The sequence below is a fragment of the Saccoglossus kowalevskii genome, chromosome 13 (genome assembly GCF_978046115.1).
Source record: "Saccoglossus kowalevskii chromosome 13, keSacKowa6.1, whole genome shotgun sequence".
Lineage (NCBI taxonomy): Eukaryota > Metazoa > Hemichordata > Enteropneusta > Harrimaniidae > Saccoglossus > Saccoglossus kowalevskii.
This window is the reverse complement of record NC_140653.1, coordinates 34,302,527-34,590,884: the sequence shown is the minus strand read 5'-3', so window position 1 is coordinate 34,590,884 and position 288,358 is coordinate 34,302,527. Positions and strand designations below refer to the sequence as shown.

The following is a 288,358-nucleotide window of genomic DNA, read 5'->3' as shown; positions in this document are numbered from 1 at the left end:
CCCCATCCCGCACCTACACCGTCATTCATCCCATCTCGTACCTACATCGTCATTCTCCCCATCCCATACCTACACCATCATTCTCCCCATCCCATACCTACACCGTCATTCTCCCCATCCCGTACCTACACCATCTTTCACCCCATCCCGTACCTATACCGTCATTCTCCCCATCCCGTACCTACACCATCTTTCACCCCATCCCGTACCAACACCGTCATTCTCCCCATCCCGCACCTACACCGTCATTCATCCCATCTCGTACCTACATCGTCATTCTCCCCATCCCATACCTACACCATCATTCTCCCCATCCCATACCTACACCGTCATTCTCCCCATCCCGTACCTACACCATCTTTCACCCCATCCCGTACCTATACCGTCATTCTCCTAATCCCGTACCTACACCATCTTTCACCCCATTCCGTACCAACACCGTCATTCACCCTATACCGTCATTCTCCCCATTCCGTACCTACACCGTCATTCACCCCAATTCGTACCTACACCATCTTTCACCCCATTCCGTGCCAACACCGTCATTCACCCTATACCGTCATTCTCCCCATTCCATACCTACACCGTCATTCACCCCAATCCGTACCTACACCATCTCTCTCCCCATCCCACACCTACACCGTCATTCATCCCATCCCGTACCTACAGCATCATTCATCCCATCCCGTACCTACACCGTCATTCACCCCAATCCGTACCTACACCGTCTCTCTCCCCATCCCACACCTACACCGTCATTCATCCCATCCCGTACCTTCACCATCATTCATCCCATCCGTACCTACACCATCATTCATGCCATCCCGTACATACACCATTATTCTTCCCATCTCGTACCTACACCGTCATTCTCCCCATCCAGTACCAACACCGTCATTCTCCCCATCCCATACCTACACCGTCATTCTCCCCATCCTGTACCTACACCGTCATTCTCTCCATCCCGTACCTACACCGTCATTCATCCCATCCCGTACATACACCGTCATTCTCCCCATCTCGTACTTACATCGTCATTCTCCCCATCCCGTACCTACACCATCATTCTTCCCATCCCATACCTACATCGTCATTCTCCTCATCCCGTACCAACACCGTTATTCTCCCCATCCCGTACCTACACCGTCATTCTCCCCATCCCGTACCTACACCGTCATTCTCCCCATCTCGTACTTACACCATCATTCATCCCATCCCGTACATACACCAACATTCTTCCCATTCCGTACCTACACCGTCATTCTCCCCATCCCGTACCTACATCGTCATTCATCCCATCCCGTACATACACCATCATTCTTCCCATCTCGTACCTACACCGTCATTCTCCCCATCCCGTACCTACACCATCTTTCACCCCATCCCGTACCAACACCGTCATTCTCCCCATCCCGCACCTACACCGTCATTCATCCCATCTCGTACCTACATCGTCATTCTCCCCATCCCATACCTACACCATCATTCTCCCCATCCCATACCTACACCGTCATTCTCCCCATCCCGTACCTACACCATCTTTCACCCCATCCCGTACCTATACCGTCATTCTCCTCATCCCGTACCTACACCATCTTTCACCCCATTCCGTACCAACACCGTCATTCACCCTATACCGTCATTCTCCCCATTCCGTACCTACACCATCATTCACCCCAATTCGTACCTGCACCATCTTTCACCCCATTCCGTACCAACACCGTCATTCACCCTATACCGTCATTCTCCCCATTCCATACCTACACCGTCATTCACCGCAATCCGTACCTACACCGTCTCTCTCCCCATCCCACACCTACACCGTCATTCATCCCATCCCGTACCTACACCATCATTCATCCCATCCCGTACCTACACCGTCATTCTCCCCATTCCGTACATACACCGTCATTCTCCCCATCCCGTACCTACATCGTCTTTTACCCCATCCCGTACATACACTGTCATTCTCCCCATCCCGTACCCACACCGTCTTTCACCCCATCCCGTACCTATACCGTCAATCTCCCCATCCCGTACCTAGACCATCTTTCACCCCATCCCGTACCAACACCGTCATTCTCCCCATCCCGTACCAACACCGTCATTCTCCCCATCCCGTACCAACACCGGGATTCTCCCCATCCCGTACCAACACCGTCATTCTCCCCATCCTGTACATACAACGAACAGACAGAGGTAATTCATTAAAAAGTTTAGCACCTAAATTTTCAAAAGCACGGTCTTTGTATAACACCTTGGACTTTTTACTATTCATCTGACGAGTTTTAATAAGAAACTTCGATTCAGATCTTAAACTACGACTCGGTACATAAAATTTGATTAATTTACATAGATAATTTGGGGCAAAACCATACAAAGATTTATTCACTAGTAAAAGTAATTTGAAATTAATTCTTTGTACAACTGGCAACCAATGAAGTTTAATAAAAATGTCTGTAATGTGGTCATGTTTTCGAGCACGAGTAACAAGGCGTGCTGCTGCATTTTGTACACGAATAAGAGGTTTTATCTTAGTTACAGGGAGACCAGACAATAATGAATTACAGCTGTCTAAGCGAGAAGATATGAAAGCATGTACCAACTTTTCAGTATCAGATTGGGATAATGATTTACGAATACGATTAATATTTCTTAGATGGGAATTTCCAGATCTACAAATAGTAGAAATGTGTGTTTCCATAGATAGCTGCGAATCAAACAAGACACCTAAGTTTCTAGCACTTGACGTAGCACTAACCAATTCTTCACCGATTGCGATACTAGACAAAGGACACGAGTCTTGTGAGAATCTCCGAGACGACATGCACACAAATTCAGTTTACGACACATTCAAAAGTAGGAAATTACAAGACATCCAATCGCTAACATCTTGAATACATGTCTGAAGTATCAGCCGGGCGCGAATTTGATCATCTTCAGAAACCGACAAATAAATCTGTGTGTCATCGACGTAAAAATGATATTTTACGCCGTGACGTCGCAATAACTCGCCCAATGGACGCATGTACACTGAGAACAATAATGGCCCTAAAACGGAGCCCTGTGGAACACCGCTTTCAAATATAGACGTCATATCAGAAAATACATTTCCAATTTTCACTTTTTGAATGTGGTTACTCAAATACGACTCAAACCATTTAATGATGAGACCATTTAAACCAAAATTTGATCTCAACCTATTGATGAGAATCCTGTGATTCACAGTATCAAAAGCGGCTGAAAGATCCAAAAGTACGAGAGCAACTGAATACTTATTCAATACTACATAGTACATCGTTAGCGACCCGCAAAAGAGCCGTTTCAGTGCTATGTGATTGAAACTCTTCATACAACGAATAATTCTCTAAATGTTGTTTCACTCTGGATGCAACGACACGTTCAAGAACTTTAGATATAAAAGACAAATTAGAAATCGGTCGATAATTTTTCAGCATGTTTGAATCCAACGATGCTTTCTTGAGCAGAGGTTTAATCAGCGCACATTTCATTTTCTCAGGAACACTTCCAGTGCGAAGTGATTCATTTATGATATCTGTTATAGGTGAAACCATGATAGAAAGGATCTTTTCATCTTTTAATATATTAGTGGGTAAACAGTCCAAATCACACGAAGCCGACGACGATTTTTTTATAATTTTAATTATTTCATCCTCCGTGGCTGGTTCAAAACATTCCATTTCATCACCAGAGAACTTGTGCAGTTCGTTAAAACGGTTTCCATTCAATAAATTTAGATTTAGTCCTTGATTGATTTTCTTAATCTTATCCACGAAAAACATGCTAAAACGATTCGCTAAATTTATTTTGTTATCGTGAATCGGCAACGCATTCAAATTATTTGTCGAGCCTAGAAGACCATTTACGATGGAAAACAGTTTCCTTTGGTCACCATTACAATCCGAAATCTTATCAGCGAAATAACTCCTACGTGATACTTCAATAAGATCATTAACTTTATTTCGTTTAGATTTGTAGATTTGGCGATGGACAGTTAAACCAGTTCGCCGCCACGTCCGTTCAGCTTTACGGCGTTCAGTGCGGGCGTGGTAAATATCAACATTTATCCACGGCTCGGCCACACGAACGTGAACAGTCTTCTCCTTCATGGGGGCATGTTTGTCAAGCGTTTCCGATACAGCAGTGTTGAAAATACGTAACTTAGCTGTAGAATCTACCTGGTCAACTGTTCTAGTACACCCAGATTCGTGTAGATCAGATGCGAAATTATCCCTACCAAGGTTCTTGAAGCTGCGATAAGTAATTTTGGTACGATTTGATGTATTATCATGATGATTTGACAAACTGGAGAAAATGGGATAGTGATCAGAGATTGCTGCGGCCTGGTTCACTTCCAATGATAACACAATATTCTCAAGGATAATAATTAAATCCAAAATGTTACCAGAACGATGGGTAGGTTTGTCTACTAGCTGCACTAAATCATGCATTTTTAAAAGTTCCAGAAATCTGCAGGTGTCACGATTATCTGGCTTATTAAAATGAATGTTAAAATCTCCAAGGTAGACGATTGGATACGTAAATGTCTAAAAGATCCGAGAAATCCGATAAAAAACCATGAAATGTCAGTTTATTAGAAAAACTGGGAGGCGGGCGGTACATGAGAATGTACCTAATACGTCCATGTTTTGAATCAACAGTGATCTCTAACCACTCAAACGATGAAAATGTTTGCGAGCACGATGTATTTACTTTTGCGGTAGTTTTATGAACGATGGCTATACCACCTCCAGCACCTGTAAGACGAGAAAACTGTGTACATTTAAAGCCACTTGGAGTCAACTCAACGACAGGTCCGTCACTGACATCACCTTTCAACCCTGTTTCCGTGAGAAATAACTAATCCAAATCATGATATAAGATCATCTCATTTAATGCCCACGATTTATTCCTAACTGAACGAGAATTTAATAATCCACATTTTATTTCTGACATAAACTTCGATCGGGATGTGTGCTGTAGGTCAATAGAGGTCAAATTGGTAGAGTCCACTCCGAAAATTCCAGATTTGCGACGATAACGATAATGTTCAGCAGAAAAAACGTTGTAAATAACAGGAATAATATTAGCTTCATATGGCTCATTTTCACACGCAACGTAATATTACCGTAATTGGTATAGTACAGGTGCGATGGTTCAAATACCAAAATGGCAACAGTAACAGGAAGACTTCCCTGGCGGCGATGATAAAATACGAACACGGAGCCAACAGATGAGGTTTCAACTGGTACTGGTATTATTATACTCTGCAAACATCAAGTACAATAACGCGGTAAAACTCCACTACTCCAATAACTAGATACTTAAACTCCAATACAATACTCATGTATAGTGGTATTAAACCCAGATAGTTGAACTAATGCAGATTCTCATTCTCCCCATTCCGTACCTACACCGTCTTTCACCCCATCCCATACCTATACCGTCAATCACCCCATCCCGTACCTAAACCATCATTCTCTCAATCCCGTACCTACACCGTCTTTCACCCTGTACCGTCATTCTCCCCATCCCGTACCTACACCGTCATTCACCCCATCCCGTACCTACACCGTCTTTCTCCCCATCCCGTACCTACACCATCATTCTCCCCATCCCATACCTACACCGTCTTTCTCCCCATCCCATACCTACACCATCATTCTCCCCATTGTTCTTACTGTTCCGTGCCTACAACACCATTCTTTGTTCTTACTGTCCCGTAACTACACCATCATCTATTGTTCTTACTGTTCCGTACCTACAACACCATCCTTTGTTCTTACTGTCCCGTGCCTACAACACCATCCTTTGTTCTTACTGTCCCGTACCCACACCACTATCATTTGTTCTTACTGTCCCGTACCTACAAAACCATCCTTTGTACTTACTGGCCCGTGCCTACAACACCATTCTTTGTTCTTACTGTCCCGTACCTACAACACCATCCTTTGTTCTTACTGTCCCGTGCCTACAACACCATCCTTTGTTCGTACTGTCCCGTACCTACATCATCATCTATTGTTCTTACTGTCCCGTGCCTACACCATCATCTATTGTTCTTACTGACTCGTACCTACAACACCATCCTTTGTTCTTACTGTCCCGTGCCTACACCATCATCTATTGTTCTTACTGTCTCGTACCTACAACACCATCCTTTGTTCTTACTGTCCCGTACCTACACCATCATCTATTGTTCGTATTGACCCGTACCTACACCATCATCTATTGTTCTTTTTGTCCTGTGTCTACAACACCATCCTTTGTTCTTACTGTCCCGTACCTACACCATCATCTATTGTTCTTACTGTCCCGTACCTACACCACCATCCTTTGTTCTTACTGTCCCGTGCCTACAACACCATCCTTTGTTCTTACTGTCCCATACCTACACCATCATCTATTGTTCTTACTGTCCCGTACCTACACCACCATCCTTTGTTCTTACTGTCCCGTGCCTACAACACCATCCTTTGTTCTTACTGTCCCGTGCCTACACCATCATCTATTGTTCTTGCTCTCCCGTACGCACACCACTATCCTTTGTTCTTACTGTCCCGTACCTACAACACCATCCTTTGTTCTTACTGTCCCGTGCCTACACCACCATCCTTTGTTCATACTGTCCCGTACCCACACCATCATCTATTGTTCTTACTCTCCCGTACCCACACCACCTTCTTTTGTTCTTACTGTCCCGTGCCTACACCACCATTTTTTGTTCTTACTGTCCCGTACCTACACCATCATCTATTGTTCTTACTGTCCCGTACCTACACCACCATCTATTGTTCTTGCTCTCCCGTACCCACACCACTATCCTTTGTTCTTACTGTCCCGTGCCTACACCACCATCCTTTGTTCTTACTGACCCGTACCCACACCATCATCTATTGTTCTTACTCTCCCGTACCTACACCACCATCCTTTGTTCTTACTGTCCCGTACCTACACCATCATCTATTGTTTTTACTCTCCTGTACCCACACCACCATCTTTTGTTCTTACTGTTGCGTACCTACACCACCATCTTTTGTTCTTACTGACCCGTACCCACACCATCATCCTTTGTTCTTACTGTCCCGTACCTACACCACCATCTTTTGTTCGTACTGTCCCGTACCTACTCCACCATCCTTTGTTCGTACTGTCCCGTACCTACACCACCATCTTTTGTTCGTACTGTCCCGTACCTACACCACCATCTTTTGTTCGTACTGTCCCGTTCCTACACCATCATCTATTGTTCTTACTCTCCCGTACCCACACCACCATCTTTTGTTCTTACTGTTGCGTACCTACACCACCATCTTTTGTTCTTACTGTCCTGTACCTACACCACCATCTTTTGTTCGTACTGTCCCGTACCTACACCAACATCTTTTGTTCGTACTGTCCCGTACCTACACCACCATCTTTTATTCTTACTTTCCCGTGCCTACACCACCATCTTTTGTTCTTACTGTCCCGTACCCACACCACCATCCTTTGTTCGTACTGTCCCGTGCCTACACCACCATCTTATGTTCTTACTGTCCCTTACCCACGCCACCATCCTTTGTTCGTACTGTCCCGTACCCACACCACCATCCCTTGTTCGTGCTGTCCCGTACCCACACCACCATCCTTTGTTCGTACTGTCCCGTACCCACACCACCATCCTTTGTTCGTACTGTCCCGTGCCGACACCACCATCTTTTGTTTTTACTGTCCCTTACCCACGCCACCATCCTTTGTTCGTACTGTCCCGTACCCACACCACCATCCCTTGTTCGTACTGTCCCGTACCCACACCACCATCCTTTGTTCGTACTGTCCCGTACCCACACCAACATCCTTTGTTCGTACTGTCCCGTACCTACACCATCATCTATTGTTCGTACTGTCCCGTACCTACACCACCGTCTTTTGTTCTTACTGTCCCATACCTACACCACCATCTTTTGTTCTTACTGTCCCGTATCTACACCACCATCTTTTGTTCTTACTGTCCCGTACTCACACCACCATCTTTTGTTCGTACTGTCCCGTACCTACACCACCATCTTTTGTTCTTACTGTCCCGTACTCACACCACCATATTTTGTTCGTACTGTCCCGTACCTACACCACCATCTTTTGTTCTTACTGTCCCGTACCCACACCACCATCTTTTGTTCGTACTGTCCCGTACCTACACCACCATCCTTCCTACCACGATTCTACATCACCATCCTTTCCATTCCGCAACGTTACCATGGTTGTGCCCGTCTCGTCTCGTACCAACACCATCGCCATCCGATACCGTTTAATACCGATATTAAAATAACAGTGTCCTCATAAAAGTTAAATATTGAAACACTGTTGGATGCATCCTCCTGAATTTGTTCATAAATAATCTATTGGGACCTCACCTGTCTTAAACAGTAATATCATCGCCCGTAATACCACGTGATTTATTCTTATACAAACTAGCGTCAGTTTGACATTATTTATAGCCCCCCACAATTAAACATTTATCGTTTTTCTGGCATTTTGAGTTATAGTCATAATCTAAAATCCAAATAACAGACATTTGTTGTGGCGTCATTTGTTTACGGCTTTGCAAGCAGCAGGCGCATGTCTGAAAAGTGTCGTGCATTGATCAGTATCAACTCGAAATACTGTGACAAAATTATTCATACTGTTAACTGAATTGCTTACATGTATGTTTACTGTAGTGAACAACGTATACAAGTGTCCTATCATATTAAGTGTGTCTTGAATGCAAGGCTTATTTAAAGATGATTTCCTTTGAAATGTTCTAATTACGTGTTTAAATTTGATGTAACCAGTACATCTGCCCTCACCGACTAACACAATACAACACCATACATTTCGTGAGGAACTACATAATATCAAAAAAGAGGACTATGATCAACTCCATAAACTGCTAGAAGGGTGGATACAAGTCTTACGTAATATACCTATTCTTCTAATCGACTTCCTTACTTAAATAAATACATAAGGAAAATGCAATACATAATAACGAAATAATATTAATGAATCGAAATTAGGGGCTCATTGTTAGTACGAGTGAATTTTTTGCTAATGACAAATTACTATTTTAGGAATTTGCAAAAAAAACATCCAGTTTGAGATCGTGAATCCGCATTGAAGGCCCATTGTAATCGTACGAATTGTTTTTATTATTGTTATGTTCTGTATCAAACACTATAGGTATAGATTGGAAAATTTAGAATAAAGGCGGAATTTCATTGAAGTCATTCAAAGTTTGGGATAGAAACTTTTTTTCAAGCTTTTCTCTTTTTGGCCAGTGCCAGTGGAAATGCGAACATCGCTTCAGACTGTTTGGCAGACTAGAATTTTTCCCGGTTATTTGGTAGTAATTTGTCTGTGAATAATGAACAATCGAATATCTGAAATGTAAGTGGTGTACAATATCTTTGAATTCCTTTTTTGTGGAATATAGGCATATCTTCCATAGAGCTCTAGTTAATTTACGTGTCAGTCACCCTGTCGTGTTCTGCTGCACATTACGACAAGGTTATTATGACAATTGAGACAACACACACGTTCAACAAGATTTATGCTATAAGTATGAATGAAGTGAATTTGTCAGTGAATCAAAATCAATATAATTAAAATAAAATACGAAAACGTGGACAAAGATTGAGTATCTATATAGCAGAAACACTACTACTAGAAAAACCGCAAGAAATGCATGAAAACAGTTTAGCTATGGGAACCAAAACAATGCTAAGTATACACTGTAAATCTTGGAAGCACTTTGATGTTTTTCATTAAAACACGCCGTTTTAATTGAAAACACACTGTTGTAATTAAAAACGTGTGTATTATATAATAAAACACTTGTATTTTCTATCAAAACAGTAGTGTTTTAATATGTTTAGAAAAGTGTTTTAGGGAGTTATTAAAGCACTTTTTGATGAAGATTAAGCACATTGTAAACACACAAAAATACACTTTTCCAAAATAAAGCACTAGGTGTTTTATGTTGACATAAATGTGTAATTAAAGTGTTCATTTGTAGAACATTTAAGGACTAATGCATCCACCTCTAGGCAAAATTGAATGACAAGTCTAGGACTCGTGAGTAAACATTATGGTATATAAGCCAACTAGACACTCACCGAAAGTGACGTAATGCAACGCATGATGAGATGGGTCATGACATTACCTCCAGAAAATATTTTTATGTCACGCACCAACCTATATGGTCTTACTAAGTACAACTAGAAATCGAGACACGTGGTGAATTATGTACCTCGTGGCCGAATTTTATTAATCCGCATTTGGTGAACGGTAGTTGTAGTTCCAATCACATCTGAGCATTCTCACATGCATTCTCAATATTCAATTTAAAATACTTCAGAAAGCAAAATCACTAACGATGTTTCAACCCGAAACACCATACTATAAATGTTTTGTACATTGTTAATGTATAATACACATTTGTGTTCATGTGAGTAAAACACTAAAATACTTTTCTTCCAAATTGTTAAATTGTTTTATCATGAAGCACTTCCTAAAACAAACACACATGTAATGTTTCAAGGGAAAACACTCGAATATGCATGTTTCAAAAGTGTTCACGTATATGACATGTACAAACGATTATAAGAGTAACTAAAACATTTTACTTTGAAACTGTTTTTTTTTTTGGTGCACTTCAGAAAAATGCAATGTTTCAACCTAAAACACCCGATTATATACAGGACACTTTTGTATGCCGTCCACGGTATTTAGAAATTTTATTAATACAATAAATGCAATACGAAAACAAATATTGAACAATAAATTAGTTTGATACTTCTTTGCAAAACATTTTGAGATACCTTTCGTAAACGACGGTTGACATTATTGTATGTTGTGTTTTCAAGTAACTGGTAACTTGTGTCGTGCGCACGCTCATTCATGGTTGAATTATACTATCGGGAGTTCGTAGACAGGTGGCATATACGTTGAAGAAGCAATAAAAACTTGAACCGAATGAAGTCTTTTTTTTTTATTTTCTGAGGCACGAAGGGAGCTGGAAGTTATCCAAAACAAACCTGAAGGTATGATGATATTGTTACTCCGTTACGAAGTGTATGGAGAGTGTAATTGATAGAGCCAGCGTCGGCAGTTGTGTACTACATTGATACTTGCAGCGGTCTCCACTCATTTCTTTATGTGCGGGATAACTGATTAAATTCAAGTTCATGAATTTACAGGACCAGAGAATTCCATACCACATTACGTCCATGCCGACATCCCCAAGATCAAGATCTGAGTTACCAAATAAAATCATAGAAATGATGCAGAACTTAACAGGAAATTGCAGTTCAATTCGTTTGTGGTCATATTTTCGTCTTCTCATTACATGCGCATTAGTTTATAATAATACATCGTATATCTGATTCAACGAACAAGATGAAACTGCTAATGTTGGGAATTAATTTTGTCCTGTTAATATGGGTTACTTCTGAAAGGGTTCAAAGATGTTATTGTTTGTTTCAGTTAATTACTAATCTATTTTGGAGTGTCAATTTTCGCAAATATTGTCTACAGTTTCACGAAAGGTTTGAATTTCAGTAAACACACTTACTCACGCGATTGATAATATATTTTACATCAACTGTACATGTCTGTGTTTTTTAATGTTACACTTGAACTTACTTTATTAATGTTTATATAATAGGAATACATTCTTACTTAATTATGTGATTTGTTTATCGTTTGTTATGATTACTGTACAATAGTGCATCACACATCATTTGATATATTTTGTTTTCAAAAATGATAATGTTAATGATTTTTTAATATGTTATCAGTGTAAACACATTTTAAAATGTGTCTCTGTTACAATCACTTGTTAATATTCAGTTTGTGTTTTACTTTTCAAAGTGTTGCGATGATAAACACTTTTTCAATACATAATTCTGATTGAAACTCTTTTCAATATGTAGCTAGTGAAATGACTTTATTAAAACATGTCTTCGGTTGAGACATCTTTCTACGTGTTGTGATCATAAACACTTTACAAAATCTGTGTCTAGTAAAAGTACTTTTAAAAGTGTTGTGACAATAAGCACTTTTTATACATGTTCCTGGTGGGAACACTTCACAAATTGTGTGACTAGTAAAAGCACTTCAAAAAGTGTTGTGATAATACATGTTCCTGGTGGAAACACTTTAGAAATGTGTGACCAGTAAAAACACTTTTAAAAGTGTTGTGATAATAAGCACTTTATATACATGTTTCTGGTGGAAACACTTTTAAAAACGTGTTTCTAATGTGTTATGGGCAAAACATCCTTGAAATGTTCCACTAAAAGTGTTTTCATAATATACACTTCTCACAATTATGCAGATTATAAACACTTTAAGTGTTTTTAAAATGGGGACAAGCTTATAAACAATTTAAGTGTTTTATCACAAAACAGTAAAAATGTTTTATTTTAAAACAGTAGTGTTGTAAAATAACTCAATTGCGATTTTAAGAAAAACACTTCAATTTTAAATCACTTAAAAGTGGTTTTAAAGGGAGGACAAAGATGTGTCAGATTTACAGTGTATTGTGTCTTTCCGCAATTCCGGCGAATAATGGTTGTAGCTGTAGCAGCTTATATAATGCATGCCACATACTTATAGAACTGTTTCAGCTACAACATCAAACTGTAAACACACTGTTGTACTTGTACTCCGAATACAGCTGCATTTAATCTCTTTATATCAATGATGTATATCATTGCCGTGACGCCCGAACTAATCCTGTAAGATCACGTAGATCATAGCAGTGTATTGTTGTTGCACACGTAGCAAAAACTAAGTTAAGAAATATAACCAGACCACATCCATGAATGACGATACCTAAGACCAGCACAATACTCACAGTATACGTTAAGTTGACAGTTTTGTTTCTATGCGTGAAAAACAAATTTAAAATTAAAAAAATATATATTGAAATTATCTTTGAATATAGATTATAAGAGTTTGAAGATAAATAATATTGATTATATAGTTCATAAGAATCCAGTATATATAGATCACGTGAGTATACCATACAAATCTTAGCTTTAGATTATTGCGATTGCTACAGTGTTCCGAATTGTCATCATGTGATTTGTTCTCATTTAACCTATGTTTTGATACTATTATTGATTACTGATATAATTATTGATATAAAACAAAACTTATCATCAAATCGGCTTTCTGTGTTTAGTCTATCAGAGGCGTTGATACGGTAGATAAATACTCTCGAACAGGTGTTCAACAGGTATACCCATTAACAAATCCTCTCAAACAGGTGTTCAACAGGTTGACTATAGACAGATCCACTTAAACAGGTGTTCAACAGGTATGACCGATTAACAAATCCTCGCAAGCAGTTGTTCAACATGTATTACCCATAGACAAATCCTCTTAAACAGATGTTGAACAGGTATGACCCATAAATAAATCCTCTTAAACAGAGGTTCCACAGGTATGACCCACAAAGAAATCCTCTTAAACAGGTGTTATATAGGTATGAGCCATGGACAAATCCTCTCAAACAAACGTTCCACAGGTTCGACCCCTAGACCGATTCACCCAAACCGGTGTTCAACAGGTATTACCCACAGCCAAATCTTCGTCAACAAATGTTGAACAGGTATGACCCATAGCCAAATAATCTTAAACAGGTATGACCCATAGAAAAATCTTCTTAAACAGGTGTTCAACAAGTATGACCCATGGACAAATCCTCTCAAACAGACGTTCCACAGATGTGACCCATAGACAAATCCACTCAAACATGTGTTCAACAGGTATGACCCATTAACAAATCCTTTTAAAAAGGTATTGAACAGATATGACCCGTAGAAAAATTCTATCAAACATATGTTAAACAGGTATGAACCATGGACAATTATTTTTAAAAAGGCGTTCAACAGGTATGACCCACGGACAAATCCTCTGAAACAGATGACTTGTATTCAATTCTTCTCAAACACGTGTTCTACAGGTAAGTGAATCAATGTTAGCGCACTGTTCATGGCGACTAACAAGGCCTGGAAAATGCAGCAATGTCCTGTTTTCAATTAAATAATCGTTTCACCTAATAAAAGAAGCTTAATTCTTCCCCTTTCCCTGTCTGTGTGTCTCTCTCTCGCTCTCTCTCTCTCTCTCTCTCTCTCTCTCTCTCTCTCTCTCTCTCTCTCTCTCTCTCTCTCTCTCTCTCTCTGTCTCTCTCTCTCTCTCTCTGTCTGTCTCTCTCTCTCTCTCTCCATTTTTCTGATCTGTTCTAATCCACTTGCAACACATGACCTAAGTAATTTTTGCTCCCAAAACTGTCTTCAACTGTCTAAATGCTCTTCAATTTCGGCTAGACATAACATGAGTTCCATGTTCAGTGCAGAGTTTTCTAAAACTTTTTAACAAAGATATAATTTCAAATCCAGGGGCGAGATAAAATGTGGCCTTCCCGATTCATCCAGACTCTCATCAATTCTTAGAAATGAATGTAGTCAATACAGTACCATTATCTTCAATATGAAAATAAACTACGTGCATGGCTCAAACACATTACATCACTACCTTGCATGTTTTTCAAAATCTGTTTCAACTAAGCTTACATAGCCAGTAAGATTATGTCATAGGGGTTCATTTATCTAATGTGGTGTTTTCCAACATTACAGTAGCCTAGATCATCATCAAACATCAAAACAAACTGATCATGTCCACTGTCAACCATTGCACTAGCTAGACCTTAAACCATCCTTCGCAGTCGTAGGTAGCCGTCACCATGATGACAATTATACAATGGTTATAATTCTGGTGTGGACCATGAAAATAGTCCTTATGGACTAGTCCAGTCCATGGCCCAGACTGCCAAGTAGAAATTGACAAAGTACTGGTAAAGGAAAAGAAAATTACTATTTACATAACGAAAAGTAATCTATGAGATTTAGATATAAACATGAAGAAAATATTATGTATAATAATAATATAAACGAACTACTGGTACTACGAATTGATATGCAGAAGAAAAGAAAAATAATGCAGAGAAGAGGGAAGTAATCAAGGAATTTAACAAAGCAAATAATGTTTCATTTCGTATCTAAATTTGTTTACTGCAGCAAATTTTAAATGTTGTGAAACTGTGGGTAATCATTTACATCATTGAGGCTATGTGCATATCTGTTGTGTTTAAGATCGAAGATAAATAGACAGTATAAATTTACAAAGTTTGTGAATATCTAGTATGCGTAATTGGATAAAAAGAGGAGCAGAATGTGCTTTAAAGTGTGAGGAGGTAATAAGGCGCACAAGTTTTTTTTTTTTTTTTTTGTAAAAGCAGAACATACCTTACTTGTAATCTGGCATCAAGTTTCCAATTCTTCAAATCTTCTGTGCTGTTTTGCTGTACTGATCTCACATAGATATGATTTGTTTGTCATATGTTCGATGGTTGATTATGCATTCATGTTTTACACGCTGTTCTGGGAGGGGGTATTATGAATCTAATAAACAACTGGTGGAATATAATTACAAGGTGTGTGCTTATACAAGTGGGTATTGGTACAAGCTGGGATGTCTCGTATTATGATTATCAGGTACCATATGTTTTCAAGATTGTCCAAGGTGGTCTAACACTAGTAAGTCAAACACACTCGGCGATTGCTATGTTAGTGTGCAATACATATGACAAGGTAAAAGAATGAAAGTTAGAGAAATTGAATATACATTTCCATGATTAAAATTCAGAAATAAAAGCTAAAAGAAATTGAGAAGCACTGTTTGGAATTATCAATACTAAGTATATATATCCAGCCATTGGATTAACAAATATTCCGATGGGAACAAGTCAGAACAGGAAAATTTTAATATTGTTATAAAATGATTATGTATTTGTAATCACGATATTCTCTTGTTATAATATAAGGTTATTACGAGGATACTGCAAAGTATGCACGAAAACAGTACAGCGGTAGTATCGACCCACTCGCAACGGAGGTCGATTTGACTGTGCATTGTCTTTCCGCATACTTTGCAATATTCTCGTAATAACCTTATTAATATACATCTTTTCCTCCCAGGAATACACCATGAGAATGCCGAAATCCAAAATGTTTAGAAAAGATTTAGCGAACCTCTTTGTGTGTTGTCTGGGCAAACCCTGGGGCAGCCATGTTTGTCTTTATTATTAGAGGACGCTTACGCGCGTAATTGTTCCATATTTGAAATTCGGTATGGTAGGATGAAAATACCAAGTGCTATACCGCAAAATTACGGCACGTTGTAACTTATAGCGTTACGGTTACAGATATATATCAATCGAGAATATTTTAAACTGTGTTTGATTACTTGAAATGTATATAACCCCCACCACACCCCACACCCCAGAAGTTGAATGTATTGCGTACTTTGCCATATTATATATGTTATAAAATTCATTAAATATTCCAATTCGTAAATGATTCACTACAACTTAGTAAGCGGGAGGATTACCAGCACAATCTTTAATGCCACTCCAAAAGTGTTATTTATTTAATCACCTGTATTCAATTTTATCATCACAAACGCATAGACAGACAACGCAAATAAGACTAGCTGCCATGATAGCTCTTAATAGGGTTCGTTAAAGAAATATGTTACCATTCAAATGCTACAAAAATGTCAACTTAATCCATATATTTATTTCTTCTGGAACGTCAGTCAAACATTTTGAGTATCATTGTATTTTACGTGTTTGTTATCTTACATACATGGCAGCCACCTTAATCTGCTAAGAATAAAATGATATAAACAGAAATATAGTTTTCAAGTTGACAATAGCAGACTTATATACATGTACTCGCCGTGTAATAGTACTCAACGCTGTTTATTAAAAATATCCACCAGATAGGAGGTCTGATCATTATAATACTTACAGTTCAACCAATCAGGGGCTTTGAAAATAATGTTTAACTGAATATTTTCGTTACATGTCATCATTTGGTAAAAGATATCTAGAGTTGTAACATCATGCGGTGCCAAATCGTCTTTTTTGTTGTGGTTTTACGTCAACTGACGGTATGTATAACACTTTCACTCTTTACTGAAGTTTTCCTTAGTTTCAACTGGGGCTAAACTGCTTAAAAAAGAATGTATAGAACATGTAAAACATACAAATGTAATGTATAACGTGTGTTTTCACAAAGATGTTAAAATAATTCAAGTTAGATACTTCCGTGAACGATAAGATGAGGTGCATTGTGTAACCAATAGTCACATACTGTATGACATAAGCCATCGTCCAATTTGTACTGTTTTGTTAAAGCCGGCCATTTATGGCCGTACTTAAGAACTCATGCGTGATCGTTTGTCAATTGTACTATATTCTTTAGACTTTGGATGACATGAGCGTATTTCAAATTGGCAATATTAGCGGATTACAGCAAGATTTTATTCAAAATCGCATGTTTTCACTGTCTGTATTACCTGCTTCACGGACCTTTTCGAGACATACTGTCTGTGTCGGAAAACAATGTCGGTATTAGGTGTTTTGCAGGACCTTTTCGAGACACTCTGTCTGTATTACTTGTTTTACAAGACCATGTCGAGACATACTTTCTGTATTACTGGTTACCAGAACAATTACAAGAAACACTCTCTGTGTTACTTGTTTTATAAGACTGTTTCAAGATAAACGTCTGTATTACTTGTTTTGCAGACCAATTTCAGGATACATAGTCTGTATTACTCGTTTTGCAGACGAATTTCAGGATACACAGTCTGTATTATTCGTTTTACATTACTTGTTTGACAGAGCTATTTTGAGAGTGATACGCTGTCTGTATGTCTCGTTTTAGATGATTGCTTCGAGACACCTTCATATTGGGTTACTATTGTGAGCGTGTTTTTCTAGTGTGACATAGACATGGTCAACACAGACATTCATGAAACAGTGTGGCTGAATGGTTTTTATGTCAAACGCGTCTTCCAAATGGGTATAACAGATAATATACTATTACTTGCATACATGTTTTATGTACATGTTATCTAAAATTACTTTATTCTCATTTGTTGTTTCTAGGTGGCTGTACCAATTGCACTAGAAAAAGGTAAGTTACACAAATATAAAATATTGTCTCCGCTAAATGTTTTCCTTTCTATATGACACAATTGTTAATAGAAAATTAACTTTGAATTGTTGTGTTTTTGCATTCAGTTTCACCACCATGTATCGTAGATGGTGATATTCATCGAACCTTTGACGGCATGGACTACACTCACTCTGGAGATTGCACGTACAAGTTGCTTGAAGATAATAACCACAAGCCACCGCTGTTTTATATCGTTTCAGAACACAAGTACAATCCAGGTATTATTATAAGCACAAAATAAGTCACACAAAATAAGAACACTACACTGAATTAGAACACTACACTGAATTAGAACACTACACTGAATTAGAACACTACACTGAATAAGGAAACTATACTGGATTAGAACACTATACTGGATTAGAACATTACACTGGATTAGAGTACTACACTGAATTAGAACACCACACTGGATTAGAACACTACACTGGATTAAAATACTACACTGGATTGGAACACTACACTGGATTAGAACACTACACAGAATTAGAATACTACACTGGATTAGAATACTACACTGAATTAGAACACCACACTGGATTAGAACACTACACTGGATTAGAACACTACACTGAATTAGAACACTACACTGAATTAGAACACTACACTGGATTAGAATACTACACTGGATTGGAACACTTCCCTGGATCAAAACACGCCACTGGATTAGAACACTACACCGAATTAGAATACTACACTGAATTAGAATACTACACTGAATTAGAATACTACACTGGATTAGAACACTACACTGGATTAGAACACTACACTGGATTAGAACACTACACTGGATTAGAACACTACACTGAATTAGAACACTACACTGAATTAGAATACTACACTGAATTAGAACACTACACTGGATTAGAACACTACACTGGATTAGAACACTACACTGGATTAGAACACTACACTGAATTAGAATACTACACTGAATTAGAACACTACACTGGATTAGAACACTACACTGGATTAGAACACTACACTGGATTAGAACACTACACTGAATTAGAACACTACACTGGATTAGAACACTACACTGGATTAGAACACTACACTGGATTAGAACACTACACTGGATTAGAACACTACACTGGATTAGATCACTACATTGGATTAGATCACTACACTGGATTAGATCACTACATTGGATTAGAACACTATACTGGATTAAAACACTACACTGGATTAGAATACTACACTGGATTAGAATACTACACTGAATTAGAATACTACATTGGATTAGAATACTACACTGGATTAGAACACTACACTGGATTAGAACACTATACTGGATTAGAACACTACACTGGATTAGAACACTACACTGGATTAGAACACTACACTGGATTAGAACACTACACTGGATTAAAACTCAATACTAATAAATGAGTTCAAATTTTTCATTGCAAAGGTACAATGTAAGATATGGATTACAAATATTATTTTGAATTATTATGTTGTTGACGTTTACCTAAATAATCCAATAAGCTAATTCGCCAATTCATTATTGAATATGTATAGGTCAGTTAATGTAGTAATAATTTATAATAACAGTATTAACCAGTCATTTTGTTTTTGAATTATTAAAGGACGCGTGAAATGTTGTGGCAATAATATATTGCAGATTTTTGATGCATTTTATAAATACTTTAAATTAAAAGTTGACCAAGACCAAAAGAACCTGATACGCATACAAAACAGTGATCATAACCTCATAACGCTGTATACATTCTATACATATAGAAGATTTTATATTTTGTCGGGAGGTACTAACACTACATAAATTGTAAATAGTTTCCAAGGAATCCTTTCAAAACAGCATAATAACATGTATTGAAATATATCAAGATTTATAACATATAACTGTTATTTGGATGATTTTATTGTTAGAATTACCACATCGTACCCAAACATCATAATTACAGAAAATGTGCTTATGCATTATACAATGTAATAGATTACAGATCTAGCAATTACAAAATATGAGAAGGGAACGCTCATAAAATGAAAAATACTCGGAATTTTGGCAATAAAATATTCTTATTTGAGTATTTGGTTTGATTCAACCGACACTGAAATATATAAATATTTATAAAGATGAAAGAATGCCTTTGAATATAGTATAATATTTATCTTTGTTAACATTTCTACGTTTTAACTGTACCATAACACTAATTATTTTCTATTCTTGATTGTGGTATAGCAATTAGTGAAATAATTTCCTGGGTCATATGTGTGAAACATTATTAATGACGTTGTTGTTTTTGATACAGATGCTGACGCCCGTCTAACAGCATTTACTGTCTGGGTAAAAGGAAGACACGTGACGGGAAGAATGGTCCCTCATCAAGTAGAACCTGTGTTTACAGATGTAATTATGTCATTTTGTAATTTGAATCAATATTAATCAATATGACAAATAGGTGATCATGAGACAACAAAGTGAGCCACTTTACATGCCGTATACTATGTATGTTACATTGTTAATTATTTTATACAGGAAAACAACATCAAAATCAGTGTGAGTGAGGAATTTCAAGTAGGACCCGACATTGGTGTCAAATATGATGGTCATAACTATGAAATAACGGACGGGACTATATTAACCGTCCTTTGGAACGGATTACACCACTTTCATATCACCATCGATCGAGATGAGGCCCCAGACATAATTGGTATGTGTGGCAATAATAACGGTAATCTTGAGGATGACCTGCAGACGAAGGGTGGTGACGTTCTTGATCTGGAGAGAGCTGGTATTGAGGATTTCGCTCACACCTGGGAGATCACTAGTTCGTAAGTAACCTGGTCATCCTTTGCTATTGTCCTCGTCATAATATAGCAGTATCTAAAATATAACAATATACATGTTCTAGCATTTCTGAACCATTTCTACCAATCAGATTCATGATCTATATTCGCTGTTTATTTTATATGAACGCAATACTGGGCCGTAATGGATAACAGGTGGCCCGGAAGAACATTTGAAAAGGCGTTATGAACTGGTAAACTGTTATACAATAAGGCGACGGGAAGGCGTTTGAAAAGCGCTACAGAAATTTTCACATTTCATTCTTTGAAAAAAAAAATGTCAGGGGCTGTGACAGTCTAACGGGTCACAATCATCTAATAGTGCCAACAATTTTAGAATTGTACAACATGTTACTTGGTTAGTGGGCAAGCATACGTCTATACGAATATGCTACTTGTCTACTTTTTATGAACAAATGAGAAACATTATATTGAGAAAAACAAACAATTTAATGACGTTATTGGTAACTAACACTTATTGATATTGTTGTTTTTGTTTTGATTGACAGGTGTTTCCATGGTTTCATACTACCTTGATCACAACATGGAGTCAATTGTCTCTTTCCCATAAACACGTAGTGTATAGAGAGTAATTTTATTAAACACAATTTGATATTCGTAGATATAAATAATTATTGAAAACCCCAATCTGTGTGTTGTCTGAGTTGATTATATAGTATTGCAGGCATTCGAATAAAATATTAGCTGATCATGGGACCCTCAATAATTATTTAAATATCGAATTGCCAGACTTTTGGATATTGTTAACAAAGACTTTATCAGAAACTTTCCAATGATCATGTGACCTAAGTAATTATGAGAGTTCTATTACAGGTAAGCATTTACTAGCAAATGGACAGTGTGCAAATGGGTATAAGGGTTTGACTAAACTATTACCTAGTGATGTATCTACTAATCACTGAGTAATACATACGGGTAATACGAGCGGATAATATATTAGATGGTTGTATAAGCTCACTAATTATGCACATATCTAATTCCAATGTTTTACTGAAATATGCATTCACTTATGTTTGGAATTAACATATACTCCCCCAACCGTGTGTATTCCTAGTAACCATTATTCAAAGTAACATATACTCCCCCAACCGTGTGTATTCCTAGTAACCATTATTCAAAGTAACATGATTCAAACACATTTCTGCTACTTCCGATCGTTGCTGTTTGTAACTATATTGTATTTTACAAGAAACTGTTAAACACCATCTATCAGAAAGTAATCTATTTTTGTATAGTCCTTGTATGAAGCACGGGATGGCAGAGTGGTTAGCGTGTTTTCCTCTCAGCGGACAGTTTATAGGTCAGATTACTCACCAGTATAAATCACAGCATAGTCTGTCCTATCTTCCAGGCACAAAAACAAATTAAAAACATTTAGTATCTCAAATTATAATTGACTGTTGTCTGTAATGTTTCATGTTTCGTCGCTGATATTGTCTTCAGATACGTTTATTTCGTCTAAGCTAAATCGTCAAAAATCTGCTGGTTTTTTCATTTTGGAAACAATATCATGAAATTGCAAATGGGTAGCTGTATCTTAAATTTATTCGTTAAGAAATCAGGTTTTGTTATGACAGAAGCTGAAAGTGGTTCCCGTGTTTAATTTTAAAATCGTAAATATTAAAATATTACAACGTCTAAATGCAATCTTATTGACTGGCTAAGTGGGTGTGGCTTGGTATGTTTTGACTTCCAAAGAGCTGAAGAACCATGCGATTCACTGAAAAAATCAGCCAAATAACAGCCAAAAAAGCCGAATAACATTATGCTAACCAGTTGCCCGCTAAATAGTAGTAACAAATCATATGTCTACCGGGGATAGTACTGTAACATATCCATGGACAAAAAACGCATACAACCATGAAGTGTTGTCAGGTGTTACGAAAGAGTGAGCACATCCTGCTCTACATGTGGCACCTTGTATATATCAATCTAAGTTCTATCCAGGAAGTGGTTTTCTTCCTATATAGGACAAATGACATCAGAGACCATCAGTTTGACAGTTTGATTGTATTTTCTCACAAGCTGATACCGGCCAACAAATCTTTTGAATGTCCTAGCACGATGCTCTCTAGATATGCCTTGGTCTAATAGCTTGAAATAAAGAAGTCTGTGACGCCTCTTAAATTAAGTGTATGTGCTACACGCTCTAGCATAGCGAACAAGTTGTGAAATGTATACACCATAGATGGGAGCACGTGGAATGTTACTGGAAATGTGTGGAAAATGAATGATGGGGAAATCGAAATCATCTCTATTGTCATATAGTCTAGCAGAGATGTGAACTTTGGAGTCAAATTCTAGATAAATGTCAAAATATGATGCAGAAGTTGTTGATTCTGTTGTTTCTTTTATTTCTAGTTAAAGTGGATATATCCTAGGCAGATAATCAAGAAAGTAGGACTGTTGATGGCTAGTACATCATCTATGTAGGACTGTTGATGGCTAGTACATCATCTATGTAGGACTGTTGATGGCTAGTACATCATCTATGTAGGACTGTTGATGGCTAGTACATCATCTATGTAGGACTGTTGATGGCTAGTACATCATCTATGTAGGACTGTTGATGGCTAGTACATCATCTATGTAGGACTGTTGATGGCTAGTACATCATCTATGTAGAACTGTTGATGGCTAGTACATCATCTATGTAGGACTGTTGATGGCTAGTACATCATCTATGTAGGACTGTTGATGGCTAGTACATCATCTATGTAGAACTGTTGATGGCTAGTACATCATCTATGTAGGACTGTTGATGGCTAGTACATCATCTATGTAGGACTGTTGATGGCTAGTACATCATCTATGTAGGACTGTTGATGGCTAGTACATCATCTATGTAGGACTGTTGATGGCTAGTACATCATCTATGTAGGACTGTTGATGGATAGTACATCATCTATGTAGGACTGTTGATGGCTAGTACATCATCTATGTAGGACTGTTGATGGCTGGTACATCATCTATGTAGGACTGTTGATGGCTAGTACATCATCTATGTAGGACTGCTGATGGCTAGTACATCATCTATATAGGACTGTTGATGGCTAGTACATCATCTATGTAGGACTGTTGATGGCTAGTACATCATCTATGTAGGACTGTTGATGGCTAGTACATCTTCTATGTACCTGAACGTTAAATTAAACAATTTGGCTTGTTTGTGCTTTTTATCTTTTACCTTTTACCAATGTTTGAAGAAATTCTGCTTCATATGAGTAAAGAAATAAATCAACCAGCAAGGGATTACAATTAGTTCCAATTGAAATGTCGATGGTTTGTTGAAAGATGTGTCCTCCAAACTCAACAAATCTGAATTCAAACATACTAACAATATCTTCCTCCATATAGAATGTCTTTGCACCAGTTTCGTTGGGAACAAAATAGGTGTATTTGTAGACTAATATAATGTATTTATATCTACGTGAACCATTCTTTTTTTTAAAAAGACTTGGTTAATGATATTTTTTCAATGGTATTGTAGTGTATAGTGTATCAAATGTTTTAATTGCATTAACGTTTTTCGTTCTTGGGGAATTTTGCATTATCCACATATGATTAATAACAATTCTAGAAAATATAACACCACAGTATTTTTGAAGACCCCCTTTGATGATAGAAACAACAGATGTTAGTATTCTAGGCAATATTTTGGTAGAACACTTGGATGATCCTTGTATGAATCTGGCTTTATATGGTGTTTTATGCAGCTTAGATTGGATACAAGCTGGGTAAGTCATTAATGTTTTCCGGAGTGGGTATCTTCAGAGATGTCATAAATGACTTGTGGTTAGCCAGAATTTTATCTTTGCTTAAAGTAGAGTTCCGCCGCGGTCAACTATTATTCAATTCTTTACTATTACTATTACGAATTTAACTTGCTGTATATAACCTACAAAAATGAGGCAGTTATTATTCGACTAGGTAACATAAAAACCTACACTGTTTTGTGTGTTTTGCACACGACACGCGATCTGATTGAAATACAACTCTGTATGGAGGCTGCTGATTGGTAGATTGCGACAACGTGGAGAGAGACCTAGCTTGAGCCTTTCAATGAGAGCATGTTCGTTCCATATTATAGTGTGTATAGTATAGCACATCGGCTCATTACTATACAATTACTATACAAACTGTATTGTTATACGTGACTTATTTTCTAATTGACATTTATGTTTCATATTGGTTTTAACCAATCTCTGGCAAAGTGCACGCTTTTTCTCGATGATCTGTAAATGCTTGTGTGACTGAATTGAGGAACAAACATTTCGTGCACGTCTAATTCTGAATTTTTTTTACGACAAAAACATTAATCATGCTAACTATGTCGTCGACTGTACACCTGAAGCAGTGAATCATTGGAAAGATTGAAGTACACCAACTAACGTGACGTTGCAAACACAAACATTACTGGACACTCTATAAATTATGAGAGAACTCTCTATATTTTAATATTATTTAGTAAGAGTTTACCATTATTTCAAACTATATTATTACAATAGGTTTCCAGTCGGCATAACTAACATTTAGCATATCGTGACTTTATTAATGTAAGCGCCACGATTGGGCCGAATGGGTTTATGAAATGCAGAATACAAATTATAGAAACTCTCTAGTAACACGTGTGAGTGCTTACAACCATACAAAAGGTTACACGCCATTTAAAACATATATGTACTACCAATTATCAGATACAGCAGAAATTTTTATTGTAGTTCAAACCCATTTCCTGGGTATTTATTCATTTATTACGACACTATTATGAAAATTACACATGTCTCACAACGATCAAATAACACCTTTATAACCCTTCTACGAAAACCATTCCAGTACTATACACACCGTTGTATTGTGGGTAAGGGTAATCAAGCCAATACAAACCCAAGGTAACACCTGTTGATTAATCAGACAAGTAAATTATCGTAAAATTGGGATCTGTTCTGAACATGTATTGCATGCTATTCAATTATTATGATATCTTTAACTACACAACTGTGATGCAATATAGGATACTGATAGTAATGACGAGGATACGAGTATAATCTCAAATAGAATGTAGATGGGTTACGTCAGATAATAAGAGTGTAGATGGGTTACGTCAGATAATAAGAGTGTAGATGGGTTACGTCAGATAATAAGAGTGTAGATGGGTTACGTCGGATAATAAGAGTGCAGATGGGTTACGTCAGATAATAAGAGTGTAGACGGGTTACGTCAGATAATAAGAGTGTAGATGGGTTACGTCAGATGGGATACGTCAGATAATAAGAGTGTAGATGGGTTACGTCAGATAATAAGAGTGTAGATGGGTTACGTCAGATAATAAGAGTGTAGACGGGTTACGTCCGATAATAAGAGTGTAGATGGGTTACGTCAGATAATAAGAGTGTAGATGGGTTACGTCAGATAATAAGTGTCTAGATGGGTTACGTCCGATAATAAGAGTGTAGATGGGTTACGTCAGATAATAAGAGTGTAGATAGCTTACGTCAGATAATAATTGTCTAGATGGGTTACGTCCGATAATAAGAGTGTAGATGGGTTACATCAGATAATAAGAGTGTAGATAGCTTACGTCAGAAAATAAGAGTGTAGATGGGTTACGTCAGAAAAAAAGTGTAGATGAGTTACGTCAGATAATAAGAGTGAAGTTGGGTTACGTCCGATAATAAGAGTGTATATGGGTTACGTCCGATAATAAGAGTGTAGATGGGTTACGTCAGATAATAAGTGTCTAGATGGGTTAAGTCCGATAATAAGAGTGTAGATGGGTTACGTCAGATAATAAGAGTGTAGATAGCTTACGTCAGATAATAATTGTCTAGATGGGTTACGTCCGATAATAAGAGTGTAGATGGGTTACGTCAGATAATAAGAGTGAAGTTGGGTTACGTCCGATAATAAGAGTGTAGATGGGTTACGTCAGATAATAAGAGTGTAGATAGCTTACGTCAGAAAATAAGAGTGTAGATGGGTTACGTCCGATAATAAGAGTGTAGATGGGTTACATCAGGTAATAAGAGTGTAGATAGCTTACGTCAGAAAATAAGAGTGTAGATGGGTTACGTCAGATGGGATACGTCAGATAATAAGAGTGTAGATGGGTTACGTCAGATAATAAGAGTGTAGATGGGTTACGTCAGATAATAAGAGTGTAGACGGGTTACGTCCGATAATAAGAGTGTAGATGGGTTACGTCAGATAACAAGTGTCTAGATGGTCTAGATGGGTTACGTCCGATAATAAGAGTGTAGATGGGTTACGTCAGATAATAAGAGTGTAGATAGCTTACGTCAGATAATAATTGTCTAGATGGGTTACGTCCGATAATAAGAGTGTAGATGGGTTACGTCCGATAATAAGAGTGTAGATAGCTTACATCAGAAAATAAGAGTGTAGATGGGTTACGTCAGAAAAAAGTGTAGATGGGTTACGCCAATTAATAAGAGTGAAGTTGGGTTACGTCAGATAATAAGAGTGTATATAAGTTACGTCCGATAATAAGAGTGTAGATGGGTTACGTCAGATAATAAGAGTGTAGATGGGTTACGTCAGATAATAAGAGTGTAGATGGGTTACGTCAGATAATAAGAGTGTAGATGGGTTACGTCAGATAAGTGTCTAGATGGGTTACATCAGATAATAAGAGTGAAGTTGGGTTACGTCAGGTATTAAGAGTTTAGATGGGTTACGTCAGATAATAAGAGTGGAGTTGGGTTACGTCAGATAATAAGAGTGTAGATAGCTTACGTCAGATAATAAGAGTGTAGATGGGTTACGTCAGATAAGTGTCTAGATGGGTTACGTCAGAAAAAAATGTAGATGGATTACGTACGAGTTAGTGACTTCCCAAGTACGGGCGTAATCCTCAATACTACTGTGTTCCAGATCAATGAGAATACCACCTCTCGTTCGCAGGTCGTTCCCGGGATCACCGTCATTATTGCCGCACATACCAATGATTTTTGAAAGATTATTCTTGTCAATGGTGATCACTAAGCGGTACAATCCGTCCCATATGACAGTCAGTGTGTTTCTGTCCGTTATTTCATAGTTGTGACCATCATAATTGACAACAATGTCGGGTCCTACTTGGAATTCATCATTCACACTAATTGTTATATTGTTTTCCTGTTTAAAGTAATGAACAATGTAATTTACATGGAATAAATAGTGTAGAGTAGGCTATACATAAAATAAAATGTCACAATAACATACTCACGTCTGTAAACAAAGGCTGCATGTTTTGAGGGTTTATTCTTCCGGTGATGTGTCTTCCTTTTACCCAGACAGTAAATTCTGTAAGACGGGCGTTTACATCTGTATCAAGAATATATAAAGTATTTGAAAATAAACAAATGATTAAAAACATGCAATGTTAGGTAATGAAGATGTCCATAATTTGGGCATCACGGGATTGGGTTGCAATATACAGAATTGTGTGTGTTCCACGTAACGTAGAGACATTCTTCGATAGTGTTAGTGCATCAGTACACGCAAACGTTTACGTTGTAGAATTCGTCATTGATCGTAAATTGCTGGTGGGTTTTTTATGCAAAAAATTAGCTATATTACTATTTAGTTTAAAGTGGAACTGACATAATAAGAAGTTTTCAAAACATGTTAATTTCGTTGATTATTTGGTGACATACACGAACCTGTTTTGATCATTTTGCAGAAGACTATTCATAAATATTGATGGAGTCGATTGAATGGATTGGCCTATTTAATGTCTAAATTGATATAAAACTGTTCGTTGGGACAGAGTTAATTAGAAAAAACTGGCTGTTGTGTGAAACAGTTCCATGTTATAAATAAATACTATGATGCAAAGGTTTTTATTTTTTGTAACTCAGAATGATATTCACATGATACGCTTCCGTAAGCACAGTAAACAATAACCTTTGTCCTAAATACATGTAACTTAGAACTATACTATCGTGCGAAGGCTTATTTTCAGCTGCAGTTAAAAAGTGGAAAATAAGGCTATATAATTTTCTGACAATATTGAGATTTAAATAGGTCAAGAAAATAAATCTCAATAATAAAAAAATTCTGAAAAATAACAACATGGTTTTCCAGTGTTAGTATAATATCAAAAACATCTATTTTACAGAACAATTATCCTGTTAAAATATAACAGTTTCACGCAATTTCACCTCGCTAAAAAGTCAAATACGAGAAGCTATCTTCACTATACGACTCGATTATAATTCATAACCGCTCATTTTTAAACTTATATTATCATCAACACATTTTACCACAGGAAAACATAGTAAAATTTTGAGAGATTGTCTTGATACTCTCACTTATGAGTAGAGGTCGACTTTTATATTAGTGTCGTCAAGTAAACAATATTTACAATTTTTTAAAATAAAGTAATAAGTAATTACCTGGGTGGAACTTATGCTCCACGATGACAAAAAATGTCGGATGCGTTCGGCTATCTCTAACCATTGTATACGTACAATATCCAGAATAAGTGTAGTCAAATCCATCAAACGTCCTGTGAACATCGCCATCGATGATACATACTGGGGGACCTGAAGGCAAAAATTTTAATCGACTAGAATCGCCAGGTGATAGGATAGAGTTAGCAATACCTTATGACAATATCAATCATCGAATTAACATATTAATGCAGATTGCGTATTGCTACTACGGATTTCCCAATGAATCGTTGAAAAGTGAAAAAAATGTTTTATTGCTCCATATAAATTCAATAAACGTTAATATTCAATATTTCTTATCATGCATTATTCACAATTCACATACCTTTAATATCTGTTGGTGCCGCGGCCTAAAACGGAAATGAAAAAATAGCGTGTATTGTATGTGTAAGGCGTATGTCAATTACTTGTTTGTTTGTTTTTTGGAAAGTTGCCATCTTGATTATGGATCTCTGTTACATGAAGTTTACATTGTGGAAAATGATCCCATCACACGTATATAGTGAAGCAAACATTTTACGAGAATTCCAATTTATATTCCATTATTTCTGTACTGTCACTGGTGATAATACATATGAAATCAAACATTACCGAGCGTAAAAATGTACATACCGTGAGTTGGAATAAAACCGCAACAAAAAAGGCGAATTGGCAGTCCATGATGTTACAGCTCTAGATATCCTGTACCATCTGATACAATGAAATGAATCTGTTGAACACTATTCTACACGTTCCTGATTGGGTGTAATTGAGCGATAACCAGATAAGGTATGGAAGCCCCCTTAACTCCCATTTTTTTCGTGACTTGTCGAATATAGATTTATCGATGTTTTTATATGTTGAGTGTGCGGCTCCATATGAGTACTGTTAGATTTATTGAAGTAGTTTAGTTTCTTAATCTAACTAAGGTGGATGCGAGGTAAACAAAATAGTTAACACTGTAAATACAATACGGATTATCTCTTCATGTGCACAGTGCTTCAGTGGTGACATGTTTCTTTAATCGATCATAAACCGTCGCACTATGACGTCGTATTTACCTGTACTGTTTAATGTAAACATGTTGTTTATCGCACAATATGGCGCCATCTCTATAGTTAAGTACAAGTTATTTCAAATTAAAGTTGTGTATGAAGTAATACAATGATATATACGATTTAAATTTACACTTGTAGGAGTAGCGTTTCGTATAATTGATGAAGTTTTCTGAAACATGTTATCGATAGTATCGGGATTTCAATGTGAATGAATTCAGTGAAAAGACATCCCATTTATTTTTGACTCACAAATTGATGACCGGAAGTTGGTAAACTTCTCATGTTTTATGGAAGCGTGTACACCAAGAGTGTACAATTCTGAAATAAACTAATTCACACGTGACTGAAATAAACATGCGCTACTTCAAATGTGGCTGAAATAAACATGCGCTAATTCACACGTGGCTGAAATAAACATGCGCTAATTCACACGTGGCTGAAATAAACATGCGCTAATTCAAACATGGCTGAAATAAACATGCATTAATTCACACGTGGCTGAAATAAACATGCGCTAATTCACACGTGGCTGAAATAAACATGCGCTAATTCAAACATGGCTGAAATAAACATGCGCTAATTCAAACATGGCTGAAATAAACATGCGCTAATTCACACGTGGCTGAAATAAACATGCGCTAATTCACACGTCGCTGAAATAAACATGCGCTAATTCAAACATGGCTGAAATAAACATGCGCTAATTCACACGTGGCTGAAATAAACATGCCCTAATTCACACTTGGCTGTCACTGTACACGGGCGGGAGCCATGCTCACTAGAACGTAAAAAGAATAGCTATTATAAATTTAATATGACGTACTTAGGAATAATATTTAGGAATCGTTTTCGATGTTGAATTAACAGATTTTTAATTTTATGTCGCAAATCCCTCATCACCGGAATAGTAATAGTGGAGTGATTTTGCTGTTGTTACACAGTTGGATGTGACAGTGTTATGTAGAGTAGTGTTCTATCGTACAGCAATAACGTAATGCATTGTCCAAATACGGGTAATGGCACTTTTTCGCTGCTGGACAGTTTCGCTTTATTTGATAATTTAAAAATAATGTTACTCCCCTTTCCTGATCTGTCTTGAGTTTCGTTTAGTTAAAGTTGTGTATACTATATTTGTTCCGTTCCTTGGGACAGTCTACAAACTGTATATTTCTGAACTGTCAACTCAATTTATATCTACACAGTATAATCTATCAGTATATAATCTATCAGTATAATCTATCAGTATAATCTATCAGTATAATCTATCAGTATAATCTATCAGTATAATCTATCAGTATAATCTATCAGTATATAATCTATCAGTATAATCTATCAGTATAATCTATCAGTATAATCTGTCAGTATATAATCTATCAGTATAATCTATCAGTATAATCTATCAGTATAATCTATCAGTATAATCTATCAGTATAATCTATCAGTATAATCTATCAGTATAATCTATCAGTATAATCTATCAGTATAATCTATCAGTATAATCTATCAGTATAATCTATCAGTATAATCTATCAGTATAATCTATCAGTATATAATCTATCAGTATAATCTGTCAGTATATAATCTATCAGTATAATCTGTCAGTATATAATCTATCAGTATAATCTGTCAGTATATAATCTATCAGTATAATCTGTCAGTATATAATCTATCAGTATAATCTGTCAGTATATAATCTATCAGTATAATCTGTCAGTATATAATCTATCAGTATAATCTGTCAGTATATAATCTATCAGTATAATCTGTCAGTATATAATCTATCAGTATAATCTGTCAGTATATAATCTATCAGTATAATCTGTCAGTATATAATCTATCAGTATAATCTGTCAGTATATAATCTATCAGTATAATCTGTCAGTATATAATCTATCAGTATAATCTATCAGTATAATCTATCAATCTATAATCTATCAATCTATAAGTATGACATTCATGCTTCATACTTATTGTAATTGTATGCTAATTCATTGGAATGATTCGAAATCTGTGATAAGCCCGGATTAACGTAGATTACACGTAATTTCATTGATATGAATTCTTGTGGATTGTACTACATTTGATTGGTGGGATTATTCTATCTAAGATCACATTAGGAATGATAGAACGTTATTAGATTGGAATGAATTGTCCCAACCTCTGTTAACGGGGTTGCATGTCATTTAAATGAATATGTAGTCTCGTAACTCCGCTCACACTAACATGGATTGTACGTCATTTTTTTATACGGTTTCACCTACACTAACGGAAACTACAATTGATTGCATTGTATATAAATTCTTCTAACGTCTAGCGTGGATTACACGGCATCCATTGAATATGCATTCTCCTCCCTTCGTACGTCATACGTCATCTAGATACATTTCTCTTGAAAGACTCCAAATTAACATAATGATACACGCACTTACAAATTACTTCTTACTTTACAATATGTAAAGATACATACCCAGTAAGTTAGTAAGATATAACATATATGAACAACAAGCGGCAAGTAAATGTTTAAATCTTATTTTTTATATTAATTCTAAAATATTCGGTTATTTGATCAGTTGTCACACATATGAATCTTTATTATGGTAATAAATTTAACATGTTGCATATATTAACGTAAAGATGAGTGTTTAATAAAGTGATTATGGTATTCCATGCATGAAGTTATTACACTTGTAATGCTTTATACAAATAACCTAAGCTTGTGATTAGATTGTTGCCTGGAGCTTTTTTTAAATACGTTTCTTGGCATTTTTTTATGATGCACGCCAAAATGAAATTTCAACACGAATACAGTGTTGCCGGAATGCATTATGCATGTCCAAATCCGCATGAGAATGGGCTTAGTTACTTCCGAGTTGCACGCACATCTAATAAATGAGTGCAACTGGAAAAGGCGTATCTTATATGCAGGCAAATCGCCTTCAAATGTGACTGAAGAGTCTACGTCTTGTAAATTGTATGCGTTTTTTAAGTTACGCTTAGTAACAAGGTATCAATTGTTGTACTTTTACACAAATGCAAGGATCCGTCCATGAATAGTGTTAGTTGTATATAGTTGTATATAATGGTTGCTCACTTACACAGCTGTAACATACTTGAGTATTTCCTGGAGATTGGCGTGGGTGTGTGATAATACTAAGCATGAAATGTAGCACTAAGTAATTAAAAGATTAAATATTATGGTGTACATAAATATAGTTTTGATGAGTCAGTTAATAAATGACAAAAAGATTTATCCAAGATGTGAGAAAACTGAGTAAAATATTATTCACCCAATGCATAGTAATATTCCTATATTTAGAAATAATCATAACATTGTGTGTATCGTTTTCTCAAAAGAATTATTGTCTAAGTGCATATATATGCGATAATGACCCCAGAAAAGGAAATTAGTAATAACCAAATTTAGTCTGCTTTCTAATTCTGCTGTTTATTTTACAGTGTTACACTAAAAGTATCAAAGAGTACTCCAGCGATAATATATTGAAAAGAGATAATTTATTTATCTTCGTTATCAGCCTGGTCAAGTTCTGTTGCATCACATAAATCAATAATAATCGGATCATCTAGAATCGACATACTTATTATGACGTCATATCGAATTGTAGAGTGATGTGTATAAGGTGCTTGTAAGTACGTATGTTTATTTCATATGCTAATTAAAAGAATTAGGTATCCGACCCATAGAATGTTGTGTATGCTAATGTATACTGCGCTAATTATGCGCTTACTTGTCAAACTTTAAAGGTAAAGTTAATAGAATTTGTATTGTTCACTGGAGTCGCCTTAGGTTGCCTAAAAAGTGTAGATATTACCGATATGAATTTGAAGCGTGCAGGAAGTAATTCATCATGTTCTTTGCATATTAAAAAACAAGAAGATGGGTGGTCTAAACATGAATATTAAATATATGAATATGAAGGTGTAATATTTAAATTCAATTATTTTATTTGGCACAAGCACTGAAAACTCGCGCATCATGAATTGTGTTGTTGCAGTTATTGTAATCATAACGGTAGGTAAAATGTATATATTTTGGTACTGAATATTTTAACTATTGAATATTATGATACCCCATAATTCTTTCTATTTTATACATTGTAAGATCTATAGATTTTGATTCAAAACCCACATTTTGCCGATTAATTTGATTTTTTTCCCTTTCAAATGATTAGATAATTCAAACTCGGAGAGCGAGTATGTAGTCCTGAATAACCCTTCACAGAAATATAGTTTTTTAAGGTTCTGAGACAAGATATATATTTATGATAACAAAAATCTTGATCTGTGTCTAGGGTTGGTATGCGTTCGTTCGACACTACTAACTATAGTTAACAGTCCTTTACACGTGTCCACATTACACCTACTTATTTCACAAAATTGTAGTTGCTTTAAGTACAATCACGTATCACACATGTATTTTAACTGCAGGGAACTAAAGACGTGTTATGTGTGATTCAGTTGACAGCGTTGATTATGTTGACCAGAACAAGTGTAAGCCCGGTTATAAGAACTGGTAAAATAGTTTTACCGTGTTAGGTGTTCCATACGAATGGCGCGGTCTATAATGTGATATGTACGCTACGCACAAGTTAGTGTATTTCCCAAATTTTCTGGATTATGTTGGTAACCATCTGGTGCCACAAACGAGCTGTGATTTACGAAAGTGGTGAAAAAATAGCAATACTAAATAAACTATAATATAATAATAATACTGATTGCTCCTCGACTGACAGGCTGTAGGCCTATGTTGCTATGCATCAGTTATGGAGAAAACCATAAACAGTTGTAACCATAAAAGGTGAATATTAGTAAATCTGCATCTGCATTAGATTTCTGGAAATACAAAGTGTACATAATTATCAAGTTCACATGATCAGATAATATTTCATCCACACCTCTTCATTCATAAGGACAATACTCAGTTAGAATTAAATACGTATCTGTAATAGATCTGTGATAATCACATGTGTACATAATTCATGACATCACATGACCTGCTAATATTTTATTCAAATCTCTTAATCCATGTCTACAATATAGCATACAATTCATTTATATAATATAGTATCGTGTCGTATCGTATAGAGTTTTTCAAATATCTCTATTCCATGGCACAATGCGTATTTACAATATATCACATGGGGCATGTTATAAGTCAGTTATAAAGTTATTCAAATATCTTTATCCGTGTATACAGAACCAGTTTGTTGTATAATGTATCTATATATGTTAGTAGGTAATCGTAATTCATGTTAACCTCTCGCCTCCTGTAACCAGACGTTTAAGACAGCGTACAGATATGAATAAAACTTACAGTTAGAAGTACATTTGTTGTAATCGCTGCGATATGTGTATAATTGGGTCACATGACCTCAATAATTTACCTACATCATTTAAGTGTACATTATCAAGTTAGCAGTAATTGTATATGCAATATAGAAAATAGAAAACAATACTTTTTTAGTATATCTTCATAAAATATCAGCCAGGTAAGTATTTTTCAATAAATTTCGTGTATTAAAATTAATGATTTAAAGACTTCGATATGGTAATTTATATTCATAACTTATATGTTAAAGTACACTATTTGAATATTTGTTGTAATATGGTAAAAATGCCAATACTAAACGTTAATATGTACGCAAACATTGGACCAAGTTTCGTATCCGGTTCCGTGCGTATAAAAATGGTTGCAACCAAAATAATGTACCAGTTTCAGATTAAATGTAAAGGAATGATTTGACTAACATCTTGAAAGATGAGTTAAATGTTGGTTTAAAATGCGGAATATAGAATATTTAAATCAGTCATATGTTAATGGAAACAAAGAAAGCAAAACACATATTTTACACACTGCCACAAATAAAGGTCCAGCAAGAAAAGTATACAATACAAGTAAATTACAATTCAATTTAAAGGTCAATACCAGGTTAATGAAAACAAATTCGATTGGTTTTAATATGAGATTGTCAATGTGGTTCTAAGCTTACTTGGGACTTTGGAATAATAATAATATTTTATTTCCTTGTATTGTGCTATTTACAGTAATAACTGATCAACAGTGCATGACATAAAACTACAAACCATACCAAAGACAGAATAATTGCAAATTATATACTTTCTTAAACAAATAAGTTGTCAAATGTTACTTAAAATCATTAATATTTTACACAAACGTAGTTCGCATACAGCAAATGCCTTATCTCCACATTACACATGCAAAATTTCATCTAGATCAGACAACTGGAAGTGGGTCAGGGGCATTACTTATTGAACCCCCTCGTATGTATAACTGGTTATCATCGGCATAGAGATGATATGATAGTCCATAATGATAATAGTACCACATGCTTCGAAACAATAATATTTTACATCATAAGGGTGGCTTTCTAGAAATTGACCTTCATGCTGACGCCATCGTCGTAGTTTTTTACGAGAAGGGGCTTTGTTTGTGAATGTATATCCAGATTTATATAGCAGGCAGCAAATATATAGCAAATATAGGATTTGTTCATCATCCTATATTTTTAAGAATATAGATTAATAATCTGAGAACAAATTTGAGAAAATCATTTGATCATTTACAATTTATTTTACTTTCCTTGTGGTTTTAGATCCTTCCACTCGCGATTGCTGATGGTAAGTAAACCGTAACAAATTGGATATTGGCACTTAGTATGTTCTTATTTGAATTCTTCATATCGAAAAGATAAAGGTCTTTCTCCAAATCCAATATGATGCTCAGGGGGATTCATTGTTATTGTTCACTATCACATGTTCTGGGTCTTTTGTTGAATTTACTTGTTAATAAAGCTTTACATCATTGTGTAATATATTGCACATATAACACTTGTTGTTAACATGATGTTACATGGAATATTGTTAGATGGAGAAATAATAATGTTTTCTTTCTATGTCATTCACCTCTATTTGAATCAATTGAATTGGTACATTGATACAATGCATACATTTCATATATATATACATATCAATGTGAACGTGTTATCCAATCAAATAGTATAGTCAAACATAATTATTACTTCAATGTGACAGCCCTAATTCTCATAGCAACCCTTAAATTCTAACATGCAAACATTTCCCAGAGGTATTTGTGTTAAATTCAATCGAACTTTTAATGAAACTATATATGTTAGATTGGATGATCGATCTGATTCAGAACAGATTTCCACTTATTATCATATCAAAAGCCTTACTTTAAGTCTTTTATTCGGTGTCAATAATATTATTATTATTATTATTATTATTATTATTATTAAATTGTTCGCACTCAGGTGTGGCATGTGTAATTAAAGGTGACCCTCACCATACAACGTTTGATGGAACGCATTATAATTTTTCTGGACATTGTGAATATACCATGGTTGAAGATGCCAGACATCCTTCTAATCTTGACTTCTACGTAACAGCAGAGAACATGTATCAGGCAGGAGGTATGCAATTGTATATAAGCAGCAATCCAGATTATTTCGAATACTCGTTAATTGCTTACTCATCAGATTGTATATATTTTTCTTATACACATTTACAGTATGGTCTAAGGCGTCCCAGGCTTAGACTAGAAGAACTTTTTCAAACCTTTTGAAATTTGTTTACCTTATAGAAATGAATGCCCGTATTGTTGGTTTCAATGTTGCTGTATATGGCAAGTCTGTGAGGGGAAGGATTGGTGCTCCCAAAGGTTCAGTTGTGTTTACAGATGTAGGTATCTTTGAAATTAACAAATAAAATGCTGATTACAGTCAAATTACATTTTCCCCTCTTAAAGATGGATGCAGCAAACTGGTAACGCAAGCTGATATTTTAAAAGGATGCGAATTGTTGACATTTTGATTAAAAAGTTCTATTAAATAAATGACAATAAACAAATGACGTCAATGGCTGTATTATCAACTCGTCTTGGTTGATGACATCACTCGTATAAACCAGCTCTACAGACGAATACTTCACTAAAGCATTCACACAGGCAATGATGTCTGCGTAATTACATTAAAAATGACCTGGAATGAGTAGAACAGTATTTAAGCACAGATACCTTAAGCCATTGACATATACTATGATTCTACAAACATTTTATTTATACTTATCTTGTCTGTTCAATGAAAATCTAATACATAAGAGAGCTGAAATATATAATGTAGCTAATGTTATATACTATTCCTTACAGGACGACGGCATCGATATTACGCAGACTGGCTCATTCTCTGTGGGCCCTGACATCACGGTGCATGAGGAAGGGCAAAGTTTCAGAGTTACCACCACAGTTGGTATTTCTGTACTTTGGAATCGATATCACAACCTTCAAATTTTCATACATCCTGAGAGCGTACCGGACATTGGCAATTCCATCATTGGCATGTGTGGTAATTACAATGGCGATACATCTGATGACATTCGAACCAGGGGTGGTTCACTGATAGACGAAGAGGACCAGAATCCTGACACGATCAGGTTTTTTGGTGACAGCTGGGTTGTTACTAACACGTAAGTTTGCTATCAAACTATTGCTGTATATGGCATATATTGTGACATGTATTGAGAGTCAAATACAGGATTAGGAGTTGTTGTGTGTACGGTTGTAGCTTAAGAAAGTAAACTGAGATTTCAATCCTCACAATCTATATTTATTACAATTTGTAGAATAGTCATTGCGAATTGTTATTCTTCCTATTACATTAAGTTATAGTGCCAATAAATAATGACACACCCAGCAAAAATCCGATCGTGTTTTGTCTGACCATAACATTGTTTTCAAATCAACAGATTAGGAAAGGTTTCATTTTTGAAATAGGAAAAATCCTCATGAGATTGTATGGACATGTGCAATAATGATTTTCAGTTATTTTTTCAACACATGGACTTTTCCCCTAAGAACAACAAACATTACCCAGAATATAATAAATAATATTAAATGAAACGTAGTTTCTTATTGCTTACTCAATTTTACCAGAAACATTATATTGTTCTTAAGAGCAAGTATGCACATACATTGATTATAAGAAATAACTCGTGTACATAATATTCATATATTCTAGTGACCAAACTGTCGTATATTATGCAATATTGCGTCAATAAATCTTCATAATAAGTTAGTTTACAATTAAAAGATATTCTTATACTAATTTTGTATTGCTGCTTACTGATCCATGTCAGTTTTCACAGGTGGACCACATATACTATAGAGTCATTGAAGAATAAGAATTATTATGCCTTGTAATTGTTTATTTAAAAGTCGAAGGAAAAATGTGGTACCCAAACTTAAGAAATTGCATTTCCTAGATTTTTGGTTTGAGTATCCCTCTTGTTATTTGCTCTATCGTCTAAATATCTGTATTTGTATTTCCATGTTTGTTAGCCGGTTACTTGAGAATTCACTTCTAAATCTAATATTTAGTGGAATAGCTGCTAGAAAAAAATGAGAGTGTGGAAAGGAAACAGATGGAAAGCATAAACACTTAAGAGAAAAATTTCCCGGATTAGGATGAGTGGTGCCTTCCCAAGAATATATATACATGGTTGTCACTGGCATAGGCTGTCTCGCTGAGTGAATGAGAGTAACCATATACACAGTTGTTTAGATAGAAGCCTTGAATGAATTCAGAATGAACCAAAAACAATCGTCTTATCTATTTAGCTCTACGTTTAATGCACTAATTCGGAGTGAAAAACTAACTAGGTGACATACAATATTTAATATTCAATGGGAAATATGCATTTACAATCACTTGTTTGTTTCCATTCACAGGTGTGTCACTTTGTAGAAGACACTTCCTTGCAATTGGTGCTTCACTAGTAGTGTTTCTGTGTCATAGAGTCATACAGCAAATTATGAATGCAGCGCTACGATAACCCTGTACATACGCTATAGTGGACATACTATATCTCTAGGCTAAACATTGTGAATTCTCCATATATCTAACATATATATTAGTACACTGTATGTATAAACTAACAAATTAAAAACCGCTTCATCAATTTGTAAGCTGCCAAACAATTTAGTGTGTCGCGTTACATAAATGTCACTTAGTATTTTGCATTCGGCGGTGGCATATTTGTCAATCAGTGTTTGCTTGTATAATGTAGTTAATAAAACACAGCATATTGGGATATACTAGTATTGTGTTTTGTGTAAGCATATGTGTGACACATGTATAATGTAGTTAATAAAACACAGCATATTGAGATATACTAGTATTGTGTTTTATGTAAGCATATGTGTGACACATGTATAATGTAGTTAATAAAACACAGAATATTGAGATATACTAGTATTGTGTTTTATGTAAGCATATGTGTGACACATGTATAATGTAGTTAATAAAACACAGCATATTGGGATATACTAGTATTGTGTTTTGTGTAAGCATATGTGTGACACATGTATAATGTAGTTAATAAAACACAGCATATTGGGATATACTAGTATTGTGTTTTATGTAAGCATATGTGTGACACATGTATAATGTAGTTAATAAAACACAGCATATTGGGATATACTAGTATTGTGTTTTGTGTAAGCATATGTGTGACACATGTATAATGTAGTTAATAAAACACAGCATATTGGGATATACTAGTATTGTGTTTTATGTAAGCATATGTGTGACACATGTATAATGTAGTTAATAAAACACAGCATATTGAGATATACTAGTATTGTGTTTTGTGTAAGCATATGTGTGACACATGTAGTACTAGTAGTCAGTAACTCTAATTTAATTTGTGGATAGTATTCATTATATATTTATTCTTTGAAATAGTTGGCAATCTTCGGGCAGTTTTCTTGAACATTCTGGTATTATTTATCCTCCAAGTGATTATACGCTGTATCTTTGAGTGATTACATACGATTAAGTACCACATTACCTTATATTGGAGACTTATCTGAATTAACATTATTGATTGTATGCATTTATTCAACAATGTATAACATGCATTATTGAAACCCGTTACGGAATACGTTGTCCTTCAAAACAACGCATTTAGTTTAGACTGAATTTTGAAGCATAATTTACATTTAAGGTGTTTTATTACGTAATAATAACATTATACTTAATCCTTTTCATAATCCGTAAATAAGGACAAGTTCATAAACACGAAACCAAATGCACCAATATATGTATGGCGTGTAGCATGAAAACAACAATCCAAAAGAAGGTCGGCATATTGTGGTAATGGATATTCATAGTCATATGGAGGGAAAACTGATGGCATAACATAAAGTCAGATGTCATCAAATTCCCAAGTAATGTCGTCATCAAATATGGTCACTTCCAAAAAATGTCGTCATAAATTGTAGTCAATCCAAAGTTATGTCACCATTCGTTGTGGTTAATTCTATGTGATGTCATCATTCGTTGTGGTCAATTCTATGTGATGTCACCATTCGTTGTGGTCAATTCCATATGATGCCATCACACGTTTTTCACAGCGGTCGGTAGCTATTACATGTAACATAGTATGTTTAGCTATTATGTGTATGATTATTTCGAACCACACAATTGAAAACAACCAATGTATGGTGTGTCGTCAGACATTTCTGTGTGAGTGTATCGTCAGACATCTGTGGTTTCCGCTAACATCCAGGAATATATCACACACCCCACCCCCACCAGCACACACGAGCCAGACCGTATTTATGTACTTTGTGTATTTAATATGCACTACTATGGATAGATAACTCAAGGCCGTAGGAACCGTACCGGTCGTACCGGCTATGGCCGGACCACTTCTGCACGCCCCCCCCCAGGGGCGTCGATCATGGGGGGACAGGGGGGACACGTCCCCCCCACTTTCTGAAGGGCGGGGGACACAATATCAACTGTCCCCTCCACTTTCCTGACTTACCCAAATATCAATAATAGGCTTATATCAAAGCCTGCGTTTGTGTAAGGCCTTTGGTTCTGTGTACATGTACTGTATTCTTAATGATCAAGAATGAAAATCCCTAAGTATGCACCAAATGACTTCATTTTGGTTGCATTTTTCAAATATTTCTACCTTCTGAGGGGGACACATCCCTCCTCGGGGTTACACACCTATATTCCGACACCCCTATGTTCCGACATCTCTATATTCCGACACCCCTATGTTCCGACATTCCTATATTCCGACAACCATATGTTGAGATGCTAATAGGTTCTGACACCTACGAAATTTTAGAAACGTTTTTGACATTTCACTGCGTTTTTATCTCTTTACTATAAGAAAAAATATCATTACTCTTCTTCAAATATTATTCTACGCTCACCTTTTGTAACACAATGTTACATTTCTTTACATTAAAAAACAACTATGCCGGATTATAATACTTGCCACTCTTCTGGCCATGGGCTTTCATGGAGGTGTTTTTGTGATCATCGTCGGCAATATTCTCAGACGCGATGTATCCTATCAAGCTTCAGACGCAAAATATTTATTTTTTTAATTATTGCCAAACGTTCAGATCAACAATAAACTATGTACCTGACAGTCTTCATGTGGGCCCCTGACAACTTGTACTCGGGGAGACCTAAATTACATTGCTTAGTACTTTTATGTTCGACGATCATCCAATAAATTCTGAGCCGGCCAGAATGTGCCATATTTTCAATGGAAATATGTACGCTAGTGGTCGGAAGCCAAAATTGGATAAATACCCCTCCCATGGTAGAACAAAGCAACATGTTTGTTCTCTGTTCAGCGCGATCAGTCTAGTTCCAGAATACTGACTGTACAATTACAATTACAATTAAAATTAAGACAAGGCTGTCAAATTTACATGCCATAAAATAGACAGAAATACGGGAATTTATTTGGTCAATGTTGGCTGTAGAATCTGAGCCGTTTTGCCCCCAAAAATCAGGGTAAATATGTTAGCTTTAAAAAATTATACACAGCGTCAAATAAAAAGGGAATTTTATAGGATCAACCTTATACAGTGATTTAATTACGTAATAGCCTGTCACATATGTTATATATCAAATTAAAGCTATATTGGTGTAGCGTACAAGTATTACGTTGGATATCACATCGTATAATCCATTACTTATTGATATTATGAATTCATTAACTTTATTATATTCAAAATCATCAAATGGCTTTTTCTGGGCAAATCCTGTCTATGATAAAATGAATTGGTCATGACATATTCATGTATTTGAAAATAAGTCTTTTTATGCTTTCTCAATATTTTATTTACTTATTTATTTATTTAGTTATTTAAGAGAACGCTATTTCACTGCCAAGAAATTACATATAGATAAAAATGGAATTCAAATAGATGGTGAGACGTTGCCTGACCTAAGATTTACATAAGTAAATTAAACATATGTAGCAAAGAAGTTTAGGTAATTTACACAAACGTAATATACAAAATCGACGACTGCACAATGGAGCGAATAGGCAGTTTCAAATACATCTGCAGAACACGAAGGATATTGACAAAGAAATAATGTAAAGTATAAATACGGGATATACATGTTTTGGCAGATATAAGGATAAGTATTTAAATTGTGTCTTATACCAACTGTAATTTATGAGTGTAACATATGGGAATATTTTCAGAATAAAGAGGAATATCAGAACAATGCAATGGAACAACGAAGAATAGAATAGAATAGTGCTTTCTGACTTCCTTAAGGAAATTGTCTAATATGGACCTTAATAATGAACGATGAATTATGCATCAAATTTGCAGGTAGTATAAACTTGTGCAATATCCTCGCATTAGAGGAAGCCAGCCTATTGTACATTTGAATTATCGGATAAATATTTGATAATTCTCGATGTTTTAGATTGATATTAGACAGGGTCTACAGATGGGTGGTGGTTTAATTTTTTTAAACATGTAATTCTCTGAGACCTATCAATGTCTTAGATTGATAGGAAAACGTATAACGTGTGGAGGTAAACAAGGAATGTTGGCCGAAAACACACAATATAGGAATGGAAAGAGATAGTGTGAAACCTTTGTATTTTTTGGCAATCTCAAAAACTTATGCAAACACTACGAAATGCTAAATGCAGTGCCTATTCATCTCTCGCATAATAAACAAATAAATGATTTTAATTAATATGTAGATAAACTTGGAAAGGTGCTACCGGATGTAAACGACAACCTTGCAATTCCGCGACTGATGAATATCGAAGTACAACTTTCATAAAAAAGGTAAAATAATTCTCCGATAATTATCGATCTAAAACTTCGATAGTTAGGCAATCGGAGGATTTAAGAACCATATCTAACAGACACGGATATTGTCAAATAATTGTCGAAGTATTAGAATGATACAATGGGCAACATTGTTTGATAATTCTCTGATAATTATCCGATAACATTATGCAAGATCCCGCCTTCACTGACTTTCGAGCATCATGGCCGGACTACACTACAGTTGGATTTCCAGTATTAACCCACAGGACATCCTGGTTATATCAAGGTAGTAAAAGGTCACGCACGGCTAGTCAGATTAAGTTTGACACAAGTATACTGTGTGTCGGAACATAAGGGTGTCGGAACATAGTGGTGTCGGAACATAGAGATGTCGGAACATAGGGCAGTCCCCCTTCTCAGACACCCCCCTGTTCGCGCAAGCGCGGACATTGGCCGCTTACGCGGACACAAAAGTGTCCCCCTCATATTTCAGAATGGATCGACGCCCCTGGTCCCCCCTAGCAGACAAGTCCTTCGGCCCACGTCATCATACGTCTCGGGGCCTACGCCCCTCGATGGATGGCCGGACCAACTAATTTTTGCTTCCTACGCATTGATAATTGTATGTTTTATGGTGGGTTTCGCTGACCATGGTCAGTTGAGGTTAACCATGTGTCATTTTCAGACATTTCAATCATTCCTGATGCCTAAAATAGAGTCTAAGTTTTACCGTAGTCATTGACGCCTATTCAAGAGTATGATGTTTATTGTGACTAGCGTGAATGGGTAAGCTTCGTTTCGACAATGAGCTGTTATCACTGTAAACAATGTTAAATTATTCTTCACGTGCTCAGTTTATTTTTTAAGAACAATTATTTAAAAATAAAATCTCTCAGTCAATCGGAAACTCGGATTCACGCCTTCAGGGAAAGTCACGTTTGGACGCTCACATCGATTTTGTTTTTCGTTCGGCGGGCTGATGCCTTCAGTGTAGCTTTTGCCTCTTCCGACAAAGAAATCATCTGAATCTTCTTTCTACCTCTCTTTCTTTTCACACCACGCATAATGTAATGATAAAAATTAGGAAAAAACGCTGAGGAAATATAATGTTTGGTTTGCTAGCGAGCGATAACTGATTTGAGAATAATTGCACATGTGCGTGAATTGAATGAACTATGACCCGTACAATCTCGATTTGCATATTGTCAATCAAAGGTCCTGTTATTTGATTACTCATGCAAATTAGGCAATTGGACATAAACATTGCCATGTGTGAGTGTTTTTTATTTTTAACCAGAAAATAAACAGCTATTTTAACGGTGTTCCAATAAGAATACATTGGTCAAATTTTCACAGAATGTTCTTTAGATAAAAATCTATATAAAAAACGAAAAAACTATTTTTGATTGAAATTCACAAATAAACTGCATCTCTACCTTTTATCCGTAAGTTGTAAGTTGTATCACTGGCATAATTTAACTCTTTAGCTTTACCAGAATCTGTATGCACTACGATATTTTCGCATTTACATCGGCTGCCGAAATAAACATGGAAACTGCTATCTCCCCATCAATTTCCCCTGGTTCATTACAATGTCCCGTGTAAGTTTATTCCTAGCACAGTTTATTTCGACTTTGAATCCGTTGAAAATTAGTCAATGACCCTGCTATATTTTGTGGATGTTCTGAATTGAAATTAAACAGTACACTTGTGTTCAAATAAAAATCACTGTATAGAACGTTCCTAGAAGATTCAAAATTCACTATTTTAATAATTCACGTAATTTCTGGAATTTGATTTCATTTTAAAATTCATTTTTATTCCATATATCCGATTCGAAAATGGTTGTGTCTACGATGGTACTATAAGGAATCTTATTCACAAATAAATCTACTGTAGTTGGAACATGGTCTTCCAACAGGATATATGTCATATTATTCTTTATGGACTGGATGCGGCTTTTGTGGCCCGAGGTAGTGCGGTGGAAGCGCTCGAATTTGCGAGGGCAACAAAAGCTGTATCCAACCCATAAATGTTTTATCATATACCTTATAAATGTACCACGGCGTGACTTCAAACGACAAGTCCGGCGGGTTGGACGGGCGTGATACGGAAAATTACTGCCCTGATGTGAGGGCGCAATTCCCATAGGGCAACACGAGGTATAACCATAGCCGTATAACCACAGCGATGACGAGGAAACGTGGTTCATTTACTGATTTAAATAAATAAATAAATAAATAAATAAATAAATAAATTAATTAATTAATAAATAAATAAATAAATAAATAAATAAATAAATAAATAATAAATAAATAAATAAATAAATAAATACATAAATAAATAAATAAATAAATAAATAAATAAATAAATAAATAAATAAATAAATAAATAAATAAATAAATAAATAAATAAATAAATAAATAAATATCTGCCCGCAAATTGGCGTTACTATGTTTTTTCACTATCTGTATATATAACACAATATGCCATTCCTTTTAGTGTTGTATTTTTCAGTTGAATTGTTACAAATCGAGGGTCAAAAATTGTCAGTTATTACAGTTATTAGTTATTCCCTCCCCATTACGACTAAATAAACTAAAGTAATATTCGTCATTTCATAAGAAGTGAATTTTGTTTTTTCCCGCTGTTTATACATTTAGGCTGAACCCTTACTCGTAGTGACAATTGTGAATTATTACCAAACGCTTCAGCGTGGTATTAAGATTTTGTTTTCAGGCTTAGGTGGTACCAAGGTGGAAAATGGTTGCACATATGGGGGGTAATTCCTGGAATTGCAATAGAGAGGGTTCAGGCCGAAATACATATATATAGTGTTTCCATGTTTCGTCTGATATTTCTGTGGTATTCTGCTGCTGTAAATAATGCAAGATTTGTTCCGAAATTCAGTGTGTTGTGTGCACTCCAGGGTTATTCGTTTTTTGCTTAAAACACCCCTATTTTTTAATGGCAGAGTCGAATAGTTTCACTCCCACTGGGAAATCTGCATTGTTACTTGAATGAGAGCTTACTAAACACATTTTCCAGACCGGCGAAAGTGTATGCAACAGCCAATTTTAACAGCCTGTCACGTGATTTTAGTCTGAATGTCAACATCAAAAGAGGCTAATCCATTTACGCAGGTATAACTGGGAATAGAATATGTGAGGGATTGTATCAACAGAGATGTGTATAATGAAAAGTAACATCTATCCTTCTTTTGCATCGCTAAGCATTTCTGTTTTAGTATACTGGTTTAAAAATGTTCAATTTGCATGATTTGCAATGTGTTTTTTTACTGGAACTCCCCTATTGATCGAATCCCGGGTTTGAAAGAGAACGGCACACCACGTGATTCGTTTGAATACAATGGTGAAGGCACGCAAGCATGACTTACGTTGTCAGCAGTAGTCGCTGAGCTTCACGCTACAACTTCACTTGTGATGTTGCTTGTTAGCCGTGGATTGAATTAATCTTGATTACCGGTTAAAATGTTGCTTATTTGGCGTTGGTGATCTTTATTTGGAACTGGGTAACGTCGCCAGCAGAAACCTCCTGGGATTTTGATGTTGATGGTTGCGCCTCCATGGCAATCGCTAATTTTACTGCGGGTGGATCTTCCAAGAGCCCTTCGGGGTTTATAAAACTCATTCAACATACATAAAGTTCTCTCAATCGTAGTAGTCCATGTGATGTACACCTAATATGCCAAACATGTTGCTGAACGATTTTGCCAATGAAAACAAGCCGGTTGGCGATCCACTCCACTAAAAAATCAAAGAAAGCTTAGAAAGAACTCCCATGTGCTGAGAGTATTGGAGACACATTAAATATAATTTGAAATTACTTAGCTGAAAACTAATTATGCAAATCAGAAAATTAACATGAACAGATTTGATTGTAAACTAATGAGGTCTGCGCAATGTAACAAAAACTCTATGTACCAAGTTTAATTGAAATGTGATTAGAACCAAAAAATTATGAATTATTATGCTAATTGGGGAAATAATATGAACAGAGTTTTACCCCAAACTAATTAGGTTTGTACATTGTCCTAGAGCATCTTTGTACTAAGTTTCATTAAAATGGAAATTAGTACTTTAGATATCAGTGTGAAAGCTTAAAATTGGTTAATTATGAAAATTGGGTAATTAATATGTACAGATTTTAACCCACAATTATCCAGGTCTGTCTATTGTCCTACAGCATCCATGTATAAACATTCATTGATATGTGATGATTACCTAGTACCTGAGATATCAGTGTGAAAGTTGGAAATTGGTTAATTATGCAAATTAGGTGATTAATATGCACAAATATTTACCAAAAACTAATTGGGTCTCTGCATAATTTTAGATTCATTGAAATGTGATGATTAGTACTTTAGATATCAGTAGAAAAGCTGAAAATTAATTATGCAAATTAGGTAATTAATATGCACAATTATTTACCCTGAAACTAATCAGGTCTCTGCATAGTCCTAAAGGATCTATGAACCAAGTTTCATTGAAATGCGATGATTAGTACTTGAGATACCCGTGGAAAAGCTGACAATTAACTAATTATGCAAATTAGGTGATTAATATGCACAAATATTTATCCGAAACAATCAATCTCTGCATAGTCCTTTAGTATGTAAGTACCAAGTTTCATTGAAATGTAATGCTCACTACTTATATCAAAAGCTGAAAATTAATTAATTATGCAAATTAGGTAATTACATGTACTGATATTACCATAAAAACTATCAGGTCTGTGCAGTGTCATATGACATCAAGTTTCATTGAAATGTGATGATTAGTACTTGAGATATCAGTGGAAAAACCGAAAATTGACTAATCATTATGCAAATTAGGTAATTAGTATCCACGGATTATTACCAAAAACTAATCAAAACCTAGCATTAGTTCAGAAAATCTATGTACCAAGTTTCATCAAAATCCAATGAGTGGTTGTTTAGATATCAGTGGAACAGTCATGGAACCACTAAAAAATAGCTAATTATCATGCAAATTAGGTAATTAATATGCACGGATTTTTACCAAAAACTAATCAAATCTGCGCATATGTTCAGAGCATCTATGTACCAAGTTTCATCAAAATCCAATGAGTGGTTCTTTAGATATCAGTGGAACAGTCATAGAACAGCTAAAAATTAGCTAATTATCATGCAAATTAGGTAATTAACGAGCATGGATTTTAACCAAAACCTAATCAAAACCTAGCATTAGTTCAGAGCATCTATGTACCAAGTTTCATCAAAATCCAATGAGTGGTTCTTTAGATATCAATGGAACAGTCATAGAACAGCTAAAAATTAGCTAATTATCATGCAAATTAGGTAATTAACGAGCATGGATTTTTACCAAAAACCTAATCAAATCTGCGCATTGGCCCAGAGCATCTATGCACCAAGTTTCATCAAAAACCGATGTATGGTTCTTGAGATAGCAGTGGAACAGTCGGACACACATACACACATACACACACACATACAGACACACTAACTGCAAAGACTCCCATTTTGTGCTTCGCACATGGGAGTCAAAAACTAGCAATATGTTTTCGGCTGTTGCCATGGTAGGACATGAACGTGAAGCTAACGTCGGTTTATAACTAAAACCGGGCACCGTATACAAAGTTCGCAAAAAAACATTCAGTCCTTAGAAGTCATTTTATTTTATTGCTAGGACGTATGCTGTTGTTAGGGATTGGTCAGTTACTTTGGCCTGGGGTGGATTAGTAGGGGGTTACCCTGTTTTTGATTTTGCGAATGGGGGGGGGGGTCACCCTGTTTTCCACAATTCACACACGCGCTTATGCATATATTTTTTTAAATTTTATTTCAGAACAATAGATTAAAAAGTTAATCGTACAAATGTGTTCTTAATAATAACTATTACCCATATTGCCTATAAATTTGTTGATGCAAAAAATGTTATAGGCTAAATATTTTGGGGTTGAAGTTGACAAATAACTAACAGATTATGCAATGCGGCAGAGCCCCATGCAATTATACAGTTAAGTTTTGAACACATCCCAAGTCCATGTGATATCAGATTATTTTATTTAAAGTCTGAAGTCACCATTGTATAAGATATTTACTGGATTTATCCAATTGTAGCTGGAGACGGAAAAACACAGCAATTAGTACAAAGAGCAGTGACAGTTTTTGTTCAGCAAATCAAAAAAGTTAAATGGATTCATGTATATAAATAAATAAATAGTTTTTTTGTTTTTTTAACTTTTAAATATGCATATTTTGCTCTGTAAAATACCAAAATCCAACACAAATTTATACAAAAATCAAAGTGTCCTTTGTTTTCATAAGCACAGACTGCGCTTCAGGTGTAAAGCTTTCCTGGTCTATAAGATATGAAAGATATTTTAAATCCAAATTAGTTTTCAAACCGCCTAGATTCAAATCCTCTTTTCCTATCTTATAAGGGCGTTTATTGAGCGAGTACTCCACAGCTTTGTTTTTATTTACTATCTTTAGCAGCATAGATTTCCCTACTTCCTGCAGCCTTTTCTGTAGTCGTTTGTTGGCTTTATGCTTTCCCTCCCCTCCTAAGGTGACTGGTCTATTAAATGCAAACACTAAAAATTACGGCAAACCACGATATTTTCAATGCACATCATACATTTTGTAATCATGTCAGAGCCAAAACTGTTAATGTTTCTTTGTTTTTCGGGGGGGGGGGGGTCAGCATGTTTTAAAATATAATGTTAGGGGGTCGCCCACTTTTTGTTGTTGATAGGGGTGGGTCAACTGAGATTTACAGCTGACAAAATGGAATCTGCCGACCCCCCCCCCCCAGGCCAGAGTAACTGAACAATCTCTTTAAATTTATTATTTCCAACCGATAGTATTTTCTAGATTGCAGGCAGCATTTACAGTTCATTCAAAGTTCAAAGTTGCGTCGGGATTACGTTGATACAGTGTAACAATGTCGGCGTCAGTGATCTCTTACCGGTGTGCAACGTAGCCAAAATAAAAGGCATGAATACAAGACTAGTGGGAGGTAAATTTGGGGTCGAAAGTATTCAAATAACAGTTTTTGGCTGTTGCCATGGTAGCTGTGGACCAGGATTGTTTTGCCAATTAGTGAAGTACGACCTGCCTGTCAATTATAAACAAAATTAGCCAAGCCAAAAAAAACTCAGTAAATTGTTGCCCACACTCAAGCGGATTAGAATGAGCTACGTCCATGCTTTTTAATCATAGAAATGTAGGGTGTGATACATTTGGCGTGAAGGTATTAAAAAATTCAGTTGTTGGCTGTTTCCATGGAAACGGTGGTCAGAATTTGTTTTCAGATTTTACCAATAGTAACTTTGTGCCCACACTCAAGCTGAGCAAAATGAGCTATGTCTGAGGTGTTGTATCCAAAATTTGTAGGAGATACATTTCCTGATAACTAGGGTGAAGGTGTGACCTACCTGCTAAGTTTGAGCGAAATCGGCCAAGCCAAACAAATCACAGAAGAATTAATACGTGAAAACACTAGAAATCACACACACACACAGATACACAAAATTAAAGTGATTTTAAGGGCAATCCAAGTGGAGCGAATCGCCAATACCATGTTCATTTGCATATTGACCGTGAAAATACCAAAAACATCATTGCATGGGTGATATGCAAATTAGTTTTAGTCAAAATAAGTTACTGCTTAGAAGTACCATTACTGTTGTTCAAATTTCATTTCACTCGGCAAATATATTCATGTACCCAAACGTAAAGTATCGTACTTCTAAATATTGTTTATTTCTGCTATGTTTCGAAAAACGCTACTCTTGAACGGACTACTTTATTCGCTCTCAGACCTCATTTGCATATGGGGTGTGGAAGTACCGATTTTGATTTCAGGGACGAATCAAAATAAACTGCAGTATATATGTAATAATGTGGAATACTTCCTTTCACTGTGAACATTTTTCCGCTAAAATAAATTCCAGTGAAAATGCCATTTCCCTCGTACTCTATTGAGACTTGACACAGCACAGTGAAAATTTGATTCACACCGTATGCTTGAAAACTTTTCATCGAAAATAAATTAAGTGAAATTCTGTGTGATTTCATGAGAGTTGAAAATGAAAAAATTATATGACACCCAACCCTACCACTCCATACACAATGTAACCACACCTCAAAAACATCCATTCACCAGTGTATTCTATTTGAATTCAGGAGAAATTTAAATAAACAAATTATATGACAACGAACTTAATTATAATTTCAACCTCTAGTTCAGCACTGATTAAATAAACTACCTCGTCTTTATGCCAACTTGAAGTTATTCAATGCCTACACCAGTGACTTCAAAATCTATGTTTCAATTCCAGGAATTTCACTTGCTATTAATTGTATGGGAGTGCCAGTCTTTTATTTTCTATTGTGATGTCAATTTCTTGTGATTACTCGGAAAATGAAGCTGTAACCACAGACCACAGTGCTGCAACTAAATCCTGGTATAAGCACCGGTTAGGCAGTCTTGAACTATGCATGTGAAGCCAGCTGAGAGGTATATCCAATCCTATAGATTTCTCATTGTTTGGTAACTATTTGCTGCAAATGCAACAAAAATCAATATAAAAATATTACCCACACAGCATTCTACAGGTTACTTGTAACAGGGAAGAGTTTCGTACGGATTATTTTAATCAGATTGGGATTCCCACTACAAACCATAACCCCTTCCATTTAATTGTGTTTGCCGAAAATGACCCTGGATATGCTCCTATTGAGAACACCCATTGTTATCTAGAGGGGCATTTATACGGCTTCTGTAAACCTTGGCTTCTGTACTAATATTCTAAATGTGAAAATGAAATGTGTAGCGTTCAGCGGACCAATCAAATCACGTATTCAAAGATGTGTGTCAAAGGTCACGTGACATGCTCATCTCGTTACCGTTGTTGTGAAATACAGTGTTATGTACTACGGGTGTGTACTGTTGTTCATGTCGATGTCAGCCTGTGTGAGTGTTTGTATGCTGGTTACTTAACACGGTAAGTTGTTGTTTTCAATTACATACAGTCTAACAGTACACGACCTGTGGATTTCTCTCGTCCGATTCAGTCCGCCTCTAGACCCCGGATCCGAATACTTACTACAACTTGATCGTGATTGATTGACGTTACCCCCGGGCCGGTCGTGCATTCCTTTGGAATTCATGTTTTGCAATACAGTACATAACATATAGACATCTCTCTGTCATTGAACTCACGGTGAATCTGAGTTACATCAAATATAAACACAACATCTCGCGTCTGTTCTCGAGTCAAGGTTTAACCGCGTCTTTGATTCGTGTCGATCACGGTCTGCCTTTGCTAAAATTGAATGCGTGACTTGGAATGACCTCGACCCATTATCGCTTCTGTTCGGTAAGTAAATGCTGGTCGTTAAGTTATTGTTGTGGTTATTAGCAAAATGTCGTTAAGTCTGTATAGTTGGTTGAGTTCGATGCCAGTACAAGTACATGCAGAGCATTTGACTTTTCCAGGGATAGAAATGCAGTGATAGTATTTTGGAATGGAGTGGGGGTTACAAATATACAATTTTGTTATTTATAGAACTTTAAATCACAAATACCATATTCAAATGGGATACAGCATCTAAAATGTTCAACTTCAACCACACTTAATTGATTAAATGAAATGGACAATGGACTTGAACTTGTCTGGAGTGATTATAGATACATGCATTGGCACAAATTTTCATCTATATTTCAGCATTGTGTAGTCCATTCTCACCATTGCTGGCAGAATATACCACTCGTATATAGATATGTAATTGTACACTAAATTATCGCCATCTTAATGAAGAGAATGTTTATATTGTTGCTAAAAATGTTATGCTTCTTTTTGGTGACAAACACATAAGATAGTTGGAGTAGCATGGTAACATTTCTCACTGGGTTAACTCATCATCTCTGCAGTGAGAAATGTGACAAATACTATAATCCCATGACACAAGTTGATAACCCAAGTGGTTATTGCGAGAGTTTTGTTTTAATCTACTTCTAATCTACCTACTTCTCAGATTAATGCTACTCTGGCAGTAATGACGAGTGTTTGCAGACGTTAACTTAAGAGAGAATAATTCCATGGTAGATTGTTGAATTTAATGAAACTACAATACTGACTATATCATTGTGTGTGTCTACAAGTATGCTTATTCTGCAGTGGTGTTCTATTTCACAAAAATGCCACAATGTGACAATTTTGTGCATTTGCGTTTGCGTAATATTTGCTTTAATACACTAGGGTTTTGTAGCAACAAATTACAACAACAAACTAATAACCGTGAAATAAAAAAACAATCTTGCTAAAATGACCATTTTCATTGTAAATATTTCTATTGCATTTTAATGAATTTTTCATCTCTAACATTAATGTGCTATATTATTTCCAGCGATGGCATCAATTGACGAAGACCCAAACAAAAATGACAACATTGGTTGTAAAGCTAAAATTGAAAAACTAGTGCAAGATTTACTAGATGTGGTTGGAACATCTCAAGATGGAGACCATGAAACTGAAGTCAAACATTTGCTAGATGGACTTGATGTGGGGTATACACTAGTGGAGACATGTATCAAGATTTGTTCTTCTCTCATGTCTGCCATAGATGGATTGGCTATTGCTGTTAATCATGTACTAGATGATGTCAATAAAAAACTTCCAAATGAAGAGGAGAGTGAACAAAGTGAAGGTGAGATTCAATATAGCTTTATTGACATTGAAGATGTCAAAGACCAGCAGACTATTTAACATTGAATGGTAGATAATGTCATGGTGTTTGCAAGGCTTCAATGACCTATGACCTGAGCACAATGTTTAAAATTTGTAAGGATTTTATTGCTTGTTGTCAAATTTCCAGTGTGTGTGGCAACTCAACATTGAAAAAAAATAATTTGTCATGCTAATGACTAATTTTCACTGGGTTTAAATTTTGCTGATTTCCCATTTCAAGCATATTCAGTGGGTTTTAAATTCAAGGTTTTATCATTTAGATAATGTGTTCTATGCTAAACTTTACATATTCACTGGGTTTTAATTTAGCACATTTTCCAGTCAGCGAAATAAACAAGGTACCCAAATGACATCCAAATCACAAAATTTTAAAGTGGTGAAAAATGTTTGTCACAAATGTCATAAAATCTGCAAATTGCATAAAATTGTTATCAGCAAAAATCACCAAATTTACATGTCTAAGAACATAAGAAAAATGACCAATAAACCAATGAGGACACTACAATCAAAACAAAAAAAATGGCTGACAAATAATATACTGTTCTAATTATATGCAAACTACATGTAAATTATATGCAGATTAGGTAAAAGAGCACCATAGGCAAGTTTGCAGAATTATCTTGCTGATCAGAGATGATAAATTCTTCAATGTGTTTTAGTAATTCTTTTGTACATTCTGTTTTGGATATGATAGTCTATTTATATGGTTTTACAATTATGCTATAAAATTACGGTACATATATTATTTGATTTTCACTGGTAAAATTTTTTGATTTAAAGATTTTATGACATTCGTGATGAAGACAGAGTTTCACAAAAGTCACTGATATCGTTGAACACCAGAGAAATTTTCACTGCTACAAAATCTTGCGATTTCCATTGATTTACAAAATTTGCAAAAAATATAGTGGGTTACAGTTCTATACAATCTGATCTAATTCCACTATTGACAAACACGATTCACTAAGTCTGATCACTACAAGTTTTTCAATTTTATTTTTTTACAGGTAGCTCTACCTTGAAGCGTCTAACAGACACAGCAGAGAAGTTTTCTGAGCTAATCAACAATGCCTTGTCTAAGGCCGGGGCGACCAAAAAGATGGCATCAGCTTTTACATCAATTACTGGTGCCATCTCAACTGATCTATCAACTGCAGATTCATTAATGGAGGAAAGTATAGTAGAAGCGAATCAGTTAGCTGAGAAATGTACTACATATGCAGACAAGCTAAGAGTTGAAATTAGGCTTGCTCAGGAAACCATCCAAATTGCATCGTCTGTTACAAGTAGTTCAGAAGATGAAAACACTGAAGCAGATATAGATGAAGCTTGTGAGGAAATAAAAGACACCATTGAAGATGCTGATAAAGCTGCTAAAAGGCTTGAACAAATTTCAGGACACATGAAAAACACCCTAACAGAGGAGAAGAGTCCAATATTCGGAACACAGATGAGGAAAAATACAGAAGATGCAAATGAAAGTTTGGAATATGCAGATTCCATGCAGAGAGTACTTGAAAAGGCGGTTGGTAAAATCAAAGAATTAGTGAAAGGATTGGAGGATATACAGACGGCACAGACAACTGCAAATGTCAAATCAGGTTTGGAAGAAATGTATAAAGTATATGAAGAATGTGAAACTCAGGTAACATACTCACAACATATAGTGGATATGATTGGTCAGATTGCAATGTCGGAACTAAAAGATGCTGATGATGACTTGAAGAAAATAGTCAAAGAAGCTCAGAAATCAGCAGATAACACCACGACATTGATTGAACCTGCCAGCAAAAATATGAAAGATTTTCAAGAAAAACTTCAAGAAGTGGAAAGAGCTTTGACGAAAGGGAGTAGTGACATTTCTGAAACTGTTCTTGTGGAACTGGATAACATGAGCAAGGCGTGCAAGCAGAAGTGCAGTGATGCAAAGAAATCAGCAAAGTCTGCGGAAATAAAAATGTCCAAATTTATACAAGCTGATCCTCACAGACAAAGAGGTGAAGATGCGGTTGAGAATGCAAAAGCAGTTATTGATGATACACTTGCCTTAGCCAAGAAAGCAATTGATACAGCCCTGGAAATGCTTGGAACTACAGAGGAAGCTGTAGATGAAGACAAGAAACCAGATAAAGCTGCAGAAATGCCAGATAAGAATTCAGATGACTACTGGAAAACAGGTGATGTTATGCATGTTGCTGAAAGAACTCTGGAAGCAGGGAAGGAAGCAAGAGTAGCTGCAGAGAGAACCTCTAAGCTAGCAATCACTTGCCAAATGGCTGTAGCTGACACTTCAACTTTTATTGACCCTAACATCATTTCAAATTTAACTAGAAGGACTAAAGAATGTGAGGCTTTAGTGATCAATGCCAGCCGTGCATTAGAGGAATTAGAGGACACCGATCCAAGGAACTGGCCATTGCTAGGGTAAGTTTAATAAACAACCACATCACTATGATTGGTTAGAACTCAATCACATAACAGTTAAATAATAACGCACGTTTGTAAGGGCAATATCTTGCTTTGTTGCCTGCCCAAGGTATAATATCAATGATGCCAATGAAATATTATGGTCATGATCAACAGCTTGGGGGCAGACAACAAATCGTGATATTGCCCAAATCACCACATGCTATTACCTTGCCCATATCATCAAAGATGAAGGGGAAAGGTATATCAGGGGGGAAATGTCTGTCGTCGTTGTCGTCATCGTTATTAATAATTGTTAATGTGTACACAATAACTTTTTTACTAATTCTATTCAAAACTGTGTCAAACTTGGTCACCTAATTCATCAGTTTAAAATCTTCTCTTTGTGTGAACGACAGATGCCCTGTGTGAAAATATTATGTAATATCATGAGAAAATAGTAGTCAAAATCTGATAAACATTTTAATTCTTTCTACTGATTACTGGTGATACACATTCAAAGGTCATTTGTCCCAGAGGGAATATGCTTTGCCATTTGTGTCCAATGAAGTAAATCATTTATCTTTTAATCAATATTATTGGTAATGTATCTCCCAAATCTCATGGGAATACTAGACTGGGTTTCAATATTGCATAATCTAAAATTCAAAAATAGTATATTATTACATGGTATATTGTCCACTAGGTAAACATTACATAGTATATTGTCCACTAAGTGCATATTACATGGTATATTGTACACTAGGTGGATATTACTTGGTATATTGCCCACTAGGTGAACATTACATGATATATTGTCCACTAGGTAAACATTACATGGTATATTGTCCACTAAGTCGATATTCCATGGTATATTGCCCACTAGATGCATATTACTTGGTATATTGTACACTAGGTGCATATTACTTGGTATATTGCCCACTAGGTGAACATTACATGATATATTGTCCACTAGGTAAACATTACATGGTATATTGTCCACTAAGTGGATATTACATGGTATATTGCCCACTAGGTGCATATTACTTGGTATATTGCCCACTAGGTGCATATTACTTGGTATATTGCCCACTAGGTGCATATTACTTGGTATATTGCCCACTAGGTGGATATTACTTGGTATATTGTACACCAGGTAGATATAATGTAAGTATCGGTAGTACATGAATGACTTCACTAAAACTACTGCACAACACTACTGTGCATAAATTGCCAATCACTTGTGCTCCCCCAGCCAATGTCGTTTTCACTAAACTATCACTAAACTATTACTAAACTATCACTAAACTATCACTGAACTACCACTAAACTATCACTGAACTATCACTAAACTATCACTAAACTATCACTAAACTATCCAATGATCAGACTGTTCAGTAAGATATGCTGTTATGGTGTCTAGAATTTATACAAAAGAAATATGTACAGCCACCAATGAAACACAATGAAAATGCAAATATATTTACATTATATTTTAATATTTATATAAATTATCTATAGAACATTATTTTGTTATTACATCCTAACTTTCAATTGTTATAGTCATTACTTTAAATTGATAAATATGATAGATGAACTAATTTTTCAGCATATTAGTTTTTCACCGATAACTGGGACTTATTGTTTGACTTCAAGCATGTGTGCATTCATTTATCTCCACCCGTATCTTGGATATACCTGGACCAATCATATTAAACCTTCAATCATACACAGTGCATTATAGGATGCATATGGATGTTCATTCATTTTGTAATTCAAGATGTCTGAATGGCAGCCATTTACAAAAATCACAAAAATGAAGTATTTCTGCCATTCCAGAAGCAGCTCTGTGTCGTATATGAATATACTTGCATATAGTAAATATTATAACTCAGTTGGACTATTTAATTAATTATTTGTTGTTTTTGTTATTAACAGTTTACCACCAAGAGTTCGGTCACCACTCTGCATACTTCGCGCACCTGGTTATATTATTGATAGTTTTAAAAACAAGATTACTTGCTCGTCACTTGAACGCTCTCCTGTAAGTCCAGCTGCAGCTAATCAGAAACAAGTTAGTCTGATCGTGACACCATCTTTGTTGTCAGTTAATACTGATGAGATGCCTATTCCTGTCTTCCTAGCTATCAGATATGACAGTAAAAATGACTTTGGAGGCGATATCATGGTGAAGTGTTCAAAAAATCGCAAGAAGTGGTCAATAATGTCAACTATTTCTACAGAAAGACGCTTTGTAGACTATCCAGTAAGTCAAAATTAGAATTCTGTGACAACATTGATCATGTGTTGTCATGGTGAATGTGTTTATGTAATTTTAAAGTTGCATCCTCCTTGGTCTTACAACTTTAAACTCATTTGATTGAAAATACTTTTGCTTGTTTACAACATTTTCAGTTTCTTGACATAAAATACTAATAAAATTCAAACAAAAAACCAATTCTGATGAAACAAAACTAAAATAATATTGCTATCCAAGTCAATCCATGAATGACAGAGTGTCTTGTGTTGAGTTGTTCAAATTCTTCTTTAGAGATCCACTCATAATACTAAATTGAAAAAAAATGTAGGTGTGTTTGTGTCTATTATTTTAGTCATTTATCTAATAGTTATCCAAATATGAGTATCTCTATACAAATTTTACTACTGTTCTTTTTAAAAATACATAACGTGAGAAATTTGATAATTTATTGAAAACATCAGCAATATTGTGCGGGTAATTACAATTAAAGATCCTAGTTTGGTATTTATTTATTTATGTTTTTTATTATTTATTTTCATCATATACTTTCATTTATATTATTTATTGGATTTTTTTAAAAGTGTAGGTACCGTAATCATGAAAGCTCACAAGGCAATAGTTAAAGAAATACAAAATAAGATACATGTAATAATAAAAACAATTATAAAAATATATAAATAATGAAATTTATAAAATATAATTACATATAATGCCGTACAATAAATTAAATGTCTGAATAAATATTTTTCACACCCACAGGATCTGGTGTTTGCAGAAATCAAAGTCAAGCAGTTTTCTTCATATGCAGTATTACTACGCAGTCTGAGATCCACAGTAACACTGGATGACAAAGGTGGAGAGGTTGTCATGCCATCAAAACATCCTCTATCTGTGTCAGTTCAGCCAGGATGTTTTTCTGGGCCAACAGATGTTACACTGGAGGTGAGGGGTCAAATAGGAATGATAATTTGAACACCTACAAGGCCAGGACTAGTGCATCAACATAGACTGGTACAAAGCCAGGTCTAGTGCATCAATATAGACTGGGACAAAGCCAGGTCTAGTGCATCAACATAGACTGGTACAAAGCCAGGTCTAGTGCATCAACTTAGACTGGTATGAAGCCAGGTCTAGTGCATCAACATAGACTGGTACAAAGCCAGGTCTAGTGCATCAACATAGACTGGTACAAAGCCAGGTCTAGTGCATCAGCATAGACTGGTACAAAGCCAGGTCTAGTGCATCAACATAGACTGGTACAAAGCCAGGTCTAGTGCATCAACATAGACTGGTACAAAGCCAGGTCTAGTGCATCAACATAGACTGGTACAAAGCCAGGTCTAATGCATCAACATAGACTGGTACAAAGCCAGGTCTAGTGCATTAACATAGACTGGTACAAAGCCAGGTCTAGTGCATCAACATAGACTGGTACAAAACCAGATCTAGTGCATCAACATAGACTGGTACAAATCCTGTTCTAATACATCAACATGGACTGGTACAAATCCTGTTCTAATACATCAGCATAGACTGGTACAAAGCCAGGTCTAGTGCATCAACATAGACTGGTACAAAGCCAGGTCTAATGCATCAACATAGATTGGTACAAAGCCAGGTCAAGTGCATCAACATAGACTTGTACAAAGCCAGGTCTAGTGCATCAACATAGACTGGTACAAAGCCAGGTCTAGTGCATCAACATAGACTGGTACAAAGCCAGGTCTAGTGCATCAACATGGACTGGTACAAAGCCAGGTCTAATGCATCAACATAGATTGGTACAAAGCCAGGTCAAGTGCATCAACATAGACTTGTACAAAGCCAGGTCTAGTGCATCAACATAGACTGGTACAAAGCCAGGTGTAGTGCATCAACACAGACTGGTACAAAGCCAGGTCTAGTGCATCAACATAGACTGGTACAAAGCCAGGTCTAGTGCATCAACATAGACTGGTACAAAGCCAGGTCTAGTGCATCAACATAGACTGGTACAAAGCCAGGTCTAGTGCATCAACATAGACTGGTACAAAGCCAGGTCTAGTGCATCAACATAGACTGGTACAAAGCCAGGTCTAATGCATCAACATAGACTGGTACAAAGCCAGGTCTAGTGCATCAACATAGACTGGCACAAAGCCAGGTCTAGTGCATCAGCATAGACTGGTACAAAGCCAGGTCTAGTGCATCAACATAGACTGGTACAAAGCCAGGTCTAGTGCATCAACATAGACTGGCACAAAGCCAGGTCTAGTGCATCAGCATAGACTGGTACAAAGCCAGGTCTAGTGCATCAACATAGACTGGTACAAAGCCAGGTCTAGTGCATCAACATAGACTGGTACAAAGCCAGGTCTAGTGCATCAACATAGACTTATACAAAGCCAGGTCTAGTGCATCAACATAGACTGGTACAAAGCCAGGTCTAATGCATCAACATAGACTGGTACAAAGCCAGGTCTAGTGCATCAACAAAGACTGGTACAAAGCCAGGTCTAGTGCATCACATAGACTGGTACAAAGCCAGGTCTAGTGCATCAACATAGACTGGTACAAAGCCAGGTCTAGCGCATTAACATAGACTGGTACAAAGCCAGGTCTAATGCATCAACACAAACTGGTACAAAGCCAGGTCTAATGCATCAACATAGACTGGTACAAAGGCAGGTCTAATGCATCAACATAGACTGGTACAAAGGCAGGTCTAGTGCATCAACATAGACTGGTACAAAGCCAGGTCTAGTGCGTCAACATAGACTGGTACAAAGCCAGGTCTAATGCATCAACACAGACTAGTACAAAGCCAGATCTAGTGCATCCACATAGACTGGTACAAAGCCAGGTTTAATGCATCAACATAGACTGGTACAAAACCAGGTTTTGGGCATCAACATAGACAGGTACAAAGCCAGGTCTAGTGCATCAACATAGACTGGTACAAAGCCAGGTCTAGTGCATCAACATAGACTGGTACAAAGCCAGGTCTAGTGCATCAACATAGACTGGTACAAATCCTGTTCTAATACATGAGCATAGACTGGTATAAAGCCAGGTCTAGTGCATCAACACAGACTGGTACAAAGCCAGGTCTAGTGCATCAACATAGACTGGTACAAAGCCAGGTCTAGTGCATCAACATAGACTGGTACAAAGCCAGGTCCAGTACATCAACATAGACTTGTACAAAGCCAGGTCTAGTGCATCAACATAGACTTGTACAAAGCCAGGTCTAGTGCATCAACATAGACTGGTACAAAGCCAGGTCTAGTGCATCAACATAGACTGGTACAAAGCCAGGTCTAATGCATCAACATGGACTGGTACAAAGCCAGGTCTAAAGCATCAACATAGACTGATACAAAGCCAGGTCTAATGCATCAACATGGACTGGTACAAAGCCAGGTCTAAAGCATCAACATAGACTGATACAAAGCCAGGTCTAGTGCATCAACATAGACTTGTAAAAAGCCAGGTTTAATGCATCAACATGGATTGGTACAAAGCCAGGTCTAATGCACCAACATAGACTGGTACAAAGCCAGGTCTAGTGCATCAACATAGACTGGTACAAAGCCAGGTTTAATGCATCAACATGGATTGGTACAAAGCCAGGTCTAATGCATCAACATAGACTGGTACAAAGCCAGGTCTAGTGCATCAACATAGACTGGTTCAAAGCCAGGTCTAAAGCATCAACATAAACTGGTACAAAGCCAGGTCTAGTGCATCAACATAGACTGGTACAAAGCCAGGTTTAATGCATCAACATAGACTGGTACAAAGCCATGTCTAATGCATCAACATAGACTGGTACAAAGCCAGGTCTAGTGCATCAACAAAGACTGGTACAAAGCCAGGTCTAAAGCATCAACATAAACTGGTACAAAGCCAGGTCTAGTTCATCAACACAGACTGGTACAAAGCCAGGTCTAGTGCATCAACATAGACTGGTACAAAGCCAGGTATAGTGCATCAACATAGACTGGTACAAATCCTGTTCTAATACATCAACATAGACTGGTACAAATTCTGTTCTAATACATCAGCATAGACTGGTACAAAGCCAGGTCTAATGCATCAACATAGACTGGTACAAAGCCAGGTCTAGTGCATCAACATAGACTGGTACAAAGCCAGGTCTAGTGCATCAACATAGACTGGTACAAAGCCAGGTCTAATGCATCAACATAGACTGGTACAAAGCCAGGTCTAATGCATCAACATAGACTGGTACAAAGCCAGGTCTAGTGCATCAACATAGACTGGTACAAAGCCAGGTCTAGTGCATCAACATAGACTGGTACAAAGCCAGGTCTAGTGCATCAACATAGACTGGTACAAAGCCAGGTCTAGTGCATCAACATAGACTGGTACAAAGCCAGGTTTAATGCATCAACATGGATTGGTACAAAGCCAGGTCTAATGCATCAACATAGACTGGTACAAAGCCAGGTCTAGTGCATCAACATAGACTGGTTCAAAGCCAGGTCTAAAGCATCAACATAAACTGGTACAAAGCCAGGTCTAGTGCATCAACATAGACTGGTACAAAGCCAGGTTTAATGCATCAACATAGACTGGTACAAAGCCATGTCTAATGCATCAACATAGACTGGTACAAAGCCAGGTCTAGTGCATCAACAAAGACTGGTACAAAGCCAGGTCTAAAGCATCAACATAAACTGGTACAAAGCCAGGTCTAGTTCATCAACACAGACTGGTACAAAGCCAGGTCTAGTGCATCAACATAGACTGGTACAAAGCCAGGTATAGTGCATCAACATAGACTGGTACAAATCCTGTTCTAATACATCAACATAGACTGGTACAAATTCTGTTCTAATACATCAGCATAGACTGGTACAAAGCCAGGTCTAATGCATCAACATAGACTGGTACAAAGCCAGGTCTAGTGCATCAACATAGACTGGTACAAAGCCAGGTCTAGTGCATCAACATAGACTGGTACAAAGCCAGGTCTAGTGCATCAACATAGACTGGTACAAAGCCAGGTCTAGTGCATCAACATAGACTGGTACAAAGCCAGGTCTAGTACATCAACGTAGACTTGTACAAAGCCAGGTCTAGTGCATCAACATAGACTGGTACAAAGCCAGGTCTAGTGCATCAACATAGACTGGTACAAAGCCAGGTCTAGTGCATCAACATAGACTGGTACAAAGCCAGGTCTAGTGCATCAACATAGACTGGTACAAAGCCAGGTCTAGTGCATCAACATAGACTGGTACAAAGCCAGGTCTAGTGCATCAACATAGACTGGTACAAAGCCAGGTCTAGTACATCAACGTAGACTTGTACAAAGCCAGGTCTAGTGCATCAACATAGACTGGTACAAAGCCAGGTCTAGTGCATCAACATAGACTGGTACAAAGCCAGGTCTAGTGCATCAACATAGACTGGTACAAAGCCAGGTCTAGTGCATCAACATAGACTGGTACAAAGCCAGGTCTAGTGCATCAACAATGACTGGTACAAAACCAGGTCTAGTGCATCAACATAGACTGGTACAAAGCCAGGTCTAATGCATCAACATAGACTGGTACAAAGCCAGGTCTAGTGCATCAACATAGACTGGCACAAAGCCAGGTCTAGTGCATCAGCATAGACTGGTACAAAGCCAGGTCTAGTGCATCAACATAGACTGGTACAAAGCCAGGTCTAGTGCATCAACATAGACTGGTACAAAGCCAGGTCTAGTGCATCAACATAGACTTATACAAAGCCAGGTCTAGTGCATCAACATAGACTGGTACAAAGCCAGGTCTAGTGCATCAACATAGACTGGTACAAAGCCAGGTCTAGTGCATCAACAAAGACTGGTACAAAGCCAGGTCTAGTGCATCAACATAGACTGGTACAAAGCCAGGTCTAGTGCATCAACAGACTGGTACAAAACCAGGTCTAGTGCATCAACAAAGACTGGTACAAAGATGGTCTGGTGCATCAACATAGACTGGTACAAATCCTTTTCTAATACATCAACATAGACTGGTACTGTACAGTAGCCATCATATTCAGACATAAAACTGAACACATTTTCGAATATTAAAAATCTGCAGCCATTTTGTATTGGAATAGTATTTATTGACTTATATTTTCTTTGCCCAGACTACTACTCCAGAATCTTCAACAAGAACCCTGAAGTATGCAGACCCATTTATCCGCACTACGTTCTCTCCTAAGCCAAAGAAGGCAGTTCGTTTAACGCTAGCAACACGTCCTCCGCAAGATAGATCACCAGTTATACCAGGTCAGAAGAATCACCTCTATTGCTTGTATAGTGCTGACAGTAGAAGGTGGAAGGTTGCTGCAGACTTGAAAGATGACCAAGAGAGAAGTCCTGATGGCCTATTTCAGATAGTCCTCCCTCCACTTAGTGTCAACCAGTAAGTCAAATGTGAATGAATGAATGAATGAACGAACGAACGAATGAATAAACAAACAAACAAATAAATCATACAATACACGTACGATTCCATGTGAAACAAGAGAAATATTTTTTATCAGCAGTAAACTGACTTGCCTTTGTCTTCTAAACAAATATTGAGTCAGAAAATCCTGCAGTGTGGTAGTAAATGAGACATGGGACGGAGATTGATTTTTTACTTTTTATATTCACATAATTTGTGTTTTTTTGCCTCAGGCAGGTTTTAATGGCTTTGCTGTGGAATTCTGATGATCTCCCAGATTTGGAAGAAAAACTATCACAAGAACAGGTAAAATAAAAATAAATTTAATAATACACATGGTCTATGTTTGAAAAATTATTTTTTCAACACTGAAATATTTTACTATTTTGTTTTCTGACCAAAATTATCATTATATCATAGCTATACTGCTAAAATAATATGTATAAAGATTTCCATGAATATTGTATATATATAATGGAAAATTACTTTTGAACACCAAAAGATTTAATAAAGGATTAAATAAATCATATGATTAAGCTCTTCTTCAGCTGCTAGCAATCTTATAAGAATAAAAAGTACAAAACTTGCCGCTGGACACAGAACTTAAGATTCACTCAGTACAATGAATCAAATATGGTACAAGATGTTGTTGGAATAATAAAATAAACTTGTAAATAATGGAATGTAGAAATCTTGTCCTGGAAATCAGGGAATATTGTAATGATTGCAGACTTTAACAATACATACCTGGTTTATTTAAATCATTGTTAAATACTTAAATTCTGTGTGAACTATCAATTTCTGTTATATGGAAGTCATAGAATACAGCTGCAGCTATTTATATATAACAATTACTTGAAGTGTCAATGTATTCAACTACCATACCAATAAACTGCAAAATTATTTGTTTTTGAAAGTGAATTATTCTCTGAGCTATAAATTATAACATTTCTTGTTTGCAGGGACGTGGTATGTCAAAGGAAGCCAGAGAAAGACATATATTTGATGGTAGGCTATATATAATATAATGAGTGACCCTTGACCTTTTAATAAAGTGTATTTTTTTTCATATGATCAGATTATAATAATTCTGATATCACGGATAATGAATTTTGATATTCAAGCTAGCACATGTATCTATTTTGCAACTATTCATCATTAGGAACTAGTTTGCAATTGCTCCATCTCATTAAACACATTCTTATCACCTGTGATTAAAAAAATAGTTCATTTTTGCAGTTTTTAATATATTTACGGTTATACAAAATGTAGCACATTGGCATTCTTATTACACAATTTTGAAATAAATCTATCAGTGGTTTTCACAAGAAATCAACAATCATATTAAACATAAAAATGAAAACAACCTTTGATGGGTTCTAAAACTACTGGTGTATTGCAAACAAATTTGGATTTACCATATTTCAATCAGTTACTACCAAAATATATTTTGTAGTTGGCAAACACGCAGGTTTTAGAATATTGTAAGTTGTCAATGTAACCATGGATTAACTCCTCCAGTAATCTAAGACATCATATCAGCTTTTGTACTTGTGCAGATCTTAAGAATGTTCTAAAAATGGCTGCTTTCAATTTAAGGTTTCTCAGCATTTTCGTTTCATGAACAGATCAAACAGAAACATTTTCTGCTCACCAAGTATCGTAGATAAGTTGTGTTCAAAAGAAATACTGTGAGATAATCATTATAATTATATGTTATAGTTGGTGTGTAGTAACCACAGTGAATGTATAAATTTGACTTTCAACTCGGCATTTCAAGGTTTGCTGACTCTGTTTAGTGCTTCTATTTTTAGTCCCTGTTCGGCTCAGTCCACAAAACAGGGACTTTTGATTGACCTCTATGAATCCGTTCGTCCATGCGTCTGTGTGTGGTCAGACCTATATCTTAGACATGCCTGATCCGATTACATTCACACTTCACACATACATCATACATACTATTATACATATGCATGATCTGATAAAAGATGGCCAAATGGCGGCCTTTTTTGTACTGAAAAATCGCCAAATGGTGGCCATTTTGTTTTTAATTAATGCTGTTCCAGAGCAATTAATTCTAATTATGAACAAGTACTATATTACTATAAACAAAACTATATAACTTAGATTTGAAAACTAACACGGACTGTGGCATGCATGGCTTGTTTTTCATGACTCTTTGTGTGTCACACATTCATTTTGGTTAGATTAAATTACCAGTATTATTTTTACTGGAAACTGAGTTTTGGTCACAGTGTGCTGTTTTTGTTTGTCTTCAAACATCATGGCTTCTGAAAGGTTGCATATCTAAGCTTGTTCATAATTCTGAAATGGACAATAGATTATAAATACAAGTGAAACATTAAAAGTATGATGACATAACTACTTAACAGGATATGGAGATTGTTACAAAATATTTATTGTATTTGGAATAACAATACAATACAGTATGAACTCCTGCAATGAAAGCTGTACACATTTATCAACCCTGGCCTAGCTCAAGTTTTGTATATATTATACTCTATTGTATATTAAAGACCATGACAGATCAGATCACATTCATGCATTTATATGGAGACTTATTCCAATATCTATTTCCTTCCAAGTTCCTTTATCCAGGAATTACGTGACAATAATGAAATAACTCATTTGCCAAGATTTCTTTCACTATTTAACTATCTTGCTGGAGAGCAAATTATGTTTTTGCAGCTATTTAAGCTTTGCCTTGGTTGACATAAACTTGTTGGATTGCTAAAACTTTATGTCTACATTTCTGTTGTATTAATATATGTAACCACATTATTTCACTAATCGCAGTATTTTAATTATATATCTCATTATTCACAGCATGTTTGTCAGAAGCTGCATTTGATAAGCTATCTCGGCATCTGACAGACGTTGTTGAACCGCTCTCTGTTTACCTGAATGTGGGAGATGTTAGCGTACGCAAAATACGCTCTAACTATCGTGACGATCGTCCAGCCCAAGCTAAACAGGTGCTTATCACATGGCGACAGAAAACTAAAGGTGACAATGAAAAAAAAGTGGGATTGCTGCGGTCTTCGTTACATAAATGTAAACGATTGGATTTAGCGCAGAAAGTTCAAAATGATTTACGAGAGGCGTTAAATTGGGGAGTATGAACATTTTGCAATTTTTATAATGTTAAATTTCTTCCACTTATGGCGTACATAATTAATATATTATTAAATCACAGAATTTGATTTAATCAGGATCACTCATGTTATTTTTTTTTTGGAAATTTGTATATGAAGAAACTTTTATATTAAAAACAGAGAATTTATTTTTAAATTTATCATAGATTGATTTGTTTTACTCTAAGTAAAAAATATTATGGTTGAAAAGTGGGAATGGGCCAAGTAGTAAAGTACTTGCAGCAGCATAGCGCCACCTATTGGCAATACTAGGAAATGCACATACATGTAATCTGGATGACGAGAACTATCAATATTTTGTAGTTGATGTGCAGCACACACCTCATTTGTCAAAATCAAATTCTCCATTTCATTTTTTATACTGTATATTATGTAAATATATAAACATTGATTAAGCAATCAGTACTATAAATAAGCCATTCAGAAGGAGTTTAACAAAAATATATTTCTTGAAAAACTATATGTAATTATACTTACTTTTTTTTTCTTGACATCTTTTTATACAAAAATGTATATTTCAAGATCTATGATAATTATCAAAGAATATGTTCTACACTAGTAACAGATTTCACAACTTTGACCAATAATTTATTTGTATCAGTTTATTATCAGCTGTTGCCATGCAACTCAAAAACATGGTGCATTTTATTCAGATGTTTTCTGCAAATATGACAATCATTTTTTTTATACTTGATTTTTTTGTAATCATGATTTTATTTTAATTAAAGTATAGCATCACAATAATATATTATAATTTAAAATTTATTTGTGTCTATGGATATTGTCCAGCTTTGTAATGTCATTTGAACTTTTAATATTTGTACTTCAGATTTATGGAAATTGCCGTGATTATATGCAGTAACCATCACATAGTATATTTGTAATGAAGGAACCCTCGCATAACACACTTTGACATAAACTGTTACATAAATATTGCGGCATATTTTAACCCAATTCAGAAGTTATCCAATGAAGTCATTTTGTATGATATCAAAAATACTCTTACTTTACCTTAGCTTTTCAGTACTGTATATTTACATTAATTGTAATATTTACATTGTGATACGTTAATGAGGGATTGTTTTTATATTACAAGGGTTAATCACAAGAATACATACAATTTAAATGAATGTTACACTACTAGTCATTCCATTTCCAATGTGAAAGGAGAACAACATCAATAATCCTGAATGCATTTAATGGTGAATATTACACTACTAGTCATTCCATTTCCAATGTGAAAGGAGAGCAACATCAATAATCCCGAATGCATTTAATGGTGAATATTACACTACTAGTCATTCCATTTCCAATGTGAAAGGAGAGCAACATCAATAATCCCGAATGCATTTAATGGTGAATGTTACACTACTAGTCATTCCATTTCCAATGTGAAAGGAGAGCAACATCAATAATCCTGAATGCATTTAATGGTGAATGTTACACTACTAGTCATTCCATTTCCAATGTGAAAGGAGAGCAACATCAATAATCCTGAATGCATTTAATGTCGGTGATGTTCATATAAAGTCAGGCTTTTGATGGTAAATTCAATTGTTTTTAGATGTATCAAATATTCTTGTTTGATTGATCCAGAATCAAATCATAAAATAAAAACAGTCCTAAGGTTTAAATAGGTACCTTGTTAATAATGATTACACTGGTAATAAAGAAAAAGAAACAGCACACAGACACAAGTTTCTTTAAACTTATACACCTGAATTTTATTTAAAATTGAACAGGAAACATTTTTTTTTCTGGTAGAACATCTGTGACAGAGTTGCCATAGTTCCTAAAAAGAAAATCAGACTACCCTTAAATGGGATACAGTAAAAAATGGTCAAACTCATCTATTTGTAAATTATTTCAAAATGAACAATTTTTCCAGTCTCATTTTCAAAGATTTGCATGAAATACCTTGAATACCAATCTGTAAATTAAACAATATTCTCAGGCTTGTTCAGTTTTGAGTCTTCCAGGTATTATAGAACTGAACCTTTGTTTATATTGTCAGGCTTGTTTTGGGTGATAATGCCCAAAAACATGATTTTACAACTTTTACTTGTTCATAATTGGCTACTGGTCTTGAAAATATCCAGGGTCATTTGTGAGAAATTACAAAACTTTACTTTGGCATTCAAAAGGTTTTAGAGACAATATAAATCCCAGTTGTCTTCAGATATTTCAGCAATTTGGGGGGGGGGGGGGGCAGTAATGGGGCATTAAAAACCCATTCACCACCATTGTCAACTTTTGTAACCTTCCACAAAATAGTCCCCCCCAAAACAGACAAGTTCTGTAACAACTTTCATTACAAATACATTGTCATATTCAGAGATGTTGGGTTTAAAGGTCAGGAAATGTTAGCTCATAAAGTGACACTGCCTGGTTATTATAATATGACTTGTATGATTGCCAGCACTCGCACTCAGTACTTTTCAGTTCCATAATATTTTGTTGGTGAAACATTTTTGTTAACAATTTCCCATACGGTTCAGGACCTGATCAAAAATTAATTACATTTGCTAAAATTGGCATTCAAAAGTTAAATAAAGGGCTAGCAAAAAGAAAGTAGTTTACTTGCCATAAAGGCTCATTTAGTATGTGCCTTTAAATACATATTCATAACTAATAATCTATTAAAAGCATTCATCCATGCTACACAATTATTTCAAAAGTTAGATGAAATGACCACCAAGCTAGTTAAGAATATGGTCAAATTAATTAATTGTGAATATGAATAAATTAAATAGTTCATAATTAAATAATCAAAATTATTGAGACCTTTTTTTTTAATACAGGTGACCAGAGATACAAATCAAATTCCATTATAACAGTCCCTGTGGTTCGTTAATAAAATGTAACAAGTCATATGATTGGTCAACCACCATCTATAACACGACTTAGATGGAAACGTAATTTATTGCGGGGCTGGAGGATGATTATTTACAATTTTTTAAGTTATTAAAATCAAATAGTAAAAAAGTACAACAATGTACATGTAGTTAATTATGGTCATGGTTTCTTTAATACAATTGAAAATCATTAATATTATAAAAACAAATGATAAACTGTACTCAACAGATGACAACAGAGGGCAGTATACAAGTTTTTAATGTGAATAATGTACATTATTTAATGCTGCTGCTGCCATGAATCAAAACCTAATATTGCTTAAGTGATGAGCTGAGATGCCAAAATATTTCACCAAATGATCTTTTTTTGAATATATAATACATCAATTATTCATTGGCTTTTAATTTTGCTTTTTTCACTGATAAGTAAAATTCACTAAATTAAATTTGTGTTAACTTGTAAAATAACAATAGAACTCATTGCTTTCCTGACAAGTTCATAAACTCAAATTCAATGAAATTGCTCAAAAATCAAAATAGTGAAATTAAATGCCATTGAAAATAAAATGGTTTCATTATACACTAGCAACCTATTCAGTTGCCATAGCAATTTTCTCTTACCACACATCCCTCTTTACATTGAACATAACACAATACTACATGTCTCTCCATATGAAAGTTAGAATATAACAAATCCAAAATGGTTATTTAAACCAATGTCTTTATATAAACATTACACATGTCAAATTATTGAAGAATGTTTTGAAAAATCAGTATTATTAGTTCAAATTTAACTAAAATACATAGATGGATCGAACAATATCTCTTTTACTTACCCCTGATAATGTTAGACATCATTTTTTTTAATTACACTTTTCAAGCATATTGAGGCTATACATTACATTGCCACATGTCAGTAATGAAAACGTGAATAGATAAAAGATATATTCACAATTATAAAAAAAAAACATTAAAAATATAACTAAACAATAAATAAAAATTGGCAACTGAATTTTAAAATTTTTGTAGATGCCTTAAGAATAATGGCAAAAAAAAAAATACTATTAATGAACCATGACCTGTATATAAATGTACATGCAAATGATCAAACCACTAACCAACCTTAGTTATTACAATGTGCGTCTTCTGCATATTATTTCTTATTGTCTGATTTATCATAGGATTTATTTCTATGTTGTCCACCATTTCTACGAGACCCTCCTCTATTGCCAGGACTACCCCCTCTATTGCCAGGAATACCCCCTCTATTGCCAGGACTACCTCCTTTTTGTCCATACTGGTTGTACATATTAGGATGCATCATGGGAGCATTGTTACCTAATGAAAGCTGTGACATTGCACCTGCATTGAAGTAATCACCGGATGCACCACGTGGCTGGAAAACCATTCCAGGATAATGAGATGGAGATGAGTGCGCAAGTGGTATCGGCGATCCAGTTGGAGTCTGATATACCTGAGGATGAGCGGGAGAGAACGGTGGAACTGTACCGAGCAGAGGTGAACTTTTAGGATATTGTGGGGTCATGGGAGGAGTTTGTGTATGAAATTGAGGTGATTTCGATTTATCACTGTTTTTTCCCTTTCCACCTTTTGGTCCTGGGCTGTGATTGGGTGGAGAGTTGGCTGGAGTTGTACGAGATGAGGCATCACCAGATCCATGCTTGTATTCTTCAACTTTTGACCATAGTTGCAGCAATTTATCACCAATAGATGGTTCTAATTCCTGCCATATAATGAAAGATCAGTAAGTTAGGTGGTCCATTGTAGTTTGTTTATTATCAGTGACAGATCATATGGTCCCAATGAACCAATGGGTTTGTTTTCTTGTATGTGTGAGGGCTCACTTCAATTTGTCAGCTGACAAGTATGTGAAGGTTTGTTTATTATTCGTAAGTACCAGTGACTTGTGAATCTGGGTAATGTTCAACAAAACTAAAATGGTCGCCTTTTTGAGAAACTTGAAGGTAGAATTCCAGACAAATCTGTGTTTTTTTGTTTCAATCCATCGTGTAGGAGTTTGTATTTCTAGCTAAAAATGGTTACAGTTTGCTAATTTGAACAATACTTTTAGTACTGAAACCTGTTTCTATTGTGTAGATAGTAAATAGTAACATTGTCATCTATGGTAATCTGATTGGTTGCTCATACACTGTAAGACCTGATATGAAAGCTGCTGATAATTTGAGGGAACTGATGATACAAAATGATGATATGTGATATTCAATCACTATTTTAAGTTTTGTAACATGCAAGTCTTACCTGTCCATCCCTGGCAACTTTTACTTTTCTGTTTTCATTCCATGGATTGCTGAGATGTGAGGTTTGCTGAAATGAAACATTAGCCCTGAAAGGAAACAGACAATGTTATTATGTTTGTAAACAAGTCATAAATTGTTTTAATAGCAATGAAGGTTAAATAAAACTATTAACAATTTATTTCTGGGTAAGTTGTACTCACCATGTCATGCAAAAAACAATCATATATATTATGCATACCTCTTTATCCATTTCACTTTGAATATGCCTCCAAGTGGTGTTGAGGATCCAATTCCCATTTCATGTGACTTCTCTTTTCCTATTTCTGATGACATGGTAGCATAGCCTTGAAAATGTCCACTCGCTTGTACAGAGAATACAAGATAGACATTCTCACATTCCTAGAAAGCATAAGGTTAGAATGTCAGTACCGATAAGCAGAGCAAGCATATAATACTCACTATATCATTAATTATGTAATCAACTTTCTTAAAATAAACCCGCATCATTGTTTTCATGTTCAAATATTATCAGTAGTCAATGGGAAGTTAGATCTATTATTATCAGTAGTCAATGGGAAGTTAGATCTATTATTATCAGTAGCCAATGGGAAGTTAAATTTATTATCAGTAGCCAATGGGAAGTTAGATCTATTATTATCAGTAGCCAATGGGAAGTTAGATCTATTATTATCAGTAGCCAATGGGAAGTTAGATCTATTATTATTAGTAGCCAATGGGAAGTTAGATCTATTATTATCAGTAGCCAATGGGAAGTTAGATCTATTATTATCAGTAGCCAATGGGAAGTTAAATTTATTATCAGTAGCCAATGGGAAGTTAGATCTATTATTATCAGTAGCCAATGGGAAGTTAGATCTATTATTATCAGTAGCCAATGGGAAGTTAGATCTATTATTATCAGTAGCCAATGGGAAGTTAGATCTATTATTATCAGTAGCCAATGGGAAGTTAAATTTATTATCAGTAGCCAATGGGACGTTAGATCTATTATTATCAGTAGCCAATGGGAAGTTAAATTTATTATCAGTAGCCAATGGGAAGTGAGATCTATTATTATCAGTAGCCAATGGGAAGTTAGATCTATTATTATCAGTAGCCAATGGGAAGTTAGATCTATTATTATCAGTAGCCAATGGGAAGTTAGATCTATTATTATCAGTAGCCAATGGGAAGTTAGATCTATTATTATCAGTAGCCAATGGGAAGTTAAATTTATTATCAGTAGCCAATGGGAAGTTAGATCTATTATTATCAGTAGCCAATGGGAAGTTAAATTTATTATCAGTAGCCAATGGGAAGTTAGATCTATTATTATCAGTAGCCAATGTGAAGTTAAATTTATTATCAGTAGCCAATGGGAAGTTAGATCTATTATTATCAGTAGTCAATGGGAAGTTAGATCTATTATTATCAGTAGCCAATGGGAAGTTAGATCTATTATTATCAGTAGCCAATGGGAAGTTAAATTTATTATCAGTAGCCAATGGGAAGTTAGATCTATTATTATCAGTAGCCAATGGGAAGTTAAATTTATTATCAGTAGCCAATGGGAAGTTAGATCTATTATTATCAGTAGCCAATGGGAAGTTAAATTTATTATCAGTAGCCAATGGGAAGTTAGATCTATTATTATCAGTAGCCAATGGGAAGTTAGATCTATTATTATCAGTAGCCAATGTGAAGTTAAATTTATTATCAGTAGCCAATGGGAAGTTAAATTTATTATTATCAGTAGCCAATGGGAAGTTAGATCTATTATTATGAATGCAATGAATACAATATTATACAATATTATACAATTTTCAACCATTTTGTAAACTGTCAAAGGTAACCTGCATGCGTACAATAGAAAATCAAAATTTTCGGTGAGAAACTGAAAATGACATGATACAGTACTCATTCCGCCCAACCTCCCGCTTTTATCGCTTTTTTTCCCGACCGCTTATCGCTTAATTTCCGACCGCTCGCTGCTTTCCGACCGGAAACCGACCGCTTTTTTTCCGCTTGCTCGCGTTCGCTTTTGTTCGCTCGCTCGCTCCTGCTATGGCTGGCTTCAGAAACATCGTCTGCTTGCCAATCGACCGCTGGAGTAACAATGATCGTACATTGTATGTATAAACTTTTATTCGTAATAAATTTAAGTTTTAATGACGATTCAAAACACAACACAATTGCTTCTCTGTTTTGGAACAAAGACGCCTTCAAATCACTAGACACATTGTAACGTTTGCTACGCAAGTCGAACTGTGACCTGTATTTACATATTTACGCCCTTGTGTGTGTAGTTCAAGCAGCTATATAACTGGTCAATCACGATATGTATTGAGTACTAGTATTTGTGTGTGTGTTTCTGTGTGTGATTTTGACTAAATTTATTCCGAACGGCGCTCAAAATATTTGACACTTTGTTATTTGCGAACGCAACTCACACTATGACCCTTACCCAATTTGCATAAGTAATACGAATGCTGTAGTTCAGAAAATCTATTGGTTAACTTTTGCTCGTGTCGGGTGCGCAAAACAAAACTGCACATATAATTATCGCATAGCTGAATTTCTACAAATCAATTGGACTTAAACTACTAGTATAATGACTGTGACGATTAATCGCCTGTCTGAGTACATGCGGCGACGAATTATTGGATTGGCAGCAGCCGGACGAAAAATGAAAGAGATCTCGGAACAGTTAATTTGTTGAGGAAAACAAAACAAACGCAGCCAGTGATACATTTTGAAAACAAAAATACAAAATAAACGCAGTCAGAGGCACCGACCACGCGCGTTGGAAATAAATAAAACGTGTTGTGACAGTCTCACCAAACTCTTTCACTCGCGCAATATAATTATGTTATTTCCCAAAGCACTTATATTTAATACATTGACGAAAAACACCGCAAGAAAAATGTAAATCAGGCTTGTAATCACTAGCAACTCTACTCGAACGCAATGTTGATCACTGTAAAAGTGGATAAATTTGAACCGTCATCAAATTCAAAATTCAAGCGATCTCGTTGAATGTCAAAAATAAACTTGATGTTTAGAACGACAAAAACAACAACACATTTGAGTGCAAAAAAAGTTAGCAGCAAAGAACGAGAAGTGCATGTGGGAAAGCGATGAGTGAACTTGAGGAAAATTATGCTGATGTGAGAACAAGCCATATACCAGCGGAGTACTCGCTAAAACATCGAGAAAATGTGCCATTTTAAAGGGCACCCTTACAAATAATGTCTGCGATTGTGTGAACATGACAACGTGCAAACAAGGAACAGAGCTCGTGGTCCACCAAGGAAACTTAGCGATGACGCAGTTAGATGTATACAGCTGTTGAAAACAGAGACTCCTTCGATCTCATATAAGCAGGTTCACGTGGATGTATCATTTTCAACTATTACCAACAACGCTATGATAATAAAGACATTGTGAAATTCTTTTGTTTTTATGTAGAAAAATACAGTAATTTTACCAAGTAAAATCATATTTATTAAAATTGTTGTTCATACATAAGTTGCCGAACAAACTACATAGTTCGTAATTTCATCCAGCTCCTTTCAGTCACGATTCAAGACAAATAAAAGGCACAAATATAGATAATATAGCAAATTATTTTTTTCTGTAATATTCGTGTGTAATCAGTAATTATGAAAAAAAAATTATGGGTACATATGGAATACATTTCGTTATGAATTATTCTTAATATCAATTTCTAAATTATCTTGTCAAAATCAGTTTTTTTTCCAGGGTTTTTCCCCAAAACGGAAGAATTTCATAATGTCGGGAAGTTTTTTTTTTATTATTATTTATTGGGAACGGAAAGTCTTTATCATAGTGCTTCGCCTCGGTTGACAATGAGCTCTTCGGGTCGCTAAAACTGTATGTCCACCTCTGGTGGGGTGAACATTTGTATTATTATACTGACTAAATCTTAGAACAGAAATGGTGGCACTCAATTATGGCAATCTTCTAGGTCATCGTTAGAAAGATTTTTGGAGGCAAATTTAATCTTGAAGGATTGCAGGAAATTGACCCTTACCGATTCATATTTATGAATTAATCGGGATTCAGGTACCATAGTGTTTGTAACAGAAAAAAAAAAAAAAAACGCTTTTGCGTGGGATTTTTCATGCAAACATTGTGAATGGTTCCCCGACACCGATTCCTTTTTAACTTTCAATTTTTCTAAGACGTGGCAAACCCTGCTCATGACCGGAGACGTCGTCGAGATGCAGGTGCGATTCCTCTTAGCAACACGTTCTATTTATTTCCAAAGCGTGTGGTCGGCGCCTTTGATTGCGTTTATTTTGTTCTTTTATTCACGTAATCTATCACTGGCAGCGTTCGTTTTGTCGCGTCTCACAACTTAATATGTCCAAGCTGACTTTGTTTTGGCTGTAAGTGAACTACGTACAGCTCATGAAAGTATTTCGCCCAGAGTTCGCAAAAAACGGAATACCCTGCAAAATTTGAATCCTTTATTTTATAACGAGACATTGGGCGCAAAAATAAAAACCATAATTGTAATTCAACAAGTTTATGTAACGTGTTAGTCCGCTTGCTAGCCGCCCAGTTAAAAAACGCGATCATTGATGTCGGCTTCGACAACTTCGGACAAGTAAGATGGGCGCTGACCGACATTACATTTGCAAGTATTGTATTTGTTTGACAAATTGTACACTACGGTCATTCTATAACAATCGATTGATCGTTTTTTTTCACAGTCTTACTATTCCTGCAGATATTCTTCAACTGTTATAGGTGCCACGGATTTTAACATAACTACAACTTGACCCGTGTTAAACCCAAACCATGCGTGCATGACAACCGTCACCCTATACACGGTTACTCAACGAATACCGTACTCTACAGTAGACATTTTTCGCTCTCCACCAAAAATAGAATGGTTTTATTTCATATTAGTTGTGTCTGTGTCAGTGCCGTATTTGATTTCACATGTCTGGTTCGATCTTGTTTATGGTGGACATTATTACTACGCGTATGTCTTATTACCAATTTTATATGGCCGTGTGATCCACCGCATTTTTTCAACGGTCAGTTTATAAATTTCTGATTGTACTTATTTCTATTTTAACATCATAAAAACAAAAATGATACACTTGTACATGAAACAGTAGGTAATGAACTGTAAATGCGGGCGGTTGCGCTGTCAGGCGAGCGAGTGAGCGAGCGGACACTTCCGGATTTGCGCGGTCGAAAAAAAAGCGGAAATTGCGCGGTCGAATTGAACAAAGCGAGCGAAAAAAAAGCGTTCAAAATCCGGAAGCGGGCGGGAGGTTGGGCGAAATGAGTACTGTAGTAAAATATCAACCCAAAGCTGCATACTGCTTACATGTATGAGCATAATTGTATCAACAACACAGTCACATGCAAGCAATCAAAGTCAATTAAAAAATGACTACTAACCTTGAAAGCTTGGTTAAACTTCTGTTCATTTGTTGGTGTGGTTGACCAAATTCCTTTATTCAGAGATGTTTCCAGATTCTTCATACTGTTACACTTGACTATAAAGTATCTATTTGATGGTGATGTCTTGTCTGTCATGGATTGACCTTTGACTGTTGCTGGTGGTGATGGACTGTGATGAGGACTATTCACAGTGGTAGGAGATTTACCAAATGTCTGTAAACGATCATCACCAGATTTGGGACTTCCTACAAAAATATAAAGTTGTTTCATTTCTTTCTTCACACATTGTAGGGCACAGAAAAATATCAAATGTTTCCGGTCACTGTGTGCATCAGTGCATTATGTCACAGCTTTTCATCAGCGTAAGAGTTTTGGAAAAATTAGAAAGCATCTGCACACAAAAACAAGTTTCTTACAATTAGAGTATAGCATGTATATATATATATTTTTTTTATTTGGATTAAGTTGTTAAAAAAATGTATTTAGGTCTCCAGTCAATCCTGGTGTTCTCAATTAAAGTCTACTTACTGAAAGTCTACTTACTGAAATCTCTCCTAATGGACTGATTAACTTACTGAAATCTCTCCTAATGGACTGGTTAACTTACTGAAATCTCTCCTAATGGACTGGTTAACTTACTGAAATCTCTCCTAATGGACTGGTTAATTTACTGAAATCTCTCCTAATGGACTGATTAACTTACTGAAATCTCTCCTAATGGACTGGTTAACTTACTGAAATCTCTCCTAATGGACTGGTTAACTTACTGAAATCTCTCCTAATTGACTGATTAACTTACTGAAATCTCTCCTAATGGACTGGTTAACTCACTGAAATCTCTCCTAATGGACTGATTAACTTACTGAAATCTCTCCTAATGGACTGGTTAACTTACTGAAATCTCTCCTAATGGACTGATTAACTTACTGAAATCTCTCCTAATGAACTGGTTAATTTACTGAAATCTCTCCTAATGGACTGGTTAACTTACAGAAATCTCTCCTAATGGACTGGTTAACTTACTGAAATCTCTCCTAATGGACTGGTTAATTTACTGAAATCTCTCCTAATGGACTGGTTAACTTACTGAAATCTCTCCTAATGGACTGGTTAATTTACTGAAATCTCTTAATGAACTGGTTAATTTACTGAAATCTCTCCTAATGGACTGGTTAACTTACTAAAATCTCTCCTAATGGACTGGTTAATTTACTGAAATCTCTCCTAATGGACTGGTTAACTTACTAAAATCTCTCCTAATGGACTGGTTAATTTACTGAAATCTCTCTTAATGGACTGGTTAATTTACTGAAATCTCTCTTAATGAACTGGTTAATTTACTGAAATCTCTCCTAATGGACTGGTTGTACTTAATATTAATCTGTTATTATTAATAAATATTGTGTATATAAACGTAATAGGCACGATCAAATTGCGAACACTGGGACTGGAAGTATGGAGTGCTGTTAGGCACGACCGACTGTCCGGTGCTGCAATTCACTGGTAAGATTTCTTACCAGATCCGGGTACTTTCATATGCAAATGAATAGTCGCGCAGATGTCTATCATTTTATCGTGGCCAATGATGAAAAGGGTCAGGGATCGCCAGCTACGTGGATCGCCCACGACTTACGTGAAGTTTGTTTTGACTGTACTATACGCGATCGCGACACTTCCCACAGCAGTTTTTGATATCATGTCACTAACAACTTGAAATCTTGACGTGAACAACCAACGCATTCAGGGGGTCATTTAGAATAAATTTGCATGCATTATGTTAATGTAATTTATTTCGTGACGACTGCATCAACTATGAATTATTCATATCAACTAGAAACCTGCAGACGGGGACAGTCTTTTGGGACTAAAGTCCCTCGCGTGAAATGGTTTGCATTTCCAATCAAACGTTTTCGGCATATGAATGTCTAGGAAAGGCTATTACATTAGGCCCCAGGACTGTCGACAGCCTAGTTAACTTACTGAAATCTCTCCTAATGGACTGATTAACTTACTGAAATCTCTCCTAATGGACTGATTAACTTACTGAATATTTTTTTCAATGGACTGGTTAACTTACTGAAATCTCTTCTTTTGTCCCTTGGTGGAGTTGTATTGTTTCTCTTTGGTGATCTCATCCATGGTTTTCTACTACTTTCACTGTCATCAGCTTCAAAATGCTCATTCTGAAAGGTTAATGGTTAATGGTTAAGGTTATTACGATAATACAACAAAGTATGCACGAAAGCAGTACGTGATTGTATAGATTGATGTGTAGCGGATGACGCTACTGTACTGTCTGGATGCAGTCATTTTTAATAAACACGTTTTCTCTGCTTGTTGTTATAATTTAATGAGAGTTAACAACACAACATTGCAAAATGCTAAATGATGAAATTTTCATCATTTGTTGATAGTACTTGTGTCTGAAAAGGGAAGACTTCAATAGTGACATAAACTTGATGCACAATTACAAAATAAGGAAGACATTTGCACACGTCCATACAGCATTTTACAGAAGAGTAAATTATGCATGTGAGAAGGAAATACTAATTAAACTAGAAAATTCCAATAAGGAAAATGTGAAATAATAAAGATATATTAGAAGAATACCGCAAAGTACACACTCAGACAGTACACAGCTGCATGGACCTCCGCTATGATATGGTACTCTTATTGTACTGTCTTTCATGTTTTGTGGTGTTCTTGTACTAAACTCATTATTTCATATGAATACTTACTTCAAAAGAAGGTCTCCTCATACCATAGTTTGGTGACATTGGCTCAGATGCTGAAACCAAATAATAAGATTTCATAATTTACACAATGACTACACGCAACACTCTAAGCTTTCCGGTTTATTTACATACTGAAGATTCTAGATGTGTTGTTTCAGAAACATGCAGAATCAATTAATATGGCAATTAAAAATTATGCAGGATATAATTCATAATAAAAATTCACTACTAAGTGACTCCTAAACAGAAATGAATTTTAAATTAAGAAAGAAAAAAAACTTTACATTTACGTATCGTTATATCATGTGATGTGTTCTACTGTTGAGCTAGGAGCACAAAAAGACAGTTGAACTGACAGACAGACAGCACAATGACATGCGCACCCATTGATTGTCAATGCAACTAAAAATGACAAATCTGAAATAATTACATCATATGTATGCTGCACTGAGACATCTAATATGTCTTAGACAAATATTTGCAGGTCACATAATTTTATTGAAATCATAAAGTCATTGTTTCTTATTTATTTTTCATCATTTGAAGGAACTTAAAAATTTAAAAACAGAACAGTGCTGCTTAGCTGTTTACAAACATATAGGTGCTACATTTTTATGTTTTATTTGTTAGTTTTGGACCTGATGAGCACAATTTCATAATGGCTTAGTTCATAATCAACAAATATGGGAACAATTGCGCAGGATTAAATTGTGAAACAGTTTGTGAAACAAGTCATTGTCAATGACACGTCCCCGTTCCGTTCATATTTGAGTGACATATACATTCAAAGCAGATCATGACCGAAATGCACCTGCATATGTACAACACATTGTACTAAATCTGAACAAAATCCATCCATGCATGACTGAGATCTGGTTCCGGAATTGTGAAAATACGTGATTTTAATGCATTTTCGGTCTTAAAATGGCCATCATTCAGCTATTGTTAAGCGGATCATGAAACAAATGCACATATCTATTTGTGACATGATGCACCATGTGTGTGTGAAGTTTGAACTTGATCAATCCAGACATGTCTTGGATACGGATCCAGAACTGAATTCTTTAAGAAAATGGCCGCCAGTCGGCCATTTCGAACTTGATCCGGAAAAAAAAATGACGTGCATCAAGGTCCTATTATGTTTAATGTAAGTACCAAATTTGAACGAAATCCGTCCATGCATAACTGAGATCCGGGTTCGGAATGGTGAAAATGTGCGATTTCAATGCATTTTCGGCCTTAAAGCGGCCGCCATTTGGCTATCGTTAATGGGATCATGAAACAAATGCACATACATATTTGTGACATGATGTACCTTGTGTGTGTGAAGTTTGAACTTGATCAATCCAGACATGTCTCTGATACGGATCCAGAACTGAATTCTTTAAAACAAAATGGCCGCCAGTCGGCCATTTCGAACTTGATCCGAAAAAAAAAATGACGTGCATTAAGGTCCTATTATGTTTGATGTATGTACCAAATTTGAACGAAATCCGTCCATGCATAACTGAGATCCGGGTCCGGAATGGTGAAAATGTGCGATTTTGATGCATTTTCGGCCTTAAAATGGCCGCTATTCGACTATCGTTAATCGGATCATGAAAAAAATGCATGTGCATATGTCCCATATAATGTGTGATGTATGAGTGAAGTTTGAACATAATCGGTCCATGCATGTTCGAGATACAGGTGATCACGGACGGACGCACGGACGAACGCACGGACGGACGCACGCACACAGGGCAAAACATAAGTCCCCGTTTTCGGACTCCGTCCGAACGGGGACTAATAAATGCTACTTACACATTGGTCTTGGTCTCTGCCCAATACCTGCAGGTTGTTGTAAACCAAGTGCCTGTTCCTCATTGGTCAAAACACCAATCACTGCTCTAATTACAGCCTGAAGAATAAATTATATGGGAGATATAAACAAACAAACTAACAGGCCTCTAAATATCAACTGCCATAATTCTCAAGTGAATAATTCTCCTTTATGTATGCATGCATGTATGTGTGTGTGTTCTTATATTTCATTCTAATACAATGCAATGCAATACAGGTGACCAACCTTTTCAATCATGGTAATATGCAATACAGGTGACCAACCTTTTCAATCATGGTAATATGCAATACAGGTGACCAACCTTTTCAATCATGGTAATATGCAATACAGGTGACCAACCTTTTCAATCATGGTAATATGCAATACAGGTGACCAACCTTTTCAATCATGGTAATATGCAATACAGGTGACCAACCTTTTCAATCATGGTAATATGCAATACAGGTGACCAACCTTTTCAATCATGGTAATATGCAATACAGGTGACCAACCTTTTCAATCATGGTAATATGCAATACAGGTGACCAACCTTTTCAATCATGGTAATATGCATTTTGATTTATTTTGTTTCAAGATCAGACTTTGTACTCCTTTTTTTTTATTTTTACATGTATGTATCTACTAATATTAAATATGTAAACTATAGTAGCTGCTGACATAGAAAGTCACTGCATGCATGACTCAGACTGAAGCTCATGAAAGGCACCTAGTCACCTAGCTTCACGTCACTGCATGCATGACTCAGACTGAAGCTCATGAAAGGCACCTAGTCACCTAGCTTCACGTCACTGCATGCATGACTCAGACTGAAGCTCATGAAAGGCACCTAGTCACCTAGCTTCACGTCACTGCATGCATGACTCAGACTGAAGCTCATGAAAGGCACCTAGTCACCTAGCTTCACGTCACAGCATGCATGACTCAGACTGAAGCTCATGAAAGGCACCTAGTCACCTAGCTTCACGTCACTGCATGCATGACTCAGACTGAAGCTCATGAAAGGCACCTAGTCACCTAGCTTCACGTCACTGCATGCATGACTCAGACTGAAGCTCATGAAAGGCACCTAGTCACTTAGCTTCACGTCACTGCATGCATGACTCAGACTGAAGCTCATGAAAGGCACCTAGTCACCTAGCTTCACGTCACTGCATGCATGACTCAGACTGAAGCTCATGAAAGGCACCTAGTCACCTAGCTTCACGTCACTGCATGCATGACTCAGACTGAAGCTCATGAAAGGCACCTAGTCACCTAGCTTCACGTCACTGCATGCATGACTCAGACTGAAGCTCATGAAAGGCACCTAGTCACCTAGCTTCACGTCACTGCATGCATGACTCAGACTGAAGCTCATGAAAGGCACCTAGTCACCTAGCTTCACGTCACTGCATGCATGACTCAGACTGAAGCTCATGAAAGGCACCTAGTCACCTAGCTTCACGTCACAGCATGCATGACTCAGACTGAAGCTCATGAAAGGCACCTAGTCACCTAGCTTCACGTCACTGCATGCATGACTCAGACTGAAGCTCATGAAAGGCACCTAGTCACCTAGCTTCACGTCACTGCATGCATGACTCAGACTGAAGCTCATGAAAGGCACCTAGTCACCTAGCTTCACGTCACAGCATGCATGATTCAGACTGAAGCTCATGAAAGGCACCTAGTCACCTAGCTTCACGTCACAGCATGTATGACTCAGACTGAAGCTCACGAAAGGCATCTAGTCACCTAGCTCCATGTCACTGCATGCATGACTCAGACTAAAGCTCATGAAAGGCACCTAGTCACCTAGCTTCACGTCACAGCATGTCTTCCCCTTGGCTAATGGGCTTTCCAAAAAAGAATGTTTAATAACCGATATGATTACGTGTCGTGATGTGAAGATAGGCAATTATGTGCAATACACAAGCGTTGGTTTATGTTACTCATTTACCCAAGAACCACCGCAGCAATGGCAGTCTCACCAGTTAGAGCACAGGGAGTTGGACAAACTTTTAATAAATTATTAAATAATAAATTGTTATATAACTTTTCTTTTACCCCCCCCCCCCCTTCCTGGTATTGATTTCAAGTAATCACTGATCCTTGTTTATACCACTCTTTCTTTATCCTAAATTTGTTATGCGCTAATGTTATATGCAAATTTTAACGCGCGATGTAGACACACCCTATTATAGTAAAATATCCCAAGGGTTGAAACGCGCCAGGACTGTGGCCTAAAATCACGCTTTTGAACCATTCAAAGTTTGTTTTCTTTACATATATGGCATCTGTAATGACATGGATGGCATTAGAAAGTGACACATTTGCATTTGCACTTGAATATTTGTCAAATTAAAACTCATTGCGATTGAGCGACATGACAGGAGTACAACCTTAAAGCCAATGTTGTGATCTTTGACCTCTATCGCAAAGAATGACTCATATATTGTTGTCACATGATCAGAAGTAAACAATTTTCCCATGATTTGTGCTGCTGCTATTTTGATTATTTTCATTAGAAAGATCTCGAAGAGCAACGCGAACGACATTTGAAGTAGAAACCATTTTACAGAAGAGTCACTGATTCATTGAAGTTGCGTCACGTCGGAGATTACACTTGCCGGATTTAAAATAATTCACGCGCGGCTTTACGGTTGTGCTCATGCCACAGTCCTGGCGCGTTTCAACCCTTGGGATATTTTACTATAATAGGGCGTGTCTACATCGCACGTTAAAATTTGCATATAACATTAGCGCATAACAAATTTAGGATAAAGAAAGAGTGGTATAAACAAGGATCAGTGATTACTTGAAATCGATACCAGAAAGGGGGGGAGGTAAAAGAAAACTTATATAACAATTTATTATTTAATAATTTATTAAAATACATAAGTTTGTCCAACTCCCTGTGGTTAGAGTCAGACTTACTCATTTACCCATGTTTGCTTTGATTAGACATTACCATGTCATTTATTCGGTGTTATGTATTTACTATTATTGAATAGTGTCTTGTGGTGGCAGTTGTTTTAAATACAACGCAGGAATATGATGAAAAGTGTAATATTACGACAACAAAATATTAAAACTCTGATCTACATTATTGAAAGTTATCAAGCAAATATTTAACATGAAAGACGGCAATAGTGTGAGCATGCAATTCTATGATATCAAATTATGAGCATATTATTAATTTGTTATGATTACAGGAGTACATTTGATAGAACCTACCTCATCAACTTGAGACCATGGCTTGGATGGCGCTCTCATTCTTCTTAAGAAAAGTGAATGCCACTTCTGACGAAGTTGTAAAGCATATGTAGCAGCCTATTGGTTTAGGGAATTAAATTATAAACATGAAATCTCCCTGTAGTAAACAGCAGTATTTATAGTGATAATATCATGATAAATGTATCAATGGCAAATAATTCAATCTTTGATTTCTTAGATTCCAATGTATAAATATATTATACACACAAATATTTAATACCACGACCAGCAGGTGTGACCAAGTCAACGACCAGTCGGTGTGAGCAAGTCAACAACCAGTCGGTGTGAGCAAGTCAACGACCAGTCGGTGTGACCAATTAGACGTCCAGCCAGTATGTCCAAGTAGACGTCCAGCTAGTGTGACCAAGTTGACAACAGGCCAGAGTGACCAAGTTGACGACTAGCTGGCATGACCAAGGCCAAAGCCAATTCCAAGGAATTCTAATATTCTCTAACACACCTAGGTAAAGTAGAACGTCAACTGACTGCATGTATAATCTTGCACTGACTACATGGATACATTATGCAAATTAATTCATTATAAAGATGTTCGATTAAAAAGTAAGTTCACAGCCAGCAGGCTTCATGACCAACAAAAAAAAGGAATTTGCAGTATCTTACCTCAGGATCAATTTTAAATGAGAGCCACTCATCAATTCTCAGTGTAGCTTTCTTGTTTTCATCTTCATCATCGCCATCACTACTGCTGCTGTCAGGGTTACCATCAGGTCCCATCATGTGATCATGAAAAGCTGAATCCGGTAAGGAGAGTGCATCATTTGGAAGTCTTGCTGGTCCAGCAAATAGAGTCACTGTGACTGGTGAAACCAGAGATACACATCTTGAATGTGTTATCCGATGTGACCTAAGAGAAGAATAGAATTTAGACATCAGTCAATGGACCTGTTTGATTGAACATCATTTTACACTTTCTCCATTAGAAAAACATGTACATTGTCAGGTTATTTTGAATTACCAAAGGTGTAATCCTTTAATTTACTGATCTGTATGTAAGAGATTTTTGTGCCACAACAATGTGTAGTAACTTTGAGAGTTTAAATCAAGTATCATTAATCAGTACCCAACTGTTCTGTATAGTATGAGTAATCAATGTAATCCCCTTAGATGTTTGTAGATTAGTTTCTAGTGCTGATCGTATGGTTTTATCTGTTATTTCCCCAATTCTTGATACAATGAAGCAAAGTGAACTATACATAGTGGTAGTTATAAACATATGGGCAAGGTAACTACCTTGAAAGTGTTTCATAAAACATGTTTTATTAGAAACAAAATCACTTCCACTGAAGGTAAACTCTGCATTATTCAAATTCCCATCTTGTTCATAATTACTAAAATTTGACTGTAGAATCTTTGTTCATTTTAGACATACAGAAGTCTCTCCTACAGAACAGCCCAAGGTGCTGATGTTGCATCTTTAATTAGCTAAGATACAATAAAATACAGTCATGAGGCATGTTGTATATATTGTATACAATAGTCAATAGAATATATTAAGACAAAACTTTTTTTAGCTGATCACAAGAGCAAACCTATAAATTATAATTGTATGACAATAATAATTCATACCTTGTCATTTCTTCAAACACCAAGAAATCAGTTGGAAGGTTCTTCACATTCTGCATGTTTGTATCAGCCACGGTTGCCTTGCCAACAGGTGGCTGACAGAGCACAGATGACTGATGAAGCCTTACTTTGGACTCTTTTCTGTGGAAATAAATGTATGGCTTATTTAACAGTGGTGAAAATTACCAATTCAAACTTGTAGGTCATAATTAAAGACAAAAATTGACAAGAACAATGACACATGATTTTTTCAATTCTTACAAACAAGTATTGCTTCCCTTTCATGGGTTGTACGACAAAATGGTTGCCAGTCAACCAGTCCTATTACTTACTGTGTCATGAGTTGCATTCTATCTCTGTCCACTCTGATCAGATTGGGATATGTTCCAGCACATAAAGCAGCTTTAACAACAGCCCAGTTCTCAGAGTTAGAGTTCAGGTCACGAATATCTCCACCTCCTCTAGCACGTACAAAACCACTTGCTCTGAGCTGTCCAAGTAACTGTGTTCTGTGAAAGATGGATGGAGTCAGTGTAATTATTTCTCACATAGTGGGGTATATGGACAGACAGCAAAGATGGATGGAGTCAGTGTAATTATTTCTCACATAGTGGGGTATATGGACAGACAGCAAAGATGGATGGAGTCAGTGTAATTATTTCTCACATAGTGGAGTATATGGACAGACAGCAAAGATGGATGTAGTCAGTGTAATTATTTCTCACACAGTGGGGTATATGGACAGACAGCAAAGATGGATGGAGTCAGTGTAATTATTTCTCACATAGTGGGGTATATGGACAGACAGCAAAGATGGATGTAGTCGGTGTTATTATTTCTCACATAGTGGGGTATATGGACAGACAGCAAAGATGGATGGAGTCAGTGTAATTATTTCTCACATAGTGGGGTATATGGACAGACAGCAAATATGGATGGAGTCAGTGTAATTATATGGACAGACAACAAAGATGGATGGAGTCAGTGTAATTATTTCTCACATAGTGGGGTATATGGACAGACAGCAAAGATGGATGGAGTCAGTGTAATTATTTCTCACATAGTGGGGTATATGGACAGACAGCAAAGATGGATGGAGTCAGTGTAATTATTTCTCACACAGTGGGGTATATGGACAGACAGCAAAGATGGATGTAGTCAGTGTAATTATTTCTCACATAGTGGGGTATATGGACAGACAGCAAAGATGGATGGAGTCAGTGTAATTATTTCTCACATAGTGGGGTATACGGACAGACAGCAAAGATGGATGGAGTCAGTGTAATTATTTCTCACATAGTGGGGTATACGGACAGACAGCAAAGATGGATGGAGTCAGTGTAATTATTTCTCACATAGTGGGGTATATGGACAGACAGCAAAGATGGATGGAGTCAGTGTAATTATTTCTCACATAGTAGGGTATATGGACAGACAGCAAAGATGGATGGAGTCAGTGTAATTATTTCTCACATAGTGGGGTATACGGACAGACAGCAAAGATGGATGGAGTCAGTGTAATTATTTCTCACATAGTAGGGTATATGGACAGACAGCAAAGATGGATGGAGTCAGTGTAATTATTTCTCACATAGTGGGGTATACGGACAGACAGCAAAGATGGATGGAGTCAGTGTAATTATTTCTCACATAGTGGGGTATATGGACAGACAGCAAAGATGGATGTAGTCAGTGTAATTATTTCTCACACAGTGGGGTATATGGACAGACAGCAAAGATGGATGGAGTCAGTGTAATTATTTCTCACATAGTGGGGTATATGGACAGACAGCAAAGATGGATGGAGTCAGTGTAATTATTTCTCACATAGTGGGGTATATGGACAGACAGCAAAGATGGATGGAGTCAGTGTAATTATTTCTCACATAGTGGGGTATATGGACAGACAGCAAAGATGGATTGAGCCAGTGTAATTATTTCTCACATAGTGGGGTATGTGGACAGACAGCAAAGATGGATGTAGTCAGTGTAATTATTTATCACATAGTGGGGTATATGGAAACATTTTGTTTGCATGTTATGTACAGAGATCATGTGACATGCATTTTATCAGTATTATTCATCAACCATTAGCATTGAAATGATAGAATTTAGCTTTCTTTGAAAAGCCACAAATTACACTCATTGGAAACATAGTTGCACTCATGGCAGCATTCAAATCTGTAACACATTTACATCAAAAGACATTGGATGCATCTATAGTGTAGTATTTAATAGAATTATATGTCTCTCCTGTATGCATTATTTGCTCTATTATTAATGTAAGTGTTTACATAAATGGCTAAAACAACTACTATTTGAATCATATAGTATACAATATGTTTATATGCACTTCTATTTGAGATGCACTTCTAATAAAGCAAATACAGCATATGGACTAATAATTTCCTTTACCTCATTCCAACAACCATTTCCATTGTTGCTTGAGAAAGAAAGTTCTTTTCACAGAAAGCTCTCTCCCATCCATCTGCTCTTGCCCTTTGCCATGCCTATCAGTAGAACAAATATCATTACAAATCTTAGATCAAACCATATAGTACTGATACAAGTAACTTGTGACAGATGCAACCGTACTGATAATGCCACTTTATCTGAAATGCTCTCAATAATGCCATATCGTACTGATAATGACACTTTACCTGAAATGCTCTCAATAATGCCATGATATCGTACTGATAATGCCACTTTACCTGAAATGCTCTCAATAATGCCATATCATAGTGATAATGACACTTTACCTGAAATGCTCTCAATAATGCCATGATATCGTACTGATAAAATGCCACTTTACCTGAAATGCTCGCAATAATGTCATACCGTACTGATAATGACACTTTACCTGAAATGCTCTCAATAATACCATATCGTACTGATAATGCCACTTTACCTGAAATGCTTTCAATAATGCCATGATACCCGTACTGATGCCACTTTACCTGAAATGTCCTCAATAAAGCCATGATATTGTACTGATACTGCCACTTTACCTGAAATGCTCTCAATGATGCCATGATATTGTACTGATAATGCCACTTTACCTGAAATGCTCTCAATAATGCCATATCGTACTGATAATGCCACTTTATCTGAAATGCTCGCAATAATGCCATATCGTACTGATAATGACACTTTACCTGAAATGCTCTCAATAATACTATATCGTACTGATAATACCACTTTACCTGAAATGCTTTCAATAATGCCATGATACCCGTACTGATAATGCCACTTTACCTGAAATGCTCTCAATAATGCCATGATATCGTACTGATAATGACACTTTACCTGAAATGCTTTCAATGCCATGATACCTGTTACTGATAATGCCACTTTACCTGAAATGCTCTCAATAATGCCATATCGTACTGATAATGCCACTTTACCTGAAATGCTTTCAATAATGCCATGATACCTGTACTGATAATGCCACTTTACTTGAAATGCTCTCAATAATGCCATGATATTGTACTGATAATGCCACTATACCTGAAATGCTTTCAATAATGCCATGATACCTGTACTGATAATGCCACTTTACCTGAAATGCTCTCAATAATGCCATGATATCGTACTGATAATGCCACCTTACCTGAAATGCTCTCAATAATGCCAAATCGTACTGATGACACTTTACCTGAAATGCTCTCAATAATGCCATATCGTACTGATAATGCCACTTTACCTGAAATGCTTTCAATAATGCCATGATACCCGTACTGATAATGCCACTATACCTGAAATGCTTTCAATAAAGCCATGATATTGTACTGATAATGCCACTTTACCTGAAATGCTCTCAATAATGCCATATTGTACTGATAATGCCACTTTACCTGAAATGCTCTCAATAATGCCATATCGTACTGATAATGCCACTTTACCTGAAATGCTCTCAATAATGCCATGATGTCGTACTGATAATGCCACTATACCTGAAATGCTCTCAATAATGCCATGATATCATAGTGATAATGCCACTTTACCTGAAATGCTCTCAATAATGCCCTGATATCATACTGATGTTATTTTACCTGAAATGCTCTCAATAATGCCATGATATCGTACTGATAATGCCACTATACCTGAAATGCTCTCAATAATGCCATGATATCATAGTGATAATGCCACTTTACCTGAAATGCTCTCAATAATGCCATAATATCATAGTGATAATGCCACTTTACCTGAAATGCTCTCAATAATGCCATGATATCATAGTGATAATGCCACTTTACCTGAAATGCTCTCAATAATGCCATGATATCATAGTGACAATGCCACTTTACCTGAAATGCTCTCAATAATGCCATGATATCATAGTGATAATGCCACTTTACCTGAAATGCTCTCAATAATGCCATGTGGTCACTGTATGTAGCAGCAGCAAACTTCTTTCGCACTAAATGTGCAGCACGTTTTTGAGATGGAGCATTCGGCAAGACAACTAGAAAACAAAAACATTTCATGATCATTACGGATGAAGTTTTTTTTTACCACAGATCAAGTGGTCAATGGAAAAGTAACAGAAAATGTTATGAGCAATTAAACAAACTGCACATTTTATATAAAGTGTTAAAAACTGCATATCTTTATTTAACATGACTGATAATTTTAAAACATTGTGGTTTTCAAATTGATGAAGATCAACTTACATGGGTCCCTGTAAGCTAACGCACATACAATGGTGAGTACCGGATCTAAGCATTTCAAAACCACAGAATATAGAACCATCTTTCCCAGTCTGGGTTCGACTGGTAAGTCAGCTAAATGAAGACCTAATTCAGTCAAGTCTTCCCAAGGATCTATGGAATCTATACTCTGTAAAAAAACAAAAACATAACAGACATGAACGGACGGCCAGACAGACACTTTGGTTTATTTTCATTTGTAGAATACATATAACCATCCCAAACAAACAAAAGTGTTGTTTTTTTTATGAGCCAATTTGAAAGTACCGTAGTTGGGATTATTTAAAGTAAAAATTGAAATAGAAGCATGACTGACCTTGAGAATGTGCACAGCATTTCTTACGACGAGAAAGGACGGTGGATCTGGTGCTTTGGATAAGAAGTCAGCAATAGTAGTGTTCTGCGGTGCAAGCAGCTTGGTGTGTAAACACAGTTCCTGAAATGAAAATTTTAAACTTGACAGTAAAACCTTGTTTGCAGCCTCAATATCAAATGTTTATAACATTTTAATAAATTTTTAGTTTGATCAACATTTCAACAACAGGACTAGTTTGAAAAAGATAATATTTTATTTGCCCTATATACAAATTTATTGTCATAAATATGACTTATTCGCATGGTAGACATACACATGTATTTCTAATACTAGTAGTAAAAATATGATGAGGAGTAATGTGCCTGTCAAGTGTTACCAGCATTCTCTACTATCTACAGCAGAAAATGAACGAAAGCCATCAATAAACGACCAAGATCCGGTTCCGGAATGCTAAAAATTTGTTAATGGCCACCATTCGGCCATTTTGAATAGGATCATCAAACCAATACATCAATATATTTATGACATGATGTATAATGAATTATATAAAATTTGAACATAATCAGTCAAAACATGCTAGAGATATGGCTCTAAAACAGCATTCATTAAAACAAAATGGCTGCTAGTCAGCCATTTGAAATCCAATATACAAAAAATAATGTGCATCAAGGGTCCCATTAATGTCCAATATATGTACGAAATCCAGTTCCAGAATGCCCAGAATGCTTGATTTTGATAGCACAAAAATAGCCACCATTCGGCCACTTTGAATCAATTCGTGAAACAAATTGATGTGCACATGTATATTATGTATGATGTATGTGTGAAGTTTTGAATGTAATCGGTCTAGGCATGTCTAGAATATATGTCTGGATGCATACACGCAAGCATGCACAGAGGTCAAATCAAGTTAAGAGGTCAAGTTTTTTGACGGTGTACAAACAGTGACTAAAAAGTGTCACTAATTAACCATACATAGTCAAGTATATAAAGCATGACTCACCTGTAAAGGTACTCTGAGTAATTCTGGCATCTGAAATTGGAGTAAACTTTGATAACGAACTCGGCTAAATAGATGAAAACATATACCCGGACGACATCGGCCGGCTCTGTAAAAGAAAAGAAAATAACATCTTTAATCACAGATGTCAGGTATTGTTTGTTTATCATAACATAACTTTACTAAAAATTACATCACATATTGAAATTAAACTCATTAGAATATGCAAACTAAGAGACCAGGGAAGCAGAATATGGGTTTATCACAACGTAAATAGTACATAATATTTAGTCTTACCTTCCCATCCTCTGCGTAGCACTAGCTTTGGATATCCAGTTATTCTTCAACATAGAAACATTAGTCAGAGCATCAAAAGATTTCTGCAAAAAATAAATTGTGCATATTTTGCATTTCAGTAAATAAGGTTAATGTCTCATTCATCTACAGCTACATATAATAAATGTTTGACAATCATTAGAATTCCTGAATCAAAAGATGATTGCAAACTGCTCTGATATTACTTGTAGATTTTATTAAGTACAGACATAAACTTTTTGCTTCATCTGTTGGATCTGTCATTTGGTGATGTTTAGGTAACAGGAACTGTCATGTGTCCTAGATACTTAAACTAGTGCACATTTTTAACTGGTACACCGCCAATTGAAACCTCTTTTACTTTGCCAGAGTCAATCAAAAATACAAACCTCTTATATTTTGCCAGAGTCAATCACAAATACAAACCTCTTTTACTTTGCCAGAGTCAATCACAAATACAACATCATTAATAGTAACACTAGTCTCAGCTAAATTAGTAGACAGTATCTGAAAAAGAAAAAGAAAATGAAATAAATTAATCAAATCCAGCTGACAACATTGAGGTAATACAGAGAACATGGATCACACATCCGATGTGTTTTTTTCATTAAATTCAAAATTATAATTTGTGTATGGACTACATGTTCAGTAAATAACTACAACAAAATTTAAGTACATAGAAATAACTTTTCCTATTAGGACAACCACTAGCTGGCATCGATTTCACAGCGCCACATTTATCTTGCAGCTTTTGATAAAATCTAACAATTGAACTTCACAGGCATTGTATACATGACATAGATTCCATACATGTAGATCCACACCTGGTGATTTAGTTTACAACAACAACTACACTGAATAGAAATACTTAAATCTACTTTCTATTAAATCATAGAAAGATTAGAGAAGATTTTTCAGATGATATTGAGTGCTTGGAAGGTTTTGAATGTGAACAATTGGCACTGGTTCCAAAAGATAGCTTACAATTTTCCTAAATCCTCTCGGAGGTTGTCTGAATACTTTCTTCTGGTCTTGAGTCTGCATATTAGAATGCATGGTGAAAATGACACAGTTACTGGATAGTTGTTTCTCATCACAGTTAAGTCTATCACGTAATGTTACTATTTCATCATAACCAGGCAAAAATATTAACACTGCACCTAAAATACAAAATACATTACTCTCAATATGAACAATAAAATTATTTAGGTCATATGCACTATACTGTATCTACTCAATTGCACATGTTGTCTTTCTCTGCAATATCTTGTGGCATCATTATATTTAATATCTCCCATAATGCATTGCACTCAGTAAAAACCTTCTTCTGAAGCGTTACATATATAGTGAATTAGACACACGATTATCTCCCATAATGCATTGCACTCAGTAATTACCTTCTTCTGAAGAGTTACATATATAGTGAATTAGACACACGGTTATCTCCCATAATGCATTGCACTCAGTAATTACCTTCCTCTGAAGCATTACATATATAGTGAATTAGACACACGATTATCTCCCATAATGCATTGCACTCAGTAATTACCTTCCTCTGAAGCGTTACATATATAGCGAATTAGACACACGATTATCTCCCATAATGCATTGCACTCAGTAATTACCTTCCTCTGAAGCGTTACATATAGTGAATTAGATACACGATTATCTCCCATAATGCATTGCACTCAGTAATTACCTTCCTCTGAAGCGTTACATATAGTGAATTAGATACACGATTATCTCCCATAATGCATTGCACTCAGTAATTACCTTCCTCTGAAGCATTACATATATAGTGAATTAGACACACGATTATCTCCCATAATGCATTGCACTCAGTAATTACCTTCCTCTGAAGCGTTACATATAGTGAATTAGATACACGATTATCTCCCATAATGCATTGCACTCAGTAATTACCTTCCTCTGAAGCGTTACATATAGTGAATTAGACACACGATTATCTCCCATAATGCATTGCACTCAGTAATTACCTTCCTCTGAAGCGTTACATATATAGTGAATTAGACACACGATTATCTCCCATAATGCATTGCAATCAGTAATTACCTTCCTCTGAAGCGTTACATATAGTGAATTAGACACACGATTATCTCCCATAATGCATTGCACTCAGTAATTACCTTCCTCTGAAGCATTAAATATATAGTGAATTAGACACACGACTATCTCCCATAATGCATTGCACTCAGTAATTACCTTTTTCTTAAGCATTACACGTATAGTGAATTAGACACACGATTATCTCCCATAATGCATTGCACTCAGTAATTACCTTTTTCTTAAGCATTACACATATAGTGAATTAGACACACGATTATCTCCCATAATGCATTGCACTCAGTAATTACCTTCCTCTGAAGCGTTACATATATAGTGAATTAGACACACGATTATCTCCCATAATGCATTGCACTCAATAATTACCTTCCTCTGAAGCGTTACATATATAGTGAATTAGACACACGATTATCTCCCATAATGCATTGCACTCAATAATTACCTTCCTCCGAAGCGTTACATATATAGTGAATTAGACACACGATTATCTCCCATAATGCATTGCACTCAATAATTACCTTCCTCTGAAGCGTTACATATATAGTGAATTAGACACACGATTATCTCCCATAATGCATTGCACTCAGTAATTACCTTCCTCTGAAGCGTTACATATATAGTGAATTAGACACACGATTATCTCCCATAATGCATTGCACTCAATAATTACCTTCCTCTGAAGCGTTACATATATAGTGAATTAGACACACGATTATCTCCCATAATGCATTGCACTCAGTAATTACCTTCCTCTGAAGCGTTACATATATAGTGAATTAGACACACGATTAAATCCAAATCAACAATCTCGTCATCAAATGAATGGTGATAGATTGACAGCAACTCTTTATCTTCTTCATTGATGTTTTCAGACTGGCTAACAAGCATTGATTCATCAGTACATGAACATTCAATTGCAGCACTGCAATACAAAAGTACAAAACTAGATTTAGTATTTGATGTTTTCAGACTGGCTAACAAGCATTGATTCATCAGTACATGAACATTCAATTGCAGCACTGCAATACAAAAGTACAAAACTAGATTTAGTATTTGATGTTTTCAGACTGGCTAACAAGCTTTGATTCATCAGTACATGAACATTCAATTGCAGCACTGCAATACAAAAGTACAAAACTAGATTTAGTATTTGATGTTTTCAGACTGGCTAACAAGCATTGATTCATCAGTACATGAACATTCAATTGCAGCACTGCAATACAAAAGTACAAGACTAGATTTAGTATTTGATGTTTTCAGACTGGCTAACAAGCATTGATTCATCAGTACATGAACATTCAATTGCAGCACTGCAATACAAAAGTACAAAACTAGATTTAGTATTTGATGTTTTCAGACTGGCTAACAAGCTTTGATTCATCAGTACATGAACATTCAATTGCAGCACTGCAATACAAAAGTACAAGACTAGATTTAGTATTTGATGTTTTCAGACTGGCTAACAAGCATTGATTCATCAGTACATGAACATTCAATTGCAGCACTGCAATACAAAAGTACAAAACTAGATTTAGTATTTGATGTTTTCAGACTGGCTAACAAGCATTGATTCATCAGTACATGAACATTCAATTGCAGCACTGCAATACAAAAGTACAAGACTAGATTTAGTATTTGATGTTTTCAGACTGGCTAACAAGCATTGATTCATCAGTACATGAACATTCAATTGCAGCACTGCAATACAAAAGTACAAGACTAGATTTAGTATTTGATGTTTTCAGACTGGCTAACAAGCATTGATTCATCAGTACATGAACATTCAATTGCAGCACTGCAATACAAAAGTACAAGACTAGATTTAGTATTTGATGTTTTCAGACTGGCTAACAAGCATTGTTTCATCAGTACATGAACATTCAATTGCAGCACTGCAATACAAAAGTACAAGACTAGATTTAGTATTTGATGTTTTCAGACTGGCTAACAAGCATTGATTCATCAGTACATGAACATTCAATTGCAGCACTGCAATACAAAAGTACAAGACTAGATTTAGTATTTGATGTTTTCAGACTGGCTAACAAGCATTGATTCATCAGTACATGAACATTCAATTGCAGCACTGCAATACAAAAGTACAAGACTAGATTTAGTATTTGATGTTTTCAGACTGGCTAACAAGCATTGATTCATCAGTACATGAACATTCAATTGCAGCACTGCAATACAAAAGTACAAAACTAGATTTAGTATTTGATGTTTTCAGACTGGCTAACAAGCATTGATTCATCAGTACATGAACATTCAATTGCAGCACTGCAATACAAAAGTACAAGACTAGATTTAGTATTTGATGTTTTCAGACTGGCTAACAAGCATTGATTCATCAGTACATGAACATTCAATTGCAGCACTGCAATACAAAAGTACAAAACTAGATTTAGTATTTGATGTTTTCAGACTGGCTAACGAGCTTTGATTCATCAGTACATGAACATTCAATTGCAGCACTGCAATACAAAAGTACAAAACTAGATTTAGTATTTGATGTTTTCAGACTGGCTAACAAGCATTGATTCATCAGTACATGAACATTCAATTGCAGCACTGCAATACAAAAGTACAAGACTAGATTTAGTATTTGATGTTTTCAGACTGGCTAACAAGCATTGATTCATCAGTACATAAACATTCAATTGCAGCACTGCAATACAAAAGTACAAGACTAGATTTAGTATTTGATGTTTTCAGACTGGCTAACAAGCTTTGATTCATCAGTACATGAACATTCAATTGCAGCACTGCAATACAAAAGTACAAGACTAGATTTAGTATTTGATGTTTTCAGACTGGCTAACAAGCATTGATTCATCAGTACATGAACATTCAATTGCAGCACTGCAATACAAAAGTACAAGACTAGATTTATAGTATTTGATGTTTTCAGACTGGCTAACAAGCATTGATTCATCAGTACATGAACATTCAATTGCAGCACTGCAATACAAAAGTACAAGACTAGATTTAGTATTTGATGTTTTCAGACTGGCTAACAAGCTTTGATTCATCAGTACATGAACATTCAATTGCAGCACTGCAATACAAAAGTACAAGACTAGATTTAGTATTTGATGTTTTCAGACTGGCTAACAAGCATTGATTCATCAGTACATAAACATTCAATTGCAGCACTGCAATACAAAAGTACAAGACTAGATTTAGTATTTGATGTTTTCAGACTGGCTAACAAGCATTGATTCATCAGTACATGAACATTCAATTGCAGCACTGCAATACAAAAGTACAAGACTAGATTTAGTATTTGATGTTTTCAGACTGGCTAACAAGCATTGATTCATCAGTACATGAACATTCAATTGCAGCACTGCAATACAAAAGTACAAGACTAGATTTAGTATTTGATGTTTTCAGACTGGCTAACAAGCATTGATTCATCAGTACATGAACATTCAATTGCAGCACTGCAATACAAAAGTACAAGACTAGATTTATAGTATTTGATGTTTTCAGACTGGCTAACAAGCATTGATTCATCAGTACATAAACATTCAATTGCAGCACTGCAATACAAAAGTACAAAACTAGATTTAGTATTTGATGTTTTCAGACTGGCTAACAAGCATTGATTCATCAGTACATGAACATTCAATTGCAGCACTGCAATACAAAAGTACAAGACTAGATTTAGTATTTGATGTTTTCAGACTGGCTAACAAGCATTGATTCATCAGTACATGAACATTCAATTGCAGCACTGCAATACAAAAGTACAAAACTAGATTTAGTATTTGATGTTTTCAGACTGGCTAACAAGCATTGATTCATCAGTACATGAACATTCAATTGCAGCACTGCAATACAAAAGTACAAGACTAGATTTAGTATTTGATGTTTTCAGACTGGCTAACAAGCATTGATTCATCAGTACATGAACATTCAATTGCAGCACTGCAATACAAAAGTACAAGACTAGATTTAGTATTTGATGTTTTCAGACTGGCTAACAAGCTTTGATTCATCAGTACATGAACATTCAATTGCAGCACTGCAATACAAAAGTACAAAACTAGATTTAGTATTTGATGTTTTCAGACTGGCTAACAAGCATTGATTCATCAGTACATGAACATTCAATTGCAGCACTGCAATACAAAAGTACAAGACTAGATTTAGTATTTGATGTTTTCAGACTGGCTAACAAGCATTGATTCATCAGTACATGAACATTCAATTGCAGCACTGCAATACAAAAGTACAAGACTAGATTTAGTATTTGATGTTTTCAGACTGGCTAACAAGCATTGATTCATCAGTACATGAACATTCAATTGCAGCACTGCAATACAAAAGTACAAGACTAGATTTAGTATTTGATGTTTTCAGACTGGCTAACAAGCTTTGATTCATCAGTACATGAACATTCAATTGCAGCACTGCAATACAAAAGTACAAGACTAGATTTAGTATTTGATGTTTTCAGACTGGCTAACAAGCATTGATTCATCAGTACATGAACATTCAATTGCAGCACTGCAATACAAAAGTACAAGACTAGATTTAGTATTTGATGTTTTCAGACTGGCTAACAAGCATTGATTCATCAGTACATGAACATTCAATTGCAGCACTGCAATACAAAAGTACAAGACTAGATTTAGTATTTGATGTTTTCAGACTGGCTAACAAGCATTGATTCATCAGTACATGAACATTCAATTGCAGCACTGCAATACAAAAGTACAAGACTAGATTTAGTATTTGATGTTTTCAGACTGGCTAACAAGCATTGATTCATCAGTACATGAACATTCAATTGCAGCACTGCAATACAAAAGTACAAAACTAGATTTAGTATTTGATGTTTTCAGACTGGCTAACAAGCATTGATTCATCAGTACATGAACATTCAATTGCAGCACTGCAATACAAAAGTACAAGACTAGATTTAGTATTTGATGTTTTCAGACTGGCTAACAAGCATTGATTCATCAGTACATGAACATTCAATTGCAGCACTGCAATACAAAAGTACAAGACTAGATTTAGTATTTGATGTTTTCAGACTGGCTAACGAGCTTTGATTCATCAGTACATGAACATTCAATTGCAGCACTGCAATACAAAAGTACAAAACTAGATTTAGTATTTGATGTTTTCAGACTGGCTAACAAGCATTGATTCATCAGTACATGAACATTCAATTGCAGCACTGCAATACAAAAGTACAAGACTAGATTTAGTATTTGATGTTTTCAGACTGGCTAACAAGCATTGATTCATCAGTACATGAACATTCAATTGCAGCACTGCAATACAAAAGTACAAGACTAGATTTATAGTATTTGATGTTTTCAGACTGGCTAACAAGCTTTGATTCATCAGTACATGAACATTCAATTGCAGCACTGCAATACAAAAGTACAAAACTAGATTTAGTATTTGATGTTTTCAGACTGGCTAACAAGCTTTGATTCATCAGTACATGAACATTCAATTGCAGCACTGCAATACAAAAGTACAAGACTAGATTTAGTATTTGATGTTTTCAGACTGGCTATCAAGCATTGATTCATCAGTACATGAACATTCAATTGCAGCACTGCAATACAAAAGTACAAGACTAGATTTAGTATTTGATGTTTTCAGACTGGCTAACAAGCATTGATTCATCAGTACATGAACATTCAATTGCAGCACTGCAATACAAAAGTACAAAACTAGATTTAGTATTTGATGTTTTCAGACTGGCTAACAAGCATTGATTCATCAGTACATGAACATTCAATTGCAGCACTGCAATACAAAAGTACAAGACTAGATTTAGTATTTGATGTTTTCAGACTGGCTAACAAGCATTGATTCATCAGTACATGAACATTCAATTGCAGCACTGCAATACAAAAGTACAAAACTAGATTTAGTATTTGATGTTTTCAGACTGGCTAACAAGCATTGATTCATCAGTACATGAACATTCAATTGCAGCACTGCAATACAAAAGTACAAGACTAGATTTAGTATTTGATGTTTTCAGACTGGCTAACAAGCATTGATTCATCAGTACATGAACATTCAATTGCAGCACTGCAATACAAAAGTACAAAACTAGATTTAGTATTTGATGTTTTCAGACTGGCTAACAAGCTTTGATTCATCAGTACATGAACATTCAATTGCAGCACTGCAATACAAAAGTACAAGACTAGATTTAGTATTTGATGTTTTCAGACTGGCTAACAAGCATTGATTCATCAGTACATGAACATTCAATTGCAGCACTGCAATACAAAAGTACAAAACTAGATTTAGTATTTGATGTTTTCAGACTGGCTAACAAGCATTGATTCATCAGTACATGAACATTCAATTGCAGCACTGCAATACAAAAGTACAAAACTAGATTTAGTATTTGATGTTTTCAGACTGGCTAACAAGCATTGATTCATCAGTACATGAACATTCAATTGCAGCACTGCAATACAAAAGTACAAAACTAGATTTAGTATTTGATGTTTTCAGACTGGCTAACAAGCTTTGATTCATCAGTACATGAACATTCAATTGCAGCACTGCAATACAAAAGTACAAAACTAGATTTAGTATTTGATGTTTTCAGACTGGCTAACAAGCATTGATTCATCAGTACATGAACATTCAATTGCAGCACTGCAATACAAAAGTACAAAACTAGATTTAGTATTTGATGTTTTCAGACTGGCTAACAAGCATTGATTCATCAGTACATGAACATTCAATTGCAGCACTGCAATACAAAAGTACAAAACTAGATTTAGTATTTGATGTTTTCAGACTGGCTAACAAGCATTGATTCATCAGTACATGAACATTCAATTGCAGCACTGCAATACAAAAGTACAAAACTAGATTTAGTATTTGATGTTTTCAGACTGGCTAACAAGCATTGATTCATCAGTACATGAACATTCAATTGCAGCACTGCAATACAAAAGTACAAGACTAGATTTAGTATTTGATGTTTTCAGACTGGCTAACGAGCATTGATTCATCAGTACATGAACATTCAATTGCAGCACTGCAATACAAAAGTACAAAACTAGATTTAGTATTTGATGTTTTCAGACTGGCTAACAAGCTTTGATTCATCAGTACATGAACATTCAATTGCAGCACTGCAATACAAAAGTACAAGACTAGATTTATAGTATTTGATGTTTTCAGACTGGCTAACAAGCTTTGATTCATCAGTACATAAACATTCAATTGCAGCACTGCAATACAAAAGTACAAGACTAGATTTAGTATTTGATGTTTTCAGACTGGCTAACAAGCTTTGATTCATCAGTACATGAACATTCAATTGCAGCACTGCAATACAAAAGTACAAGACTAGATTTAGTATTTGATGTTTTCAGACTGGCTAACAAGCATTGATTCATCAGTACATGAACATTCAATTGCAGCACTGCAATACAAAAGTACAAGACTAGATTTAGTATTTGATGTTTTCAGACTGGCTAACAAGCATTGATTCATCAGTACATGAACATTCAATTGCAGCACTGCAATACAAAAGTACAAGACTAGATTTAGTATTTGATGTTTTCAGACTGGCTAACAAGCTTTGATTCATCAGTACATGAACATTCAATTGCAGCACTGCAATACAAAAGTACAAGACTAGATTTAGTATTTGATGTTTTCAGACTGGCTAACAAGCATTGATTCATCAGTACATGAACATTCAATTGCAGCACTGCAATACAAAAGTACAAGACTAGATTTAGTATTTGATGTTTTCAGACTGGCTAACAAGCATTGATTCATCAGTACATGAACATTCAATTGCAGCACTGCAATACAAAAGTACAAGACTAGATTTATAGTATTTGATGTTTTCAGACTGGCTAACAAGCATTGATTCATCAGTACATGAACATTCAATTGCAGCACTGCAATACAAAAGTACAAGACTAGATTTAGTATTTGATGTTTTCAGACTGGCTAACAAGCATTGATTCATCAGTACATGAACATTCAATTGCAGCACTGCAATACAAAAGTACAAGACTAGATTTATAGTATTTGATGTTTTCAGACTGGCTAACAAGCATTGATTCATCAGTACATGAACATTCAATTGCAGCACTGCAATACAAAAGTACAAGACTAGATTTAGTATTTGATGTTTTCAGACTGGCTAACAAGCATTGATTCATCAGTACATGAACATTCAATTGCAGCACTGCAATACAAAAGTACAAGACTAGATTTAGTATTTGATGTTTTCAGACTGGCTAACAAGCTTTGATTCATCAGTACATGAACATTCAATTGCAGCACTGCAATACAAAAGTACAAAACTAGATTTAGTATTTGATGTTTTCAGACTGGCTAACAAGCATTGATTCATCAGTACATGAACATTCAATTGCAGCACTGCAATACAAAAGTACAAGACTAGATTTAGTATTTGATGTTTTCAGACTGGCTAACAAGCATTGATTCATCAGTACATGAACATTCAATTGCAGCACTGCAATACAAAAGTACAAAACTAGATTTAGTATTTGATGTTTTCAGACTGGCTAACAAGCATTGATTCATCAGTACATGAACATTCAATTGCAGCACTGCAATACAAAAGTACAAGACTAGATTTAGTATTTGATGTTTTCAGACTGGCTAACAAGCTTTGATTCATCAGTACATGAACATTCAATTGCAGCACTGCAATACAAAAGTACAAGACTAGATTTAGTATTTGATGTTTTCAGACTGGCTAACAAGCATTGATTCATCAGTACATGAACATTCAATTGCAGCACTGCAATACAAAAGTACAAGACTAGATTTATAGTATTTGATGTTTTCAGACTGGCTAACAAGCATTGATTCATCAGTACATGAACATTCAATTGCAGCACTGCAATACAAAAGTACAAGACTAGATTTATAGTATTTGATGTTTTCAGACTGGCTAACAAGCATTGATTCATCAGTACATGAACATTCAATTGCAGCACTGCAATACAAAAGTACAAGACTAGATTTAGTATTTGATGTTTTCAGACTGGCTAACAAGCATTGATTCATCAGTACATGAACATTCAATTGCAGCACTGCAATACAAAAGTACAAGACTAGATTTAGTATTTGATGTTTTCAGACTGGCTAACAAGCTTTGATTCATCAGTACATGAACATTCAATTGCAGCACTGCAATACAAAAGTACAAGACTAGATTTAGTATTTGATGTTTTCAGACTGGCTAACAAGCATTGATTCATCAGTACATGAACATTCAATTGCAGCACTGCAATACAAAAGTACAAGACTAGATTTAGTATTTGATGTTTTCAGACTGGCTAACGAGCTTTGTTTCATCAGTACATGAACATTCAATTGCAGCACTGCAATACAAAAGTACAAGACTAGATTTAGTATTTGATGTTTTCAGACTGGCTAACAAGCATTGATTCATCAGTACATGAACATTCAATTGCAGCACTGCAATACAAAAGTACAAGACTAGATTTATAGTATTTGATGTTTTCAGACTGGCTAACAAGCATTGATTCATCAGTACATGAACATTCAATTGCAGCACTGCAATACAAAAGTACAAAACTAGATTTAGTATTTGATGTTTTCAGACTGGCTAACAAGCTTTGATTCATCAGTACATGAACATTCAATTGCAGCACTGCAATACAAAAGTACAAGACTAGATTTAGTATTTGATGTTTTCAGACTGGCTAACGAGCTTTGATTCATCAGTACATGAACATTCAATTGCAGCACTGCAATACAAAAGTACGAGACTAGATTTAGTATTTGATGTTTTCAGACTGGCTAACAAGCATTGATTCATCAGTACATGAACATTCAATTGCAGCACTGCAATACAAAAGTACAAGACTAGATTTAGTATTTGATGTTTTCAGACTGGCTAACAAGCATTGATTCATCAGTACATGAACATTCAATTGCAGCACTGCAATACAAAAGTACGAGACTAGATTTAGTATTTGATGTTTTCAGACTGGCTAACAAGCTTTGATTCATCAGTACATGAACATTCAATTGCAGCACTGCAATACAAAAGTACAAGACTAGATTTAGTATTTGATGTTTTCAGACTGGCTAACAAGCATTGATTCATCAGTACATGAACATTCAATTGCAGCACTGCAATACAAAAGTACAAGACTAGATTTAGTATTTGATGTTTTCAGACTGGCTAACAAGCATTGATTCATCAGTACATGAACATTCAATTGCAGCACTGCAATACAAAAGTACAAGACTAGATTTAGTATTTGATGTTTTCAGACTGGCTAACAAGCATTGATTCATCAGTACATGAACATTCAATTGCAGCACTGCAATACAAAAGTACAAAACTAGATTTAGTATTTGATGTTTTCAGACTGGCTAACGAGCTTTGTTTCATCAGTACATGAACATTCAATTGCAGCACTGCAATACAAAAGTACAAGACTAGATTTATAGTATTTGATGTTTTCAGACTGGCTAACGAGCTTTGTTTCATCAGTACATGAACATTCAATTGCAGCACTGCAATACAAAAGTACAAGACTAGATTTATAGTATTTGATGTTTTCAGACTGGCTAACGAGCTTTGTTTCATCAGTACATGAACATTCAATTGCAGCACTGCAATACAAAAGTACAAGACTAGATTTAGTATTTGATGTTTTCAGACTGGCTAACAAGCATTGATTCATCAGTACATGAACATTCAATTGCAGCACTGCAATACAAAAGTACAAGACTAGATTTATAGTATTTGATGTTTTCAGACTGGCTAACGAGCTTTGTTTCATCAGTACATGAACATTCAATTGCAGCACTGCAATACAAAAGTACAAGACTAGATTTATAGTATTTGATGTTTTCAGACTGGCTAACGAGCTTTGTTTCATCAGTACATGAACATTCAATTGCAGCACTGCAATACAAAAGTACAAGACTAGATTTATAGTATTTGATGTTTTCAGACTGGCTAACGAGCTTTGTTTCATCAGTACATGAACATTCAATTGCAGCACTGCAATACAAAAGTACAAGACTAGATTTAGTATTTGATGTTTTCAGACTGGCTAACAAGCTTTGATTCATCAGTACATGAACATTCAATTGCAGCACTGCAATACAAAAGTACAAAACTAGATTTAGTATTTGATGTTTTCAGACTGGCTAACAAGCATTGATTCATCAGTACATGAACATTCAATTGCAGCACTGCAATACAAAAGTACAAGACTAGATTTAGTATTTGATGTTTTCAGACTGGCTAACAAGCATTGATTCATCAGTACATGAACATTCAATTGCAGCACTGCAATACAAAAGTACAAGACTAGATTTAGTATTTGATGTTTTCAGACTGGCTAACAAGCATTGATTCATCAGTACATGAACATTCAATTGCAGCACTGCAATACAAAAGTACAAAACTAGATTTAGTATTTGATGTTTTCAGACTGGCTAACAAGCATTGATTCATCAGTACATGAACATTCAATTGCAGCACTGCAATACAAAAGTACAAGACTAGATTTAGTATTTGATGTTTTCAGACTGGCTAACAAGCATTGATTCATCAGTACATGAACATTCAATTGCAGCACTGCAATACAAAAGTACAAGACTAGATTTAGTATTTGATGTTTTCAGACTGGCTAACAAGCATTGATTCATCAGTACATGAACATTCAATTGCAGCACTGCAATACAAAAGTACAAGACTAGATTTATAGTATTTGATGTTTTCAGACTGGCTAACAAGCATTGATTCATCAGTACATGAACATTCAATTGCAGCACTGCAATACAAAAGTACAAGACTAGATTTAGTATTTGATGTTTTCAGACTGGCTAACAAGCATTGATTCATCAGTACATGAACATTCAATTGCAGCACTGCAATACAAAAGTACAAGACTAGATTTAGTATTTGATGTTTTCAGACTGGCTAACGAGCATTGATTCATCAGTACATGAACATTCAATTGCAGCACTGCAATACAAAAGTACAAGACTAGATTTAGTATTTGATGTTTTCAGACTGGCTAACAAGCATTGATTCATCAGTACATGAACATTCAATTGCAGCACTGCAATACAAAAGTACAAGACTAGATTTAGTATTTGATGTTTTCAGACTGGCTAACAAGCATTGATTCATCAGTACATGAACATTCAATTGCAGCACTGCAATACAAAAGTACAAGACTAGATTTAGTATTTGATGTTTTCAGACTGGCTAACAAGCTTTGATTCATCAGTACATGAACATTCAATTGCAGCACTGCAATACAAAAGTACAAAACTAGATTTAGTATTTGATGTTTTCAGACTGGCTAACAAGCATTGATTCATCAGTACATGAACATTCAATTGCAGCACTGCAATACAAAAGTACAAGACTAGATTTAGTATTTGATGTTTTCAGACTGGCTAACGAGCATTGATTCATCAGTACATGAACATTCAATTGCAGCACTGCAATACAAAAGTACAAGACTAGATTTATAGTATTTGATGTTTTCAGACTGGCTAACAAGCTTTGATTCATCAGTACATAAACATTCAATTGCAGCACTGCAATACAAAAGTACAAAACTAGATTTAGTATTTGATGTTTTCAGACTGGCTAACAAGCATTGATTCATCAGTACATGAACATTCAATTGCAGCACTGCAATACAAAAGTACAAGACTAGATTTATAGTATTTGATGTTTTCAGACTGGCTAACAAGCTTTGATTCATCAGTACATAAACATTCAATTGCAGCACTGCAATACAAAAGTACAAGACTAGATTTAGTATTTGATGTTTTCAGACTGGCTAACGAGCATTGATTCATCAGTACATGAACATTCAATTGCAGCACTGCAATACAAAAGTACAAGACTAGATTTATAGTATTTGATGTTTTCAGACTGGCTAACAAGCTTTGATTCATCAGTACATAAACATTCAATTGCAGCACTGCAATACAAAAGTACAAAACTAGATTTAGTATTTGATGTTTTCAGACTGGCTAACAAGCTTTGATTCATCAGTACATGAACATTCAATTGCAGCACTGCAATACAAAAGTACAAGACTAGATTTAGTATTTGATGTTTTCAGACTGGCTAACAAGCATTGATTCATCAGTACATGAACATTCAATTGCAGCACTGCAATACAAAAGTACAAGACTAGATTTAGTATTTGATGTTTTCAGACTGGCTAACAAGCATTGATTCATCAGTACATGAACATTCAATTGCAGCACTGCAATACAAAAGTACAAGACTAGATTTAGTATTTGATGTTTTCAGACTGGCTAACAAGCATTGATTCATCAGTACATGAACATTCAATTGCAGCACTGCAATACAAAAGTACAAGACTAGATTTAGTATTTGATGTTTTCAGACTGGCTAACAAGCATTGATTCATCAGTACATGAACATTCAATTGCAGCACTGCAATACAAAAGTACAAGACTAGATTTAGTATTTGATGTTTTCAGACTGGCTAACAAGCATTGATTCATCAGTACATGAACATTCAATTGCAGCACTGCAATACAAAAGTACAAGACTAGATTTAGTATTTGATGTTTTCAGACTGGCTAACAAGCATTGATTCATCAGTACATGAACATTCAATTGCAGCACTGCAATACAAAAGTACAAGACTAGATTTAGTATTTGATGTTTTCAGACTGGCTAACAAGCATTGATTCATCAGTACATGAACATTCAATTGCAGCACTGCAATACAAAAGTACAAAACTAGATTTAGTATTTGATGTTTTCAGACTGGCTAACAAGCATTGATTCATCAGTACATAAACATTCAATTGCAGCACTGCAATACAAAAGTACAAGACTAGATTTAGTATTTGATGTTTTCAGACTGGCTAACAAGCTTTGATTCATCAGTACATGAACATTCAATTGCAGCACTGCAATACAAAAGTACAAGACTAGATTTAGTATTTGATGTTTTCAGACTGGCTAACAAGCATTGATTCATCAGTACATGAACATTCAATTGCAGCACTGCAATACAAAAGTACAAAACTAGATTTAGTATTTGATGTTTTCAGACTGGCTAACAAGCATTGATTCATCAGTACATGAACATTCAATTGCAGCACTGCAATACAAAAGTACAAAACTAGATTTAGTATTTGATGTTTTCAGACTGGCTAACGAGCTTTGTTTCATCAGTACATGAACATTCAATTGCAGCACTGCAATACAAAAGTACAAGACTAGATTTAGTATTTGATGTTTTCAGACTGGCTAACAAGCATTGATTCATCAGTACATGAACATTCAATTGCAGCACTGCAATACAAAAGTACAAAACTAGATTTAGTATTTGATGTTTTCAGACTGGCTAACAAGCATTGATTCATCAGTACATGAACATTCAATTGCAGCACTGCAATACAAAAGTACAAGACTAGATTTAGTATTTGATGTTTTCAGACTGGCTAACGAGCTTTGATTCATCAGTACATGAACATTCAATTGCAGCACTGCAATACAAAAGTACAAGACTAGATTTAGTATTTGATGTTTTCAGACTGGCTAACAAGCATTGATTCATCAGTACATAAACATTCAATTGCAGCACTGCAATACAAAAGTACAAAACTAGATTTAGTATTTGATGTTTTCAGACTGGCTAACAAGCATTGATTCATCAGTACATGAACATTCAATTGCAGCACTGCAATACAAAAGTACAAGACTAGATTTATAGTATTTGATGTTTTCAGACTGGCTAACAAGCTTTGATTCATCAGTACATAAACATTCAATTGCAGCACTGCAATACAAAAGTACAAAACTAGATTTAGTATTTGATGTTTTCAGACTGGCTAACAAGCATTGATTCATCAGTACATGAACATTCAATTGCAGCACTGCAATACAAAAGTACAAGACTAGATTTAGTATTTGATGTTTTCAGACTGGCTAACAAGCTTTGATTCATCAGTACATGAACATTCAATTGCAGCACTGCAATACAAAAGTACAAGACTAGATTTAGTATTTGATGTTTTCAGACTGGCTAACAAGCATTGATTCATCAGTACATAAACATTCAATTGCAGCACTGCAATACAAAAGTACAAAACTAGATTTAGTATTTGATGTTTTCAGACTGGCTAACAAGCATTGATTCATCAGTACATGAACATTCAATTGCAGCACTGCAATACAAAAGTACAAGACTAGATTTAGTATTTGATGTTTTCAGACTGGCTAACGAGCTTTGTTTCATCAGTACATGAACATTCAATTGCAGCACTGCAATACAAAAGTACAAGACTAGATTTAGTATTTGATGTTTTCAGACTGGCTAACGAGCTTTGATTCATCAGTACATGAACATTCAATTGCAGCACTGCAATACAAAAGTACAAGACTAGATTTAGTATTTGATGTTTTCAGACTGGCTAACAAGCATTGATTCATCAGTACATGAACATTCAATTGCAGCACTGCAATACAAAAGTACAAGACTAGATTTAGTATTTGATGTTTTCAGACTGGCTAACGAGCTTTGATTCATCAGTACATGAACATTCAATTGCAGCACTGCAATACAAAAGTACAAGACTAGATTTAGTATTTGATGTTTTCAGACTGGCTAACAAGCATTGATTCATCAGTACATGAACATTCAATTGCAGCACTGCAATACAAAAGTACAAGACTAGATTTAGTATTTGATGTTTTCAGACTGGCTAACGAGCTTTGATTCATCAGTACATGAACATTCAATTGCAGCACTGCAATACAAAAGTACAAGACTAGATTTAGTATTTGATGTTTTCAGACTGGCTAACAAGCATTGATTCATCAGTACATGAACATTCAATTGCAGCACTGCAATACAAAAGTACAAGACTAGATTTAGTATTTGATGTTTTCAGACTGGCTAACGAGCTTTGATTCATCAGTACATGAACATTCAATTGCAGCACTGCAATACAAAAGTACAAGACTAGATTTAGTATTTGATGTTTTCAGACTGGCTAACAAGCATTGATTCATCAGTACATGAACATTCAATTGCAGCACTGCAATACAAAAGTACAAAACTAGATTTAGTATTTGATGTTTTCAGACTGGCTAACAAGCATTGATTCATCAGTACATGAACATTCAATTGCAGCACTGCAATACAAAAGTACAAAACTAGATTTAGTATTTGATGTCTTCAGACTGGCTAACAAGCATTGATTCATCAGTACATGAACATTCAATTGCAGCACTGCAATACAAAAGTACAAAACTAGATTTAGTATTTGATGTTTTCAGACTGGCTATCAAGCATTGATTCATCAGTACATGAACATTCAATTGCAGCACTGCAATACAAAAGTACAAAACTAGATTTAGTATTTGATGTTTTCAGACTGGCTAACGAGCTTTGATTCATCAGTACATGAACATTCAATTGCAGCACTGCAATACAAAAGTACAAGACTAGATTTAGTATTTGATGTTTTCAGACTGGCTAACAAGCATTGATTCATCAGTACATGAACATTCAATTGCAGCACTGCAATACAAAAGTACAAAACTAGATTTAGTATTTGATGTTTTCAGACTGGCTAACAAGCATTGATTCATCAGTACATGAACATTCAATTGCAGCACTGCAATACAAAAGTACAAAACTAGATTTAGTACTGTAAAATGACTAATTTTCACTGGGTTTAAATTTCACTGATTTATCATTTCAGGCATATTCAGTGGGTTTTAAATTCACGGTTTTATCATTTAGATAATGTGTTCTATGCTAAATTTTACATATTCATTGTGTTTTAATTTAGCGCATTTTTCCAGTCAGCGAAATAAGCTAAATTAAAACCCAGTGAATAATTACCCCCTTTACAGTATTTGATGTTTTCAGACTGGCTAACAAGCATTGATTCATCAGTACATGAACATTCAATTGCAGCACTGCAATACAAAAGTACAAAACTAGATTTAGTATTTGATGTTTTCAGACTGGCTAACGAGCTTTGATTCATCAGTACATGAACATTCAATTGCAGCACTGCAATACAAAAGTACAAGACTAGATTTAGTATTTGATGTTTTCAGACTGGCTAACAAGCATTGATTCATCAGTACATGAACATTCAATTGCAGCACTGCAATACAAAAGTACAAGACTAGATTTAGTATTTGATGTTTTCAGACTGGCTAACGAGCTTTGTTTCATTAGTACATAAACATTCAATTGCAGCACTGCAATACAAAAGTACAAAACTAGATTTAGTATTTGATGTTTTCAGACTGGCTAACAAGCATTGATTCATCAGTACATGAACATTCAATTGCAGCACTGCAATACAAAAGTACAAAACTAGATTTAGTATTTGATGTTTTCAGACTGGCTAACAAGCATTGATTCATCAGTACATGAACATTCAATTGCAGCACTGCAATACAAAAGTACAAAACTAGATTTAGTATTTGATGTTTTCAGACTGGCTAACAAGCATTGATTCATCAGTACATGAACATTCAATTGCAGCACTGCAATACAAAAGTACAAGACTAGATTTAGTATTTGATGTTTTCAGACTGGCTAACGAGCTTTGATTCATCAGTACATGAACATTCAATTGCAGCACTGCAATACAAAAGTACAAGACTAGATTTAGTATTTGATGTTTTCAGACTGGCTAACAAGCATTGATTCATCAGTACATGAACATTCAATTGCAGCACTGCAATACAAAAGTACAAAACTAGATTTAGTATTTGATGTTTTCAGACTGGCTAACAAGCATTGATTCATCAGTACATGAACATTCAATTGCAGCACTGCAATACAAAAGTACAAGACTAGATTTAGTATTTGATGTTTTCAGACTGGCTAACGAGCTTTGATTCATCAGTACATGAACATTCAATTGCAGCACTGCAATACAAAAGTACAAGACTAGATTTAGTATTTGATGTTTTCAGACTGGCTAACAAGCATTGATTCATCAGTACATGAACATTCAATTGCAGCACTGCAATACAAAAGTACAAAACTAGATTTAGTATTTGATGTTTTCAGACTGGCTAACAAGCATTGATTCATCAGTACATGAACATTCAATTGCAGCACTGCAATACAAAAGTACAAGACTAGATTTATAGTATTTGATGTTTTCAGACTGGCTAACGAGCTTTGTTTCATTAGTACATAAACATTCAATTGCAGCACTGCAATACAAAAGTACAAGACTAGATTTAGTATTTGATGTTTTCAGACTGGCTAACAAGCATTGATTCATCAGTACATGAACATTCAATTGCAGCACTGCAATACAAAAGTACAAAACTAGATTTAGTATTTGATGTTTTCAGACTGGCTAACAAGCATTGATTCATCAGTACATGAACATTCAATTGCAGCACTGCAATACAAAAGTACAAAACTAGATTTAGTATTTGATGTTTTCAGACTGGCTATCAAGCATTGATTCATCAGTACATGAACATTCAATTGCAGCACTGCAATACAAAAGTACAAAACTAGATTTAGTATTTGATGTTTTCAGACTGGCTAACAAGCTTTGATTCATCAGTACATGAACATTCAATTGCAGCACTGCAATACAAAAGTACAAAACTAGATTTAGTATTTGATGTTTTCAGACTGGCTAACAAGCATTGATTCATCAGTACATGAACATTCAATTGCAGCACTGCAATACAAAAGTACAAGACTAGATTTAGTATTTGATGTTTTCAGACTGGCTAACAAGCTTTGATTCATCAGTACATGAACATTCAATTGCAGCACTGCAATACAAAAGTACAAGACTAGATTTAGTATTTGATGTTTTCAGACTGGCTAACAAGCATTGATTCATCAGTACATGAACATTCAATTGCAGCACTGCAATACAAAAGTACAAAACTAGATTTAGTATTTGATGTTTTCAGACTGGCTAACAAGCTTTGATTCATCAGTACATGAACATTCAATTGCAGCACTGCAATACAAAAGTACAAGACTAGATTTAGTATTTGATGTTTTCAGACTGGCTAACAAGCATTGATTCATCAGTACATGAACATTCAATTGCAGCACTGCAATACAAAAGTACAAAACTAGATTTAGTATTTGATGTTTTCAGACTGGCTAACAAGCATTGATTCATCAGTACATGAACATTCAATTGCAGCACTGCAATACAAAAGTACAAAACTAGATTTAGTACTGTAAAATGACTAATTTTCACTGGGTTTAAATTTCACTGATTTATCATTTCAGGCATATTCAGTGGGTTTTAAATTCACAGTTTTATCATGTAGATAATGTGTTCTATGCTAAATTTTACATATTCATTGTGTTTTAATTTAGCGCATTTTTCCAGTCAGCGAAATAAGCTAAATTAAAACCCAGTGAATAATTACCCCCTTTACAGTATTTGATGTTTTCAGACTGGCTAACAAGCATTGATTCATCAGTACATGAACATTCAATTGCAGCACTGCAATACAAAAGTACAAAACTAGATTTAGTATTTGATGTTTTCAGACTGGCTAACGAGCTTTGATTCATCAGTACATGAACATTCAATTGCAGCAACTGCAATACAAAAGTACAAGACTAGATTTAGTATTTGATGTTTTCAGACTGGCTAACAAGCATTGATTCATCAGTACATGAACATTCAATTGCAGCACTGCAATACAAAAGTACAAAACTAGATTTAGTATTTGATGTTTTCAGACTGGCTAACAAGCATTGATTCATCAGTACATGAACATTCAATTGCAGCACTGCAATACAAAAGTACAAGACTAGATTTATAGTATTTGATGTTTTCAGACTGGCTAACGAGCTTTGTTTCATTAGTACATAAACATTCAATTGCAGCACTGCAATACAAAAGTACAAAACTAGATTTAGTATTTGATGTTTTCAGACTGGCTAACAAGCATTGATTCATCAGTACATGAACATTCAATTGCAGCACTGCAATACAAAAGTACAAAACTAGATTTAGTATTTGATGTTTTCAGACTGGCTAACAAGCATTGATTCATCAGTACATGAACATTCAATTGCAGCACTGCAATACAAAAGTACAGGACTAGATTTAGTATTTGATGTTTTCAGACTGGCTAACAAGCATTGATTCATCAGTACATGAACATTCAATTGCAGCACTGCAATACAAAAGTACAAGACTAGATTTAGTATTTGATGTTTTCAGACTGGCTAACGAGCTTTGATTCATCAGTACATGAACATTCAATTGCAGCACTGCAATACAAAAGTACAAGACTAGATTTAGTATTTGATGTTTTCAGACTGGCTAACAAGCATTGATTCATCAGTACATGAACATTCAATTGCAGCACTGCAATACAAAAGTACAAAACTAGATTTAGTATTTGATGTTTTCAGACTGGCTAACAAGCATTGATTCATCAGTACATGAACATTCAATTGCAGCACTGCAATACAAAAGTACAAGACTAGATTTATAGTATTTGATGTTTTCAGACTGGCTAACGAGCTTTGTTTCATTAGTACATAAACATTCAATTGCAGCACTGCAATACAAAAGTACAAAACTAGATTTAGTATTTGATGTTTTCAGACTGGCTAACAAGCATTGATTCATCAGTACATAAACATTCAATTGCAGCACTGCAATACAAAAGTACAAAACTAGATTTAGTATTTGATGTTTTCAGACTGGCTAACAAGCATTGATTCATCAGTACATGAACATTCAATTGCAGCACTGCAATACAAAAGTACAAAACTAGATTTAGTATTTGATGTTTTCAGACTGGCTAACAAGCATTGATTCATCAGTACATGAACATTCAATTGCAGCACTGCAATACAAAAGTACAAAACTAGATTTAGTATTTGATGTTTTCAGACTGGCTAACAAGCATTGATTCATCAGTACATGAACATTCAATTGCAGCACTGCAATACAAAAGTACAAGACTAGATTTAGTATTTGATGTTTTCAGACTGGCTAACAAGCTTTGATTCATCAGTACATGAACATTCAATTGCAGCACTGCAATACAAAAGTACAAAACTAGATTTAGTATTTGATGTTTTCAGACTGGCTAACAAGCATTGATTCATCAGTACATGAACATTCAATTGCAGCACTGCAATACAAAAGTACAAAACTAGATTTAGTATTTGATGTTTTCAGACTGGCTAACAAGCTTTGATTCATCAGTACATGAACATTCAATTGCAGCACTGCAATACAAAAGTACAAGACTAGATTTAGTATTTGATGTTTTCAGACTGGCTAACAAGCATTGATTCATCAGTACATGAACATTCAATTGCAGCACTGCAATACAAAAGTACAAGACTAGATTTAGTATTTGATGTTTTCAGACTGGCTAACAAGCTTTGATTCATCAGTACATGAACATTCAATTGCAGCACTGCAATACAAAAGTACAAGACTAGATTTAGTATTTGATGTTTTCAGACTGGCTAACAAGCATTGATTCATCAGTACATGAACATTCAATTGCAGCACTGCAATACAAAAGTACAAGACTAGATTTAGTATTTGATGTTTTCAGACTGGCTAACAAGCATTGATTCATCAGTACATGAACATTCAATTGCAGCACTGCAATACAAAAGTACAAAACTAGATTTAGTATTTGATGTTTTCAGACTGGCTAACAAGCATTGATTCATCAGTACATGAACATTCAATTGCAGCACTGCAATACAAAAGTACAAGACTAGATTTAGTATTTGATGTTTTCAGACTGGCTAACAAGCTTTGATTCATCAGTACATGAACATTCAATTGCAGCACTGCAATACAAAAGTACAAGACTAGATTTAGTATTTGATGTTTTCAGACTGGCTAACAAGCATTGATTCATCAGTACATGAACATTCAATTGCAGCACTGCAATACAAAAGTACAAAACTAGATTTAGTATTTGATGTTTTCAGACTGGCTAACAAGCATTGATTCATCAGTACATGAACATTCAATTGCAGCACTGCAATACAAAAGTACAAGACTAGATTTATAGTATTTGATGTTTTCAGACTGGCTAACAAGCATTGATTCATCAGTACATGAACATTCAATTGCAGCACTGCAATACAAAAGTACAAGACTAGATTTAGTATTTGATGTTTTCAGACTGGCTAACAAGCATTGATTCATCAGTACATGAACATTCAATTGCAGCACTGCAATACAAAAGTACAAGACTAGATTTAGTATTTGATGTTTTCAGACTGGCTAACAAGCATTGATTCATCAGTACATGAACATTCAATTGCAGCACTGCAATACAAAAGTACAAAACTAGATTTAGTATTTGATGTTTTCAGACTGGCTAACAAGCTTTGATTCATCAGTACATGAACATTCAATTGCAGCACTGCAATACAAAAGTACAAGACTAGATTTATAGTATTTGATGTTTTCAGACTGGCTAACAAGCATTGATTCATCAGTACATGAACATTCAATTGCAGCACTGCAATACAAAAGTACAAAACTAGATTTAGTATTTGATGTTTTCAGACTGGCTAACAAGCATTGATTCATCAGTACATGAACATTCAATTGCAGCACTGCAATACAAAAGTACAAGACTAGATTTAGTATTTGATGTTTTCAGACTGGCTAACAAGCATTGATTCATCAGTACATGAACATTCAATTGCAGCACTGCAATACAAAAGTACAAAACTAGATTTAGTATTTGATGTTTTCAGACTGGCTAACAAGCTTTGATTCATCAGTACATAAACATTCAATTGCAGCACTGCAATACAAAAGTACAAGACTAGATTTATAGTATTTGATGTTTTCAGACTGGCTAACAAGCTTTGATTCATCAGTACATAAACATTCAATTGCAGCACTGCAATACAAAAGTACAAGACTAGATTTATAGTATTTGATGTTTTCAGACTGGCTAACAAGCATTGATTCATCAGTACATGAACATTCAATTGCAGCACTGCAATACAAAAGTACAAGACTAGATTTATAGTATTTGATGTTTTCAGACTGGCTAACAAGCTTTGATTCATCAGTACATAAACATTCAATTGCAGCACTGCAATACAAAAGTACGAGACTAGATTTATAGTATTTGATGTTTTCAGACTGGCTAACAAGCATTGATTCATCAGTACATGAACATTCAATTGCAGCACTGCAATACAAAAGTACAAGACTAGATTTATAGTATTTGATGTTTTCAGACTGGCTAACGAGCTTTGTTTCATTAGTACATGAACATTCAATTGCAGCACTGCAATACAAAAGTACAAAACTAGATTTAGTATTTGATGTTTTCAGACTGGCTAACAAGCATTGATTCATCAGTACATGAACATTCAATTGCAGCACTGCAATACAAAAGTACAAGACTAGATTTATAGTATTTGATGTTTTCAGACTGGCTAACAAGCATTGATTCATCAGTACATGAACATTCAATTGCAGCACTGCAATACAAAAGTACAAGACTAGATTTATAGTATTTGATGTTTTCAGACTGGCTAACGAGCTTTGTTTCATCAGTACATGAACATTCAATTGCAGCACTGCAATACAAAAGTACAAAACTAGATTTAGTATTTGATGTTTTCAGACTGGCTAACAAGCATTGATTCATCAGTACATGAACATTCAATTGCAGCACTGCAATACAAAAGTACAAAACTAGATTTAGTATTTGATGTTTTCAGACTGGCTAACAAGCATTGATTCATCAGTACATGAACATTCAATTGCAGCACTGCAATACAAAAGTACAAAACTAGATTTAGTATTTGATGTTTTCAGACTGGCTAACAAGCATTGATTCATCAGTACATGAACATTCAATTGCAGCACTGCAATACAAAAGTACAAAACTAGATTTAGTATTTGATGTTTTCAGACTGGCTAACAAGCATTGATTCATCAGTACATGAACATTCAATTGCAGCACTGCAATACAAAAGTACAAAACTAGATTTAGTATTTGATGTTTTCAGACTGGCTAACGAGCTTTGATTCATCAGTACATGAACATTCAATTGCAGCACTGCAATACAAAAGTACAAGACTAGATTTAGTATTTGATGTTTTCAGACTGGCTAACAAGCATTGATTCATCAGTACATGAACATTCAATTGCAGCACTGCAATACAAAAGTACAAAACTAGATTTAGTATTTGATGTTTTCAGACTGGCTAACAAGCATTGATTCATCAGTACATGAACATTCAATTGCAGCACTGCAATACAAAAGTACAAAACTAGATTTAGTACTGTAAAATGACTAATTTTCACTGGGTTTAAATTTCACTGATTTATCATTTCAGGCATATTCAGTGGGTTTTAAATTCACGGTTTTATCATTTAGATAATGTGTTCTATGCTAAATTTTACATATTCATTGTGTTTTAATTTAGCGCATTTTTCCAGTCAGCGAAATAAGCTAAATTAAAACCCAGTGAATAATTACCCCCTTTACAGTATTTGATGTTTTCAGACTGGCTAACAAGCATTGATTCATCAGTACATGAACATTCAATTGCAGCACTGCAATACAAAAGTACAAAACTAGATTTAGTATTTGATGTTTTCAGACTGGCTAACGAGCTTTGATTCATCAGTACATGAACATTCAATTGCAGCACTGCAATACAAAAGTACAAGACTAGATTTAGTATTTGATGTTTTCAGACTGGCTAACAAGCATTGATTCATCAGTACATGAACATTCAATTGCAGCACTGCAATACAAAAGTACAAAACTAGATTTAGTATTTGATGTTTTCAGACTGGCTAACAAGCATTGATTCATCAGTACATGAACATTCAATTGCAGCACTGCAATACAAAAGTACAAGACTAGATTTATAGTATTTGATGTTTTCAGACTGGCTAACGAGCTTTGTTTCATTAGTACATAAACATTCAATTGCAGCACTGCAATACAAAAGTACAAAACTAGATTTAGTATTTGATGTTTTCAGACTGGCTAACAAGCATTGATTCATCAGTACATGAACATTCAATTGCAGCACTGCAATACAAAAGTACAAAACTAGATTTAGTATTTGATGTTTTCAGACTGGCTAACAAGCATTGATTCATCAGTACATGAACATTCAATTGCAGCACTGCAATACAAAAGTACAAGACTAGATTTAGTATTTGATGTTTTCAGACTGGCTAACAAGCATTGATTCATCAGTACATGAACATTCAATTGCAGCACTGCAATACAAAAGTACAAGACTAGATTTAGTATTTGATGTTTTCAGACTGGCTAACGAGCTTTGATTCATCAGTACATGAACATTCAATTGCAGCACTGCAATACAAAAGTACAAGACTAGATTTAGTATTTGATGTTTTCAGACTGGCTAACAAGCATTGATTCATCAGTACATGAACATTCAATTGCAGCACTGCAATACAAAAGTACAAAACTAGATTTAGTATTTGATGTTTTCAGACTGGCTAACAAGCATTGATTCATCAGTACATGAACATTCAATTGCAGCACTGCAATACAAAAGTACAAAACTAGATTTAGTATTTGATGTTTTCAGACTGGCTAACAAGCATTGATTCATCAGTACATGAACATTCAATTGCAGCACTGCAATACAAAAGTACAAGACTAGATTTATAGTATTTGATGTTTTCAGACTGGCTAACAAGCATTGATTCATCAGTACATGAACATTCAATTGCAGCACTGCAATACAAAAGTACAAAACTAGATTTAGTATTTGATGTTTTCAGACTGGCTAACAAGCATTGATTCATCAGTACATGAACATTCAATTGCAGCACTGCAATACAAAAGTACAAGACTAGATTTATAGTATTTGATGTTTTCAGACTGGCTAACGAGCTTTGTTTCATTAGTACATAAACATTCAATTGCAGCACTGCAATACAAAAGTACAAAACTAGATTTAGTATTTGATGTTTTCAGACTGACTAACAAGCATTGATTCATCAGTACATGAACATTCAATTGCAGCACTGCAATACAAAAGTACAAAACTAGATTTAGTATTTGATGTTTTCAGACTGGCTAACAAGCATTGATTCATCAGTACATGAACATTCAATTGCAGCACTGCAATACAAAAGTACAAAACTAGATTTAGTATTTGATGTTTTCAGACTGGCTAACAAGCATTGATTCATCAGTACATGAACATTCAATTGCAGCACTGCAATACAAAAGTACAAAACTAGATTTAGTATTTGATGTTTTCAGACTGGCTAACAAGCATTGATTCATCAGTACATGAACATTCAATTGCAGCACTGCAATACAAAAGTACAAAACTAGATTTAGTATTTGATGTTTTCAGACTGGCTAACGAGCTTTGATTCATCAGTACATGAACATTCAATTGCAGCACTGCAATACAAAAGTACAAGACTAGATTTAGTATTTGATGTTTTCAGACTGGCTAACAAGCATTGATTCATCAGTACATGAACATTCAATTGCAGCACTGCAATACAAAAGTACAAAACTAGATTTAGTATTTGATGTTTTCAGACTGGCTAACAAGCATTGATTCATCAGTACATGAACATTCAATTGCAGCACTGCAATACAAAAGTACAAAACTAGATTTAGTACTGTAAAATGACTAATTTTCACTGGGTTTAAATTTCACTGATTTATCATTTCAGGCATATTCAGTGGGTTTTAAATTCACGGTTTTATCATTTAGATAATGTGTTCTATGCTAAATTTTACATATTCATTGTGTTTTAATTTAGCGCATTTTTCCAGTCAGCGAAATAAGCTAAATTAAAACCCAGTGAATAATTACCCCCTTTACAGTATTTGATGTTTTCAGACTGGCTAACAAGCATTGATTCATCAGTACATGAACATTCAATTGCAGCACTGCAATACAAAAGTACAAAACTAGATTTAGTATTTGATGTTTTCAGACTGGCTAACAAGCATTGATTCATCAGTACATGAACATTCAATTGCAGCACTGCAATACAAAAGTACAAGACTAGATTTATAGTATTTGATGTTTTCAGACTGGCTAACAAGCATTGATTCATCAGTACATGAACATTCAATTGCAGCACTGCAATACAAAAGTACAAGACTAGATTTAGTATTTGATGTTTTCAGACTGGCTAACAAGCATTGATTCATCAGTACATGAACATTCAATTGCAGCACTGCAATACAAAAGTACAAGACTAGATTTATAGTATTTGATGTTTTCAGACTGGCTAACAAGCTTTGATTCATCAGTACATGAACATTCAATTGCAGCACTGCAATACAAAAGTACAAAACTAGATTTAGTATTTGATGTTTTCAGACTGGCTAACAAGCATTGATTCATCAGTACATGAACATTCAATTGCAGCACTGCAATACAAAAGTACAAAACTAGATTTAGTATTTGATGTTTTCAGACTGGCTAACAAGCATTGATTCATCAGTACATGAACATTCAATTGCAGCACTGCAATACAAAAGTACAAGACTAGATTTAGTATTTGATGTTTTCAGACTGGCTAACAAGCATTGATTCATCAGTACATGAACATTCAATTGCAGCACTGCAATACAAAAGTACAAAACTAGATTTAGTATTTGATGTTTTCAGACTGGCTAACAAGCATTGATTCATCAGTACATGAACATTCAATTGCAGCACTGCAATACAAAAGTACAAGACTAGATTTAGTATTTGATGTTTTCAGACTGGCTAACAAGCATTGATTCATCAGTACATGAACATTCAATTGCAGCACTGCAATACAAAAGTACAAAACTAGATTTAGTATTTGATGTTTTCAGACTGGCTAACAAGCATTGATTCATCAGTACATGAACATTCAATTGCAGCACTGCAATACAAAAGTACAAAACTAGATTTAGTATTTGATGTTTTCAGACTGGCTAACAAGCATTGATTCATCAGTACATGAACATTCAATTGCAGCACTGCAATACAAAAGTACAAGACTAGATTTATAGTATTTGATGTTTTCAGACTGGCTAACGAGCTTTGTTTCATTAGTACATAAACATTCAATTGCAGCACTGCAATACAAAAGTACAAAACTAGATTTAGTATTTGATGTTTTCAGACTGACTAACAAGCATTGATTCATCAGTACATGAACATTCAATTGCAGCACTGCAATACAAAAGTACAAAACTAGATTTAGTATTTGATGTTTTCAGACTGGCTAACAAGCATTGATTCATCAGTACATGAACATTCAATTGCAGCACTGCAATACAAAAGTACAAAACTAGATTTAGTATTTGATGTTTTCAGACTGGCTAACAAGCATTGATTCATCAGTACATGAACATTCAATTGCAGCACTGCAATACAAAAGTACAAAACTAGATTTAGTATTTGATGTTTTCAGACTGGCTAACAAGCATTGATTCATCAGTACATGAACATTCAATTGCAGCACTGCAATACAAAAGTACAAAACTAGATTTAGTATTTGATGTTTTCAGACTGGCTAACGAGCTTTGATTCATCAGTACATGAACATTCAATTGCAGCACTGCAATACAAAAGTACAAGACTAGATTTAGTATTTGATGTTTTCAGACTGGCTAACAAGCATTGATTCATCAGTACATGAACATTCAATTGCAGCACTGCAATACAAAAGTACAAAACTAGATTTAGTATTTGATGTTTTCAGACTGGCTAACAAGCATTGATTCATCAGTACATGAACATTCAATTGCAGCACTGCAATACAAAAGTACAAAACTAGATTTAGTACTGTAAAATGACTAATTTTCACTGGGTTTAAATTTCACTGATTTATCATTTCAGGCATATTCAGTGGGTTTTAAATTCACGGTTTTATCATTTAGATAATGTGTTCTATGCTAAATTTTACATATTCATTGTGTTTTAATTTAGCGCATTTTTCCAGTCAGCGAAATAAGCTAAATTAAAACCCAGTGAATAATTACCCCCTTTACAGTATTTGATGTTTTCAGACTGGCTAACAAGCATTGATTCATCAGTACATGAACATTCAATTGCAGCACTGCAATACAAAAGTACAAAACTAGATTTAGTATTTGATGTTTTCAGACTGGCTAACAAGCATTGATTCATCAGTACATGAACATTCAATTGCAGCACTGCAATACAAAAGTACAAGACTAGATTTATAGTATTTGATGTTTTCAGACTGGCTAACAAGCATTGATTCATCAGTACATGAACATTCAATTGCAGCACTGCAATACAAAAGTACAAGACTAGATTTAGTATTTGATGTTTTCAGACTGGCTAACAAGCATTGATTCATCAGTACATGAACATTCAATTGCAGCACTGCAATACAAAAGTACAAGACTAGATTTATAGTATTTGATGTTTTCAGACTGGCTAACAAGCATTGATTCATCAGTACATGAACATTCAATTGCAGCACTGCAATACAAAAGTACAAGACTAGATTTAGTATTTGATGTTTTCAGACTGGCTAACAAGCATTGATTCATCAGTACATGAACATTCAATTGCAGCACTGCAATACAAAAGTACAAGACTAGATTTAGTATTTGATGTTTTCAGACTGGCTAACAAGCTTTGATTCATCAGTACATGAACATTCAATTGCAGCACTGCAATACAAAAGTACAAGACTAGATTTAGTATTTGATGTTTTCAGACTGGCTAACAAGCATTGATTCATCAGTACATGAACATTCAATTGCAGCACTGCAATACAAAAGTACAAAACTAGATTTAGTATTTGATGTTTTCAGACTGGCTAACAAGCATTGATTCATCAGTACATGAACATTCAATTGCAGCACTGCAATACAAAAGTACAAGACTAGATTTAGTATTTGATGTTTTCAGACTGGCTAACAAGCATTGATTCATCAGTACATGAACATTCAATTGCAGCACTGCAATACAAAAGTACAAAACTAGATTTAGTATTTGATGTTTTCAGACTGGCTAACAAGCATTGATTCATCAGTACATGAACATTCAATTGCAGCACTGCAATACAAAAGTACAAGACTAGATTTAGTATTTGATGTTTTCAGACTGGCTAACAAGCATTGATTCATCAGTACATGAACATTCAATTGTAGCACTGCAATACAAAAGTACAAAACTAGATTTAGTATTTGATGTTTTCAGACTGGCTAACAAGCATTGATTCATCAGTACATGAACATTCAATTGCAGCACTGCAATACAAAAGTACAAGACTAGATTTAGTATTTGATGTTTTCAGACTGGCTAACAAGCTTTGATTCGTCAGTACATGAACATTCAATTGCAGCACTGCAATACAAAAGTACAAAACTAGATTTAGTATTTGATGTTTTCAGACTGGCTAACAAGCATTGATTCATCAGTACATGAACATTCAATTGCAGCACTGCAATACAAAAGTACAAGACTAGATTTATAGTATTTGATGTTTTCAGACTGGCTAACAAGCATTGATTCATCAGTACATGAACATTCAATTGCAGCACTGCAATACAAAAGTACAAGACTAGATTTAGTATTTGATGTTTTCAGACTGGCTAACAAGCATTGATTCATCAGTACATGAACATTCAATTGCAGCACTGCAATACAAAAGTACAAAACTAGATTTAGTATTTGATGTTTTCAGACTGGCTAACAAGCATTGATTCATCAGTACATGAACATTCAATTGCAGCACTGCAATACAAAAGTACAAGACTAGATTTAGTATTTGATGTTTTCAGACTGGCTAACAAGCATTGATTCATCAGTACATGAACATTCAATTGCAGCACTGCAATACAAAAGTACAAGACTAGATTTAGTATTTGATGTTTTCAGACTGGCTAACAAGCATTGATTCATCAGTACATGAACATTCAATTGCAGCACTGCAATACAAAAGTACAAAACTAGATTTAGTATTTGATGTTTTCAGACTGGCTAACAAGCATTGATTCATCAGTACATGAACATTCAATTGCAGCACTGCAATACAAAAGTACAAAACTAGATTTAGTATTTGATGTTTTCAGACTGGCTAACAAGCATTGATTCGTCAGTACATGAACATTCAATTGCAGCACTGCAATACAAAAGTACAAAACTAGATTTAGTATTTGATGTTTTCAGACTGGCTAACAAGCATTGATTCATCAGTACATGAACATTCAATTGCAGCACTGCAATACAAAAGTACAAGACTAGATTTAGTATTTGATGTTTTCAGACTGGCTAACAAGCATTGATTCATCAGTACATGAACATTCAATTGCAGCACTGCAATACAAAAGTACAAAACTAGATTTAGTATTTGATGTTTTCAGACTGGCTAACAAGCATTGATTCATCAGTACATGAACATTCAATTGCAGCACTGCAATACAAAAGTACAAGACTAGATTTAGTATTTGATGTTTTCAGACTGGCTAACAAGCTTTGATTCGTCAGTACATGAACATTCAATTGCAGCACTGCAATACAAAAGTACAAAACTAGATTTAGTATTTGATGTTTTCAGACTGGCTAACAAGCATTGATTCATCAGTACATGAACATTCAATTGCAGCACTGCAATACAAAAGTACAAAACTAGATTTAGTATTTGATGTTTTCAGACTGGCTAACAAGCATTGATTCATCAGTACATGAACATTCAATTGCAGCACTGCAATACAAAAGTACAAAACTAGATTTAGTATTTGATGTTTTCAGACTGGCTAACAAGCATTGATTCATCAGTACATGAACATTCAATTGCAGCACTGCAATACAAAAGTACAAGACTAGATTTATAGTATTTGATGTTTTCAGACTGGCTAACAAGCTTTGATTCATCAGTACATAAACATTCAATTGCAGCACTGCAATACAAAAGTATGAGACTAGATTTATAGTATTTGATGTTTTCAGACTGGCTAACAAGCATTGATTCATCAGTACATGAACATTCAATTGCAGCACTGCAATACAAAAGTACAAGACTAGATTTATAGTATTTGATGTTTTCAGACTGGCTAACAAGCTTTGATTCATCAGTACATAAACATTCAATTGCAGCACTGCAATACAAAAGTACGAGACTAGATTTATAGTATTTGATGTTTTCAGACTGGCTAACAAGCATTGATTCATCAGTACATGAACATTCAATTGCAGCACTGCAATACAAAAGTACAAGACTAGATTTATAGTATTTGATGTTTTCAGACTGGCTAACAAGCATTGATTCATCAGTACATGAACATTCAATTGCAGCACTGCAATACAAAAGTACAAAACTAGATTTAGATACTGTAACAATAAAACCATATTTGGTATACAAGGACAATGTTACTGCTGTATTCAAATGTAATGAACTAACAAGAAGTTATTTCCCTGGGTGTTTTCACAGGAAGAATCCAACTTTTAGACAAATTCTGAACAACTTCAAAAGACAAGGTGTTGAAACGAGTTGGTTATCTTATGTACGGAGTAAATATTGTGAACACTGATAGTAAGAAAAATGAAAGATACATGTACATATTTAATGAGAAAACTATTTACTGGAAAGCAACAAAAGTTTACAAGGGTTTCTATGATACAGCTTTCTTCATTCTCTGTCAATTGAAAACATTGTCACCCAAAATATAGTATCCTCGAAACGTGTACACAGATCTAAAAATAGAATTCTGACAAAACACTTACATATGCGCTTCAAGAAGGTCAACAATCTCAGTACGATTGAACGCTTTGGCCCAATCCTTGGCCGTCCAATCATTAGATGACATGACTTTCACATTAGCACCAAGATTGAGCAGTTTCTCTACATTATCCATATTTCCTCTACCTGCAGCCACCATTAATGCAGTCGCTCCTGTCTCGCTATGCTTGTAATCAACTAAAAACAGTAACAAGTATACAAGTAAGACTTATTAGTAAAAATGAACACACAGTTCTTCCAAGTATATCTATAATAATATTAATGAGAATATATTCTGCATAATTCACTGCCATATGTATGGTAAAATTCAGCTGAGCATTCCTTGGAATAATACTTTAGATATTGGTGTAACTTACCACTGACATTCTCACTGTGTATGAGATGGAAGAGTTGAGAGAACGCTTCATCACTGCCTTTCAACCATACATCCATTATACATCGGTCCAAGTCCTTAATAAGCCATGGTTCCATTTCACTGGTGTCCAACTCTTTCTGTAAAACATAACAATAGTTACAGATTATGTAAGTTTTCTCAGTGGTCACTACTTAGTCAATGCCAGAATTACCAAGTAAATTATAAAGTTATGCAAACACAATAAGTACAGTGTATAGGATGTATAGAGAGAGTTCAACCTGACACTGTACAATACAATTTATTCAATGCATGTACATTTCAACATTCCAAAAATAGTAGTTTTATCCGTATATTTTTATAGAAAATAGAAGTAACTGCACTTTATTCATAAATCACCTGCCTAAAAGTATAATCTAACTCCAGTGTGCTGAGAGTATTGAAGACACATTAAAAATTAATTAAAAATTACTTGTACATGAGATATTGATGGAAAAGCTGAAAACTAATTATGTAAATCAGGTAACTAATATGAACAGAACAGAACAAAAAAATTATGAATTATTATGCTAACTGGAGAATTAATATGAACAAATTTTAACCCAAAATTAATCAGGCCTATCTATTGTCCTAGAGCATTTATGTACCAAATTTCATTCAAATGTGATGATCAGTAATTGAGATATCAGTGTTAATTAATTATGTTAACTAGGTGATTAATAAGCAAAAATATTTACCAAAAACTAATTGGGTCTCTGCATAGTTCTAGATTCATTGAAATGTAATGATGAGTACTCATTAAATGAGTGTCATTAAAATCCAATTTGTGGTTCTTTATATATCAGTGGAACATTCATGGAACAAATTAACTAATTAATATTCACAATTATTTACTCTAAAACTAATCAGGTCTCTGCATAGTCCTAGAAGATCTATGTAGCAAGTCTCATTGAAATATGATGATTAGTACTTGAGATATCAGGCAAAAAGCTGAAAATTAACTAATTATGCTAATAAGTTAATTAATATGCACAAATATTTACCCAAAAACTAATCAGGGGTCTGCACAGTCCTTTAGTAACTATGTACCAAGTGTCATTGAAATGTGATGATTACTTCTTGAAATATCAAAAGCTGAAAATTAATTAATTATGCAAATTAGGTAATTAATATCTACTGACATTACCCTGAAAACTATCAGGTCTATGCAGTGTCCTATGACATCTATGTACCAAATTTTATTGAAATGTGATGATTAGTACTTGAGATATCAGCTGAAAAGCCGAAAATTGATTAATCATTATGCAAATTAGGTAATTAATATTGCACAGATTTTTACCCAAAACTAATCAAATCTGCGCATTAGTTTGGAGCATCTATGTGCTAAGTTTCATTAAAATCCAATGAGTGGTTCTTTAGATATCAGTGGAACAGTCATGGAACAGCTAAAAATCAGCTAATTATCATGCAAATTAGGTAATTAATATGCATGGTTTTTACCGAAACCTAATCAAATCTGCGCATTGGCCCAGAACATCTATGCACCAAGTTTCATTAAAAATCAATGTATGGTTCTTGAGATATCAGTGGAACACACACATACACACACACACACACACACACACACACACAGACAAACTAACTGCAAAGACTCCCATTGTGTGCTTTGCACACGGGAGTCAAAAATCACACAAAAAATAGACATTTTTGGTTCACAATATGCCTCTACTAGAAATATCATGGAAATCAAAACCATATGACAACATTCAGCAACACTTGAGTTCATATTTTTTCAGTTTTGTAGTGACTTAAACCCCACAGTCAACTCTAATAATTTGTTTTTTAAATATTTTGATCAAGACTTGTAATTAATGGGAAATTGTGTCCATTAACAAAAAAAAATAAAAATATACATATTAACATTTTTAAAAATACCTCAGTAGTGACAACTTGTAAATCTTCATCTTTATCCACATCAACTCCTTCATCAATTTGTTCATCGGCTTCAACAGCTTCTTTACCAATCGTGTCAGATATTTTCACTTCTCGTTGCTGACACCATTCTTCTAATTTATTTTTATGATCTTCCACTGCAGACAAGAAACCATTATCATAGTAAAAAAATCGTGTTCAGTTGTTTTGTGTTTCTGGAGGCATTGTAACACCAATGCAACAGTCAACAAAATAATATTATATCTATTACACATGACATTTTTATCAGCATATTATTAAATTTCTCGTAAATAAACAATGTATTTTACATGTTTAAACATGCCAAACATAACCATGGAGATTTAAAATATGGCAATGTAAAAGTTTGTCTCGTCGTTTTTATGTAGAACATCATCAATCATAAAGATTACTATTAAACTGTACTTACATGTTAACAGTTCTTTCTTGTATTTTTCCATTATTTTGCTTGTATATCCAGTGCTGTGAAGAATATGGAAACCAATTATTTATAAATATATATATAATAAACACTATAATTGTAAATGGCAAAATTAACTATGCATATTAAAATCATAATTCAAATAAGTTGGATCTAGAATAATATCTGTATGCATATTTTTGTAGAACTGTATGTAATAAAACATCTAATGTTTGAACTTGTGAGCAGCTTTCATGACATTTTTTCTGAGAACTTCACAGAAAAAGCACAGTTACATGACATACACTCCCTGTAAACATCATCACATAGGAATAATCTTTTCAGCAGAAATTGTGAATAAAAGTAGAGAAAAAATGGCAATATATTCTGTGTATCTTTATTACAAATAGGTCTTAAAATGGTGGTCTCTCTAATATTAGGGTTAATACAATCACTGCTTCCAATACAAGGTACCAGTTCACACAGTACACTAGTTTGGTAATATGTGTGTGCTATTAATTAAGTATACATGTTAATACGTACCATTTCAATACATCTTCCAGAAACAACTCTTTAACTTCATACATTCCACCTGGGACTGCAGGATAAAAATAAAAAATTACATTGACACAAGATTTCTATACACTTCTATACGGTATATGCATTTCTATTAGAGATACAGTAACCAACAGTACCAACTCATTAGATTCTGGACAAATATTATGTTAACTAAAGTTGTCAATTCATAACAAAACAAGTCATTGAAAATGACACAGTCCCCATTAAATTTTTGAAAGTTCTCTTTGTGCTCGTCATATTAAAGCGAAGGAATTGCCGTGAGTGTGTCCTTGAAACTTGAGTTCCAAGTGGCGTATACAACAGATTGTTTATTTACATCAAAACACGTGTTCCGTGTAGTAGCCAAAAATAATCTGATTATGAAACACACTGATATGTATAATGTATGTGCCAAATACGAATGAAGATGGTACATAAATTGTGGAAATATAGTAGTAAGACCAAAAAGTCAGATGGCTGTCAATCAGCCATCCTTGACCAGATTTTGAAACAACCGTTAAAGTCCTAATATAAACCGCATACGTAATAGTAACCGCACCCCCAATTCCGGCTTCAGGGTTGAAGAGTTCTTAACAAAAATTGAAAACTTGAAAAGTACCTATTACTAACCGCACCCCCAATTCAACAAGACCGTGACTGACTTCATTGTTTCAACCAGCTGGTCCAAAACGGCATTGTTCCTAATCCTATTCATTTGTTTCGACAACGTGCCTAAAAATAGTCACACCTATTTATTGTTCAGCGGTGATAGGATGTCAGACACGCAGTGAAACTGCTTTTGTTCTGGCGGCAACCTCTGTCAATACTCTTTCTGAATATGTCTGTGTTTCGTAAGTTTTCGACAATGAGCGTTATCACCGTAAAAGTGTTAAATTCTTCTTCAATGCTCAGTTTATCTTTCGGAAACAAATAATTTCTTGATTTACAAAAAAAATCATGTCGTTTTCCCATGGAAATCAAAGCCAAGACATCGCACTACATTATCGGTAAATCTCTTCCGTGTTCACCATGAGGTCACTGAACTTTCATTAACATATTTAAATGAGCTATGTAATTTAGACACGTGGGCACCATCCAGCATTTTGATTGGTTAATTAGCGACATGACCTATTCGGTCAATAAAACGTCACGTGTGCATTCAAAAACATGGCCGGTATCGTATCGACCGTTTACATGTGACTGAAATCATTCGTTTACGGTGAAACTACTTGCATTTCATAACAATGCAACGGATTTATTTGTCGTGCGTTATTGTAATCACTAATGAATAATAATTGCCAATTTAAACACTTCGAAAACAAGTAAGTTATTCACTTGTGAACCACAGCATGGCCGGATTGCGCTACCGTTCTGTGATCATTTGCTACTAAGCAGTGCATTCGTGTTTGTTTTTACTTGAAACTTCTGTTAGAATATACTTTTCGTTAACAAGAAAATTAAAAAAAAAATTATTACATTAAATATAGTGAGTATTTTTTTATCATGTGTACTGTTTTTTTGATTGACTGTAACTGTAACATTTCGTAACGCCTATTTTAGAACCAAAGTAAAGCCTCTCACTCTTCCCTGACGCCTATTCAAGAGATTGTACGGTGTATTGTTTGTTTTGTGCAAGTGTTGTGGACAAAAAATGACCACGCCCATTTAGTGATTGCAATATGTACGTAATAGAAACCGCACCCCGAACTTGAGCTTTTGATCCCAATTTTTAAATTGATACATTGTAATATAAACCGCGGTATATATTAGGACTTTAACGGAAATTGTCATGGACATGCATCCTAACATGTATAAAGTACATGTATGTGCCAAATTTGAATGAAAACTGACAGAGCACTTCCAAGATACCGCATAAAAAACAAAACAAGATGCCTGCTAGTCGACCATCTTTGATGCAATTGCGAAATAAATCGTCATGGACACGTATCCTAACATTTATAATCTATGTACCAAGTTTGAATGACAACTGACAAAGCATGTCCAAAATACAACATTTTCAAAAAACAAGATGGCTGCCAGTCTGCCATTTTGAATCGAATAGCTAAACCACTGCATGTGCATATGTCCCACATAAGGTACTAGGCACGTGCAAAGAATGAACGGGATTGGTCCACAGGATTCTGAAATATGACTCTGGACGGACGCACGGAGACCGAATTATTATAAGTCCCCGTTTTCGGACTTCGTCCGAACGGGGACTAATAACCAACTATCTGTGTATAAAGTCCGCCTGTCTATAAAGACTATTAAATAAAGTCCTGGGGCTAGTCAATATACTATTCCATTCATATAATAATTGATCATGGCACTTACTGAATAATGTTAAAACTTAAAACTCAACAGAAACTTACTTTCAATAAGAGGACATCCAGCAAAATATTGTTGAAATAACTGGGTATCAAGAGCAGCACTCATCAAGACCAGTTTCAGAGTGTGATTCTTCAGCAGAATTTCCCTCAGTTGGATTAACAAAAAATCACTGTATTTGTCTCTCTCATGGATTTCATCCTTTAAAAGGAAAACAATCAAAAAATAGAATCCCAATATGCAAGGCCAATAAGCAAACACCACCAGAATCAACTAAGAAGTGATGTCAGGTGCCCCCCCCCCCAACTAAGAAGTGATGTCAGGTGGACCCCCTGGAAACCAACTAAGAAGTGATGTCAGGTGGACCCCTGGGAAACCAACTAAGAAGTGATGTCAGGTGGGCCCCCCTGGGAAACCAACTAAGAAGTGATGTCAGGTGGACCCCTGGGAAACCAACTAAGAAGTGATGTCAGGTGGACCCCTTGGAAACCAACTAAGAAGTGATGTCAGGTGGATCCCCTGGGAAACCAACTAAGAAGTGATGTCAGGTGGACCCCCTTGGAAACCAACTAAGAAGTGATGTCAGGTGGACCCCTGGGAAACCAACTAAGAAGTGATGTCAGGTGGACCCCCTGGGAAACCAACTAAGAAGTGATGTCAGGTGGGCCCCCCTGGGAAACCAACTAAGAAGTGATGTCAGGTGGGCCCCCTGGAAAACCAACTAAGAAGTGATGTCAGGTGGACCCCTTGGAAACCAACTAAGAAGTGATGTCAGGTGGATCCCCTGGGAAACCAACTAAGAAGTGATGTCAGGTGGCCCCCCTGGGAAACCAACTAAGAAGTGATGTCAGGTGGACCCCTGGGAAACCAACTAAGAAGTGATGTCAGGTGGACCCCCTGGGAAACCAACTAAGAAGTGATGTCAGGTGGGCCCCCTGGAAAACCAACTAAGAAGTGATGTCAGGTGGGCCCCCTGGAAAACCAACTAAGAAGTGATGTCAGGTGGGTCCCCTGGGAAACCAACTAAGAAGTGATGTCAGGTGGGCCCCCTGGGGAACCAACTAAGAAGTGATGTCAGGTGGACCCCTTGGAAACCAACTAAGAAGTGATGTCAGGTGGACCCCCTGGGAAACCAACTAAGAAGTGATGTCAGGTGGGCCCCCCTGGGAAACCAACTAAGAAGTGATGTCAGGTGGACCCCCTGGGGAACCAACTAAGAAGTGATGTCAGGTGGACCCCTTGGGAAACCAACTAAGAAGTGATGTCAGGTGGGCCCCCTGGGGAACCAACTAAGAAGTGATGTCAGGTGGACCCCTTGGAAACCAACTAAGAAGTGATGTCAGGTGGACCCCCTGGGAAACCAACTAAGAAGTGATGTCAGGTGGGCCCCCTGGGAAACCAACTAAGAAGTGATGTCAGGTGGACCCCCTGGGAAACCAACTAAGAAGTGATGTCAGGTGGGCCCCCTGGGAAACCAACTAAGAAGTGATGTCAGGTGGACCCCCTGGGAAACCAACTAAGAAGTGATGTCAGGTGGACCCCTGGGAAACCAACTAAGAAGTGATGTCAGGTGGACCCCTGGGAAACCAACTAAGAAGTGATGTCAGGTGGACCCCCTGGAAAACCAACTAAGAAGTGATGTCAGGTGGACCCCCCTGGGAAACCAACTAAGAAGTGATGTCAGGTGGGCCCCCTGGAAAACCAACTAAGAAGTGATGTCAGGTGGGCCCCCTGGGAAACCAACTAAGAAGTGATGTCAGGTGGGCCCCCTGGGAAACCAACTAAGAAGTGATGTCAGGTGGGCCCCCCTGGGAAACCAACTAAGAAGTGATGTCAGGTGGGCCCCCTGGAAAACCAACTAAGAAGTGATGTCAGGTGGGCCCCCCGGGAAACCAACTAAGAAGTGATGTCAGGTGGGCCCCCTGGGAAACCAACTAAGAAGTGATGTCAGGTGGGCCCCCCTGGGAAACCAACTAAGAAGTGATGTCAGGTGGGCCCCCTGGAAAACCAACTAAGAAGTGATGTCAGGTGGGCCCCCTGGAAAACCAACTAAGAAGTGATGTCAGGTGGGCCCCTGGGAAACCAACTAAGAAGTGATGTCAGGTGGACCCCCTTGGAAACCAACTAAGAAGTGATGTCAGATGGACCCCCCTGGGAAACCAACTAAGAAGTGATGTCAGGTGGGCCCCCCTGGGAAACCAACTAAGAAGTGATGTCAGGTGGACCCCCTTGGAAACCAACTAAGAAGTGATGTCAGGTGGGCCCCCTGGGAAACCAACTAAGAAGTGATGTCAGGTGGGCCCCCTTGGAAACTAAGAAGTGATGTCAGGTGGGCCCCCTTGGAAACCAACTAAGAAGTGATGTCAGGTGGGCCCCCTTGGAAACCAACTAAGAAGTGATGTCAGGTGGACCCCTTGGAAACCAACTAAGAAGTGATGTCAGGTGGACCCCCTTGGAAACCAACTAAAAAGTGATGTTAGGTGGACCCCTTGGAAACCAACTAAGAAGTGATGTCAGGTGGACCCCCTGGAAACCAACTAAGAAGTGATGTCAGGTGGACCCCTGGGAAACCAACTAAGAAGTGATGTCAGGTGGGCCCCCCTGGGAAACCAACTAAGAAGTGATGTCAGGTGGACCCCTGGGAAACCAACTAAGAAGTGATGTCAGGTGGACCCCTTGGAAACCAACTAAGAAGTGATGTCAGGTGGATCCCCTGGGAAACCAACTAAGAAGTGATGTCAGGTGGACCCCCTTGGAAACCAACTAAGAAGTGATGTCAGGTGGACCCCTGGGAAACCAACTAAGAAGTGATGTCAGGTGGACCCCCTGGGAAACCAACTAAGAAGTGATGTCAGGTGGGCCCCCCTGGGAAACCAACTAAGAAGTGATGTCAGGTGGGCCCCCTGGAAAACCAACTAAGAAGTGATGTCAGGTGGACCCCTTGGAAACCAACTAAGAAGTGATGTCAGGTGGATCCCCTGGGAAACCAACTAAGAAGTGATGTCAGGTGGCCCCCCTGGGAAACCAACTAAGAAGTGATGTCAGGTGGACCCCTGGGAAACCAACTAAGAAGTGATGTCAGGTGGACCCCCTGGGAAACCAACTAAGAAGTGATGTCAGGTGGGCCCCCTGGAAAACCAACTAAGAAGTGATGTCAGGTGGGCCCCCTGGAAAACCAACTAAGAAGTGATGTCAGGTGGGTCCCCTGGGAAACCAACTAAGAAGTGATGTCAGGTGGGCCCCCTGGGGAACCAACTAAGAAGTGATGTCAGGTGGACCCCTTGGAAACCAACTAAGAAGTGATGTCAGGTGGACCCCCTGGGAAACCAACTAAGAAGTGATGTCAGGTGGGCCCCCCTGGGAAACCAACTAAGAAGTGATGTCAGGTGGACCCCCTGGGGAACCAACTAAGAAGTGATGTCAGGTGGACCCCTTGGGAAACCAACTAAGAAGTGATGTCAGGTGGGCCCCCTGGGGAACCAACTAAGAAGTGATGTCAGGTGGACCCCTTGGAAACCAACTAAGAAGTGATGTCAGGTGGACCCCCTGGGAAACCAACTAAGAAGTGATGTCAGGTGGGCCCCCTGGGAAACCAACTAAGAAGTGATGTCAGGTGGACCCCCTGGGAAACCAACTAAGAAGTGATGTCAGGTGGGCCCCCTGGGAAACCAACTAAGAAGTGATGTCAGGTGGACCCCCTGGGAAACCAACTAAGAAGTGATGTCAGGTGGACCCCTGGGAAACCAACTAAGAAGTGATGTCAGGTGGACCCCTGGGAAACCAACTAAGAAGTGATGTCAGGTGGACCCCCTGGAAAACCAACTAAGAAGTGATGTCAGGTGGACCCCCCTGGGAAACCAACTAAGAAGTGATGTCAGGTGGGCCCCCTGGAAAACCAACTAAGAAGTGATGTCAGGTGGGCCCCCTGGAAAACCAACTAAGAAGTGATGTCAGGTGGGCCCCCTGGGAAACCAACTAAGAAGTGATGTCAGGTGGGCCCCCTGGGAAACCAACTAAGAAGTGATGTCAGGTGGGCCCCCCTGGGAAACCAACTAAGAAGTGATGTCAGGTGGGCCCCCTGGAAAACCAACTAAGAAGTGATGTCAGGTGGGCCCCCCGGGAAACCAACTAAGAAGTGATGTCAGGTGGGCCCCCTGGGAAACCAACTAAGAAGTGATGTCAGGTGGGCCCCCCTGGGAAACCAACTAAGAAGTGATGTCAGGTGGGCCCCCTGGAAAACCAACTAAGAAGTGATGTCAGGTGGGCCCCCTGGAAAACCAACTAAGAAGTGATGTCAGGTGGGCCCCTGGGAAACCAACTAAGAAGTGATGTCAGGTGGACCCCCTTGGAAACCAACTAAGAAGTGATGTCAGATGGACCCCCCTGGGAAACCAACTAAGAAGTGATGTCAGGTGGGCCCCCCTGGGAAACCAACTAAGAAGTGATGTCAGGTGGACCCCCTTGGAAACCAACTAAGAAGTGATGTCAGGTGGGCCCCCTGGGAAACCAACTAAGAAGTGATGTCAGGTGGGCCCCCTTGGAAACTAAGAAGTGATGTCAGGTGGGCCCCCTTGGAAACCAACTAAGAAGTGATGTCAGGTGGGCCCCCTTGGAAACCAACTAAGAAGTGATGTCAGGTGGACCCCTTGGAAACCAACTAAGAAGTGATGTCAGGTGGACCCCCTTGGAAACCAACTAAAAAGTGATGTTAGGTGGACCCCTTGGAAACCAACTAAGAAGTGATGTCAGGTGGGCCCCTGGGAAACCAACTAAGAAGTGATGTCAGGTGGGCCCCCTTGGAAACCAACTAAGAAGTGATGTCAGGTGGACCCCTTGGAAACCAACTAAGAAGTGATGTCAGGTGGGCCCCCTGGGAAACCAACTAAGAAGTGATGTCAGGTGGACCCCTGGGAAACCAACTAAGAAGTGATGTCAGGTGGGCCCCCTGGAAAACCAACTAAGAAGTGATGTCAGGTGGACCCCTTGGAAACCAACTAAGAAGTGATGTCAGGTGGGCCCCCTTGGAAACCAACTAAGAAGTGATGTCAGGTGGACCCCCTTGGAAACCAACTAAGAAGTGATGTCAGGTGGACCCCCTTGGAAACCAACTAAAAAGTGATGTTAGGTGGACCCCTTGGAAACCAACTAAGAAGTGATGTCAGGTGGGCCCCCTGGGAAACCAACTAAGAAGTGATGTCAGGTGGGCCCCCTTGGAAACCAACTAAGAAGTGATGTCAGGTGGACCCCTTGGAAACCAACTAAGAAGTGATGTCAGGTGGGCCCCCTGGAAAACCAACTAAGAAGTGATGTCAGGTGGACCCCTTGGAAACCAACTAAGAAGTGATGTCAGGTGGGCCCCCTTGGAAACCAACTAAGAAGTGATGTCAGGTGGACCCCCTTGGAAACCAACTAAGAAGTGATGTCAGGTGGACCCCCTTGGAAACCAACTAAGAAGTGATGTCAGGTGGACCCCTTGGAAACCAACTAAGAAGTGATGTCAGGTGGACCCCCTTGGAAACCAACTAAAAAGTGATGTTAGGTGGACCCCTTGGAAACCAACTAAGAAGTGATGTCAGGTGGACCCCTTGGAAACCAACTAAGAAGTGATGTCAGGTGGGCCCCCTTGGAAACCAACTAAGAAGTGATGTCAGGTGGACCCCCTATGGAAACCAACTAAGAAGTGATGTCAGGTGGGCCCCCTGGGAAACCAACTAAGAAGTGATGTCAGGTGGACCCCTTGGAAACCAACTAAGAAGTGATGTCAGGTGGACCCCTTGGAAACCAACTAAGAAGTGATGTCAGGTGGGCCCCCTGGGAAACCAACTAAGAAGTGATGTCAGGTGGACCCATTGGAAACCAACTAAGAAGTGATGTCAGGTGGGCCCCCTTGGAAACCAACTAAGAAGTGATGTCAGGTGGGCCCCCTGGGAAACCAACTAAGAAGTGATGTCAGGTGGACCCCCTGGGAAACCAACTAAGAAGTGATGTCAGGTGGGCCCCCCTGGGAAACCAACTAAGAAGTGATGTCAGGTGGGCCCCCTGGGAAACCAACTAAGAAGTGATGTCAGGTGGCCCCCCTGGGAAACCAACTAAGAAGTGATGTCAGGTGGCCCCCCTGGGAAACCAACTAAGAAGTGATGTCAGGTGGACCCCCTGGGAAACCAACTAAGAAGTGATGTCAGGTGGACCCCCTGGAAACCAACTAAGAAGTGATGTCAGGTGGACCCCTGGGAAACCAACTAAGAAGTGATGTCAGGTGGGCCCCCCTGGGAAACCAACTAAGAAGTGATGTCAGGTGGACCCCTGGGAAACCAACTAAGAAGTGATGTCAGGTGGACCCCTTGGAAACCAACTAAGAAGTGATGTCAGGTGGATCCCCTGGGAAACCAACTAAGAAGTGATGTCAGGTGGACCCCCTTGGAAACCAACTAAGAAGTGATGTCAGGTGGACCCCTGGGAAACCAACTAAGAAGTGATGTCAGGTGGACCCCCTGGGAAACCAACTAAGAAGTGATGTCAGGTGGGCCCCCCTGGGAAACCAACTAAGAAGTGATGTCAGGTGGGCCCCCTGGAAAACCAACTAAGAGGTGATGTCAGGTGGACCCCTTGGAAACCAACTAAGAAGTGATGTCAGGTGGATCCCCTGGGAAACCAACTAAGAAGTGATGTCAGGTGGCCCCCCTGGGAAACCAACTAAGAAGTGATGTCAGGTGGACCCCTGGGAAACCAACTAAGAAGTGATGTCAGGTGGACCCCCTGGGAAACCAACTAAGAAGTGATGTCAGGTGGGCCCCCTGGAAAACCAACTAAGAAGTGATGTCAGGTGGGCCCCCTGGAAAACCAACTAAGAAGTGATGTCAGGTGGGTCCCCTGGGAAACCAACTAAGAAGTGATGTCAGGTGGGCCCCCTGGGGAACCAACTAAGAAGTGATGTCAGGTGGACCCCTTGGAAACCAACTAAGAAGTGATGTCAGGTGGACCCCCTGGGAAACCAACTAAGAAGTGATGTCAGGTGGGCCCCCCTGGGAAACCAACTAAGAAGTGATGTCAGGTGGACCCCCTGGGGAACCAACTAAGAAGTGATGTCAGGTGGACCCCTTGGGAAACCAACTAAGAAGTGATGTCAGGTGGGCCCCCTTGGAAACCAACTAAGAAGTGATGTCAGGTGGACCCCCTATGGAAACCAACTAAGAAGTGATGTCAGGTGGGCCCCCTGGGAAACCAACTAAGAAGTGATGTCAGGTGGACCCCTTGGAAACCAACTAAGAAGTGATGTCAGGTGGACCCCTTGGAAACCAACTAAGAAGTGATGTCAGGTGGGCCCCCTGGGAAACCAACTAAGAAGTGATGTCAGGTGGACCCATTGGAAACCAACTAAGAAGTGATGTCAGGTGGGCCCCCTTGGACTTGGAAACCAACTAAGAAGTGATGTCAGGTGGACCCCCTTGGAAACCAACTAAGAAGTGATGTCAGGTGGACCCCCTTGGAAACCAACTAAGAAGTGATGTCAGGTGGACCCCTTGGAAACCAACTAAGAAGTGATGTCAGGTGGACCCCCTTGGAAACCAACTAAAAAGTGATGTTAGGTGGACCCCTTGGAAACCAACTAAGAAGTGATGTCAGGTGGACCCCTTGGAAACCAACTAAGAAGTGATGTCAGGTGGGCCCCCTTGGAAACCAACTAAGAAGTGATGTCAGGTGGACCCCCTATGGAAACCAACTAAGAAGTGATGTCAGGTGGGCCCCCTGGGAAACCAACTAAGAAGTGATGTCAGGTGGACCCCTTGGAAACCAACTAAGAAGTGATGTCAGGTGGACCCCTTGGAAACCAACTAAGAAGTGATGTCAGGTGGGCCCCCTGGGAAACCAACTAAGAAGTGATGTCAGGTGGACCCATTGGAAACCAACTAAGAAGTGATGTCAGGTGGGCCCCCTTGGAAACCAACTAAGAAGTGATGTCAGGTGGGCCCCCTGGGAAACCAACTAAGAAGTGATGTCAGGTGGACCCCCTGGGAAACCAACTAAGAAGTGATGTCAGGTGGGCCCCCCTGGGAAACCAACTAAGAAGTGATGTCAGGTGGGCCCCCTGGGAAACCAACTAAGAAGTGATGTCAGGTGGCCCCCCTGGGAAACCAACTAAGAAGTGATGTCAGGTGGCCCCCCTGGGAAACCAACTAAGAAGTGATGTCAGGTGGACCCCCTGGGAAACCAACTAAGAAGTGATGTCAGGTGGACCCCCTGGAAACCAACTAAGAAGTGATGTCAGGTGGACCCCTGGGAAACCAACTAAGAAGTGATGTCAGGTGGGCCCCCCTGGGAAACCAACTAAGAAGTGATGTCAGGTGGACCCCTGGGAAACCAACTAAGAAGTGATGTCAGGTGGACCCCTTGGAAACCAACTAAGAAGTGATGTCAGGTGGATCCCCTGGGAAACCAACTAAGAAGTGATGTCAGGTGGACCCCCTTGGAAACCAACTAAGAAGTGATGTCAGGTGGACCCCTGGGAAACCAACTAAGAAGTGATGTCAGGTGGACCCCCTGGGAAACCAACTAAGAAGTGATGTCAGGTGGGCCCCCCTGGGAAACCAACTAAGAAGTGATGTCAGGTGGGCCCCCTGGAAAACCAACTAAGAGGTGATGTCAGGTGGACCCCTTGGAAACCAACTAAGAAGTGATGTCAGGTGGATCCCCTGGGAAACCAACTAAGAAGTGATGTCAGGTGGCCCCCCTGGGAAACCAACTAAGAAGTGATGTCAGGTGGACCCCTGGGAAACCAACTAAGAAGTGATGTCAGGTGGACCCCCTGGGAAACCAACTAAGAAGTGATGTCAGGTGGGCCCCCTGGAAAACCAACTAAGAAGTGATGTCAGGTGGGCCCCCTGGAAAACCAACTAAGAAGTGATGTCAGGTGGGTCCCCTGGGAAACCAACTAAGAAGTGATGTCAGGTGGGCCCCCTGGGGAACCAACTAAGAAGTGATGTCAGGTGGACCCCTTGGAAACCAACTAAGAAGTGATGTCAGGTGGACCCCCTGGGAAACCAACTAAGAAGTGATGTCAGGTGGGCCCCCCTGGGAAACCAACTAAGAAGTGATGTCAGGTGGACCCCCTGGGGAACCAACTAAGAAGTGATGTCAGGTGGACCCCTTGGGAAACCAACTAAGAAGTGATGTCAGGTGGGCCCCCTTGGAAACCAACTAAGAAGTGATGTCAGGTGGACCCCCTATGGAAACCAACTAAGAAGTGATGTCAGGTGGGCCCCCTGGGAAACCAACTAAGAAGTGATGTCAGGTGGACCCCTTGGAAACCAACTAAGAAGTGATGTCAGGTGGACCCCTTGGAAACCAACTAAGAAGTGATGTCAGGTGGGCCCCCTGGGAAACCAACTAAGAAGTGATGTCAGGTGGACCCATTGGAAACCAACTAAGAAGTGATGTCAGGTGGGCCCCCTTGGAAACCAACTAAGAAGTGATGTCAGGTGGGCCCCCTGGGAAACCAACTAAGAAGTGATGTCAGGTGGACCCCCTGGGAAACCAACTAAGAAGTGATGTCAGGTGGGCCCCCCTGGGAAACCAACTAAGAAGTGATGTCAGGTGGGCCCCCTGGGAAACCAACTAAGAAGTGATGTCAGGTGCCCCCCCCCCCCCCCGGAAACCAACTAAGAAGTGATGTCAGGTGGGCCCCCTGGGAAACCAACTAAGAAGTGATGTCAGGTGGCCCCCCTGGGAAACCAACTAAGAAGTGATGTCAGGTGGGCCCCCCTGGGAAACCAACTAAGAAGTGATGTCAGGTGGGCCCCCTTGGAAACCAACTAAGAAGTGATGTCAGGTGGACCCCCTTGGAAACCAACTAAGAAGTGATGTCAGGTGGCCCCCCTGGGAAACCAACTAAGAAGTGATGTCAGGTGGCCCCCCTGGGAAACCAACTAAGAAGTGATGTCAGGTGGCCCCCCTGGGAAACCAACTAAGAAGTGATGTCAGGTGGACCCCCTGGGAAACCAACTAAGAAGTGATGTCAGGTGGACCCCCTGGAAACCAACTAAGAAGTGATGTCAGGTGGACCCCTGGGAAACCAACTAAGAAGTGATGTCAGGTGGGCCCCCCTGGGAAACCAACTAAGAAGTGATGTCAGGTGGACCCCTGGGAAACCAACTAAGAAGTGATGTCAGGTGGACCCCTTGGAAACCAACTAAGAAGTGATGTCAGGTGGATCCCCTGGGAAACCAACTAAGAAGTGATGTCAGGTGGACCCCCTTGGAAACCAACTAAGAAGTGATGTCAGGTGGACCCCTGGGAAACCAACTAAGAAGTGATGTCAGGTGGACCCCCTGGGAAACCAACTAAGAAGTGATGTCAGGTGGGCCCCCCTGGGAAACCAACTAAGAAGTGATGTCAGGTGGGCCCCCTGGAAAACCAACTAAGAAGTGATGTCAGGTGGACCCCTTGGAAACCAACTAAGAAGTGATGTCAGGTGGATCCCCTGGGAAACCAACTAAGAAGTGATGTCAGGTGGACCCCCTGGGAAACCAACTAAGAAGTGATGTCAGGTGGACCCCTGGGAAACCAACTAAGAAGTGATGTCAGGTGGACCCCCTGGGAAACCAACTAAAAAGTGATGTCAGGTGGGCCCCCTGGAAAACCAACTAAGAAGTGATGTCAGGTGGGCCCCCTGGAAAACCAACTAAGAAGTGATGTCAGGTGGGTCCCCTGGGAAACCAACTAAGAAGTGATGTCAGGTGGGCCCCCTGGGGAACCAACTAAGAAGTGATGTCAGGTGGACCCCTTGGAAACCAACTAAGAAGTGATGTCAGGTGGACCCCCTGGGAAACCAACTAAGAAGTGATGTCAGGTGGGCCCCCCTGGGAAACCAACTAAGAAGTGATGTCAGGTGGACCCCCTGGGGAACCAACTAAGAAGTGATGTCAGGTGGACCCCTTGGGAAACCAACTAAGAAGTGATGTCAGGTGGGCCCCCTGGGGAACCAACTAAGAAGTGATGTCAGGTGGACCCCTTGGAAACCAACTAAGAAGTGATGTCAGGTGGACCCCCTGGGAAACCAACTAAGAAGTGATGTCAGGTGGGCCCCCTGGGAAACCAACTAAGAAGTGATGTCAGGTGGACCCCCTGGGAAACCAACTAAGAAGTGATGTCAGGTGGGCCCCCTGGGAAACCAACTAAGAAGTGATGTCAGGTGGACCCCCTGGGAAACCAACTAAGAAGTGATGTCAGGTGGACCCCTGGGAAACCAACTAAGAAGTGATGTCAGGTGGACCCCTGGGAAACCAACTAAGAAGTGATGTCAGGTGGACCCCCTGGAAAACCAACTAAGAAGTGATGTCAGGTGGACCCCCCTGGGAAACCAACTAAGAAGTGATGTCAGGTGGGCCCCCTGGAAAACCAACTAAGAAGTGATGTCAGGTGGGCCCCCCTGGGAAACCAACTAAGAAGTGATGTCAGGTGGGCCCCCTGGAAAACCAACTAAGAAGTGATGTCAGGTGGGCCCCCTGGGAAACCAACTAAGAAGTGATGTCAGGTGGGCCCCCTGGGAAACCAACTAAGAAGTGATGTCAGGTGGGCCCCCTGGGAAACCAACTAAGAAGTGATGTCAGGTGGGCCCCCTGGAAAACCAACTAAGAAGTGATGTCAGGTGGGCCCCCTGGGAAACCAATTAAGAAGTGATGTCAGGTGGGCCCCCTGGGAAACCAACTAAGAAGTGATGTCAGGTGGGCCCCCCTGGGAAACCAACTAAGAAGTGATGTCAGGTGGGCGCCCTGGAAAACCAACTAAGAAGTGATGTCAGGTGGGCCCCCTGGAAAACCAACTAAGAAGTGATGTCAGGTGGGCCCCTGGGAAACCAACTAAGAAGTGATGTCAGGTGGACCCCCTTGGAAACCAACTAAGAAGTGATGTCAGATGGACCCCCCTGGGAAACCAACTAAGAAGTGATGTCAGGTGGGCCCCCCTGGGAAACCAACTAAGAAGTGATGTCAGGTGGACCCCCTTGGAAACCAACTAAGAAGTGATGTCAGGTGGGCCCCCTGGGAAACCAACTAAGAAGTGATGTCAGGTGGGCCCCCTTGGAAACTAAGAAGTGATGTCAGGTGGGCCCCCTTGGAAACCAACTAAGAAGTGATGTCAGGTGGGCCCCCTTGGAAACCAACTAAGAAGTGATGTCAGGTGGACCCCTTGGAAACCAACTAAGAAGTGATGTCAGGTGGACCCCCTTGGAAACCAACTAAAAAGTGATGTTAGGTGGACCCCTTGGAAACCAACTAAGAAGTGATGTCAGGTGGGCCCCTGGGAAACCAACTAAGAAGTGATGTCAGGTGGGCCCCCTTGGAAACCAACTAAGAAGTGATGTCAGGTGGACCCCTTGGAAACCAACTAAGAAGTGATGTCAGGTGGGCCCCCTGGGAAACCAACTAAGAAGTGATGTCAGGTGGACCCCTGGGAAACCAACTAAGAAGTGATGTCAGGTGGGCCCCCTGGAAAACCAACTAAGAAGTGATGTCAGGTGGACCCCTTGGAAACCAACTAAGAAGTGATGTCAGGTGGGCCCCCTTGGAAACCAACTAAGAAGTGATGTCAGGTGGACCCCCTTGGAAACCAACTAAGAAGTGATGTCAGGTGGACCCCCTTGGAAACCAACTAAAAAGTGATGTTAGGTGGACCCCTTGGAAACCAACTAAGAAGTGATGTCAGGTGGGCCCCCTGGGAAACCAACTAAGAAGTGATGTCAGGTGGGCCCCCTTGGAAACCAACTAAGAAGTGATGTCAGGTGGACCCCTTGGAAACCAACTAAGAAGTGATGTCAGGTGGGCCCCCTGGAAAACCAACTAAGAAGTGATGTCAGGTGGACCCCTTGGAAACCAACTAAGAAGTGATGTCAGGTGGGCCCCCTTGGAAACCAACTAAGAAGTGATGTCAGGTGGACCCCCTTGGAAACCAACTAAGAAGTGATGTCAGGTGGACCCCCTTGGAAACCAACTAAGAAGTGATGTCAGGTGGACCCCTTGGAAACCAACTAAGAAGTGATGTCAGGTGGACCCCCTTGGAAACCAACTAAAAAGTGATGTTAGGTGGACCCCTTGGAAACCAACTAAGAAGTGATGTCAGGTGGACCCCTTGGAAACCAACTAAGAAGTGATGTCAGGTGGGCCCCCTTGGAAACCAACTAAGAAGTGATGTCAGGTGGACCCCCTATGGAAACCAACTAAGAAGTGATGTCAGGTGGGCCCCCTGGGAAACCAACTAAGAAGTGATGTCAGGTGGACCCCTTGGAAACCAACTAAGAAGTGATGTCAGGTGGACCCCTTGGAAACCAACTAAGAAGTGATGTCAGGTGGGCCCCCTGGGAAACCAACTAAGAAGTGATGTCAGGTGGACCCATTGGAAACCAACTAAGAAGTGATGTCAGGTGGGCCCCCTTGGAAACCAACTAAGAAGTGATGTCAGGTGGGCCCCCTGGGAAACCAACTAAGAAGTGATGTCAGGTGGACCCCCTGGGAAACCAACTAAGAAGTGATGTCAGGTGGGCCCCCCTGGGAAACCAACTAAGAAGTGATGTCAGGTGGGCCCCCTGGAAAACCAACTAAGAAGTGATGTCAGGTGGGCCCCCTGGAAAACCAACTAAGAAGTGATGTCAGGTGGACCCCTTGGAAACCAACTAAGAAGTGATGTCAGGTGGGCCCCCTGGGAAACCAACTAAGAAGTGATGTCAGGTGGACCCCCTGGGAAACCAACTAAGAAGTGATGTCAGGTGGACCCCCTTGGAAACCAACTAAGAAGTGATGTCAGGTGGGCCCCCTGGGAAACCAACTAAGAAGTGATGTCAGGTGGACCCCCTTGGAAACCAACTAAGAAGTGATGTCAGGTGGGCCCCCTGGGAAACCAACTAAGAAGTGATGTCAGGTGGACCCCCTTGGAAACCAACTAAGAAGTGATGTCAGGTGGATCCCCTTGGAAACCAACTAAGAAGTGATGTCAGGTGGACCCCCTGGGAAACCAACAAAGAAGTGATGTCAGGTGGACCCCCCTGGGAAACCAACTAAGAAGTGATGTCAGGTGGGCCCCCTTGGAAACCAACTAAGAAGTGATGTCAGGTGGGCCCCCCCCCCCGAAACCAACAAAGAAGTGATGTCAGATAACACCCCCCCCCCCCCCGGAAACCAACTAAGAAGTGATGTCAGGCGGACCCCCTGGGAAACCAACTAAGAAGTGATGTCAGGTGGACCCCTTGGAAACCAACTAAGAAGTGATGTCAGGTGGGCCCCCTGGGAAACCAACTAAGAAGTGATGTCAGGTGGACCCATTGGAAACCAACTAAGAAGTGACGTCAGGTGGGCCCCCTTGGAAACCAACTAAGAAGTGATGTCAGGTGGGCCCCCTGGGAAACCAACTAAGAAGTGATGTCAGGTGGACCCCCTGGGAAACCAACTAAGAAGTGATGTCAGGTGGGCCCCCCTGGGAAACCAACTAAGAAGTGATGTCAGGTGGGCCCCCTGGAAAACCAACTAAGAAGTGATGTCAGGTGGGCCCCCTGGGAAACCAACTAAGAAGTGATGTCAGGTGGACCCCTGGGAAACCAACTAAGAAGTGATGTCAGGTGGGCCCCCTGGAAAACCAACTAAGAAGTGATGTCAGGTGGACCCCTTGGAAACCAACTAAGAAGCGATGTCAGGTGGGCCCCCTTGGAAACCAACTAAGAAGTGATGTCAGGTGGACCCCCTTGGAAACCAACTAAGAAGTGATGTCAGGTGGACCCCCTTGGAAACCAACTAAAAAGTGATGTTAGGTGGACCCCTTGGAAACCAACTAAGAAGTGATGTCAGGTGGACCCCCTGGGAAACCAACTAAGAAGTGATGTCAGGTGGGCCCCCTGGGAAACCAACTAAGAAGTGATGTCAGGTGGACCCCCTATGGAAACCAACTAAGAAGTGATGTCAGGTGGGCCCCCTGGGAAACCAACTAAGAAGTGATGTCAGGTGGGCCCCCTGGAAAACCAACTAAGAAGTGATGTCAGGTGGACCCCTTGGAAACCAACTAAGAAATGATGTCAGGTGGGCCCCCTTGGAAACCAACTAAGAAGTGATGTCAGGTGGACCCCCTTGGAAACCAACTAAGAAGTGATGTCAGGTGGACCCCCTTGGAAACCAACTAAGAAGTGATGTCAGGTGGACCCCTTGGAAACCAACTAAGAAGTGATGTCAGGTGGACCCCCTTGGAAACCAACTAAAAAGTGATGTTAGGTGGACCCCTTGGAAACCAACTAAGAAGTGATGTCAGGTGGACCCCTTGGAAACCAACTAAGAAGTGATGTCAGGTGGGCCCCCTTGGAAACCAACTAAGAAGTGATGTCAGGTGGACCCCCTATGGAAACCAACTAAGAAGTGATGTCAGGTGGGCCCCCTGGGAAACCAACTAAGAAGTGATGTCAGGTGGACCCCTGGGAAACCAACTAAGAAGTGATGTCAGGTGGGCCCCCTGGAAAACCAACTAAGAAGTGATGTCAGGTGGACCCCTTGGAAACCAACTAAGAAGCGATGTCAGGTGGGCCCCCTTGGAAACCAACTAAGAAGTGATGTCAGGTGGACCCCCTTGGAAACCAACTAAGAAGTGATGTCAGGTGGACCCCCTTGGAAACCAACTAAAAAGTGATGTTAGGTGGACCCCTTGGAAACCAACTAAGAAGTGATGTCAGGTGGACCCCCTGGGAAACCAACTAAGAAGTGATGTCAGGTGGGCCCCCTGGGAAACCAACTAAGAAGTGATGTCAGGTGGACCCCCTATGGAAACCAACTAAGAAGTGATGTCAGGTGGGCCCCCTGGGAAACCAACTAAGAAGTGATGTCAGGTGGGCCCCCTGGAAAACCAACTAAGAAGTGATGTCAGGTGGACCCCTTGGAAACCAACTAAGAAATGATGTCAGGTGGGCCCCCTTGGAAACCAACTAAGAAGTGATGTCAGGTGGACCCCCTTGGAAACCAACTAAGAAGTGATGTCAGGTGGACCCCCTTGGAAACCAACTAAGAAGTGATGTCAGGTGGACCCCTTGGAAACCAACTAAGAAGTGATGTCAGGTGGACCCCCTTGGAAACCAACTAAAAAGTGATGTTAGGTGGACCCCTTGGAAACCAACTAAGAAGTGATGTCAGGTGGACCCCTTGGAAACCAACTAAGAAGTGATGTCAGGTGGGCCCCCTTGGAAACCAACTAAGAAGTGATGTCAGGTGGACCCCCTATGGAAACCAACTAAGAAGTGATGTCAGGTGGGCCCCCTGGGAAACCAACTAAGAAGTGATGTCAGGTGGACCCCTTGGAAACCAACTAAGAAGTGATGTCAGGTGGACCCCTTGGAAACCAACTAAGAAGTGATGTCAGGTGGGCCCCCTGGGAAACCAACTAAGAAGTGATGTCAGGTGGACCCATTGGAAACCAACTAAGAAGTGATGTCAGGTGGGCCCCCTTGGAAACCAACTAAGAAGTGATGTCAGGTGGGCCCCCTGGGAAACCAACTAAGAAGTGATGTCAGGTGGACCCCCTGGGAAACCAACTAAGAAGTGATGTCAGGTGGGCCCCCCTGGGAAACCAACTAAGAAGTGATGTCAGGTGGGCCCCCTGGAAAACCAACTAAGAAGTGATGTCAGGTGGGCCCCCTGGAAAACCAACTAAGAAGTGATGTCAGGTGGACCCCTTGGAAACCAACTAAGAAGTGATGTCAGGTGGGCCCCCTGGGAAACCAACTAAGAAGTGATGTCAGGTGGACCCCCTGGGAAACCAACTAAGAAGTGATGTCAGGTGGACCCCCTTGGAAACCAACTAAGAAGTGATGTCAGGTGGGCCCCCTGGGAAACCAACTAAGAAGTGATGTCAGGTGGACCCCCTTGGAAACCAACTAAGAAGTGATGTCAGGTGGGCCCCCTGGGAAACCAACTAAGAAGTGATGTCAGGTGGACCCCCTTGGAAACCAACTAAGAAGTGATGTCAGGTGGATCCCCTTGGAAACCAACTAAGAAGTGATGTCAGGTGGACCCCCTGGGAAACCAACAAAGAAGTGATGTCAGGTGGACCCCCCTGGGAAACCAACTAAGAAGTGATGTCAGGTGGGCCCCCTTGGAAACCAACTAAGAAGTGATGTCAGGTGCCCCCCCCCCCCCCGAAACCAACAAAGAAGTGATGTCAGGTAACACACACACACACACACACACACACACACACACACACACCCCCCCCCGGAAACCAACTAAGAAGTGATGTCAGGTGGACCCCCTGGGAAACCAACTAAGAAGTGATGTCAGGTGGGCCCCCCTGGGAAACCAACTAAGAAGTGATGTCAGGTGGGCCCCCTGGGAAACCAACTAAGAAGTGATGTCAGGTGGGCCCCCTGGGAAACCAACTAAGAAGTGATGTCAGGTGGACCCCCTGGGAAACCAACTAAGAAGTGATGTCAGGTGGCCCCCCTGGGAAACCAACTCAGAAGTGATGTCAGGTGGACCCCTGGGAAACCAACTAAGAAGTGATGTCAGGTGGGTCCCCTGGGAAACCAACTAAAAAGTGATGTCAGGTGGGCCCCCCTGGGAAACCAACTAAGAAGTGATGTCAGGTGGACCCCCTTGGAAACTAAGAAGTGATGTCAGGTGGACCCCCCCCCCCTGAAACCAACAAAGAAGTGATGTCAGGTAACACCCCCACCCACCCCCCACCCCCCCGGAAACCAACTAAGAAGTGATGTCAGGTGGACCCCCTGGGAAACCAACTAAGAAGTGATGTCAGGTGGGCCCCCTGGGAAACCAACTAAGAAGTGATGTCAGGTGGGCCCCCTGGGAAACCAACTAAGAAGTGATGTCAGGTGGGCCCCCCTGGGAAACCAACTAAGAAGTGATGTCAGGTGGGCCCCCTGGAAAACCAACTAAGAAGTGATGTCAGGTGGGCCCCCTGGGAAACCAACTAAGAAGTGATGTCAGGTGGGCCCCCTGGGAAACCAACTAAGAAGTGATGTCAGGTGGGCCCCCCTGGGAAACCAACTAAGAAGTGATGTCAGGTGGGCCCCCTGGAAAACCAACTAAGAAGTGATGTCAGGTGGGCCCCCTGGAAAACCAACTAAGAAGTGATGTCAGGTGGGCCCCTGGGAAACCAACTAAGAAGTGATGTCAGGTGGACCCCCTTGGAAACCAACTAAGAAGTGATGTCAGATGGACCCCCCTGGGAAACCAACTAAGAAGTGATGTCAGGTGGGCCCCCCTGGGAAACCAACTAAGAAGTGATGTCAGGTGGACCCCCTTGGAAACCAACTAAGAAGTGATGTCAGGTGGGCCCCCTGGGAAACCAACTAAGAAGTGATGTCAGGTGGGCCCCCTTGGAAACTAAGAAGTGATGTCAGGTGGGCCCCCTTGGAAACCAACTAAGAAGTGATGTCAGGTGGGCCCCCTTGGAAACCAACTAAGAAGTGATGTCAGGTGGATCCCCTGGGAAACCAACTAAGAAGTGATGTCAGGTGGACCCCCTTGGAAACCAACTAAGAAGTGATGTCAGGTGGACCCCTGGGAAACCAACTAAGAAGTGATGTCAGGTGGACCCCCTGGGAAACCAACTAAGAAGTGATGTCAGGTGGGCCCCCCTGGGAAACCAACTAAGAAGTGATGTCAGGTGGGCCCCCTGGAAAACCAACTAAGAAGTGATGTCAGGTGGACCCCTTGGAAACCAACTAAGAAGTGATGTCAGGTGGATCCCCTGGGAAACCAACTAAGAAGTGATGTCAGGTGGCCCCCCTGGGAAACCAACTAAGAAGTGATGTCAGGTGGACCCCTGGGAAACCAACTAAGAAGTGATGTCAGGTGGACCCCCTGGGAAACCAACTAAAAAGTGATGTCAGGTGGGCCCCCTGGAAAACCAACTAAGAAGTGATGTCAGGTGGGCCCCCTGGAAAACCAACTAAGAAGTGATGTCAGGTGGGTCCCCTGGGAAACCAACTAAGAAGTGATGTCAGGTGGGCCCCCTGGGGAACCAACTAAGAAGTGATGTCAGGTGGACCCCTTGGAAACCAACTAAGAAGTGATGTCAGGTGGACCCCCTGGGAAACCAACTAAGAAGTGATGTCAGGTGGGCCCCCCTGGGAAACCAACTAAGAAGTGATGTCAGGTGGACCCCCTGGGGAACCAACTAAGAAGTGATGTCAGGTGGACCCCTTGGGAAACCAACTAAGAAGTGATGTCAGGTGGGCCCCCTGGGGAACCAACTAAGAAGTGATGTCAGGTGGACCCCTTGGAAACCAACTAAGAAGTGATGTCAGGTGGACCCCCTGGGAAACCAACTAAGAAGTGATGTCAGGTGGGCCCCCTGGGAAACCAACTAAGAAGTGATGTCAGGTGGACCCCCTGGGAAACCAACTAAGAAGTGATGTCAGGTGGGCCCCCTGGGAAACCAACTAAGAAGTGATGTCAGGTGGACCCCCTGGGAAACCAACTAAGAAGTGATGTCAGGTGGACCCCTGGGAAACCAACTAAGAAGTGATGTCAGGTGGACCCCTGGGAAACCAACTAAGAAGTGATGTCAGGTGGACCCCCTGGAAAACCAACTAAGAAGTGATGTCAGGTGGACCCCCCTGGGAAACCAACTAAGAAGTGATGTCAGGTGGGCCCCCTGGAAAACCAACTAAGAAGTGATGTCAGGTGGGCCCCCCTGGGAAACCAACTAAGAAGTGATGTCAGGTGGGCCCCCTGGAAAACCAACTAAGAAGTGATGTCAGGTGGGCCCCCTGGGAAACCAACTAAGAAGTGATGTCAGGTGGGCCCCCTGGGAAACCAACTAAGAAGTGATGTCAGGTGGGCCCCCCTGGGAAACCAACTAAGAAGTGATGTCAGGTGGGCCCCCTGGAAAACCAACTAAGAAGTGATGTCAGGTGGGCCCCCTGGGAAACCAATTAAGAAGTGATGTCAGGTGGGCCCCCTGGGAAACCAACTAAGAAGTGATGTCAGGTGGGCCCCCCTGGGAAACCAACTAAGAAGTGATGTCAGGTGGGCCCCCTGGAAAACCAACTAAGAAGTGATGTCAGGTGGGCCCCCTGGAAAACCAACTAAGAAGTGATGTCAGGTGGGCCCCTGGGAAACCAACTAAGAAGTGATGTCAGGTGGACCCCCTTGGAAACCAACTAAGAAGTGATGTCAGATGGACCCCCCTGGGAAACCAACTAAGAAGTGATGTCAGGTGGGCCCCCCTGGGAAACCAACTAAGAAGTGATGTCAGGTGGACCCCCTTGGAAACCAACTAAGAAGTGATGTCAGGTGGGCCCCCTGGGAAACCAACTAAGAAGTGATGTCAGGTGGGCCCCCTTGGAAACTAAAAAGTGATGTCAGGTGGGCCCCCTTGGAAACCAACTAAGAAGTGATGTCAGGTGGGCCCCCTTGGAAACCAACTAAGAAGTGATGTCAGGTGGACCCCTTGGAAACCAACTAAGAAGTGATGTCAGGTGGACCCCCTTGGAAACCAACTAAAAAGTGATGTTAGGTGGACCCCTTGGAAACCAACTAAGAAGTGATGTCAGGTGGGCCCCTGGGAAACCAACTAAGAAGTGATGTCAGGTGGGCCCCCTTGGAAACCAACTAAGAAGTGATGTCAGGTGGACCCCTTGGAAACCAACTAAGAAGTGATGTCAGGTGGGCCCCCTGGGAAACCAACTAAGAAGTGATGTCAGGTGGACCCCTGGGAAACCAACTAAGAAGTGATGTCAGGTGGGCCCCCTGGAAAACCAACTAAGAAGTGATGTCAGGTGGACCCCTTGGAAACCAACTAAGAAGTGATGTCAGGTGGGCCCCCTTGGAAACCAACTAAGAAGTGATGTCAGGTGGACCCCCTTGGAAACCAACTAAGAAGTGATGTCAGGTGGACCCCCTTGGAAACCAACTAAAAAGTGATGTTAGGTGGACCCCTTGGAAACCAACTAAGAAGTGATGTCAGGTGGGCCCCCTGGGAAACCAACTAAGAAGTGATGTCAGGTGGGCCCCCTTGGAAACCAACTAAGAAGTGATGTCAGGTGGACCCCTTGGAAACCAACTAAGAAGTGATGTCAGGTGGGCCCCCTGGAAAACCAACTAAGAAGTGATGTCAGGTGGACCCCTTGGAAACCAACTAAGAAGTGATGTCAGGTGGGCCCCCTTGGAAACCAACTAAGAAGTGATGTCAGGTGGACCCCCTTGGAAACCAACTAAGAAGTGATGTCAGGTGGACCCCCTTGGAAACCAACTAAGAAGTGATGTCAGGTGGACCCCTTGGAAACCAACTAAGAAGTGATGTCAGGTGGACCCCCTTGGAAACCAACTAAAAAGTGATGTTAGGTGGACCCCTTGGAAACCAACTAAGAAGTGATGTCAGGTGGACCCCTTGGAAACCAACTAAGAAGTGATGTCAGGTGGGCCCCCTTGGAAACCAACTAAGAAGTGATGTCAGGTGGACCCCCTATGGAAACCAACTAAGAAGTGATGTCAGGTGGGCCCCCTGGGAAACCAACTAAGAAGTGATGTCAGGTGGACCCCTTGGAAACCAACTAAGAAGTGATGTCAGGTGGACCCCTTGGAAACCAACTAAGAAGTGATGTCAGGTGGGCCCCCTGGGAAACCAACTAAGAAGTGATGTCAGGTGGACCCATTGGAAACCAACTAAGAAGTGATGTCAGGTGGGCCCCCTTGGAAACCAACTAAGAAGTGATGTCAGGTGGGCCCCCTGGGAAACCAACTAAGAAGTGATGTCAGGTGGACCCCCTGGGAAACCAACTAAGAAGTGATGTCAGGTGGGCCCCCCTGGGAAACCAACTAAGAAGTGATGTCAGGTGGGCCCCCTGGAAAACCAACTAAGAAGTGATGTCAGGTGGGCCCCCTGGAAAACCAACTAAGAAGTGATGTCAGGTGGACCCCCTGGGAAACCAACTAAGAAGTGATGTCAGGTGGACCCCCTGGGAAACCAACTAAGAAGTGATGTCAGGTGGACCCCCTTGGAAACCAACTAAGAAGTGATGTCAGGTGGGCCCCCTGGGAAACCAACTAAGAAGTGATGTCAGGTGGACCCCCTTGGAAACCAACTAAGAAGTGATGTCAGGTGGGCCCCCTGGGAAACCAACTAAGAAGTGATGTCAGGTGGACCCCCTTGGAAACCAACTAAGAAGTGATGTCAGGTGGATCCCCTTGGAAACCAACTAAGAAGTGATGTCAGGTGGACCCCCTGGGAAACCAACAAAGAAGTGATGTCAGGTGGACCCCCCTGGGAAACCAACTAAGAAGTGATGTCAGGTGGGCCCCCTTGGAAACCAACTAAGAAGTGATGTCAGGTGCCCCCCCCCCCCCGAAACCAACAAAGAAGTGATGTCAGATAACACCCCCACCCCCCCACCCCCCCCCCCCCCGGAAACCAACTAAGAAGTGATGTCAGGCGGACCCCCTGGGAAACCAACTAAGAAGTGATGTCAGGTGGACCCCTTGGAAACCAACTAAGAAGTGATGTCAGGTGGGCCCCCTGGGAAACCAACTAAGAAGTGATGTCAGGTGGACCCATTGGAAACCAACTAAGAAGTGATGTCAGGTGGGCCCCCTTGGAAACCAACTAAGAAGTGATGTCAGGTGGGCCCCCTGGAAAACCAACTAAGAAGTGATGTCAGGTGGACCCCCTGGGAAACCAACTAAGAAGTGATGTCAGGTGGGCCCCCCTGGGAAACCAACTAAGAAGTGATGTCAGGTGGGCCCCCTGGAAAACCAACTAAGAAGTGATGTCAGGTGGGCCCCCTGGGAAACCAACTAAGAAGTGATGTCAGGTGGACCCCTGGGAAACCAACTAAGAAGTGATGTCAGGTGGGCCCCCTGGAAAACCAACTAAGAAGTGATGTCAGGTGGACCCCTTGGAAACCAACTAAGAAGCGATGTCAGGTGGGCCCCCTTGGAAACCAACTAAGAAGTGATGTCAGGTGGACCCCCTTGGAAACCAACTAAGAAGTGATGTCAGGTGGACCCCCTTGGAAACCAACTAAAAAGTGATGTTAGGTGGACCCCTTGGAAACCAACTAAGAAGTGATGTCAGGTGGGCCCCCTGGGAAACCAACTAAGAAGTGATGTCAGGTGGGCCCCCTTGGAAACCAACTAAGAAGTGATGTCAGGTGGACCCCTTGGAAACCAACTAAGAAGTGATGTCAGGTGGGCCCCCTGGAAAACCAACTAAGAAGTGATGTCAGGTGGACCCCTTGGAAACCAACTAAGAAATGATGTCAGGTGGGCCCCCTTGGAAACCAACTAAGAAGTGATGTCAGGTGGACCCCCTTGGAAACCAACTAAGAAGTGATGTCAGGTGGACCCCCTTGGAAACCAACTAAGAAGTGATGTCAGGTGGACCCCTTGGAAACCAACTAAGAAGTGATGTCAGGTGGACCCCCTTGGAAACCAACTAAAAAGTGATGTTAGGTGGACCCCTTGGAAACCAACTAAGAAGTGATGTCAGGTGGACCCCTTGGAAACCAACTAAGAAGTGATGTCAGGTGGGCCCCCTTGGAAACCAACTAAGAAGTGATGTCAGGTGGACCCCCTATGGAAACCAACTAAGAAGTGATGTCAGGTGGGCCCCCTGGGAAACCAACTAAGAAGTGATGTCAGGTGGACCCCTTGGAAACCAACTAAGAAGTGATGTCAGGTGGACCCCTTGGAAACCAACTAAGAAGTGATGTCAGGTGGGCCCCCTGGGAAACCAACTAAGAAGTGATGTCAGGTGGACCCATTGGAAACCAACTAAGAAGTGATGTCAGGTGGGCCCCCTTGGAAACCAACTAAGAAGTGATGTCAGGTGGGCCCCCTGGGAAACCAACTAAGAAGTGATGTCAGGTGGACCCCCTGGGAAACCAACTAAGAAGTGATGTCAGGTGGGCCCCCCTGGGAAACCAACTAAGAAGTGATGTCAGGTGGGCCCCCTGGAAAACCAACTAAGAAGTGATGTCAGGTGGGCCCCCTGGAAAACCAACTAAGAAGTGATGTCAGGTGGACCCCTTGGAAACCAACTAAGAAGTGATGTCAGGTGGGCCCCCTGGGAAACCAACTAAGAAGTGATGTCAGGTGGACCCCCTGGGAAACCAACTAAGAAGTGATGTCAGGTGGACCCCCTTGGAAACCAACTAAGAAGTGATGTCAGGTGGGCCCCCTGGGAAACCAACTAAGAAGTGATGTCAGGTGGACCCCCTTGGAAACCAACTAAGAAGTGATGTCAGGTGGGCCCCCTGGGAAACCAACTAAGAAGTGATGTCAGGTGGACCCCCTTGGAAACCAACTAAGAAGTGATGTCAGGTGGATCCCCTTGGAAACCAACTAAGAAGTGATGTCAGGTGGACCCCCTGGGAAACCAACAAAGAAGTGATGTCAGGTGGACCCCCCTGGGAAACCAACTAAGAAGTGATGTCAGGTGGGCCCCCTTGGAAACCAACTAAGAAGTGATGTCAGGTGGCCCCCCTGGGAAACCAACTCAGAAGTGATGTCAGGTGGACCCCTGGGAAACCAACTAAGAAGTGATGTCAGGTGGGTCCCCTGGGAAACCAACTAAAAAGTGATGTCAGGTGGGCCCCCCTGGGAAACCAACTAAGAAGTGATGTCAGGTGGACCCCCTTGGAAACTAAGAAGTGATGTCAGGTGGACCCCCCCCCTGAAACCAACAAAGAAGTGATGTCAGGTAACACCCCCACCCCCCCCCACCCCCCGGAAACCAACTAAGAAGTGATGTCAGGTGGACCCCCTGGGAAACCAACTAAGAAGTGATGTCAGGTGGGCCCCCTGGGAAACCAACTAAGAAGTGATGTCAGGTGGGCCCCCTGGGAAACCAACTAAGAAGTGATGTCAGGTGGGCCCCCCTGGGAAACCAACTAAGAAGTGATGTCAGGTGGGCCCCCTGGAAAACCAACTAAGAAGTGATGTCAGGTGGGCCCCCTGGGAAACCAACTAAGAAGTGATGTCAGGTGGGCCCCCTGGGAAACCAACTAAGAAGTGATGTCAGGTGGGCCCCCCTGGGAAACCAACTAAGAAGTGATGTCAGGTGGGCCCCCTGGAAAACCAACTAAGAAGTGATGTCAGGTGGGCCCCCTGGAAAACCAACTAAGAAGTGATGTCAGGTGGGCCCCTGGGAAACCAACTAAGAAGTGATGTCAGGTGGACCCCCTTGGAAACCAACTAAGAAGTGATGTCAGATGGACCCCCCTGGGAAACCAACTAAGAAGTGATGTCAGGTGGGCCCCCCTGGGAAACCAACTAAGAAGTGATGTCAGGTGGACCCCCTTGGAAACCAACTAAGAAGTGATGTCAGGTGGGCCCCCTGGGAAACCAACTAAGAAGTGATGTCAGGTGGGCCCCCTTGGAAACTAAGAAGTGATGTCAGGTGGGCCCCCTTGGAAACCAACTAAGAAGTGATGTCAGGTGGGCCCCCTTGGAAACCAACTAAGAAGTGATGTCAGGTGGACCCCTTGGAAACCAACTAAGAAGTGATGTCAGGTGGACCCCCTTGGAAACCAACTAAAAAGTGATGTTAGGTGGACCCCTTGGAAACCAACTAAGAAGTGATGTCAGGTGGGCCCCTGGGAAACCAACTAAGAAGTGATGTCAGGTGGGCCCCCTTGGAAACCAACTAAGAAGTGATGTCAGGTGGACCCCTTGGAAACCAACTAAGAAGTGATGTCAGGTGGGCCCCCTGGGAAACCAACTCAGAAGTGATGTCAGGTGGACCCCTGGGAAACCAACTAAGAAGTGATGTCAGGTGGGCCCCCTGGAAAACCAACTAAGAAGTGATGTCAGGTGGACCCCTTGGAAACCAACTAAGAAGTGATGTCAGGTGGGCCCCCTTGGAAACCAACTAAGAAGTGATGTCAGGTGGACCCCCTTGGAAACCAACTAAGAAGTGATGTCAGGTGGACCCCCTTGGAAACCAACTAAAAAGTGATGTTAGGTGGACCCCTTGGAAACCAACTAAGAAGTGATGTCAGGTGGGCCCCCTGGGAAACCAACTAAGAAGTGATGTCAGGTGGGCCCCCTTGGAAACCAACTAAGAAGTGATGTCAGGTGGACCCCTTGGAAACCAACTAAGAAGTGATGTCAGGTGGGCCCCCTGGAAAACCAACTAAGAAGTGATGTCAGGTGGACCCCTTGGAAACCAACTAAGAAGTGATGTCAGGTGGGCCCCCTTGGAAACCAACTAAGAAGTGATGTCAGGTGGACCCCCTTGGAAACCAACTAAGAAGTGATGTCAGGTGGACCCCCTTGGAAACCAACTAAGAAGTGATGTCAGGTGGACCCCTTGGAAACCAACTAAGAAGTGATGTCAGGTGGACCCCCTTGGAAACCAACTAAAAAGTGATGTTAGGTGGACCCCTTGGAAACCAACTAAGAAGTGATGTCAGGTGGGCCCCCTTGGAAACCAACTAAGAAGTGATGTCAGGTGGACCCCCTATGGAAACCAACTAAGAAGTGATGTCAGGTGGGCCCCCTGTGAAACCAACTAAGAAGTGATGTCAGGTGGACCCCTTGGAAACCAACTAAGAAGTGATGTCAGGTGGGCCCCCTGGGAAACCAACTAAGAAGTGATGTCAGGTGGACCCATTGGAAACCAACTAAGAAGTGATGTCAGGTGGGCCCCCTTGGAAACCAACTAAGAAGTGATGTCAGGTGGGCCCCCTGGGAAACCAACTAAGAAGTGATGTCAGGTGGACCCCCTGGGAAACCAACTAAGAAGTGATGTCAGGTGGGCCCCCCTGGGAAACCAACTAAGAAGTGATGTCAGGTGGGCCCCCTGGAAAACCAACTAAGAAGTGATGTCAGGTGGGCCCCCTGGAAAACCAACTAAGAAGTGATGTCAGGTGGACCCCTTGGAAACCAACTAAGAAGTGATGTCAGGTGGGCCCCCTGGGAAACCAACTAAGAAGTGATGTCAGGTGGACCCCCTGGGAAACCAACTAAGAAGTGATGTCAGGTGGACCCCCTTGGAAACCAACTAAGAAGTGATGTCAGGTGGGCCCCCTGGGAAACCAACTAAGAAGTGATGTCAGGTGGACCCCCTTGGAAACCAACTAAGAAGTGATGTCAGGTGGGCCCCCTGGGAAACCAACTAAGAAGTGATGTCAGGTGGACCCCCTTGGAAACCAACTAAGAAGTGATGTCAGGTGGATCCCCTTGGAAACCAACTAAGAAGTGATGTCAGGTGGACCCCCTGGGAAACCAACAAAGAAGTGATGTCAGGTGGACCCCCCTGGGAAACCAACTAAGAAGTGATGTCAGGTGGGCCCCCTTGGAAACCAACTAAGAAGTGATGTCAGGTGCCCCCCCCCCCCGAAACCAACAAAGAAGTGATGTCAGGTAACACCCCCCCCCCCCCCCCCCCCGGAAACCAACTAAGAAGTGATGTCAGGTGGACCCCCTGGGAAACCAACTAAGAAGTGATGTCAGGTGGACCCCTTGGAAACCAACTAAGAAGTGATGTCAGGTGGGCCCCCTGGGAAACCAACTAAGAAGTGATGTCAGGTGGACCCATTGGAAACCAACTAAGAAGTGATGTCAGGTGGGCCCCCTTGGAAACCAACTAAGAAGTGATGTCAGGTGGGCCCCCTGGGAAACCAACTAAGAAGTGATGTCAGGTGGACCCCCTGGGAAACCAACTAAGAAGTGATGTCAGGTGGGCCCCCCTGGGAAACCAACTAAGAAGTGATGTCAGGTGGGCCCCCTGGAAAACCAACTAAGAAGTGATGTCAGGTGGGCCCCCTGGAAAACCAACTAAGAAGTGATGTCAGGTGGACCCCTTGGAAACCAACTAAGAAGTGATGTCAGGTGGGCCCCCTGGGAAACCAACTAAGAAGTGATGTCAGGTGGACCCCCTGGGAAACCAACTAAGAAGTGATGTCAGGTGGACCCCCTTGGAAACCAACTAAGAAGTGATGTCAGGTGGGCCCCCTGGGAAACCAACTAAGAAGTGATGTCAGGTGGACCCCCTTGGAAACCAACTAAGAAGTGATGTCAGGTGGGCCCCCTGGGAAACCAACTAAGAAGTGATGTCAGGTGGACCCCCTTGGAAACCAACTAAGAAGTGATGTCAGGTGGATCCCCTTGGAAACCAACTAAGAAGTGATGTCAGGTGGACCCCCTGGGAAACCAACAAAGAAGTGATGTCAGGTGGATCCCCTGGGAAACCAACTAAGAAGAGATGTCAGGTGGGCCCCCCTGGGAAACCAACTAAGAAGTGATGTCAGGTGGGCCCCCTGGAAAACCAACTAAGAAGTGATGTCAGGTGGGCCCCCTGGAAAACCAACTAAGAAGTGATGTCAGGTGGACCCCTTGGAAACCAACTAAGAAGTGATGTCAGGTGGGCCCCCTGGGAAACCAACTAAGAAGTGATGTCAGGTGGACCCCCTGGGAAACCAACTAAGAAGTGATGTCAGGTGGACCCCCTTGGAAACCAACTAAGAAGTGATGTCAGGTGGGCCCCCTGGGAAACCAACTAAGAAGTGATGTCAGGTGGACCCCCTTGGAAACCAACTAAGAAGTGATGTCAGGTGGGCCCCCTGGGAAACCAACTAAGAAGTGATGTCAGGTGGACCCCCTTGGAAACCAACTAAGAAGTGATGTCAGGTGGATCCCCTTGGAAACCAACTAAGAAGTGATGTCAGGTGGACCCCCTGGGAAACCAACAAAGAAGTGATGTCAGGTGGACCCCCCTGGGAAACCAACTAAGAAGTGATGTCAGGTGCCCCCCCCCCCCCCGAAACCAACAAAGAAGTGATGTCAGGTAACACCCCCCCCCCCCCCCCCCCCGGAAACCAACTAAGAAGTGATGTCAGGTGGACCCCCTGGGAAACCAACTAAGAAGTGATGTCAGGTGGACCCCTTGGAAACCAACTAAGAAGTGATGTCAGGTGGGCCCCCTGGGAAACCAACTAAGAAGTGATGTCAGGTGGACCCATTGGAAACCAACTAAGAAGTGATGTCAGGTGGGCCCCCTTGGAAACCAACTAAGAAGTGATGTCAGGTGGGCCCCCTGGGAAACCAACTAAGAAGTGATGTCAGGTGGACCCCCTGGGAAACCAACTAAGAAGTGATGTCAGGTGGGCCCCCCTGGGAAACCAACTAAGAAGTGATGTCAGGTGGGCCCCCTGGAAAACCAACTAAGAAGTGATGTCAGGTGGGCCCCCTGGAAAACCAACTAAGAAGTGATGTCAGGTGGACCCCTTGGAAACCAACTAAGAAGTGATGTCAGGTGGGCCCCCTGGGAAACCAACTAAGAAGTGATGTCAGGTGGACCCCCTGGGAAACCAACTAAGAAGTGATGTCAGGTGGACCCCCTTGGAAACCAACTAAGAAGTGATGTCAGGTGGGCCCCCTGGGAAACCAACTAAGAAGTGATGTCAGGTGGACCCCCTTGGAAACCAACTAAGAAGTGATGTCAGGTGGGCCCCCTGGGAAACCAACTAAGAAGTGATGTCAGGTGGACCCCCTTGGAAACCAACTAAGAAGTGATGTCAGGTGGATCCCCTTGGAAACCAACTAAGAAGTGATGTCAGGTGGACCCCCTGGGAAACCAACTAAGAAGTGATGTCAGGTGGACCCCCTGGGAAACCAACTAAGAAGTGATGTCAGGTGGGCCCCCCTGGGAAACCAACTAAGAAGTGATGTCAGGTGGGCCCCCTGGAAAACCAACTAAGAAGTGATGTCAGGTGGGCCCCCTGGAAAACCAACTAAGAAGTGATGTCAGGTGGACCCCTTGGAAACCAACTAAGAAGTGATGTCAGGTGGGCCCCCTGGGAAACCAACTAAGAAGTGATGTCAGGTGGACCCCCTGGGAAACCAACTAAGAAGTGATGTCAGGTGGACCCCCTTGGAAACCAACTAAGAAGTGATGTCAGGTGGGCCCCCTGGGAAACCAACTAAGAAGTGATGTCAGGTGGACCCCCTTGGAAACCAACTAAGAAGTGATGTCAGGTGGGCCCCCTGGGAAACCAACTAAGAAGTGATGTCAGGTGGACCCCCTTGGAAACCAACTAAGAAGTGATGTCAGGTGGATCCCCTTGGAAACCAACTAAGAAGTGATGTCAGGTGGACCCCCTGGGAAACCAACAAAGAAGTGATGTCAGGTGGACCCCCCTGGGAAACCAACTAAGAAGTGATGTCAGGTGGGCCCCCTTGGAAACCAACTAAGAAGTGATGTCAGGTGGCCCCCCCCCCCCGAAACCAACAAAGAAGTGATGTCAGGTAACACCCCCCCCCCCCCCCCCCCCCCCCGGAAACCAACTAAGAAGTGATGTCAGGTGGACCCCCTGGGAAACCAACTAAGAAGTGATGTCAGGTGGACCCCTTGGAAACCAACTAAGAAGTGATGTCAGGTGGGCCCCCTGGGAAACCAACTAAGAAGTGATGTCAGGTGGACCCATTGGAAACCAACTAAGAAGTGATGTCAGGTGGGCCCCCTTGGAAACCAACTAAGAAGTGATGTCAGGTGGGCCCCCTGGGAAACCAACTAAGAAGTGATGTCAGGTGGACCCCCTGGGAAACCAACTAAGAAGTGATGTCAGGTGGGCCCCCCTGGGAAACCAACTAAGAAGTGATGTCAGGTGGGCCCCCTGGAAAACCAACTAAGAAGTGATGTCAGGTGGGCCCCCTGGAAAACCAACTAAGAAGTGTTGTCAGGTGGACCCCTTGGAAACCAACTAAGAAGTGATGTCAGGTGGGCACCCTGGGAAACCAACTAAGAAGTGATGTCAGGTGGACCCCCTGGGAAACCAACTAAGAAGTGATGTCAGGTGGGCCCCCTGGGAAACCAACTAAGAAGTGATGTCAGGTGGACCCCCTTGGAAACCAACTAAGAAGTGATGTCAGGTGGGCCCCCTGGGAAACCAACTAAGAAGTGATGTCAGGTGGACCCCCTTGGAAACCAACTAAGAAGTGATGTCAGGTGGATCCCCTTGGAAACCAACTAAGAAGTGATGTCAGGTGGACCCCCTGGGAAACCAACAAAGAAGTGATGTCAGGTGGACCCCCCTGGGAAACCAACTAAGAAGTGATGTCAGGTGGGCCCCCTTGGAAACCAACTAAGAAGTGATGTCAGGTGCCCCCCCCCCCCGAAACCAACAAAGAAGTGATGTCAGGTAACACCCCCCCCCCCCCCCCCGGAAACCAACTAAGAAGTGATGTCAGGTGGACCCCCTGGGAAACCAACTAAGAAGTGATGTCAGGTGGGCCCCCCTGGGAAACCAACTAAGAAGTGATGTCAGGTGGGCCCCCTGGGAAACCAACTAAGAAGTGATGTCAGGTGGGCCCCCTGGGAAACCAACTAAGAAGTGATGTCAGGTGGACCCCCTGGGAAACCAACTAAGAAGTGATGTCAGGTGGCCCCCCTGGGAAACCAACTCAGAAGTGATGTCAGCTGGACCCCTGGGAAACCAACTAAGAAGTGATGTCAGGTGGGTCCCCTGGGAAACCAACTAAAAAGTGATGTCAGGTGGGCCCCCCTGGGAAACCAACTAAGAAGTGATGTCAGGTGGACCCCCTTGGAAACTAAGAAGTGATGTCAGGTGGACCCCCCCCCCCCCGAAACCAACAAAGAAGTGATGTCAGGTAACACCACCACCCCCCACCCCCCCCGGAAACCAACTAAGAAGTGATGTCAGGTGGACCCCCTGGGAAACCAACTAAGAAGTGATGTCAGGTGGACCCCCTGGGAAACCAACTAAGAAGTGATGTCAGGTGGACCCCCTGGGAAACCAACTAAGAAGTGATGTCAGGTGGACCCCCTTGGAAACTAAGAAGTGATGTCAGATGTTTTGAAAAGAGTAAGCAGATCCAGATGAAATTGGAGGAATCTACTTTTACAGGGAAGGTTGATATCTAATCTATATGTACATTAAACATTGATACCGGTACATACATAAAATGTGAAATAACACAGCACAACATATAGTACCAGTACATAGGATTGAAAATAATAGACAACAATCAATTTTTTTTACAACTTTCATGCGTAATTCCCAGCATTTTGCTGTTTCCAAAAAAGTTGTAATTACTACACTGACTACACATAACTTGTAAGTGAACTGTACATGAACATTGTCATTGGAAAAAGACTTGTCATAACCCCCCTTCCCCCCAAATCCTTTTTACAGTATATTTCCAAATAAAGTGAAACCAAGCGATATGGACAATGCAAACAACAGATTAAAACTTACAACAATAACATGTGTTACAGTGGAAAGTGAGTTTTGTCCACCCATCAGAGTTCTCAATAGTACTCCATTGGTGCAGAATGTTAATACAGTCTTTGGAGACACCCTACAAGGAAACAAAGAGGCATGGTAGACAAGTTTCAACAGTATTAAACCTGATTAAATCAAATTGATTTATCAACATGTTCTTTCATGAAGTTTTAAATAATTTTATATAATTGTAAATATTAATATGCCTGGCATTTATCCAGTTTACATATAGTTCAGTTTAAATAGTTTTATTGTATGTTTAATACAATATATGTAATAATATTACATTAGTACATGTATTCTATTTATTTTAGTACAAATGACTTATTACCTGCTTTCAAGCCTTATTTGGTATCCAACTGTTTGTCCAATCTTCTCACCTCTTTCAGCTGCTACACGTTCAGCCATTGCCAAGGCTGAAATCCTTCTAGGCTGTGTGCAAATTACTCTACATGGTCTTCCAGTCACAAAACTATTGTCTAAAATTAACTGGGGAATCTGGAAATGGACACATTTCAAAACAGAATATGTGAAGATGGTGTGAGAAGTACAGACATGTAATAAACAAAAGTATTCTCAATTTTAAAGTTATTCAAAAGCCCATGTCCGACCATCACCAGACACATGTACCGTAAAATCTGTATAGAAGTCGCATCCCTAATAGAAGTCGCACCTATTCTTTTTTAACAATTGAGAATGAAAAAATTTCTCATTGATAAAATGACTGCTGTAATATTTAAAGTCCTATCCATCAAATTTTGAGCCACATAAAAATAATTTTCGTACCATGTCCGTGGTGTATGGAATAAGATACATTGTCTCACATGAAGATTTTCTTCTGTATTGATGTGGTATGAAAATACTGAATGTAACGATTAGACCAACAAATCTCACCTGTGTAGTTTTACCTGACCCTGTATCTCCTGAAATCAAAACAACTCTATTGTCATTGATGTGTGTCATTATCATATCCTTGATGTGATGTACAGGCAAACTCTGACGAAATAATTCAAACTCAGAGTCAAACTTCCTGAGAGGTATTTGTGGTATGCCATTATTCAACCGTCCTGTGGTCCTGTTTATTTCTTTCTGCCCTGAAATCAATTTACATTCGCGCAGTCAGCTGGTGTACAAGTAATAACAAAATAAACACAATTAATTGATCGATATTTACTATATGTGGGCAGTCATCTGGCTGAGAAACAGGTTTTTCAAATTTCTACAAATCAGAGGTAAAATTACAAGCATTCATAATCAAAATATTTTGGGGTAACTTATGTTGGATGACAATTTTTTTTTTCAAATGCTCCGTGAAAGTGTTCTGGGTTATTTGCATAATAAGGTGCTCGTATCTAAAGGATCTTCCATGCAAAACTGACAAATGCAGTCAAATGTTGTTAGTGGTTGTCTTTAATTTTACCCAAACGAATTGCTTGTTTGAAAAACAAATTTTTAAACTTATCTTTTTATTATAGTTTTATTATTACTTTAAATTTGCATTATTGTGTGATTTCCCAGCATGCATTTCATAAAGTCAAATTTACTTTTGCTGTTATTGTTTGATAGCGCACACAAGTGTGCAGGTGAACTTAATTTGTGAGTTATTTGTGGTTGCCATGGCAGAGTATGTTAACAAAGATCATGAACTGTGAATTGAGTAGTTGATTGTGATGAGTTTATTTATTTTGTTTGTCAGGATGACAAGAAAATATATGTAGATAGAAATTCAACTCATCGTTCCAAAATGAAAAAATCAGACTTAGGTAGAGGGTTATCCGAACCCATCTATTCATATAGTTCATACCAACCATAGACTCCGATCAGTCAATATGACTATTTTGAACTGTAGGCATTAAATCAATTGTGCCAATGACCCCATGACCCAAAGATTTTCCTTTACGTCATGAACCACATGACCAAGGTAATATGGCGACGCCATTTTTACCTCTATCTTCACTCTGGTTCTTTTTCTCTCCGCACCGAGGACTAGGCCAACATTACGGAAAGAGTGGGGCGGTTGGCGAAGTCTATGGTGGGTATGAACTATGTGAATAGGCGGGTTCGGAGAACCCTTTGCCTAAATTCACTACGTTCAGTTACCCACCATAGACTTCAGTCAGTCAAAATAAAGAAAATTAAAGATCTGAAGATATCATCATCTGAGAGAGGTCCATACAAGATATACAGTGTACCAGTGTAAGTATCAAAGCATCTTGTCATTTTCATGAAGAAGTAGAAAATGTAAACGGATTACAGACACTCAATAAACAATGTCGCTTTCGACAGCATAGATAAAAAAAAATAGGAAAATGTCAATGAATTCACTCTCTATAGAACAAGTGACTATGACCTACATACACACTAGACAAGGTCATACTCCATGAGACATGCATGACATTAGTTTTCACTCTGAATAAATAACCACTGTCTTATATATGCAAACATTTGACTTAGCTTACCATTTTCTCCACTAAAGTGATATCCCCTCTCTGTTCTCTGCTGTAATTCCTGTCTTTCTTTGTTTGTTACAGGGAATCTTTGCAACAATCCATGTATCTGATGTCTAGAGTTTCTTGTCATCTGATATGTAGCAACACTACAAGGCATTTTGTTGCAGTCTTTCTTAAAGATTGTCAGATAACGATTACTACTCTTTCTATAAAGACAATGTTATAAAAAGTGGCTTGTTTTGAAGTTGTATTATAAATTATGAACAAAAATGAAATAAAAAAATTAAACAATTTTTTAAGTAAGCAAATAAATAAATGAAAAAAATAAATTCGACATCTAATAGACTCACCCTCTACTCTTGCTCGTCAGACCCAATTCAGGACATAGCCTATGAATGTAAGCTCTTTCTGTAGCAGTCAGTGATGAAGGGAATTCCAATTCTGAAACATACAAAATAATTTATGTCATTTTCTATAATTTCTGTTATATGAAATGAAATGGACATTGAATACCTCTTGAACCTCATTCAAAACATCTGCACCTAACAGATTATTCAAATCATAAATATTACCTTTTTTGTCATCATCATATCTGAAATCATCAAGAGCAATTTTAATAGAAATTTTTAATTCTTCGCCAACACAGATTTCAGCTTTAGCATTGCTGCCTTTTTTCTTGTAACTGCCACAACTTCCAACACTGCTAACACTGACAGGTGATGCACTATTTGGTCGCTGTAAATTCATCATAGTCATCGGATTCCTTCCCATACTGAAATATTATTAATAGATTATTAATATTAGCAGTGAAATTCACTGTTTATTTGCATATTTTGATTATAAATATAAACAAAATAACAAAAAAATAAAAGATTGAAAAGTTTGTACAAAAATAATCAAAAGTGCCATAAATGGTGTCACAAGGATAATAGACAGGGCCTTTAAAAATTAAAATAATATTTTCCTGGATGCTCGTAAAACGTATTCATGCCTTTATGTAACACACAGTATTTATTTACAGGTAATTTGTTATCGACAGCTTCCAATTTTGATTGTACAATTGTGAGAGTTTTATGTGTGCACTGGTATTTATTAAGTACAAATATTGTTACAAAGTGTTACAAAACATGTCAATACCATCACAGCAATAGCACAATGCCTTGGTCTCTAGATTGCAACCATTTTGGTCACCATGGCAATTAAATTTAATCAATGAAGATTAAAAACATATCTAGGTCTTCAATTGGTGACCTAAACAAAATCTGACTGGCCACAAATTCTCAGTAACACACAACAAATTGTACAGCTTGTCAACTTTTAGTGGCACACTTCTACCCACCTAAAGTGAAATAAAGTGAAATAATGCAATTCAGAGTGAATCTCATCCTGTCAGTGAATCTTTTTCAGTCGATAATTTTAACAAGGAACAAATACATTTAAATTCTAACAAAATAACATATTAAATTCTGGCAACAAACAATTTTGTAGACGGCTTATGTCCACTAAGGACAACATTTGAAGGCTGATGTCTGAATGTTCAAGAAAACAATAAAAGACAAGTTATTGTTACTGTAAATGCATTAATTATTCACTGGTTAAGTTAAGTTAAAATTGTCTAATTAAATCCATGTGAGCATGTAAATTAACAACAGAACTCAATGTTTCCCTGTCAAGTTTGTGAAATTAAAACCCTTTAAAAACATCAGTTACATGTACAACTATAATATAGGGAGTTGGTAGTCTGTAAAATTGAAGGTGCTCGTTTTTATTGAGATCCTGTTAAAGTGCGATCACAATGTGAATACATGTATCCTACAACAGCCATGTACTCAAGTAACCTTACCAAAACAACAACAAGCCATAACAGGTTTTACCACGCGACTGTATCTGCACACAGCTTTGAAATCAACAAATGTATCTATAACATGTGTAACGCTTTATAATCGCGTGTCAACAAATCATGCAATTGCAACAAGTACAACACCTCTTATATGAGTTCAGACAAAATACGCCCGGTCACCTGTTGTATTGTACATTTCCAAGAAATATCTCATTTGACTTATTTCGCTGATCCGGGACCTGACTTTGTTCCCGGCAACTATCATCACTGGTTCGTAATACCTCTGCCAGCGTAATACACGATAAACGATAAACAATAATAATGTAATGGCTCACCTTCCAACTTCCATCGGGTGTTGTCTATTCTGTTGGTAGACCGGAGGTGAACTATTCCTAGGATATGACCTAGGCATCCCACCACTATTTCCCCGCGCCGCCATTTTGAAATCGGGGAAACTCTGTTTGGCTATTGCGATGAGTGGCGTTACCCCCTTTCTAAAAGTTTCATTCAAATCGAACCTATATCGTTACGTTTTTGATTTAAAAATTCCATTTCCCAATTAATTTTTCAAAAGAATTATGCCACATATCATTAAATCAACATCCGAAATTTAGCAAGAAAAACAAAACATAATAAATGTAAGTGTCCCCTGTGGTAATGGGGTGTACAATTTTGAAGTAAAACCAATGAATTGCGCCCTCTAATTCAAATGTTTACCCAATTGTAATCAACTTTTTCCGGAAATATCACGTCAAAGTTTGAATTACAATAGAGTCAAAACTACTGCTAGAATTATAATGTAAGAAGTCCTGGTAAAACAAACAGATTTCGAATATAATTTCACAGTTCAATTTTGGAAAAAAAAGTTGAGGAAAGATTTAAACAAACAATTCAAAATGGCAGCCTCCCTGGAAACAAACGTTTGATATTCTTTAACTTTTGAAGCAATATATATCGATCTGGACTCAATCATCCCAAGACAACTCGATCAATAGAATATCAGTTTTAAAACGAAGGTCACAATTGTATTGTACAGTGAGAAAGGCTTCATAGGTATTTCCTATCTTTTTTTCTACTAGTAATTTCATTGAAGACAGCCCGTTGGCATAGGAGCCTTTCAGCACCCCGATTATTTTGGGTCAAGATGTCCAGCACCCCGTATAACGCTGTGTTGATCGGGCGAACTAACGGGCATCACATGTCCGTATTATGATACTAGGCCCCCGACACAGTCCATGTACGCAGGGCTAAGGTGCCTGACGATGGTGGACGACTGATTTGTACCAAATTGCATTCGTCCCCAGTCTGTTCATTCCACAATTTTATGTGTCGTAAAGTCGATTCGTCCGGTTTAAAGTTATTCCGGACAATAATGGAGTCCGCAATGATTTGTATGTGTTATGTTTTCTTTATTATTATTATTTTTGAGATGTTCAAGTAATTCACGCAAAGATAACTTACGTGATGTTTAGTTAATGACAGGTAATGTAAGATTATTGACAGTCAATTCTTGAGAAAAGTGGGATGACATACATGTATTTATTTGACTGATTTACTCTACTCTACTCTGATCTTCCTTACATGACTTATGACAGGTTCCGTAGTGTATATACTCTGTATATATAATATACACACATACATTACACATATGTTATTTACAGAATTTGCTTTGCAAGTTGATTGTTGCTATAGATACATGTACATGTTAAGGCTAATGTTTTTAATCCTGTAAGTTATGATTAGTTTAAAATGAAATTTGCAGGCAATATTGTAATAAGATGGAAACCAGAAGGTATAACCAGATTTCAGTTTCTGATTGTCTATTTAAGATTTATGTGTTTAATTGTAGGGCAAGAAAAGAACGCCTAGATGTTTATATGTAGACTGTAACATAGAAACAATGACTTATCCCTTACTTGTGATGGTATTCAGTGGTAAGAGGAAATCTGGCAAGGATTATGTTACGGATTTGCTCTTTCAAAGGTAACTTACGCATAATGTTATTAATATCAAAGATTTATAAGACGTGATTATGCAAGTGGTGAAAACATTCTTACATGAATTGAAATGTACTACAAATACACAAGTGAGTCTGAAAGAACTAATTAGTGTTTGTCATCTTGGGCTGTCTTGCTAGTGTTCTTGCTTATTCACTATAGACGAACCTGTGTTATAGCCAATGGACTATTTAAAATTTGGATTTTTGTGAAATTATTACATTGTTTTATTAATAGAGCTGGGGTGTGAAATTTCACTGATAATGACTTCAGATGGATTATTCGTGAATATCTGGGATACAGGTATCTTTTGATCATTTGGCTTCTTCCACGTGGCTTAGTTATAACACCTCAATGCTTATTTCTATTCTAGAATTGGCAAGGAGCACTGTTCACTTTTGAGACTGTCAGAACCATTGAAATCTCAATATGCCAAGGTTGGTTCATTTAATATCTGAAAAGCATAATTGTCATTCATTTCTAGTTTATATAACTATTAGTTTAATATTAATTCCTAATATATCTAATATATTTATCACATTGTACGAAATTAACACTGCATTTTTTCCTTTGTGCAATTAGCAGAGAACTAAGGTCATAATTGGGTTTCATCAGAGAATCAGATTATATTATTATATCACTGAGGGAATGCTGTGAAGTATTATACAATATAAATACCAATCTGATTAAAATCTGATGTAGTGTAAGGGCTTTAATTATTTTGGCTATAAACTTATTTTAATTTTATTTTTTATTACTTTTGTTATTAATGCCCTTTTATTTTACTATTTCATTTTGATTTTGTGATTTTGTTTAATTCGGCCCTACCTACATCTGACCCGATGCCTATGTAACAAGATTTCAACGAGACCCACTATCGACGATTTTAGTCAACGAATCACAGACCTCCTTCTATAGCGCACATGATGATGTCACCGGGCAGAGTCTGGTGGCAAACACACTCAAATAAAATGGCGGATTATACCGACGTTAGCGACCGAGAAAAACACGGCTTTTCGGTAAGTTTATCATTGTCAAATGCAACGAAAGTCATTTTTATGTTAACATTGTGGACATTGTGGCTCGAATGGTTCGACTTAAGATCGTTATTTTGCATAGTTATTCTGGGAGTGACGATTTTGTTTCCACCGGTTCGACCGAACACCAGTGTCTTTTTCCAGTCGCCTGCCCTGGAGACGGGTGATGTTTTGTTGACGATCGGGCCAAAATCGTCTACGGTATTGAAGCCATAGCTGTAAATATTCATCAAATTGTATCAACATTTTGTACATTATACAATAACTCTTTATTAAAGTAATTTGGACTGGAATAAAATATTTTTTATTTGGAACACATCGCAATTGATCAGGAAATATTTGTTTGCTCCAATTTTCTGCGTCGATGCCGTGGTCGTTATACAATTTAAAATCAGTTTGCATAATTGTTTACTATAGCTGTTTACAGTGTTCTAATCATTACGATTTACTTATTGTTTTGCTTCCATTCTAGATAATTATGCTCAGTGATGTAAAATTGAAGCGATGACTGAATGAACGACCCTTGGCTGGCGAAGATGTATCTGGAAGTGTACACATTTGAAAAAAATATTCAATGTAATGACAAAAATTGTAAAATGCTGTGGAATTTCTTTTGCAAATAAAAATATACTAGCAATTTTCTATTAATGGTTTATTCAAGTGGGCAAAATATAATGTACAGAAAGATTGCCCGTATACACTGAAAAGTAAGCAACCGACAGCCTGTTTAAAAGGGGGGCTGTGATTGGCTGTTACTTACGCGAGATTTGAACGGGACTCGCATAGGCGTCGGATCAGATGTAGGTAGGGCGGAATTAAAAAAAAATCACAAAATCAAAATCAAAGTAAATTAAAAGGCCATTAATAACAAAGTAATAAAATTAAAATAAGTTTATAGCCAAAATAATTAAAACCTGTACACTACATCAGATTTTAATCAGATTGTATAAATACATGTATTAATAATGACTTATCTTTGGTTTTTATGCACAATGTTTAATTGTATTTTCTATTGCATAAATCACAGAGGTAAATATAAGTCCTATTTTAATGATTCAGTTACAATTGTGGCTTCTATTGGAGATGCTTTGAACAACAAATACAATTATTGTACTTTAAACCCAACCCCCTTCGTAAACTTTTTCAAAATAATGATCACAGCAAATCTCAGGTGTATTGAGTCAGCAAGTTTAGCAAACCTTACAGTAATTAGCTGACAACTTTGGCTTTGAGTGCAATGTAAATGAATTGAGCTCCAATATGCATATTACTCTTCTGTTCTGTCTTTCTTTCTTTCTTCCTTCTAAAATCAACTTTAAGGATGTACATGTAGTAGGGCTTTACATACATAAAATGTATATTCACTAATGTATATTCTTAGAAGTACCGATATCGTTCTAAACCATTCCAATCTATATATATTATGAAAGCCCAGACTTTACCCTAAATAAACATCAATGATATATCAGTTGCAACCCCCAGTTGGTCATCACAAAGTAAATAAATTATTCAGATTTTGAATCAGTAATGTGAAGAAATTAAAATGGGTATAAAAATTGTGTTTATCAAAATTTGTAGATTAAAACACTAAAAAAATAAAAGTCATAGTGATTTTGTGTAACTGTTCTGGTTTCTTGGACATGTCTGTGTTTTCTCGGCTGTGGTGTCTGTTTTTTACACTTGGCAGTAAAATCTTTCAAGACTTATTGTTTATTTATACTACATCTACAAAGACTGAAAAAAAAGGAGGCCCACCGAGTAGTATTCTTTTGATTGACTTGGTTTGCGCTATTATTGAATTACTTGAAAATGGCCAAAATATAACAAACAACAAACATCAATACATGTAGTTGTGGTAATATCTGATGTAAAACCTGTAAATATCATAGCTCATAATTGGTGTAGTTGGTGATTCCAATGGTCAGCAGTCATCCTTTGAAGTGAATCAAACTGTTACGACACAGTTACATTGTACAAACAAGATTAATGTAACGTTTCTTTGCTTGCTTGTGTGTGGTTCAAGTGTTATCCCAAATAACAATATTTCTTTTGTTGCCATGCCGGTATAGTTAAAGTGCACTTGGGATCACTTTGAAATGAAAAAAGAACGAGTGATGCCCCAAACTAGATATTAACTTATGTAGAGTAGGTCAATTCAATTTTAATAATGGAAGGATCGTCATTGGGGTTTTATGGAAAGCTATACAGTGTGCATATTCTCTACGGCAAACAAATGTTCCTTTGTTTTAATTTACATGGAAACTCTCCACATTCCCCAGTATTCCAGCATTCCATTGTATAAGGCATTGTTGTCAGTTATTGAACAGTTGTCATGTAAAAAAAAGTTTCTCAGCCAACATACTAAGTTCTTTGGGGGTGACGCTGTCTTCGCTGTCAATATTCTCAGTCACATTATCGCTGCAGTGAAGTTCATATTTACTCATCCTTATTACGTTTTTTCTCGCAGGTCCTTTTTTCTCATCATCTTCAATATATTTGTGCAATAAATTGAGCTCACTGTTTGAATATACATGTCTTTGATAGTCAAACCCGCTACAAATACAGTAAGCATTCATTTTTGTGAAAAAGTAAAATTGAGCGTCTTAGAGCCAAAAAACCTCTACCATCCATAATGGGGTTTTTACAGGACTGTTGAGTATGCAAATTTGTTTGTGTTGGTATGTCACCTGCTTAGTCACAAAGTTTGCTAACTTGCTGCCCCAATAATTTGGAGACTTGCTGTAATACACTATAGTTTTGGTGTCCTCAGAAGACATTTTGATCCAAGCTGGCTGCCATTTTGTTTTCTTAGGAGCACAACCTAGATCTTGATAAATTGCTGGATTCATCGCAATATAAAGAACAATATCGAGCTGCCATGATTAGATGGGGAGAAGAAAGACGAAAACAACAACCAGATTATTTTTGTAAGCTAACAACTCAGGGAGAAGGATGCCACAAACCAGTGTGGATTATTACAGATGCCAGAAGAAAGACTGATGTGGAATATTTTCAAAAAGTTTATCCCAAGTCCTTAGTTACACTGCGAGTTGATGCTGACATTAGTGTCAGGGAACAAAGAGGTTTTCTTTTCACTAAAGGTACATCTGTGTTTGCTTTTACTGCATCCATCTGATGAAGTAGTTTGTAGCAATGAAAGCACCAACCATGTAAAAAACATCTAAAATCATTATTCATCATTAATTTTTAACTATGTATACTAAGGATACAGTTTTTTGCCCAGGGCATAAGTCTTATTTTTAGTTCTGAATGTTTATTTGATAACATCTACATATTGAAGTGCAATGTAAACTTCAGTCATAATATAATGTGCAATGTAGTCACTATTATATGAGTAATAATTTGATTTTTTTTATCTGTTAGGAATTGATGATGCAGAGTCTGAATGTGGACTGGATGTTGGTGTAGGATGGGATGTTATTATACTTAATAATGGAGATAATCTTGCTTTAGATTCTACTTTAGATGACATTACACATATGGTACATCAAAGATTACAAGAAGCTAACTTTCAGATTTCATGACCGATGTGTCAAAGAAAGATTGCTGTAAAGTTTCAGCATTGATTTGAAAATACCACTGCAGTTTAACCATGTTTGTGTTAATATTAATATTAATATGTTTTGATTTGTATTCATTCATACAAAGTTGTTCAAAGTTTTATTGTCAACAAATTCAGTTGAAACACTTTCAATTATTAGTAACTTTCTAAAAATATCAAATCATATACTGATTAAAAGCTGAGGTATTATGGCATTAATGAATTAAGCTAATTACTATTCATTACAATAAATCCCATCATGCATTGCTCTTTGAATTCTGCTTTGGATGCAATGCAACTAAGCTATGAAGTATATATTGTTTATATAACTTGACACGTCAATGGCTTAACAAAAGATTGCTGACAATTGAACTCAATAATGATAAATTTATCATTCTCATTCCTATTTTTGTAAATTCTGTGACCTTTGGGTTAAAATCACCAATGTACTTCCAGTGTATGATTTCTGTGAATCCTAAGTTGCCTGCTAATTATATTGTTATTGTCTGTGTCATTGCTTGTTTGTGGTACAGGTCTGTATGGGTTCTCATAGGCTTACAATTTTAAATAACTTGATTGTTGGTGAATTGTTTCATAAGGTTCACAACATTCAACCAATATTTAAATAGTGTGGTTCAGAGCACAAATTTGTCTTGGTATTTGAGGTGAAAGTGCCCACTTGTGTCAGCATTCTGATTGTTAAAAACATTTACTAATAAATTGTTTATTTGTATATATCAAATAATTAATGTGTTTTCATTTGCAATTATTGTATTTTAAATGTAACAGTTCTTATTTTAGGAGACATATTCTCACACATGTACAATAAAGATAATGTCTACTTTAATTTATTGTTTTTTTTTAAGTCGTCAACAGCCAATTACCACTATTTGGATAAAAGTTAGATATTGTCTGACGTGTACTAGCAACATGAGACCAGTGGTAGATGTATACCTACATGTACACACAGACATCCAACTTTTGCTTTTCTGGTGTGCAAGGTGAGATTGTCTAAAGTCATGCAAGGGGTGTCTTTGTTTATCCATACATGGAAGTTTTTTTATCAATCATCCTTAGAAACCATGTCCAAGCAATTTCACACTGACACTACTGTGGGCTGTATGGGAAGATAAGATAACCTAGTGCTTAATGTCCAACCATTGCTACACACAAGACTGTTCAATGCTCTTAGTTGGACTTCATGCATTCCAGAAATATCAAGTTTTCCAGGGGAACCATATATCTGGATCTTCCAGTGTATACTCCTGTCAGTTGGAAGCTCTGGTCTGATGGACCACCTTGTGGTAAGGGGTTCCAATCCCACTTGAATGCAAGGGGATTCTCAACACCATCAATCTAATTTTAAAACCATGGAATGAAATGTTCATTAGTTGGGACAATGCAAACACATTTCCTCTATATATGATGATAACAATACATGATCTGATAGCACTGTTCTGACCAATTCAGGGCTGGACATCTGATTGAATTAAGAAGGCTACCTCATGACCAAAAGTTGCTGACAAGTCTACATAATGGGGAACTACAGAGCTGTCCCATCACACGTTTACAGGCTCGGATAGACTAGTGGCTTTTTAGTGAATGTTAAGTACTATGCTGCAATTCTTTTGTGAAAACACATTCCCATAATATCGGAGCCACTTTACACACTGTGCTGTCCATCAGTTTTTGTTGAACATCACCGATTACAATACATAGATCACTTATCTAAGGGCTGATTTGCATGTGTAACACTGCTTGAGATTATGCTCTCATATTTGGTCTTTAGATTTGTTGTTAGTTCTGGTGTAACTTTTACAAGCAGTATTATTCAGCACTGATTGGTCACATGTTCTAGTCGCCTTGGCATAAGGCAGGGAAGGAGTTGCATGCTGTTTCCTTTGATGATGATATGGCTGTATGCTAGGTTGACTAGGTTACCTTGTGTGCTAATCGCCTCTTTTGGGGTTGGATTATTTGCCACACTGATGGTAAACTTGCATTTCCAGCTCTATGACTTTATCTATACGAGTTCTACCAACAAGTATGCTTGTATACACATACTCTTTGCTACCACCATGTTCTGACAGCATGGTATTTTTATTTCCCACTACCTGTAAGTTCTTCCCCATGACAGCCCCAGTTACCATAGGCTGAATCTACCACAAAACTTCATTCCTTGCTGTAAACTATTTCATCCATTTTGTCCCTGCCTACTCTTCTCTTTGCACGATGTTGTAGTTGGGTGCCGTTTCCATTGGCTTATTGCAGTGGGACATCACTGGGGAGGGATGTATTGTCATTAATGTTGCATGTATTGTTCAAACACAAATGCAGTCAAAGGATCCACACCTGATTTTAAAAATAAAACACCACTTCCCACCAGCAGAGTCAAATAAAACACCACTTCCCACCAGCAGAGTGCTAATTTGAGGAGTGATAGTACTCAAATTACTGATAGTACTCAAATTAGTGATATCGGTAGTACTCAAATCAGTGATAGTACTCAAATCAGTGATAGTACTTAAATCAGTGATAGTACTCAAATTAGTGATAGTACTTAAAGCAGTGATAGTACTCAAATCAGTGATAGTACTCAAATCAGTGATAGTACTTAAATCAGTGATAGTACTCAAATTAGTGATAGTACTTAAAGCAGTGATAGTACTTAAATCAGTGATAGTACTTCAATCAGTGATAGTACTCAAATCAGTGATAGCACTTAAAGCAGTGATAGCACTCAAATCAGTGATAGTACTTAAAGCAGTAATAGTACTCAAATCAGTGATAGTACTCAAATCAGTGATAGTACTTAAAGCAGTGATAGTACTCAAATCAGTGATAGTACTTAAAGCAGTGATAGTACTCAAATCAGTGATAGTACTTAAATCAGTGATAGTACTCAAATCAGTGATAGCACTCAAATCAGTGATAGTACTCAAATCAGTGATAGCACTCAAATCAGTGATAGTACTTAAAGCAGTAATAGTACTCAAATCAGTGATAGTACTCAAATCAGTGATAGTACTTAAAGCAGTGATAGTACTCAAATCAGTGATAGTACTTAAAGCAGTGATAGTACTCAAATCAGTGATAGTACTTAAATCAGTGATAGCACTCAAATCAGTGATAGTACTCAAATCAGTGATAGCACTCAAATCAGTGATAGTACTTAAAGCAGTAATAGTACTCAAATCAGTGATAGTACTTAAAGCAGTGATAGCACTCAAATCAGTGATAGTACTCAAATCAGTGATAGTACTCAAATCAGTGATAGCACTCAAATCAGTGATAGTACTTAAAGCAGTAATAGTACTCAAATCAGTGATAGTACTCAAATCAGTGATAGTACTTAAAGCAGTGATAGTACTTAAAGCAGTGATAGTACTCAAATCAGTGATAGTACTTAAATCAGTGATAGCACTCAAATCAGTGATAGTACTCTAAGCAGTGATAGCACTCAAATCAGTGATAATACTCAAATCAGTGATAGCACTTAAAGCAGTGATAGTGCTCAAATCAGTGATAGTACTCAAATCAGTGATATTACTCAAATCAGTGATAGTACTCAAATCAGTGATAGTACTCAAATCAGTGATAGTACTCAAATCAGTGATAGTACTCAAATCAGTGATAGTACTTAAATCAGTGATAGCACTCAAATTAGTGATAGTACTTAAAGCAGTGATAGTACTCAAATCAGTGATAGTACTCAAATCAGTGATAGTACTTAAATCAGTGATAGCACTCAAATTAGTGATAGTACTTAAAGCAGTGATAGTACTCAAATCAGTGATAGTACTCAAATCAGTGATAGTACTCAAATCAGTGATAGTACTTAAATCAGTGATAGTACTTCAATCAGTGATAGTACTCAAATCAGTGATAGCACTTAAAGCAGTGATAGCACTCAAATCAGTGATAGTACTTAAAGCAGTAATAGTACTCAAATCAGTGATAGTACTCAAATCAGTGATAGTACTTAAAGCAGTGATAGTACTCAAATCAGTGATAGTACTTAAAGCAGTGATAGTACTCAAATCAGTGATAGTACTTAAATCAGTGATAGTACTCAAATCAGTGATAGCACTCAAATCAGTGATAGTACTCAAATCAGTGATAGCACTCAAATCAGTGATAGTACTTAAAGCAGTAATAGTACTCAAATCAGTGATAGTACTCAAATCAGTGATAGTACTTAAAGCAGTGATAGTACTCAAATCAGTGATAGTACTTAAAGCAGTGATAGTACTCAAATCAGTGATAGTACTTAAATCAGTGATAGCACTCAAATCAGTGATAGTACTCAAATCAGTGATAGCACTCAAATCAGTGATAGTACTTAAAGCAGTAATAGTACTCAAATCAGTGATAGTACTTAAAGCAGTGATAGCACTCAAATCAGTGATAGTACTCAAATCAGTGATAGTACTCAAATCAGTGATAGCACTCAAATCAGTGATAGTACTTAAAGCAGTAATAGTACTCAAATCAGTGATAGTACTCAAATCAGTGATAGTACTTAAAGCAGTGATAGTACTTAAAGCAGTGATAGTACTCAAATCAGTGATAGTACTTAAATCAGTGATAGCACTCAAATCAGTGATAGTACTCTAAGCAGTGATAGCACTCAAATCAGTGATAATACTCAAATCAGTGATAGCACTTAAAGCAGTGATAGTGCTCAAATCAGTGATAGTACTCAAATCAGTGATATTACTCAAATCAGTGATAGTACTTAAAGCAGTGATAATGCTCAAATTAGTGATATTACTCAAATCAGTGATAGTACTCAAATCAGTGATAGCACTCAAATCAGTCATAGTACTCAAATCAGTGATAGTACTTAAAGCAGTGATAGTACTCAAATCAGTGATAGTACTCAAATCAGTGATATTACTTTAAGCAGTGATAGTGCTCAAATTAGTGATATTACTTAAAGCCGTGATAGTACTTAAAGCCGTGATAGTACTCAAATCAGTGATATTACTCAAATCAGTGATATTACTCAAATCAGTGATAGTACTCAAATCAGTGATAGTACTTAAATCAGTGATAGTACTTAAATCAGTGATAGTACTCAAAGCAGTGATATTACTCAATTCAGTGGTAGTACTCAAATCAATGATAGTACTCAATTCAGTGATAGTACTCAAATCAGTGATAGCACTCAAATCAGTGATAGTACTTAAAGCAGTGATAGTACTTAAAGCAGTGATAGTACTCAAAGCATTGATTTTACTCAAATCAGTGATAATACTCAAATCAGTGATAGCACTCAAAACAGTGATAGAATTCAAATCAGTGATAGTACTCAAATCAGTGATAGTACTCAAATCAGTGATAGTACTCAAATCAGTGATAGAACTCAATATTTTCCAAACATTGTGACCAAGACCAGTAGGCAATAAAAAATTGCGTTATTGTAAATTTATAGACATATTTGCAAAATATTGATTTGAAAATGTATTGGGTTCAAAGGATCAACAACATCGCGGACGACCTTGCCCAAAGCACAGTTCACATAATAATGATAATAATCGGCAATATGATTGACACATTCACTACTAAATAAGATGATAATTGCATTGTTATATATTAAATATATTTCCCCAAGTATTTCCACATATTCCAGCTTGGCACGATAATTAAAATCAATCAGTGTTAATACCTATTGTTATCATTATTGGCACTTTAGTAATGAGTTCCTTTTATTTGATGCTCGCGTGAATAATCGCATGTGCAGTTTCTATAAATAATTAGAGCATGCGCATTGAAGTATGTGGTTCTATTGGGACGGGGTTTTAAACATGCATCACGGCTTACATCAGCGTGTGTACCAAGGGAGCGGTGTTTCTATGGCAGTTTACAGAGTCGATACAATAGAACTGTAACGTCGACGTCATCCAATCGTTTATTTACAGCGAAACAAACGTCTTTTGTGGTGATAACCACATACGTTCTTTACTGGGATATTTATGTTTAAATCAAGTCGATGTAGCTCGGTGCATGTCACATACGTTCGGCGATACATGATATACGTGATACACATCTCCGGTTGTCATTGGTAACACTGTCACGGGGAACGTCATTGTTATGGTGATACAACTTAACTATCTAGTGAAATGTACACTACTTGGCATGAAATGGGCAATATTACACTACATGGCAATAACACCGAGATGAAAAAGAGGAATTACGTGACATATTTGGTGCGACAATAGTGTTCACCAATACTTCTGTTTACGCCTAATGAACCGTGTTAATACTATGACTACAATGATATTCTGTGCGTGGGCAATAATTCTAGCATTGGGTAAGTACATTCATGTTGATTGTTTTTATATTGAAAATTTTAAATTCCCAATATAACAGTCATTACAAAGATATTGTCCAATGAATCTGTCAATGTCAATGTTGTAACAACATTACAGTAATCATAATTTTGTTTTATTGCAGTCATGAAAATAACACAAAACACGCTGTGTATGCTCAGTTACCGTGTTTTTGCACTGTTCCACCGTATATTAATACATACATATGAAGACATGACATAAATGGTACATGCAGTTATATGCAATGTTGGTATTTCTATCATGTTGCCTAACTGACAATATGTCACAGTTGAATTCAACACACCATCTGTTAGGGCTATTTACTGTGTGTAATATAAAACAATATCAGACTGAACGATCACGGGAACCATTTATAAAAGCTGGCGGCATTTTTTCTATAAAGCCAATCAAAAATACATAAAATGACATCAAATTTGCATTAGTTCAATTGCCTCGTGATATTTACGACAATTCATATAATGTGATGTGATAACAGTGTACATGTATTGAACACTTATATTATTATATATGCTAACACTGCAATTATAGTGTGTATATGTAATTCAAATTTAATTGCAGCTTAGCCTCATTTTTATTACGGAATAGATAGTGAGAGGTTCAATACATCTATATCACACGGAATCCAAACATGAACAGCGGGACTGTATTTCTTTATGATTCTCCGAAATGCACACATAGTAAATTCTTTATTATAGCATGACGTCACTAAACGTCAACGTAATGCCATTTTTTTTGGACATCGTGGTTTTTAATTCAACAATCTTAGGCGATGATTCTGTCGGATTAAAACCTTTTATCGTTGGTTTCTATGGAGACGATATTTACTCGTATCCCAAAAGTGGCCGTTGTGTCAAATGCTAAATTATGTATCTTGACAGACAGAACATATTTTACCGAATTAAATTATTATTTAAAACCAAGTTTAAAATTAGATTAAAAAGAAACATTGCCTCATTGTGGAATCTACCATAATGTAGTGTTCTTATTCCCTCAAATCGTAGTTTTGAACATATCGTATTCCAATGATGACACTTGTACACTGGTTTGTTTTACTTTAAACGTTGTTATAATGTTTCACAAATATCTGAAGAATATTTACTAAGGTAAACTCATATCATGATAACTAAATGATGCCAAGTATTACCTACACAAATATTGTGATAACATTTTTCGCAACTGACTAATACTGACTAATAGCACAGATTTGGTTTATTGTTTCTAATATCAAGTAACTCCTAATAATGCGACCCGGCACCGAAATAGAAACGAATACAACTTGAAGTGACTGTTGTGCTGGTGTGACAATGTTATAAAAAGCTAAATAAAAATAAATATTTCGTTTCCATGAAACAAATTGTCACGTGAACTATATATTACATAGTTCACACAAAGACATGTAACATATTGCAATATTCAGTGACCATATATTAAATTATTATGTACTTTGAAATGAGTAGCACATTGAATATGCAATCAGAAAGAGAGAGAAATGAACATAGATGTGACGTTTTTGCTACTTTAATAAAACCCATCTGACTTACGTGGATGATAAAGGATTATCTCTCTGCTTAAAAAGACTGTTTATATGATCCGTTGAATAATGGTTCTCGTGTCCGCCCATCATCAGGTTATAACGGGTTAGACACCCACAGCGGATACAAGAGCACATTCTGAGCATTTCTGCTCGGGTCAGCGATGACAGAAAGTCTGGACACAGAACGCATGAGGATACAAAAAGAGATTATTACTCATGAGACAGGAGGTTATATATAATCATAGAGATAAACATATTTACCTCTATGATAAACCTAACATATTTGTAAGTACTTTCATACTCGACATTTCAATACCATTGAACTGTATGTGTATACTGTAGGTGTAAATCATGCGTACAATGTAGATTTCAATACAATTGAACTGTATGTGTATACTGTAGGTGCAAAGCATGCGTACAATGTAGATTTCAATACCATTGAACTGTATGTGTATACTGTAGGTGTAAATCATGCGTACAATGTAGATTTCAATACCATTGAACTGTATGTGTATACTGTAGGTGTAAATCATGCGTACAATGTAGATTTCAATACAATTGAACTGTATGTGTATACTGTAGGTGCAAATCATGCGTACAATGTAGATTTCAATACCATTGAACTGTATGTGTATACTGTAGGTGTAAATCATGCGTACAATGTAGATTTCAATACAATTGAACTGTATGTGTATACTGTAGGTGTAAATCATGCGTACAATGTAGATTTCAATACCATTGAACTGTATGTGTATACTGTAGGTGTAAATCATGCGTACAATGTAGATTTCAATACCATTGAACTGTATGTGTATACTGTAGGTGCAAATCATGCGTACAATGTAGATTTCAATACAATTGAACTGTATGTGTATACTGTAGGTGTAAATCATGCGTACAATGTCGATTTCAATACAATTGAACTGTATGTGTATACTGTAGGTGTAAATCATGCGTACAATGTAGATTTCAATACTATTGAACTGTATGTGTATACTGTAGGTGCAAATCATGCGTACAATGTAGATTTCAATACAATTGAACTGTATGTGTATACTGTAGGTGTAAATCATGCGTACAATGTCGATTTCAATACAATTGAACTGTATGTGTATACTGTAGGTGTAAATCATGCGTACAATGTAGATTTCAATACAATTGAACTGTATGTGTATACTGTAGGTGTAAATCATGCGTACAATGTAGATTTCAATACAATTGAACTGTATGTGTATACTGTAGGTGTAAATCATGCGTACAATGTAGATTTCAATACAATTGAACTGTATGTGTATACTGTAGGTGTAAATCATGCGTACAATGTAGATTTCAATACAATTGAACTGTATGTGTATACTGTAGGTGCAAAGCATGCGTACAATGTAGATTTCAATACCATTGAACTGTATGTGTATACTGTAGGTGTAAATCATGCGTACAATGTAGATTTCAATACCATTGAACTGTATGTGTATACTGTAGGTGTAAATCATGCGTACAATGTAGATTTCAATACAATTGAACTGTATGTGTATACTGTAGGTGCAAATCATGCGTACAATGTAGATTTCAATACCATTGAACTGTATGTGTATACTGTAGGTGTAAATCATGCGTACAATGTAGATTTCAATACAATTGAACTGTATGTGTATACTGTAGGTGTAAATCATGCGTACAATGTAGATTTCAATACCATTGAACTGTATGTGTATACTGTAGGTGTAAATCATGCGTACAATGTAGATTTCAATACCATTGAACTGTATGTGTATACTGTAGGTGCAAATCATGCGTACAATGTAGATTTCAATACAATTGAACTGTATGTGTATACTGTAGGTGTAAATCATGCGTACAATGTCGATTTCAATACAATTGAACTGTATGTGTATACTGTAGGTGTAAATCATGCGTACAATGTAGATTTCAATACTATTGAACTGTATGTGTATACTGTAGGTGCAAATCATGCGTACAATGTAGATTTCAATACAATTGAACTGTATGTGTATACTGTAGGTGTAAATCATGCGTACAATGTCGATTTCAATACAATTGAACTGTATGTGTATACTGTAGGTGTAAATCATGCGTACAATGTAGATTTCAATACAATTGAACTGTATGTGTATACTGTAGGTGTAAATCATGCGTACAATGTAGATTTCAATACAATTGAACTGTATGTGTATACTGTAGGTGTAAATCATGCGTACAATGTAGATTTCAATACAATTGAACTGTATATGTATACTGTAGGTGTAAATCATGCGTACAATGTAGATTTCAATACTATTGAACTGTATGTGTATACTGTAGGTGTAAATCATGCGTACAATGTAGATTTCAATACTATTGAACTGTATGTGTATACTGTAGGTGTAAATCATGCGTACAATGTAGATTTCAATACAATTGAACTGTATGTGTATACTGTAGGTGTAAATCATGCGTACAATGTAGATTTCAATACTATTGAACTGTATGTGTATACTGTAGATGTAAATCATGCGTACAATGTAGATTTCAATACAATTGAACTGTATGTGTATACTGTAGGTGTAAATCATGCGTACAATGTAGATTTCAATACCATTGAACTGTATGTGTATACTTGTAGGTGTAAATCATGCGTACAATGTAGATTTCAATACAATTGAACTGTATGTGTATACTGTAGGTGTAAATCATGCGTACAATGTAGATTTCAATACAATTGAACTGTATGTGTATACTGTAGGTGTAAATCATGCGTACAATGTAGATTTCAATACAATTGAACTGTATGTGTATACTGTAGGTGTAAATCATGCGTACAATGTAGATTTCAATACAATTGAACTGTATGTGTATACTGTAGGTGTAAATCATGCGTACAATGTAGATTTCAATACTATTGAACTGTATGTGTATACTGTAGGTGTAAATCATGCGTACAATGTAGATTTCAATACAATTGAACTGTATGTGTATACTGTAGGTGTAAATCATGCGTACAATGTAGATTTCAATACAATTGAACTGTATGTGTATACTGTAGGTGTAAATCATGCGTACAATGTAGATTTCAATACAATTGAACTGTATGTGTATACTGCAGGTGCAAATCATGCGTACAATGTAGATTTCAATACTATTGAACTGTATGTGTATACTGTAGGTGTAAATCATGCGTACAATGTAGATTTCAATACTATTGAACTGTATGTGTATACTGTAGGTGTAAATCATGCGTACAATGTAGATTTCAATACAATTGAACTGTATGTGTCTACTGTAGGTGTAAATCATGCGTACAATGTAGATTTCATGAGTTCAGATAGTTGAACTCAAAAATGTTCAAACATAAAACTTACGAAATTAAATCGTATATACACACCGTTTCAAAATAACATTTATAGCGATGTGATGTATATTTTAGAAATATGTTATGTTTCCTAAATCATCCGGCGCTATTCTATACAGCTGAACTGTAATTTTCCGATTCCTACGCGACAGAATTGAATTTCTACTGTTGCTGAATCAGTTGCTATCATAATCCAAATAGAAATAATGTATTAGATTCCATCCAAGTATATGTACATTCAGCTTCTCCCAAATTGTTAAATTTAAAATCCATTTAAAATTCACAGCTGTGACTGTGACAAAGGGTGTGTGCAAGTATTTAACGTGCATGTTGTGGCATGTATGATGGCTATTGTTTTGGTTTTGTTTATAGAATAGTAAATCGAATATTGAGTTTTTAATTCTATTAATGTTTGCCGTAAATAATACTATTAATTAAATATAGCTTGTGTCACTCGGGAATGTGTTTTGAATAAATAAACACACACATGCCTTCAATATATTAAAGCATTTGACAGAGTCATAATGTTGTATATGTTCACAAATATAAAAATTAACTTGTCTGTATGTCATGAGGGCCATATCTTGCTTCCAAACACTTCCTTGCTGTACGACACGGGGTTTATAACTTCCATACATTACTTCGTAGTACATTCCGAAGAGGAATCATGTTTTCGTCAAAACTAATGGCTTGTAAAGAATGACTTGTCTTAACATTAAAACAGATTTGTGTAGATCTACTGAAACTTGACTATAACTCAAAATGATATATGGTGGGTACGACAGGTGGAGGAGAATGTGCTTACTCTAATACATAGAATCACTCTAACACATATATTTTATTATTTACTGTATGCGTGAAATTTAATGACGGATTTGAATATTGTTTGTATATGTTGTTAATTCCACTTTCTTTGAGAAAAATATAAATTTTGAAAGACTGGATGACGTATTGTTTGATTGAAAGAAATTAATTTGTCACTCGATGGGACGGATTGACAGTAATTAGGCAAATATTTCAGTTGTTAACGAAACCTTTGATCTACGGTACATTATATTGAAAAAAAATGATTTGCTATAATTCGCGAAGTCAAGGCTAATAACGTTATATCGGATTACATTGAAAGTATTCCTGATATGTTCAAATTATTTATAGTATCATTCGTTCAGAAACAATATCCATTGACATACTATGATATATATCATTGCCACGTATTTACCATAACCACATCTAAAGCTTATATGTAGTGACTGTATTGGTGACGGGAAGTGTAATCATTCTAAGTCAAAGTCGACATTCGCTAATGGCTATTGTAGAACAATACCATCACTCATTGCTATTCCGAGTTAATGGAACGTGACGTTACTGTCACACGTAGTAAGTTGTAACTCATTCACTCTGAGTACTGCAAATATAGGTATGAGTTCTCACCGAAAAACATGTACAATATTTGTAATCGATACTTTTTTTGCAGCATATCAATATTTATGTAAGGGATTGGTCAATTACTTCAGCCTAGGGGGGTCGGCAGATTCCATTTTGCCAGCTGTAAATCTCAGTTGACCCACCCCCTATCAAAGAAAAAAAAGTAAGTGACCCCCCCCCCCAACATTATATTTTAAAACATGCTGACCCCCCTAAAAAACAAAGAAACATTAACAGTTTTGGCTCTGACATGATTACAAAATGTATTATATGTGCATTGAAAATATCATGGTTTGCCATAATTTTTAGTGTTTGCATTCAATAGACCTTAGGAGGGGAGGGGAAGCATAAAGCCAAAAAATGACTACAGAAAAGGCTGCAGGAAGTAGGGAAATCTATGCTGCTACAGATAGTAAATAAAAGCAAAGCTGTGGAGTACTCACTCGATAAACTCCCTTATAAGATAGGAAAAGAGGATTTGAATCTAGGCGGTTTGAACTCTTTGAAAAATAAGTTGGATTTAAAATATCTTTCATATCTTATAGACCAGGAAAACTTTACACCCGAAGCACAGTCTATGCTTATGAAAACAAAGGTAACTTTGATTTTTGCTTAAATTTGTGTTGGATTTTGGTATTTTACAAAGCAAAATATGCATATTTAAAAGTTAAAAAAACAAAAAAATTATTTATTTATTTGTTCATTATTTATTTTAATTTATATATCAGCATTTTCACAAATTTAACTTTTTTGATTTGCTAAACAAAAAAATGTCACTGCTCTTTGTACTAATTGCTGTGTTGTCTTTCCGTCTTCTGTTATAATTGGATAAATCCAGTGAATATCTTATACAATGGTGACTTCAGACTTTAAATAAAATAATCTGATATCAGCAGCACATGGACTTGGGATGTGTTTAATTGGGTTGTATAATTGTATATATTGTATAATTGGGTTCTAGCCGCATTGCATAATCTGTTAGTTATTTGGCAACTTTAACCTCAAAATATTTAGCCTATAACATTTTTTGCATCAACAAATTTATAGGCAATATAGGTAATAGTTATTATTAAGAACACATGATTTGTACGATTAACTTTTTTATCTTTTGTTCTGAAATAAAATTGTTAAAAATATATGCATGAGCGCGTGTGTGAATTCTGGAAAACAAACATGGTGACCCCCTATTCATGATATCAAAAACAGGGTGACCCCCCCTATTCGCACATTCAAAAACAGGGTACCCCCCTACTGATCCACCGACCCCCCCCCCCCCAGGCCGAAGTAACTGACCAATCCCTAAACGTGTAGGTTGAACTTAAGCCTACTATCAAAGCGAGGCTCTATGTATCGGTCTAACAATCGGTTTGAACTATGAAGCAATAAGACTTACTGATATTACAATGACATAAAATAATTTAAAAGGACTATAATACAATAATATAAAAGACCAAGAAACAAGCACTTATTATAACTGCCTACGAAGTTGACGCTACTGTGACAAATACAATATGGAGTGACGTATAGTAGCATGACATGCATTATCTATATAAATACAACTGAGTCAGTACAAATGTTTTATTAACCTCAAAGTACGATGTACAAAATAGGCCGTCAGGACAGATACGAAAGTAATTGTCATGAACAACACTATCGTGTTTCAATTTTGTCCATTCCGATCTTTTCAATTCATCGAAATAATTGAATTCCTGCCAATTGTGAAATATGTGACGCCGATATCATTTCAATAACTACTGCCTTGTATCCTCTCAAACTGTTATTGATAGACACTATTTGGCCCATACAACACTAACACGGCCACATGACAAGGTAACATAGAATATAATGCTCCCAAATGTGTTTTTTACGACAAAGAACAACAAATTTGAAAGCCTACAGTCCTATATTGTTTTATATTGTTGACATTCACATTGAATTAATACCAGCAGAATACGTTAAGTTAAACATATAGAGTAATGAATTGTTGTCGTATTTATATACACTCATAATTTATATGCAAACATAGCGTTATGATTATAGAATACATCACGTGATGCATGATATATTCGATAATTACGTGTCATCCCAAGACGCTTCCTTATTTTATTAATGAACTGCATGACGGGTAAAGTTTTGTGAGGACATCCAATATGGCGACAGTTATTTATTTAAAACAACGTTTATTTCATTAAAACGTAATAGTTGAAACAGATTAACAAAGCAATTGTGTTTCAAACTTCATAATGTTTTTCATATGATATGAATGTGTGTTGATGGGAAATAAGAACGAGTTAGTGAATTCATTGTACATGTGTACAAACATATGAGAGTATGTATGGATCTGTTATACCAAATCGTAATCTAATGAATACATTGCATTTGATTGGTGATAAAATTACGAAGTTGGTCGTTTTCAACCACGGTATCTGTAATTTCCTTATGTACGTATTACGTCTGTTTGTCTCTCACAGCAGACAGCTTCAAGTTAGTGGGTAAATAACACGCAAGTACGTAGATATATTATGTGTGAAAGTACATGCAATGTTCATGTACATCTGATAATTTATCTTCCCCAATCTTGTTCAAAACTTCCACAGTTTTTTACCTTTACAAAACTCATCAATGCTACTTTATTTAAGTTTCGGGACACTGTTTATTATCACCTGTTTTAAGTTATTTATAAGTTAGCTGTGACGCATTGAATAATGCATACCCCTTGTTCGATATTTAAATGAATACTATAAATAAACACAACTGATGTAATGCAGACCGATTAGTACAAGAAGAAATATGATCTCGCGTTTAATTAATCGGTGATAAATGAGACTGATATATGATAGCATAATGTTTCTAAGCCAAGCTTTGTGTAATGAGTCATTACATCGTAGTCACACAAACCTTACGTACTTATTGCTACACAATGACGATACAGCTCGTGGCAATGGCTTGTATATTTCTGAGTCGTAAATGACAGAGATAATCTGTCTAATCGAGGAAGATAGTCACACAGGACCGGACTTCAATATATGATTACCAAGGTGCACATGCTTTGATTTATATATATAGCAGGATTAGTTGGTTCGAATCACGATAAATAAACAGTTTATATAGTTTCTGTAGTGCACCAACATGATTAAACAAATCTAACAATATCATCTACGGCACCAGGATGTGTGGTTATGGCCTGTTTGTTTGTTTGTTGTATATTACACACTCATTCAATTGAGTACAATTTAACTTTTATGAATTCAAAACTATGTGCACACGTATCCATAAAATTGGTAAATTATTTAAAGAAACAATTACGCCAGTCTATAAGCCGTGACGAAACCCATCAATATATAGTATATAAGGTAATTGCAGTTATCTGAATGCATACATCTACACAGTATGATGTATTCTGTATACTAAGTCAGACGACTAACCGCGATTATTCCGATACGTATTCCCACGTGTCCAAGGAGTGTTAGAACCATGTAAGTCATTATACTACAAATTTAAATTAAAATTGATGTATTATCGGCCATTTACGATGGTCTTCTGCTTCAGTAAATAGTGTAATGAATTCCAATGAAGGCATTGCTTTGTGGTAAACTAAGACAAGAAAGAGAAAAACATCGGTTTTTCGTGTTTTTTTGTTTAACCTTTCATAAAATTAGATGCAAATCTAAACCTGGTCCAAATATTTTTTATGCCGAAATGCTATTCAAGCAGCTACTCTGCTGTGTGTCATATCAGATGGACATAAAGTGCATTTTTTTAAATATACAGTAGAAATAACATAACCTAATGTAAATCATTAAACACATATCACATACAACAAAAACAGACAATGTATTACAAAACATTATCACATCAGTGAACGAATGATACATGAAACCCACGGTGTACACAAACAAGAAGTGACACCAGGTGTTTCGAAATGTATGAACACATACTGCTATATGATTCGGAGACATGGTCGACTTAATGAATGAAACAATCTCATTTACCTGAAATTAAATCTAGTGGCGGCAGTAAATATGTTACAGTTTCTGTCAATAGTTTATCAAATATGTAATTTAGTTATTGAATAATTTAGTAAATGAAATGTTAAATCAATGGGGACACAATTACAATGACTTTGTATTATTCACGGTACGCTGGCAATACTGTCAGATTTTATCACAGCCCCGGGTTTTAGTCATTTTCAATAGTATGGAAGTTTGTCTTTCATATGACTATCTAGTACGTTCACTTGTGTTTCTAGGCTTTCAAAAACTACTAGTATATTGTGAGTAACAGTTTTGCATGTCACTGCACTCTTCTAAGATACAGGAAAAATATGAATGTTTGTTCAATATTGTGAATCAAGGCATATTATTTCCGATTTTTATTATTTTGAAACAGTTTTTTGTTTTGTTTTGTTTTGTTTTGTTTTTACTTTAAGAGGCATGTACATTGTACACAAATGTTACCGTGAATGACTTTCATTAAATTAGGATACTTTTCTACTCAATATGAATTGTATCAACTCAAAACGCAGTGTGTTGAAATGACGTATTTGACTCAAGATTGTACAGTAATTGTAATCATAAGATTCAAAATGAAATATTAGAATTGTTAAAGCGCGGTAGTCGTCGCGCTGCGCATGTGCGAGATATATGGGTCTCATATAAACAAAGATGGTGACTTTGACTGTTGCGCAGATCAACGAGTACGAACTGACACGTTTCCAAGCTTTAATTAGGTAATTTTCATGTAATTGGAAGGTATTGAAGGAGTCACTGTCGGTAATCAGTGCAAGTCGCGCCCAGGTCAAACCTCATACTTGTGATTTCCATTTGAAGAACGCATTGGGTTGTGGAAAAATCAATGTTTGTCGACACAAATGTCGCACATGCGCAGCGCGACGACTACCGCGCTTTAACATCCGGGTATCTGCAAGTAGTCTAAATATCACCCCATTACCTGAATTATCTGACGGTGACTTCCATAGTGATGTATGTCAATAGACGCCCTGTAAGGGGAAAGTGGGACAACTTAGGTGGATAGTCTGCTCTAAGTTAATTTAGTGTTTTTTCGCTTTCGTTTTTCTGGTGGAGAAAAATCTGATTTTACATAAATGCATACAAGTGCAACCATTCGTCACACATTGACCTACTATGAAAATTGAAAATTATTTTATAAATATTTAGTCAATATATTGTTATCAATACTTTATTATTGATTTGTAGTTCCCATGGTAACATCGTCGAATTTGGGTGCTAACTTGGTAAATGAGTTACTGGAAAACTACCCGTCGTTCCTCCGCCCTGTCAAGAATGATTCAGTGGTAACCATAGTGAAACACCGGATGACACCAATACAGATTATCGATGTGGTAAGATTTATTTAAAATTCTTACTTTTTCTTACATTATTCTTAAGATGGATAGTGTACAGTCCTCATATAATCTTGACGAATTGTTGTTCTATTCAGAGGTCTTTATAATCGCTTTACCATATAATGACTTGAAAGTCAGAAGGGGTGTGAAATAGTCAATCGTGTGATCGATTGTGATGATTTCTACTAAGAAAAAAAGAACAATGACGTGTTACGTCATTAATCATTTGGCAGAGACACATGAGGATCATATTGAACAGATAATAAACCCTGCTTGATGACATTGGTATTAAAATCACCAAAAATATACATTTTATCTTCTTAAAAACCTTTCATTATTGCACATGACGTGGCAGGGGCCTATATAAACCATACAAGAGAAGAGAGGTTTAGACTTCTAACCAGAAAGATGTGTGATAGTCACTTGCATATACGTAATAACTGTGGGACAAACACAGACTAATACAATGTCATTGTAATTAAAAATACATTTATTTGCGTATACTTTGAATTGACCAAATACGTCATTTTTCTACAGTTATTCAGTCAGTTATTTCTCATGATATACATAAGCATAATAACCTAGACGGGATATGTCAACTTGTTAATAAAATACTTTGCTAATGTATTTACTAGGTAGACATACATACTGAAAGTCGCCCAATAGCGAGACGATTACTAATATGAACATTCGAAACATGAAGCTTAGTTCAGCTGACGATTATTTGGAAATACACATTTAGTTGTTCAGGAAACAATCGGAGTTCATTATGAATATCCGATCTAGGTTATATAGTCGTCACCATCTAAACCAAATTACTGACAATTGCACGTTTGTCTAGTTATTTGATTGTAATTTCAAGTGGTACGATATAATGTATCCGTACATAATGGCGACTGTTGTACGACTAATAATACCTGGGAAAAGAAGTATATTTAATTTTGGATATTAAATCGATATGCAGTTATATATATCTCATTTCAGGTTTATTGCGTAATATAATTATATTGTTCATAATGTCACATAGTACATTTCACGCATTTGTTATTTATTATCTTAACCACCGTCTGGGGACGACGGTGTCTAGAACTACTGGGTTAATTTTATATTATTATATAATTGTCTATTATTTAACTATTCAATCATATTACATAAAAATATACTCTAAAAGAAAATAAATTAAATATTCTTAGCATCACTCATTCAAATATTTTGCGTTTTAATAATCAGTGAATATTTCTTCCAGGAGGAGCAAAACCAAGTTATTATTTTAAAAGCATGGCTTGGTCAGGTATGTTATGTTTGTTTATGTCAATACGACATATGTATGCACACGTTACCTGGTTTCTATACATATGTTATGTTTACATATAGAAAACCGAATCTCAACAACAAACATTTCTCTGTTGGTGCAGAAAATAAATTAATAATTCGTCGTATTAGTATCCAGCCGCACTCCATACAAAGGAGATCTTCACTGGCGGGTGTACTGTGTTTATTTCAGGTATGGCATGACGAATACTTAGTTTGGAATGAATCTGAATACGGCGGGGTGGATGAAATACAACTACCAATAACACGTATATGGCAACCCGATATAACGCTACACGGCAGGTAAGCTGCAGGTGACACGTCCATTGTTGTTATACACATATCCACATACGTCGGTCATCGGACTAACCTGTCTATATTTTGCAAGTCCAAGACTGGCGTTTGCAAAGAATGACGTCACTCATCATTCAGTAGGGTTTATGAATCACGGTTTGATTCGGATACACATGCAACTAAAGTGTTGTTTTGTTCAGACTGTATCAAAAACACATCGACGAAGTGACACAGTAGATTGTGTCAAGGAGCGTCATCACAAACAGTTTATTTGGGCCCCGCTGTAGCAATTACTAGTAATCCCATGATGCCGCGTTACATTCCCAATTGCCACACACATAAATTATTCATTTGTCGTTGAGCAGTTCAAATTAAACAGTTCTCGAAATATCGAAATTTATTTTTTATCGCAGTTTAAACTTGTTTTCAATTTATTCCAGTGTACATGAAGAATTCATCAGACACTACGACACTGACGCTCGCGTGACGTCAGATGGTCAAGTGACAGCATTACAGCCATTTGTATTTAGAAGTAGTTGTTCCATTGATGCTACTTACTTTCCATTTGACCATCAGAGATGTTATTTTAAATTCGGTTCCTGGGTCTATCCGATTCATTTAATTGACCTAATCAAAGATGGACGAAGTAACTTAGATACATTCATCGATAATGGTGAATGGAATGTAATTGAAATGCCAGTGCAAAGAAACGTTATCAAGTTCCCCTGCTGTCCCGAAAAGTTCCCTGACGTCACATACATAATCCACCTAAAGCGGCGCTCTTTATTTTATGTATTCAACATTATATTCCCGGCATTCCTTGTGTCTGTACTGGTAGTCATCGGGTTCTACTTGCCGTCGGATTCGGGAGAACGAATAACACTGTGTGTTTCTAGTATGTTGTCACTCATGGTGTTCCTATCCACTGTCTCAGAGTATATGCCACCAAACTCAGAAAATACGCCGCACATTCGTAAGTATTCGCTAACGCTGTTTTGTTTGTTTGTATATTTTTGGTTGAATGCCACTGACCGTAGTTGATTTACGTTACTAGTCACGTATCCTTACACACACTAAAAACATGTAAGCCACGGCTATGGAATATATGAACTTCAAGTACCTGGGAGTGAGATTTTAGGGTGCCTGATGCTATAGTACAAATGAAAACAGGGATGATTAAAGCGGGAGGGTCGTGACCTGCGCACGCGCGGGAATTGAGTCCCAAGCGACGATAAAAACACACGCTAAAAACGCAAAGGCTCATGGGTAGACGCTTGTTTGTAAACAATGAAACGCTATGGCTACCAGACGCATGCGCAGGTGACAACTCCCTCACTTTAAACTTGTGCTGTCAACACGTAGTCACATTCAGTTTGTCCACTCCATTACAATCAGTTTCTACACACAGTGTTCTATAAATGGATATTGATTCAGTGATCATACATAATTCTAATAAATTTTATTTCGTTTTTCACCAGAACGTTACTTGTTTATCACCATTGGGTTGGTGGCGATGTCATGCGCCACAACTGCTATGACCTTGAATATTCATTTCCACGGACCAAATTGTGATCGACCATCACGCTGGCTCCGAATTCTTGTGTTTGATTTTCTTGCATGTGTACTGTGCACACGCGTACGATTTAGAAAAGACGGTGACACAGTATCGAGTGGCGTACGTGGTGGATGTTGTCAACACAGAACAAGGAGTGGAGGCCATCGGGCTGATATCCCCAAATCAGATAGTCTGAGAATTTACAACAACTTTGTTCAAAATGAGTCCTTGAATATCATTCACAGAAACTCAAACAAGGTGAACAAAGATCAAATTTTGAAAGATGCGTATTTTTATGAAAATTCGTCAATATGTGAGAACACTAAAGCCACGGAGATCGAGTTGCTGAGTAGCGATCGGTTACAAGAATGGAAAGAGATAGCACGAATTTTAGATCGTTTATTTTTATTGGTGTATGCGATTGCCGTGTTATCACTGACATCTGGTGTGCTAGCGTTTCTAATTGCGAACGATGGTCGAGAATTCAACGAGCAAAGCGGCTTTTGAGGTCCGTTGGCATAAAGAAGAGATATCGCAGAAGCACAAAATCACAAATAGCAGGAGCTAGAACAACTATATGTTGCAACAAACTATGGGAGTCTGCTTATGTTTTATAAAGCGTTGTGTGATGTCTATTTGAACATTGAAATTGATCATTCACAATGTTTTGTTTTTCAAACCATTTTTCACCACTTTGAAATATTTCTCACCTTACTTCGACTTGTTTCACCAGCTTATACATTGCACACACATGGACAAATGCTTACAGCATAACTTATAATCTTTTAATGCACATACATTTTTTAATACACATATCAATCATTTTCGAGCACACACGTCGTTTTAAAACACACACACACCATTCTGAAAACAATTGTTTTCTTTGCCTTCTTGGTGAAGTGTACAAGACATTAATAATGCTGCTCATCTTCAAAGTAATTGCCATCAATGTTCACAGGATGTTTCATTAACAGAAATAGCCTTACGCTATTAGTTTATTTCTATCATTCCGATTTGCTCTATTGTCATTATTAATTTTTTCTGCCCAATATTTTTTGAAAGATTCCTTTACGTTTTCATAAATGTTTCATTATTGTGAAGCAGTAACGTTGTTTGTGATTAATATTTGTTAATGTTGATTGTTGAGTACAATTTGTTTATTAACTCTCGGGTTACTTTAAAGGCTTAATTCAGTAATGTGTTAATAGCAAGATTGTAAAATTTTATAACTTGTTTTGAACGAAAACCCAGGAATGGTGACAGTTTTATCTTTGTATTTGTATTTGTTATTTCCACACAGATCTTTGAATATGTTATACATGTTGCCGGTAATGTTATTTTGTTGTATTTTTTTATATGCAGGCCGTCATGCCAAGCACTGATGTAATACCTTGTTGATAATGGGTAGCGGTTAGCGATACACAAGTCACATTCTTCCCATTACCTCAGATCAGCCTTATGGTCTTGTACAGGGTGATGTCGATTTCTATGTTGGTGTACATGAGGATTTCAATCTCAGGTCGGCCAACGTATTCACTAATTTACAAAATTACCCCCGTAATCCAAGGCTGTAGGAACCGTACGACCATACGGGCTATGGCCGGACCACTTCTGCACGTCCCCCCTAGCAGACATGGTCCTTTGTCTCGCATCATCATACGCCTCGGGCCTACGGCCCATGATGGATGGCCGGACCAACTAATTTTTGCTTCCTACAGCATTGTAATCACACTATAATCCTGAAAATAAATAACCTGATTTGACGATTGACGCATTAACATACTCATGACTGGGGTTCAGTTTTCGATGTGCTGTCTTATGCAGATAAAATACAGTTTGTTTGGATTTTGTTGGTTGTATTGGACAAGTTAGTATTATTAGCCTTAGCTAATAAATCGGACAAATCGACTTTGGAACGAATCGACCGTCCACCTGTTACAGACAGTAAAGGCAGAAAACCTCCCGGGCATATGCATGGCATCATAATAAACTGCAAAGCGTCACCAATATGTCCAAGGAATCCAGCATGAAAAATATGATATTTCCATCGCTGTATATTACAAAACGAGACAACAGCCATTGTGTCACCCAGAAATCAACCCCAACCATTCCACCACCCAAGCAACCCAGCCATTGTACAACCCACTGTGAGACCCCACAATCAACCCCAGCTAGTCCACCTCACAATCAATTGCAACCATTCCACCACCCACAATCAACCCAGCCATTCCACCACCTACTGTGACACCGCACAAACAACCCAGCCATTCCACCACCCACTGTGACACCACCCAATCAACCCAGCCATTCCACCACCCACTGTGACACCACCCAATCAACCCAGCCATTCCACCACCCACTGTGACACCTCACAATCAACCCCAACTATTCCACCACCCACTGTGACACCTCATAATCAACCCAGCCATTCCACCACCCAACCAACCAAGCCATTCCACCACCCACAATCAACCCATCCATCCCACCACCCACTGTAACACCCCACAATCAACCCCAACTATTCCACCACCCACTGTGACACCTCATAATCAACCCAGCCCGTCCACCACCCAATCAACCCAGCCATTCCACCACCCAATCAACCAAGCCATTGCACAACCCACTGTGATACCCCACAATCAACCCCAGCTAGTCCACCCAACAATCAATTGCAGCCATTCCACCACAACAATCAACCCAGCCATTTTACCACCTACTGTGACACCCCAAAATCAACCCAGCCATTCCACCACCCACTGTGACACCCCATGATCAACCCAGCATTTCCACCACCCACTGTGACACCACACAAACAACCCAGCCATTCCACCCCCACTGTGGCACTCCACAGTCAATCAATCCAGCCATTCCACCACCCACTGTGACATCCACAATCAACCCAGCCATTCCACCACCCACTGTGACACCCCACAAACAACCCAGCCATTCCACCACCCACTGTGACACCCCACAATCAATCCAACCATTCCACCACCCACTGTGACACCCACGATCAACCCAGCCATTCCACCCCACAATCAACCCAGTCATTCCACCACCCACTGTGACACAACCCAATCAACCCAGCCATTCCATCACCCACTGTGACACCACACAATCAACCCAGCCATTCCATCACCCACTGTGACACTACACAATCAACCCATCCATCCCACCACCCACTGTAACACCCCACAATCAACCCAGCCATTCCACCACCCACTGTGACACCACCCAATCAACCCAGCCATTCCACCACCCACTGTGACACCCACGATCAACCCAGCCATTCCACCCCACAATAAACCCAGTAATTCCACCATCACTGCAACACCCCACAATCAACCCAGCCATTCCACCACCCACTGTGACACACCACAATCAACCCAGCCATTCCACCACCCACTGTGACACCCACGATCAACCCAGCCATTCCACCCCACAACCCAGTCATTCCACCATCACTGCAACACCCCACAATCAACCCAGCCATTCCACCACCCACTGTGACACCCCACAATCAACCCAGCCATTCCACCACCCACTGTGACACACCACAATCAACCCAGCCATTCCACCACCCACTGTGACACCCCACAATCAACCCAGCCATTCCACCACACACTGTGACACTACACAATCATCCTCAGCTATTCCACATAATTTATAAGCCTTCATTACAGCCCCTAGATCTATTACATAACACGCAACAAACTTGGCGATCCAATCAGATGGTATAGTCTGTGCTCACACATCTACGTAGCATCATGCTGAGCTCAACCCCAGGTTTATTTCAACCCAGTGTGTGAACAGATTAACCTGGCCTTGGTGTGGGTTAGTTTACCTCAACGGTCAACGGGCTAGTCTCAACACAGAGTTGAACAACGCCCTCCTACAGCTCCCATTTCCCGGCATGTGTGAACACAATATGTATATATACCATCTGTATGTTTAATGATCAAGCTAGGATAATTTAGCCATTTTTCCTGTTTTGTAAGACAGTAGTGTTGTCATTTATATGACCCAAGTCTATAACTCAATATTTTTATCAGTATCTCTAGGCCATAGATGTACCTATAATACATTATATACCTGGTGAAAGTAAGCCGAGGCATACACTATAGGCTACCTTTTTTCATCTACATGTTCCAGTAGGTTATTTGTACGCCCTTCCGTCTCTCATCGGTATTCAGGTTCTATGAACAATAATCATTTATGCAAGATGTGGACCAAACTAAATACACTACACTCGACATTTAAATCGGGTAGTGCAAGATAATGAGCTAGCTATCCTATATACATATATAGGACGGGTTGCCAAGACGTAGGGTTTTCAACTTGCATGGGCCTAGAATGGGGTTAATCTGAAGCTACTTACAAGATTGTGCATGATTGGCTAACCAACCCTAACAGTCAGACCAATCAGAGAGCAGCTTGTTTAAATTGTTTTTTATGCATCAAATTCTGCCTTGTATATGAGCTTTGACTGCTAAAATTACCTCTGCTTATACCTATTAGTGTTAAATATTATGTTTTTTACAAAACTAATTGATACACACTAACCAAGTCTCAACCAACATATCTGCACCATTTTATTAACTGCTGCATTGTATCAAATTTAAACATCACACACAAAAGAAAAAACGGTCAACTATGATATCAATACTGCTTCTTACAATTTTAACATGTCACAAATATTGGCTGTGCCTAACAGGTACAAATACAGTGTTAATCAAAACTTTTTTTTGAAGCTGATCGACCAGTTTTCTTTCAATAGCATAGCTTGGGACGCTAGAATATTTAAACTGATAGCACAATTACAAAACCCAAATGAACATCAACAGCTATTATCAGTCTGCCTTAAGCTGGCTGTAAATGTCAACAATTAGTCACATGCTGTGAAGATTATTTTAAAGAACAATAAAAGAATAAATTTAAAAGATATAGACCGATATAGTTGCACATTATTCAACATTATGGTAGATGCAACATATTTTGAACCCTGAGCAAAATGTCAAATACATTCCCAGCTTAAAAAGCTATCTCTGTTGGCCTCTCACTGGTGATTTTATGTGCCAACTCCCATAATGGCGAGCATAGTGCGTTATAAACCATGTGTCAGATTTCAAAGAGAATGGCGACTACTTACCTCTGTTTTCACATCGCATTTTATGTGACATTACAATATTTCAGTAAGATTTAATCACCTTTATTTGGTTGTATTAAAAGAAAAACATGTCTCAATAAATAAAGTTGAAAATACTGACCTACATGTAAGGGAAGATGACACATGCCTAGACTTAGTTGATAAATACAAGGTTCAACATCCCAGAAATTCCAAAAACATTTTTTGGGGTCAAATTTGATAAAACCAATGTTGTCAATGTTTAAAAACTTAATAGATCCCATTGTTTATCTCCCTTTTAGAAATAGACAAATCTGAAATTCAGATGAACAAAATTGAGTAATATTTAGTATTAACACACTTTTGAAAACAAAACCAAACTTAAAAAAAAAACAGATTTTCAGGCTGACTGTAACACCAGCTTCGTTTTTGAACATGTAAATATTTATAAATCCCTACACACCATTTTACAATAGCCAATGTGCACTCTTTTGGTGATCAGGTCACCGTGTCAAAACTTCATATCAGAACTATATGCTGCCCTCTAGTGGTAGAATATGTAATTTCGTTTGGGTATTAAAAATCTTTTAAGTCAATTTGTTTTCCAAAATCAAAGCACACATATTTTAATTTTGTTAGACAAAAAACTGTGCCTTTGTAAAAAAAAAAGTGTCAGTTGATGCTCGCAACGACCTGAAACATTGCTATTTTTCTGTGTGCCTCTGTAATACCTAGCAAAATAGTTACATTTAGAGCATTATTAAAAAGTAAATATTGTAAAAGATATAGATTCTGAAGTTAGTTTTCAATCATGCATAATATCAATAAAGGAAAAACAAAAACGGCTTCAATCAGTCGTCATTTTGGAATACCAAGATGTCAGATTTGTTTGCAAAAAACAATGATTATAATATGATGCACAATGCAGAACTACTTGTGAACTATATTAGATATTTCTCAGTAGAAATGGTTTGTTAATGCATTAATATTTGTGTGATTGGGGTCTAATGAGCACTGAGATAGATTCACATAAAAATAACCAAATAGAGCTAGCTGCAAAATTAGTAACGCTGCTGGGTGCTGTAGCAGAATAATTCAAAATGGCTGCTATTTTGTAGTATCTACAATAAGATATTTCCATGATCATTAGCACACAGAGAAAGAAAAGCAAGAATGCTAAGTAGTAGTTTATTAAACAAGAACAGAATTTTATTGGTTTCCTAAAGCAGTCATCCATAGATGCATTATGTGAGCTGTAAGCAATTATACAGTGCAAATATGAAAGAAGAAAATTGAATAGCTAATTAAAAAGCTATAACTAAGTTGTTATTGCAAAAATCAGTGATATTACAAGTATACTGGCTTAGTATGGTTATGTAGATAATACAAGCAAGAACTGAAAAAAGCAATTTGTATATATTTCTCTCAAAGCATGATTAGAAAAATATGAGAGTGAGTGTAAAAGCACTTATGTGGTAATATTTGGTAAAGTATACCTTGTCAAATGGCCTAAATTGAAACCATAATTACTACATTTCTAATTTTATGAATCGTATGCATAAAAGTCACATACAAAATTCTCATATCTTATCTTTGGAAACTGAAATATCTCAATTAAGTGACTGACATTGTAATTTACTACATCTAGGCAGCAATAAACCATGAAAATATTATTCTAGAATGTTAATATCTCTGTGACCATCACTGAGATCTAATTAAAAACTGGTAAGGTTCATGAAGCATATAACTATTGCTGGCTCTTCAAGTACATCTCACAAAGAGTGGATAAGCCCACACAACTACAATGACCAACTCTCACTAAGACCATGTGAGAAGTAGATTGATATACTTATGGAATTTTAACCGCAATTACAGCATGTTACAGACTTTCTCACATTTCACATAACACTGCTATGCAGCATAAATATTGAAATGTAAAATATAATTAACAAAGTGGCACTCCCATGTAGAGTATTAATCATCTAGAAAGACCAACGAGCATTTACATAACAGCGTAACTTTCACATTAGGAAGTGGTGTGCATAAAGTGAGATACAACATGGGAGGGCCACCATGTTGTAAAACTTTATTAAAAAATAACATTTTCATAATTAAGTTCTGTTTTTAGAATGCAATCAGCTACATAGATGAACTAACACAATTTCAGATTTGAGCTCTCAAGATATGATTCAAGGAAATCATATTTCAGTCACAAGATTCGATTAAATGTATCATAATTTATCACTCTTTGGTCTAGCATAGTTCATTACACATCAGCAAAAAAAACAAACAAATTTACAATTTTCAACCAAAACTGTGGCAAAATGGTATCAGTACACATCACTGCAAAAACTCTATTATTTCTCTTTACAATATATATAGCACCAATTAACATCATGGTAATAGAATCTGAATAATTATACCTTTAATAGAATCAGAATTCAAAATGACATTCAGTCTTATTTATTTACAACTGCATTGTTTGTGGCAAACTATTCACACTATAGTTGCATCAATTCTTGGGCGTTTCTTCATAGAAAGCTTCAATCTCATTAGTGTATTTGCTGACTGCAAAATGTCTTTTCAGTTTCAGTGTTGGTCCTGAAAAAAAAACGAGTAATATAAAATATAGGTACCCCACCTGAATGTCTTGATGTCTGTCAAAATTGTCAAACAGGTACCCCACCTGAACGTCTTGATGTCTGTCAAAATTGTCAAATGAATGGCTCTAAAACAATTGAAATTTCCTTAAGGAAATACCATAAATTACTCAATTAGTAGTGCATACTTTTTCTATGGTCAAAATATTTTAGTGGTAAATGCTTTTACTTCTAATACAGAAAATATGGTAATGTGTTCTGACATGTATGTGCACATTCAAATATAGTGTGCATAGCATACTTTGTGATAGTCAGTGTTTTATGAGTTGTCAGCAAGGTACTTACCAAGTTCACCACCAGCAATTGAAAAATCACCTTCCAGAATAGTAAATTTCTGGACTTTTTGAGCTCTTGATGTTGCATTAGCGTTATAGCGATCTACAGCACCTTGTATAGCTTTGTTGATCTTCTCGTCCTTTTTGGCTTCTGATGACAAAGTAGCATTGCTACCAAGTTCTTTTGCAGCATGGATAGCTGCTGGTGTTAATTTATCTGTTGACTCTTGGGTATCAGGGTTGATAACAACCTACAAATAAAGAAGCAATTGTTAAAAGTTAACAAGCGACCTGACTGTCAAAATAGCTCAACTTTCCTCCAAGAACATTGTGGTAGCCAAGTTGATCACAAAAATAATGTACACCTCAAATATCAAAGCAAAAAAATACAAAAAATATTTGCTGAAAATATCATCATGAAGATATCATGATGAAATGAACAAATCCGACAGAGAACCACCCAAGATACCTACATACATAGTATCAAAGCAATTAAGCTATAGAAATGTGATGATTAGTGCCCGAGATGCTGAAAATTTACTAATTATTATGCAAATTAGGTAAGTAATACGCACAGATCTTAAGCCCAAACTAATGACACGTCTTCACATTGTCCCTGAGCACTTATGTACTGAGTTACATTTCATAGAAATGTGATGATTAGTACAGAGATGCTGAAAATGTACTAATTATTATGCAAATTAGATAATTAATATGCACAGATTTTAACCCAAAACTAATCATGATCTGGTCTGTGTATTGTTGCGGGATACTTACTTTAAGAGTGATCAACATTGCCAGGAACTTTCTCTTATCACCAATCAGCATACAATTACTTATGAGAGGCGACTCGGCTTTCACTTGATCTTCTATGAGTACGGGAGGCACATTCTCGCCACCGGCCGTGATGATGATTTCTACAGTAAAAACAAACAAATATACACCATATTTATTATATCATATAATACTCATAAATTGATATGGTGACAAATGAGTTACAAGTTCACTTGTTATTGCATAGTGTTATTAATTTTAACATTTATGCCATAAGTATATTCACATGGATAATTATATGACTAGTCAATATACATTTTAGAATAAACTAGAAAATAATTGACTCTTTAGGTTAATGTTACAGGGCCACCTATGTTTTGACTTACTTTAAGAACTTGTCTACATGCTTGATTCCATTATCATTTCAAAAATATTTTAAAATTAAAGATTTAAATTAAGATTGGATCACGTTGATGATAATTTATGAGACAGTTTGTAAATATATTTGTAAAAAAAAAATTGGCAAAAGGTAAGAAAAAATAATGTTGTTTATCAGTGGAAGGTTTTGAGAATTTTCAACTAAATTTTCAGAAAATGCAATATTTTTGAATTATTAGATATCTATATTATTTTATTGCTTGATCAAAAATAAACAGAAGTATTCATTGGATTTATAGTATTTTTCGGGTCATGGAAATAACAGTTTTTCTATTTTTATTTCAAATCTTTACAAGTCATTGAAAATGACACAGTCCCTGTTAAATTTTTGAAAGTTATCTTTGTGCTCGTCATATTAAAGCAGAGGGGTTGTCGCGAGCGTGTCCTTGAAACTTGAGTTCCAAGTGGCGTATACAACAGATTGCTTATTTACATCAAAACATGTGTTCCGTGTAGTAGTAATATGGCCAAAAATAAAAACAGCTGTTATTCGGCCATCGTTGATCTGATTATGAAACACACTGATATGTATGATGTATGTGCCAAATACGAATGAAAATGGTACATAAATTGTGTAAGGCCAAAAAGTCAGATGGCTGTCAATCGGCCATCCTTGACCAGATTTTGAAACAAATTGTCATGGACATGCATCCTAACATGTATAAAGTACATGTATGTGCCAAATTTGAATGAAAACTGACAGAGCACGTCCAAAATAACGCATAAAAAAAAAAAAAAATGCCTGCCAGTCGACCACTATTGCAAAATAAATCGTCATGGACATGTATCCTAACATGTATAATCTATGTACCAAGTTTGAATGACAACTGACAAAGCATGTTCAAAATACGACATTTTCAATAGACAAGATGGCTGCCAGTCAGCAATTTTGAATCAAATCGCTAAACCACTGCATGTGCATATGTCTCATATAAAGTACTAGGCACATGCAAAGAATGAACGGAATCGGTTCAAGAAATTCTGAGATATGACTATGGACGGACGCATAGACGAAGACCAAATTATAAGTCCCCGTTTTCGGACTTCGTCCGAACGGGGACTAATAATGCAATAATAAAGTATTAAAACAACAATCAATTCATTGTCAAGTTCAGATGCAAACTATTTACATTTTACACACATTCTGGTGAACATGAATTTCATGATTTTTTTTTCTCAGTATTATTATTTACATCTGACCATATATGAATAAATATTCTATTATATTTGAATTTAGTTGTAGGTCACCTTGTAGTTGACTCAAGTGTGATTGAAACAAACATATACTCACACACAAGGAAATTTTATAATGTTTTTAAATATATCTGATTGGAATATTACAACACAATCAGGCTTTCATTTTCCATGAGGAAGTGTCTTTCAGTAAGATGACATGCTAAGTCCAAAAAAACAGTGACCAACACAAGTAATTTATCACTGGTATCCTGCTAGCAAACTCTCAGCAACAGCAATTCCAAAACACTTGCTTGTAACTTTGTGGTTACAAATAAATAAATACATTTCACATAGATGATGATAAAGCCTCATATGCCATTTAGTAACTACCCAACAAGTTTTTACTGGGTTTGAAGGCTTATTCATTATTATTCACACAAAAACTTTGAACAAATTTACATTTGAATAGGTTGACCTCAGTTTCGAGAAACCAGCTTGCAAAAAATTAGCCACAATTAAAAATATTCCAATTGACTCAATTAGAATAAGCAATACCCACTAGAGTCAGTTTATTTTAAACACAAGTCATTGAAAATGACACAGTCCCCGTTAAATTTTTGAAAGTTCTCTTTGTGCTCGTCATATTAAAGCAGAGGGGTTGTTGCGAGCGTGTCCTTGAAACTTCACTTCCAAGTGGCGTATACAACAGATTGTTTATTTACATCAAAACATGTGCTCTGTGTAGTAGTAGTTAGCCAAAACTAAACAGCCGTTATTTGGCCATCTTTGATCTGATTATGAAACAGACTGATATGTATGATGTATGTGCCAAATACAAATGAAAATGGTACATAAATTGTGGAAATATAGTAGTAAGGCCAAAAAGTCAGATTGCTGTCATTTGGCCATCCTTGACCAGATTTTGAAACAAATTGTCATGGAAATGCATCCTAACATGTATAAAGTACATGTATGTGCCAAATTTGAATGAAAACTGGCAGAGCATGTCCAAAATACACCATTTTCAAAAAACAAGATGGCTGCCAGTCGGCCATTTTGAATCGAATCGCTAAACCACTGCATGTGCATATGTCCCACATAAAGTACTAGGCACATGCAAAGAATGAACAGAATCGGTCCACGGGATTCTGAAATATTACTATTGACAGACTGACGCACGCACGAACGGACGGACGGACAGACTCAAGAACTCACGTACGATTGGGGACATGTATCCTAACATGTATAATCTATGTACAAAGTTTGAATGACAACTGACAAAGCATGTCCAAAATACAACATTTTCAAAAAACAAGATGGCTGCCAGTCGGCCATTTTGAATCGAATTGCTAAACCACTGCATGTGCATATGTCCCACATAAGGTACTAGGCACATGCAAAGAATGAATGGAATCGGTCCACGGGATTCTGAAATGTTACTATTGACAAACTGACGCACGAACGGACGGACAGACTCAGGAACTCACGTACGGTTGGGGACATGTATCCTAACATGTATGATCGATATACTAAATTTGAATGAAAACTGACAAAGCATGTCCAAAATATAACATTTTCAAAAAACAAGATAGCTGCCAGTCGGCCATTTTGAATCGAATCACTAAACCACTGCATGTGCATATGTCCCAGATAAAGCACTAGGCACATGCAAAGAATGAACGGAATCGGTCCAAGGGATTCTGAGATACGACTCCGGACGGACGCACGGACACACAGACGGAGACCGAATTATAAGTCCCCGTTTTCGGACTTCGTCCAAACGGGGACTAATAATTAAAAGTAGTTCAGAAACCAGAGTAGACTTTGGCAAAATCCGACCATACAAGCATTGTTGAAACTGATGTTGACGGTATTGAGGGCATTGTGGCGTTCAAAAAGTTTGCCTGCCTGAACACATCTAAAGTAAGTTACTACATACCAGTAAACATTCCTACTGGGTGAGATTCACCACACAAACCTAGTTTATAGACCAAAAAGATAAGCAGCAATGGTACAACTAACCTTTAATTCTTCCAGTGATAATAAGGAAATCATTCTTATCTTTTCGTCCAATATCACCGCTGTGTAACCATCCATCCTCATCTATTGCTTCCTGGGTTTTATCCAACTTGTTAAGATAACCCATAAACACATGACGTCCACCAAAACAGACCTGAAATTACAACATTATTATCAGTTACGCTTTATATTTCCATATTATAATTGTAAGATCAAAAACAGCTTGTATCAGTACAAGAATATCATGGTAAATATCTTGAAGTTTTCTAGAACCAATTTATTCTCTAAGGTTTATATGACAAGTAGTCTTAGTAGTACGTTATTTTCGGTCTCTTATACAGAAATTATGTGTCAGTTCGACTAACTCTGTAATTAATGGAATCTTCATCCAAAGACACCATAGTCCTAGTTACAAGCTCTTATCCATTTATCTATTGACATGAGCAGTTTGCTAGCCCATAGTTGATACATGTATGTTAATAATATTATAAGTCAGTCCCAGCTTAGATTATATTATTCTAATAGAAAACAGAGATCATAACAACTAATACTACAAGGTTAATCAGTTTGAAGAGTCGGTTGATAGTGAGGTCATGGGATAGTACACCTAATACAATAAATTACTGTTTGCCATAAAAAACAGCTCTTTTAGATCACAGTGTTATCAATTTGTTCACTAAGATTTATCAAAATTTTAAATTAAAAATTGTATCCTTAGTGTAAATTATGTATAGTCATGTGTTTTTATATTTCTCAACACAAATGAAATAAAAAAAGACATGTCAAGTGAATATGATATGAGGTTATTACGAGGATACCTCAAAGTATGTACGAAGATAGTACAGGGGAGGTCGATGTGACAGTGTACTGTCTGAGTGCATACTTTAAGGTATCCTCGTAATAACTTTATTATTATACATCTTTTCCTTCCAAGGATACATCATGGGAATGCCGAAATCCAAACTGTTTAGAACAGAATCAGCGAACTTCTTTGTGTGGAGTCCGGTCAAACCCTGGTGGCAGCCATGTTTGTTTTATTATTAGAACGCTTATGTGCGAAATCATTCCATATTTGGAATTTGCATTTCTTTATATGGTAGAATGAAAATACCTCGTAAAATTACGGCACGATGTAACTTATGGTGTTACGGTGACAGATGTATAATTAAAATCTATTATCACCAGTATTATTATAATAATACAGCCCATGATGTTGAGACTATTGACCAGCTCAATGAATAAGTGATATAAGACAATAACCATATTACTTAAATGACGTCATGTCAAAATGACAGAAAGCATAATTTCTTGACAGACAATGCACTGGATACATTTCTATGGTCATTGAGAAGACTGACACAAGATGCAATAGAAAGAAAACTACAAGTTCAGAATGTGTCATTCTTTGCAGACATTGCATTACAAGAGAAATGTCCCGTTTGTAAACAATAACACCCGAGATATTGCTATTATTATTACATAACTACTTCACTAACACTGGTAAAACCTGATCCAGAAATGAGTTTTTCCTGAAGGAATGTAAAATTAATAAATCAATTAAATGCTGAAATAAGATTATAAATAGTATGAATCTGCATATCAAGTATATACCGTACTTGACTGCGTTAGCGCCCATGCTCAGGCAAGTGCCCATCTTTCACTTTTGCGCAATTTTTATATTTGGGGCCACATTTGGCAAAACGCCCACCCCTTCAAAATGCAACTAATTTAAAACTTGGTCTTGCGTAACGAATGTTGGTAATCGTTTTTATATGGTACAACGTGGATATCAACCGCTGTGAATATGTTGTGAATGCGTAGACTACGGTAACCATGTGTAAACTATGCTTCGACAATGACCTGTTAATACAAGTAAAATGCGATAAATATTTCATGCTATATTCAGTTTACCTCTCAAAAATGGCTAGTTACTAGTTTTTTGGAAAAACCATGTCGTTTATTCGCTGAAATAAATTCCAACAGATTCTACTTTGACATCGAAAATTCACTTCCGCATTGCGTTACCGGAAAGTCTTCGGGAATTTCTGGAGAATTGTGTCGGTACAACACAGCATTCTGATTGGTTAATAACCAACTTGACCCATTAGCTAAAAGGATGCTGCTGCAGGTCAACTCTGCAAATGCATCATGACGGAAAGTGATTTCTATCGAGATTGCATACGATTCAACACCTTCGTCAGTGGAGATAATGATGAGAATTTTGACTTTGACTGTGTTCCAACAGACTCTAATGTTTTTAATTTCGTAAATTCTGGTGGTACGTAATTAGTATTGTAATAAAATGTGCATATTTTTTATGATCATCATTGTGAAAATCAATGACGACGCAACTAATTTCGTAATTTGATTTTTCCTCTGTTGAATGATGAATCAAAATTTTCATTTGCACTCTTTTTCGAGGGGGGTGCTCGGGTAAGCGCCTAATCCTGAAAAATCGTGATTTTCTGAGTTGAGGCCCCTGGGCGTTAACCCGGTCGAGTACAGTAATGATATACAAGTGTTATAACTATCAATAAGGTTATCTAAACTCTATGTCGAATTCAACTCCAATTTTTGTATTATAATTTCAATGTAATCACTATGTTCATGCAGTTTACACAGGTTTCACTGTGTTCAGTCTACACAGGTTTCAAAGTGTTCAGTCTATACAGAGTTCACCGTGTTCAGTCTACACAGAAATTTCACGAAGTTCAGTCTACACAGAGTTCACTGTGTTCAGTCTACACAGATTTCAGTGTTAAGTTTACAGATTTCAGTGTTAAGTTTACAGATTTCGGTGTTCAGTTTACACAGATTTCGGTGTTCAGTTTACACAGATTTCGGTGTTCAGTTTACACAGATTTCAGTGTTCAGTCTACACAGATTTCAGTGTTCAGTTTACACAGATTTCAGTGTTCAGTCTACACAGATTTCAGTGTTCAGTTTACAGATTTCGCAGTGGTTCATTTTACACAATTTCAGTGTTCAGTCTACACAGATTTCAGTGTTCAGTTTACAGATTTTGCAGTGTTCATTTTACACAATTTCAGTGTTCAGTATACATAGATGTTACGTTTGAGTCTATTTCATGTATTTATTATTTGTGTAATTTGTAGTTGGGGTTTTATTGAAATGGCATATTGTCCTCGGTCGCTTTATGTTGTGTTCTTTTGTCAATTTATCCCTATTTTGCATATTTATTTGTACTGAGTTAGGGAGTCTGCTTTGGCTATAAAAGCCTTTTGTTTTACGTTGACGAGGTAGACGGCAATTAGACGGTAGACTGATAGCAAGAAGACTCCAAATAGACTGTGTACTGATAGCACTATAATTTTTACCAGTATCACTGACTGGTTTATCAGTTTATTAGGAAATGGGAATTGTTCTTGAACATTGTTAGCTGTCCGGTCTGGCTTGTGTTTTCGTTCCGGTGACGTGTTGGAAGAAACTGGAAGAAGTCCACGTGTGAGCTGAAACTTGGTACGCTTCGACGGAGATGAATGAATGAAGATTGACACCACCTGGGAGTCGTGACAAAAGTTCGAAGACGACGGAGTGACAGGCCAGCACAGAACGAACTCTTTGATTTGTTTTGATAAGTATTGTTAATTTTGACTGTTTGTTCTTTTTGCCGTTGTTAAACAGAAGTCTATATTGGATGTATGTTACTGCTAGCATTTTTGTTTGAGGTGTGGTGTAGCACACAAAGTTATGTGACATTTCAATAGTCCATTGAAAATATACTACCGTACTATCTTGCACACTGCTTGGGTTCGGGCGTTTTATTTGTTATACAAGTCGAGTACCAGCGTCTGAACGTAACAACAGATTTCAGTGTTCAGTCTACACAGATTTCACAGTGTTTGATTTACATTAGGTTTCACTGTGTTCATTAAACAAAGACCATTCCACAATTAAATGCTTTGAACCTACCTCTCCATTGCCATCCTTATCTGGATCTGCAAGTTTCGTTTCACTTCCGGGAAATTCTTTGCCTGCACTACCAACTAAGAATTTTCCGGGTAATGATATCGTATGTGGACCTACCAGAAAAACAAAATTCAACTGTTCAACAATTTAGGGTTTTTTTCCCTCTTTCTCACAAGCAGCCTGTTGATGGATATAGTTCTATCAAAGCTGGCAACAAACTTCCCAACGTATGCAGGGCCCCCACTAAAGTTAGCACTTGCATCAATCCAAAAGTATTTATAAGGTCTGACTTTTTTATAATTTATTCAGGCCCTATAATTTTATAAAATTAACTTGTTTTTTTTTAACAGTTAAGTTATTCTGATTATCAGGAAAATCACTATTTTTACAACAATATTTATATAGATGTATTGGGAACAGTACAGATGAGTGTACATTGATTTGGTCTGATTGTATTATTTGACAATCATTTTATATCTGCTAAAAAAAAGTCACACCAAACTGTAGATTGAAATTGCACTGTTGATGGTGATGAGAAAGCCTTGAGATTGTCTACTTAGGTATTCATTTGGACAAACTAGCCACTAAGCAACATACACGTCTCACCAGTCATAATAATTCATAACAATGAGTTATCATTTGACACACAAACATAATTGTCTTGGGATAACTATTGCTTGCTACTCTCTTGAGTATTGACAATAAGCACATTTGACAGTTATTAATGGCCAATCAGGAAGTTAACATGCAGGAAAATCAGTATGTACAGATGTGATTTTATTTATTTATTTATTTATTTGTTTGCTTGCTGTATACATGTATACTATTATTTTGTGAGTGAATACGGCATTCCTGCTTTATCACAATATTAGAAGAAAACACAAAAGAAAAGAAGATGATAACCTGGTTATACACCACCTTTCCATTATTTCATGGATCCTTCATCCTTCTTCAAGGAAACTTTACCTTGATTTTGCTTGTACAGTTGGTGGATTACAATGACACCGATTGATTGATAAAAATAGCACACTGCTAATCTAAAGATGCAAATTTTTCAATCAATGGATGTCTGTTCATACGTTTTTCGCATATGCCGCATCAACTGATGGTTGCCACAGAGACGAAAGTGTGACAGGCCCCATCATTGAGACGTTTGAATGCGCAATGAGCAAACTTAATTTGAATTGGTTGAATGTCTATAACAGCTATAGCCTGTCTAAAAACTGTCGCTAGTCTGTCATTTAATTTTTACATAAGATCTAATGTACAATGTCATCAGATCTAGTGTGCAATGTCCTCAATTTAACACTATGTGAATGCCCATCTGTAATAGTGCCCCTGATATGACAGCATTATGTCCTGTGAAATAAGTCAAAGCCACATGACACTCCAATTAAACACCAGTTAATTTAATGCACTGATTTTTAATAGAGCATTTATACAGTTGATACCAGCAGTAAATTGGTTTCTTACCTGAGCTTTCACTCATTCCATATATATTATAGATAGGTATATTAAGACTCATAAAATAGTCCTCAGTTTCTTTTGCAATTGGAGCAGCCCCCGAAAAACATAAGTTACATCTATCAAAACCCAATGCAGCTTTGATCTGAAAAAAAAAAATTAAGTCACGACTAAATAAATGACCTAACAAGCAGCCTCTCGGCTGAAACAGCTCCGCTGTTAGCAATGCATATTTCAATTAGGGAATTGAAGATATCATCATGATATAAAAAACATCTGAGAGAGGTCTACCTGTAAACAGGGGACTATTTTCTATGCTAAAAACATCTATAATAAAACTCAAACGCATGTTCAACAAGAAGTCAAAAATATCACTTTTTACCAAAAATGAAAAAAATATTCATCAGGTCTACAGGTACAAAGCAATCAGGCTTGTAGTTTTCAAGTAGAAGTCGAAAAGGTAAAAAGTTGACGCGGATGACGGCGACAGACTCGGGCGGGCAATCACTCATATGATAAAAAGAACATGCCAAGACATGAAGTCTAATCAGATTAAAATAAGATCTATTAATTTGATTTTGCTCGTTAGTATAATTTTCTACTTGTCTTTCATTAAATTTCCATTTTTCTTTTTTCCAATTGAGCTCGTAGTTTCCAAGAAGAAGTCGAAAATGACATTATTTCCCCAAAAATATTTGCAAAAAATAGCGAATTGAAGAAATAGTCATGAAATCAACAAATCTGACAGAGGTCCATCCAAGGTGCCTATAACCTAGGCCATACTAAGTATCAAAACAATTGAGCTTGAAGTTTTCAGGAAGAAGATGGAAATATAATTGATGAATGACAGACGAACAATCTTGACACAACAACAAATGTTTACTAATTGATATCGACATTTTTTAGAGATCTGCTAAAGGCCAAATTGCATATTAACTTGCAAGCATGTATATTCAAACAATTGTCAAAACTGTGTGTATGATCAAAAGGTATGTGTGAGGCTCGAAATCGGTACTCTGCGCCACTGGAATGCGCCGGCACATTTCCCAAAATAAGCATTGTGCGCCCCATAGTTGCGCCACCATTCTGCACCCCTCATTCTGCGCGCTTGAGAAAATTCATCCTGTGCCCCATTCTGAGTTGAAGCTTTCTTAAAAATAGACGGCAATGATTTCAAGCCTGTTTATCAATGCAATCGGGATGTTTCATGTGAAATACTGTTATATAACCTTTCCAGGGAAATAAGTACGAAGCTATTGAAAACAAATAAATTAATTTAAAGTAATCGCTAGCTATAATTAGGCACAGTCGGCAGATGATTTTTTAGGATGATAAAGTACTACTGGGGTATAATCATCATGATGAGCAATGTTTTGAACTGCATACAGCATGTAGTGCATGCAATGCGAGTAAAGACCAATCAGAGAACAGAACAATAGAATTTACACTTGACAAGAGTGCTGATTTAAGATAAGGATTCATCTTACCTTCTTGAATACAAACATGTTTGCAAGTGTCCATCCCCATGGCGGTGACTGTCTGTGAATAAATAAACATCAGTCAGTGTTTCCATGCAATTTGACATAACGTTGCAGTATCAAGTAAGATATCTGCATCCTACCATATTAGAAAATGTAAGTTACACTCAGACTGTACAAGAATAAACTAATGAGACAGTACAGCAGAGATATGCATAGTGGGGATCAGAGTGACGACGTTCCATCTTTCATACATACTTTGCAGTCTATTATGAGAAAATATAAATGCATGCAGCTAACGAGTTTTACATAAATTTTTTTAAAATGGTGTATTATCATGTTATCATTTTTCAAAGCCTCGTCATTCAGATGAAAACACATGTTTTCTTGGATGACAGCTTCCGGGTACGTGCATACTGTACGCAAAACATTTCTTTTTAGCTAGCACGTTATTTTAGCTATCTGTAATTTCACTAATATGTCACTAATTTAAAATAAAGTATATTCTCACAATGAGATTATTGACACTTTAGCTAAATTAAGATTCATGCATGGAGTCAAATTCGCTAAAATTTCATATAGCTAATTCAACATGTTTTACAGTATACACTGCCAGGGCAGGGAACTATTTTCTATGCTAAAAACATCTATAATTAAACTCAAACACATGTTCAAACATCACATTTTTATTTACAATTAGCCTGGGTTCCCATGGTTTTCTTGAGTGAGGTATTTAATTACGCTTACATCGCTTGCATGCATGCCAGACATTTTTTGCAAATTATTTTCATCGCAAGTTGTTCATCACAACAATTGCTGCATACATACATACATAACACAGTCTGCACTAAAACATATTCAAATCAAACATTTATCATAAATAAATCATGAAAAAACTTTATTCACTGAATATTCTCCTGAATATGCAGTCTCATTGTTTACTAAACGCACACAGTAGGTAAATAGGCCAAATGTAGTGGGATTGTTATTGGCTCACTGACGAGAAAATATAAAACCATGTTTTCCGCATTCAGGTTCTCAACTGGCTTTCAGGTTTTGTGATGTTAACCAGAGTAGGTGCCCACTGTTTTAGCCAATAATGTTAGCTATAGCGAACGATTTACAACAAATGAAAGAAAATGTTATTGATTGACAGTGGCTATACAATTTGGAAAGACAATGGGATGAGATTTGTAATTGGCAGTTCGAACAATAGCACCACTGTGGATCACACTTGGAAAACAGAGATATAGAACAGGTCAGAAAAGGGGGCTTGTCATCAACGCTTAGTCAGCCCTAACATTATTATACAAACTGTACTTATACATTGTAGTCACAAAATGAAAAAATTTAAGGTTCAATTGAGGTGTCTACATACTGTATAAAATATTGAAATAATCACGCTATATTTTCAAGAATAAGCCAAAAATAGCACTTTTTAATAATATTCACCAGAATTTTCATGAAATGAGCAAATCTGAGAGAAGTCAATATTTACCAACTTAAAGGTACATATATACAAAGTATATCAAAGCAAGCAGACATGCTGTTTTCAAAACTACTGTAAGTCAAAAATGTAAAGTTGATGTCAACAGACAATAAATTCTTTGAAGAGCTCAACTCAAACACTGGCACTGCCAACTGACAATAAATTCTTTGAAGAGCTCAACTCAAACACTGGCACTGCCAACAGACAATAAATTCTTTGAAGAGCTCAACTCAAACACTGGCACTGCCAACTGACAATAAATTCTTTGAAGAGCTCAACTCAAACACTGGCACTGCCAACAGACAATAAATTCTTTGAAGAGCTCAACTCAAACACTGGCACTGCCAACTGACAATAAATTCTTTGAAGAGCTCAACTCAAACACTGGCACTGCCAACAGACAATAAATTCTTTGAAGAGCTCAACTCAAACACTGGCACTGCCAACTGACAATAAATTCTTTGAAGAGCTCAACTCAAACACTGGCACTGCCAACTGACAATAAATTCTTTGAAGAGCTCAACTCAAACACTGGCACTGCCAACTGACAATAAATTCTTTGAAGAGCTCAACTCAAACACTGGCACTGCCAACAGACAATAAATTCTTTGAAGAGCTCAACTCAAACACTGGCACTGCCAACTGACAATAAATTCTTTGAAGAGCTCAACTCAAACACTGGCACTGCCAACAGACAATAAATTCTTTGAAGAGCTCAACTCAAACACTGGCACTGCCAACAGACAATAAATTCTTTGAAGAGCTCAACTCAAACACTGGCACTGCCAACAGACAATAAATTCTTTGAAGAGCTCAACTCAAACACTGGCACTGCCAACTGACAATAAATTCTTTGAAGAGCTCAACTCAAACACTGGCACTGCCAACAGACAATAAATTCTTTGAAGAGCTCAACTCAAACACTGGCACTGCCAACAGACAATAAATTCTTTGAAGAGCTCAACTCAAACACTGGCACTGCCAACTGACAATAAATTCTTTGAAGAGCTCAACTCAAACACTGGCACTGCCAACAGACAATAAATTCTTTGAAGAGCTCAACTCAAACACTGGCACTGCCAACTGACAATAAATTCTTTGAAGAGCTCAACTCAAACACTGGCACTGCCAACAGACAATAAATTCTTTGAAGAGCTCAACTCAAACACTGGCACTGCCAACAGACAATAAATTCTTTGAAGAGCTCAACTCAAACACTGGCACTGCCAACAGACAATAAATTCTTTGAAGAGCTCAACTCAAACACTGGCACTGCCAACAGACAATAAATTCTTTGAAGAGCTCAACTCAAACACTGGCACTGCCAACAGACAATAAATTCTTTGAAGAGCTCAACTCAAACACTGGCACTGCCAACAGACAATAAATTCTTTGAAGAGCTCAACTCAAACACTGGCACTGTCAAAGAGCTCAACTCAAACACTGGCACTGCCAACAGACAATAAATTCTTTGAAGAGCTCAACTCAAACACTGGCACTGTCAAAGAGCTCAACTCAAACACTGGCACTGCCAACTGACAATAAATTCTTTGAAGAGCTCAACTCAAACACTGGCACTGCCAACTGACAATAAATTCTTTGAAGAGCTCAACTCAAACACTGGCACTGCCAACAGACAATAAATTCTTTGAAGAGCTCAACTCAAACACTGGCACTGCCAACAGACAATAAATTCTTTGAAGAGCTCAACTCAAACACTGGCACTGCCAACAGACAATAAATTCTTTGAAGAGCTCAACTCAAACACTGGCACTGCCAACTGACAATAAATTCTTTGAAGAGCTCAACTCAAACACTGGCACTGCCAACAGACAATAAATTCTTTGAAGAGCTCAACTCAAACACTGGCACTGCCAACTGACAATAAATTCTTTGAAGAGCTCAACTCAAACACTGGCACTGCCAACTGACAATAAATTCTTTGAAGAGCTCAACTCAAACACTGGCACTGCCAACTGACAATAAATTCTTTGAAGAGCTCAACTCAAACACTGGCACTGCCAACAGACAATAAATTCTTTGAAGAGCTCAACTCAAACACTGGCACTGCCAACAGACAATAAATTCTTTGAAGAGCTCAACTCAAACACTGGCACTGCCAACTGACAATAAATTCTTTGAAGAGCTCAACTCAAACACTGGCACTGCCAACAGACAATAAATTCTTTGAAGAGCTCAACTCAAACACTGGCACTGCCAACAGACAATAAATTCTTTGAAGAGCTCAACTCAAACACTGGCACTGCCAACAGACAATAAATTCTTTGAAGAGCTCAACTCAAACACTGGCACTGCCAACAGACAATAAATTCTTTGAAGAGCTCAACTCAAACACTGGCACTGCCAACAGACAATAAATTCTTTGAAGAGCTCAACTCAAACACTGGCACTGCCAACTGACAATAAATTCTTTGAAGAGCTCAACTCAAACACTGGCACTGCCAACTGACAATAAATTCTTTGAAGAGCTCAACTCAAACACTGGCACTGCCAACTGACAATAAATTCTTTGAAGAGCTCAACTCAAACACTGGCACTGCCAACTGACAATAAATTCTTTGAAGAGCTCAACTCAAACACTGGCACTGCCAACAGACAATAAATTCTTTGAAGAGCTCAACTCAAACACTGGCACTGCCAACTGACAATAAATTCTTTGAAGAGCTCAACTCAAACACTGGCACTGCCAACTGACAATAAATTCTTTGAAGAGCTCAACTCAAACACTGGCACTGCCAACAGACAATAAATTCTTTGAAGAGCTCAACTCAAACACTGGCACTGCCAACTGACAATAAATTCTTTGAAGAGCTCAACTCAAACACTGGCACTGCCAACTGACAATAAATTCTTTGAAGAGCTCAACTCAAACACTGGCACTGCCAACTGACAATAAATTCTTTGAAGAGCTCAACTCAAACACTGGCACTGCCAACTGACAATAAATTCTTTGAAGAGCTCAACTCAAACACTGGCACTGCCAACTGACAATAAATTCTTTGAAGAGCTCAACTCAAACACTGGCACTGCCAACTGACAATAAATTCTTTGAAGAGCTCAACTCAAACACTGGCACTGCCAACTGACAATAAATTCTTTGAAGAGCTCAACTCAAACACTGGCACTGCCAACTGACAATAAATTCTTTGAAGAGCTCAACTCAAACACTGGCACTGCCAACAGACAATAAATTCTTTGAAGAGCTCAACTCAAACACTGGCACTGCCAACTGACAATAAATTCTTTGAAGAGCTCAACTCAAACACTGGCACTGCCAACTGACAATAAATTCTTTGAAGAGCTCAACTCAAACACTGGCACTGCCAACTGACAATAAATTCTTTGAAGAGCTCAACTCAAACACTGGCACTGCCAACTGACAATAAATTCTTTGAAGAGCTCAACTCAAACACTGGCACTGCCAACTGACAATAAATTCTTTGAAGAGCTCAACTCAAACACTGGCACTGCCAACAGACAATAAATTCTTTGAAGAGCTCAACTCAAACACTGGCACTGCCAACTGACAATAAATTCTTTGAAGAGCTCAACTCAAACACTGGCACTGCCAACTGACAATAAATTCTTTGAAGAGCTCAACTCAAACACTGGCACTGCCAACAGACAATAAATTCTTTGAAGAGCTCAACTCAAACACTGGCACTGCCAACAGACAATAAATTCTTTGAAGAGCTCAACTCAAACACTGGCACTGCCAACAGACAATAAATTCTTTGAAGAGCTCAACTCAAACACTGGCACTGCCAACTGACAATAAATTCTTTGAAGAGCTCAACTCAAACACTGGCACTGCCAACTGACAATAAATTCTTTGAAGAGCTCAACTCAAACACTGGCACTGCCAACTGACAATAAATTCTTTGAAGAGCTCAACTCAAACACTGGCACTGCCAACTGACAATAAATTCTTTGAAGAGCTCAACTCAAACACTGGCACTGCCAACAGACAATAAATTCTTTGAAGAGCTCAACTCAAACACTGGCACTGCCAACAGACAATAAATTCTTTGAAGAGCTCAACTCAAACACTGGCACTGCCAACAGACAATAAATTCTTTGAAGAGCTCAACTCAAACACTGGCACTGCCAACTGACAATAAATTCTTTGAAGAGCTCAACTCAAACACTGGCACTGCCAACTGACAATAAATTCTTTGAAGAGCTCAACTCAAACACTGGCACTGCCAACAGACAATAAATTCTTTGAAGAGCTCAACTCAAACACTGGCACTGCCAACTGACAATAAATTCTTTGAAGAGCTCAACTCAAACACTGGCACTGCCAACTGACAATAAATTCTTTGAAGAGCTCAACTCAAACACTGGCACTGCCAACTGACAATAAATTCTTTGAAGAGCTCAACTCAAACACTGGCACTGCCAACTGACAATAAATTCTTTGAAGAGCTCAACTCAAACACTGGCACTGCCAACTGACAATAAATTCTTTGAAGAGCTCAACTCAAACACTGGCACTGCCAACAGACAATAAATTCTTTGAAGAGCTCAACTCAAACACTGGCACTGCCAACTGACAATAAATTCTTTGAAGAGCTCAACTCAAACACTGGCACTGCCAACTGACAATAAATTCTTTGAAGAGCTCAACTCAAACACTGGCACTGCCAACTGACAATAAATTCTTTGAAGAGCTCAACTCAAACACTGGCACTGCCAACTGACAATAAATTCTTTGAAGAGCTCAACTCAAACACTGGCACTGCCAACAGACAATAAATTCTTTGAAGAGCTCAACTCAAACACTGGCACTGCCAACAGACAATAAATTCTTTGAAGAGCTCAACTCAAACACTGGCACTGCCAACTGACAATAAATTCTTTGAAGAGCTCAACTCAAACACTGGCACTGCCAACTGACAATAAATTCTTTGAAGAGCTCAACTCAAACACTGGCACTGCCAACTGACAATAAATTCTTTGAAGAGCTCAACTCAAACACTGGCACTGCCAACTGACAATAAATTCTTTGAAGAGCTCAACTCAAACACTGGCACTGCCAACTGACAATAAATTCTTTGAAGAGCTCAACTCAAACACTGGCACTGCCAACAGACAATAAATTCTTTGAAGAGCTCAACTCAAACACTGGCACTGCCAACTGACAATAAATTCTTTGAAGAGCTCAACTCAAACACTGGCACTGCCAACTGACAATAAATTCTTTGAAGAGCTCAACTCAAACACTGGCACTGCCAACAGACAATAAATTCTTTGAAGAGCTCAACTCAAACACTGGCACTGCCAACTGACAATAAATTCTTTGAAGAGCTCAACTCAAACACTGGCACTGCCAACTGACAATAAATTCTTTGAAGAGCTCAACTCAAACACTGGCACTGCCAACTGACAATAAATTCTTTGAAGAGCTCAACTCAAACACTGGCACTGCCAACAGACAATAAATTCTTTGAAGAGCTCAACTCAAACACTGGCACTGCCAACTGACAATAAATTCTTTGAAGAGCTCAACTCAAACACTGGCACTGCCAACAGACAATAAATTCTTTGAAGAGCTCAACTCAAACACTGGCACTGCCAACAGACAATAAATTCTTTGAAGAGCTCAACTCAAACACTGGCACTGCCAACTGACAATAAATTCTTTGAAGAGCTCAACTCAAACACTGGCACTGCCAACTGACAATAAATTCTTTGAAGAGCTCAACTCAAACACTGGCACTGCCAACAGACAATAAATTCTTTGAAGAGCTCAACTCAAACACTGGCACTGCCAACTGACAATAAATTCTTTGAAGAGCTCAACTCAAACACTGGCACTGCCAACAGACAATAAATTCTTTGAAGAGCTCAACTCAAACACTGGCACTGCCAACAGACAATAAATTCTTTGAAGAGCTCAACTCAAACACTGGCACTGCCAACTGACAATAAATTCTTTGAAGAGCTCAACTCAAACACTGGCACTGCCAACTGACAATAAATTCTTTGAAGAGCTCAACTCAAACACTGGCACTGCCAACTGACAATAAATTCTTTGAAGAGCTCAACTCAAACACTGGCACTGCCAACTGACAATAAATTCTTTGAAGAGCTCAACTCAAACACTGGCACTGCCAACTGACAATAAATTCTTTGAAGAGCTCAACTCAAACACTGGCACTGCCAACAGACAATAAATTCTTTGAAGAGCTCAACTCAAACACTGGCACTGCCAACTGACAATAAATTCTTTGAAGAGCTCAACTCAAACACTGACACTGCCAACAGACAATAAATTCTTTGAAGAGCTCAACTCAAACACTGGCACTGCCAACAGACAATAAATTCTTTGAAGAGCTCAACTCAAACACTGGCACTGCCAACTGACAATAAATTCTTTGAAGAGCTCAACTCAAACACTGGCACTGCCAACTGACAATAAATTCTTTGAAGAGCTCAACTCAAACACTGGCACTGCCAACTGACAATAAATTCTTTGAAGAGCTCAACTCAAACACTGGCACTGCCAACTGACAATAAATTCTTTGAAGAGCTCAACTCAAACACTGGCACTGCCAACTGACAATAAATTCTTTGAAGAGCTCAACTCAAACACTGGCACTGCCAACTGACAATACATTCTTTGAAGAGCTCAACTCAAACACTGGCACTGCCAACTGACAATAAATTCTTTGAAGAGCTCAACTCAAACACTGGCACTGCCAACTGACAATAAATTCTTTGAAGAGCTCAACTCAAACACTGGCACTGCCAACAGACAATAAATTCTTTGAAGAGCTCAACTCAAACACTGGCACTGCCAACTGACAATAAATTCTTTGAAGAGCTCAACTCAAACACTGGCACTGCCAACTGACAATAAATTCTTTGAAGAGCTCAACTCAAACACTGGCACTGCCAACTGACAATACATTCTTTGAAGAGCTCAACTCAAACACTGGCACTGCCAACTGACAATCCGTCAAATAATTGAGCTGTCAGAACATGAAGAGTATTTGAGAGAGGCCAAAATAAACACTATAAAATGTATAAGTTATTGATAAACAATCAAAGCATGTTTTGGCACTAAGGATGGAAGGTGTACATAACTATACAAACAAGAAAGCACACTGACATACACATAAAGCATGCAGGGCAACATAAGAACATGCAACTAACTTGAGAAACTCTCACCTCTTAGATAAACAACTCTTTGTTCCATGAGTTGCATTTTTCAATTGACTAGCAATAGATATAAGGTAAGAGACAGAGAGAATGTCCACATCCAGTGTGAGTATTAAATACTACGGTGCATACTTTAAGTCATAGGGGTGAGGGTGGGGGGTGTGGCTCATAGAATGGAAGATAGTCTGATAAGCAGGTAATGACGCAAGCAAGCAGTGTCCAGTAAATAACTCTGAGGCAGAGTACACATGTAAACATAATACCAAGACATACCAATACAGTGAGTGAACAAAATAAATTTAACCGTGGCTGAGAATTTATAAAAAAGAAAATTTCAGTATAAAAAATCACACTCATTGTTGATGTATTTGGTTGGAGTGATCCGAGAAATTGATATTTTTATTTTTATTAAATTAATCTTAGTTGGTTTGATATCTTTCAAATTCACTAGTTTTTGAAATATTAGTGTCAGAAATAAAGTGAATTGTATTTTATATTAAGTATCTTTATATTTAGCCTGTGTACGAGGTGACTGAATTATGAATAAACAAGGTTGATATATATTATATATTATATATCAACTAAATTTGAAAGCCATGTGCTGGTCAGTTCTTGAAGAAGTGCACACACTCCTACGCCGAGTCGATGAAAATCTTGGAATGAAGAGACTAATGATTAAGGATAATCTGTGACATTTTGATAAACTGTGTGAGATGCTTGTATGCAGTGTCACATGTCACTTTGTTCTAAAATTGTCACAGGTAATGTCATTGATCTAATTTAGGTGCGTGTGCCGTATTTACTTGGTGTCTTCCGTAGACATTTGACAATAATGTGTTAGGAAGAGTATACACCAGTATTTCTTATTTCTACAAAGTTTACAGGCGTAGCATAGTATGTTCATTAATCAATGACATTGTTTCATTACTCTTCTGCTGCAAATTTGTGCAACCATCACCGACATTATCAGTGCTATAACACTGTTATTACTGATTATCACAGACATTATCATTACTAGTGGGATTACTAGCTAATCATGGACATTGTTGCTGTTGAAATTGTGTTGGAAAGCTGTGATTATTGTTGCTAACTTATGTAACCATGGCGAACATTAGTGTTGTGTTGAATTAGTGAAATTATTGTTGACATTATCATTACTATTATGTTGATATCATACGGAAACTAATGTCATTATTTAATTGAAGCAGGGATAATTATAGAAGTGTTATTAATTCTATTATGCTGTTAATTAAAGCAAGAATCATGGATAGTGTGTGATATGCCGTGAACAACCTGCCATTGTTATCGCTACCTGCCGTGGACTGCCGGTATATTGCAGCTAAAATGATATATAGTGGGACCTACATTCCGTAAACAGGCTGCATATCTTAGGTAAGTAACTGAGAGACTCTAAACTGACTTTATTTATTATACATGTATTTGCCGTGTTTACTATAATTGTGATTCATAGTTGGTGCACATGTTAACCTGTTATAGTATCACTTGATAATCTAGCTAGCAGAAGGCCCACTAATGTGTCTGGGTATTATACTATTTGTTTAGGCTCATTTCGAATTAAATATTTTCTGTACATTTACCACAATCTGTCTTGTGATCTATTTTGATTGATTTATGTCATGGCCACAATTGCTTGACAATTGAATTTGTATATTTGCTGAATTGCAATTTTAAATTAGCATATTTAGCTTTCATTGGAATAAGCAATAGAAGATGTCACTGACAATAGAATGAGAAAGTCAATGAATGATGTCATCATTATCAAGTAGGGTACTTTGGTACGTGTGTATGGATAGCAAGATGATTGACAAAATAAACTTACCCATTCATGATTCTCATATTGCCGTCGTAGCCAACACTTTTAGCCCATGTTGAGATTCTCTTTTTAAATCCAGTAACATTACGTCCCACTTCTTTCAATGTATCCTGGATTTTTTCCCACACACGTGGAACTCCAAGAAATGCTGTTGGTCTCACTTCTTTCAAAGTATTAACTAGAGTGCCCTGAGAAAACAAGTCAGATGCATACTAAACTTACGTAACGAACTCCATTAAAATAGAGTGAAAGTATGTGGACTTGCATGAACGCTTCATTTGTCAGTCATGGCAAATAACGTACAAGTTTGACTACAACAAAACTATATGTTCACCCATAGAAAAGTAAATTAATCAAAGAAAACATGTCTATGTAACAATAGTAGTGTCACAGGATCACCTTCTGATTGCAGCCCCTTCTGATTCTGTTTAGGTTATTTCGAACAGAGGCACAGTCAGACCTTAGCCTAGTTACATGTTGCCATGACTCATGAGTTTGGCTAGGCAATTAAGTGCTTAACCATTATGAATAGTTACATGTAACAAGTAAATGAACAGGTGCGTGTCACAAGTAAGTAAATAGATATATGTAAGGCCCCAAAAAAAAAATTGTTTTGTTGCCCTCAGTGACCGACCGAAAAATATGAAGTATCAGGTCGCATTTTTTTTTTTTTAATAGGCCAAAATATTAAAAAATCACCATTTTAAGCAGAAAAAGTATTTCCACTAAAAATTAACGATCCCAGACCGTTGTTTGATCCCCAGGGTCCCCGGGGGAATAAGTGGCGACTTTGAACCTCGGGTTGATCTGTATTTAAAAGAACCACTTTGATTTTTGTGTTTAATATCTAGCATGCGTTTGATTGATTCCCATATACCTCGGCTATTTATGATACCCTTAGTTTTCACGAGTTTTAAAAAACAAAACAAAAAAAATTTCCGACTTGAGGGCAACATAAGTTGTTGTTTTTTGGCCTAACATGGAGCAAATTTATGAATAGTTACATGATACAAGTAGCATTTGATTGATTACATTGCTTTGCATGGAAGTATATTTGGATACATTATCTCTCAGTTGTGGGTTGACATGATCGACAACATGCAACAGTTTAGTAAAAAAACTATTGTAAATAGCTTGATGATCTTTTTTCAAATTATCAAAAAAACAAAATTTCCAAAAGTACCCCAAAACAGTTGTTGAATTAAAAACATACCTTCAGAGCATCTGGTTGTGCAAAGTATGTTGTTCCACAAGCTACCATCGGAATATAGATATCAAATAACTGAGCTGCAACGTGGCTTAGAGGTAAATAACTAACCAGACAGTCAGTACCTTTGTTCAGCTTAGCCGCCGAAACACACATTTTAGTTGTCCACACAAACTACAGACAGAAACAATATATGTAAAATAAAATACAAAATAAAATATGCATGCAAAGTTCTTTTGAGAAAAATTCCATATTTGGGGGATAGTAAATTCAAATATGCATTACCGTAAAATCTGTATTAGAAGCCGCATCCCTAATAGAAGTCGCACCCATTATTTTTGAATAATTGAGAATCAAAAATTCACCATTTCTCATATGTGTAGATGCTCTAATAGAAGCCGCATCCCCTCTGTTGCATTCTACCATTTTAATAGAAGCTCCAGCTTCTAATACAGATTTTACAGTAGTTCTGAAGTATAGTTATAAACTATATGTACTTACATTATCATGACTAAGCATGACACCTTTAGGGTTTCCAGTCGTTCCGGAAGTAAAGTTATAAACTATATATACTTACATTATCATGACTAAGCATGACACCTTTAGGGTTTCCAGTCGTTCCGGAAGTAAAGTTATAAACTATATATACTTACATTATCATGACTAAGCATGACACCTTTAGGGTTTCCAGTCGTTCCGGAAGTAAAGTTATAAACTATATATACTTACATTATCATGACTAAGCATGACACCTTTAGGGTTTCCAGTCGTTCCGGAAGTAAAGTTATAAACTATATATACTTACATTATCATGACTAAGCATGACACCTTTAGGATTTCCAGTCGTTCCGGAAGTAAAGTTATAAACTATATATACTTACATTATCATGACTAAGCATGACACCTTTAGGGTTTCCAGTCGTTCTGGAAGTAAAGTTATAAACTATATATACTTACATTATCATGACTAAGCATGACACCTTTAGGATTTCCAGTCGTTCCGGAAGTAAAGTTATAAACTATATGTACTTACATTATCATGACTAAGCATGACACCTTTAGGATTTCCAGTCGTTCCGGAAGTAAAGTTATAAACTATATATACTTACATTATCATGACTAAGCATGACACCTTTAGGGTTTCCAGTCGTTCCGGAAGTAAAGTTATAAACTATATGTACTTACATTATCATGACTAAGCATGACACCTTTAGGGTTTCCAATCGTTCCGGAAGTAAAGTTATAAACTATATATACTTACATTATCATGACTAAGCATGACACCTTTAGGGTTTCCAGTCGTTCCGGAAGTAAAGTTATAAACTATATATACTTACATTATCATGACTAAGCATGACACCTTTAGGGTTTCCAGTCGTTCCGGAAGTAAAGTTATAAACTATATATACTTACATTATCATGACTAAGCATGACACCTTTAGGGTTTCCAGTCGTTCCGGAAGTAAAGTTATAAACTATATATACTTACATTATCATGACTAAGCATGACACCTTTAGGGTTTCCAGTCGTTCCGGAAGTAAAGTTATAAACTATATATACTTACATTATCATGACTAAGCATGACACCTTTAGGGTTTCCAGTCGTTCCGGAAGTAAAGTTATAAACTATATATACTTACATTATCATGACTAAGCATGACACCTTTAGGGTTTCCAGTCGTTCCGGAAGTAAAGTTATAAACTATATATACTTACATTATCATGACTAAGCATGACACCTTTAGGGTTTCCAGTCGTTCCGGAAGTAAAGTTATAAACTATATATACTTACATTATCATGACTAAGCATGACACCTTTAGGGTTTCCAGTCGTTCCGGAAGTAAAGTTATAAACTATATATACTTACATTATCATGACTAAGCATGACACCTTTAGGGTTTCCAGTCGTTCCGGAAGTAAAGTTATAAACTATATATACTTACATTATCATGACTAAGCATGACACCTTTAGGGTTTCCAGTCGTTCCGGAAGTAAAGTTATAAATTATATATACTTACATTATCATGACTAAGCATGACACCTTTAGGGTTTCCAGTCGTTCCGGAAGTATAGTTATAAACTATATATACTTACATTATCATGACTAAGCATGACACCTTCAGGATTTCCAATCGTTCCGGAAGTAAAGTTATAAACTATATATACTTACATTATCATGACTAAGCATGACACCTTTAGGGTTTCCAGTCGTTCCGGAAGTATAGTTATAAACTATATATACTTACATTATCATGACTAAGCATGACACCTTCAGGATTTCCAATCGTTCCGGAAGTAAAGTTATAAACTATATATACTTACATTATCATGACTAAGCATGACACCTTCAGGATTTCCAATCGTTCCGGAAGTAAAGTTATAAACTATATATACTTACATTATCATGACTAAGCATGACACCTTTAGGGTTTCCAGTCGTTCCGGAAGTAAAGTTATAAATTATATATACTTACATTATCATGACTAAGCATGACACCTTTAGGATTTCCAGTCGTTCCGGAAGTAAAGTTATAAACTATATATACTTACATTATCATGACTAAGCATGACACCTTTAGGGTTTCCAGTCGTTCCGGAAGTAAAGTTATAAACTATATATACTTACATTATCATGACTAAGCATGACACCTTTAGGATTTCCAGTCGTTCCGGAAGTAAAGTTATAAACTATATATACTTACATTATCATGACTAAGCATGACACCTTTAGGATTTCCAGTCGTTCCGGAAGTAAAGTTATAAACTATATATACTTACATTATCATGACTAAGCATGACACCTTTAGGATTTCCAGTCGTTCCGGAAGTATAGTTATAAACTATATATACTTACATTATCATGACTAAGCATGACACCTTTAGGATTTCCAGTCGTTCCGGAAGTATAGTTATAAACTATATATACTTACATTATCATGACTAAGCATGACACCTTTAGGATTTCCAGTCGTTCCGGAAGTAAAGTTATAAACTATATATACTTACATTATCATGACTAAGCATGACACCTTTAGGGTTTCCAGTCGTTCCGGAAGTATAGTTATAAACTATATATACTTACATTATCATGACTAAGCATGACACCTTTAGGATTTCCAGTCGTTCCGGAAGTATAGTTATAAACTATATATACTTACATTATCATGACTAAGCATGACACCTTCAGGATTTCCAGTCGTTCCGGAAGTAAAGTTATAAACTATATATACTTACATTATCATGACTAAGCATGACACCTTTAGGATTTCCAGTCGTTCCGGAAGTAAAGTTATAAACTATATATACTTACATTATCATGACTAAGCATGACACCTTTAGGGTTTCCAGTCGTTCCGGAAGTAAAGTTATAAACTATATATACTTACATTATCATGACTAAGCATGACACCTTTAGGATTTCCAGTCGTTCCGGAAGTAAAGTTATAAACTATATATACTTACATTATCATGACTAAGCATGACACCTTTAGGATTTCCAGTCGTTCCGGAAGTAAAGTTATAAACTATATATACTTACATTATCATGACTAAGCATGACACCTTTAGGATTTCCAGTCGTTCCGGAAGTATAGTTATAAACTATATATACTTACATTATCATGACTAAGCATGACACCTTTAGGATTTCCAGTCGTTCCGGAAGTATAGTTATAAACTATATATACTTACATTATCATGACTAAGCATGACACCTTTAGGATTTCCAGTCGTTCCGGAAGTAAAGTTATAAACTATATATACTTACATTATCATGACTAAGCATGACACCTTTAGGGTTTCCAGTCGTTCCGGAAGTATAGTTATAAACTATATATACTTACATTATCATGACTAAGCATGACACCTTTAGGATTTCCAGTCGTTCCGGAAGTATAGTTATAAACTATATATACTTACATTATCATGACTAAGCATGACACCTTCAGGATTTCCAGTCGTTCCGGAAGTAAAGTTATAAACTATATATACTTACATTATCATGACTAAGCATGACACCTTTAGGGTTTCCAGTCGTTCCGGAAGTAAAGTTATAAACTATATATACTTACATTATCATGACTAAGCATGACACCTTTAGGATTTCCAGTCGTTCCGGAAGTAAAGTTATAAACTATATATACTTACATTATCATGACTAAGCATGACACCTTTAGGGTTTCCAGTCGTTCCGGAAGTAAAGTTATAAACTATATATACTTACATTATCATGACTAAGCATGACACCTTTAGGGTTTCCAGTCGTTCCGGAAGTAAAGTTATAAACTATATATACTTACATTATCATGACTAAGCATGACACCTTTAGGGTTTCCAGTCGTTCCGGAAGTAAAGTTATAAACTATATATACTTACATTATCATGACTAAGCATGACACCTTTAGGGTTTCCAGTCGTTCCGGAAGTAAAGTTATAAACTATATATACTTACATTATCATGACTAAGCATGACACCTTTAGGGTTTCCAGTCGTTCCGGAAGTATAGTTATAAACTATATATACTTACATTATCATGACTAAGCATGACACCTTTAGGATTTCCAGTCGTTCCGGAAGTAAAGTTATAAACTATATATACTTACATTATCATGACTAAGCATGACACCTTTAGGGTTTCCAGTCGTTCCGGAAGTAAAGTTATAAACTATATATACTTACATTATCATGACTAAGCATGACACCTTTAGGGTTTCCAGTCGTTCCGGAAGTAAAGTTATAAACTATATATACTTACATTATCATGACTAAGCATGACACCTTTAGGATTTCCAGTCGTTCCGGAAGTAAAGTTATAAACTATATATACTTACATTATCATGACTAAGCATGACACCTTTAGGATTTCCAGTCGTTCCGGAAGTAAAGTTATAAACTATATATACTTACATTATCATGACTAAGCATGACACCTTTAGGGTTTCCAGTCGTTCCGGAAGTAAAGTTATAAACTATATGTACTTACATTATCATGACTAAGCATGACACCTTTAGGGTTTCCAGTCGTTCCGGAAGTAAAGTTATAAACTATATATACTTACATTATCATGACTAAGCATGACACCTTTAGGATTTCCAGTCGTTCCGGAAGTAAAGTTATAAACTATATATACTTACATTATCATGACTAAGCATGACACCTTTAGGATTTCCAGTCGTTCCGGAAGTAAAGTTATAAACTATATATACTTACATTATCATGACTAAGCATGACACCTTTAGGGTTTCCAGTCGTTCCGGAAGTAAAGTTATAAACTATATATACTTACATTATCATGACTAAGCATGACACCTTTAGGATTTCCAGTCGTTCCGGAAGTAAAGTTATAAACTATATATACTTACATTATCATGACTAAGCATGACACCTTTAGGGTTTCCAGTCGTTCCGGAAGTAAAGTTATAAACTATATATACTTACATTATCATGACTAAGCATGACACCTTTAGGGTTTCCAGTCGTTCCGGAAGTAAAGTTATAAACTATATATACTTACATTATCATGACTAAGCATGACACCTTTAGGGTTTCCAGTCGTTCCGGAAGTATAGTTATAAACTATATGTACTTACATTATCATGACTAAGCATGACACCTTTAGGGTTTCCAGTCGTTCCGGAAGTAAAGTTATAAATTATATATACTTACATTATCATGACTAAGCATGACACCTTTAGGGTTTCCAGTCGTTCCGGAAGTAAAGTTATAAACTATATATACTTACATTATCATGACTAAGCATGACACCTTTAGGGTTTCCAGTCGTTCCGGAAGTATAGTTATAAACTATATATACTTACATTATCATGACTAAGCATGACACCTTTAGGATTTCCAGTCGTTCCGGAAGTATAGTTATAAACTATATGTACTTACATTATCATGACTAAGCATGACACCTTTAGGGTTTCCAGTCGTTCCGGAAGTAAAGTTATAAACTATATATACTTACATTATCATGACTAAGCATGACACCTTTAGGATTTCCAGTCGTTCCGGAAGTAAAGTTATAAACTATATATACTTACATTATCATGACTAAGCATGACACCTTTAGGGTTTCCAGTCGTTCCGGAAGTAAAGTTATAAACTATATATACTTACATTATCATGACTAAGCATGACACCTTTAGGGTTTCCAGTCGTTCCGGAAGTAAAGTTATAAACTATATATACTTACATTATCATGACTAAGCATGACACCTTTAGGATTTCCAGTCGTTCCGGAAGTAAAGTTATAAACTATATGTACTTACATTATCATGACTAAGCATGACACCTTTAGGATTTCCAGTCGTTCCGGAAGTAAAGTTATAAACTATATGTACTTACATTATCATGACTAAGCATGACACCTTTAGGATTTCCAGTCGTTCCGGAAGTAAAGTTATAAACTATATATACTTACATTATCATGACTAAGCATGACACCTTTAGGATTTCCAGTTGTTCCGGAAGTAAAGTTATAAACTATATATACTTACATTATCATGACTAAGCATGACACCTTTAGGGTTTCCAGTCGTTCCGGAAGTATAGTTATAAACTATATGTACTTACATTATCATGACTAAGCATGACACCTTTAGGGTTTCCAGTCGTTCCGGAAGTAAAGTTATAAACTATATATACTTACATTATCATGACTAAGCATGACACCTTTAGGGTTTCCAGTCGTTCCGGAAGTAAAGTTATAAACTATATATACTTACATTATCATGACTAAGCATGACACCTTTAGGGTTTCCAGTCGTTCCGGAAGTAAAGTTATAAACTATATGTACTTACATTATCATGACTAAGCATGACACCTTTAGGGTTTCCAGTCGTTCCGGAAGTAAAGTTATAAACTATATGTACTTACATTATCATGACTAAGCATGACACCTTTAGGGTTTCCAGTCGTTCCGGAAGTAAAGTTATAAACTATATATACTTACATTATCATGACTAAGCATGACACCTTTAGGGTTTCCAGTCGTTCCGGAAGTAAAGTTATAAACTATATGTACTTACATTATCATGACTAAGCATGACACCTTTAGGATTTCCAGTCGTTCCGGAAGTATAGTTATAAACTATATATACTTACATTATCATGACTAAGCATGACACCTTTAGGATTTCCAGTCGTTCCGGAAGTAAAGTTATAAACTATATATACTTACATTATCATGACTAAGCATGACACCTTTAGGATTTCCAGTCGTTCCGGAAGTAAAGTTATAAACTATATATACTTACATTATCATGACTAAGCATGACACCTTTAGGGTTTCCAGTCGTTCCAGAAGTAAAGTTATAAACTATATATACTTACATTATCATGACTAAGCATGACACCTTTAGGGTTTCCAGTCGTTCCGGAAGTAAAGTTATAAACTATATATACTTACATTATCATGACTAAGCATGACACCTTTAGGATTTCCAGTTGTTCCGGAAGTAAAGTTATAAACTATATGTACTTACATTATCATGACTAAGCATGACACCTTTAGGGTTTCCAGTCGTTCCGGAAGTATAGTTATAAACTATATATACTTACATTATCATGACTAAGCATGACACCTTTAGGGTTTCCAGTCGTTCCGGAAGTAAAGTTATAAACTATATATACTTACATTATCATGACTAAGCATGACACCTTTAGGGTTTCCAGTCGTTCCGGAAGTAAAGTTATAAACTATATATACTTACATTATCATGACTAAGCATGACACCTTTAGGGTTTCCAGTCGTTCCGGAAGTAAAGTTATCAACTATATATACTTACATTATCATGACTAAGCATGACACCTTCAGGGTTTCCAGTCGTTCCGGAAGTAAAGTTATAAACTATATATACTTACATTATCATGACTAAGCATGACACCTTTAGGATTTCCAGTCGTTCCGGAAGTAAAGTTATAAACTATATATACTTACATTATCATGACTAAGCATGACACCTTTAGGGTTTCCAGTCGTTCCGGAAGTAAAGTTATAAACTATATATACTTACATTATCATGACTAAGCATGACACCTTTAGGATTTCCAGTCGTTCCGGAAGTAAAGTTATAAACTATATATACTTACATTATCATGACTAAGCATGACACCTTCAGGGTTTCCAGTCGTTCCGGAAGTAAAGTTATAAACTATATATACTTACATTATCATGACTAAGCATGACACCTTTAGGGTTTCCAGTCGTTCCGGAAGTAAAGTTATAAACTATATATACTTACATTATCATGACTAAGCATGACACCTTCAGGGTTTCCAGTCGTTCCGGAAGTAAAGTTATAAACTATATATACTTACATTATCATGACTAAGCATGACACCTTTAGGGTTTCCAGTCGTTCCGGAAGTAAAGTTATAAACTATATATACTTACATTATCATGACTAAGCATGACACCTTTAGGATTTCCAGTCGTTCCGGAAGTAAAGTTATAAACTATATATACTTACATTATCATGACTAAGCATGACACCTTTAGGGTTTCCAGTCATTCCGGAAGTAAAGTTATAAACTATATATACTTACATTATCATGACTAAGCATGACACCTTTAGGATTTCCAGTCGTTCCGGAAGTAAAGTTATAAACTATATATACTTACATTATCATGACTAAGCATGACACCTTTAGGATTTCCAGTCGTTCCGGAAGTATAGTTATAAATTATATATACTTACATTATCATGACTAAGCATGACACCTTTAGGGTTTCCAGTCGTTCCGGAAGTATAGTTATAAACTATATATACTTACATTATCATGACTAAGCATGACACCTTTAGGGTTTCCAGTCGTTCCGGAAGTAAAGTTATAAACTATATATACTTACATTATCATGACTAAGCATGACACCTTTAGGGTTTCCAGTCGTTCCGGAAGTAAAGTTATAAACTATATATACTTACATTATCATGACTAAGCATGACACCTTTAGGGTTTCCAGTCGTTCCGGAAGTAAAGTTATAAACTATATATACTTACATTATCATGACTAAGCATGACACCTTTAGGATTTCCAGTCGTTCCGGAAGTATAGTTATAAACTATATATACTTACATTATCATGACTAAGCATGACACCTTTAGGGTTTCCAGTCGTTCCGGAAGTAAAGTTATAAACTATATGTACTTACATTATCATGACTAAGCATGACACCTTTAGGGTTTCCAGTCGTTCCGGAAGTAAAGTTATAAACTATATGTACTTACATTATCATGACTAAGCATGACACCTTTAGGGTTTCCAGTTGTTCCGGAAGTAAAGTTATAAACTATATATACTTACATTATCATGACTAAGCATGACACCTTTAGGATTTCCAGTCGTTCCGGAAGTAAAGTTATAAACTATATATACTTACATTATCATGACTAAGCATGACACCTTTAGGGTTTCCAGTCGTTCCGGAAGTAAAGTTATAAACTATATATATTTACATTATCATGACTAAGCATGACACCTTTAGGATTTCCAGTCGTTCCGGAAGTAAAGTTATAAACTATATATATTTACATTATCATGACTAAGCATGACACCTTTAGGGTTTCCAGTCGTTCCGGAAGTAAAGTTATAAACTATATATACTTACATTATCATGACTAAGCATGACACCTTTAGGGTTTCCAGTCGTTCCGGAAGTAAAGTTATAAACTATATGTACTTACATTATCATGACTAAGCATGACACCTTTAGGGTTTCCAGTCGTTCCGGAAGTAAAGTTATAAACTATATGTACTTACATTATCATGACTAAGCATGACACCTTTAGGATTTCCAGTCGTTCCGGAAGTAAAGTTATAAACTATATGTACTTACATTATCATGACTAAGCATGACACCTTTAGGATTTCCAGTCGTTCCGGAAGTAAAGTTATAAACTATATATACTTACATTATCATGACTAAGCATGACACCTTTAGGATTTCCAGTCGTTCCGGAAGTAAAGTTATAAACTATATGTACTTACATTATCATGACTAAGCATGACACCTTTAGGATTTCCAGTCGTTCCGGAAGTAAAGTTATAAACTATATGTACTTACATTATCATGACTAAGCATGACACCTTTAGGGTTTCCAGTCGTTCCGGAAGTAAAGTTATAAACTATATGTACTTACATTATCATGACTAAGCATGACACCTTTAGGGTTTCCAGTCGTTCCGGAAGTATAGTTATAAACTATATATACTTACATTATCATGACTAAGCATGACACCTTTAGGGTTTCCAGTCGTTCCGGAAGTAAAGTTATAAACTATATGTACTTACATTATCATGACTAAGCATGACACCTTTAGGATTTCCAGTCGTTCCGGAAGTATAGTTATAAACTATATATACTTACATTATCATGACTAAGCATGACACCTTTAGGGTTTCCAGTCGTTCCGGAAGTAAAGTTATAAACTATATGTACTTACATTATCATGACTAAGCATGACACCTTTCGGGTTTCCAGTCGTTCCGGAAGTAAAGTTATAAACTATATATACTTACATTATCATGACTAAGCATGACACCTTTAGGATTTCCAGTCGTTCCGGAAGTAAAGTTATAAACTATATGTACTTACATTATCATGACTAAGCATGACACCTTTAGGGTTTCCAGTCGTTCCGGAAGTAAAGTTATAAACTATATGTACTTACATTATCATGACTAAGCATGACACCTTTAGGATTTCCAGTCGTTCCGGAAGTAAAGTTATAAACTATATGTACTTACATTATCATGACTAAGCATGACACCTTTAGGGTTTCCAGTCGTTCCGGAAGTAAAGTTATAAACTATATGTACTTACATTATCATGACTAAGCATGACACCTTTAGGGTTTCCAGTCGTTCCGGAAGTAAAGTTATAAACTATATATACTTACATTATCATGACTAAGCATGACACCTTTAGGATTTCCAGTCGTTCCGGAAGTAAAGTTATAAACTATATGTACTTACATTATCATGACTAAGCATGACACCTTTAGGGTTTCCAGTCGTTCCGGAAGTAAAGTTATAAACTATATGTACTTACATTATCATGACTAAGCATGACACCTTTCGGGTTTCCAGTCGTTCCGGAAGTAAAGTTATAAACTATATGTACTTACATTATCATGACTAAGCATGACACCTTTCGGGTTTCCAGTCGTTCCGGAAGTAAAGTTATAAACTATATGTACTTACATTATCATGACTAAGCATGACACCTTTAGGATTTCCAGTCGTTCCGGAAGTAAAGTTATAAACTATATATACTTACATTATCATGACTAAGCATGACACCTTTAGGGTTTCCAGTCGTTCCGGAAGTAAAGTTATAAACTATATATACTTACATTATCATGACTAAGCATGACACCTTTAGGGTTTCCAGTCGTTCCGGAAGTATAGTTATAAACTATATGTACTTACATTATCATGACTAAGCATGACACCTTTAGGGTTTCCAGTCGTTCCGGAAGTAAAGTTATAAACTATATGTACTTACATTATCATGACTAAGCATGACACCTTTAGGGTTTCCAGTCGTTCCGGAAGTATAGTTATAAACTATATATACTTACATTATCATGACTAAGCATGACACCTTTAGGGTTTCCAGTCGTTCCGGAAGTATAGTTATAAACTATATATACTTACATTATCATGACTAAGCATGACACCTTTAGGGTTTCCAGTCGTTCCGGAAGTAAAGTTATAAACTATATGTACTTACATTATCATGACTAAGCATGACACCTTTAGGGTTTCCAGTCGTTCCGGAAGTATAAATCAATGTACAACACTGATTTGGTGCCAGGAAGTCTATTCTTTCATCTAATTCAGAGTCTGTAACCAGCTTACCAAATTCCTGTAACTCTGACCACTGAAAAAATAACAAATTAATATGAAAAAAAAGACTACAATATTTCATTTGCATATCACATCAAGATACATTATATATCCCCCAAAATCATGTTTTTTTAGGGGTTGACTTTGAAAATAAAAATGTCTAAATAATGCTGGGTGGGCCCTTAGTCAAGCATGGGCGCTAAGTCAGATGGGTAAGATATACATTAATTTGCATATCACGCTAAGAGTTGGAAACTTGTTAATTTAAGTTAAAATTTAATAAACTTACAGTGTATACATTCTCTCTTTTCTCTTCCAGCTCACCAGAATATTGCACAATAGCTTTAAGATGTGGCAACCTGTCCCAGACTTTTAAGATCTTCTTAAGTTGTGCAGTGTTTTCAACAACAATGATATTGGCATCACTGTTATCTGCTACATAGTGGCAAGCTTCTGGTGAGTTTGTTGTATAAATACCCACTGCTAAACCCCTGTATGAAATATTCAGAATTTATTAAATATACATCAATTTTAGGAAAAGTTAGTTAGAAATATTTATTTATCTATTTGCTCAAATAATGAAACCTACAAATGTAAGACCGGTCACTGAGTAATGTTTCACACAATAAACATTTAGACAGAATAATGTAAAATATTTTATTTTAGTTTTATTTTATTTTAGGTTTTGTATGGAATTAATTTTCACTGATTTTTGATGAGTTGAATGTAAAATACAGAAAAATAGACGCTGGATTGTTTTTTCACTGAATCATTCCTTTAACGCAAATAGCGAAAATAAAGTATTTTACAGCACTGGTTTTGCATGTAATAGAAGAAATAAGACAGTTATTGAGTCTAACTGAACAGATTTATATAAAGCTGTGAGACATCTATGAACTTGTAGGTTATCTCATTATTACAATAATGTTTTCATTTCCTTGTTTGTGAAGAGAAGCTAACTCAGATCTACAGTTTTGTTATTCTCCCTCATAAGATAGGACACAGTTCTTTAACCAAATACTGTATTTGCTAGATATTCAATTCAATCTTAATTAACACTTAACTCAATCTCCAGAGAGAAAAATTGTTACAAATAAACAAAAATCAGAGAAAAAGAACATAGAGAAAAAAATGTAACAGTGACAAAAATGAAAGAAAAAAAATTCTTGAGAGGGTTTGCTTTCTTTTTCCCATACCTTTACTAACATTAAGTGCTACATGAGTAATTTAATTAGTAGTGAATCTCTAATAGAGGCGCAAATAAACATATTATATTATGGCAATAGACAGATGTATGTCATCCGCATAAGTGCATACGCTTTTAATACAGTAATTGCAATACCATGTGTTTTCTTGTCTGGGCAGCAAGAAACTTGAGTCATGAGTCACGTTTACTAACAATGAGAGAAAAATTTGTGAAATGGGTTAATTATCCTGACAAATTATCAAATTTATCTCATTGTAAGTAGACATTCTTTAAGTATTAAACTTATCTTTAAATTTTTATAAATAATTAATATATAATAATTAATATACTGCTGAAGTGAGCAGTCTCCCCCTAATGTTAGGTATGCTAACCAAGGAATATAGAAACCAACTCACAGAGATTTGATTTAACACAAGTGGTGGAGGAGTCAGTGGCAGAGGAGTCAGTGGCAGAGGAGTCACTGCAGGAGGAGTCAGTGGCGGAGGAGTCAGTGGCGGAGGAGTCAGTGGCGGAAGAGTCAGTGGCGGAAGAGTCAGTGGCGGAAGAGTCAGTGGCGGAAGAGTCAGTGGTGGCGGAGGAGTCAGTGGTGGCGGAGGAGTCAGTGGTGGCGGAGGAGTCAGTGGTGGCGGAGGAGTCAGTGGTGGCGGAGGAGTCAGTGGTGGCGGAGGAGTCAGTGGTGGCGGAGGAGTCAGTGGTGGCGGAGGAGTCAGTGGTGGCGGAGGAGTCAGTGGTGGCGGAGGAGTCAGTGGTGGCGGAGGAGTCAGTGGTGGCGGAGGAGTCAGTGGTGGCGGAGGAGTCAGTGGTGGCGGAGGAGTCAGTGGTGGCGGAGGAGTCAGTGGTGGCGGAGGAGTCAGTGGTGGCGGAGGAGTCAGTGGTGGCGGAGGAGTCAGTGGTGGCGGAGGAGTCAGTGGTGGCGGAGGAGTCAGTGGTGGCGGAGGAGTCAGTGGTGGCGGAGGAGTCAGTGGTGGCGGAGGAGTCAGTGGTGGCGGAGGAGTCAGTGGTGGCGGAGGAGTCAGTGGTGGCGGAGGAGTCAGTGGTGGCGGAGGAGTCAGTGGTGGCGGAGGAGTCAGTGGTGGCGGAGGAGTCAGTGGTGGCGGAGGAGTCAGTGGTGAGAAGTCAGTGGTGAGGAGTCAGTGGTGAGGAGTCAGTGGTGAGGAGTCAGTGGTGAGGAGTCAGTGGTGAGGAGTCAGTGGTGAGGAGTCAGTGGTGAGAAGTCAGTGGTGGAGGAGTCACTGGTGGAGTGGTTTGGTAGTTATTCAAATTCTTGGTTCCAAACACTGGGCATACTTGGAAAGATTCCAATTTAAGTATTTTCACATTTTTTTTTTCATTAATCTTAAAAATACAACACAAGGCTTAGTCTTATTATTCTACTAATAACATTTTTGACACTCTTAATAAGACCAATAAATTGCAGTGATGTTAATAGAAACTGGTCATATAACCGTCAGCTTGTTATCAGTACCATGCTGTTCTTGGACATCATTCTCATCATATTGTAAAATCATCAAGCAAACACTGACCTCACTAAAGCCAACAAACTTATATTTTGCCCAAATTTTGTCACCTACATAATTTTCAATATTTTTTTTTTAAACAAATTTTATTTAAGTTATTCCAACAACAAAACTGTAGAAAAATACATGCAAATGTGCACAATGTTGGCAAAAAGCCAAGGTGTTCAGTGGTGTGCACAGACCCCAGAATGAAGGTTATAGATATTTTGGCAATGAAACATGACTGGAAACCAGGATGTGGGCCACCGGAATTTTGACAACAGGACAGGACAGGCACAGAAACCAGCATGGTGAATGTGCTATCCAGAATGACTAGTTATTAAATACATAAAACATGCAGACTCTCGGCTGAGGTAGCTCGGATGTTAGCAATGCACATTTCAGTCAAAGAATTGAATATATCATCACAAAATGAATAAATTAGAAAGGTCTCCCTGTAGTATTTATATGTATTAATATCAAAGCAATCAAACTTACGGTTTTCAACAAGAAGTCAAAAATATTCACCAAAATTACAGAATTAAAGATATCTACACGATGAACAATCACTCATATGATAAGCTGACAAAGTTGACAGCGGAGGTAAAAGTGAACAAGCCATGCATGGCACAGTTCCCATTAGTTATCGAATTTAAGATATATAGTTTTGTTTATAGTAATATAGCTGGAATATAAACATGTCAGGAATATGATTATGATGATTGTTTAACATTAAAATGATTGACATTTATATCTGATCATCAAACGAGTATTGAGAGATATTGCTCTGAAACAGCAAGGTTCTATAATGTCCAATGTATATACCAAGTTTGAACAAAATCCATCAGTAAACAGCTGAGAAATGCTTGATGTTGATGATTTTTTAGCATAAAAATGGCCGCTATTCGGCCATCTTGAATCAGATCGTGAAACAAATTGATGTGCATATGTATAATATCATGTATGATTTATGTGTGAAGTTTGATTGTGATTGGTCCAGGCATTTCTAAGATACAGGTCCGGACGCACGCACGCACGCACGCACAGAGGTCAAAACATAAGTCCCCCTTTTTGTATGCAATACAATGGCAAGTCCTGTCAGGATGTTTTCAAAGTGATTTCTTATGAACAGGGGGAAATCATTTCAGGCATGTCTAAAACATGCAAAGTAGTTTATTAATTGAACTGATATTGCCTGGCAATGAAGGTGTGCCAGTTAACCTTTGTCTCACCTTTGTATCAACTTTAAACAAAATTTGGAAAAGTATACCTGAGAAAAAAATAGTACACTTGAAAAAAAAATGGTCACCAGTCGCCTATCTTGAATAAAATAGCAAAACAGTCATAGTAACTAATCATGCTTGATGTCATTCAGTCCATGCATTACTGTAAAATGATGACCTGTTCAAATGTTAACTTTTGGTTATAAAGTCATCAGTCAGTCAAAGGTTAACAAAACAAAACAAAAAATAAATCAATGCATAGACAGAACTCAAAACATAAGTTACCATTCTGGACTACATATGACAGGAACTTTTTCCATGCAAGATAGTTTTACGACTTACCCAGCAAAAATGGCTCCCACATCTGCCATAAACCACTCTGGTGAATTGAACCCAATTATTCCAACTCCATGAAACCTTTCCAATCCAAGCTGAAACAATAATCATTGAATTAATTATCCAATGAAAGCAACATATACTGTAGCAGAGGGGGATACACATTTTTGACATTTTTTCAAAATATAAACCAGAAATTGCATTTGTTTTATGTTGAATTATCAAAACTATGGCTTATTTCAAAAGTCTAATAGTTATTTACGGAAGCACATATGCTACTAATTGTGCAAATATGGTATACAGCTAGCATGCAGGTGAATAGATATTAGGGACTGATATAGCCTACATAAAAATGCTCCTTATAGATAAACTACATTCATAGTAATCCAGAGTCAACATCATAAATTATAATATAAAATGTGTGCCATTATGTTACTATTACAATCTATCTACTGAGAACTTAGATTAACCATCTAATCTTCCCAGTTGAGGCTGAGAAAAAAATTATCTCTGTTTCTCGTTTCCGCGCGCATCATTTTGAACTATGCGCCTCAAATGTGTTTTTTTTCCTTCTAAAGCATTCCAAAATGTGTTTGTACTCGCACTTGTCTCAAATTTCCCCCATTTAGCTCAGTATTTGCCGCCTCATTTTAAAATTTCCCATAAAACGAGAAACAGAGAATTTTTTTTCCTGGCCTAATGTACTTTTACATTGACTTGACCACATAAGGCACATTACTAACATCTGGTTCTCATTGTCAGCAGTAATAAATGTCTTTATTCTGTCCACTTATTTCTACGCCTAACAAATGTTTTATGTTAGAAAATGTTAGAAAATTGCACTTGCCAGTTACACTAAATATAATTCTCAAATTTGAAGACAATCAGATAAAAAATGTTTAAGTTATTGCAACCAAAAGAAGAAGAAGTGAAATTTAACCAATATACTAAGATTAAACTTAGCCAAGATCTCAGACTGAATAATACAATATAAAAGTTTGAAAGAAATTAGAAATTTTAACCACAAAAAGGTTTTATGATGGATTCCACGACAACAATGAAGACAGACATTTCCTTCTTGTATCTTGACGTTCTACAATGATACTGACACCAGTGACAGATTAATTTTACCTTTATAAAAGCTTTAGCTGTATTGCGGCATGCATGATAATATTCAGTCCATGTCCAGCTTATCCATTCATCATTTCTCTTGACAGATAATGCTTTCAAATCTGGGAATTCTTTCATAGTGTTAACCAACTGTTGGTGAACTGTAATTGGTTGTTCAGATCTTGGCCCAGAGTTCGCCATGTGCAGTTTGACTGCACCATCAGGTTTAGTCGCATAGAAGCTGTCAGCTGGTAGGCATTCTCCTGATGGAAATACGAGAAAAGTGTGCTGTACATTTTGTAAATTCTTGCACCAATATTTTCAACTTCTAAACAAAATATAAACATTTAAATCCATGTCTTTCTAGAGCATGCCTTAGCTTTTTAACAAGTTGAATAAACACTAACATATTTCGTGAACCTTCAAGATAAAATGCATCAGAAACTACAAAAGAGTAAATTGACATCATTAAAGCACATAGTTTTACTACTGTCCTGAAGTTTTAGCTAACAACCAGTTATACCTGTATTCCGACGTTCCCATACTAATGGCTTTACTGTTTCAGAGTGTGCAGTACACACATGTGAAGACTTCCAGAATGACATGGTGTGGTGGTTTAAATCGTCCTTAACATGCCTCACAACACTTATACGCAATTAGTATTTGTATAACATGGCGATATAACTAGTGTCAGGCAAGGTTAACTCATAAAATTTGTCAATTATTGACCAAAAGTTTACAGTTGTAGACGTATGAATGTATAAATTAGCAATGACAAGTAGTATTCACTTTTATGGATATTACTGTAAAATCTGTATTAAAAGCCGCGGCTTCTATTAAAATGGTACAATGCAACAGAGGAGATGCGGCTTCTATTAGAGCATCTACACATATGCGACCTGGTGAATTTTTGGGTCTCGATTGTTCAAAAAGAATGGGTGCGGCTTCTATTGGGGATGCAGCTTCTAATACAGATTTTACGATAGTTTTAGAGTTGTTCAGTCTCACAATTATCAAGATGAATAAACAATATTAATTGTCAACAACCATAACACAATCAAAATAAATCAAAGAAAGCTTAGAAAGAACTCCCGTGTGCTGAGAGTATTGAAGACACATTAAAAATTAATTCAAAATTACTTGTACATGAGATATTGATAGAAAAGCTGAAAACTAATTATGTACATCAGGTAACTAATATGAACAGAACAGAACAAAAAAATTATGAATTATTATGCTAATTAGAGAATTAATATGAACAAATTTTAACCCAAAATTAATCAGGCCTGTCTATTGTCCTAGAGCATTTATGTACCAAATTTTATTCAAATGTGATGATCAGTAATTGATACATCAGTGTTAATTAATTATGTTAATTAGGAGATTAATAAGCATAAATATTTACCGAAAACTAATTGGGTTTCTGCATAGTTCTCTTTAAAAGTTTCATTAAAATCCAATTTGTGGTTCTTTATATATCAGTGGAACATTATGCAAATTAGGTAATTAATATCCAATTAAAACTAATTAGGTCTCTGCATAATCCTAGAAGATCTATGTAGCAAGTCTCATTGAAATATGATGATTACTACTTGATATATCAAAAGCTGAAAATTAATGAATTATGCAAATTAGATAATTAATATGTACTCATATTACTCTAAAAACTATCAGGTCTGTGCAGTGTCCTATGATGTCTATGTACCAAATTTCATTGAAATGTGATGATTACTACTTGAAATATCAGAAGCTGAAAATTAATTTATTTTGCAAATTAGGTAATTAATATGTACTCGTATTACCTTAAAAACTATCAGGTCTGTGCAGTGTCCTATGACATCTATGTACCAAGTGTCATTGAAATGTGATGATTACTACTTGAAATATCAAAAGCTGAAAATTAATTAATTATGCAAATTAGGTAATTAATATCTACTGATATTACCCAAAAAACTATCAGGTCTGTGCAGTGTCCTATGACATCTATGTACCAAATTTCATTGAAATGTGATGATTACTACTTGAAATATCAAAAGCTGAAATATAATTAATTATGCTAATTAGGTAATTAATATGTACTCGTATTACCCTAAAAACTATCAGGTCTGTGCAGTGTCCTATGACATCTATGTACCAAGTGTCATTGAAATGTGATGATTAGTACTTGAAATATCAAAAGCTGAAAATTAATTAATTATGCAAATTAGGTAATTAATATGTAGTCATATTACCCTAAAAACTATCAGGTCTGTGCAGTGTCCTATGACATCTATGTACCAAGTTTCATTGAAATGTGACAATTACTACTTGAAATATCAAAAGCTGAAAATTAATTAATTATGCTAATTAGGTAATTAATATCTACTGATATTACCCTAAAAACTTTCAGGTTTGTGCAGTGTCCTATGACATCTATGTACCAAGTTTTATTGAAATGTGATGATTAGTACTTGAGATATCAGTGGAAAAGCCGAAAATTGATTAATCATTATGCAAATTAGGTAATTAATATTGCACAGATTTTTACCCAAAACTAATCAAATCTGCGCATTAGTTTGGAGCATCTGTGTGCCAAGTTTCATCAAAATCCAATGAGTGGTTCTTTAGATATCAGTGGAACAGTCATGAAACAGCCAAAAATCAGCTAATTATCATGCAAATTAGGTAATTAATATGCATGGATTTTTACCAAAACCTAATCAAATCTGCGCATTGGCCCAGAGCATCTATGCACCAAGTTTCATCAAAAACTGATGTATGGTTCTTGGGATATCAGTGGAACAGACGGACACACGTACACACACACACACACACACACACACACACACATATACACACATACTAACTGCAAAGACTCCCTTTTTGTGCTTCGCACACGGGAGTCAAAAAAAAGATGATAGCAGTTGGTGTTCTAGTCTTTTTTTTAAAAGCTAATATTAAATGTGTTTACATATGATCTGAGCTGGGATAATGAATCTACAAAATGCATTCATTACTGACATCCCAAAACAACTATGCATGTTTGCAAATGATTTGACACTTTATATGGCAGTTTTATATACCATACTCGTCTGACTTAGAACTCAGGGAACTAAACTCACAAAATCATGTTTTTCATACATGTTTTATATTTTACATCGTCTTATTGAATAGGCATCAGTGAGTATGAAAAACCTGAATTGGACTGCTTTAGGAGATGGGAAAGATTGAAACATAAATTTATAGTAATCTGATTTTAAGTAAGAGATTTTAATATATTTTTTAATCAGCGACATTTGCAATGTAGATGAGTATTTTTGAAAAAGTGTGGATGTTATAAATTGTGTATTTATTGTGAATTATCACAATGCATCATGGGTAATAAACAAAGCGCCTTAATACCTGGTTTAACAACTAGCAAAGGAGCTGGCTCTTTGAAGTCAGTCTGGATTTGAATATCTGACAGCACAGCAGGGGTATCCTTTTCTCCATTTACAGTATGTTCTTCTGTAGTACCATTCATCATACTTGTATCAATCGTTTCAGATGACTTTTTTCCAGGAGTCTTCGTCGTACTTTATAAAGTAAAATTGATATATTAGTTTTAAATATTGTGTTTTTATTGATACCACGAAATAACCACTACTATTCAAGTACAATGTAAGATCAAATTCTTCACCTCAGACTTCTTTCAGAGTTGCAACAGCACATTAAAATAACATAACATCATCTGCACCTCAAATTTTGTTCATATTCCATAAAAACAGTTTACCATTTGAGGTGCAAAACCCGACGATTTTTGACAATCTGGTTGATTACTAAAAACAAATCTTTTGCCTTAAGTTTGTATTTTCACTAATTTCGCATACACGCACATTTCAGATACCAAAGATAACATAATGACATGTATATACATGTACAGTACAGTTTGGACGTAACTAATATTTCAAGCTTGCTATCAACTAAGGTAAGTGTGAGGCTCAAAATTGGTACTTTGCGCCACCTGAATGCGCTGGCGCAATTCCCAAAATAACTTATAAGCATTGTGTGCCCCTTGTTGCGCAATCATTCTGTATAGTGCACCATTGAGAAAATTCATGGATGGAGCACAATATGAATTTTTTTGATGGTGCAAAAAAAAGGGGACAGGATACGGTGCAGAATGATGGCGCAACTAAGGGGCGCACAATGTTTATTTCGGGAAATGTGCCAGAGCATTCAAGGGGTGGTATCCATTTTGATCCTCAGACATACCTCATCAGATAGCTTCATTTTTTTTTTGTAAAACCTAACAAATTTTAAGTATCAATGTCATCGACAATTTCAACATATTCTTTATTATTTACATGTATCTATGTTACTAACACAAGACAGACATGCATGTATCTCGGCAGATTACACTTCACAATTTAGATACATGTGTAAGATATAAGCTAGCTAAATATTAAGTTATGCTCAATCTGTACAGTAACTTGAAAACATACAGATCAACCGATCAAATACCTTTGTCAACAACAGGATATAGTAGAGATACAGTTTACAGGGAGGGCACAAATGTTCCTTCAACTTTGACAAGTTTTTTATCTTCTGATAATTATGCCAGTATTATTAATCATGTTTTACAGATAAGCAAATGATACAGTTTTACAACAAGCAATATTAGTGTATTCTATTGCTGTATGTGTGTGTAATGTGTTGCTTATCTGCACCAGCAAGTACTACTCAGTAAGTTTGCAATACAACTCTGGTATGTTTCCTCATGTAACCAGGAAGGCATTTCATTTCATGTACCAGAATTGTTTAAAACGAGGGAGTCGTCACCTGCGCTTGCATCAAATTGGCCATAGCATGTCATTGTTTACAAACAAGTGTCTACCCATGAGCCTTTGCATTTTTATCTTGTGTTGTTATCAACGTTTGGTACTCAATTCCTGCACATACGCAGGTGATGACCCTCCGGCTTTAATATGTTGCAAATGCGATAAGCAGGGCTGTTTGCTTTCCAGGACAAAAGGTCAAAGGTTGTGTCAATGAACCGGTAAGTTTGCAAGACTTAGATTGGTTTCAAGGTCAGTTTGTGTGCATGTTTCGCAATATAACTTAAACGTAAAAATAGAACCACATTCAGACTTTTAACCATGTGACCTGTAAGACCTGGTTAGATTTTAAGGCAAATGCCAATATATCATAAAAACGTTTGTGACCATAACTATGCAACCATAGCCTAAATTATGTCACTTAGAGATTATATTAGTAATAAATAATATCTGGTACAGGTTGGCATAGGTCAAATCTGTTATTAACCAATCAGAATGCTGTGTTGTACCAACACAACTCAAAATAAATTCCGAAATACATTCCGCCATTGCAATCTAGAGATGAATTTTTGGTGTCATTATACCATCCATTAGAATTGATTTCGGCGAAAAAAAAGCATGATTGTTTTAAAAAACTGGTAATTAGTAATTTTTGAATGGTAAATTGAATATGGAATGAAGTATTTAGCACCTCTCTAGGTTGTTTACAGGTGAGTGTTGAAGCGTAGTTTATGTACGGTTACCGTGGTCTATGCATTCACAATATATTAATGGTGTTGGCTGTATTACATAAATTTGATTAGTTGTATTCAGAGATCATGTTTTAAGGCAAATTTGACCCTGAAAACAGAAATATCCCACAAGGGGTGGAGGCACTTAGCCGAGCACGGGTGGTTAAACAATTACAGTAATTGCAAGAACATTTTAAAATCTGTAATTTGTTTATAAATTATATTGTGATATTTCATTATTAGGTAGATGAAATCTTGACAGTATCTGACAATCTGTTTGCAGGTGAGTAAAAATAATTCAGTGACATAACATTGATCAGGCTAGTCTTACACAATAAATGGCATACCAGGGTACTACACATGCACATGAAAATAGTTTAAGGTCTGATAGACATGTATACAGATGCCACCAAAGGGACGGTTTGTGTACACACCAGAAAAATTGTGGATAATATACATTTGTGATATTGTATGCATTTTGGGGGTAATTTGAGTTAATGTGTTGTTTAAAATCCAACATTGCCGGAACCCCAACCGTATTATGGATGCCCTGGGGTAAATATGCAGTGCAACTGATGCTAATAATAGATAACATTACCTGGGATCTGGAGATATGGCTTCATTGGTTCCATTTAATGTTATATCATTAGACATAGCAGATGTATTTGCAGGATCAGTTGGACTATAAGCCCTGTCCACTTCAGTACTCATGTTAACTGGTTATCTTTTAAGATCAATATTCTATAAGATATAATTAAGATAAAGAGATATACATTTTGTAGTTTTTGTATAATTTGTATAATCAGGCCAATATACTTTTTGTATATTCACAGACATATATATACATTATGTAGTTTTTGTATAATCAGGGCGATATACTTTTTGTAATTTCTGATAAGCAGTACAATATATTTAATGTAGTTTTCCTATAATCAGGGCTATATACATTTTGTAGCTTTTGTACAATCAGGGGTATACACTTGTTGTAGTTTTGTATAATCAGGGGTATACACTTGTTGTAGTTTTGTATAATCAGGGGTATACACTTGTTGTAGTTTTGTATAATCAGGGATATACACTTGTTGTAGTTTTGTACAATCAGGGGTATACACTTGTTGTAGTTTTGTATAATCAGGGCTAAATACTTGTTGTAGTTTTGTATAATCAGGGATATACACTTGTTGTAGTTTTGTACAATCAGGGGTATACACTTGTTGTAGTTTTGTATAATCAGGGCTAAATACTTTTTGTAGTTTTTATATAGTTAAGACTAATACTTCTTGAAGTTTTCGTATAATTAGGGCCATACACTTGTAGTTTGTATAATCAAGGCCAAACACTTGTGGTTTCGTATAATTAGGGCTATATACTTTTTGTAGAAAGTTAGCACCGACAACAGACCAGCTGTAATATGAACAGCGTCACTCTGTTGCTAAGTTGACAGCAGAGCTAAAAAAAAATATGAACAAACTTAAGAAGGTTTTAAGTGGACTTGCTATGATTTATGGAGTACACCATAGTCTGTCACAAAGAACCTACATTACATGCTTTCATTCGTACATACTTTAGTATATTTCACACAATAGCATGATAGTTACATGTGCGATTGACGTCATGCCATACGTCACATCATAGAAATAATTCTTGAGAGCTTTTGATTCATGCAAACAGATCAAAGTAAACACAAACAACAAAGTAACCAGTAATTTGTAGATTCTGAAATAATTAGATGTGAGGGTTATATAATATAATAACTTTGTTGTAAACTTTTCATTGATCAAAGCACACATCCTTGTCTGTACAAATACAGATTAAACATTTCAACACAGAGAAGAGTGAAGCCTTGGTACCTAGGAAATTATAACAAAATGCTTGAATTAAACCACGAGACAAGATAATTGAATGTTCTACTTACACGTACATGTCACCCTGGGGACAGCCAACTCAAGAAGCCCATCTAATATGGGGATTTAACATCAGGAACAATACTTTCACATTTTACAGTGGAAGGTTGAACAATAAATAAAAACACAATAGTTAAAGGTTATTGTTTCTTTCCACAACAGCCATTTATATAGTTAGTGAAAGGCCGACAGTGCTTGGTTACATGTCTGACCAGTTCTTTTTCTATTGTCTGTAGATTAGGGTCACTGAACAGGTAACCAAGAACTGTACAGGAATGCAAACTATGATATGAAGTCATACACCTGTTTAGGCTGGCACAATTCATTCCCTTCGATATAACTTTTATTAGAAGTTTCAGTGTTTCTCTGAGTAAAAATGAACAATCTGAACAAATTATTTTTAATTTCATTCACACACATTATTCAAGATGACTTTTAAAATCAAATCAAAACATTTGTTAGTGACAATTATCCTTAGAACGAATAGACCCTAAATAGAAATAAAACTCAGGACCAAATGATCATGATTAGATATTCTAGAAACAGAGCACCCATAATGCATTTCTCTTCAACATACTATTTATTGTATTATTAGATTAGGAGATGATGTGAGGATATACAGTGGAAGTATCTACTCAGGTATCTTAACATTAGTTGTATGGTCGTGTAGGTAAGAATGTAATCTTTTCAATTTAGAAAGTAAACTTGTATTACATACATTACTTTTCAATTTAGAAAGTAAACTTGTATTACATACATTACTTTTCAATTTAGAAAGTAAACTTGTATTACATACATTACTTTTCAATTTAGAAAGTAAACTTGTAATACATACATTACTTTTCAATTTAGAAAGTAAACTTGTATTACATACATTATTTTTCAATATAGAAAGTAAACTTGTAATACACACATTACTTTTCAATTTAGAAAGTAAACTTGTATTACATACATTACTTTTCAATATAGAAAGTAAACTTGTAATACATACATTACTTTTCAATTTAGAAAGTAAACTTGTATTACATACATTACTTTTCAATTTAGAAAGTAAACTTGTATTATATACATTACTTTTCAATATAGAAAGTAAACTTGTATTATATACATTACTTTTCAATTTAGAAAGTAAACTTGTATTACATACATCACTTTTCAATTTAGAACGGAAACTTGTATTACATACATTACTTTTCAATATAGAAAGTAAACTTGTAATACATACATTACTTTTCAATTTAGAAAGTAAACTTGTATTACATACATTACTTTTCAATTTAGAAAGTAAACTTGTATTACATACATTACTTTTCAATATAGAAAGTAAACTTGTATTATATACATTACTTTTCAATTTAGAAAGTAAACTTGTATTACATACATCACTTTTCAATTTAGAAAGTAAACTTGTATTACATACATTACTTTTCAATTTAGAAAGTAAACTTGTATTACATACATTACTTTTCAATTTAGAAAGTAAACTTGTATTATATACATTACTTTTCAATATAGAAAGTAAACTTGTATTATATACATTACTTTTCAATTTAGAAAGTAAACTTGTATTACATACATCACTTTTCAATTTAGAACGGAAACTTGTATTACATACATTACTTTTCAATTTAGAACGTAAACTTGTATTACATACTGTTAGATATGATACCAGAATAACTTAGCAAGCTTTATGAGTAGAATCTTTACAAAAACCATAGTGAGTAAAGTCAGCGAGTGAGCTAGGTAATTTTTTCTAATATTGCCAATTTTGGGAACAGCTGTGAGGATGCTACATACTGTTTGGTTAGATTTAATTAAAAAAAATAGACAAATCACTTTTTTTTTTTAATTTTGGGGGGATTCTATATGTAAAATAAAGTTTTTACATTATTGCTACAGAGTTTTGTACTATGAAATCTTGCTTGGAGCCCTGAACTTGGCACAGAGGTGTAAATTGGTTTTAAAATATTTCTTTTTAAGCCCTATGCAATAGCATAAAATTACAGCACACAGTAGCTATGGAGATGACATTGACATTTTTTAATTTGGTTGAAATATAGCCATAATATCACAAATGAACAAAATGACGTGCATCAAGGTCCCATTACATTTAATGCATTGTCTCAGTTTTATAAATAATAGTCATGTATGACAGTGATCTGGGCCTAGAATGGCAGAAATACTTGATTTTGGTGTATTTGTAACATTAATATGGCTATGATTCAATTATCTTGAATAAGATTGCCAAACAAATACCTGAGCATATGTGGGACATAAAGTATAAATAAAGTTTGAATATGACTGGTCAAGGCATGTCAAAGATACATTTGTATCGAGGCCAACATTCTGCAAATTTAAATCTGATCTAAAATTATCATACCAGAAATTTTAAAACAAATTTGTGAATAAAATCACAGTTTGCCAGTATAGACATGTGGCATTTTAGGATTTATTAAAAAATTGTAAAATAAACAAGTGAAATAAAAGAAATGCAAGCAAAACTATTGATACAAAGTATGTGTGTTTTTGTATCCGAGGGATATCAAACACTGTATCCAGAAATAATTTGGGAGTGTAATAATACTATTATTAATTGTAAAAAATATACATTGTATGTAAAATACAGCTGTCGCATAGGCTTTGGCTTTATTTTCACTGCAGCATCGCTTCACATAAACAAAAAGCAGCTTTGCTACAATGTGGCATCACCTTCACTTCACATCAGCTTCAAGTACAAATTAATATGTTTATAATCACATTAATTCATATTTATTTGTTTTTGAATGTTAAAATTATAGTAATGACCCTTTAACCTTGATTTTATCGAAATGCAATAATTTATTTTCAGCAATATTCTGACTTGAATGTAAAAAATATAATTGGATGATTGCCATGCTTGCAAAGTAAATCAACATGATGCCTGGGTTTATTTTCCGTACTGTTGATGTATACACTTAAGCAGAGAACATGGACAGAGTGATATAAAACAATGTAAAATAAAATAAATCCAACACCACAACCTTAAAAACCGTGACTTATCAAGAGTTGTGACTTACCAAGGGGTTACATGAGGGGGGGAGGGGGTTGGGGGTTATGCAATAAAAATGGATAACAAGCAGCCTCTGATAGGTAGCTCTGCTGTTAGCAATGCACTAAAAACCTGAAAAGTTGAAAATTTCACTTTTTACCAAAAATTAGAGAATTCAAGATATCATAACAAAATGAACAAATCTAAAAGAGGTTGGCCCAAGGTACATATAAAAGCAATAAGAATTGTAATTTTGAAGAAGAAGTCAAACAAGCAGCCTATCGGCTGAGATAGCTCCGCTGTTAGCAATGCACATTTCAATTAAAGAACTCGGACTTACAGTTTTTAACAAGAAGTCGAAAATATCACTTTCTATCAAAAATGACCAAAATATTCACCAAAATTAGAGAATTGAAGATATCATCACGAAATGAACAAATCTGAGAAAGGTCTACATGTAGTATCTATATGTGTAATATCAAAGCAATTGAACTTTTGGTTTTTAACAAGAAGTCAAAAATATCACTTTTTACCAAAAATTACAAAAATATTCACCAAAATTAGAGAATTGAAGATATCATCACAAAATGAACAAATCTGAGAGAGGTCCACATGTAGTACATATATATGTAATATCAAAGCAATCGGACTTGTGGTTTTTAACAAGAAGTCGAAAATATCACTTTTTACCAAAAATTACAAAAATATTCACCAAAATTAGAGAATTGAAGATATCATCACAAAATGAACAAATCTGAGAGAGGTCCACATGTAGTACATATATATGTAATATCAAAGCAATCGGACTTGTGGTTTTTAACAAGAAGTCGAAAATATCACTTTTTACCAAAAATTACAAAAATATTCACCAAAATTAGAGAATTGAAGATATCATTACAAAATGAACAAATCTGAGAGAGGTCCACATGTAGTACCTATATATGTAATATCAAAGCAATTGCACTTGCATTTTTTAACAAGAAGTCGAAAATATCACTTTTTACCAAAAATGACAAAAATATTCACCAAAATTAGAGAATTGAAGATATCAACATGAAATGAACAAACCTAAGAGAGGTCTACCCAAGGTACATATACACCAAGTATCAAAGCATTCAGGCTTGTAGTTTTCAAGAAGAAGTCGAAAAAGTAAAACATTGACAAGGACGACGACGGACAATCACTCATATGATAAGCTGTATATGATAATATGAATAAGACAGTGGCGTTGTGTCGTCACCGGAAGCGCTGTCCCAGCACAAACCTGTGTCATATGACGCCTTACTAGCCGATTTTGGCTAAAATTCCGCTCCGCCGCCTCTTTACAACAGTGTTTATACGCGGAACTTGATATTGCTTTTTACAATTTGGGTTGCCTTTGAATCACATATTTTAGTGAAACATTGTTTATAGAGTGAAATATTATTGTCATACATAATTCAATCTTTGAAACAACAGAAACTAACACATAATAACGATAATCAAATTTGTGTTTGAAGTTCGAAAGTAGTTGCGTTATTTCCGGTTTCAACTAGTTCAAAATTAGAACGTCCTTGAGCGCAATAAAATCACGCGTCGAAACGTTCGAAATTTCGAACAAACTCCCAGCACACCTAGCGCGATATGCGTCAGATCGGTGTAGAAGATGCCGAACTGCAGCGTCAATGTGACAGCGGAGCTAAAAAGTAAAAAGTTAGTTCGTAATCAATACTACTACATGTATTTGAAACACATAACAAGGGGGATCACAGTTCAAGTTGTGTGCCTAAATAATCCTATTTGTAGCAATATATATGTTCGTAATTAATTTTATCTAGTTTCCGAGAAAAACTTCACCATTAAAACACCATTTGAATCTCATCACAATCACCATTTTAATTGTGAGCCTGTAATGGCGCTACAAGTGATGCTGTAGCGAAACTTATGCGACACTTAAGTGAACAAATGGAAATGAAGCTGATGACATATTGTAGCAAAGCCAGATCTTAGTTTATGCGAACCTGAAGAAATGCTCAAGTCAAAACTTATGTGATAGCTAAACTGTATACTGAGGAATGTAGCCAACCAAGACATACAATGTAGTGTAACCCACCCCACCCCACCCAGTGTACATACACAAGTACTATTGAAAGTCAACACAAAAAGTGAAGAAATGTAATAATAATTTGATTGCTTAATCATGAGTTGACTGTATACATAGCTATACATGTATATAAATATGCATTAAAAGTTGTATAATACCAAGATGTAAGATGAGGCATATACAAGTGGTATAAGACCTTGCATAGATTGCAAGATGAACACAAAATGACACAACAAATCAATTTTAGAAATACTACCTTGTATTGCAAATGAGTGGATCTGTGAATGAATCTATTAGTGTCCCAGACTGTTTTTCTTTTGTCTTAGTAACAAAGTGGTTAGGTTTTCAAATGCAGTGGTAATTTAGTTTATGTAATGAAACATTACACGGCATCTGATGCCATTTGTAAAAATAATGAACCTTGATTGACACACATGCACACCATATTTTCATCATATATCAATAAACTACATGTATGAGGTTATCACCTGATAAAGCTGGTTGATACGAGTAACAATCAAGTATTATCTAAGAACCAAAGGTGAACAGATATTACATGATACCATAAGGTATAAATGCTCCTGCAGAGTGTCATGAAAGATATATCATTGATTTAAACTACCGGTATGTTGTGTTCGACATAAACATATTTATACATGTAAATACATGGATATGCAACAGAGGTGAAAAAAACCCATGTGTATATATAAAACGTGTGTAAGATGTCCAAAGTTGTACTATCAACTGTGAAGCTACTGGGTATACAACACATATGAAACTGAAGTCGAACATAAAACAAATCAGCTGCTACACGTACATGTATGATTGTCATCAGAAATTTGATGTTGCAATACACTGTACTGGTGAAGATAAGTGAATGAAATCAACTCTCCCCTCTATAAACAAAACAATTTTGGCTTTCTTAGCATCTGTGCCAAGTTGAGATGACCCCTTGCAGCGATAGATCACTCACTTCATTGTGACACTATAGATCTCTGCAATGGATACAATAAATTATCAACCAATTAAGTCAACATTCATCTGTTATGGAAATGAGACCTTAATGGTAATGTAAAACAAGCCATGCATGGCACAGTCCCCGTTAGTTATCAAATTTAAGATATAAAGTTTTGTTTATAGGAATATAGCTGGAATATAAACATGTCAGGAATATGATGATTGTTTAACATTTAAATGATTGACATTTGTATCTGATCGTCAAATGAGTATTGAGAGATATTGCTCTGGAACAGCATTAATTAAAACAAAATCAGCCATTATGAATATATGTATAATGAATATATGAAATTTGAACATAGTCAGTCAAAGCATGTCAGAGATATGGCTCTAGAAGCCCATTCATTAAAACAAAATGGCCACTAGTCAGCCATTCAGAATCCGATCTAAAAAATAAAACAAGTTTTTTAGCACAAAAATAGCCACCATTAGGCCACTTTGAAAAGGATCGTCAAACCAATATATATGTATATCTGTGACATGATGTATAATGAATATTAAAAATTTGAACATAATCAGTCAAAACAAGTCAGACATATGGGTCTGGAAACCCATTCATTAAAACAAAATGGCCACCGGACAGCCATTTTGAGTCTGATCTGAAAAATAAAATGACGTGCATCAGGAACCCGTAATGTCTAATGTATGTACCAAGTTTGAACTAAATCCATCCATGAATGCCAGAAATGCTTGATATTTGATGATTTTTTAGCACAAAAATGACAACCATTCGGCCATTTTGAATAGGATCGTCAAACCAATATATCTGTCTATCTATGACATGATGTATAATGAATATTTAAAATTTGAACATAATCAGTCAAAACAAGTTGCAAATATGGGTCTAGAAGTCCATTCATTAAAACAAAATGGCCACCAGTCGGCCATTTTGAATGTTATCTGAAAAACAAAATTATTTGCATCAAGGTCCCATAATGTCTAATGTATATATCAAGTTTGAACAAAATCCATCTGTAAACAGCCGGGAAATGCTTGATTTTTATGATTTTTTAGCACAAAAATGGCTGCCATTCGGCCATCATGAGTCAGAACGTAAAACAAAATGATGTTCATCAAGGCCTTATAATGTCCAACGTATATACAAGGTTTGAACAAAATCCATCTGTAAACAGCCGGGAAATGCTTGATTTTGATGATTTTAGTACAAAAATGGCCGCCATTCGGCCATCTTGAATCAGATCATGAAACAAATTGACGTGCATATGTATGATATCATGTATGATGTATGTGTGAAGTTTGATTGTGATTGGTCCAGGCATTTCTAAGATACGGGTCCGGACGCACGCACAGACGCACGCACGGACACACGGAGGTCAAAACGTAAGTCACCGTTTTCGAACTTCGTCCGAACGGGGACTAATAAAGAGGCTGTCAAATGTACATGCACTCAATCTGTCCAATGAAGGTGCCTGCATGCCTAAGCCTTGTTTACATGTGATGAGAACAATCTGTCCAATGGCAAAGTCTGCATGCCTAAGCCTTGTTTACATGTGATGAGAACAATCTGTCCAATGGCAAAGTCTGCATGCCTAAGCCTTGTTTACATGTGATGAAAGCAATCTGTCCAATGGCAAAGTCAGCATGCCTAAGCCTTGTTTACATGTGATGAGAACAATCTGTCCAATGGCAAAGCCTGCATGTCGAAGCCTTGTTTACATGTGATGAGAACAATCTGTCCAATGGCAAAGTCTGCATGCCGAAGCCTTGTTTACATGTGATGAGACCAATCTGTCCAATGAAGGTGCCTGCATGGCTAAGCCTTGTTTACATGTGATGAGAACAATCTGTCCAATGGCAAAGTCTGCATGCCTAAGCCTTGTTTACATGTGATGAGAAACCATAGACCCTAAAGAAAATGAAGGCTTTGTAAATATTCCTTATCAGTAAGCTAAACGGCTCTGTTCATACATCACAGTGGTTTACATTTAACTTGGCGTTCATGACTTATTCACCTACCATTGGATAACCGTTAGAGGGCACTGTTTTTACCATGCGATCTTGTCTCTTCTCACCTGGAACTCAGAGTAAAGACCAGCCCTCTGACTCCAAGCTAAACTAACTCAGGTAGACACTGGGTTAATCTGTTTACACAATGCTTTCCAGTTGGTTAAGAACTGCAGGTGGAACACCTGTGAACACTAGACTGAATACTGCCTAGATATAGAATAGTCACAAAGCGTGTTCAAGATGCAGGTGACTTCACATATACAATATTATCGTAATAACATTGCACCTAATTTAAAGTGTTGCACATGCACAAAATTGAATATGAATGAAACAAAAACGAGCTCAATTTTAACATGCACCTCACACCCCTAAGACCAAGTTCATGAATATTATTGACAATGCAGTTTCTGAAAATTTCCTCAATAAAACCATGAGTACACAATGTATAAGAAAAGACATTAACACAGGTATAAAGCATGTCAGATAAATCAACACTGCTTACCTATATGAAGTGTGCAGTAAACTAAAGCCAGACAAGTACAGTCAGCTACCATAAAAGTTCACACAAGTCATTCGCCTGAAGCATGGTCTAGATTTGTAAGGTCAAAGGATTCAATCTAGGCTACACAATTGTTAATAGGTAGATAAGGACGGTGAGGATGAAGGGAACATCACACACACTTTATGCATGCATAGTATTTTCTACATGTTAAAATGCAACTTACTTTCAAAGTTACCTCTATATGTCCAAATAATACATCTAGCATTAACACATGGAGTTTACCAGACAACTCTGATCAGGACAACATATTTACAAAAATCACAGTATTATGTTAATCAGAGCAACAAAGTTCAATTCGTTTGTTTTTATTCCAAAGTTCATTTCAAACATTCTGCCTTGCATGAGTGAAGGATGTATGTAGGAATCAAAGGTTATGTTTGCTTGTATAATCTTTCTTGTGATTATCACGTTGGACCGATTTATCTTATACCACGTACCAGGTATCATCAGGTAGGTCTCACAAAAAAAAAATTATTCTGGTCAGTCAGTGAGATTTTTTTTGCTGAAATATTTGATGAGCACAAATGAATTTCACTGTGCAGGGGTACATGTAAGTAAAAAAAAAAATGATCCCTCACACCACGTGCATGCTATGCTGACAAGAAGCGCACATTTTTTTGGCCTTACAACGAGTAAACTAAGGAATGTGCCAATGTTGATGACCTAATTCATACCAGGTCGGTAAGAAAAAATTTGAACGAGTGTTGATATGTTATGGGAGAAGAACGCCCCCAAGAGCCATCCAGTAAAACCAAAGTGGAACCAGCAAAACCAAAGTGGAACCAGCAAAAGAGGGCATCCTCACATTGGACTTTATTGTCATCAGCAGATGGACATTTTGGGTGTATTATAATTAAAAGGCCACGCCCATTAATTCCCTAAGCAACTTTGGTCCAGAATACTGCAGTATGATAAATCTATGATTGTCTAAGCTTTTATATTTTATAGGCTTCTTTAATCTCTATACCAAAATTCTAAATTATGTCATTACTGCCAAGCTATTGCTTTCCTGAGACACTTTTTTTCATTTTACACCATTACTGGCATTACAATCACTAGTATAATCCTTACAAAAATTACATTTTGTGGTACGCATACTTTATGTAAATATTTATATTCTGGTAATCCATATAATTCTAAATGTCAGAAATACTACCAGCACAAATGAACAGTTATTGTACAACATTTTACTTTCAGTGGAATTTTGTTTATGTTGAAATCAGCATTTCAAAGCATTACCTGTACTCAATGTATTTTCATTTATTTATTCCTCTAGGAAAATTAAAATCCATTGAAAACAATTTGTAACACGGTCCTCATCATTAGATTAATAAGTGAAAATTCTCTCTATTTTGAATTCAATCTGTTTGATGTGTTCTCTGATGTAAAATATCAAAGCAGTACAAAAGCTAAAAAGAATAAAAGCATTTTTTTAAAACAAAATACATGTATCTATACACATGAGTGATTAATTACAAAACATATCCCTAAATGATGCCGGACGTGGCTCGTGAACAGCGCTTTTTATTAATTAATATGAAATAAAATATAATCAGATAATCAGACGCATAAAGTAAAAGGTGTCATACACTGGTATTTCAGGCATAACAATTTTCTGGTTATTGGTTATTTCTGGTCAATTCACTGTGAATTTGTGTAAAAAGAATAAACTAGTGAGAGGTTAACTTAAGAATGATCACAAATCGTAAGTTAATCATTAATTTCCTTAATGTCAGTTATGTTCAGGTCAATCATTTTTGTGGGTTGAATAGTTAATATGCATAAAAAAATGACTATTAAATTTGCATGAAAAAAGTTTCACCAAAAATATGGGTAGATAGGGTTTAATCAGAAACAAATGAATACCGGTATGACAGAATAGTAAGTATCAATACAAGTAGAACTGAATTCCATGTACAAGCTACACTAGGATGCAACTGTATGGATATTCAAGATTTGATGCTGATGATTTAGACTACATCAAGTTCAGCTTTTTACTTGACTGATATGTAACTATATCCCTGATGATGATGGTTACCATGGTTTTCCACAGATGCATATCACTGGCCACTTATTCATATTTCAATGTGATGACAACAACTCACCTGCTATAACATCAAATAAGAGGAAATCTATCATACATGGTATCATCAATATCATCAATATTCCTATTGAATTACTAAAATATGGAATGTATAATTTCTGCTATCCATAATAACTTATAACCATTATCGCTAACAATTCTTTAATGAAGAACAGACAGGTTATGATATATGTGGTTTAACTTAACTGAGTACAAACATCAATTAAAACGTGTAGAAGCTACAGCCATACATGTACCTCAGCATAGACCTCTTTCCAGGACACAGAGGACTGACATCTCTAATTTTATATTCAATTACAGCAACCAAAGAGTATGACGAATAAGATAACAATGACCTCAGAAAAACACTGCAATGACGATATTCCGTTTCAAATGGAATATTCCACCTTTTAAAATTCTGATTCAAAACAGGATGATTACGTCAGTCAATTTCCTTCATTAAGCATTCAAGACAAGCAAGAAAAAGGCAGACAGAGTAGCTTGGTGAATACATAATATCATAAGCAGACTCCAGTCATGTCAGATCAACCAGACAAGTGACCCAGACATCAAATCAAATCTTATTAGCAAAATGTAATAAAATGCAATACACAAAATGTTATAGCTAATATAAATTAGACAGTTTGTCAGTTCACACATGCTGTATATGTTATCCTACCTATAATAATGGTACACATGTTCAAGGTTTTTGAATAAAAAGGCCAAAATGTATTCCTTATTCTTGATATCATCATGATTACACTACTGTACCTCAAAATGTTAACTGATCAGGACACTAGTTTGAAACTCCCTCTACCTGGAAGCAAATTGTATGAAAGGGAGTTATCACGTCATCTTCTTTTAACTATTATCTGTTTATCTCAATGTATTTAAATGGGTTATACAGTCAAGGCCAGTTTATTCTACCAGTATTCAGTGCTTGCTAGGAGACAGTGAGATGCATGTCCTTTGTTATCAAGTACAATAACATACATGTACCAAAGAATTTATAAATAGAAGAAATCATCAAAAGAAATAATTATATGTGATATACATGTATACAATAATTATAATCATTGTGACTAGTAGTACATGGATGTATACAGAAAGCAATTATTAGAAATCACAATATTCAAGAATTATATAAATATTTAATTGTGATAATTTTAACTGTTGCCAACCATAAGACTGAGTAATTCCTGTGAACTTTAATTTTGCCAGAGCAAAACATTTCCATGACACTTTCCAAAAATGTTGCAGCAATGAATAATCACATAATTAAGATGTAGATTTTTAAATAATGTATACACATATTGCTCTTGAATCTATTGGTTATATGATGTTCATACAAGTTCATGATCGGCCAAATGGTTTTTTTTCACCTGACGAGGTTTTATAGCCCAGAAATAATGATGTATGTAAGGCTGAAATAGAGTTGCTACATACATGTATATATCTGATGTGTCAGGTTATGATTGTATAACACTTAAAATTACATAATAATAATAATAATGGTTTTGTGTACATGCAAACATTTGGAATGGCAGTCATGTGAATGATTAGGTCATGGCATTGTGAACCAGAGACATTTATGAACATATCCAATATTACACAATAAACTTTCTGGCTAAATAAATACAACAAATCAAGGAAGAGTGGAATTCAACAAAATCCACATATGTTTCAAATTAACTCTTATTTGGTCAAGTCAATGTAAAAGTACATGGGTATGGCAGGATAAGGGTGATGAGTTGAACATAAACCAATGTAGTATCTCACTGTCATAGTAAACTTTCATCATCTTCTAAAAATGTTTCTAGCTGGTATAATGAAGAGTAAAAATCTTGATCAGCTGCAGCAAACATGGTTTAAATGTTTGATCTAACACTGAAATTGTAAAGGAAAACAAGCAGCTTATCTGCTGCGATAGCTCCGCTGTTAGCAATGCACATTACAATTAAGAACTGAAAATATCATAAGAAAATGAACAAATTTGAGTGTGGTCCACATGTAGTACCTATATGTGTAATATCAAAGCAATTGGACTTGTGGTTTTTAACAAGAAGTCAAATTAAAGCTGCAAGCAGCGTCACAGGGGCCCAAGTATACATGCCATAAATAATGTCAAACGATACACATGATACACAATTAGTTTGAATGATTAGTACCATGAGGTCGAAATGCAGTTGGTTCCATATATTTATTTGAGATATAAAGGTTATTAATATATGGTCATCTGCTATTTTAATCAAATCTCTTGTTCAACATAGTCATGATAACACAGGATTCATCTTCCTAACTGCAACAGTGTTTGAGATACAACGATTATGCATATTAATGAGCTCACATGACCATATATGGTCATCTGTTATTTTATTCAAATCTCTTGTTTAACATCATCGTAATAACACAGGTTTCATCTTCCTACCTGCAACAGTACTTGAGATATAACAGTTATGCATATTAATGAGTTCACATGACCATATATGGTAATCTGTTATTTTAATGAAATTGCTTGTTCACTGTTGTCATGATAACACAGGAATCATCTTCCTAACTGCAACAGTGCTTGAGATATAGCAGCTATGCATATTAATGAGGTTAGAAGCCCCCCACCCCATGGGCGCGTAGCCACATGACCTAGCCATATGCCATTCAGGGGAAAGAATGTATCTAAAGAGTAGAATACACATACAAAATTTAATTCCAATCGGACTAATACAAAACATGTAGTTGCATAATTTCTATTTTCACAAAATCCAAGATGGCGGACAAACCACGTGACTGATCAAAATAATATTATTTTTCTCGTATGGAGCTAAGGCCAGGCATGGTAAATATAAAAACATCTCGTAGATTCGTTGACTCACCTCTGAGAAACAAATGCCCAAACTTTTAATCAATTTTGCTTAATATCCAAGATGGCGGCCAAACCATGTGACTGATCTGAAATTTTTTTTAGGTTTCTGAAAGGGTTAGTTAGAGACATGCCGTGACGCAATATTTGAGATAATCGCTCAAGTGCGGCATGAGTAAAAAACTACTTCCTGTTGAGAACAAACCCAAAATGGCGGCCAAACCACGTGACCAATCATAATGAATTTCTCAAATCTAAATCTGCTCTATATGTAGAAGCTAAATACTGTATATGAGAACATCTTACTTGGCGGTTCTGAAGAAGAAGATTTTTAAGTGTTTTTTGCCGTTTTTAGGAAAAACAAAATGGCGGAAAAAGTCACGTGACCGCTAAAGTTTTTATTTCTGATATTTATTACACACGAGTTGTACTATATACCATAAAAAAATCTAGACACCTAGACCCTCAGAAAGTGGTCAAACAGCCACTTCCGGTTTTATTTCAATCCAATATCGCTGCCAAACTAATTGGCCAATCAAAATTCTGAAAGCATGTTGCACCAGTTCACATTAGGGACTATCAGTATAGAGCATTATCAGACCATTCCGTTCAGCGGTTTTCTCAAACAGCTTGACGAAAAAAGTTACGGAAGAAAGAAAGAAGAAGATGAAGAAGAAATTAAAGCCGCAAGCGGCATCACCGGGGCCCAAGCTGACAAGATTCTGTTTCATAATTAATGAGGTCACATGTTAGACAATCAGGTAGCTTGAATTATCAGTAACATGAGGTCAAAATGAAGTTGGTACCATGTATTTACTTGGTTTGGTTATCAAAATATGGTTTTCAGGATATATAATGAGCCATGTTCTTATGCACAATAATGAGATTACATAATCATATATAGCCATTTCTAATGTCAGTTACATCTTTCATTCAATGTCTTCATAATGACACTAGTTACATGTCCTGCTCTGCGACAGTGTTTCAGATATGACTGCTATGCATATTAATGAGTTCACATGACCATATATGGTCATCTGTTATTTTAATCAAATCTCTTGTTCACTGTTGTCATAAGAACACAGGATTCATCTTCCTAACTGCAACAGTGTTTAAGATATAATGGTTATGCATATTAATGAGTTCACATGACCATATATGGTCATCTGTTATTTTAATCAAATCTCTTGTTCACTGTTGTCATAATAACACAGGATTCATCTTCCTAACTGCGTCAGTGTTTTAGATATGACTGCTATGCATATTAATGAGTTCACATGACCATATATGGTTATCTGTTATTTAATCAAATCTCTTGTTCACTGTTGTCATGACACAGGATTCATCTTCCTAACTGCGACAGTGTTTAAGATATAATGGTTATGCATATTAATGAGTTCACATGACCATATATGGTTATCTGTTATTTTAATCAAATCTCTTGTTCACTGTTGTCATAATGACACAGGATTCATCTTCCTAACTGCAACAGTGTTTGAGATATAACGATTACGCATATTAATAGCTCACGTGACTATATATGGTCATCTGTTATTTTAATCAAATCTTTTGTTCAATGTTGTCATAATAACACAGGATTCCACTTCCTAACTGCAACAGTGTTTGAGATATGACAGTTATGCATATTAATGAGCTCACATGACCATATATGGTCATTTGTTATTTTAATCGAATCTCTTGTTCAAGGTTGTCATAATAACACAGGATTCATCATCCTAACTACAACAGTGCTTGAGTTATAACAGTTATGCATATTAATGAGGTTAGAAGCCCCCACCCCATGGGTGCCCAGCCACGTGGCCTAACAGTGTGCTATTGGGGCAAAATGATGCATCTGATGACACAAATGCACATACAAAATTTGAAAGAAATCAGACTAATACAAAACATGTAGTTGCATAATTTCTATTTTCACAAAATCCAAGATGGCGGCCAAACCACGTGACTGATCAAAATAATATTATTTTTCTCGTATGCAGCTAAGGCCAGGCATGGTAAATATAAAAACATCTAGTAGATTGGTTGAATCGTCTCAAATACCCAACCTTTTGGTAAATTTTGCTTAAAATCCAAAATGGCGGCCAAACCATGTGACTGATCTGAATTTTTTTTTAGATTTCTGAAAGGGTTTGATACACAGATGCCATGAAGCAAAATTGAAAATAATCCCTCAAGAGTGGCATGAGTAAAAAAACTACTTCCTGTTTAGAAGAAATCCAAAATGGTGGCCAAACCACGTGACCAATCGTAAACATTTTTTCAAACATAAATGGGATTCATATATAGAAGCTAAATACTACATATGAGAGCATTCTGCTTGGTGGTTCTGAAGAAGAAGATTTTTTAGTAGTTTTTGCCGTTTTTAGGGAAAACAAAATGGCGGGAAAAGTCACATGACCGCTAAAGTTTTTATTGCTGATATCTATTACACATGAGTTGTACTATATACCATAAAAAAATCTAGACGCCTAGACCCTCAGAAAGTGGTCAAACAGCCACTTCCGGTTTTATTTCAATCCAATATGGCTGCCAAACTAATTGACCAATCTAAATTCTGAAAGCATGTTGCACCAGTTCACATTAGGGACTATCAGTATAGAGCATTATCAGACCATTCCGTTCAGCGGTTTTCTCAAACGGCTTGACGAAAAAAGTTACGGAAGAAAGAAGAAGATGAAGAAGAAAAAACCGAACAATAAGAATAGGGGCCACGCCCTACAGGCTTGGGCCCCTAAAAACCGAACAATAAGAATAGGGGCCACGCCCTACAGGCTTGGGCCCCTAAAAATATCACTTTTTACCAAAATTGGCAAAAATATTCACCAAAATTAGAGAATTAAAGATATCATTACAAAATGAACAAATCTGAGAGAGATCCACATGTAGTACCTATATATGTAATATCAAAGCAATTGGACTTGCGGTTTTAACAAGAAGTCGAAAACATCACTTTTTACCAAAAAATACAAAAATATTTATTGGAATTAGAGAATTAAAGATATCATTACGAAATGAACAAATCTGAGAGAGATCCACATGTAGTACCTATATATGTAATATCAAAGCAATTGGACTTGCGGTTTTCAACAAGAAGTCGAAAATGTAACTTTTTACCAAAAATAACAAAAATATTCATCAAAATTAGAGAATTGAAGATATCATTACAAAATGAACAAATCTGAGAGGTCTACCTGAGGTACCTATTATGTATAACATAAAAGCAATCATACTTGTGGTTTTTAACAAGAAGTCGAAAATATCACTTTTTTCCAAAAATTGTACAAATATTCATCAAAATTAGAGAATTAAAGTTTCATTGAAATGTGAGGATTAGCACTTGAGATATCAGTGGAAATGCTGAAAATTAACTAATTATGCAAATTAAGTAATTAATATACATGTACACAAATATTTATCCAAAAATAAGTCTTTGCAAGTTTCAATGAAATGAAATGATTAGTACTTAAAATATCAAAAGATGAAAATATATTAATTATACAAATTAGGTAATTAATATATGTAGATATTAACCTAAAAACTATCAGGCCGTGCATAGTCCTACAGCATCTACATGTATGTACCAAATTAGTACTTAAGATACGAGTGGAAAGCCGAAAATTGACTAATTATTATGCAAATTAGATAATTAATATGCACAGATTTTTACTCAAAACTAATCAAATCTGAACATTAGCTCAGAGAATCTTTGTACCAAGTTTCATCAAAATCCAATGACTGGTTCTTTAGATATCAGTGAAACAGTCATGGAACAGCAAAAAATTAGTTAATTACCATGCAAATTAGGTGATTAATATGCATGGGGATTTCTACCAATACCTGATGAAATCTGCACATTACCCCACAGCATCTATGCATCAAATTTCATCAAAAAGATAACAGTGGAACAGACACATACATACACATCTTATCATCGTTGTAACGACACACATTGGATTAACTTTCAATATAGTTGAATTAATTTTTAATATAGTTGCGATATGAAATTGATTAAAATATGTTGCATTCTAACTGAAGTTTAATTAGGTAATTACAATGCAATTCAACATTGAATTGCGTTTTAATTAAGTTCAATTAAATAAAAGTTGAATATTCCATGACTTAACATAGAAATGTTTGCAAAGCTTAGGTTTAGTAAAGGGGAAAGGTATAGTTCAATTATATTAATGTTAATTTAAATTGAGCATAATCTTTACTAAACTTAAGCTATGCAAACTTGACTTAAATTGGATTAAATATTAATATAAATTATGAAAATAGTGTGGGTCGTCACAATGTAGGTCCTGTCGTCATAAGTTGATCTGAAGTTAAATTGAAGTTGTCACAACGTTGGTATACACACACACGCACACACGCACACACACACACACACACACACACTCACATACACACACACACACATACAGACAGACACACTGCAAAGACTCCCATTGCGTGCTTCGCACTCGAGAGTCAAAAAACAGCATAATTAAAAAACTGGATAAAGACATGTCCATTGTAAAAAAATGTACATGAAAATGTGTACTATTTCACTTAAATTTTGGCAGGAAAAATGACATTCAAATGGTCAAAAGGGTCATGTACTGTATTTTAGTAACGTATGCACTTGTATAAATTACGGAGGTTTTTCTATGATCAAAAAAGTTAGATTTTAATGACTCAGTATACAATAAATATGATTTTTGGTAATATGCACTTCTATTGTAGATGTCCTACTAATAGAGCAAATATGGTAGGATTTTTATAATGAACAATAGAGATCATTTTCTTTCATGTCTAGCTGATGTAAACAACTCTAATGTCACTACATAGCCCTAAGTGGTTCTCCATTGGTTATAATGTCACTACATAGCCCCAAGTGGTTTTCCATTGGTTATAATGTCACTACATAGCCCCAAGTGGTTTTCCATTGGTTATAATGTCACTACATAGCCCTAAGTGGTTTTCCATTGGTTATAATGTCACTACATAGCCTTAAGTGGTTTTCCATTGGTTATAATGTCACTACATAGCCCCAAGTGGTTTTCCATTGGTTATAATGTCACTACATAGCCCTAAGTGGTTTTCCATTGGTTATAATGTCACTACATAGCCCTAAGTGGTTTTCCATTGGTTATAATGTCACTACAGTGGTTTTCCATTGGTTATAATGTCACTACATAGCCCCAAGTGGTTTTCCATTGGTTATAATGTCACTACATAGCCCTAAGTGGTTTTCCATTGGTTATAATGTCACTACATAGCCTTAAGTGGTTTTCCATTGGTTATAATGTCACTACATAGCCCCAAGTGGTTTTCCATTGGTTATAATGTCACTACATAGCCCTAAGTGGTTTTCCATTGGTTATAATGTCACTACATAGCCCTAAGTGGTTTTCCATTGGTTATAATGTCACTACAGTGGTTTTCCATTGGTTATAATGTCACTACATAGCCCCAAGTGGTTTTCCATTGGTTATAATGTCACTACATAGCTCTAAGTGGTTTTCCATTGGTTATAATGTCACTACATAGCCCCAAGTGGTTTTCCATTGGTTATAATGTCACTACATAGCCCTAAGTGGTTTTCCATTGGTTATAATGTCACTACATAGCCCTAAGTGGTTTTCCATTGGTTATAATGTCACTACATAGCCCTAAGTGGTTTTCCATTGGTTATAATGTCACTACATACGCCAAATTTGATAGATTTATGTGACTGAATATTACAGCAGTGATTTTATGTCACAATTACAAATACAAAGTGTAGAGATGTTGCACACCACAAAAAGTCAAATAGACAAACCACAAATAAACAAGTGAAATGAATTGGGCCTTTAATGACCAAGTGAAATGAATTGGGCCTTTAATGACCAAGTGAAATGAATTGGGCCTTTAATGACCAAGTGAAATGAATTGGGCTTTTAATGACCAAGTGAAATGAATTGGGCCTTTAATGACCAAGTCAAATGAATTGGCCCTTTAATGACCAAGTCAAATGAATTGGGCCTTTAATGTCCCAGTCAAATGAATTGGGCTTTTAATGACCAAGTCAAATGAATTGGGCCTTTAATGTCCCAGTCAAATGAATTGGGCCTTTAATGTCCCAGTGAAATGAATTGGGCCTTTATTCAAATAATGCATCTACCAGGATCGGTGAGTAAAAAATCATTCCACCATTGCAGTCTGTGATCATATGCAATTAGAATCCGTAGTTGTTGATGGAAATCTGGAAAAACAGATTTCTATAGTGGCATGAAGCCAGAGTTTGAATTCATAGATTAACATACAATGTGGATTGGTAGCCCACTTAATGGTATGTTTTAAACACATACACAAGCACATTAATCAGCATACATGTATTGTAAGGTCATTACAAAGACATAATGACTGGAGCCTCAATACTAAATAATAACATAAAAACAAACATCAGATCGTCTTGATCATAATTTTATATGTGTCACAGCATTGGGGGGGGGGGGCTTAATTCATAGTTGAAAGCAACTGTAAAGCAATTTAATTTTACAAAAACAAAGTTTGTGTCAGTGAAGATTGGTGTACCAAAGACGTGTCTGGGGTCCCCAAAACATGTTAGGAAGACGTTGCACAAGGTGATAGGTTGGTTAGATTCAACTACTAAATATTTATAAAGATGAACAGAATGCCTTTGTTAAGCTTAGAGTATTTGTAAAGTATGACAATGACCTTTAAAATATCTCTTACTTCAAACCATTATAGCTGAGGTCAGCTGGCTTACTAATGCAATGTAAATTATCAGAAGAGCACAGTTCAACAGGAAACCTGAGCTTGGTTTAGGCCATCGTGAGACAGGTTAGTTTTACCCTACTGTACTGTACCATGGCAGTACTATATTTAAACAACAGAGTATCAGTTTTACAAAACAAGGTACTTTTTCGGTGTTAGTTTGTTAATGTATTGTATAGGTACCATTCATGAGAATAGATTAAATGTGAGAAGGGAGCTTTGCTTTGAATTCACAACACAAGAACTAGAAACTAATACTATACAAAACTCAACAAAAGTCTCCTTTCGCTGTGACATATTGTACCAATAATGATTACAATAATACAATAATTAATTGAATTCTCTCTGTATGTCCACTGGATTAATAGTCCAATTTACACTGACCTGCCTTGAGGTCACAATAAATACTAGTAGATACAAGTAACCTGTAGAATGCTGTGTGGGTAATATTTTTATATTGATTTTTGTTGCATTTGCAGCAAATAGTTACCAAACAATGAGAAATCTATAGGATTGGATATACCTCTCAGCTGGCTTCACATGCATAGTTCAAGACTGCCTAACCGGTGCTTATACCAGGATTTAGTTGCAGCACTGTGGTCTGTGGTTACAGCTTCATTTTCCGAGTAATCACAAGAAATTGACATTACAATAGAAAATAAAAGACTGACACTCCCATACAATTAATAGCAAGTGAAATTCCTGGAATTGAAACATAGATTTTGAAGTCACTGGTGTAGGCATTGAATAACTTCAAGTTGGCATAAAGACGAGGTACATGTAGTTTATTTAATCAGTGCTGAACTAGAGGTTGAAATTATAATTAAGTTCGTTGTCATATAATTTGTTTATTTAAATTTCTCCTGAATTCAAATAGAATACACTGGTGAAAAGATGTTTTTGAGGTGTGGTTACATTGTGTATGGAGTGGTAGGGTTGGGCGTCATATAATTTTTTCATTTTCAACTCTCATGAAATCACACAGAATTTCACTTAATTTATTTTCTATGAAAAGTTTTCAAGCATACGGTGTGAATCAAATTTTCACTGTGCTGTGTCAAGTCTCAATAGAGTATGAGGGAAATGGCATTTTCACTGGAATTTATTCTAGCGGAAAAATGTTCACAGTGAAAGGAAGTATTCCACATTATTACATATATACTGCAGTTTATTTTGATTCGTCCATGAAATCAAAATCGGTACTTCCACACCCCATATGCAAATGAGGTCTGAGAGCGAATAAAGTAGTCCGTTCAAGAGTAGCGTTTTTCGAAACATAGCAGAAATAAACAATATTTAGAAGTACGATACTTTACGTTTGGGTACATGAATATATTTGCCGAGTGAAATGAAATTTGAACAACAGTAATGGTACTTCTAAGCAGTAACTTATTTTGACTAAAACTAATTTGCATATCACCCATGCAATGATGTTTTTGGTATTTTCACGGTCAATATGCAAATGAACATGGTATTGGCGATTCGCTCCACTTGGATTGCCCTTAAAATCACTTTAATGTTGTGTATCCGTGTGTGATTTCTAGTGTTTTCACGTATTAATTCTTCTGTGGTTTGTTTGGCTTGGCCGATTTCGCTCAAACTTAGCAGGTAGGTCACACCTTCACCCTAGTTATCAGGAAATGTATCTCCTACAAATTTTGGATACAACACCTCAGACATAGCTCATTTTGCTCAGCTTGAGTGTGGGCACAAAGTTACTATTGGTAAAATCTGAAAACAAATTCTGACCACCGTTTCCATGGAAACAGCCAACAACTGAATTTTTTAATACCTTCACGCCAAATGTATCACACCCTACATTTCTATGATTAAAAAGCATGGACGTAGCTCATTCTAATCCGCTTGAGTGTGGGCAACAATTTACTGAGATTTTTTTTGGCTTGGCTAATTTTGTTTATAATTGACAGGCAGGTCGTACCGTCACTAATTGGCAAAACAATCCTGGTACACAGCTACCATGGCAACAGCCAAAAACTGTTTTTTGAATACTTTCGACCCCAAATTTATTACCTCCCACTAGTCTTGTATCCATGCCTTTTATTTTGGCTACGTTGCACACCAGTAAGAGATCACCGACGCCGACATTGTTACACTGTATCAACGTAATCCCGACGCAACTTTGAACTTTGAATGAACTGTAAATGCTGCCTGCAATCTAGAAAATACTATCGGTTGGAAATAATAAATTTAAGGGATTGTTCAGTTACTCTGGCCTGGGGGGGGGTCGGCAGATTTCATTTTGTCAGCTGTAAATCTCAGTTGACCCACCCCTATCAACAAAAATCAAAGAAAGCTTAGAAAGAACTCCCATGTGCTGAGAGTATTGGAGACACATTAAATATAATTCGAAATTACTTAGCTGAAAACTAATTATGCAAATCAGAAAATTAATATGAACAGATTTGAGTGTAAAACTAATGAGGTCTGCGCAATGTAACAGAAAATCTATGTTTCCAAGTTTAATTGAAATGTGATTAGAACCAAAAAATTATGAATTATTATGCTTATTAGGGAATCAATATGAACAGATTTTTACCCCAAATTAATTAGGTTTGTACATTGTCCTAGAGCATCTTTGTACTAAGTTTCATTGAAATGGAATAATTAATACTTTAGATATCAGTGTGAAAGCTTAAAATTGGTTAATTATGCAAATTAGGTAATTAATATGTACAGGTTTTAACCCACAATTATCCAGGTCTGTCTATTGTCCTACAGCATCCATGTACATTCATTGATATGTGATGTTTAGTACCCGAGATATCAGTGTGAAAGTTGGTTAATTATGCAAATTAGGTGATTAATATGCACAAATATTTACCAGAAACTCATTGGGTCTGCATAATTCTAGATTCATTGAAATGTGATGATTAGTACTTTAGATATCAGTAGAAAAGCTGAAAATTAATTATGCAAATTATTTATTAATATGCACAATTATTTGCCCTAAAACTAATCAGGTCTTTGCATAGTCCTAAAGGATCTATGTACCAAGTTTCATTGAAATGCGATGATTAGTACTTGAGATACCCGTGGAAAAGCTGAAAATTAACTAATTATGCAAATTAGGTGATTAATATGCACAAATATTTATCGGAAACAATCAATCTCTGCATAGTCCTTGAGTATATAAGTACCAAGTTTCATTGAAATGTAATGCTCACTACTTATATCAAATGTTGAAAATTAATTAATTATGCAAATTAGGTAATTAATATGTACTGATATTACCATAAAAACTATCAGGTCTGTGCAGTGTCATATGACATCTATGTACCAAGTTTTATTGAAATGTGATGATTAGTACTTATATCAAATGCTGAAAATTAATTATGCAAATTAGGTAATTAATATGTACTGATATTACCATAAAAACTATCAGGTCTGTACAGTGTCATATGACATCTATGTACCAAGTTTCATTGAAATGTGATGATTAGTACTTGAAATATCAGTGGAAAAACCAAAAATTGACTAATCATTATGCAAATTAGGTAATTAGTATCCACGGATTATTACAAAAAACTAATCAAAACCTAGCATTAGTTCAGAGCATGTATGTACAAAGTTTCATCAAAATCCAATGAGTAGTTGTTTAGATATCAGTGGAACAATCATGGAACAGCTAAAAATCAGCTAATTATCATGCAAATTAGATAATTAATATGCACAGATTTTTACCAAAAACTAATCAAATCTGCGCACATGTTCAGAGCATCTATGTACCAAGTTTCATCAAAATCCAATGAGTGGTTCTTTAGATATCAGTGGAACAGTCATAGAACAGCTAAAAATTAGCTAATTATCATGCAAATTAGGTAATTAACGAGCATGGATTTTTACCAAAACCTAATCAAATCTGCGCATTGGCCCAGAGCATCTATGCACTAAGTTTCATCAAAAACCGATGTATGGTTCTTGAGATAGCAGTGGAACAGTCGGACACACATACACACATACACACACACATACACACACACATACACACACACACACACATACAGACACACTAACTGCAAAGACTCCCATTTTGTGCTTCGCACATGGGAGTCAAAAAGTGGGCGACCCCCTAACATTATATTTTAAAACATGCCCCCCCCTGCCGCAATGCATAATCTGTTAGTTATTTGTCAACTTCAACCCCAAAATATTTAGCCTATAACTTTTTTTACATCAACAAATTTATAGGCAGTATGGGTAATAGTTATTATTAAGAACACATTTGTACGATTAACTTTTTAATCTATTGTTCTGAAATAAAATTTAAAAAAATATATGCATAAGCGCGTGTGTGAATTGTGGAAAACAGGGTGACCCCCCCCCCCCCAATTCGCAAAATCAAAAACAGGGTAACCCCCCTACTGATCCACCCCCAGGCCGAAGTAACTGACCAATCCCTAACAACAGCATACGTCCTAGCAATAAAATAAAATGACTTCTAAGGACTGAATGTTTTTTGCGAACTTTGTATACAGTGCCCGGTTTTAGTTATAAACCGACGTTAGCTTCACGTTCATGTCCTACCATGGCAACAGCCGAAAACATATTGCTAGTTTTTTTTTAGTGGAGTGGATCGCCAACCGGCTTGTTTTCATTGGCAAAATCGTTCAGCAACATGTTTGGCATATTAGGTGTACACATCACATGGACTACTACGATTGAGAGAACTTTATGTATGTTGAATGAGTTTTATAAACCCCGAAGGGCTCTTGGAAGATCCACTCGCAGTAAAATTAGCGATTGCCATGGAGGCGCAACCATCAACATCAAAATCCCAGGAGGTTTCTGCTGTCGACGTTACCCAGTTCCAAATAAAGATCACCAACGCCAAATAAGCAACATTTTAACCGGTAATCAAGATTAATTCAATCCACGGCTAACAAGCAACATCACAAGTGAAGTTGTAGCGTGAAGCTCAGCGACTACTGCTGACAACGCAAGTCATGCTTGCGTGCCTTCACCATTGTATTCAAACGAATCACGTGGTGTGTCGTTCTCTTTCAAACCCGGGATTCGATCAATAGGGGAGTTTCAGTAAAAAAACACATTGCAAATCATGCAAATTCAACATTTTCAAACCAGTATACTAAAACAGAAATGCTCAGCGATGCAAAAGAAGGATAGATGTTACTTTTCATTATACACATCTCTGTTGATACAATCCCTCACATATTCTATTCCCAGTTATACCTGCGTAAATGGATTAGCCTCTTTTGATGTTGACATTCAGACTAAAATCACGTGAGAGGCTGTTAAAATTGGCTGTTGCATACACTTTCGCCGGCGTGGAAAATGTGTTTAGTTAGCTCTCATTCAAGTAACAATGCAGATTTCCCAGTGGGAGTGAAACTATTCGACTCTGCCATTAAAAAAATAGGGGTGTTTTGAGCAAAAAACGAATAACCCTGGAGTGCACACAACACACTGAATTTCGGAACAAATCTTGCATTATTTACAGCAGCAGAATACCACAGAAATATCAGACGAAACATGAAAACACTATATATATGTATTTCGGCCTGAACCCTCTCCTCTCTATTGCAATTCCAGGAATTACCCCCCATATGTGCAACCATTTTCCACCTTGGTACCACCCAAGCCTGAAAACAAAATCTTAATACCACGCTGAAGCGTTTGGTAATAATGGTACTGTTTGCACACACAGTGTGTTACACCAAAAGGTAACATGTATTCTAGCATTCCAAAAATGAACAATGATTAAATTAAGACATCAATACAAGTACATCAACATTACTAATTGTTGTTTTAAAATCATGATTTCTGCTGTACTGCGTTTTAGCAGGCTAAAGTTGAGAAATTATCATCCAATTACGGATTACATTACGGGTAGCTGTGGAATCATAGCCCTATGTTGCCGACCGCATTATTTACGTGACTGACTCTGGCCGGCCCATAGGGCTATGGGGCCTTGTGCGACTGAATACCGGTTAAAATCCACATGCCAAATTTGGTCGTCACGAAAATCACATTTTAAGACCTTCGAAAGTACTCACTATGTTTATTTACTTCCAAACAATGACCAGAACCTATTTGCGCTGTGAAATGATGACGGTGGTCATAAAAAATTGACTTTATTTACCGTACACAGAGTCGCAGAAAAATAACAAGACGAAAGACGCCATTTTGGACCACAGAGTTACGCGAGACCTATAGCAAATTACGCGAGACCTATAATTTTGTACCACGTGACCGAAATCAGTAGATAAATTGCGTTTATGCAACTAGTTTCTATTATTAAACAAAAATCATACAATTATAAATACTGTATGTGATTGCTTTGTTGGAACAATTAGAATAACGGGAAGAGTGAGTTTTATTCTTCCACCACTGTATCACATGACCGCCAAACGAGATTACATTTATTCTGCGCTAGGGAGTGTGGGATGTCAATGGCTGTCGTTTTCTCGTAATTTGCTTGGTTTCCACGGTAATTGTAAAATATCACAAATTATTGCTTATTTATAAACACAAATTGCAAACAAAAGTATGTATGTTATGCATCCAGCTATCAATTCACAATAAAGGTATGTCACACCATCGTAATCGAAAGCAAAAGCGATTTAATTTACGTATGCCAGATTTCTGTTTTTAAACGGTGATAGATCCCGTAGCTCTATGTTCGACGTACAACAACAAAATTAAAAAAAAGACGTCCAAATGAAATTGTTAGGGCGAAATTCGATTGTAGGTCGCACCAAAGAGTTACGGAACCGCAGCTACATTCCGGGGTGAACAAACTTTGAAAAAAAAAATGTTTGCATCTCTTCGCCTATACAAATATGACCATATTACCACGTGGCTTTTCAGTCGGTAAACATTCAATACAAGAGATATTTTATTTTAACCCAGAATGGGAAAATGGACGAATAAAACCCTGTCTTCAAACTATAACCACAGGCTATAACTTGGGAAATAGGCTTTTTACGACAAGGGGCACAACAACCATGAGAGTGCGTCAATGAAAATAAAAACAAACTTCCGAGTTGTATACTATTTCTTCCATTATAACCTTGTATTGTGTTCGCTCGTCTCGTTACTTCACAATTATGTGTACATATTATAATTTTCCTAAAACCGTACACTTACCTTAAGAACACTGAACCGAGAAATAAAAATTGCAGTAACAAACGAAAGGTTTTACACAGGTCTGGGTTTTATTTTCACTCGAGTTCCCTGTAGCTGCGTAATCTATTTTAGTCACTGACAATATCCCATGTGACCTTTACGATCTGCATATGGAAATAAAGAGCACGATAAAATGAATTGGGGTATACAACAGCATTGAGTAGCAAGTAAAATCCATATGAAACACGTGGTTATTTACCTTAAATTAAAACAGATAACACAGATAGACATGGACGGCAGATATTTGGCGCTAACACGATTATCATACACTCAGGGGCACTCGGTAGGAAGAATTTGAAAGGATGTGGTAAAATTTACGATGATAAATCTGCAATCTACCACGTGTCCCAACAAATTGTTGTGTTTATTTAGACATTTATGCCATGAATAAAAAGAAATAAACATTTACCAACCTTTAACCAGCGAGCAATAGCTATAAGTGTCGTTGTTTACAATCTACCCCAGACCATTCGTCCCGGTGTTACAATCACACAGAATATCCATTCTTCCGGTGGTCACGTGATGACGATTTATCCAACCAACAGACAATCAATTGATGACGTTCGATGTAAACAATGTCACGTGGAGACGGGTAAGGTGTCATGTGATATGTCGTAGTGGGTTCCATCACATCACGCCATAAGGTCGACAAACTAGTATCTAACACGTGAGGTAAGCAAATAACACCGAATAAACGGCAAGGTAAAGACTATGTCTAATTATAGTCTTTATCCCCAAAAACTTATGCTTAATAACCGAGCTTATTACGTGCAGAGAACATGAAACCCGTCCACGCGATCCGCGCCACACAGCGTGGCCAGTTTGCGGCAAAAGCCTTTAGATCTGGCTGTAGTAGGATGGGGTGAAAGTAATGGTACAGCATTGTAACAGTGAATAAGACGTGTAGTGGCGTGAAGCTAGGCGATTAGGTGCCGTACGCGAGCGCCGGTTCGAGTCACGCACGCAGTACGTGTTTACTATAATTAGGAGGTATGTAATGGCAATCTTGAGCTTCAACCTGAGCTTGCTCAGAGTCAACCTGAGCTCCAACTTGAGCTTGGGAAATTGTTTACAGCAGAAGTTCAAACAAAGTTGGGGCAACTACACTGAGCTCCAACCTCAGCATCTATAAGATTACATCAGCTGGGTTGAAGTTGAATATTATGTTTCCAATTCTGCAATTGCCCAAGAGTTTTGTTACGGTCAACTGCCGAACCCAATTTTTTTTTTGTACATAAGACCGAATATATTTCTTGAAATATTATGGTGAAAATAAATCTCGCTAAGTGAAAGGGAACTACTTTAAAGATTCACAGTACTGGTAAACGCTGTAGCCATTGCTTACTAATCACTAAAACCCGTAAAATATCTTACTTTTACAAGCTACGTTGACATCAATATCTGTATTATGTAGGGATTATACTCATGAGCGCCCAGTAGTGAAACAAAATACATAGAAATGACTGCTTCACAACAACAAATGGTAAGATGTATAATCTGCAAGGCATATGCAGAGAAATGTCGTGGTCTCTGCTGTCAATTATTTTCGGTACATGTTTTTTCAAAAACATTATTGTCTCCCACCCACCTCCTAAATGCCAAACAACACAACAAAATGAATGTATCTTCTTTTTTTATGATATTTATAGTTTTGTTGTGCTTTTGAGATGTTTTTGTCTCTAATTTTTTACCCTTTTTGTTTATGTTTAAACAATCTATTAAGGTGACTAATCACTAAATAGTCGGCTTTATCTGTCATTTACTCAACACATTTTAGGGTACCAGTATAAAGAATCATGGAACTATAAACCCCAGGAAGAACAACGAAACTAAGAGGATTAAAAAAACCTTTGTCTTAGTTTATCTTACAGTGCTTTCGCTTTTGTTTCCACGACATTAGTCATACTCCATGTTAGTTGCCGCCGATACGCCCGTTTCAACCGCTTTGCTGGAAACGGAAAACTTGAAATTTTTTTTTCATATCTGCGCAGTAAAATATTTCGTTCACTACGCATGCGCAAACAAGTCGGTCTGCAGGGTGACCTTCAGTGTACCGGAAATCATGCAACGGGTCGGAGTTTTAGCGAGTTTTCATAATTTTTAATGTCGTTTTTAGATTACTTCTTGTTTTTTTCAACCCTCGAAAAAATAAGGTTGCGAAAGTTTGCGAAACATGGGGTTTGGTGAGCTGTTTGTTGTTGAGATATCCCGACTAATTCCGTGTTTCCCTTCGATCGCCAGAAGTGGCAATGTGTTTTTTTTCCCCGTTGAATGTCGATCATTTATCAGTGTTTTTGTCTTGGCGCCATTGTTTTTTTATGCTATAACCGAAACAACTCGATCACGTGATCTCCCGGATCAATAGGCGGGCGAATTGAAGGGAACAATCCATGCAAATTCGTCAAATACAATACATTTATTTGGAATAGATAATAAATACACATCCATTAACAAAAAAGATTAGAGATGTATTCAAAATAAATTCTTCTCATATAAATGTCCATGTATGTTATAGGTTTAAATGTCCATCTCTGCTCAGCAGTTTTACTCAAGGAATTGTACCTAGTGTTTATTTTTATTGTCCATGTGTTAACGATGAAAGTGTTTTGTTCAGAACTTTGAAAGACATCTGTGAGGCCTATGTTACACCTCAGACTACTATATGTATAGAAAAGACTAGCAACACCTATTATTCATTGTTGTATGTGTGAATTGGGGGTATGATGCCAGTAGGAGCTAGAGCTAGTTTAGTAGTGGCGTTCACGTGCCGAAAAGAACTCGATCTCGGTCTCGATGGATGCTTGGGACCGAAACTCTGCACGGGCCGAGATTTGCTGCCTGAACGCTCGGCACGAGCCGAAATCACGCCCTCGGTGGTAAATTTAAGAAAAACATAAGTTGATTGATACTAGGATGAAATTCCGATGACAGGAAATTCGGATATACTAGTAGATGGTCGGATGCTGTAGTAATGAATGCAAACCGTCATCAGCGACGCATATTTATGTGCTGCTACAACCTCTATTTTCTTGCACATTTTACATTGACCTGAAAAAAATAATTATGTTTCGAATCTTCTTTGCCATTCATGTGCACGATGGCTCGTAATAAACACCATTGCAACAAATGGATATAATTTCACTATAACAATTATTATTATCATCATACATGTATGCGTATCGTTTGGGCCAACAGATCGACGAATGAGAGCGTGATTTCGGCACGAGCCCAGTCGGTCCTAAGCGGGTCCTGAATAATGTGAACACAACTGCTGTAATCCCTCTGCAAACACAACTGATTAAAAATTTCGGCACGTGCCGAGATCCCGTAACGTGAACGTAGTAAGTGACGCATGTTTACCCAAAGATCGTGTGTTTTCATAATGTAATTCTTTTGCCAATCGCACAGGCATACATTCATTTCTAACTGGAAATAAAATCTGAGTTTTGACATTTTGATCGTCGTTGTTTCTGTTAAATAATAAAACTGAAGATCAATTACATAATAATAAATTACATTTCTTCATGGATTCATTGTCATCTCTACAACAATTATCGAGATGAAATGAAGGAAAATATTAGTTGCGTTCACGCACAGCTCCTTAGCACGGGCTAAGAGGTCAAATTCCTTAACCCATGCTAAAAAAACGTGCGTGAACGCTTAGCACGGGCTAAGGAATGCTAAGTACGGGTTAAATCTGATCCGAATTTAAGACGTGGTCTAGACCTTAGCACGGGCTAACCAAGTATGCGCGAACGCTTAGCCTAGGGCTAAGCGCCCTCTGCGGCGACCTTTGGGTATAAAAATTGTCCCATGTTCGTATAACGACACTATTCCACCAGTCATTACTCCACGCTCGCTTCCACACTAATCGGGTCGCTGTAGTAGAGCGTACAGCAGCTCCAATCGTAGACAAAATAAATTTGGTTCACTGTCTACGACATGCATTAATAAAACTCTGTATTCTGTTACGCCCGTTGTATACTGTTTATGTGCATCCAAATAAGTTGGGTCCGTCTCCTCTCGTGTTCCTGTGCACGTCGCTTCAAAATTAGAACGAAACCCGGGAACGAAACATGCCAGCAGCAGAAATAGAACCTCGCATGTGTCATCCATTTTTCGTTCGTAAATAGCGGCTTACCAAAGGTCACCGACTAATGGCACCCCTTAGCCCGTGCTAACAACTGGCCCTCCCTGTGCGTGGACGCAATTGGGTTTAGCCGAAATGCAAATATGGTAGATAAGCCTAAATCAGCTTAAATCTTAGCCCGTACTTCGTGTAACGTGAACACAACTATTGAACTCACTAAAGAA

At 37.1% G+C, this 288,358-nt stretch overlaps 8 protein-coding genes and 2 long non-coding RNA genes across 13 annotated transcripts; 6 read left to right on the top strand and 4 right to left on the bottom strand.

Annotated features, from left to right (window-relative positions):
- Positions 1-3,275: 3,275 nt before the first annotated feature.
- LOC146735257 (uncharacterized) lies at positions 3,276-7,859 on the bottom strand. The gene is made up of 3 exons (XM_085507427.1): positions 7,568-7,859; positions 4,735-4,862; positions 3,276-4,568 (listed from the first exon to the last, which is right to left on the bottom strand). Exons 1-3 carry the CDS (start codon positions 7,857-7,859, stop codon positions 3,276-3,278), a joined length of 1,713 nt encoding a protein of 570 aa, XP_085363553.1.
- Positions 7,860-13,543: 5,684 nt separating this feature from the next.
- LOC144347245 (BMP-binding endothelial regulator protein-like) lies at positions 13,544-21,599 on the top strand. Its single transcript, XM_085507426.1, has 6 exons — positions 13,544-13,660; positions 18,068-18,095; positions 18,203-18,355; positions 20,414-20,511; positions 20,641-20,936; positions 21,461-21,599. The coding sequence occupies exons 1-6, from the start codon at positions 13,544-13,546 to the stop codon at positions 21,486-21,488; spliced, it is 720 nt and encodes a 239-aa protein (XP_085363552.1). The 3' UTR covers positions 21,489-21,599.
- Positions 21,600-25,681: 4,082 nt separating this feature from the next.
- Positions 25,682-30,088, bottom strand: LOC102805494 (BMP-binding endothelial regulator protein-like). Its single transcript, XM_085507425.1, has 6 exons — positions 30,041-30,088; positions 29,754-29,778; positions 29,372-29,521; positions 28,201-28,298; positions 27,814-28,109; positions 25,682-25,871 (listed from the first exon to the last, which is right to left on the bottom strand). The coding sequence occupies exons 1-6, from the start codon at positions 30,086-30,088 to the stop codon at positions 25,844-25,846; spliced, it is 645 nt and encodes a 214-aa protein (XP_085363551.1). The 3' UTR covers positions 25,682-25,843.
- Positions 30,089-38,861: 8,773 nt separating this feature from the next.
- On the top strand, positions 38,862-40,608 carry LOC144344240 (uncharacterized). Its single transcript, XR_013419138.1, has 2 exons — positions 38,862-38,985; positions 40,247-40,608. It is a non-coding gene; the product is annotated as an uncharacterized LOC144344240 (long non-coding RNA).
- Positions 40,609-53,548: 12,940 nt separating this feature from the next.
- LOC144347244 (uncharacterized) lies at positions 53,549-71,381 on the top strand. The gene is made up of 9 exons (XM_078007370.2): positions 53,549-53,650; positions 55,056-55,355; positions 56,404-57,820; positions 59,741-60,068; positions 60,822-61,004; positions 66,192-66,469; positions 66,727-66,799; positions 67,456-67,501; positions 69,341-71,381. Exons 2-9 carry the CDS (start codon positions 55,058-55,060, stop codon positions 69,634-69,636), a joined length of 2,919 nt encoding a protein of 972 aa, XP_077863496.1. The 5' UTR covers positions 53,549-53,650; positions 55,056-55,057; the 3' UTR covers positions 69,637-71,381.
- On the bottom strand, positions 71,368-173,444 carry LOC102802477 (3'-5' RNA helicase YTHDC2-like). Its single transcript, XM_085507262.1, has 33 exons — positions 173,322-173,444; positions 171,719-171,918; positions 171,497-171,587; positions 171,156-171,352; positions 169,591-169,790; positions 169,028-169,194; positions 168,670-168,772; positions 136,514-136,670; positions 134,127-134,181; positions 133,593-133,645; positions 133,148-133,302; positions 131,217-131,352; positions 130,845-131,037; positions 98,837-99,012; positions 96,990-97,165; positions 96,432-96,512; positions 95,988-96,070; positions 95,694-95,799; positions 94,691-94,810; positions 94,339-94,504; positions 94,024-94,130; positions 92,081-92,175; positions 89,998-90,174; positions 89,669-89,806; positions 88,703-88,946; positions 88,043-88,138; positions 84,787-84,883; positions 82,987-83,036; positions 82,326-82,431; positions 80,246-80,493; positions 75,042-75,202; positions 74,805-74,889; positions 71,368-74,268 (listed from the first exon to the last, which is right to left on the bottom strand). Exons 1-33 carry the CDS (start codon positions 173,423-173,425, stop codon positions 73,678-73,680), a joined length of 4,914 nt encoding a protein of 1,637 aa, XP_085363388.1. The 5' UTR covers positions 173,426-173,444; the 3' UTR covers positions 71,368-73,677.
- Positions 173,445-173,857: 413 nt separating this feature from the next.
- On the top strand, positions 173,858-180,429 carry LOC100372755 (phosphomevalonate kinase-like). The gene is made up of 5 exons (XM_002731663.4): positions 173,858-174,039; positions 174,836-174,969; positions 175,357-175,420; positions 178,833-179,121; positions 179,405-180,429. Exons 2-5 carry the CDS (start codon positions 174,887-174,889, stop codon positions 179,563-179,565), a joined length of 597 nt encoding a protein of 198 aa, XP_002731709.1. The 5' UTR covers positions 173,858-174,039; positions 174,836-174,886; the 3' UTR covers positions 179,566-180,429.
- Positions 180,430-185,430: 5,001 nt separating this feature from the next.
- Positions 185,431-201,371, top strand: LOC100372604 (neuronal acetylcholine receptor subunit alpha-3-like). Its single transcript, XM_002731662.2, has 6 exons — positions 185,431-185,898; positions 197,463-197,608; positions 198,858-198,902; positions 199,116-199,225; positions 199,657-200,189; positions 200,695-201,371. Exons 1-6 carry the CDS (start codon positions 185,835-185,837, stop codon positions 201,276-201,278), a joined length of 1,482 nt encoding a protein of 493 aa, XP_002731708.2. The 5' UTR covers positions 185,431-185,834; the 3' UTR covers positions 201,279-201,371.
- Positions 201,372-205,338: 3,967 nt separating this feature from the next.
- LOC100372454 (long-chain-fatty-acid--CoA ligase ACSBG2-like) lies at positions 205,339-284,568 on the bottom strand. 4 transcript variants are annotated; one of them, XM_085507258.1, is made up of 18 exons: positions 284,458-284,568; positions 284,006-284,148; positions 255,191-255,333; positions 252,447-252,619; positions 249,087-249,328; positions 247,962-248,050; positions 243,983-244,184; positions 243,578-243,727; positions 231,835-232,002; positions 230,628-230,809; positions 220,120-220,171; positions 218,642-218,777; positions 217,172-217,281; positions 214,735-214,767; positions 213,242-213,392; positions 209,609-209,748; positions 208,842-209,082; positions 205,339-208,497 (listed from the first exon to the last, which is right to left on the bottom strand). In XM_085507258.1, exons 3-18 carry the CDS (start codon positions 255,301-255,303, stop codon positions 208,409-208,411), a joined length of 2,271 nt encoding a protein of 756 aa, XP_085363384.1. In that variant the 5' UTR covers positions 255,304-255,333; positions 284,006-284,148; positions 284,458-284,568; the 3' UTR covers positions 205,339-208,408. The 4 variants fall into 4 exon arrangements, with proteins under 4 accessions (XP_085363384.1, XP_085363387.1, XP_085363385.1 ...); XM_085507261.1 differs by lacking the exon at positions 214,735-214,767; XM_085507259.1 differs by lacking the exon at positions 284,006-284,148 and having other exon boundaries at positions 284,458-284,559.
- On the top strand, positions 276,645-277,714 carry LOC146735256 (uncharacterized). The gene is made up of 3 exons (XR_014931343.1): positions 276,645-276,730; positions 276,851-276,943; positions 277,357-277,714. It is a non-coding gene; the product is annotated as an uncharacterized LOC146735256 (long non-coding RNA).
- Positions 284,569-288,358: the final 3,790 nt, after the last annotated feature.

What these genes read in the sequence shown, in the direction of transcription:
- LOC146735257 (XM_085507427.1), bottom strand. Translation starts at nt 7,859, where the DNA reads ATGTTGGTGTGGGTACGGGACAGTACGAACAAAGGATGGTGGTGTGGG. An exon ending in AACAAAGGATGGTGGCGTGG is followed by an intron (nt 4,863 to 7,567) that starts GTAAGGGACAGT and finishes TCACGGAAACAG; the next exon opens with GGTTGAAAGGTGATGTCAGT. An exon ending in TTCATAAAACTACCGCAAAA is followed by an intron (nt 4,569 to 4,734) that starts GTAAATACATCG and finishes CGGATCTTTTAG; the next exon opens with ACATTTACGTATCCAATCGT.
- LOC144347245 (XM_085507426.1), top strand. Translation starts at nt 13,544, where the DNA reads ATGGACAAATCCTCTCAAACAAACGTTCCACAGGTTCGACCCCTAGAC. An exon ending in CGTCAACAAATGTTGAACAG is followed by an intron (nt 13,661 to 18,067) that starts GTATGACCCATA and finishes TGTTGTTTCTAG; the next exon opens with GTGGCTGTACCAATTGCACT. An exon ending in TAGAACCTGTGTTTACAGAT is followed by an intron (nt 20,512 to 20,640) that starts GTAATTATGTCA and finishes TATTTTATACAG; the next exon opens with GAAAACAACATCAAAATCAG.
- LOC102805494 (XM_085507425.1), bottom strand. Translation starts at nt 30,088, where the DNA reads ATGGACTGCCAATTCGCCTTTTTTGTTGCGGTTTTATTCCAACTCACG. An exon ending in GGCACCAACAGATATTAAAG is followed by an intron (nt 29,522 to 29,753) that starts GTATGTGAATTG and finishes TTTTGCCTTCAG; the next exon opens with GTCCCCCAGTATGTATCATC. An exon ending in ACTTGGGAAGTCACTAACTC is followed by an intron (nt 25,872 to 27,813) that starts GTACGTAATCCA and finishes ATTAATCAACAG; the next exon opens with GTGTTACCTTGGGTTTGTAT.
- LOC144347244 (XM_078007370.2), top strand. Translation starts at nt 55,058, where the DNA reads ATGGCATCAATTGACGAAGACCCAAACAAAAATGACAACATTGGTTGT. An exon ending in GACGCTTTGTAGACTATCCA is followed by an intron (nt 60,069 to 60,821) that starts GTAAGTCAAAAT and finishes TCACACCCACAG; the next exon opens with GATCTGGTGTTTGCAGAAAT. An exon ending in CAACAGATGTTACACTGGAG is followed by an intron (nt 61,005 to 66,191) that starts GTGAGGGGTCAA and finishes TTCTTTGCCCAG; the next exon opens with ACTACTACTCCAGAATCTTC.
- LOC102802477 (XM_085507262.1), bottom strand. Translation starts at nt 173,425, where the DNA reads ATGGCGGCGCGGGGAAATAGTGGTGGGATGCCTAGGTCATATCCTAGG. An exon ending in CAAATAAGGCTTGAAAGCAG is followed by an intron (nt 168,773 to 169,027) that starts GTAATAAGTCAT and finishes GTTTCCTTGTAG; the next exon opens with GGTGTCTCCAAAGACTGTAT. An exon ending in GTGTTTGAAGAAATGACAAG is followed by an intron (nt 88,947 to 89,668) that starts GTATGAATTATT and finishes TTCTTCTCTTAG; the next exon opens with GTCACATCGGATAACACATT.
- LOC100372755 (XM_002731663.4), top strand. Translation starts at nt 174,887, where the DNA reads ATGACTTATCCCTTACTTGTGATGGTATTCAGTGGTAAGAGGAAATCT. An exon ending in ACGGATTTGCTCTTTCAAAG is followed by an intron (nt 174,970 to 175,356) that starts GTAACTTACGCA and finishes TTTCTATTCTAG; the next exon opens with AATTGGCAAGGAGCACTGTT. An exon ending in TGAAATCTCAATATGCCAAG is followed by an intron (nt 175,421 to 178,832) that starts GTTGGTTCATTT and finishes TTGTTTTCTTAG; the next exon opens with GAGCACAACCTAGATCTTGA.
- LOC100372604 (XM_002731662.2), top strand. Translation starts at nt 185,835, where the DNA reads ATGAACCGTGTTAATACTATGACTACAATGATATTCTGTGCGTGGGCA. An exon ending in TAAAAGCATGGCTTGGTCAG is followed by an intron (nt 198,903 to 199,115) that starts GTATGTTATGTT and finishes TGTTTATTTCAG; the next exon opens with GTATGGCATGACGAATACTT. An exon ending in AGAAAATACGCCGCACATTC is followed by an intron (nt 200,190 to 200,694) that starts GTAAGTATTCGC and finishes GTTTTTCACCAG; the next exon opens with AACGTTACTTGTTTATCACC.
- LOC100372454 (XM_085507258.1), bottom strand. Translation starts at nt 255,303, where the DNA reads ATGAGTACTGAAGTGGACAGGGCTTATAGTCCAACTGATCCTGCAAAT. An exon ending in AAAGAGAGAATGTATACACT is followed by an intron (nt 243,728 to 243,982) that starts GTAAGTTTATTA and finishes TTATTTTTTCAG; the next exon opens with TGGTCAGAGTTACAGGAATT. An exon ending in ACATGTTTGTATTCAAGAAG is followed by an intron (nt 218,778 to 220,119) that starts GTAAGATGAATC and finishes TTTTTTTTTCAG; the next exon opens with ATCAAAGCTGCATTGGGTTT.